General features: G+C 40.9%; 9 protein-coding genes and 1 long non-coding RNA gene across 19 annotated transcripts; 3 read left to right on the top strand and 7 right to left on the bottom strand.

Moving 5' to 3' along the window:
- Window positions 1-6550: 6550 nt before the first annotated feature.
- LOC122845776 (synaptosomal-associated protein 23-like) lies at window positions 6551-24223 on the top strand. Of its 3 annotated transcripts, none has more exons than XM_044142188.1 (8): window positions 6551-6693; window positions 14158-14272; window positions 17978-18019; window positions 18379-18427; window positions 19881-19998; window positions 20564-20725; window positions 20801-20945; window positions 21921-24223. In XM_044142188.1, exons 2-8 carry the CDS (start codon window positions 14216-14218, stop codon window positions 21981-21983), a joined length of 636 nt encoding a protein of 211 aa, XP_043998123.1. In that variant the 5' UTR covers window positions 6551-6693; window positions 14158-14215; the 3' UTR covers window positions 21984-24223. The 3 variants fall into 3 exon arrangements, with proteins under 3 accessions (XP_043998123.1, XP_043998122.1, XP_043998121.1); XM_044142187.1 differs by having other exon boundaries at window positions 6680-6885; XM_044142186.1 differs by lacking the exon at window positions 6551-6693 and adding an exon at window positions 7480-7586.
- Window positions 15109-17969, bottom strand: LOC122845779. Its single transcript, XR_006373132.1, has 2 exons — window positions 15883-17969; window positions 15109-15786 (listed from the first exon to the last, which is right to left on the bottom strand). It is a non-coding gene; the product is annotated as an uncharacterized LOC122845779 (long non-coding RNA).
- Window positions 24224-24583: 360 nt separating the features above from the next.
- sptb (spectrin, beta, erythrocytic) lies at window positions 24584-73064 on the bottom strand. Of its 3 annotated transcripts, none has more exons than XM_044142184.1 (37): window positions 72731-73064; window positions 65289-65568; window positions 55081-55232; window positions 54780-54953; window positions 52042-52139; window positions 51197-51277; window positions 50934-51049; window positions 50680-50792; window positions 50418-50605; window positions 50184-50301; window positions 48862-49020; window positions 48347-48649; window positions 48120-48270; window positions 46888-47758; window positions 46631-46768; window positions 45224-45983; window positions 44788-44990; window positions 43242-43332; window positions 42489-42635; window positions 42132-42398; window positions 41467-41691; window positions 40912-41001; window positions 37868-38158; window positions 37393-37523; window positions 37013-37217; window positions 36671-36894; window positions 35985-36135; window positions 34719-34963; window positions 34122-34260; window positions 33699-33783; window positions 33399-33595; window positions 33030-33112; window positions 32764-32827; window positions 32369-32619; window positions 30657-30830; window positions 27395-27437; window positions 24584-27129 (listed from the first exon to the last, which is right to left on the bottom strand). In XM_044142184.1, exons 2-37 carry the CDS (start codon window positions 65446-65448, stop codon window positions 26935-26937), a joined length of 7083 nt encoding a protein of 2360 aa, XP_043998119.1. In that variant the 5' UTR covers window positions 65449-65568; window positions 72731-73064; the 3' UTR covers window positions 24584-26934. The 3 variants fall into 3 exon arrangements, with proteins under 3 accessions (XP_043998119.1, XP_043998120.1, XP_043998118.1); XM_044142185.1 differs by having other exon boundaries at window positions 65289-65505; XM_044142183.1 differs by lacking the exons at window positions 65289-65568; window positions 72731-73064 and adding an exon at window positions 61475-62047.
- A 686-nt stretch (window positions 73065-73750) lies between these two features.
- Window positions 73751-115692, bottom strand: stard9 (StAR-related lipid transfer (START) domain containing 9). 2 transcript variants are annotated; one of them, XM_044142181.1, is made up of 32 exons: window positions 115398-115692; window positions 113112-113181; window positions 109744-109860; window positions 96770-96886; window positions 96522-96554; window positions 96348-96409; window positions 95877-95986; window positions 94758-94900; window positions 94564-94631; window positions 94320-94417; window positions 93628-93837; window positions 93347-93444; window positions 92778-92855; window positions 92580-92657; window positions 92295-92474; window positions 90286-90337; window positions 89965-90090; window positions 89632-89714; window positions 89452-89513; window positions 88858-89027; window positions 87947-88427; window positions 81944-87865; window positions 81294-81455; window positions 80736-80919; window positions 80272-80418; window positions 80032-80131; window positions 79627-79793; window positions 78467-78531; window positions 78130-78332; window positions 77162-77241; window positions 76658-76816; window positions 73751-75392 (listed from the first exon to the last, which is right to left on the bottom strand). In XM_044142181.1, the coding sequence occupies exons 1-32, from the start codon at window positions 115442-115444 to the stop codon at window positions 75291-75293; spliced, it is 9774 nt and encodes a 3257-aa protein (XP_043998116.1). In that variant the 5' UTR covers window positions 115445-115692; the 3' UTR covers window positions 73751-75290. The 2 variants fall into 2 exon arrangements, with proteins under 2 accessions (XP_043998116.1, XP_043998117.1); XM_044142182.1 differs by lacking the exon at window positions 115398-115692 and adding an exon at window positions 115141-115206.
- Window positions 115693-116113: 421 nt separating this feature from the next.
- Window positions 116114-129909, bottom strand: cdan1 (codanin 1). Its single transcript, XM_044142177.1, has 28 exons — window positions 129692-129909; window positions 128640-129328; window positions 128357-128557; window positions 127156-127346; window positions 126807-126923; window positions 126635-126713; window positions 126382-126502; window positions 126017-126126; window positions 125822-125911; window positions 125189-125264; window positions 124871-125076; window positions 124355-124487; window positions 124129-124272; window positions 123810-123976; window positions 122975-123056; window positions 122259-122348; window positions 122110-122164; window positions 121635-121771; window positions 121410-121513; window positions 120909-121058; window positions 120313-120376; window positions 120073-120151; window positions 119630-119850; window positions 118582-118689; window positions 118436-118499; window positions 118134-118336; window positions 117160-117267; window positions 116114-117029 (listed from the first exon to the last, which is right to left on the bottom strand). Exons 1-28 carry the CDS (start codon window positions 129896-129898, stop codon window positions 116907-116909), a joined length of 4119 nt encoding a protein of 1372 aa, XP_043998112.1. The 5' UTR covers window positions 129899-129909; the 3' UTR covers window positions 116114-116906.
- A 987-nt stretch (window positions 129910-130896) lies between these two features.
- On the bottom strand, window positions 130897-156724 carry ttbk2a (tau tubulin kinase 2a). 2 transcript variants are annotated; one of them, XM_044142179.1, is made up of 16 exons: window positions 156395-156724; window positions 150865-151025; window positions 149081-149228; window positions 147739-147812; window positions 146113-146253; window positions 145163-145267; window positions 144593-144658; window positions 144060-144152; window positions 143849-143974; window positions 143604-143761; window positions 143289-143496; window positions 142232-142455; window positions 141230-141773; window positions 138770-139102; window positions 137056-137960; window positions 130897-136838 (listed from the first exon to the last, which is right to left on the bottom strand). In XM_044142179.1, exons 2-16 carry the CDS (start codon window positions 150931-150933, stop codon window positions 136367-136369), a joined length of 3666 nt encoding a protein of 1221 aa, XP_043998114.1. In that variant the 5' UTR covers window positions 150934-151025; window positions 156395-156724; the 3' UTR covers window positions 130897-136366. The 2 variants fall into 2 exon arrangements, with proteins under 2 accessions (XP_043998114.1, XP_043998115.1); XM_044142180.1 differs by lacking the exon at window positions 138770-139102 and having other exon boundaries at window positions 156395-156709.
- A 2066-nt stretch (window positions 156725-158790) lies between these two features.
- Window positions 158791-170120, top strand: tmem62 (transmembrane protein 62). The gene is made up of 14 exons (XM_044142175.1): window positions 158791-159034; window positions 159192-159396; window positions 159912-160023; window positions 160121-160258; window positions 161547-161592; window positions 162006-162147; window positions 162917-163041; window positions 163179-163301; window positions 163411-163566; window positions 164121-164280; window positions 164387-164585; window positions 164718-164813; window positions 166123-166241; window positions 166874-170120. Exons 1-14 carry the CDS (start codon window positions 158997-158999, stop codon window positions 167192-167194), a joined length of 1980 nt encoding a protein of 659 aa, XP_043998110.1. The 5' UTR covers window positions 158791-158996; the 3' UTR covers window positions 167195-170120.
- Window positions 169917-174118, bottom strand: ptgr2 (prostaglandin reductase 2). The gene is made up of 9 exons (XM_044142176.1): window positions 173993-174118; window positions 173795-173858; window positions 173568-173686; window positions 173292-173483; window positions 172507-172677; window positions 171699-171908; window positions 171409-171618; window positions 171288-171327; window positions 169917-171204 (listed from the first exon to the last, which is right to left on the bottom strand). The coding sequence occupies exons 2-9, from the start codon at window positions 173829-173831 to the stop codon at window positions 171140-171142; spliced, it is 1044 nt and encodes a 347-aa protein (XP_043998111.1). The 5' UTR covers window positions 173832-173858; window positions 173993-174118; the 3' UTR covers window positions 169917-171139.
- A 1336-nt stretch (window positions 174119-175454) lies between these two features.
- mideasb (mitotic deacetylase associated SANT domain protein b) lies at window positions 175455-204607 on the top strand. 3 transcript variants are annotated; one of them, XM_044142173.1, is made up of 14 exons: window positions 175455-175774; window positions 181646-181761; window positions 183292-184892; window positions 189040-189312; window positions 189818-190157; window positions 191135-191201; window positions 193707-193849; window positions 194103-194206; window positions 196880-196955; window positions 197353-197441; window positions 198782-198925; window positions 199069-199191; window positions 200280-200464; window positions 201355-204607. In XM_044142173.1, the coding sequence occupies exons 3-14, from the start codon at window positions 183498-183500 to the stop codon at window positions 201596-201598; spliced, it is 3183 nt and encodes a 1060-aa protein (XP_043998108.1). In that variant the 5' UTR covers window positions 175455-175774; window positions 181646-181761; window positions 183292-183497; the 3' UTR covers window positions 201599-204607. The 3 variants fall into 3 exon arrangements, with proteins under 3 accessions (XP_043998108.1, XP_043998107.1, XP_043998109.1); XM_044142172.1 differs by lacking the exon at window positions 181646-181761; XM_044142174.1 differs by lacking the exons at window positions 175455-175774; window positions 181646-181761 and adding an exon at window positions 177563-180020.
- Window positions 204608-214184: 9577 nt separating this feature from the next.
- Window positions 214185-220126, bottom strand: crip1 (cysteine-rich protein 1). 2 transcript variants are annotated; one of them, XM_044142170.1, is made up of 5 exons: window positions 219978-220126; window positions 215333-215427; window positions 214789-214846; window positions 214582-214626; window positions 214185-214433 (listed from the first exon to the last, which is right to left on the bottom strand). In XM_044142170.1, the coding sequence occupies exons 1-4, from the start codon at window positions 220015-220017 to the stop codon at window positions 214586-214588; spliced, it is 234 nt and encodes a 77-aa protein (XP_043998105.1). In that variant the 5' UTR covers window positions 220018-220126; the 3' UTR covers window positions 214185-214433; window positions 214582-214585. The 2 variants fall into 2 exon arrangements, with proteins under 2 accessions (XP_043998105.1, XP_043998106.1); XM_044142171.1 differs by having other exon boundaries at window positions 214586-214626.
- Between the last annotated feature and the right edge of the window lie 19475 nt (window positions 220127-239601).

Raw genomic sequence — 239601 nt, 5'->3', positions numbered from 1 at the left:
CACAAGAAAAAGGTGTCAAGTTTTCATTTCTCTGTGACTGCGTTTCCGTTACTTCTTCATTTCTACAGGAGCCGGCCATTTCTACACCACGGCTTCTACAGGAGCCGCAGTTGTAAGCAAACCCTGCAACAACTGCGGCGCTCCTGGTGGCCTTTGGGCTCCAGGTTCATCTGAGTTTAGACCGGACAGGTTTACAAAAACACCACTTGCATACATTTCAGACTGGTTAGCAGTGATACGTTCCAATTAATCCTCCACAAGTTTAGCCTTAGAGTCATATTATAATTTTATTAAAATGTTTCTTCTGACTGACAGAAAAATTAACTTTCTGAAGGGAACTAAAGATTAGGGTGATGACAAGGAGCACTTCTAAAGACTTGGAGGTTATCACTGGAGATAAATCATCAAAATATCCAGGGAAACGTGGAAAAGCTGGTAATAATGACAAGAGTTTAAATGCTGAAATGCTAGTAAGGATTTCCCCACTGATTACTGAGAAGAGTTTGAATGATTTTTTTTAATTGTTTTTAGCTAAAATGTAAATAAAAAATATTATTCCTATCAGAAACAAAAGTCTTTGTTGAATGAAAAATCATTTTAAATCTAAATCTGCCAGTTCTGAGCAGATTTAACTACATGCCAGAGTTAAGAGAGGAAATCAAAAAAATCAAAGGTTTTTACATCTTAAAGTCTTTTTCACATTTTAAAGACAATGATATGCCAGAGAACATGCTGGCGTGAGTGTAATTTTCTCTGTTGTGTCATTGTTGGCATGAATTACAACAGCACTTACAAGGAACATTTTCTCTTATTCTATTACATAAACCTGAAAGTTATCAAGCATCTGTTTAATTTGCAATAGTGGTATATATGCTGACTGTCTAATTCAGACTTGTAATATCTCATGGTAAGTGTAAGGCAAAGGAATTGTGATAGAGGTAAAATACAGAGCACAGATTTTTATTGAACTACCTAGGCATCCAGTGAACTGGGCCAGAACTTTCAGGATGGAACAGGTAAATATAGCGCCTATTTTGGGTCGAACAGGCTGTACTTTCTTGAAATCCCTTTCATTCCTGCTCTGATTGATGCCAAAGATGTGGGGAGGCATGCAGAGAAAACCTAGCACAGTATATAGTGCAAAACATACTTCCTGCTTCTTACATTCACATCTCCAAAGAGTCCTGGTGACTCTGTTGGGCCCGCTTTCGTGACAGGTTGTAAGATTTGTTCTAAGGTTCGGTCTAATTCTCAGAAACATCTCTTATCTTATAAAGCAAACTTACATGAGCCAATCAGCAGCATTTTCTTTAATGAGAGCTGTATAATAATCACTACTGAAAGTTAAGGTGACACCTGAACTAAAAAGGAAATAAAATGGTTAATTTTAATGTTGACCTGTTTTATATCAACTAAAAAAAGAAAACAGAAAAAGACAAACGCAGCACCGAACGGCTTTCAAATAAGCAGTAGGGTTGCACAACAATCTCAAGGTCATTGAAACACCGAAGTTTGAGAAACCAGCTTAGCCTATCTGTTTGGAAAAAGAGGAAGATGCTTTATTTTGGTTGAATTATGAGTCCACATTTGTCTAAATTAGTGGTTCTCAACCTCTTTAGCTGAGAAACCCATTTGAAAAAGCAAAATATTAAAAAAATGCCTTCCCCCGATTACTATTATGATGTTTTCAAATACACAATTTACCCCAAAATTATTTAAACCCCTGGTAGATTTGGAATAGAAGTATTTGACTGAGATGGGGTTTTTTTTTCTGACTTGAAGTAATGTTGACATTTTGTAATAGCCAAGTTTTAGTCCCAGTTGTAATTAGGATTAGGAAGATGGCAAGGAGGTCTTTCCATCACAAATGGATAGACTAAGTATTGCTATTAAAAAAAGAATGATAGATCATTTTAAATTCTAGTTTTAATGTGTCGACACTATAAAACTGTAGCACATTTACTCAAGACTATCAGATTGTGACAATGCTATATTTCCTCATGAATACCAAGGAAAGCTTTTATATTTATAAATGTATATTTTTAAGTCTTACTTCAATGATGATGTAATTAATTCTGCTCTACTGTGGTCATATTTCTGTGACTACTTCTGTCTCATGAAACTTCCTCTCATTATCCTTGACTCTCTAAAAGTTGGTGTAATGGCGAGGATCGTACCTTAACCTGGGCCCCAAAGTGCAATTCTGCTATGGCTACATACATCCTTGGACCAGGCCTGAAAAAAAAGCTAACCATTGGATTTGCTAATAATCCATGGACATGTTCAAATGCGGACGTGTTTCACAGCTCACTTAGCTCTAAAGAAGAAAGTGTGCACTGGGAGTTTTCTTTGAGCTTTTCAGCCTGTTTTTTTTTTTTTTCCTCAGACTGTTTCTTGGACCCGCTTTTGTTCTTCAGCATTTCTTTCCACTATCTTTGAGCACCGTCGTTGCGCTTGTTTGATCTTCTGAGCACTCTGTATTTTTTTTTTTTTCAGCACGGCTGGAGAACCACATCTGCAGGGAGCCTCTGTAGTTCACTTAGACTGTGTGCCCCACGTGGAGCGGCTGATTCCTCCCACAGCAGGTTAGGGGTTTGATACCAGCTTCAGCCATTTACTGCAAGTCACCCCCTCCCTTTTCACTAGATTTATCAAACAAGAACTGCGGAAAACAATAAATATATAACAGGGATCTACTTGGATGACTTTGTTAAACTGAACTAAACTTATAGGCAACGACGACCTGAAGTGTTTGATGTGTGTATCTATACTGGGCTCTCAAAGAAAAGCCCAAGCATTATATTTACAGATAAGAAGGAAAACAGGGTCTTGTATGATTTCATTATAGTTGCAGCAAAACTCCTAAAAATTAAACAACTTGAGGCCCAAGAGCCTCTGTGTGTTCACCTCACAGTGACTGGCACATAAACAGACTATTTTGATTTTTGTGAACAAGATTTCTTCAGATGACCCCATAGAAAATGCTCTCCAAAAGTGTTTACCTCCCTTGATTTTATTTATTTTTATTTTTTATGTTTTGTCATGTTACAACCATAAACCATTTAGCTTGTTTTATTGGGGTTTTCTTTGATTGAGCAATACAAAGAAGAGGAATTAGTGTAAGGAAAAGGTGCAGATTTTTCTCTTTTTGCTAGCAAAACCAAATATGAAGTGTTTTCTATTTGGTCATCACAAAAGGCAAAAATGTGAAAAAACTTAACGCATTTAGTTACTTTGCAAGGGACATTTATATGATTACATAATAGTTCCATTGAAATTTACAAATATAAAAACAACTTCAACCTTTTGGTTCTCTGTGTGTTCAGCTCAAAATGATTGGTGCCCAAACACAGAGATATTTTGAATTATGTGTTTATGACTTGGGTGCAGCGGGTAAAATTGCACAATTTGCAGTGTGCAACATTCTCAGCAGAAAAGCCTCTTTGATGGTATCATTGCATTGAATCCCCTAGTAAAACTGGTTTGGTTTGTATAATTTCATAACATCCTGGATCCTTCACAAGGAGGATTTACCAATACAACCCTAAACTTCTCAGAGTTTAGAGTTGTATTGATGTGGAGCTCTGATAATTTTAGAAAGGCTTTCGTGCAACAGTTTACACAAAAGACCTTAAAGTTGAACAAACTTTTTTTTTTGCGCTCCTTTGACAGCTACCAAACCTATGTTAAAATAAAAATGTGTTTGATAAAACCGATTCCAATGTGATCTACCAATTAGAGGACAAATGAGAGATGGTTTGAAACAAGAAGCATGTTGCCACAGACTATTTTGCCAAGTCTGTGGAAATACGCTGTAGACAGCCCGTCTCACCACAGATCAAAAATCTAGCTCTGATGTCAGAACACAAAACAACAACCTCACTCAACTCGGATTTTGTTCTGCTAGCAGGCGTTGTACGGTGGAGTGAAAGTCTACCCGTCTTCTTGTATGTGCTACCGTAAATATTGAAAAACCTTATGTTAAAAATAATTTTCTTTGACAGCTTAATATTTCACATTCAGACTGCAGCTAGAAGAACTCGGCTTCCCTTTGGTCTTCCAGCAACTAGTCCAGCTAAATGTGGGTGCAATCTGGAGATGTGAGCGCAATTCCCCAATGGGGAGTCAAAGACCATGCACAGACTATCTGATATTGAATAGCATGGTCTTTACCCTTCATAAAGGGGAAAGACCAAAAATAATGAGGATCATTCTTCAGCAGTAGCACTTTGAACCTCACTTCCCTCATTCTTTTGCCTGACATAGGACAATGACCTACTGGTGTAGATTTCAAACATACTGAAATTTTTAAATTTCACTTGAAGATCTCCTTGCCTTCTTAGCTCAACAGGCTTTCATCAACCCAGACGTTACCAGAGCGACACGATCATCTCTGTTCCACCAGCGGACCTACTGCTAGCGTAAAACATTCAGCAGCTTTTGCTTTGCTTCAAAAGCGTTATTTGAAACCACTGACTTGTCAGTTTTGGCAGCATGATGAACAAAAAATATAAGATGCATTGTTTGGAGGGAAAAGCGAGGTGCATGAATAATAGATCAGCCTTAGCTTGCCATGTTTGGGCCTCGAAAAGCAGGCTAATGGCTATTGATGTCTCCAGTTTCAAACAAATTGCCTCATATGAGAGCTCAATTCAAATAGAAAAAAAAAGAGGGTACTCTGGTGAGGAGGAGAGTAGGGAATGAAATTATCTCCTCATATTGAGATGCACGCTTGGTCAGCCAATTCTTTGTCCTCACAAGTATCAGGTACAGGCGGAATTAGCCCAATGTAAAATTAAGCTCGATCAAGCAAGGCCTTCAAACATTCCCCACATTCCCATATCTCAGCCCTTGTGAGAGGAAAGATGGATGAGTGATACAACTGGAGCGGAGCCAGAAATTACCAGATGTGCTGCTTGAAATCACGAGAACGAGCGAAGCACCGAGTCACTGTGTAAAACCGTAACCCCGTTACTCTCCTCCAGATCTAATTAACCATTTAATTATTTTGGCACGTTTTTAGGCCGGAATACACATGGGGAAAAGAATCAGCAGAAAAAAAAATAATAAAAAATTGGCCTGTGTGATGTTGGTTTTGGCAACGGCCAGAAAACAAGGACAAGGAATCCAGATGGAAACCTCTCAAGATTCTTTTCCAGTCTCTTTTTCTCCATCCGTCCCTTCATCTCTTGTACTTCCATTCTCCATCTCTCCCTGACACATCATTAGGATGCAGACTAATCTATTCTCCGCTCTCCCCTGTACCTTTGTCTCCTCATATTCGACTAACAGGCATGATTTAGAAATTATGGAATTAGGGCAGCACTCCCATTTCTATTAATGGGGAACGACATGATGAAAGAGCTTGAGCCTGAGCATGCAATTTTGCTAAACTCTAATACATGTCCTCTGATCTACATTTCTTCCTCTTTCACATACACATCTGCTGTGGAAGAGCACATGCATTACACCTTAGCTGTAATTATAGATGAAATACTAATTCTTAGCTCTTCAAGCACTGCCGGATGTGGCGTGAAATGATGGCAGCAGGAAAGTTAACAACGAAGCACTAACCCGTCCATAGGCACACAGGCAAAAACACACACAGAAGTCCAGATGGTCTCGGTGTTATTGCTGAATAATGCATGCTATGTAGACTCTATAAAAGTTACATGGATGAAGAGAGCGAGTCATCATTCAGGCACTGTGGGCAGTCTGGTAAGGGCAGCTTTGAAGGATAATTAGTCCAAACTTGAGACTGTAAATGGATTTTTTTTTTTTTTTTTAAAAAGCCTCGTTAGTATTTAGCTGCATAGGTGGGAAAACATTTAGGTACAGTTACAGAGATAAAAACTCTTGGCTTTTAGTCATTGTCAGCTGATACACTAGCTGGCTGTCTGCCTATGTTTGCAGTCACCTTGAAAACGGTTTTTGTGGCTAAAAGCACAAAAAAAGTTGGGAATTATACAGCAGATTCAGAACTAGAGGCTTGGATTTCAGAGCACCGCTCAGAAGCACTACGGAATATATCTGGTGCTGTGTTTTCTTGTAAAATACCCAAAGGAGGAGAAGAGGAGAGGAGTGGAGGGGGGCAGGGGCACGTCCGGGTGAAGGGTAAATGCTGCACTCATGTGGGGAAACTGAGGAGTGCCTCTTTTTTATATTTTCTACCCTCTGGAGTTTTATGACAGGGCATCCCTGCTCTCATGTGCTGCATTCATGTGCCTATTGTACATGAATGCAGTAACTCTAATTATTCCTTCTAAAAGCACAAACTTAACATAGTTTTCGGCATATTTAAGTAAACTTGTAACTTTTGTAACTTTTTTACAATTAATAATGAGCAACTAACTAAGCAATAGCTGAAAAAAAATAGCTAAGACAAACACGTTGCATATGACTAACATGGCAAGAAGTGGGAAATGTAAAGTAAAATAAAACTAATAAAGCAAATATATGTCTACTTTTAATGCTTTTTTTCCAAAGTATTTTTTAATTGAGAACAAATGTCACAAAAATGTGTGCAACTGCACTTACGTGTTGAATGAGTGGTGATATTTCCGACGACACGCCAACGCCTCAACGTACTACCACTTTCATTTCGACGGCTGAGCCAGTGGAGGAATCCAGGAGTGACCAGCGCCAGGTTTACATACCTTGACGAAGGAGGAGTTTCCCCTCACCTGGTTAACAGTAAGTCCAAACTGTCTCATCAAATACCTGGTCGTTTTTTCCACCAAGCGTAGTTTGAGCGGTGTCGTTAAGTTAACAAGAAAGCGGAACTAGCCTGCTAGCTGGAGTTAGCTGGGGTGACTATTTGTCCTGGTCCGTCTCCTTTTCCCTACCAGGATACATGAGAACAACCACAACATTTTTTTAAAAAATGTAAGAAAATCTTGACACTTTTTTCCTCTCTCTTCCCAGAAGTATTTTTGTGTATTTTAAAAGTTTATTTTATGGACTTACGTATACAACTTTTCTTTGAGTTGGGTGTGTTTTTGACTTTCCTGTTTCAGACTTGGTTGGTTAATATTTGTCGCACAGCCAAACGGCACCTGTTTCTCTTGTGATCGATACGTGACTGAATTGTTATCAGGTGCGTTGGTAGTGCACTGCCTCAATTTAAATGTGGTAGTGGACCTAAATAACCAGCTTTATTTTAACCATAAAGCCTGTTTACCTGTGTGTGTGTGTGTGGGGGGGGGGGGACATAGCCAGGGCCCTAAATGTGTCATCTGTAAACTGGAAAGTAAAAGACTTTTCAGCATGATGTCATAAGTCAAATTGTTGTGGCTCTCTGATGTACATAATCGTGACTGACCCTGATGAAACCTGACAAAAACCTTACTTTTACGAAGTTGTTTATTCTTTGAACAAATGGACACAGGGAGAGTAAAAAAAAAAAATTACTTTGTACAGAGTTGTTACCTCAACGTGACTGGGATAAGAAAAGACGTCACTTTGTTCATCAGTAAGATCTGGAGGAACAGGTTTGGGCTGAAGAACAAGAAAAGCCTTTACCTGTTCAGGCTATTGTTTTTAATCCACTTTCTGTTGGTCCCCGTGAAGACCTACAACATGAGTGGGTATGTCCTTAAGGCTTGTTAAATATTTCCTCGTGTGTCTGCTAGTTTATTAAATTAGGCTGATAATCAAAAATAATTAAAATCGGGCTTTTAACCTCTTATTTGAGACTTGTGCTTTTGGATTATGGGGAGAAAAAAAAATAACATACCAACGCTTAATGCGGTTATTATCAAAGTAATCATCATCTAAATACAATTGGCAATTGTTTTTCGAAACATATTGTGCTTAAAGAATAAACTAGAGCATAGTTGCAAAAATGCATGTATTATTTTTGTCCGTTACTCTGTTTCTTGTGTTTGGAACTGAAGTTATTGTAATGAAGATTTGTTGGTCCGGTTTCACCTCAAAAATTAGAAATGCTTCGAATCACGTAGTTGTTTTTATTTAAAACTGACAACGACTACTCCCACTGCTGCTGAATTACATTAATTGCTGCAGTTGTGTTTATTATTTATATTGTTCATTTATTGTTATTTTAATTTGCTACATTTACTTAAGCAGAAATATAGAATAAACTGCTAGATTTAGTTTTAAAGTAAGAGGCGTCATTGGGCAGAATCTTATAATTTTTTGTTATTGATCTTTATAGGGTGTATAACTGGATATTATTCAAGCTTTGTTTTCTGGATGCCAGCCTGCAGTTGGCTGCTTGACAGAACTCTGGGCTCCTAGCTTGCCAACTAAATTGATGTTATTTTACTAAGAGCGATGGGAGATGGCCCTGTAATCTCCACAGCATTACCGTCCATATTTTTTTTCTCCTCCGTAAACTTTTCCAAACAGCCATATTTGTTTCGTGGTTAAAAAAAATGTAGTAGCCTTTGCTCGTCCAGCTGACCGGCAGCGCTCAGCAGCACGTTTGGGAGGCAAAGCTCTCTGCTACTCCCATCTAAAGCTCAGCCGCCTCAGCATTTACGGTTTACACAACAATGTAAAAGACAGTGTATCACATTATTATCAAATGGCGTCACCTCATCAGGAAACGCTGAATGTTCGTGAATTATTTCCAAACAGCCAAAGTCGAGCAAAAAAAAATTTTGCCTCTTGCAGCCAGATGAGCGGTTTCCCTAGTTGGTGCAATGTATGCTCTGAAAACATTTGTCTTTACAAACTTTATATTTTGATGCTGGTAACTGGCGAATTTTTATATCTGTAACTTCTTCATTAGGCCATCTCAGATATGGATAATATCTGGTCCTGCTGCAGTTGTGAAAGAATATTTATTTAGACATTTTCTCCACCCACTGCAGTTTTTTATAACTCGAATAGTAATCATTTTAAATGTGAAGGCAATGGGAAGAACCTCTTATGCAAGATCTACAGTACAGACCAAAAGTTTGGACACACCTTCTCATCGAATTCAATTAGAAAGTGTGTCCAAACTTTTGGTCCGTACTGTAAAATCTACAAAGATTTTTTGTTTCGTCCTCAAGTTGCAAACTATGCAGTTTTTTTAAGTAGATGTTTTTCTTTTTTCACAACTAAAGAAGTTGGTTGCATTCATTCTACGCAGTCAAGTTTATTTTTCCTTGTGTGGTAAAAGTTGTTTAGCTTTGTTTTAAAACCTAAAAATATTAGGATATTTCCTCAAAATTCAAATATTTTTTAAATCTTGTATCCATTTCTGAATGTGTAATTTATTTATTTTTTTTCAATGTTTCAAGAAGATTTTTATTTATTTATTTATTTTTTTTGACTATAGACAAATTTTGTTTTGCAAGTCTGAAGGCAAAAACGAGCCTTCAGATTGAAAACGTTGTTGACTTCTGGTGATTGGAAACCAAACTGATCAACTTTACATTTCTGTGATTGTGTATTGTGAGTTTGTTTTGTCATTATAAAGCTCCATAGAAAGACAGATTATCTCCCCAATGATTGCTAAAATCCTTTCTCCTGACTTGTATAAAATCCGGTGAACAAAACCATCTAATTGTCTCATTTTTATTAAATTAATGACCAAAGAGTGAAGACAAGTGACGCTAACATGATCTGAAACTGACGGATGAATAAATTGTTGGTCAGACTTAGTTTTACGTCATTAAATCACCAGCAGAAATGATCTCGACAGTCCTATCGACATGTTCAATTTCTCGTGTTGCTCCTGATAAATCCGCCTTCAGTGTTATAGATGTAAACTTCTGTCCGTGTCGTACAGAGTGTAATGATCTGTCAGGAAAAAAGCTGTTGAGTTTCTGTGAAACATGTGTTCTCTGGTCCAAGAAAAAGGAAAATAAGAGATAAATGTAGAGTCAACAACATTAAATCATCGAGCCGGCTGCCAAGCAGACCATCCATTTTTCCACCTTAGTTGTTTTTTTTCTTTTTTTTGTTCTGCTGTAGGTTTGACAGGAGATCTGAAGTCCGGGGGCTATTTGCAAAACAGGAAAATGTCATTTGAAACTGTTAAGGAAAAAGTGCTGACAAAAGCGGAAGAAACGCAGAAATGATTAAAGCAGTACTTCCTTTATGTTATCTAAAAAAACCTTAGAAAAAAAACCAGCTGAATTTGCGAATTATGATTGACTGATTCTCGTCCCGGAACAAAACAATCTGTGATGAATCTTAGCCTGTAAATGAGCTGATTCTCATGTCACCTTTGTGCTGAGGCTGGTATTGTGCCAGTTATTTTAATGTCTTCCGTCCCACTTAAATAGTCTCTTCCTAGTGGTTGCATCATAACGCGGAACAAACAGAACCATTAAGCATCGCCTCAAAATCCCAATGACGCCACACCCTTCACACCCGTCACACCCGTCACTTTCTGAATTAGCAAAACCACCCAGACAGCTAAGCCGTGTTTGCCGCAGCATGCCTTGCAGGTAGTGAAATAATCATTCATACTCATTACCATTCACTTCCTGACTAAAATCACCACCTTTTTCTTTTTTTTTTTTTGTAGCAGTACTGTAATTACAAAAAAGTTCATTTGCAGTGAAACAAATTGGTCAACTCAGCAGTTGCATCTCCCAGCTTCCTGATGACACATGCTGAAGTGTCTGTAGAGTCAGGATCGTGACGTCTGATTGGTGATCTGAACACAGAGCCCGCGTTGAGCCGCCTAACATGAAGTTATCGTGTTCTCGTACGACCAGCAGGCTGAAGTTACTAAACTGTTGCTGTGGGTGTTGGGCTTTAAATAGTTTGAGACATTATATAATTCTCAAGCAGTTGTAGAGGAACCAGAGTTGCACCTTATTTGCATTTTAATGTCATATATATATATATATACATATATATATATATAACCTTGTTGTTTTAAAGTGATCTGGTATGCAAATGCTTTGTCACAATAAAAATAAATGAACACGGTGTTAAAGTACCACATCTGTTACTGAGAGCATGTCGTCTCTCATCTCAAAGACACAGTTTCAGCTCTGGTTTATAATGACGAACAGCTTTTCATTTGTACGCCGTCGTAATGTTTCATTTTTAATTAATTTTTACTGCGCTTTTGCAGGGGGGATTCTAAATCTTGGAGTGGGTCTTAAATTCGAGTGTTGCTAATTTATGCTGCAGAAAATGCAACGCGGGATTCATAAAACAGACTATATTTGGGCGAATGGGTGTTTCGTAGAAGCAGCATGCTTCTTAGTTCCGGTTACACAAAGCTGCACCTGCTGGATGTAAAAGGAAATGAATATAATAATCTAAAATAGGTAAATAAAATGGTGCTCGAACAAGACAAATAAGGGCTGAGGAAAATTAGAATAGAGCTAAAAGGAGCTGAAATCATGAATAATTAAGTTAGTACAAGTCACATTGGGAGACACCACAACAATGGCTGTGTTTACATACACAATAATATTCTGACTATTGATCTTCTTCAAAGGAAATATTCCGATTATGCTCTTTTTATGAGTTTCAGATAGTTTGTTTTGTTCATGTTCCTAATTACGTCTTAGAATATGATCACATTGCATTTATGTCCCCTTTCAAATCCTGTTGTTTTGGAGTCATGCAAAGCCTTCATCAAATCTTCCGTCAACATTCAGAGCTTTGATTGTGCTTCTCACCCACCACAAAGGTTGGCCTCCTTCACAGCTGCTGTTTCAGTCTGATGCAGGTGTAAACAAGTCTGCATACCAGAAGTTTAAGTGACATGAAGCCAGAAAGAGGAGAGGGAGCTAAATTAAAGTTTAGCTCAGAGAAACTCGCAAAGATAATAATAATTTAAAAAAAAAGACAGAATTATTTTGTTTGCCGTTTTATTTATAGAGATTCGCCAGTCAATCTGAACTATTCAGTTTTTCTTTAATCAGTGATTACCAGTCAAATACAGCATTTAACTTGGTGCATTTAATCTGGAATTAGATTGTTTTTAAAGAAATCCCAATGGTTAAGGAAGTATATTCTGATGCATACATTTGAATAATCTCATAGTTCCTCGATGCATAAATTTGGATGATCTAGTTCCTCTTTTTTTTTTCATCCTCCTCTATCGAAAATTCAGGATTTTTTTTGGTCTAATTTATTTTAGACGCGTAAGAAAACAAGATTATCCAACTGCAAAGCGTCAGCCTTATCTGCATTTAATCTTGTGCGTGCCAGCCAATCAAATATTATAAGATCAATATATCGAATCCTAAGTAAGAGAATGAATTTAGCAAAGGACTGCTTGTAATATTTGGTAGGGCTGCATGTTGATAGTATAGTTATATATCTATATAGACTGTAATTACCCATAATACCCAAAGCTGATGTGTGTTTTTACGAGCAGAGATAGCAAATCTTAAGGGAAGTGATGGGGATGTTATGTAATAGTAAAGAAGGAAGACAGTCAGAAAAATGTGAGTTAACGGTAATCAGTATTCTCATAAGTTTGTCGAAGGTTGTTGTAACTTCCACTAGCAGATTTAAATTGCGTAAAAATCTTTCCAGTTCCCAGCGCTCAAACTACCCTGCATCTAAAAAATGTACTCTGTGTGTTTCTAATCCAGAATGTGTTGAGCCTCCTACTGCTTCTTAAGAAGCAAACCTTGCTCTGTTTCAAGTTTTGCATTTTTCTTTCCCTCTCAAATATGAGCCGAGTCAGCACTAAGCATGCTACGATTCATTGCCTTTGTCTAAAATATAAGTAATCTGATTTGTCTTCCATATTTCAGGGAAGTTGTTTAGCAGCACAGAGGGGTGACTCATGCGTTTACATCACAGGCGAGCTTCAGCTCGCATATTTCTACCCTATCGGTGTAAATCGGATGAGTTTTCAATCAGAAAAAAAAAGCAATCTCTCCCTGTTCAAGCTGCTTCATTTATTCAGCTGTCAAGTAATCAATTTAACATGAGGCGAGATGGATAAGTGAACCTTGCATTTCCAGATTTCTCCCCTGTAAGTGTTTGAAGCTCTTATCTCCTTAATAATTAATAGATGCATTAAAAAGTGAGACCTCAGTCGATAAACCATCCCGGCTATCCACTGGCAGATATTGGTGTGCAGCATATATAAATATATATATTTGTATAAGCATGTATGTTAGCTGATATGTTGCAGGATGTTGTTAAGTCATGGAGGTCATGTGGATTTTAGGTCATTTAAACTCCTTTAATTGCGTTTTTATCTTCCCACAAAACACGATCACAAGAGTATCATGCTTGTTTTTACTTGTAGGTCTTTATTATTTAAAAAAAAGTTTTGTACATGTGCTGCTCACTCCTCCTAAAATATAAAAGCAGAGACTAGTAAGAGTATGAGACTCTGTGGTTTCAGGGTAAAGGCTTAGAAATGTAAAATATTAACTTCATTAAAAAAAAAAAAGAAAGAAACAAAGCGATAATTATTCCTGCTAAGGTAGAATAATTTACAACATATTCAATTAAAAAAAGTTTTATTGTAATTCTGTTTTGGGTCCTGAGAAAACAGACTCCAAGTTAGAGATAAAACAAAAGGTTTTGCCTTTAAAACATTTCGAGGTAAAACTGTGGGCCAAATATACTACAGGCAAGAAGAACCTGAATGCATCATTCTTGCATAATAAGCAAACATTCACTGCAGTCCAGGCAGCTCTTTTCAATAGGATCATGTGAACAACAGTAATGATCAATAAGTTATTATCCTTGTTAAAATAGTAAAGGATAATAACTGTTAAAGGTTAAACAATTTGAACTGAAATGTGGATTTTGGTTATGCTACATTCTTTGAACAAAAACATCGAAATATGCTTTAAGTAGCTTTGAAATGCTCATTGTGCATCTTCTTTTTTTTACAATATTGCTCCTTATAGAATAAAACAACGGGGAAATGAGTTGCTCCTCTAACTCCGCTGTTTATAAATATCTCAAATAAAGCACTTAAATATTTTTTTCCATTAAAGCTTAATCAAACATTTTAGTGATGCTGTAACCTCTAGACTATTGGCTGACGCTAGAATGCTTGTGAGAGTCGCACCTATACGTCACTCCTTCTCACTCCAATAGTTTTCTTTTAAACGTAATATTGTTCCGTTTATTTAACATGTGGTGAATTGAGTCGACAATATGCATGTTTGCTCTCTGGACGCTCGTCGTTCTCAAGTTCAGGGTCATGTGAATCTTGTTAAAGTCCAAGTTAACGGTCAACTCTCTCCCTCCCTTCAGGCCGCAGAACATTGAGCTCGGAGCCACAGGCGGAGCTGCTAAGCAGGACAGCACCAACATGGACGAGATGAGTGTGGAACAAATGGCTGTCAGAGCCAACCAGCTGACTGATGAGGTACTGAATCCTGTTCTTTCCCCGTTTCTCTCTCTCGGTAAATGTTCCATGTGTTTCGGTGAATGAAATGAAACCTGGAATGTTTCTGGATGCTCACGCTGAAGGCTTTAGTTGCTTAGTCTAGTCACTTCAACAAATTGAACAAATTTATTTGAACACACGGATGCCACTTGCGGTTCAATCGTGTGAACTTTTAGTAAACAATTGGCACGCTAGCCTTGCAAGAAAGTGAAAATGTCAGTCAGATTTTGAGCAGATGCTTCATTGTAGGAGCCAAACAAATTTTCTTCCACATGGAAATGAATGAAAACTGGCTCTGGTGGAAAATCTGAATATGGAAAGCAGAAGGAGTTCTTCTTGTGAAGTACTTGTGTAAACATAGGAAGCAGAGGTTCCAAGTAAAGGCTAAACAGTCCACCACGTACATCACTACAGCTAAGCATTGATGAAAATTCATTTGTTAAAAACCACATGTCCTCATTTAGCTACCTGTAGAAAAAACAAAGAAAGATTTGATCTAAATGTGCAAATTATTACAATTTAAATGTGGTTTTTATTGGGGGGGGAAATGGAACAATATTTTTAGCCCTTTGTTTCATAACATGACAGACGTGGAAGTTGTGAGGCTTTGGTTCCTGGTTTAGTCTGTCGGTGCTTTTCACAGGTTGACTTTCATTTCAAGCTGATAGTTTAACTATCACTGGACACCATATGACCAAACTGATGAAATAAATACTCGGCTCTAATGTGTATTGGTTCTAAACTTCTCTTGTTTGTCTCTGCTGTGTTTTTCTGCTTTCTGTGTTTGAACTAAACCTGCAGTTTTCTTTCTTCCCTTCTTCTTCTTGTTTTTTCTTCTTCTTCTTCTTCTTCCTTGTGCTGCTGCCTGGTTGATGAAGGAGGCGCGTGGGCATGGAAATGTCCTGCTGCTAATTCTGCTAACCACCCTGGCTTTGGGTAACTGGCCAAACCTTAAACACTCGATGCATGACTGACTGTGTGTCAGGACATTACAATTTATTGTTTAAAATGCAGTATTTAGGAATAAAAAATACAGTGCCCTGCATAAATGTTATATACCTTGAGCTGTTGTTAATTTATTCTACTAAGATCACGACAAATGGCAAATAGTTGCGGAACATAAGGGAAAGCCTGGCTTTTTGTTTTTGTTTTTATCTGAAAAGCGTAGCATGTATGTGAATTTAGCTCCTTCACTTTAATACACAATAAATCAAACCCTTGGGGTTTTTTTTTTTCAGAAATGTGTTAGTTGGTAAATAAAGTACGTTTGTGTTGTTTGTTCTCAGCAGAAATTCTGCGCCGGTATCAAAGGCTTGTCAGAGAACACTGGCAAATAAAAAAAAAAACGAATCATGACAACCAAAAAATGCTGCAGATAATTGAGGGGGAAAAGTTGCGGAGATGTTGACAGCAAGGTTGACCTTGTGAAGCAACATCCTAACCATTTTGTTGCAGACAGCTCAAGTCCGGTGTCCAGAATCGGGATGGCGGACCTTGTGAGAAATGGTCAGGGAAGATTACAAAGGATGGGCAAGAAGAGCTTGAGTCAGAAGAACAGAAAGTAACATTTCATGTAACCCTTAACTCACAATCTCTACAATAAAACCTGGTTGTTGCAGCATCATGCTGCGGGGGATGCTTCTCTTCTTCATGGACAGAGAGTCTACTCTGAAAGGCAGCAGCTGTCAATAGATCAGAGTGTATTTGTTAGAATGGGCTCATCTAAGTCCAGATCCCAAATCCTTTTGAACATTTCTGGGAAAGCAGAATCTTCATGTTTGCTTACGGCACCCATCTAATCTTAGGGAGTTTGAGCTATTTTGCTAAAACAAACGGGCAAAATTTAAAGAAAAAAAATAATATATATCTAAGCATACAAAACTGACAGAGACATAAAAGTAGATTTGCATCGAAATACAAATACATATCACCATTTAGAAACAGTTTTTGTTTTTCTTTTGCACAAACATCAAGAAAAACTGACTTTTTTTTTTTTTTTTTTTTTTCTAATTTGCTGCCTGTGGTTGGTAAACCACGTTTTGTGTTGGTTTGTTGAGAATTTAAAAAGAAAACAACAAACAAACAACATGCATAAAAGAATAAGCTGAAATCTGTGAAAGTTAAAGGTGTATAAATACATTTTAAGGCACATTTGGAAGGTTATTTAACCTTAAAAGCTTTTAAGATTATTTTTTTTGTCAAATGTAATTTGATTCTTTGTAATCCAGCCGTGCTGTATGCTTTTCTTTTTTTTTTTTTTTCTTTTTTTTGTGTAGACGTGTTACTGGTAGATGGGCTTGTGAAAGGTTTTCATTGTAGCTTTTTGCCATCTCATCTAAGGTAAACATATTTCCCCATTAAAGCTTTCCCACACAAGTGCTAAAAGCTAAGCCGTTCTATATCTAAGATTTGGGACAGCACAACAATCTGGCAACTTTTGGCAGCGATGTTAGGCTCAACTGGCCAAGTGGAAGGATTGCAGAAGCAATAACGTAATCTTCATCCCAGCGAGGGATGTTCTGGCTAAGTCAACAGAAATCTGGCTGAGCTCGACACGTCCAGTTAGCCAATTTGTGTTTGTCTGTTTCTCAACTCGCCGATGAACGTATTCAGAGCAAACGGAGAAAATGAGGAATCTGTTCTCGACTCTCTGTTGTTGACTAAGAATTAGCGATGGCGACTGTGCAGTCCTGTGCTAAGCCGCTGCAGTTCCGGGGATTCTGTGCAGCATTTCCTGTTAATGGATGCATGAAGGGCGTCGCTTTACCTGAACCGACTGCATTCCTTTCCACTGTCACTTCTTGCCTCTTGTGTTTTCGTCCATTTACTTTTGTGTGAGTTTTACTTGATCGGTGACTCCAACCTATTATATGGCTGGAGAGAAAAAAAAAACAACAACAAAAAAACTTGTTTTAGATTCAATAAGAAATCTGTACGATTCATTCTTCAAAAACAGAACAATTGTAAATGTTGTATTGATCAACCAGTTGGTGTTGTTTCTCTGCCCTCCTCCATCGTCCTCCTATGAAAATCCTCACAAAAAGTTTCTATCTCTGGAGTTTGTTGGCAATGAAATTCAGAAATCACTGCCAATGTTTATTAGTTCAGACCACAGGGGGGAAATTTTAGTCTTCGGGGGGCTGGTATTCTGAGTGTAATCCAAAAATAATTTGCAAAAATCCTCCTGAGTCTGCCAACTGGAATAACTGGAAAAGGAAAATCATGTCAAAATTAGAGAATTTCAGCTTCCAACGTTGTGTGTGTGTGCGTGTGTGTGTGTGTGAGTGTGTGTGTGTGTGTGTGTGTGTGAGTGTGGCTCCAAATATAAGAGAAATTGCACAATTCTGGTAAGGAAAAAAAAAATATCAAATCGAGTATTTCAAAGTAGAATTGAGTATTTTCTGAATGTGAAGATATTTTTTGAGGATATTTCGGTAACACTTTATTTAACATGAAGGAGTCTTTATGAGTGTCTGACTTGTCATGAAGTGTCATTCGCTGAAAAATGACACATTTAATGCAGAGCTGCATTAAAAGTCCCAACTTTGCATGAGTTTGTAAATAATGACACTTTATTCTTATTTACGTCGATGTCAGTCACTGAAGGAAACGCTTCCAGTGACTGACAGTTAAGTTTGATAATATTGTCCTAAAGATGATCTTGACTATATTTTCCCCTTCCAGTCCCTGGAAAGCACACGGAGGATGCTGCAGATGGCAGAGGAGGTGAGACTTTTGATGTTTCTATTCTTATTCTTTTGAAGTTTTTAGTCAGGTCTTTGTTTTATCTACCTGAAAGAAAGTGCTAAAAATGTCACATTTTGCTTAAAGGTGTTATTACACAGGTAATGTGGGAAAACTATGTGGAGAGGCCAAATCTAACTTGTTGTTGAAACTTTTTTTATTTTTTCTTAAAATGCTGTGTCCTACTGCTTATTTTAAAACTTATAAATTGATTTTTTTTTTTTTTTCTAGCAAGGTCAAAATTGTAAAATTTTTAACACGACTGTCCCTTTTAATTATTTCTGTCTACACTTGCGTGAGAGAATGCATTCTTTCATTTTTCTTTTTATTTCTTTTTCCAGAGCCAACAGACAGGAAACAAAACCATGGAGATGCTTGACCACCAAGGAGGTGAGCTCACACAGCATCAACTTTTCATCACTGTTAAAGAGAACGAGGTATTCTTTGATTCATAAGTGAGATATTTTCCCTCCTGAGGCAATGGGAGTAATAAATGTTGGAATAGAATCTACAAGCAAGTGGTTACTTTTTTAAAAAATAAAAAAAAGTGAGTGATGTTCAAATGTTTTATTTTTTTTAATGCGAGCACATAAAGGCCGAGTAAAATGTTCCATATTTTCTAATTTAGAGTTGATTTGTGCCAGACGCTTCTCAAACGGGAGGAACGATGATGCAAAAACAAGAAGTGGATGTAAAAGTTCTTCTAATCCACAGGGGGCCGAAATTAAACATCACATTCTCTAATCTGTACACAACCCCTGTTGATGTTTAGCTGGATGCCCCTCAGCAAGTTTCAGACATATTCGACTCCAGAGCAGTTGGAGATCCAGGCAGGATTCCTGCTGAGTGTTTGACTCCTTGCCTGGCCAGAGATGAGTTGTGGAAATAGTTTTCAACAGGTTTGAGGTGCGGGGCCTTCCAACTAAATGTGATCTTGTTCTCCTTTTTTCACTCAAAAACCAGGCTTGAAGTGTTTCCGGGTTTGTTGTTCTGTTGGAACAACCATTAAGTTGTTAAATTAGATTTTAGAAGCGGCAAAGCGCTCCTCTTTTTTTTCCTTTTTTTTTTTCTCCATTATTCCAGTACAACTGGGACCTAAAACAGTTTCTCAGCATGACGCTGCCTCCATGACGCTTCACAGTTGTCATGCTGTTCTTGGATTTAAAAGCTTCACTTTGACTTCTCCAGACGTTTTTCTCTGCCTAACAGATCCATCTTTGCATCATAAAAAGTTTCCCCGTTTGTTCACTCGGGCAGCAGCAAGAAGGGAATTGTGACAATCTTAAATAAACTCTTAAATTTCTGTGAAAACGGTCGAATATTCACATCAGAAAATGTGTATTGGCATGGAAAACTCAAGCTCATAACCCTTGTAATATATTAGACAACAATAGTTGCACTTAAAAACAACCCCTCCTATAACTATTGCACAAGCTGACATTTTCACCATGCAGCCTTAAAAGTGTAGCAGAAGACTACAGGAGTGTGTGTGTGTGTCTCCTCTGCTACTTGCTCAAGGACACGTAAAACACACCGTACAGGGAGTGTATGTCTGTTCCTTTTTAACCACAATACACCAGAAAAATAGTACGGCGAAGTCTTGTTTTGGAAATTCACCCCGCCCCCTTTTTACGTGATGAATATCTAAAGACCCAAACTGCTGATTCATATTCATAGCCAACTTCTAACTGGCTCTTTAAGTTAAGTGTAGCTGTACATTCATGCTACCTGCAGTTTTTTTCCTCTTCCGTCGTAAATAGATGTTTGTAGTTTTGTTTTCTAACATGACGACGACAAAAAGCCTTTATTTAAATGATTAAAATAACACGTTCTTTTTATTTAGAGCAAATTAAGAATGTGGAGCGGGGCATGGACCAGATCAACCAGGACATGAGGACGGCGGAGAAAAACCTGACGGACCTGTCCAAGTGCTGCGGCCTCTGCGTCTGCCCCTGCGACAGGTAGGCCGTCCGTCCCACCGCCGCTTCCTGCTCTCGCCTCGTCCTGCATGCCGCCGCCGATCTTCCTGCCGTTGCATTTATAATGCGTCAGAAAGAAAGCGTGCAGTTGCACTGCGAAGCCGCAGAAGGCTTCAAACGCAAATTGCTTCGGTATTCATGCAGCTTTGAAACGCTTCTGTGATGCTGGTTTGTTGATTTTTATTGCCGTTTTCTTTTTTTTTTTTTTTTTTACCCATAAATTGCAAATGTTGCTGATAGCAGTGTGCTACTCAACATTCTCCATAAATCTGCTTGGCAAATGTGCGTTTATAACGACGTTGAAAGGCTGTATTTGATTCTAAACACGGACAAAATCTCTCTGAAATGCTTTCGTTTTGGAAAAGAAGATACTTTGATTATCAAGACATCAGGTAGGGAATCTTTCACCGTCGCGCTTCATTGATTAGCATCTGCAGTAGCTAACAATTGAACCTGCTAAGAAAGAGCTGCTTAAGTTCTGCGTGCGTGTTTTACTGTGACGCAGTGTACGTTTCCAACTGGATTTTTAATCTCCTTTTGTCTCCAGGGTGTCATCCATGGAGAACGACTCTCGTTACAAACGCACGTGGGGCGTGGGCGAAGGCGACGGCAAAGGCTCCAACGTCGTCTCCAGGCAGCCTTCAGGCGTTCGCAACGGCCAGACCGCCCAGACGAGCGCCGCGGCGCCGTCCGGCCCCTACATCAACAGGTAACGGCTCCGTGTCTCTCCCGTCTTCGGGAATCCCTTCCATCCAAATACAAACCGCGGCGCGTCGTTTTTCAGAGTGACCAACGACGCGCGGGAGGATGAAATGGAGGAGAACCTCCAGGCCGTCGGCGGCATCATTGGCAACCTGAAGGACATGGCTCTGAATATGGGCAACGAGATCGAGAGGCAGAACACTGATATCGATCGCATCAACGATAAGGTGAGACTGATGGCGATTTTTGGTGTCTTGTTGATGCAAAATTCTGCCGTTTTTGTAGTGGCTTGCAAAAGATTGTGAAGCAGGTGGTCTTTGGAGTTTCATCTACTGCCAGTTTGTGGTTTTAACTAACCTTTTTATTCTTTTCTTATCCCAAAAAAAAAAAAAAGAAATGACAGATATTTTCAGAAAATGGTTTTTATTTCAACCCTCCCTTCTGGAAGTTTTATGATTGAGGCCACAGGAAATTTTTGCTTAATTTCAATGGATTGAATTTTACTAAAAGAAAGTTTTAAAATGATAAGAAAAAAGTCACTTTAATAAAAAACAAAACAAAAAAAAAAACAATTGTACAGTTAGAACATGGCCAACTCGTCTGTGGTGTTTTATTTTTCGTTTTTTGCCGTTTCCACTACTGAAAATAATTTGATGATCATGTGTTAGGAGACGAAGTATTTCTGAGACCAAAGTATAACTTCACAAGATGCTCAGCTTTCCTCATTTTACGTTTTTTCTAATAGGCTACTACAATTTCATTCTGGAAATATTACAGCTGTATTCTTGTAATGTTATAACTTTATATTCTAAAAATAACAATTTTTTTTTTTAGCTTGGACCTAATATTTTGTTATAGAGTTGACCTGAATTCACTATAAAACAAGATGGTGGCTCTGGCTGAGCGTCAGTGGGGGGAAAATATCCAGACTTTCCAAGAATTAAACCTTCAAAACCCCAAAACTTTAATCAATTGATAAAATCAATTATTTATCACCCAGCAATAGTAGAAAAATAGGATTTAGAAGATTATCTTGACTCGGATCATATTTTAGAAATCTTTATCTGACTGATATTTATCTGTCAATTTAATTAGCCAATTAGCAGATCTTTGTTGCTTTCTCTCTAGTTTTTGCATTAATAACTAGAGACTTATTCTCTCTCTCTCTCTTTCTTTTTTTTTCCTATACTCATTTCCTTCAGGCGGACTCGAATAAAGCCCGCATCGACGAAGCAAACGCAAGAGCCAACAAGCTCATCAAATAGACGAGGAAGCCTTCCGCTCGCCTCAGACGTCCACTTTGAGCCCGTTCCGCAACACGCAATAGAACACGTCTGCACAAACACACACTTTCGTACCGAGATGAAAACGTAAAAACAATTTAGATCACAGAGACTTTTCGCCAGGGAGCCTTTGACAGCGTCTGCCTTGCTGTAAGTAGTCATGCTGGACTGTCTGGGGCGGTGAGGGAATCAGAAACTGGGCCAAAGAGGAAGCGACTGACCGAGCGCCGCTGCTGTCTGATACCAAATATCCCAACATGGCAGCCGAACGCTCGCCGTGAGTAAAACGAGCTCCGGTCAGCTGGTTTCTCTCTTCCTCAGATTTCCAGTGTGCGTCACTTATTCACACCTAGAGGCCGCAGATAAATCCAAAATGGAAAATTCTCAAATCCTAGCTTCATTATTATCATTATTATTAATCCAGTTATTATTGTGTAACGAAGCTCATTGTTACGGGTTGCTGTGATCTGATTATGCCTAATTTAATTATCCGCCAAGCAGAAATGAAGTGAGGATAGAGGTGTTTCTTCCACTGTTTGTTCCCATGTTTTTGCCATTTCAGATCTACAGGCGTATCCCAAGAAATTAGACGTGGGAATATCGTTCAGGAATTTCATTCGAGAAGTGAAACTCTTGCGTTGTGTAGACTCAAAACAAAATATATATCAAAATAAAAATCTGTGCGCCTGAAAAAAAGGACTTTTTTAATACAGATAAAGTATGTCCAAGGACTGGGCAGTATATGAACATAGTCATCAAAATTGAAATGCATAACTCTTATGCCTAATAATGAGCTTCACTACTTGATTTGAATTGAAAAAACTACTTTTTAATGATATTATATTTCTTGGAGATTGGCCTGTAAGTCCTGTTTCAAAAACCTTCCAAATCCAGAATCAGGACAAATCTCTTCGTGCTGGAATTAACAAAAAGCTTCCCCATTAATTTCTCACATTTTGATCCTTCAGACTGAGGCTCTTGTATAAATATAATAATTTCCTATCGTAAGAATTCATATCTACCAATCCTTCATTAATTTATTAGCTCCTAAAGCAAATATCAACACTGAATTTGGGAATAGATGGCGAGGCTTAACCATTAAAACATCAGCTGTGTTACATTTATCTTTAGGTTTTTTTTGTTTTTGTTTTTTTTTTTTTTAGGTTTTTCTCTCTGATAGCAGTGTTGATGTAAATATGAAATATCCTCTAACTGTGTAGTCATTCTCTCAACCTGACTGCATTTTTTTTTTCTTCATGATGGTTTAATAGATTTATTGCTCCCAATTGGAGACTGAGCTCCTTCACAAATGTGCAGAAAATTCACTTCCTCATATTCTGTAATTGCACAATCTGTAAACGTATAAAAACAAATGTTCAGTCTTCAAACACATTTGTAATATGTTATTTTTTTTTTCTGCATTTTGTTTAATATGTCACTCGGGCATTGTTTTATTTTTGTTTTTTTTGTGGGTTCCTGGGCGTATGCTGCAGCTTTGAGAATTTCCCATTCAAAAGGCTTTGTCGTTTTGTTTTTATATAGTGATATGTGATCTTCCCCATATAAATTACAATTACTGTGTTGTAACAGTCATTGTATCACCTGCTGCAACCACTCGGTCTGTTTAAACAACGCAGCCTCTGTGAGCGTTATTACAGCCGACAATAAAACATTATATTTTGCCAGCGCGGCCAGGCTGAGGGATTGCAGCTGGCAGCAGGATGCAGAAACATACGCAGCGATGCAAATGAGCTGCTTAAGGTTGACGCTGCATGTATCCGGTGGGGGCTCCGCCACGGTCTCACAGGGTACAGAGCGCCTAACGATAAGTAATAGTGCACTCTGAACCCGTCTCCTGTCAGCATCTCCTGGCTTATTTGTTCTGAAAAAACAAAACAATTGTCTGCCTGCCTTGGCTGCAGGCGTATAGAGTTTGTAAAGATTGGCATAAGCTGTTGTTCAGTGCTCCGTGGTGCTCTGAGTGATCATCATCATCATCAGCTTGTTACCAGTGACTTGAGATCTAATTAGTCTGACGCTGCCCGCCAGCAGTCTGCTCTTCGTGTCACCAACAGCTACCGGAATGTAAATGGTCTGTTTTCAGTTTGTTCATATTCAGCTCGACCTAACAGAAACCGGCTTAGTTTTGAACACAGTGCAGTTGTTTCACATCTGTCTCTATCACTTTGTTTATACTCAATAAACTACACTCTGAAGTTTGATTTCATGCTTTTTTTCTTTTTTTATTATTATTTTTAGTTTTTTGGATTATTTGTGTCTTTTTATGTAACAGGACATCACGAGGAAGTGCATAATCATGAATTGGAAGGAGGTTTTTTTTCCTTTTTTTTTTTTGTATGTTTAACTTGTAATTAGTGTCCTCACTCCAATACACTAAAATGAAATCTAATCTAAAGCTGGAAGGAGCTAAATATGGGACAATTCCTGGCTCTGCTTTAATGCGCTGCACCATTTTGTGTTGGAATAAAACTCAAAATTTGAATTTTTGGTTGGACAGTTTTACTAAGCGCTGGGGAGAGAAATGCATCTGAAACTGTAGAAAGAGTCAAAGCAGCCGACTGTTCCTGGGTATTAGTTTTAAACTTTATTCTCAAAATGTATCCGGACGTTTTCTCTCAACATCGTTGTATATTTTATATAGCTGGAGAGAGAGTACAAAATGCAGATTAAAAACCACTGAACACAAATGGCACGGAGATGAGGAGTGGGTGGAGGTGAGAGTAGACATGTCACATTCGTATTATAGATATGGTGACCAATAAAAAAAAAAACCCAACTCATACAATGCTAGTCATTCAAACCATTTTCGGGTGTTTTTTTTTTTTTTTTTTAGTACAAATTTAACATTATGCTCACTGTTTGAGAAGACTTCACTTGATCAGTTCGTCCTAAATGTAGGTCATTAAAACTCGAGGTAAACGGTCTCGCTTAACTTTCTAAACGTGGCTTTTATTGAGGTCACTTGAGTTAAACTGTGGCTCGGGGTGAAGAGCCTGTAGTACGAGGCAGGATAGCAGTGTGAGAAATGCATCAGTGCCAACACACTGACTCCCATGGCCTGTATACTGTAGCTTTCTTGTTTGCTTGTGTTGATGGTTTTGCCTCATTATGCAGTGTTTTACCGTGTAGTTACATTCACATCATAAATACTCCCAGCTTCATACCGCTGCTGTATGACCCACACCCAGTCCTCTTTAAGTCTTTTATTCTAATCATATCTAAGGAAGCGACAGCCACTGGTTTAGATTCTGGCTTGTTCTAGTTTGACTCTTTATTTGCTGATTGTCTGTTTGCATCGAGTAAATGAAATCTAGCCAGTGAGATGACGGGTGTTTCATAAAGAGTGGCTTTTATTGATTTGAGTTAAATTTTTTTTTTTTTTTTTTTTTTTTACAATTTGTATCATAAAATGTTAATAAGCATAAAGGCTTTTTTTATTCCAACTCTGAAGTTTCCTTTTAAATTAGATCAGTTTTTAAAATGATTATTACGAAATCCTGGGTAAACTAAAAAAAAAACGACGCAACCCATATGACATGATGCTGCCACTTTTGTATTTTGAATACTCTTGATAAAAAAAAAAAAAAGAAGAGAAGCGCAATGAGTTCTTCTCTCCTTTAGGCTGTGGACGGCTGGCAGCTCCCACCGACTTATTCATTTGTTTTCCTTTAGCTTCTTTTAGTCGGCGTGCTTTGCCTTCATAAAACCAGGCCTCACAGAAAGCTACCAGGACGTAGCCAGACATGCAGGTTCTTTAGTGTTTTTAGTCCAAGCTTCATCCAGATGTTCATAGAAGCCCGAGCCTTTCACAAGTCAGTTTGAAGGCTTTTTTATTTTATTTTATTTTTTCACTAGAAATCCTGCAGATGTGAGCCACCTTTATGAAACACCCCACAGATGGAAGAGTGCTAACAGAACTCATTTCATTAGTGCGACTGTGAGTTGGTGACAAATAAGGCATGTCAAGTTGGTCTTGCTTCAGGAATATCTTGATAGCACCATGTCAAACTAATGTACAACATACTCCATGCATCTGCAGATATATCGTGTATACATGTCAATGAATACATATGAAAGTCAGAGTTTGTTACACAAGTGTTGAATATATTTGAAATTCGGGAGAAAAAAACCCCAAAACTATCAGAGATGAGTTGAGAGTAAAGCCTGTACGTTAGACGGTACTCTCAACCCACATGACCGCTACTATCACTTAAAAAAAAACAACCTAAAACGAAATAAAAATCTCTTCACTCCGATTCTTCCCGCTGCATAGAGCGTTTAGTTTGCATAACTGCAATTACACCTGCAGTGTGTGCGCGCCGTTCTGCACTGCGCCACGCGTTCCTCATCTCCAAACCTTTTCCCACTGCGTTTTACAAAGCTCCTCTCAAACATCGTGTATTTCACTCTGCGTCGGTACGAAGCGTTTAGTGCTCTGAACTCAAACAGCACAGTATTACAGTTCACAACCATTTTATAAGGCAAATTGATGAAAATACCTTAATGTCCTATATGGCTTTGTCAAAGCATGCCTAAACAAAGTACAAAAAAATACTGAAGCTGAACTAAGAAAAAAAAAATTAAAAATGAAAGTTTTACAAGCAATCTTTGGTTGAGTGTGAAGCATTCCTGTGCTTTTAATTTACTCTTTCACCTTAGCATTTCTAAATACAAATAAAAAGGGATTTTATAATCATAGGCTTGCTTAAATACAGGCAATAGTGATGGCTTTCAACCTAAACTACACTATTTGTCACAAAAAATCATATAAAAAAAACAGAGAAGAAGAAAGAAATAGGGTGATAAAAAGCTTGCTCCTACTGGTCGTACACAAATACTACTTCCTCTTTCCAGGTTGCCTAGGCTACTGCCTCTCCAGGCGGCTCTCCTTTTTCTTTTTTCTCTTGTTCATTCACTTCTTCTTGGCAAAGCGGCTGAACTTCTTCTCCTTGTCTTTCTTGGCAGAGCCGGGCTCAGGCAGGGCAGCTGAGGAGGAGGGAGCGGTGGGTAGGCTGTGGGTTTTGGACCCCGAGGGGCCCGGGGCCTCCTCCGCTGCCAGGGTCTGAACGGCCTTCTCCATGGCCTGGCTCCAGAGCTGGAGCTCCTCCTGGAATACCATAAAAAATAAATTAAAATAAACACACATGGAGTTGGCTTAGGAAGGGAATTCCCCCTCCCAGAGAGGCAGCGTGTGGTTTTTGTGTCTTGTAGTTTTGACTGGTTTAGCTTAGCAGGCGGAGACGCTCGTGTTTGTGTGCCAAGCTTAGCGTCAGAGATTGTTAATGCTTAATCCCTGAAGGCTGACTGTCATGTGGTTCAGAGAATACATGTGAAAGTTAGACATTATTTTTATCAGCAGTTTGGAAACATACCTCGTCTTTGCACTGGAACAGATACTCGCTGCCATCTCCAAGACTGCGAAAGGGGGCAAAAAAAAAAAAAAAGCCATTTAATGAAACGCTTTCTATTTACCTACGAACGTTGTTCCGTGCAAACACATCTGTGGAACTTCCGTCGTATCGCTGCATCCTGTTTCGTAAGTCTCGGTCACTTTATGATTATGATTACGACAAGCGGTCACGTGTCCGTAGTCATACGGTAAACTTTATGGCTGCAAAAGTTTGTGCACACATTGAACCTTTTCACGTTTTGTCACATTTTAACCACAAACTTCACCGTATTTTGTTGGGATTTCATGTCACAGGATTGTTCTCTAGCAGACTTTTTTTTTTTATTGTTATTATTTATTTTATTTATTTATTCATTTGTTTGATTTACAGTTTAAAATGAGCGTGTCGCCTACTGACATAAATAAAAGCTTTGAATGAAAAGGAGTAGTTAGAGGAAAATAAATGTTCTACAGTCTCTCCATTCTCTCAAAGGTCAGTGTACTACACCATAAGGATCTAAGCTTCAATCAACCATCCATGTCAGTTCTGCAGCCAGAAGAATAGAAAACAGCCAGATTTATTCTCAGATTAAATTACACGTTAATCTGTGTTGGTCTTTCTCGAGGTTTTTGGTTCTAGCATGACAAAGTCCCCTCAGAAAGTTCAAAAGGTGGGAATACTTTTGCATGCGTGTTTAATTATTTCTGAAGGTAAAGTCCACAGCAACAGCTCAGTAATTAAACCTTTTCTTTACATTTATGAGTCCAGTAATCCTGGCCTCAGGCAGGTGGGACGGCTCGCAGTCCCTCCCTGGAGCCAGCTGCATCGTCAAGCTTTATTTGACATTTGATAAGAATCCCCTCCAGCTCCAAAATGTCACCAGAATAACGCTCATGAATTACGGCCCTTCAGCCGGTATTCAATGCAGAGGTTCTTAAGTTTAACGACGTTTTTGTACACGCTATTATATTTTTAGACTGACAAGCTTTAGCTCGTGTTTTCCGAAGTGGTTCATTCTGGGGATTTCGTGTGTTAGTCTGATGAATTCCTCGTCCTGGGTTTTCCCTTTATTCGACGGCGCCACGATATTTGCATCCAGAATTTCGGGATGTTTTGTTGGAGCCGTGCCGTCTTCTTCCCCGTCACTGGCTGTCACACAGACCCCCCCCGCCGCAGAGTGTCTTCAGCCCCCGCTTTGAAAAGTAGAGAAAGCGTTTCTGTCTAACTGTGTTCCTCTTTCCCTTCAAGCGTGTTCTTTACAGCGCACGTCTCACTTTCTGACTTCATCTGTCTCGGTCTCGTTTATTCGCCACCGCTCCTCGTTCGGATTCTCCTCTCTGTCTAACAGAAAAGGCATTTTAATTGATGTTTATTTTATTAAGCGAGAGTGTTTTGCAATTATAGCTTTCTCTGCTGAGAGGAGCCCAATGTTGTTGAGCGATACCACAGAAAATTAAGGAGAAACCAAGCATCTTAAAAATTCATTTGTTTCTCAAGGTAGAATTTTTTTGGAACCATTTACAAATTTTTCTGCTCAGTGAAGAGTAACCCGTTTTAAGTTTGACCAGAATCTCTCATAATGTCTGGTGACGGTTGCTTGTCATCAAAGACAACCTAAGGAAATGCAAAATGTCCTTTTCAAATGATTTCATTTATTAGTGAAAGAGCTAATGGCACGTGCAAAGTGATCATGCTAAAAGGCTCCAAGCCTAGCATCTGAACTGAGTTTAAGTCCTGACTTTGACTAGGCCAATACAAAACATCCATTTTTTTGTTTTGTTTTTTTAGCCATTCAGAGGTAGACTTACAGGTCTGAGTCCAGCAGAATAACCAAATTGAGTTTAAGGTCATGAATGTTTGACTCTCGGCATGACGCTCTCTTCCTCTAGCTGTCTGTAGCTTTTGTGTTCGGTGTAACAAGTTGCACATGTTGTAAAGTGTTCCTCTCAATCCACAGGATACCGATTTTGCCCGGTGTGACAAAGTGGTTCAGTTTCTGTTCACCACTTGTCCCTCACTCTTATTTCTAATTCACATACTTTCTACAGTTGGTCATAATGTTTAAATTTAAACATTACTTTGCAACATTGCTTCACTTATTACCACGGGTTTGTTTGTGTTAGCATTATGTTGCAGTTTCCATCTATTTATGTGTAGGTTAAAGCTACTACTTCAGGAGTATGGGAGCAGTGTTTCCTGCTTTAACGGTTGGATGATGTCATTGATTACCTTGCTGGGTTCTACCAATTAGAGGGTTTTCTTTGGAGTATTGCTTTGTTTGTTTTTCTTTAAAGTAACTTTTTGAGTTATTCTGTATTACATGGTTTATTTTGCAGACCATTTTATCATGTAGATGAGTTTGTAAATTAGATTAATAATTTTATTCTTGCTTCTCTGTTTAGATTTTGTTTGTTTTTTTTAACCTGTTTAATTGTGGCTTGGTCTGCTCAAGTGCAGGTGTGTTGCCAATTGGCTATAAAAACAGTGGGGTTGTCAGAATCAAAAGTAACAAATAAAAGTCATCAGAAGAATCTGGAACTAGTGGCTGATGATGTTTTGTTTTTTTTTTGTTCACCTTACTGATCCTTGACCACACCACTTTACATCTGGTATCGTTTTTTGTTTTGTTTTTTATTATTGTTCAATGACGAACTCTGACCTCAACTGAGACAAGAGAGGCTTGCGGTGCTTTAGATGAAATTTGGTTCCTTTTTCCCAAAAAATGTAGTGTTTTAGTTAAATCGCGATTTATCAGGGCAGCGATGACTTTTCTACACAGAACCAGGCTGGCTTTCTCCAACAAAAACATAAGGAACCTATAAGGAGATAAAAAAGAAATACCTGTTCACAGCACTGTGTATACTAGGGCTGATCTGTTTGATGGGGACAGTAATTGAAAACAACAGGTAGTGCTGTCACACAGAGTTAAAGTTTAGGATTGTTTCTCAGCTGGAAGGTGAAGGGTAAAGGCAGTGACTTTCACCAGAGACTGAATGTCTGCTGGTTGCTTCAGAAACGTCTGAAGGATGTGAAATCCTCCAGAAGCTGCCACGACTGTCTTATTTCAATAAAAAAAAAAAAAATACTATGTCAGAGAACTTTAGATAGGATAGAAATGATATGTGACAGCTTTAACCCAACATTATTATTATTTTTTTTTATCAAATCCCATCTGAATACTGTAATAAGTATTTACTTGAATATAAGCCATTTCGAGGAAACGGGAGATTGACACATTTCTTACCGCAGCTTTGCTACATTCTTCTTTTTCTTGTAGTTGGTGAGGATCTCCCAGGTGGCGTTGCCGAGGGGCAGGGGGTCCTCACCGTGAAACGTCACTCCATGACCAAAGCTTTTGGCGTCCTTGTATGCTGAGAGCTGACCCAGCTTCAGTACGCAGTACAAGTTGTTCCAGGACCTGAAAGTAAAAGAGACGAAGGCAGGAGCAATGAAGAACCTGACGGGATTATTTCAGGCTGTAACACAGAGTTATAGTTTTGCGGATGTTCGACCAGGGAAACTGGCTCGTTAAAAGTTTCTCTGTAGTTGAAAGGTTGAGAACATAGACATGCGGATCTTCAGATCTCCTTCGGCTCCTTTATTAGTGAACTGAAAATGGATTTTATGTTTTATTTATTTTTTATGACGCCAGATTGCAGGACGTTTTGACCTGTTCATTCTTTCTTGAGAAACCTAAACCATCAGAGCCCAGACATTTTCTCTGACGTGCAGCCGTTGATTTTGTCTCTTCTCTATCATTTAAAGGGACAATGCAGACTTTCACTGAACTATTTCCAACATAATTGGATGTAATTCTTGCGTTTTTGACAAGCTATTTATTATTCATGTATTCATATTTATGAACAAATGTGGCTCTCGCTGTGCCAGCCCGTAATCGGATGCTGGATCCACACCTAATGAGGGATGAAACCTTTTGACAAAACACTAACATCCCGACATGTTACGTGTTGCATATCCCTTTAAATTACTTTGTTCTTTCTACACACAGTAGGCATGTTTCAGTACCATCTATTGAAATGTACAGTTCCAATTAGAGGCATGAACTCATTATTGCCATCACTAGTATATTTTGCCCCTTTAATGATGCATTTGAAATGTTATTTCTGCACTGTGGGATGCTTATGCAACATTCAGCTACGTTAATGGGTAAACAAGATTTGAATTATTGCCAGTTTTCTCTAATCCACACTTGAAACCCCACATGCAGGATCACCACCACAAATATTTGGAGAAATGTCTTTCTTGTGATGTTGCAGAGAAATCTCAGACTATTTGCTGCTCTCAGCAATTCTCTGGAATGCTTCTGGCTGGGTTTTTGAAAAAAAAAAACAACAACGTCATATCAGAAATGGTAAATTTAATCTAAATCAGTTGGAGTACCTGCAGGAATCCAGCTTTTATGCATAACCCTGTTTTATTTTTTTAACAGAGCTGAAATCGGGGCTATTTTAGAAGGCTAACATTAGCCTCCTTTAGCTATTCTGAAACCAGTTTTGACCATCTAACTTTTAATTTGAGATGGAAAATTTGAAAGACGTTTTAATGATTTATTCACTTTATGACATGATGCACCACCAGCACTGGCAGGAGAACAGGCCCTCAGCATGATGCTGACATTACATTTCAAAACTGCCAACTTCAGCCATACTGAAAGTTTCTCAACTGTTGTCTACATTGAAGCTGAGTTGATGTCGGGAAACCCAATCACGCTGTCAAGACGCTCCCGAGGAGCACTGAACCAATTATTAGTGGAGGTGTCGTATCTATTTAAGCTTTGAGAAAATCTCCCAAAAAATGCAAACAAGTCCAATGTTGTGTGATCATTTTACATAGAAAAATTATACTTTTTAAAAAAAAATTTATTTTAAGTCAAGACGTGTTATTGATGCTCATGATGAGGGTGTGGTGATGTAGGATTTCTTGGCGGTGCCCGACCTGTTAGAAGCCTTCTTTCCGGAGCCTTCCACGTCATGTTTGCGGCAGAGCATGCCCTCCTGCAGCACTGCCTGCGACCTCTGGGTCTCTAAGGGCATGGTGGCCGCCCTCTCTGGTTCTCTGGGAGTCACAACCGACACAGAGGGCTCCAGCTCCAGAGAGGCGCTCTCTCTCATTTCTGACACCATCGGCATCGTGGAGTCACCAGCAGTTCCATCCAGCTGACCTGAGCTGGGCTCCATCGCACCAGACTGTAGCAGGAAACAATACTTTAAATTTTAATGCATAACTAGATTATTTTTTTTATCCAACAAAAAAAAGGTATAAGTAAAGAGGAGTCTATTTAAAAATAGTTATTAAAATAGGTAATGGAAATAAGGGGCTGTATTACTAACCAGGGTTTGTTCCTCAATAGTGTAGAGTTGTGAAGATTCTTCTACGAAGCCTGTGTCGTCTCTCCTGAGCAGAAAAAAAGAAAACGGAGAAAGAGAAACACTGTGTTCTTATTATTAGTTTTAAGGTGTATTCAGCAGATCCACCAGAAAGAACAAAACCAACATTGCTTTAGAAGTTACACGCTTTCACGTAGAGGTAAAAAAAAAAAAATGTTAGTAGTTTTGAGTGCTTCTATACACACTTGATGGTTTCAATATGCTTTTACCTGCTTTCTTTATCTGAGCGCTGCTCGTCTTTAATGAATTGCTCAATCTCCTGTTGCTGTTTCCTCACTTCCAGCAACTCCAACTGCAACACAGCAACTTGTTGGTATCTTCACTGACAACACCTTAAATAACAGAACTATTTCTGAAGCTGTTTTATTTTTTTCTTTATTTACACCAAGACCACTGTGGAAATATCTGCTTTAGGCTTTAGATTGTGCAGTAAGTGGCAAACAAAAACATAAAATTTCAACACGAAAAATAAGAAAAGAAACACTGGCTGAATTCATCCTTAGCTTTTCAGCCGCAGAATAAGTGTGTAATGTTTCTAAAAACAAACTGCGTAAGTGTTGTCCAGGAACTTTGCGTACCGTAGTGAGGCGCTCCAGTGCTGAGAAGCGTTCCTCCCATGTGGCAGTGGATTTCTCAAAGGCTTCATGCCTCTTGAGGAGTTTCTCGACCTCGTCCACGCTCTGGCCCAGGTCCCTGCTGGTCACGTAGGGCTCCTGAGCGATGAGCCAGGCCTCTGCCACCGAAGCGTCTCGTGCAAATTGACACACCTCCAGCACTGAGAGCATTAGAGGGAATAGTTTTATGGCTCGCTTTTTGATAAAGCGGATACTCATGCTGCTCCATCATTAAGTCAGGGATCGGGGGAATGCATTACTCACAGAGTCGGAGCCAGTCCCATCTGTCATCCCATTTGAACATCATTTCCTGCCTTTTCTCCATCAGCTGAACCAGCTTCTCTTTGATCTGACACAAAATGTTATACAGTCTCAGTTACATATCAGCCTTATAAAAAAAAAAACTCACCACAAGATTTCCTATTATACTCTAAGAATTAGCATTGTGAAGTAATTAACTGAAAACTCAATTCAGGCAGGGGTCAATTGCTTATTTAAATTTCTTTTGCCTTTATCCATTTCTAATTAGTGTTTGCTTTTCAAGCCTCCCTGATGAACGTAGGAAGACTTAAATTATTTTTTTTCTTTTTCAGGCAACCCAGTTTGTTTGGGGATAATTGTTCCGAGAAAAGTAATTAAATCTAACGCAAACAGCAGAAAAGGAGCCGCATTTAAGCACATTCTTACTTCAGCAGAGTCTCGGTGCTTGCGTGTCAGCATGGACTTGCCGAGGTCAATGCAGTCCGTGAACTTGGCGCTCCTGGTTTCAATTTCTGAACGGATCCCCTGGTGGTACTTCTGCAGCAGCTCCACTGAGGAGACATCCCTAATGAAAGAGAAGGAGAGGGTTGAAAGTAGAAACAGGAGCGAATAATGCATGAAACCTTTCTACCTCTGTTGGTAGGAAAAGGAACTGCACACACAATACTTCTGATCTGTGCAAATGTGCTTTATCTAATTAATTGCTTTCTGAAACTGCTGCACCTTTGATAAACTATGCATAAATGCCTGGGGTTAGTTAAACCTTTGTTGCACTTTATTCCACATTTGACTCACAAAAACTAGAGTGAATAACCAAATACAGAACTAAAGAGTGCAAATATGATAACAAAAGCTGAATTTTTAAAATGAAGAAAAGAGAGCCAAACTTTTTAAGTGTTTTTCTACATTTCACTAATGGTGTTCTGCTTACATACAAAAAAAAAAAAACACATCCAAAAGAAAAACAAACTTTCTTTAACAAGTCATGGCTGCTACGTTATGCGTGGTTTGAAAGGTGCACACCTGGGTTTCTCCTGAGTCTCTATCTGCTGGATGATGCTCTCCATCCAGGCCATCAGGTCTCGCACCATGCTGAAGAAGCGGAACTTCTCGGCCGTGTCCACCAGCTCCGCCCGCCGGCCGTCAGAGGCGTCCAGCAGGCCCTTCCAGGCCTCTACGACCTCCCTCTCCATGGCCTGGATGGCGTCCTGTTTGTCCCCTGCATACTGAGCTCGCAGTCTCAAGGCCGTCTCCTGGAACTGTTGCACCTAGAGAAAGGACACAGCAGTTAATAATGGCCTCATTCATGTAATTGTAATGAGTCATGATAGTCAAAGATACAGTAGTGATGAAAGGTTTACATAAGCTCATCATGGGCATGATTATCATGTTAATTTATGATGAGGCAACCTTCATGGCATTTTAAAAGCAAGTTTTGATTTATTGCGGGTTTTTTTTGCTGTTTTTTTTTTGTCTAAAGTATACATAGATGCTTAAATATTTGCGTACACTCCCACAAATATCTAGATGAATAGTACGGACTAAACGTTTAAAGATACTCCACATGTTTTCTAATAGTGCTGAAGTGTGGATCATTTCAGAATCCTAGTATTTCCCTGTTTCCTTTGTTTAGACCAGTTGTAACCCATGTTGTCCTGCTGTATAACACAGTATTGTGCCTGAGTTTTAACCGTCACACTTCACTTTCTGTAAAACTTAAACTCAAGAACATTGTTGTTAGACACGATGGTGGCAGCAACATGCTGTGGGGCTTCTTGATGGTTGATGAAATAACGTAGGAGAAGGGCAGCCTTCAAAATGATTAGTGCACATAAAATTCTCATCGGTCCTGTATTTCCAATGCTTGTTGCTTTGTGGCTATTGATAATGTACCCTTCAGAGGTTTTACTGTGCTAATAAGCCAGTTATTAAAAGTTTAACAAATAAAATATTGCTGCCAGACTTTGCCTATCTATCTGCTCTGTCATCATTTCAACCAAAATAAGAGCTGAAAGACACTCGGAAACATTTTACTTTCTTATCATTGATAAAAATAGATTGGACCTCCATAATTACATTTAAAAAATTTGTGTAAGTTGCATCGTTTTCTTGCTTAAGAAAAACAAATAAAAGAAACCCTGCCTCTTAAACAATAACCTCTAACCTTCCAGAGATGCAGACATATTACAGCACTCTCTGGCCGTATCAGATACAAATCATCAAAGTGCGCCTCTCGGCCGCCGCCTGCTGTGTTCCTTCAGAGCAAAGAGCCGCTCTCTTGTGTTCTACCTGTTTGCCCAGGGCGGTGATGTCTCTCTCAAAAGCGGCGTGCATCCTGTGGAAGGACTCGGCTTTGCTGAAATCGTCTCCCACGTCCTCTGGCAGCTCTTTCTGCTTCTCGTGAATCTGCGTCACCAGCTCCTTTCCATCATCAAAGTACCTTCAAGAAGAACGGGCTCTTAGTATCACTGCATTCATCATGACATCTGTGAGATGTAGGGACCGTGTTAATGTTTTTCAACTACGCTATTGCATGCAGACTGAGCCTGAAAATAATTGTAGTTATCGCTTAATCTATGGATTATGCTGACAATTAATTCATTAATCAGATATAAAAAGATCACTGTAAGAGTGAAATAGAGCATATTTACAAAGTTTTATATTTTATCTTTACTGCAAAATGTATATATTTGATATAAGTTTGACTTAGTTACTGCTCTGAGTGTGTTATTCATTTAGTAAACAACATTTTATTTGTACTCAGTATACCACTGTTAACCATTAATCAATTACTTAATTAGGTGATGATTATTTTAGTAATCGATTCATCACGATCAATCTGATTAATTGTTTCAATCCCACAACAAACGTTTTCTGCTTTGACGGCATTCCTCTTATGTATTCATTTCATGTTACAATACAACCACAAACGTCTGAGTATCTTGTTGGAAGGTAGTAAGATGTCTTCTACGTACTTGAGGAGATCGTAAGATGCCGTGAGGAGCTGAGATCGCGTGTCGATGAGCTCCAGCAGATCGGCCCAGCTCTCGTTTATGCCGTCCTTCCACTCTGCCAGGGTGGCTGCCTCGCTGTGGCCCGTTTCAATCAGCTCATCTATAGTCTGGTTGACCATGTCCACCCGATCCTGACCTATCATCCCCGTGTCCCGCGCAAACTCTCTGAATTTATCCCTCAGAAGCTGAGGAGCAAACAAAACAATTATCACTAGAAACCTTCCTTAAAGACAGAGACAATCACACTTAACAGAAATGTTTCACATTTTGGGTTATTTTTCCCTCAATTTCTGCTTATGATACCGTGACGTGGTCCAGGTCCTGTCCCATCTCCTGCGAGGACGCCACAACGTCTTTCTCTGCAATCCAGTGTTCCAGGTCCTCCACCTCTCTGCTCAGCAGGAAGTGATGGTAGGTGTGGTTCAGTTTCTTCCTGCGGTCCTCTGCCAGCTCCTTCAGGCCTGCGTACTGCTTATCTACCTGACCCTGCCGCCTTATGATCTCCTCCCTGAAAGATAATAAAGGCAGAAGGTGGAAGGAAATTAGGTTGAGAGACTTAAAAACCAGGTCAAAAGATCACAATTTGGTTAACTCATTAAGACACACATTTACATGCTTGTCACTCCTGTCATCTGACTGGGATAGAGTAAATTAGGACCAATATACAGAATTAAGGCACGCACCCGCCGGGATGGTCCTCTGCAAGCATCTTCTGCGCACGATCGGAAAGCTTCTGAATGGAGGCGGCGTAGTCGTCTACTGCCTGTTTCAGGATCAGGTGGCGCTTCAGCATCAGCATGGCACTCTGCTCATCCTGGAGGGCGAGAGGAAACAGGAGGATGGTGAAGAAAAAGACGGGAGACGAGCGCACCCATCAAAGCAAAACAAATTACTTCAAAATTAGCTCTCCGTAGAGGGAGCCACTTTAAAAAAAAAAAAAAAGTGGATCCTCTTAATTGAAGAGAACCCAAACCATGTAATCATGTTGATAAATTAATTACTTGGCATTTGAACAGACTGATATGCCTTTACTTTGATTAGGATAATAAGATCAAAATTTTAAACATGTTTGGAAACTTCCCTGAGCTAATCAGGCCCCTTCTCTTGTCTCTCTTACACACACACACGCACGCACAGAGCGTGCCTTCCACTACTAACCTTCGCCTTTTCATCCGCAATCATGTAGAGCTCCTGCTCTCCTATCCAGGCCTCGGCCTCATCAGCATCGTTGTAATACTGCTGGGCCAAGTTGGAGCCGCTCAGCCTCTCTCGCCGTTTGGCCATCTCGTCCTGCAGCCGGGCCCACGCTTCCTCCAGCTCCTGCATCTGGTCTCCGATTCGCTCCGCCTCCGGCCTGTCCTCCGCGCTGGCCGCAGCCGCCATCCGCCTGCCTCGCTCCAGCACTTCGTCGACACGAGGTTGGTGGCCCTCGATCTCCCTCTGCAGCGTCTGGTGGAAAGAAAGAAAGACAGACCGCAAATGTACGTCGTTTCACTGGAAACCAATACTGTGAGTTCACTCAGACAGAAACAGGAAAGCCAGTGGAGCCAAAAGAACTGAAAATCCCAGCAGCTTTCGGTGGCTGGAAAAAGAATATACATTGTTTTCTTTGCACAGTCAAACTTTTTGAACTCAGTATCTGAAGGGCACCAGCTTGCACAACTTGTAAATTAAAAAAAAAACATTAATATTTACAAATTGTGTTACTTAGTGGACCACAAACTTCTATGTAATATTTTAGGACATGTGACAAACCAACACAAAGCAGTGCATGAATGCAAAGCAGAAGGAAAATTGTGGTGAATATAAGCTGTAAGGTTTGCCTCTGACCTGGAAAAGTAACACTGAAAACGTAGTGGTGACAGTATCATGCTGGGAATGGTTTTTTCATCACAGAGAGAGAAATTGGTCAGAGCAGATGAGAGAACAGCTAAACGTAACTACAAGACAAGGATGAACTCTGGAAATTTTAGAGCATAAACTCCTTAGGAAAGCAGTTTGTCAAAAAAGTCAACAAGTCTGACTTTTTTACCCCATAACTTATTGTTTCTGACTCATTTTGGTGCTAGAAGTTTACAGGGTAGCATAAGTAAAGATATTTGTTGTAAATTTGAGTTAAACTTTGCTAAAACTTTATGCAAATTGAAATTAACAATTTATGTCTTCAAAATATTTCTAAAAATGGAAAATACTTTACAACAGGGGTTTTCAAAGTATGAAAGGGTGAGCCCCCCTTCAAGGAGCTTAATGCCTGCTGCGCCTCCCCCCCCCACCCCCCCGAGGGGGGTGGAGTTCTAAAAACTCCACCTTCAGCCCTGCTCTGGCCAAAACCAGTGATGTCATAGTTACTTTGAAAAAGTAACTTTAATCGGACTACTGATCACTCCTTGAAAAAGTAACTTAGTTATATTACTGACTACTTGACTTGGAAAGTAACTAAGTTACTTTCCAAGTCAAGTAGTAACTAACTGCAGGAAAGTAACTTTTTAGTTACTTTCAGCAGCTGCTAACAACAACGCTCTGCCTCCTGTGAAAATCACATTGAGCTTTGCCAATACTTAATTGTAAGTTATTTTATAATGGTAACATCAACAATGTGTCTCCACTGATAAGGTTGAACTGAAAAGGAGATTGTACAAAAAATAAAAAACATGAGTAATTTGTGTGGTCCACTGTTGTCTGGAAAACTCAAAGAAGGATTTAAAGCCCCCCTCCCCCCAGCCTCCAGATTCTGCGTTACGCCCTTGAGTTTGATGTCGCAGCGCACAGAGCTCCTCCTGCAGCTCCACAGCTCAGATGGCTGCGACACTTACCGTAATATTAATAATTATAACGATGCTAACTTGCCATTATAACTATTGCCAACTACGGACACGTTTATTCGTGGCTGTTTTCACGTTTATTGCGCTGTTTATATTGGTCTCGATGTTTGCAGTTTTCTGGAGCGCAACGCGAAGCTCGATGTCATTGAGGTAATAAATTAAGTTGACATTTACAAAGACACAGCGGGACGGATCATCCGGGAAATGATGAACAGGGAGAGACGGAGTAAAACTACCTTAATGACGGACAAATTCTGGAATTTATTGTGAGTCTCTGCTTATTTCCAAGCCCAAATGAGCAACTTCACGTTCAAAAACGAGCCCAAAAAGGCGCAACCCGCCGCTCATTAAATCTGCAAGCAACTTTAAAAAAATGAAGCCCAAAGCCGCTTTTAATAATCGGACTTGTCGACAGAAACTCAAAATAGTTCCAGTTTTTCCACCAACAAAACGCGCATCTCCCTCCATTGTTTACATTTCTGTCGCATAGAGACGTCGGTCACTCGACAAGACACGTAGAGGAAATACGATTAAATAACAAAAGAAGATAGTAACGCAGTAACGCAAAAATGATTTTAATAAGTAACTGTAGTCTGACTACTGGATTTGAAATAGCAACGCGTTAGATTACTCATTACTGAAAAAAGTGGTCCGACGTCAGTAACGTTACTGACATCACTGGCCAAAACATCCTCTAAGGGGGGAAACATTTCCACTGATCCCCGCTCCACACGCGCACCCCACAGTACCAACTTTTTCCTAAATCCACAGAGTCGATCGTGTGCGTAAAAGACGTTTCTCTCACATCAGTAGACAGCAAGCAGATAGCTTTTCCGGTTTATTTTTTTTCCCTCGCACCGCGCCTCCCCTAAAGTGCTCTGGCGCCCCCCCGGGGAGGCGCGCCTCACACTTTGAAAACCGCCGCTTTACAACATTGACAAACAGAAAACTGACAGTAAGAAATTTACTTTTTTAGGTTGAGTGGATAAATGAAATTTCTAGTATTTATTTAGGAAACCTGATAATTAATCTTTTGTTAAGGTTGAAATTGTCTTTGCAGCAAAAGTGGTTCTTCAGATGATAAAAATTGCTGAGCTTTGTTGACATGAAATTGTGATACAATGTATTTCAATTCAATTCAAAAATTCTTACATTTAACTTATACTTCATTTTTTAAATAATCATAAAACTTAAAATAATATAAAATTAAGTTTGTTGTTGTAAGACAATAAAATGTAGAAAGGTTTTGCCTTTTGCAAGGCGCTGAATGGAAATAAAAAATTTGAAGGGCGCTGTTTTCCAGAATTGACTGATAAACGAGTAAATAAACTAGGACAAAGCAGTTTACACCAAAACGAATGCCGACAGACAGATTCGTACCTGGTTCTTTTTTAACAGCATCTGCACAGTTTGAAGATTGTTGCCGTGCTCCTGTGACATTGCCAGGGGCATCCTCTCCTCAATCCAGAGCTGAAAGACACAAAAGGAAAAAGGGGAAAAAAGATTGTGATGATAAGAGCACAAAGCAGAAACAGAGTCTGAAAAGTTGCTTCATAGATCTCTGATGTGCACCAAATATTAAAAACATTATCTCCACAGCTGTCTTCTTTACATGAATTTATTGCTCCTTCACAAAGTAAATCAGACATGATGCCTTGATTTTGCTATAAGCTGAAGCACTAAACAACAAAAGGAGAGCAGATTTTAAAAAATATATCTTAAAGACCAAACATTTCTTTAAAATTTTTTTTAAGTGATCAGGTTCCTTAGATGCGTTAAGCTACCTCAGTGCATCTGGATACCTTCAGAGGGGACTTAAAAGTCCTGACAAGTTAGGATCGTATCCTCATTATTCAAATTCTCCGTTATCAATCATTTTGTGAGAGCAAGGCGCTTTGACTCGTCCATTCCCTGTGAAATGAGATCCGCACTTACAAGCTCATCAGCCAGGTCTCTGTAGAACTGATGGACAGCTTTGGCAGCCTCCAGCTTGCCTCGGCGCTGGGACAGCGGCGTGAGGAGCTGCTGGAAGTCGCTCTGCAGGGCTTGCTGCTCGGCCTCCAGCTCCGGCTGGTCCTCCCTGGCTCCTCCGTGCTTCCTGACAGCCTCCTGGAGCTCGTCCAGCTCTCGCGCCCGGTCACGAACTTGGTTCTCCGTCGTCTGGCATGGGAAAAACGGTGATGGGAGGAAAAAAAAAAAAAGATGAATAGCCTTTCAAGAGCCTAATCAAGATGCAGTGGAGGGTGAATTCACCAAAAGTAAGTGCTGCCTTTTAAGCGTGAAACTAAGCTTACCCACAGCTCTTATAAATGTTCTTGTATAAATTCATGAAACAGTTTTACTAAAGGCAATTTATTTAGTACAATTTGTGTTTTAGCTTGACCCTTGGGACAAATATATTTTGTCTAAAAGGAATAGGCATTGTTGTTTGTTTGTTTTGTTTTTAAAAGCAAACAATAAGAAACAGATTAAAAGTAAGGCTTAAACTGAACAGTATTCTCCAGATTGTGCGATTTTAAATGGGACATGCTACAAAACTCCAAAAAGAAAAAACTAATAACACAAAAAGAGCAAAAAAAAATTCTGAGGAATATACACACCTGGTGCTTTTTCAGCAGAATATTGGCATTTGTGAGATCTTTTACATCCTCATCTCCGCTCTGCAACTGCTGCTGAAGCTCGGCCAGCCACTTCTTCATATCAGCCAGGCTCTGGTCGAAAAGTTCTGAGCGATTGGCATCAAACAACAGCCGGTCCTTCTCCTGAGTTGTGGACTCCAGTTTGTCCCAGAGCTCATGAAGCTGGGCCAGGCGCTCCCTCACAACGGGCTCAAACTCAGGCTTGGATTCCATGAGCTCCTGACCTTCCTGCAAAAACAAAACAAGTTTATTTGTCTCTGTAGATAAATAAAACCGTTTAATTAAAAACCAATTAAAAAACACGAGGCCTTTACTGACCTGATCTACTTTATTGAGCCAGTCCTTATTGGAGGCCAACTCCGCCATGAAAGCCTGATGTTTGAGCCACTTGCTGTGCAGGTTTCTGGCCTCGTCATATGAGGTATCCTGAGCTGTCAGCATCTTTTCATTGATCCACACAGTCAGCTGAGGCATGGCGACAAATAAAGAACATTATGCATTAATAATGCATCTTCTGAAAGAAATAATCCTGGTCCTAAGTAATGAAGATGAGTTATATTTATTATACAGCCCTCTGCACTGAACCCCATTGAAAATCTCCTGTTTATTCCACCACATGTTGATTTCTGAACTCTTCTTGAGTTAAAACATTAGTATTGTTGTTTCTAAATGAATATGAACTTGTTCTCTTTGGATTATTTGAGGTCTGAAAGCACTGCATCTTTTTAGTTTTTTTGACCATTTCTCATTTTCTACAAATAAATACTAAATCTTTGCTTGAAATCTTGTAGTTAGGTTGTCAGTAGTTCATAGAATAAAAGAACAATGTTCATTTTCCTCAAACATATACCTATAGGAAGTAAAATCAGAGAAATTGATCATTTTAAGTGATCTCTTGTTTTTCTCCAGAGCTGTAAATTATTATGACCAAATGTAACTGGAAGGGTAACGTCAACAGTATAGTAATAACAACCAAATAATAGCCTAGTAACAGTAAGGACAAAGAAAGCAAACTCACAGCTAATGAATAAGATATTATACGATCTTTTTCAAAGACTATATTGAACTCACATCTTGAGTGTTTTGCAGAAAGTGCTGAAGGTCACGGTTATCTCTCAGCTTTTCAGACACCTCCGCAGCTCGTCTCTTATTCTTGCTTTGCCTGAAGAGCGAACACAAAAGCAAAGTTATACCATACATTAATAACAGCTTCAGACAGAGTTGGCCTTTTCTCCTCTGCCTAACAAATCTCTCTGTGACATAATTCGGACTGCACACTATAGACAAATCCACCAGATCTCCCTCTCCACTGACAAAAAGTCATGTCTTTCTTCACTTCGCCGAAAAGAAAAGCTCTCTCTGTTAAAGATCAATGTCCATTATTGCAGGTGCCTGTCTATCAAGCTGAGTATTGGGAGAGAAGGTGATAGCTTCAATGCCCTTTCTAAAGCTAATAATGCAGAGGCTAGAAAAAAAACATTTTCACAAAGCAAATCTCTAAAGGAAATGAGAGGGTATTTCTGAGAAAGCTTACATTTTCAGCCTAAAATTAAAACTTTGGAAAAATGTGTTAATCTCTTACATTTCAGTCTCACTAATTCATAGAACAATTCATCAGTATATAACATTTATGAAGCAGAAATACCAATTGTAATTGCACTGTAAATTTTGTTTTTCGCGCACCCTAGCAACATGTTCACAAAATGAGGCTAAAGAACATGTTGCACTTGTAACTATTTGTGCATTTTCCACCACATTTTAAGAGAAAGACTGCTGCTGGACTTTGAGTTTGCGGTTGGTGACAAACCCAGACTGAAATTTCTTCTTCAGGCAATATGTGTAAATCTTTCCAATCACAAATTTGAAAGTTATAACTTCTGGGAACCAGTATGTGTGAATATCCTTTGTTATTGTTTTTAAAGTATAGCAACCTGAAAAGGTCAAGATCTTGCCACAGCTGTTTTAAAAGTCAAGACAGATACTTGGAAAAATAGATATATTCTGACCTGGTACATGTAATGAAAGGTTGTGACTGACCTTCACACCACAAAACAAATTAAACTACATATAACATAAATTCTTGTTGGGTTTCACGACATCTTAAAGGATTTATTGAATGTGTTTGCACTCAAATCCAAATACTAAATAACATTTTTATTGAAGACGAAAAAGTAAACAAAAACCTCTGTTTGTTCCTCTCGTTGGCTACATTAGCACTCTGATTGGTACTCTGGGCAAGCCCCTCTTTCTGTAGCATGTCAACTAATCAAATGCAAGGTGTAATCTGAAATTCTGGACAAGGATAAAGTGAAGACAGGAAGGGTGTGTAGTCATCACACAGCTTCTCACTGACTGGACAGCAGAACTGACTTATTTCCCTGTTTTTGGAGAACAAATTGTTGATTTTAGACATCACAGCTTGAATTCACATTATCATATGAAATATTAATTTCTATATCTGTAAAGTTAGTAACAGTGAGTCCAACCTATGATCTCAGCCTCAACTACATTACTCGTGTTGGACCATTTGAAAAATTTATTTGCCCAGCCCAGCTGTAGAGATTAAATCATACATTGTCATCTCACAAACTCAAGTCAAACAAAAACAAAACACAACCTGTCCTGCACTGAGTCCATTTTCTCCTGGACTTTGGGAGAGTACAAGTTGTTACTGTCCACCAATCGCTGTCCGCCCTGCAGGGCCCCATCAATCTTATCTTCGTTGGCTTCCATCGTGCTGACGAAGTCTTCGTGCTTCTTCAAAGCCTTTTCTGCCCCTGCCAACGTGTCAGGCTTGTCTATGTGGGCCAGCGTGTACTCCTGCAATAAAATAGACATCATGGAATTAAGAAAAAAACGCTGAGAACATGAAAACGGACTGTCCAGAAACCGATAATCTGCTGACTGAGTTACATGATAAATGTGCAGCGTTGGAACTGATAGTGCTGCATTCTTCCACTCAACATTCTTGCAGAATTCCTGCAGCATTGCTGACACCAGGTTTTCAGGCTGTTTTTGACTTAGTCCAAAAGATATCATCAGGAGAAGTTTACCTGATTATTTAGGATGGCCTCTACAGCTTTGCCGTCCCTCAAGAACTGCTGGAAGCCTAAACCCTGGTCCAGGAAATTTCTGCGACTGTCCCACATCTTCTGGAGCTCATACCAGCCACGGTCCAGCCCATTTAGCCTCTGCTCCAGCTGCTGGTACTGAGGATCATCTTCCTGACCTTGAGTGACCTGAGCTCCTGTGTCCCTCACACGGTGATAGTCCTCTTCGTGGTTGTTTATGTCTTCTCGCACAGCGTTGTGACGGCTGAGCAATTCTTCGGCCTCCTGCAGTGAGGTGGGCATCTCCTCAGATGCCACAGCTTTCTGGGTTTTGAATAGCCAGGACTGGAAGTCATCCATGTCTTGCAGGAAAGTCTGTAACTTACTGACCTCACCTAGAGAGTCCTCCCTGTCCTTTAGGGTCTTTCTAAGTCTATCCCAGGCCGTGTCGAGCTCTGCCCTGCGGGCTAAGATATCTGCTGCGTTCTCCGGGTGGTCCTGGGCCAGCTGGTTTGCCTCTTCGTTAAGGAAGGTGAGCTTGGCCTCAATAGCTGCTAAATCTCTCTCCATGCCAAACAGTTTCCTCTGGATTGTCATGACGGCTGCCAGGTCATTGCCCAGATCCTGTGTGGACTCAATCACCCGTGTCTTTTCTTTGATCCAGGTTTCTGTCTCGTCACACTCCAACCCATAGTTGTGTAGACTAACAGCAGAATCAACTCTCCTTTTCTTGTCCTCCACCATAGCCTTGAATGCTTCCCATCTAGAAAGAAATAATTCATTAAAAGCTTAATTCACTAAGATTAATTTCATCATTTATATGCTAAGAAAAATGAAATACGCTATTCTAAGGATATTTAATTTTCTTATCTGAGAGCAATGACCTAAAACACAGGAATTTAGTAAAGGAACAATTTTATTTAGAAAAACAAGATGAAATTTATTCATTTAAAAATCTAAGGATAATCTTTACTCTCCACTGGGTTGAGAGTAAAGATTATATTATTGTTTACTTATTACTTATAAAACGTATGCTGACAAAATGATGAATTTAATGTCTCAACATCACTGTAGTTGTAGTTGAAAGTACTATTAATGAGATGTCAAGTAAAATCCCCACCTGTTGCTGCATACTGCCAGTAAGGCAATATTATAAAAAACAGTAATTTTTTTTTAATTATTTTTTGTGGTGCTGGTGACCATACGTGACTATATTTGACTAAAACCGGGTAGAGGGATAAAGGGGGACAAAATGCAAAGATGCCAAGTTTGAAATTGGATTCTCAGACGACTCAGTTATGAACTGCGACACTAAGGATCGTCCCTCACAGAAAATCTTTCTTAAAAATGGTATTTTTAAGTGGGTCTCTGTGTTCCCTGTGATGGACTGGCAACCCCTCCAGGATGTACCTCTTATTCAGTCTTGTCTGGCATTCCTTGATCTCTTTGGTGCGAGGGTGTCTGCTCTCCTCAAGCTGTTTTGCAGCTTTGTTGACGTCATCTACTCTTGACTGAACGTTCACCATTTCTTGAGCTAGAGCGCTTAATCTGCAAATAAGAAAATTGTTAGTTAGAATAACAGTAGTAGTCAATGTGGTGCAGAAAATTCCAGCCAATTAGTTCAGTTTAGATGAATGATCTCTAATGGCATCTTCTTGCTGGTCTACCTGTTCTGTACCACTTCCAAGTCCTCCAGGTTCTCAGGAACCTCTAAATCCACCAGCCATGTCTCCTTCATGCTCATCCAGAGCTCACAAGCATCTGTCTCACTGAAGATGGTGTACAGAGCCATGGTGTCATCCAGTTTCTTCTGCCTCAGGTCAGCCAGGGTCAGGAGCTCCATGTAAAGGTCCTTGATGTCTTTTAGACGTCTATGAATGTCAGGGGTGTTTTGTAGCTCCTCTGGCAGAGCGCTGGCCTGCTTGGACAGCGCATCAATGGTGGCTCCATTCTTGATGGCTTCATTTCTCAAGTTGTTCTGGTTTTTCAGTAGTCGCTGAGTCGTGTACTCATCGTGACCGACGTCGTCGCTGCTCATCTGCCTCTTGGCATCCAGCAGCCAGCCTTTAAGTTCGTCAGCATCACCCTGGAACTGGAAGAATGTCTGGGTGTCCCGAAGGTTCTGCTTTCGAAATGCAGCCAGGTCCTCCAGCTGCTGCCACTGCCTCCTGATGTCATCCATGCACTCCTGGATCTTTGGAGAGCCAAAGTGGTTGGCCTGGATCATCTTATCCCCTTCAGCCAAGACCTGCTGCAGGTTGCTGCGGCGAGCTCTGAGCTCGTCTTCGAAGGCGCTGTGCTTGCTCTGGAGAACCAGCACGCTCGTCAGGTCCTTGCCGTAATCCAGAGAGAAGAAAAGCTGCTCTTTCTCTCTAATCCAGCTCTCCAGCTCCGCCACCTCCCACAGGAAGTTCCAGAAGCGGCGGGACTGCTCCAGCCGAGCTCTCCTCTGTGCGGCCAGGGTGCAAAGCTCCTGGTAGCAAAGGTTGAGGTGCTGCACCCTGTCTCGAATCACTTGAGGATCACATGGCTTATAGCCTGGAAAGAGAAAGAATGTCAACAATATAAGTTGTTAATAGCTATTAGGACATGTTGTTAGTTCGTATTTTTTATCTTCTTGGAGGTTTGTCTCTTTACCTAAGGATTACATCCCACTGCAAACTAAATAGATTGTTAAAATATATTTGATATAAAATATTTAAACTATGGTTATATATTTATTAATAGTAGAATAATTAGAAGACCTGAGAACAAGATTAACCCTAACTCTACCCTAACACAACATTCACATCTGCAATATATTCTGCTTCATTTGAAATTTCTAATCAATGCATCACGTTTAATGTTTATTTTGGTTTTTTTAAGTTTCCCAGAGGAGCAATGAGTGTGTTCCACTTACTATCTCCGTTTGCAAACTTCAGAGCAGCAGCACTGGCACTCTGCACCCTCTCTGCCTGCAGGGCGATGTCGTTCTCTAGCAGAGCGTGTTTTTGAAGCAAGTCCTCCACCTCTAACAAGTGTTTCCCAAAGTCAGGAGAGAGCAGTCGTGCCTGAGGAGAGGCTTTTGAATTAGGTTTCATCATGAAATGTTAATGTTTCTTTCAAGTCAGTACACATGATTTTTACCTTCATTTCATCCATCCAGCTGATGATGTAGAGCATCTCCTGGAAGATCCTCTGCAGGGTGAGGTTCATATCCAGACGCCCTCTGCGGGACCTCAGCAGCTCTTGCAAGTAGTCCCACAGTCGCAGGATGTTGTCTTTTCGCACGTCGATCCGCTTGGCGTCGTGGTATCGCTCAGACTCCAGCTCCTTGGAGATGTTCACCAGCGCCTGAACGCGCTCCTCGTATGCGGTGATGTCTGTCTCGATGGCGTCGTGCTTCTTCTTAGCTGCTTCCACGGCTGGCAGGTCGTAACCAAAGTTATCCTGAGGAGCGTGTGCAGAGTCAATGTTGAGTTGTGTTTACGTTTTATGTGTGGCTCAGTTCAACAGGCTTTGACATAACCTAATAATGAATTTTCACAGGGATCAGCTATTTTTTCATATCTCTATATGTTTTAACCTCAACCTGTTTTTGAAGCTTAAATAAAACAGAAACACACTTAAAACCAGCTCTCGGTTTACAGGAGTCGACTGACCTGAGCCACTAGCCTTTGGTTCTCCAGGAGCCACGTTTCCCTCATGGCCGCCTTCCTGTCGAATCTTCGCGCCATCTGTTCCAGCTTCTCCTGCCGGATCAGCTCGTCCCTCAGGACCAGTTCCCGCTCGTGCTCCGCCCTTTCCAGACGCTCCCAGGCCTGCGATGGGGATGATGAGAAGCATCCTGAGTCTTTGTAGTGTTTGCGAGCCTCGTCGTTTTAGCATCGACAGCACTGGGATGTGTGAGGTGTTTAAAAAATTTAGATGCTCCCTTCTGCTTGATCTCATCCTGGATGAGAAACTCTGATGTTTAAAGAATATCCTGACAATGTAGAATGGATGTGTGCTAATTACACTTATACCCTACTCAACAGAATGGATGTGTGCTGAGACAGATCTGTGTATTTTGATGTACACCATGGAAACGTATCCATACCCCATAAACATTATTATGACTAGAAACCTGAATGTGTTTTACAGGAATGTTATGTGCTCATCATCCTTATTATCAAGCATGGTGGTGGCAGCCTGAGTACAAATGTGTACCACACTCTTGTTGTTTTATAAGTGGTGCTGCATAGGATGACTCAAAATCAAGTTATGGTTGCCCTGATGAACTTGACAGGCCCAACCTCTTTAGTCAGATATAGGAAATAACATTTAGCAGAAAATACTTCTGAGAAAGGGGAAAACTTGTCAATAATTATCTACATTTTTAGGGTTTTACTTAATTTTGTCAATTTTTTGTATTTATACCAATGTCACTTTTTCTTTGTCAGATTCAAATGCTTTAATGCTTTTAAGACTTAAAACAGCATAATTAAAGTTTTGAAATAAAGTTGGATTTTGACTCTGGGATCCCACATTTAGATTTAAAGAGGCTCCCCATTTTGACCACTTCACTAAACCCTTTCTGGAGTCCCTGGTTTTAATTTGTAAAAAAAAAAAAAAATTGAGACCATGTGTCATTTTTACATCTACTTCACAATTATGTAAGAACTTGTCTCTGTGTTATGTAAAATCCTTTTTACGAAAGAGTAAATTGTTGAGGTTGAAATATGACAACCTGTGAAAATGTTCAAAAGCTACAAAATATGTTTGCAAAGCACTCTAAAGGTCACATGTCATAGTCAGTATTTTATGCCTGGTGAACAATAGAATATTGGTAGAGCATCAATGCATTATTCAAAATATTTTATCACAGTGAAAACAGTTCTTTTATTAGCCCCTGTATTTTTTTTTTACTTCCAAACACAGTGAAACTTTCATTGAGAGATCTGTGTGGAGCAGACCTCTGGTTTTTCCCAGGAGAACCTCTCACCCTGTTGATGTCTGACACCAAGGCTCCCTCTTTCGGCGTGTAGACCCTCTGGTTGTTGGCCCTCATGCGACTCTGAATGGTGAAGAGCAGCACCTCCAGATTCCCTTTCTCCTGGAACCTGAGAAAAATTAAACACATTTCAACCACAAGGTGGTTCACAGAGACCAGCACATATCAAAACAAAAAGAGATGCAAAAGTAGAGCGACTGATTTCAAGAAGGGTTTTTGACTCACTTGGGCGGTTTCTCGACAGTCCGGTACGTGTTGAAGGCCTGAAGCTGCTGCTGGACTCCCGTCAGAGAATTGGCAAGCTTCCTGTTGTTTAGCACGACGATGGTCTGCTCGATCCACGTCAGCAAGTCTGAAGCCAGCGTCTCGTACTTATCGATCATCCTCTCTGTCTCTATAGCTTGATCCAGAACCTTAATATGGAAGGCAAATATATAAACAAGACTGCCGGCTTGACAGACTAATGAGTGCCGTGTTTCTATCTCACCTTTCCAACTCTCTTTCCCTCGACGGCGAGCTGCTTCATCTTAGAGAAGTAGTGGTAAAACGCCACAACGTACGTGATGATGGATTTTTCATCTGGGTTCTCTGTGAAAACGTCTGCCAAGCAAAATGCCAAGCGAGTTAATCACCACAGCGAGCACATCACCTCTCCTGAGGTGTTTGTTTAGCCACCAAGATTTATCCTGATAGACATTCAGTTCTACATGGAGGTCTTCACAATTATCATCAGTCACTCGCCTTCTGGGTCTAACAGTTTGGTCACGCCAAGCTTCTGTTCTGCCACATTAAAGGCGTTCTGGAGGTTGTGGGTGGGATTGGACCTCTTCAGTTTGGTATAGTCCACCAGATCAGGCCTAACAGAGAGATGAAAGAGCAAAAAAGACAACACAGGGGGAGAGATGAAAGAGAAAAACTAGGGGAGACACAGAGCAGGCAGGTTTGGGCTGTGTTTTCAGATGTGTAAGCTGGTGAGAGCAGTTTCATTATTCATCTTTCCTCACCGGTGTTTGTGTATGAGGGCGTTGAAGGCCATTCCGTCTTTCCAGCTATTGGTGAAGTTTGTGATGTTGACGTTCGGGTATCTGTGAAATAACAGTGATGGGATGTCACTGACTGAACATGAAAGGATATTTCTGCGAAGCTCAAGCTTTAAATCAATGTCTGGGCTCCGTATAAAGCGGAGTCTTTCATATCCATAGCTTTAAGCCTTGAAGAAAAATATGTTTTCATACAGATCTATTTGTATTTCTCTGTGTGAGGCGATAGCTTTTAATATTGCTTCAGCAGTTCAAAACCTGTTCTGTCGATCCCCTTTCTTAGACATAGCAATTACAGTAGTTCATGAAAACTGTGATCCTACAATCCCTTGCTAAAGTGTTCACACCCTTTAATCTTTTTCACATTACCAGATGTTAATAACTCAAACTTCAATGTATTATAATTGAAAAGTATGTGACAGATGATGACAAAATAATCTACAATTGTGAACAAATAAAAAGCTAAAAATTCGGGCGTATCAGTTGAATATGGGGCTGAACTTTAACTAGGCCATTCCAATTTTTTTATTTGTACAGATGTTTTAAAAGCACACTTTATTTTCCTTTCACTATTTTCACCACTTTATAACAGGATTTGATCAAATACACCAATGTCTGTGTTTGCAATGGGATAAAAGAGACTGAAAGTTCAAGAGGCGTGAATACTTTTGCAAATGTAGCATGTATCCTCTTAGCACAATTTAAGAAATGAAAACTAAGAGTTGTGAAACGGTAACAGACGTGCATCTGGTTGCAAATTCCCAATGGATGTTTACAGCAGCTTGGTGATGCTAAAGTAAAGTACTTACCCCGCAGTTTTCATCTGACACCACAGAAGAAGAGCGTCTTTAGCTGAGTGTGTCTCCTTCTGGTCTGCCTGGCCTGTTTCCACAATAATGTCCTGGATCTGATGAAGAACAGGAAGCACAGATGGATGGTAAATGATAAAACTTAATATTTGATTTTTTTACAAAGAAAGAAGTAGGAACACAGACAACAGAGAGGACACTGCATCAGGGAATAATTTCTCACTTTATTCCTTTGGTTTCCTTCTTTGTGTAAAACTAAAGTAAATCTCCAGTGATGTATCATTAACATTATTAGTCTTAAAGGATTGTTACAAAACTCAACAGTGGCTAAGATGGGTGGAAAATAGGTGGTAATGACTGAAGTTCATTTCCCACACAGTGGGCCAGTAATTAGAGCAGTGATGGGATACAAGAGACAGGTCCTGAGAGATTGCTAAATTTAGACAGCTTTGCTTCTCCCTGGCTAATGCAGACTGAAAAATACAGCCTGGTTTTTTTATGGGCTTTTTTTACTTATCTTTTGAAAAAGTTGAATAATGTAGAAGGACTTATTGTTTGAACTATCATTTCTAAAAATAACCACGCTGCTGTCAAATTAAAAATAAATATCTGACTCCCCTCTTCCCCTCCTCACTGGATGATAAGAGTGAAAGAGACATGTGTGGTGCGCTTCTAAAGAACGAAAAATACTGGAGCCTGAAGGCATCGTTTCCGAAAGAAATAATCCCGAAACTGCAGGTTTAAACGTTCCTCACTGATACCTGCCTGTGGACATGTCTAAACTAAAACAACAGGAAATTAGACGTTTATTGTTGCTGATTGACTATCAATAATTACTCTAATACATGTGGCTGTTGGCTATAAATAAAGGGTAAAAGTGATTTGTGGAATTTTCCAAAAGTTAAATTAAAACACAGATTTTTAATGGCCCTTTTAGTGAATGCAGTGGATACATGGTTGGCTAACAACACTCTTTGCTGTTCCTCCTTAAACATGTAGCCGTCTTCATCATGAGGGAGGTATTTAACAAATGAAGTCAGACGATGCACAAACGTTGCAAAAAGCTTTATAAAGACAATTGTAATTTCTTTGTAGGAAAAAGTCTGCTATTTATTCAACGGGAGCGATTTTTTTTTTTTTTTTTTACTTTTTGCAGCACATTTTCTCTTTCTATTCTTTGTTATTTAGTTTTTTGGTGACTTTACTCTGCTGGGAATGCAATTAGAAATATCAAAAAAAACAACTTTCTTATGCTTCCATTTAATTACAGTAGGCTCTCAAACCTTGAATTATATGCTTACCTAATTAACAACCTATTCCAATTTTGTTTCATAAACCAGACATATGGTGAAATCCAAAGATTATTTGCACAAACAAAAAGAGATGAGGGCGTGTTGTGGTGGCGTAGGGGATAGCGCGACCCACATTTGGAGGCCCTCAGTCCTCGACGCGGCCGTCGGGTGTTCGATTCCCGGACCCGGCGACATTTGCCGCATGTCTTCCCTCCTGTCCCTCCCCCTTTCCTGTCAGCCTACTGTCATATAAGGGACACTAGAGCCCACAAAAAGACCCCCTGGTGGGGAAAAAAAAAAGAAAACAACTACTTACATTTTGTGCACAAAATCAGACATCCATTAATAATATCCACAACTTACATGGATCCCTAGCTCTGTTATTGTAAGTAAAAAAAGAAGTCTGCAGAGGAAAGGGTGAAGCTACGGCAATTCAAACTTTACACGTGACTTTATTCACTTAACTACTGTGTACACAGAGGCACTCAGGAGTTATGTAGAATCACTGAGATTCTAGTTTATCCAGGAAAAGACTCAGTAAAACCATGTTAACGATTTACAAGAAATGATGCCCCTGATGAATTGCATCTGTTTGCTCCTTATTAGTTCCTAGACAGACAGATGCTACGAGCACATATCTGACAGGACCGATGAATTGTTTTGTTGTTGTTGATCTGTGCAGTACAGTTATATTTAATAAATTACAATATGATTTCAGTTGTGGCTCGTTTATCAGATCAAGCTCATATTTCTGTATTCAAAACCTTTCTTTTATTGGTTCGATGTAATGCTCTAATCTTAAATGTAATGTTTTCACTAGCTGCAAGCGGAAAAGTTTCTGCTAACACAGTTATCAGAAAAGCTTAAAATCATCAGTGTGGGGCGTGCTGTGGTGGCGTAGGGGATAGCGCAACCCACATATGGAGGCCTTCAGTCCTCGACGCGGCTGTCGCGGGTTTGATTCCCGGACCTGGCGACATTTGCCGCATTTCTTCCCCATTCTCCTTCCCCCTTTCCTGTCAGCCTACTGTCATATAAGGGACACTAGAGCCCACAAAAAGACCCCCTGGAGGGGAAAATAAAAAATCATCAGTGTGTAGATACAACATATAATGTATGTCATGTGTTTCACTTTGTGAAATGACTAACTGAAATAAATAAACTTTTAATTATTTAAATTTATTGAAAGTGATTGTACTTTTTTTCAAATAATAAGTTTCACAGCACAGTATATCCTCTAGGTGTCGCTGACGAGGGCAATATGTTGAGAAATGTGGGAGCCGCCATGTAGTTTCACCATGGGCCATCAGTTAATTACTGATACATCTGAATGCTTGCATGGAAAACAGAGTAGGCCATGTTTTTTAAGTGTATGTGCTCTTTATACATGAGGCAGACAGAATGACTACATTCTGGATCTTTTTAGATGTTACATCCTCGGCTTACCTGGAAACGCAAGATGATGGTCCAAATGAGCCCAAGTATGAGGCGGTGGTTGCCGTCGACAATGTCATGGGACCCCATGTTCTCTAGGTGTACCCTCTGCTCTTTGAGAAACTGCAAGGCCTTGTCTACATTTTCCAAACAGTGGATACGCATCCGACCTTTAGTAGGCTTCGGCTGTGAAGGAAACAAAGAAGAAAAAAAATAAATAGGAATTTTTGAAAGAAAAGGACATCACAAATGAGCTGGAAATAACATTAAACTTTTACAACGATAACGTTGAAGCTGAGACAGCATAACTCACCAGACGTTCTCCAGACAGGACCTCCAGCAGTTTAATTAGCATGCGTCCGTCACGAAGGTCCAGGTAGAGGTCAGAGATGCGACAGCCAACTCGGGAAAGGATCGAGTTGACCCATTTAGTAAAGGTCTTCTTTTGAACTGCCTCGCGCTCATCTGGAGAGGGAACATAGTTTAAGAAAGAACATGAGCCCCATGAATAATGCACTGCTCTCAAGGCTGCAGAGCAGCATCACTGAAGCTGGTAGGGATTTACTGTCTCCAACAAGGGCTCTTCAAACTGAAGACCTGGCTGTGCATGCTAGTGTTTGTCTGCGACGAGCTCTTATTGAGTAAATTAATGTGCTGTAACAAAAATGAACCTTATTCTTATTCTACAATGCTTTCTAAAAGTTTTCATACCCCTTTGACTTAGTCACATAGTGCAACATTACAACCCCAAGCTTCTGTATTTCGCATAGTCAACACGTTTGTCGCAGTTACGGTTGTTAGCCATTTGGAATATGTCGTTATCAACTTTTCGCATCTAAGACTGAAAGTTTGTCCATTCTTCTTTGCAAAATAGCAGAAGCACAGTGAATGAAGAACATCAGTGACCATCCATTTTCAAGCTTTGCCACAGAATCTAAGCTGCATTTTGTCAATTTCACTGGACCTTTGTAACACTTGTATCTGCTTTGATCTAAAGTATTCCACTGCAGCTCTGGCTGCTTGTTTAGGGTCAGTGTCCTCCTGGAAAGTGAGCCTTCACCTCAGCCCAAAGTTTATTATTCTTCCTGGATTTATTTACATAAATTCATCCAAATATTTGCTGCTTACTTTCTATAGCCTGTGGCAATCTTCAAAAAGGATTTTCTTCAAAAATAGTTCTTCTTGCCACTAAAAAGCAGTTTTGTGGATTGCATAAGTAACAGTTGTCTTGTCCACAGATTCTCCCACCTGAACTCTTGACCTCTGCAGCTCCCCCAGAGTTACCAAAGCTCTCTTGGTTGGTTCTCTGATCTTGGTGGGATTGTAGTTGTGCTAAAGTCTTGATTGAATAGTGGTGGGTAAGATGTTCAAATCTGAGGATGTTGTTTTATAACCTCACACAACTTTAAATGCTTCCACAGTTGTATCCTTGACTTGTCTGCTGTGTTCGTTACAGTTAACGGGCACGATGATACTTATTAACCATTGTTAATTTGTCTGTAGAAAAGTTTAAAAATCCTATATAATTTGCAAAAGTATGCACTATTTTGTAATGCTTTGAGTGAAATACATTAACATTTGCAGCTGCAACTTGGAGAAAAAAGGCAAATATTTCAAGGGTTATAAACAAACCTGCAAGGCATATTGCAACAAAAACAAACTGAAACCGACCAAGTAAACATTACATCAAGTGAGCCAGTTCTGCATCTGTTCAACATATTTCTGTGGCAACCTAAGTATTCTAGAGCAAGGTGAACAGAAGGGCAGTGCTTTCTCATTACACTAACCTTGATTTTGCTAACAGCTACTTTACCTGCAGATACACACAGATTGAGTCACAGATACTTAAAACTTATTATGTCAGCAATGGGACATTCCCAGCCCCAGTTGTCCCAGTGTGCAACACATCAGTTCCCTTTAGTCTCCACACTGACGGTTGCCCTGTTTATCTCTGACTTCATAATGATTTGTGAACTAAAATAAGAAAGGGCACAAAGCTGTGGAGAACAGGCTAGAGCAAAGATGCCAGGTATTGTATTCTAGGTTAAGAAGGTGTCAATAAGCAAGGTGAGATTGAGGAGGAGACATAAACTCTAGATGGAAGTAAACTTGGTAAGAGGAAGAGCTCCCTGGGAGGCAGTCTTTCAGGTTTACTGTGCAGAGGCATGGCGAGGTAAACAGAACAAAACACCCACAGTATCTCCCCTGCTGTTGCCAAAAACACCCAGTAAGCTCCTTTACAGCTCCAGCTGAATTCCCAGCACCATCCAGGAGAACGAATCAGGAGTTACAGTATGTAAAACACATGGTGCAGCAGAGTACAGTAAATAAATCATGACCCGCTCTGCTCCCCTCAGCAGAACAACAGCACACACTGCTCCGCTGCATCCACATGGGTTCCCCATGTAATGAAAAAGTAATGAAAATTAAAACATGCAAATAACTCAAAGCTCCATTAGCAGCACAAACGTTGAGAGAGTAGGAACAGAAAACAGAGACAAAAGAAGAGCCTGACTAAAAACTGTGACAAATCCTCTCTGAACTATCTGGGGTGCAGAGGATTTCACAGCACAGTCAGTGAGAGGCCAATTAAAGTGCATCCCCACACTGTTTTGCCATATCATATCACAATAAGAGACCTTGAGAAGGGACAGCATGGATGCACAGGGAAGCTCTCAGCCAAGTGGGCAGCAATGGGACAACAGAGAGTAATAGGGGGGAAGTTTCTGTTTTCATGTCGTCTGCTAAGCTTTCTGCAGATGAGGAATAGCTTAATATGACAACAGCTCTGACTAAACTGAATAAAGCCTTAAGCGCTCTTTTGAGTAGAAAGCTCTGCTTAGTCCTTAAATTCCATCTGTTCTTTTACAGAGCGGAAGAAGATTAAATAATATCAATGTTAATAGCGATACGACATACAATACTATCTAGGGTTTGAGTATATCAGAATTCATGAAAAAACCTTTAATAAACCAAGTATTTGAAGCCCTACAGTCATTAGGTTAGAAAAGAAAAGCATATTTACAACAATCACCATTTATCTATCTTTCTATAAGTGCAAACACATGCTGCAGCAGTTATTAAAATATGACAAATACAACAAATTATGAAGGCTTTGATTAAAATATATACAGTGGCGACTTTCGACATGGACCATATGGGCAGTTGCCCAGGGCAGCATTAAAAAGGAGCGACACACAAGCACTTGACAAATCCGAGATAGTACTTGTTTTTGTGTCTTGACCAAGTTTACTATTGGTTTTTTGCATGTGCAGTCAGTGGAGGGTTGGTCGATTTAGAGACAATGTTTTTACACACCAGCACCATCTCCAATCACTCTCTGAAGAATATTGAATTAATAAATACAGCAGGATTTAATTTCCCTTTGGGATCAATGAACTGTTTTTGACTGGCCTGCATTTTGTCCAGCTCCAGGAAATAAATTATTGCAATGCACTTTGACTGATTTCAAGGCAGCAGAATAAGGGGCTCACCCAGGACACACTACCTACTTTTTAAGAAACTTGCATGAAAGAAAAAAAAAGGGGGGGGGGAAATAGAACGACAATAAAGTACAGCTTGGTCGATTCTGACTAGTGAGTTATTGATTGGAAACTCAAGACTTGTATCTTTTTCCAAACAATTAAACTAACCACAGACAGATCACTGACAACAACACTCTTAGGTGCAGAAGCTGGTACTGATTGGAATAAAGCTCAAAGTCAGCAATTATTACTGATCTTAAAGAAAACAACTAAGTCAGCTCAAAGGTGTATAAACAGATTGAACCAAAGATCCAAAATAAGTCACAACTTTAAGATAAACAGTTTACCTTTAATATTTCAGGTTTTGTAGCATGTTGCCTTCTATATATCAAAATAAAGCCCAACATTTTTATACCACCTTTGGCTTCTTGTTTATCCATCAATAGTATTTTAATTAGCAATCATAAAAATGCGCATCTTTGACATGGTGAACTACAACATTTCCGTGCTGGACCTCCTAAACCTATTGCAAAAGATAGTAGTTATGTAAATACAATGGACGTTTCTCGGTTTTCTAAGACATTCATTTCTACTCTTGCGTTTTACCAAGTATAACTCCACATAACTTCAAACATCATTTAATTTAACTCGTGCTACGGACACAACTCGGTGTGTAGGAAGCGGTTGACATGACTTTACACAGTACTTTTTCTGTTTTTCATTCAGAGAGGAGAACCATTTAGCGTTATCTGTTTTTCAACATTAATTAATGATGATGTGAGAGGAACCCCACATGTTTAGAGTGCTTGCAGTCTTTCGTCCAGACAAAATGAATTGGGCCTTTTGATCTTTTTACGTGTGTCCACCAACTTCTTTAGGTTTTCCTATTCTTTATATTAGACCAAGTCTTACTAAACATTCTTCTGTTTCACATGCTTTTACTTGCCGGTCTCTCAACCACTTTTTGACTCCAGTAAAAGCCCTATGACTTATTCATGTTGATGGATTTTTCCTGTACACGGCGTGATCTGTTTTTTTCCCCCCCCCAACAGTCATCTCATACTGGATGCGGCCCAGTAGTCCCAGAGCACCCTATTATATGCCCCTGTCATGGCACAGCCAAAGCAACCTGTCCTGCAGCCATGACACCATGACACTAGGACAGGTAGACTCACCAAAGCATGACGATGAAACTCAGCCTCTCCATGCTTGCTATACCCCCTTGCATGCTCTTGTTAGACATGCTCTCAAGGCAAATGAACTGTCTCCTCTCTTAAAAGAACTATCTGAAGCCCCTGAACATCAGATTAATGTGCATTTGATGTTTGCACAGTTTATTTATGTCTGACCGAGCATTAGGGGAATTAGAGGTAGGATGCAAAAGACGCATGCGAAAAACAAAACCGGGCAACTTCCGGAGCAAGTTAAAGTGCCTTGCAAAAGTATTCACAACCTCACAATTTTTTTGTATTTCCTGGGGACTTTATGAGAAGGATTAACACTAAGTTGCAATAATTGAAAAGCGGGGAAAAAACTGACATGATTTTCGACATTCTTTACAAGTTAAAATCTGGAGAGTGTGCTGTGCATGTGTAATAATAAGCCCCTTTAAGTATGATAATCCTAAATCAAACCTGAGCATAAATCTACATGCTCTGTTAAGGCCTCAGAGGTTTGCTGGTGGACATTCAAGAACTAACAGCATTATAGAGAGCAAGGAATGCAGCAGAAATATGTGGAGGATCTCCAAAGCTCAGGAGGTTGAATCAGTAAACTTGAAAACCATGTGTCATGCACGCCACAAATCTAGATATTACGTCAAAATGACAAGAAGAAAGGAATTCTGAAAAGAAAGGCATTGGAAGACATGTTTACAGTTTGTTCCACGTCATAAATCGGACACAGCAAACGTGGGAGAAGATGCTCCAGTCAGACCATTTGAAAGGCTTGTAACTGAGCTACACTGAAATGTTTTGGATCAAGTACAAAGAATGGCCTAGTCAAAGACCAGAGCTAAACCCAATGAAAAATCTGTAACAAGACTTGAAAATTGATCTTTACAAATGCTCTCCATCCAGCCTGACCAATCTGAACACCTTTTATACTGTTCTAACAAATTAGATACCGATTGATTCAACTGAAGAAAGTTAAATGAGTGTAAATATTTTTGCAAAGCTCAAAAAAGAACTGGGGGAACTGCTTGTTCGCAGGCAGAACAACAGAAATAACCATCAACGGGGCACGTCAAACTACTAAAGAGTCGGAAAACGAAGGGATGCTTTATAAATCAATAAATGCAAAAAAGCCGTTTTCTGCTTCTTCATCACAGTCGTCCTTTCCAAGTTCAATCTGTTGTAATCTTGTCAAAATCTTGAAAACAATCTTGAAAAAAAATCATGTAAGAAAGACTTCAAGACACGCAGCTGGTAAATTGATGTGTTTGGCCCGTCTCATGGCATCTCTGATTTAGAGAAAAGCTTCAGAAGTTTGCAGCCCCGCTATCAGTTGACTCTGCAGCCTTCAGGATCAGTCGATACTTGAAATGTAGCAGAGGCAGTGGGGGGTGGGGGGGCCTTTCCCTCTGTTCCTGCATCGTCTCCTCCATTTTCCTCCCCTCACTAATGCATTCCTGTCATCAGGGAGTTGGATAGCATAGTGCAAGCTCAGAAAAAGAAAAAAAAACATCCACTGTGACGCCATGGTTTTCTCTTAAAACTGTAACAATAAAGGCAGCGATGAGTTACTCCAGTAGAGAAAGTGATTGTTTTTTTCTTCTTCTTCAGAAACTCATCCCAGAGACGCATCACCTTGTTGTTTTGAAGCAGTTTGTGAAAGTTGAACGCCATACATGGCACTGTATCTTGTAAGAGACGACAAATGGTTGCTATCTTGAGGTGTTATTTAAATTATTTAAAGCCAAGATTGTTAGTAATCAGGGCAGAGTCCCCGCTTCCAGAAATTAAATAAATAACCACTAGATATATTTCGTTTACACAAGTTCTAATGACAAACTAACCTCTGGCCTCCATCATTGCCCGGACATGAACATAAACACATGATGGAGAAGGGAGGGGCATGATCTAAGAAGTGTCATCCTTGTGAGGCAGGACATGATGGACCAACTCTCTCAGCAAGCACACACACACACACACACGCACACGCACACACATGCACACCATCACAACACGCTCACACACAGTCCCACGGTCAGGATCCAGTTACCTTGCAGCTGCCTGAAGCGTCCGTCCAGGATGGAGTTGAAGCAGATGTTGGAGGTGCTGTAACTAAGCCAGCGCGCCCGCTTCATGCTCCTGGCTGATGAGGAAGAGGAGGAGGAGGAGAGGATGGGGGCCAGGTCCGGGTGAGTTTGAGAGGGCCGTGGACGCCGGGGGGTGCAGGAGGAGGATGAGGACGAAGATGAGGAGAAGGGGGAGAGCCCCGTGGGCACCGAGGTAGGCGGGATGTGAAGGAAAGTGCCATTCCTCTCTGGGTGCTGCTCCGGTACCTGCTGCTTGCTTGTTGCCTTCCTGCTTTCGGGTCTGAGGGCGCGATGGACCGGCGGGGTGCTCCTGCTCCGGCTGCTGCTGCTCACTCCGACCCGGATCTGGGCCTCTTTCTCAGCTGGAGTAAAGGGTCGGCTTGCGGTCTCCTTGCTGCTCCGGACGGCTGCAGCATCCCTGCTGCTGGCCTTTAGGCTGATCTTGACCTCTCTTAGCCGGGGTTGGCTTATGGGGGCAGTGCGCAGCAGGCACGGGCTGCTCATCTCGACCCCCAAGCCCCCAAAACAATTACAACAAGAAGAAAACCTCCACTGGAGCCAGCCGAGGAGCTTGGCACACCTCTTCTCTCTCTTTCTTCTGGCTCTCTGTCCTCTTTTCCAGATCCCTTTTGCATTAACTCCCGCTCCCTCCCTCCCTCCCTCCTCTTCGTCTTTCTTTCTCACTCGCTCCTCACTGTTACCGTGATAAAGCTCTGCCTCCACTTTCAGGCGGCACAAGGGCTCTGGCAGCCTTCGGTTTAGTTCAGAGGGATTTATTTTGCAGCCCCATCCATGCATACAGTATGTTTCAATGCATACACGTGTTCCTACGACTCCCACACAGCGGCTCCAAGACTGAACATGAAGTACACAACTGGCACACTTATGAGTTCCTGTGCCAACAATCCAAACATTACAAAACTACATGCATGTTAGACTAAAAGCAAAAAAAGATTTTATTTTAGGCTTCTGTGGTACAACGGATCCTAATATGCTTTGAAATCATACTGAGTGCATATTTTTGAGTTCACAAGCTGTACACCAGACGCAGGTAATATTCAGGAACTCTAATGTCTCTTCACCCCAACCCCCCTTTCACTCCCTGACAGGAAACACTGATTGCATTACAGAAGCATCAGTGCAGCAGCAGCACTCTAACAGAATATCACCGACTGACACTCAAACCTGAAGCCTTCATTACTTAAAGAGACAGGAAGAGACAGCGAGAAATATAGCGAGAACAGTGCCAGATGAAAGTCCTGGATGGGAAGAGAGGCATTCTGGACTCCCAGACGGAGGAGATAACACAAAGTGCTGGAAAAATGGACCCAATCGGATCTCATGGTAGGTGAACTCTGAACCCTTTAAAATCTAAGCTGGTGTATTAACAAAGACGATTTCCAGCTCTCTTCGAGGTCAGACCTCCAGTTTTGACCTAGAAAGACTTTTTTTTTACTCTAAAAACGATATGAAACCAAAAAGAAACAGAACAGAAGTGAAGGAATTACAAGGTTATTCAGGATCAATTTTTTTTATTTTTTATTAAATTATAATTTTTAGTATTTGACCAGCTGATTACCAATTAGAGCCAATCAAGGAAAACATTGAACAATTCCTATCTTTGATCCTTCTATCCATAGCACATGTTTAGAAGTTCATTTTCATCAAATTGTTTGAAAATTAATTGGAGTGAAAGGGCAGCAATGAAGTCCTTATTCCGACATGGACAGCATGCCACCATGAGGTATCATAGGCCTGGTCAGAGGAACGGTGAATCAACTCATTACTGTCAGAAAAGAGTTATTAGCTCGCAAATTAAGACTCACAAGAGGCATAAAGGAAGTGATATTAATCCTACACTAGAGAGAGTGAGAAAACTCTGTGCAGCATTCCTCTTTGGGATTTAAGAGGGAGTGTATCACCCAGATAAAGCACATCATTAACTGGAAATGAAACCACCTCGATAAAAGCAGAAGTTTTGGGAGCTTGGTCAATACTGTACATGAAGTACACAACCGGCACAATACCAAAGCAGAAAGAGATCAGTAATAATTAGAGAGAGAGAAGAAAATATTGCTCCTCAGTAGTTTGGGAAAAATTATAAGGTAATTTCCTAAGATGTGCAGTGAATCATTCTGTAGTAAGAAAGATGAAAGTAACACGTTGAAGGGAAACCTGGTTGTTAATCTATCCAGTGGTGGATTTTTTTCCCCTGGAAATTCACTCCAAGATCAGACTACAGGGTTAAAAAAAGAAGCCAAAAACTTTCACAAGACAGGCCTCACTTAGCATGTTAAACATTAAAGTTGATCAAGGTGCTGTCTGGAGAAAGAAGCAGAACAAGTATATCTCGAAAAACTATAACTTTTGAACAAATGACAAAAAAGTGTTTATGGGTGTTTGGAAGAACACACCTCATACCAACGGTCAAGCATGGTGGTGGAGGGGTGATGATTTGGGCTCATTTTTGTAGCCAAAGCACATGAACACCTCGCATTCACTGAGTCTACATAATTGTAGACAAACAATTGATGAGCAAACTAAAGTCTTTTAGAGTCAACTGTAGCTGAATTGGTCAAAAATAGGTCATCGACAGGGCATTGATCCAAAACACAGCAGCCAATTCACAACATAATGACTGAAAAGGATCAGTCAAAGCCTACACTTCAACCTTATTGAAACACTGATGGGGAAAAACTGTGCAGAAAAAAATAATCCTCAAAGAACTAATAAAAACTAAACAAAAAGTGCCAAAATTCTTCCTTAATGATGAAAAAAAGGATAAAAAAAATAATATAAAAACTATTTTATTTATACGTTACTGTTGCCAAAGGTATTTGCATGCAGCCAAAAATAGTATTAGACGGTGGTATGAGCCGCTGAACACATTGTGTGCCCTATGAATTTAATGTTTTAGCTTTACATAATATCAACCCCCACAGTCCTACTCTCGGCCCATGTGGGCGTCTGCTTTCAAGAACACAAGCCGCATGAACTCAATGTACACAAGCCACTGAGCATCAAAAGGGAATGTTACACCAGCTAGATCGGCTTTACAAAACTCTCAGAGGTACTAATGGTTTAATTTCTGGGGTTCATTTCAAAGGGAAGCAACAAATACTTCATCCACATTGTAACGCTGTTGGAGAGAGTGGCTCCCAAACACAAGGATCTTCTCTTCAAAGCTGCATTTATATGTATTCATCTTTAACCTCTCTTGTATTTTTAACTTCAAAGACGTGAAAATAGGATGACCTGCAACCTCAACTTTTTAACCACGAGTCCATCCACGTCTATTTTAAAATCCCAAGCAGCCGACCCACAGGTGGGCCATGGCCTACCGGCTTAGCTAGAAATGCAAGAGATTCATGCGATGGGAGGCAGACGGGCAGGGCAGCTGTCCAGATCGGTCAGACTGTGGACATTCAGAGAATGTGCAAGTGATCCCAGTTACTCGTAGAGGGCGTGGATCGATGTCAGGGCTCAGCTGCTGGGAGAGTGTGTGTGATACCATAACAGAAATCCACACGGAAACACACTTTTCAAACAAACAGTGTGGAGCTGAAGATTTAAATATCAACTATGGAGAGGTTTTAAAGTTCTTGTTTTTTTTCAAGTGGTAGTGCTTTTTATTTAACCTTATTCAACCCAGCCAAAGTTACACAGTTGCGCTCTCATTATGGGTTACCCTCTGCGCCCTTCCCACACTGCTAAAAAGACTTTCATCTCAAGAATCTGTCATGGACGACAGAGTCTGTTTACTATGCAGGCACTCACCTGCGAGGGCCTTGATGCGTGAGCGCTCGAACAGCCGGGCCGAGCTGTTGTCATTGTCAAGCTCCTCATCAGAGAGGTTGAAGCGGGTGTTGATGTGGCTGTACTGCTGCGTGATCTCCACGTTGTCAAAATCCGTGGTGGAAGTCGTGGTGGAAGTCATGGCGGTGGCCAGCGTGGCGGGCGGGCGGCAGGACGGCGGGCGGGGTCCTCTCTTTCTCTGGGTGAAGAAGCAGGCGGATAGATGTTAAACGGCAGGATAGGTGGTGAATAAGGAGAAAGTCTGAAACAGATAAACAAGAAGAAGATCCATAGTCACAACAGTTTAATCTCTGGTGCGGAATGTGGACTGACTGGTTTCTACAAAAAGATGGGTTCATGGATTTGTATGAATGTTTCCAGATGGGAATGCTGCTCCAATTACTTGTACATTGAATGTCAAACATAGATGCAACCGTTATCAGCGTGCGTGTCATATTCTTATTGGGCATTTTAATGATGGATTTGATGGCTTATTTAGTTCAGGGTGGAATGACATTATAGCAAGCAACTTATTTCATTTTTGATTATAAAAAGAATTAGATCACAAGCTTGAAATTACTGTCATTTTTCAGAATTCTGGCAAATACATTTGATCTTGGCAGTATTTGGTAAAGCTCATTTAAGTATAATGGTTCGGTAGCGGCAAAGGCCCGGCTTTACAAGAAATAAATTTTCATAGGGTAAGGAGTCTGCATTCCCAAAATCTCTGTTCTTCTCAACGAAAACAAATTCTTTTGATCCATGCACTGAGTTTGGAACATTTTGGCTACAAAAATGTGTCTAGCGCTGATATTTTATTCAACTATATCATCTATAAAATATTGCTTCTTTACCTGTCACAAGAATTTTATATTTTCTGCAAACATTTTTTGACTTTAAGAAACATTTTTTTGCCCAACATGCAAATAAGCCCTTGAAGCAGGGCCCTCCGTCTCTCCCTCCACCCGCTGCTCCATTTTGTGAGTGTCACTCTGCTCGACGGTGACAGCCCAGATGGTGTCTGTGTATTCTTTGCATGGAATGGCGGGTTGAAGGGTAGCCACTCAGATAGCTCTATCTGTGTGCAGCATAACTCTCTTATCAAGCTGCCTGGGGGGAGGTAGGACAACCCCTCTGAGGAGCAGGGCTTGATGAAGCCGCCTTCTTTTGAATGATGCTGCTCACGTAGTTTACAAAGCAAAAGTGTGCGAGTCCGTTGGTGGGGATTTGTAAGGAAAGTGAAGTAAAGCGTGAGAGTCCAATTTATGTGCATTACAGTTTTATACAAAGCATACTTTTTTTTTTCTTTTTTTTTTCTTTCCAGACTTTAAAAAAGCCCTTACTGAGGATTAATTTGGAGTTTCTCTAATTAAAGTGTCCTGGTGAAAAATTCATACGCCTTAAACTTCAGCCCCATTTTAATTCATTACCCATAAATAAAAATCTATTGCAACCAATTGCCTTCAGAAGTCACCTCATTAGTAGATAGAGTCACCGATGTGTAACTTGATCTCAGTATAAATACAGCTGTTCTACGAAGGCCTCAGAGGTTTGTCAGGGAACAAACAGAAACAGTAAGACGAAAGAACAAAACAATGTTACAGAAAAGTTGAGTTAGAAATCTCTATCTCAAGCTTTGATCGACCAGAGAACTAGCCAAGAAGCCCATGGAAATTCTGGAGGAGCTGCAGAGATCCGTAGCTCAGGTAAGATCTGACAGGTGACATGATATCTATTATCTGTGCACTCCACAAATCTGACCTTTAAGGGAAGGCTATTATTGAGACCCTATCTCGAAATATTGCCTTTGTTTCACTGTGTCGTCCCCACAGTGAAACAAGGTGATAGCATTATCATGTTCTAAGGATGCTTCTCAGCAGAAACAGGCAAAGTTGCCAGAGTTTATTGGATGAACCTATTTGGGGCTGCAAGTGATTTTCCCTCTCCCAGCAGGACAAGCACGCAGCTTAGACTGGAGTTGCACTAGAATGAGTCAGCGTGTATTTGTGTGTTAAAATTAGGAATGATAATCCGTGGTAAGACATGACAGTGAATGCTACAGATCCTATCCATCCAGTCTGACTGAGATTGAGCAATTTTGCAAAGAAGAATGAGACCAAATTTTCTTCTCTAGATGCGCAAAACCAGTAAAGATCTTCCTAAGAAGACATGCAGCTGAAACTGCAGCAAAGACAGAAGAATATATATGGAGATTTATAAATATAGACAGAGCTGCACCCTACACTTTTCAACTTTTCATTTGTGTGAAACTTTCTGAATCATGTATTATTTTCCTTCTGTTACCCTATGATTTTCTTTCTATTGTCAAACAAAAGGTTATTAAATATGCTGACGTTTGTGGTTGTAATGTGAACATGCTTGAGGACCATGAATACCTTTTCAAGGTAAAACAAACTGAATTTAAGAAATCTAAAATAAACAATCCTCCTGCCCTCTAAATCGCCTGCTTTGTGGTATTTTGACATAATCCTACATCCATTATGAATGGATTAAATTAGTCAGAAATGTCATAGAATCTGGTGTGTGTGTGTGTGTGTGTAAATATTCATTCAAAATAATCACTAGTTACCTTTTGCAGAAGTCCCAATCTGACCAACACATTTGTCTGTTCAGTGTATTCAGAGAAGAGGCCCTCGGTCCTCTACAATGATGCTGTTCTACAGGTCTCCCTCCTTTTGCTCGGTATCAGTCCTCTGCAGAGGTCTCTTATCAGCATGGGGACGCTCCACCCACCACCAGGGGATCCCCTTATCACCATGGCACACATTACCTAGCCAGAACTATGGCGTAAAAACCCCTTTACACTCCGCTCAAACTCCCATCCCCAACCTGTCAGCTGAGCACAAACATGTACGTCTCTAATCGTGTATGAAGACTGACTCCACTTAGCAGCAAATTAAGTGCGTTTGTCGAGGCGTGCTGTCTCCACGGAGACACCTCGTGTGGCTTCGTTTGGGTGTGTGTAGAGAAATTAAAAGGCAGAGAGTTAACAGAGACCAGCGCGAGCTCCCCACTTGGTGTCCTTGAGGACGAAGAGCCCAAACACACCTGCTCGCTAACAATAGGTTATCCCGTCAGCAGGAAAAAGAGGAAGGCTTCCATCAAAGATGCTGAGTAGGATAACAGCGTTCCACCGGCATCTGGACGGTATGATGCGCACAGTCCTGGAAGAGCCACGAAATGCCAGCTGAGGCATCACATCATGGCTACAGTTCATTGAGCTTGTTTATTTTCGTTACAATTTGTTCAGAAGTGATTCATTTTTCATTTCTTTTGCAACAATTTTTTTAATCATCACCACACACTCAGCAGTGCTGGGTTTAAGTCTGTCGCAATAAGCAATAAATCAATTTGTAGCATGATAAATTAAAATGAGATCGATAATTTCTGCTCGGATGATTGATATTTTTTGAAGGGCGATTTTGTTTACAGAGACATCATAATCAAATTGTATTCATGGCTTGTAAGTGGGTTTTATTTCCATTTTGTTGCTTATGGTTATCATGTTTAAAGGAAAATGTAAAGAATACTTCTTGTTCTAGTATTAAGTCTTCATTGAAAAATTAAAGTTTATCAGACATTAGGACTGATAAATGCATTATCACGCCATTATCAATACACTACTTGAAAATGGCCTCAAAACAACAACAATTATTGTTGATCACAATAATTTCTGGGACGAGTTATCGTCCAGCAAAATTTGTTATTGCGACAGGTCGACAGGTGAGTAGTTTTGGGGTTTTTTATACTTTATTTTTGATGAGATTTTTAAACCTGGCAAACCACAACAAGTAAAAAGAGAAAAATAAGAAAACAAAAACAATCACAACAAGGACAATAAACAGCACTCAGAACAGAGAGGTCACCATGGGGGTAGATTGACAGCAAAACGTCCCAAAAGATAATATTGAAACAGACAGGTTTTTGACAAACAGGTTACAATGTATGTAAAGTTCCATGAAGAGTCAAACAGGTGGGAGTTTCTTTCCGGATTTACCAAGTCCTGCCAAACCGCTCAGCACCAAACCCCATTTACCACCCCGAATAATGAATTAACGATACTCAACTTACTTTCGAGTTCCTATGCATTAACCATTTCAACCAATATTTTTGGATTTTGTTTTCCTGGAGTCTTATGGAGAAGCTAAGCATTTCCATTTCATGTATTTCTTCTTCAGTGGCTGACCAGTCACTCAATGTCGGTGGGCTCCCACTGAGCCACCTTCTTGTTGTTGATTTCTTTCCTGCTACCAGTAGTATTTTCAGAAGGTACTTCCAAATGAGTGTTGAGTTCATTTGGTAAATTGCTTAGATATAAAATTTTAAAATTGTGCTCAATTTCAAAACCAAGAATTACTCTTGTCTCGTTGGCTACCTTTAGCCAATAGGAATAAATCAATGAGGAACCCCAGAAAAATATGAAAGTGGTCAGCCGTCACATTGTTACATCGTCTCCAACAATGCCAGATTCAGCTCTGCCAGTCTGAGAAAATGTTCTTTTGGGGGTTATAAAAAATCTGACAATATTCTTCCATAAAAATTCCCTCCAATATCCTGAGGTAGTGGTGGTGGAGTTCGTTTGCCATGTATTTAGGCACTCATTCTCCATCAGCGTTATTTTTGCCTCCCCTTCCCAAGTATTTTTAATATATAATGTTGATGGGTTTTTTATTAGCTTCTAAGCACACATATAGTCTGGACAGCCTCTTCTTATACAATTTGCCTTTATAAGCATCAATAAAGATATTTAGGTGAGTCGTTTTAACCAAACATTACGGTCCTGATATTAAAAATTTCTAATAAAGAGCACTAAATAGGATGCATGAAAAACAAAAAACAGTTGCACTTGCAGTTAGTGAGCTATAGATCTACATAGAGGTGCAAAAGTGGTTTGGACCTTCCTATTTAAATGAGAATGTTTTGTGTTTCTTCTCTTCTTTGTGGAGAGTAGAGAGAACATAAAATAATGAAGCTGAAAGTCATGCAGTTATAACTAATAAAAATAACAATAATATCAATGTATTTCATTTTTAATAGTATCTGAAAGTGTGACAACACAACAGTAAAAACATAAAAATCTGTGCTTGCAAAGTCAGGTCTGGATTAGAACAAGATATGGTTTAAATAAATAGGGCTCCCCATTTGCAATGTATATTTGCACATTTAAAGCAAAGACAAATGCAGTAGTTCAGGAAAACTGCTTTTGCAATGAAAGAATGATTATGTTATGAGTTTTATATCACAAAAGCAAATCTCACTTGCATCTTAGTGAATAAACTAATTTCATGGTTATTTTTGCATTAATATGACGCAGCTGGCACAGAAAACTTTTTTTTCTCAAGCTATTATTAGCCTTTGCCAGTAAAAGTAATGAAACAGAAATGTGCAGATGCCTGGTTTTAAAGCTGCACAGTGTTCGAGTCAGAGGTTCTGGATAATTTCTCATAAGTTAGAAAGTGACAAGAGAGGCAATGAAAAAAGGCCAAGTGGAATTCCTGCAGATACCCAAAAGCTGCCCGACCTTGGAGTGCTCTTTGTACGTTTTATGGAAGCCAACATAAAATAATCATTAAGCACAAAAACAACAAGCCGTGAAAGTTTGGTTTCCAGACTTTGGTCTCACTGGAATTTACTGTAACTTCTATTTCTGTCCTTCTTAAAAATAGCATTGATGCAAACAGCAGAGCACCTGATCTGAACCTAAGCTTTCAAAAAAAAAAAAAGAAAAGAAAGAAAAGAAAGAAAGGAAAGAGCCCACTCTTGCAGCTGTATACAGATGCCCAAACCGCACACTGAGCAGAAAACACATTAGATTGCTGTGGGGAGTCGGGGGGGCGAAGCACATTGTGGTGAGCAGCACAAAGTGGAACCAAGATTAAGTAACAGAGTGATGTTACGAGTGTGGCCAAAGATGAGTGACCCACAGTGTGGGCATGTGTCTGAGAAACTGAAGCGTGGGCTCACGCGCTGATGAGAATGAGGCCCGTGGTCAGGCTGAGAATGAATCTAAAACTCAAAGCTGAGCTGTGTTCCTTCACGAAGGCAGACCTAAACTCGTCAACTGGAATATTTAGAGGCTATTAGGACAAAGCTGTACACGGATTATGTACATCAGGTGTTAAAGAGATCTTTTGCTGTGGTTAGTATTGCTTTGACTGTGGTGAGAAAGAGAGAGAGAGAGAGAGTGCTCAGTCTCGGGAGAAGGGTAAAAGGAATCAATGGTAAATAATTTCTGGAGAGTGTTTACACTAAAGGCTCTGCTGGTCCAGACAGAGCAACACACTCGCACCTGTCCTTTTAGGGAAATAAGAAGAAACTCTTCACTTAAAGCAGGAGACATGTAGATTTAGTTTTTCTTTGTCATATAATAAGGTGCTTTCTATAAAGAGTGACAAATACATAATGTGAGATTTTTTTTAAAGGAAGAATTGAAAAGTGAAGTGAAAACGTACAGTTCTACAGCTCATGTAAGCAATAGTAGCACAGTCGTTCTTCACTTGGGTTTTTCAGGCAAATATACGAGTTATTCATCAAAATGGATAAAAGGGAAGAATAATATTGTGTGAAGTTATTATAGACTTTGAACTTACATAAAACGCAAGAATAAGAAAGGAAGAGATGGAATGAGAATGAAGAATAAGGAAAACTAAGACCAAGGAATAAACTTTGACACTGACTTAAAGTGATCATTTGTGATCTCTTTCCTCTTTGCAGCCATATACACTCACTTGAATTTCCCATGATTTGTTTTTGTTGATCTGTCTGCTAGTACAGACAACCTGACGTAGGGTTTGCCCTATTACTATATCTACTTCTCAAATGTATTAATATAGTAGAAAGATATTTAAACTATATATTTTAGATAACTGAACACAAGTGCCTCTAAAATGCATTCAATACCATTAAGCCCTAGGTGACTTATTTTTGCTTTTGAATATCTGGTATCTGGAGTATACGGGTTTTGTTTTTTGTTTTTAAGTTACTTTATAAAACTAGATTTGTAAACTTGCCATTACGGTAATTCTTCAAAAGTTAACGACTTCTTGAAAGACCGCACCAAGTTTTGCGCAGCTGTATCACCGCACTCTACTGCGGCCTTTCTGCAGCACCAGATAACAACTGAATAGTTGACAGGGTTGTTTACTGACGAAAAGAAAACGAGTTTCAAGGCAAAACTAAAATTAATTTAAAAAAATACACGTCTTGTATTTATTTATTTAAAAAGGAAAAACGGACACCACTATATATAGCTACACGGCCAACCAACAGGTGGTTCAAGAAAACTTACCTGACAACTACAGCAGTGTTAACTATTCAGTAAGCGGTAGTTTTATTATGTTTATGTCAAAAGTCACTCATTTAAATAAACAAGCGTGAATTGGCTCGGCTTTATATTTACTTACTTAATTGTAGTAGTTTTAGTCCTCTCTGGGCGAGTTTCTTGAGTTTTCTTTCTGCCAATAGACCAATTATAATCCAATTGATGCGGCGGGCTACAGGTCAGCGCGTGCAGAGATGTCCGATGCGAGAGGAAGAGGAAGAAGAGGAGAAGAAGGAGGAAGAGGACACGGTCCTGCACGGGGGACAAGGGAGAGGGGCTGAAGGCACGGCGCGCTCCGCGGTCATTCCGAAAGCCTACGACTGACCCACCCTGCCGGGTTAAAAATAAAGTTGGCGCATCCAGTACATGATCTGTGCGCGCGCGGGACGGACATTCCTGACAAGAGCTGGTGACTCTAAATGGCAGAGGTACTTCTGATCTCCTCAGCAACCCACCCCTCCCACCACCACCACCACCCAGCCCAGCTCGGGCTCTAATCGCGCGCGCACAACAAACACCCACCCACCCTGAAAGACCCCCACAGAAATGTCACCTCCACTGCTACCCCTGCATTCCACGTGGAGCAGCCAGGACAACAGGAGGTTGCTTCATTATTGTGTCCCAGAATGGAGGCTTATGCTGGCAGCAACGCTGCTGCAGGTGCATTAATCCATAAATAAACTTAAAATTAGTGAGTAATAAAGTGTTGGTCAGATGTTGACACTTTGTACTTCATCTGAATGTAAGGATGAGAGTGCATTAAGTGAATTTTAAAAACAAGAACTGGGTGCACATGTTTCAATTGCCTGTTTTTTTACCATCTACAAAATTAAACATAGAAAATTGGGTTCATTCCAATAAACAGATTTAAATAATTTTTAGAGTGGAAACAAAAAGGCTACCATTAGCCTTTAGGAAAACTCTGACTCCACTTAAACTGAATTTGTGGAATACACTAAATAACCAAGACATTTGGAGGAAATCCAGCCATTTATGAGCTCCATCTAATTGTGCAAAGAAAAGTAGTCAAGTATTCAAGCCAGAAGCTTGATGTCTACAAAAAATGGCAAGATTGACTTGCAATGATCTAAAAGATTCTTCCCTTGGACACAAAACTTACCTCAGTTACAAATATTTATTGTTTGAATACAAAAACTGTCAAAATAAAAGGGAACACTAGATAATTAGTGACCAAAAGCATCACATAGATTGCAAAAAAACAAAACAAAAAAAACACAACTGTACAATAGATTACCTAAATATAAATAAGTTTTCACAAAAAGAATGACACTGGGAAATATTTACACATAAAAACATTTTTCAGAACAAAATTTTTCACTGAGTTCCATCACTTTGGTTGCTATGAGACTGTGAGCCAAGAAAGCTTCCTGAACCCTTCAATTAAATATTATGGCTTCACACATGTGGATACAGTTGACCCGGACAGAACCCGTCTCTGATCAGCCTGAAGACTGCACAAAAAAAGTCACCTTTTCACCTAGAACGTCAATAAATGTGTAACGAGTACTCTGCATGCAGCTGTAAAACACAGCATTGTGCTATGCTCATTAAAAGAAGGAATACAACTATAAAACACAAACTTTAGAAACAAGGAGTCATAAAATTAACTCCCTTCTTGCTGAGGCGATAGAGGAAAATGAGAGAGCACCATTTCTAGAGCCTGTCGACGTTTTACAAACCTCCATAGCTGCTTTCAAGCGCAAGAGTTTTTCAGTTTAATTGTTCATCTGCCTGCAGTGGACCTCTCATTTATTACATCCAAATCAGTTTCCAACATTTTCTTTGCAGCTTCCTACAGAGAGCTGGTTAACGTCCTCAGTGCTCTTACAGAGAAACACATTACATTTGAAAGCTCCTGAGTGGCAATAATTTCCTTTCATTCCTCCAGGAGGTGTTTGCCTGTTAACTGCATAGCGCCGCTATCTAACACCAAGCATGTATGTGCCTTCCAATTGTTGCAGCAAAGCATTTCAAATCAATTCTTAGCTAAAATGAAGGACGCTTATGTAAAACGCATGCGTTGCTTGAAGAAATAAGAAATTTCAGAGGGAATGTTTGAGGAGAAGGTTTTCTTTGGTTACTTTTGTCCCAGCAGGCACATGTGGAAGTACTAGCACGTGTGTACAGAGGTACCGAAACAAAATCTGCATTGTCTATCAACCGATTATCAAAAATTATTAAATAAAAACACAAAGATTGCATGTGACACCCAGTGCATATCAAATTAATGTAAATACAAGTAACTAAAACCCTTTATAATTTCATTTTGGTCTACAATATTGTTAAAGCTGTTTCTAAAAACAATTGTAATTTTAATCCCCGGAAGAAATGTAGACATAAATGAAACATTAAAACAGCATAAGCTTAAGCACTTGATGCATCTTTGGTGGAACAGACTGTTAAAAGCATTCATGTACAAATATAAAAAATATCAATATTTTATATATATGTATATATATAAAGAAACATTTTCATAAAAAACAAAGCTGCTACAACTTTTTTGTCAGGAACATGACAGTGCCCTTTGAAACGAAGTCAAGTAAGTAAGATCCAGGTGCAAATTCACATGTAGAACTCCCTGCTGGTGACGGTCTAGTCAAAGTGCTCACGGCTGGCGGGTTTTATGACGCGAGGAAAACATCGAGATCGGCGATGACGGCTGCCTGTCTCTTGGCAACCGTGTTCAAGAGTCGCTGAGGAAAAGACGGCGTTCCGAGGTCGACCTAAGTAAAAGACACAATGTTAACGTCTACATTCATATATAATACCATTTATAAATTCAAAAGAAAGTTTCTGAAAAGTTGTTTTTTTTTTAGACATACCATTGACGCATCAACTTCCTTGTTGTGCCTGAATCAGCTGCTACAGCTTTAAATATTTGGCAACAATTACACAGAGCTAAACCATGAGCCTCAGCTCAATGAAACTAATTTCATTAATAGTGAGCGCCGTGCCAGTAGTGAGCTGTAAACTCATCGTGCTGTAGATCAGCAAGGTAAGTCAATATCAAGTGTTGAGCTTCCCCCTGCAAAACCCAAGCTGGGAATTCTCATTTTCTGGATTTTACTGCATTCATAGGATATTAAGTACTTTATAGATAATCTGTGATAGATCATGGACTACAATGCAGATGATCTATTGTCTGAGCTGTGGATGTCTGCTGCTCCTCCAGAGTCACCATGGGCCTCGCTGTTTTTTCACTAACGTTCTCCAACTATCCTCACTAAATAACTGAGAAGATTACACAAATCTGGACTCAATGTTGCAATTATGTGATTGACCTGCAATTAGCTGCACTGCAATTTACACAAGGTAAAATTTGGAAACCATGTGTCCTTTTCCTTCCAGGTTATCTACACGTTTCAGCAAGTCGTATTGAAGACTTTCTAAGACCTTATCAATGCCAGCTTGAATGAAATTTACGACCGAAAGAACTATAAATATAGGGAAAGGTAGGGGGAGCCTCCTGTGCTACAATAAATCATCGCAAAAACCCAAGTAGTGCCAAGATACAAAAGAAGAAACAGTTTGCACTTACCAATGAAAGACAAGTAGCTAGCTAGCTAGTAAGAGTTAGAGTATGTTAGCTAGTTAGCACTAGCCTCAACCACCTTGAGTCACAGAACAAAATTACGATTTTTGAGTCTGACTCCAGCTTTTGCCAGACAAGGGGGAAAAAAAAACTAGATTCATAAATAGTTCTGCCACAACAAAATTTACAACCAGTTATTAACGTATTTAAGGTCACATCACTTTTTTCCCAAAAAAGTAAGACATTTTAAGGCCTTAATTTCAAATAAAATGAAGTGAAGACTTTTTAAGGCTGCACAGACACCCTGTCACATCGCATTTATGCACTACCTTGTGCTGGTCTCTTACATTAAATCCTAACAAAACACAATAAATTTTGCAATTATTATATGAAAAGACATCAAGAGTTCATGGGGTATGAATACTTCTGCGGGGAACTGTATCTATCATATCTGACCTGCAGCAAGTAAACGACTCTGGTCAGCTCCTGTCCCCCACGTACGACTGGTTGCAGGATCCAGCAGCTGGGCAGCATCTCCGCCCGGACGGCATCAACACTCGGCCGGGGGAGGGACTCCTCGAACACAGACTGCACAGCCAGCACACGCAGGCCACCCTGAGAGAGAAAACCATCAATAAAACAGCCGGTAAAGGGTTTTGATCATCTGAGAGGCAACTCGACTCTGACAGCGATAACAAATAGCTGACAAACACTGCCTGTGGGTCAGTGTCGTTCACGCTTTCTGTTCAGTGAGCGCGAGGCGTCGGCAAAGTGCGTGTTGTACATTTAGTGCAAGGGGAAAATTCCACCGGCTGCCGCTGAGCAGCTGCTCGCACGGTATCTAACCTGAGCAAATGGAATGTTCTCCTTACATTAAGGTGTGCAGCCGCCGCCGATGCTGCTCGCCTGACCTCAAAGCAATCATCTGGGCTGCCTGGTTGGTTCTGAGGCCAGGCTTACCTGCTTAGACTGAGTGCTGATGCAGCAGAAGTCCCGCGGCTGGGTGAGGTGGCAGGCGGACGGGTCTGTTAAGATGTAAGCTGCGCAAAAAAACAAAAATATATAAAAATCATAATAAATACAAATGAAGTGAGTAAAACAATAAGTATGGCATTTTAAAGCTAATTTCTGTAACAAAAAAGATGATTGTAAATACATTTAGAGTGCCTTCAAATAGCATTCAACTACAAACATTTCCTTGTCAAGGTAACACTTTATTTGGCATGGTGTGCATAAGACTGACACGACACTGTCATAAACATAACACCTGTTATGAACACAAAGGAGCCTTCATGAATGTTTTTGACTGTTGTCATGAAGCGCCATTCAGTAAAAAAATTACACTATTAATGAAAAATTGAATTAAAAGTGCATTAAAAGCGTCAACCTTGCATTATTTGGTAGACAATGACACTATTAATGCAAAGTTGCATTAAAACATGCATTAAAAGCCTGTTAAAATGGTCAACTTTGCATTAAAATGTCATTATTTACCAAATGACACTTCATGACAAAAGTTGTAAACATTCATGAAAACTCCTTCATTATCATGACAGATGTTTTGTCACAAGGGGAAGGACTAAACAACAGCTTTTCAACATTTTACACCAAGTGACATCCATTTATAGTCAGCCGCAATGAGACAATAACTTGGAAGAGGTGTAAGAGCAAATGTGGTTGTACAATACAACAATCTTGTTATTCAAGAATGAGACTGTGCTATTCAACACATGGAGAAAGGAAGTAGTCATAGGAGAGGTGAGTTTGCATAGTCTGCTAAAACCAGTAAGAACAAAATATGCTTTTTTACTATAAATCCAAAAGGATAGAAATATTATTCATATAAAAATACACACCTTAAACTTCATGTTTAAATGGACACACCTCTAAGAGGTTGTAGGGAAGAGTGGAGAATGTTATTGGCTCACCCAGCTGAGTGCTGTCATCTAGTGGTCGTGTCCACACAGAACGAACCGACTGGTTATACAAGTGGCTCTTGGACATCTGGCTGATTACGTTCCACAAACTGTCCAGGGGTCTTTTCACCTCCCCAACCCCAAGAAAACCATGAACAGAGGGACTGGAGGAAGATTTGTAGTATGCCTGAATTCCTCGTTCTTCCCCTTGGTGACTGAATAAACAAATTAGGACGTATCAGTAAGCTGCACACATACATTAGTTAGTTTCTTTGAGGTTGTGAGGAACGCATTTTAATTGCTTTACAAGCTGAGAGTATTTCAAAATGTTAAATCAGAGGAAGCTCACCTCCACCCGGCAGAGGCTTTGCCCCTCAAAAAGTTGCCCGAATCCCCAAAAGAAGCCAGTCGGACCTGGTGAGAAAGAATTTCTCGCTAAAACTCTGAACAAATACCTGAAATACCATGTCACAAAGTCTAATTTCTTTATGTATTAGTAGAAAAACAGCAAACAAATGCAGTGATTTCTTAGGAAAAAAATAAGAAGTGCTGGTACAACTCTTATTTTATATAACCACCTTCATTTTATAACAGCTGGAATTCTCTCGGCTATTTCATACATAGTTAATAAAGAGGCTGAGGAAGTTCATCAGGACGTTTGAGATCATTGTCGTCATTATCAGAAACTTTCAATATTGTATGTCCGTGTGACCCAAAATTCAAATAATACATATTTTATATTCTATTAGGTTTTAAATCAAAAACTTACTGACTAAAGCACATGACACATTCTGTGCAATGATATAAAAATATAACTTAAATATTTGTTATTTTCTGTTCCCATGCAGACTGGTCGATTTAACCCACAGAATCCAGTATTTCGATTCAATACTGAAAACACATTTTTCACTGATTTCCCAAGGTTCCCATACAGTTCTCCTTATAAAATGATAACATTTTCGGATTTTATTTTTCATGTTTTTATTTTTTAAAGACTTTGATAATTTCAGTTGAAAGTGTTCATTTTGAACCTGCTTGAATAATAGTCTATTCTGTAGGTTTTACAAATAAGACAACAACACAGATCTGAAATATGTTTAAAATTTTCAAAATGTGGCATTTGGTTATTTCACTAATTTTAAAAGTATCTGGACTATTTTAAATCAACTCTATTTTAAAAAATCTCTAATTCTGAATGGAAAATTATTGATTAAATGCAGAATCTTTAAACAGTTTTTAAACTTTGCTAGTTGTATTTTGTTTCTAAAAAAATTCAAAATGATGAAATTTTTAATGATTTGTTTGGTAGATTGCCCATTGGCACTATTGGTAGCATTGTTGCCCTACAGCAAGAAGGTTCTGGGTTTGAATCCCAGTGTGTTGTCTTTCTTTTGAGAGATTTCTCAAAGCTATACTGTTCAGTATTATAGAAAACCTGTCAAATACATACTGTAATTACAAAGCAAACCTTTATTAGAAGCCCTGGGGAAAAAAAAAAAAAAACTTTACCTCAGTCAGAGCCTGACAGACGAGGGTGGAAGTGATGTCTTGATGTGCTGTAGATATGGAGGTGACTGAGCCAAAGGAAGCAGTGCGCTGACGTCCAACAACAGGGGGCGACGGAGAGGAAGTCATCAATGGCTCGAAGCTGCTAACAGGAAGCTCAAGCCGAACGTCTGATAAAACACATTTGTAATGAAGAAAGGAAATGCAGCAGGTATGAAAATGAAGACACGTCACCAGTTTCAGAGTTTGCTATAAAATGCATTCTACTGTAAATATTGCTGTGTAAAGTAAGTCTTTCTACCAAAAGGTATCTCTTTAAAGGTAAACAGAAAACATTAAAATATTTGTAATTTTTGAAAAACTACAAAAGGTCTACTTGAGGATTAGAAATGAGTCTTGTGCAGTTACCTTGAGCTGACAGCCACGTTTGCTTTTCTTTCACACTATGAAAACCACAGACGGGAGGCCGTGTCCTTAGCTTCAACCCCTCGCCCTGGACCCCAACAATCTAGCAACAGACAGCACCAATAATGCAATAAGTCCCAGAGTTACATCTTACAGTGGAAAAATACTCCAACCACTCAGACGGAGAATTTTAAGAGTAAAGTAGCGATTTTAATCCCAAATAATCTGTAAAAGTGTGCAAACCTGTTGATTTAATACTGCTCTGTTGCACAGCTGTGGCTGAGTAGTGTTGCCACTGTTGTATCCAGATGTTGGTCCAGAGGAAAGACTCAGGCTGGATCCTGTGCACAAAGTGCTGTTGCTGATTATGGTCCGATGCTTCAGGTCGTCCTGAGGAAATCGTGTCAACAGAAGTCAGATTTACTAGCAAAACACTAATATAAATTCATCTTTTCAAACTTTTACAAACTGCTTCAATCTCGGTCTCTTAAAAATAAAAATTTAATCGCTAGTACCTACAAAGATTTCATTTCCTTTGAAAGTAAAATTAACAGCGTCCACCATTTAGAAGGTACGTTATTATCTACGGTGGAGTATCTCACAGATTGTGAACCTCACAAGAGGGGATCTTTAGCTACTCAACAATGTCATGTTGCACTCAGAGGAAGTTCGTTATGATTCTGCCAATTAAAGACGGGACAACTGACCTTTATTCCCTGAGAGAGAGTCTGCTGCTGTATCCTCTGTTTCTCCAGCTCAGTCCGCTCTCTCAGCCGTTCTCGAGCCTTAGCGATCTCCGTCTTGGCTTCTTCCCGGGCTCGGCTGTAGTCTCGTAGCAGCTGCTCGATGTCTGGTGGGCACTGTCCCGCTTCTCTTGTAGGTTCTGGTAAACTGCGGTACAGATGATTTGGTATTAAAAAAAATTAAGAAATAAAAGAAGAGCTTCCACATCGGTGAAATTAGCAAATACATATGTGCTCACATCGACAGACATGTACAGCGGAGTAGATGTTTTGTTTTAAAGAAAGAACCACAAACTACTCAAGCTGGGTACATCAGGTCTTGATAACTTCATCAAAGCTTTTTTCTCATTAGAACAACTTTCTTCTGGTAATACTGCATCTTTATCCTGCTAATAACTTGTCATCGTTCTTGCATTTAAAAAAAAATAAAAAATCAGTCTGGCCCTAAATCTCCACTGTACAGATGAATATTATTCCATTAGGCTATAAGTTTCTAATATCCAGTGATATTCAGTGTCTCACATAGTGACTTCTTGTCGTCGATGGTATTCTTTGCGGCGGTTGGGTGTGGGATCAGCTTCCTGTGGCGGTGGATGTTTGCTGGGGCTCAGACTGCGAGCTCTTCTGTAAGTCTGGAGGCGCTCCTCCCTGTCCCGCCTTAAAGCCTCGATGCTCCGGCGGTGCCTGAGAGGATCAAGAAATTAAACAGCTGTAACACCTTTGAGGATAAAGAATATGTCTGAGCTGAATTTGCAGCACTGAATTTACATTGTGACCTAAATGTGTGGGAGAATTTATAAAAATGACATTCATGGTCTAGTCTTGTTCCTACTAAGACATTTTTTTCCCCTGGTAAACTAGGAATCTGAAAGCAGGGGAAAAAAAATCATATATTCTGTACATCTTTTGCACAGCATCTAAGCTTTATTGCCAGAAGAGCTAAGAAGTGGTAGTCTATGCTGATTTGCAAATGTATTACATATTATTGCGTTTCACTGAGCAATCTCATTCAGAGCTCATTTGACAGACCAATACAAAGTAGAGCCTAAATGTCAAATCTAACGGGGAATACATGCGGCTTTCAAATCGGTTTAAAAACGAAACAATTAAAATGTTAGTAAAATATGCATTAAAATAGTTCTTGAAGAATGAATACTTTTCTTGGTCCTCACCTGTCATACAGCTCCTGTTTGGACGCAGCGGAGGTCAGTGGCTGCAATTCCTCTTTGGACCTTGGGGACAGCATCTTTAACAACGCGTCCGTCTCTCCCAGGCCGTAATGAAGCTTAGCCTCCGTCAGCTCCACAGTCAAAGGCGTCAGGCTCGTACTGAGGTTGACGGTCGCCATCACCCGCTCTCTCTCCCGTCGCAGTTTCAGTATCTCTCGGGATTTTCTGTCATTTTGTGCCACAACATCCAGGTTTGAACCCGTGCTGCCCATATAGTCCCATTCAGCGCGGTTTCTGTCGTCTTTGTCTGAGCATCGTGGCTGTTGATTCTGGCCAACTCCTGACCAGTTGGTGAACTTGTTGTGTACGGGCAGGTCGTCTGGGACTATCTGATGGTCATTCCAAGGAGAAACACTCGTTGCAACTTCAGTGTTCACAAGAACTTCTGTACCGCACTCACTGTGCTCCAGTGATGCCGTGTCATCCTCCTTCAGTTGATTTCTACAGTCACTGAAGGGCGATAAATGGCCGATATCAATGCAAACATCTCCGGGAGCACTTGTAAAGTTGGATTCTTGCCCTTGCCGCTCATGCGCAACTGCCCGTCTCACGGTAGGAAAAATGTGCTTGTGCCTCTCTGAGAGGGCCCTGTGGTCGTCTTCTTCTTTGCAGGTCACATTTCTCTTCACAACGTCTGCGTCTATATCCGATGGTGACCTAAGACTTGAAGAACTCGTACAGAAGTCTTGAGGACTTGAACAACTCATTTCACTCACTCTCTCAAGAGATATAGTTTCTGATTTAGTGGAAAAAGCATCTAAACACTGTTTAGCATTTTCAGCAGAAGGAACTGCAGGTGTGCCCTCCTTAGAGGAATGGCTTGTTTGCTGATTCCTATATTTTGGTTGACAGTGTACTGATTGTTTTCCGCTCTGCCTCGAACCTAATCTTGTTCCCACAGTAACAATGGGAGATGAGGCACGGTCTGTAAATGTTGCTTGTTTTTTGATAAAGCCAGTAGGACTGCTTGCTAACGACACGCTGCGGTTTTCTTGAAAGCACTTTCTTGATGATCTGGAGGTGACTGCAACATTTCTGCAGCTTGATTCCTCAAGAGTGCTTTGCTTCGAGGCCTGAGAGGAAGCAGATTTTGCACGCCTGTGATAACTTGCTGCTGTCTTTGTGAACGCCAATGTCTGAGGGTCATTATCTGACTGAGGTGCAACAGAGACATTGAAGGTTTGCATTGTCTCAGCATCTTTTTTAACTACTCTGTGCATACTCTTGTCTTCAGGACCAATCACTTTCACAATCACCTTAACTTCATAAGATTTAGCCTTCTCTCTGAGTGTTTCATTACCAGCAGCCTTGCCGCTCATTGCATTCACCGGCTCCTCCGTCTGGATTCCAACATCTAAGGCTGTTTGAACTGAGCGGTCTTTCTTGCTACATCCATGTAAATCACTGCATAACAAGCTACGATGTAATGAGTTGCTACTCCGAGGACTGGATTTGCTCACTTCACCCGTCCTCATCCCCTGGACATCTCCCAGCAGGTCTGAAGTGCTGTCGATAAGCTTGGAGAGATGAGCAGACATGGTTTCCATACTTGCCCACGTTGAGGATTTTTTTATATCCACTTTGCTCTTCTGGGACAAAGGAACATCAGTGTTGCTTCTTTTGTGGCGATCTTTCCTCTTTAGACTGCTGTTACTGACTGTGCCAAGCCTAGATTCAGTTTGAGTACCGTGTTCATGCATCTTTCTCCTTTGCAGCTGCATTTTGCTCGTCTTTGACTCTTGCTCGGATGAGTAAACGAGCATGATTTCATCAACCTGACTTGAATTGACACCAGAATTGGCAATGTCATTACCGGAAGCATTTACTGCCTGACTGCAGGTCTCTGCCTGTGCTTTCTTGTGCTGTGTAGCAACTTTCTCTCTATAATCCTCAATGCTACTGAAGGTACTGGAGAGCCCCTTGTTGGTAGCGTATGTACTCAGGTGAGAGTTAAAAGGAGAATTCAGCCCATTCAAGCCGTTGTCAGCACTGGAGCATCTTACTAGGCATTTCTCAGAGCTGTTCAAGAGAGGAGATTTAATAGATAGGTCAGCAGCACTTCCAAACACAGGGGTCTTGTAGCAGTGTTGGTTTGAGTCGCTGTGTTGCCACTGGTGGACAAAGGGGTTGATGTCGCTGGATGCAAAATGGATGGGTGAGCCCTGGCAATGTGTGTGCCGTGCTTCACTTTGCCTTTTGTTCAGGTGGCTTTTTTCTGCATCCGCCCTCTGGAATGCAGTGTGGAGAGGTAAGGAGTGCCTTGGGAGAATGTAATCCATCTTAAGTTCTTTATTTTCACCAGAATTCCCTTTAAGGACTTCTGTCTTACATTTACTTGTAGAAAGAGAGACACGACTTTCTTCATTACTAGGTCTTCCTAGCAGCCAGCAATAATGCCTCCTATTCCCTTGCTTCTCCTCGTCATCTTCATCCGATGACTTGAGAGAAGAATCAGAGGAAGAAGCAGGACGAGTTTTGACATCAGACTTTCTGAACCGCTTTGTTTTTTTCCTCCTAAGAGCAAGATTACCTGGTGTAACAGTTGTGTTTATGCTGGCCTCTTTGGACATTACGGAAGAACCTGCCTGTGGTGTTTTTAGATCTTTATCAGAGGGAATCATTTTAGAGTTCAACTCCTGTACACATATTTCATCCTTTGGATTGAAAGAAAAAGTCTCAACCCCTTTATCATTGTTTGCCACACAAAACTCTTTGATATTTATTTGATGATTTTTGTTGAAGTTGCTCTGTGAATTTGGACATTTAGCATTTGAATTGATACCAGCAACAGAAGCCCAAGCTATGTTCTGTGTACATATCTGTTGACAGTTTAGCTGATCCTGTGTTGTGAGGGGCTTGCTTCCAGCCTTGTGGTAGAGTTCAACATTTTCTCCATGGGTAGGAGAAAGTTTGATTTGAGTGCAGAGGTGTTTGACTGCTTTTACCTGATGAGTTAAGAATTCTGCTGCAGACTGATCAACATTGGTTCCAAATACCTTAATCATGTGTGGTGAGCTTTGAGCAGGTGAATCACTGCTTGTTTTTACACCATCGGTTATGAAGTTCTGACTGACATCGTCTGAAAGAGATGAGAGATACTTCAGATTTCCGTGGCTCAAGGGGGAAGCTGTGTCATGGATACATTTGTGAAGCTGCAGTCTTGAGTGCTGAGTTTGGAGTTGGGGAAGGAGATCAGAATTAAAATGATCAGACTCTTTACATGAGTAATTGTTACTGGTGATCATATCAGGGGCATAGGTTACTTTAGGCGAAGCTTCGTCTGTTACTTTTTGAGGTAGAGCATTTTCCCCCTTTGGGTTTCCTAGGCCTTCATGACTAGTACTCTGTTTCATATGTGATCCCAAATGCTCAGCTGTGATTAATGCATGCACATCAGCACATATTTTTCCTTCTTTCACATCTTCACTCCTCTCACCTTTCAGCTGGTCATGCATCCATCTACATTCATTACAATCAGAGCTAAAATGACATGCAGATGATGACAAAATACACAGACTTTGACTTTTGTTCATTCCTCCCGACGAATCTACATGCTCTTTTATCACTTCAGAGATTCTCAGATCAATAGCACTGCATATGGCTTCCGACCTGCATACGTGCTTTGCTTTTTCTTGAGGTTTCCTGTCATTATCAGTGTCGTACTTAACCCTTTCTGTTACTTCAAAATCTTTATTTGCTATTACATCTCCCCTTCTCACACACTCATTATCTCCAACAGCGGCTTCATACTGAGAACTCTTGTCCTCGAAGATTTGGCTGCTTGGTTCAAGTTCGATGTTCTGAAGATCAGAAACTGGCCTTGAATCTGAAGCAACCGAATGTTGTTTATCACTGCCATCAACAGAAGAAGAGTGAAATCCTTGGCTGTTCGACTCCCCTTTGGAGTCACTGCTGCTGTTATCGTCATCAGACAACACACCTTCCAAGCCGTCACCTGGTGCTGAGGAGAAAGTTTCCAACTCCCCGCTGTCGCTCCTTTTTGGAATTTTCAGGCAGCCTATAAAAGCATTCCGGTGCTCTTTGTTCCTTTTCCTGGAACTTTTACAGGCCAATTTAACAACTTCCTGCTGGTGAGCAACGGACAGCTCATGGCTTTTGGTTTCCTCCCATTTAACTGATCTATCCTCTGGGTTCCTAAAATAATTTAGCTGTAAATCTCGGACATTTTCAACACCTACATCTGTTGCTTCTTTGTTAATTGAGGGTTGAAACGGATATAAAGGATCGGGTCTGTCATCGGATGGAAAACTTGAGCCACAAGGTGCAGACATAGCATCTGTAGGCTCATGAAATGTGTCTGATGTTGCTTGGAGAATGTCTTTTTGTGACATGCAAATACTTTGATGCACAGATTCTAGAGGAGTGTTAAAGGTCGTTGTATTGATTTGTCCGAACCGATCCGTTGGGAACTCTACACGGTTACCTAATGTCAAGACATTTTTTAAAGCTCCAAATGCTCCAGAGTCTCTCAACCTGACAGGGTGCTGATTGAGCTCTGAACTATTTAAAGCCTCAGAGTTAAAACATCTAGATTCACTGTGTGAGTCGGATAGATTCCCGCTAACTGGACTCAGACCGCTGCTGTTACCGTCTGCATTCAAGAGCAAAACTTTTCTTGGTAAAGGCAGAGAAACCCCATCAGTCCTCTGGCTTTCAGTCATATCTGCAGAGGACCAAACATCAGCAAGAGCCAGCAAGCTTTCTGGCGGTTTCACACTGCAGCTGCCGGTCTGCAGGTCCCTGAAATCCTCAATCAATTTGTGGATACTGGCTGCTTCTAATAAGCTCTGATTTTGGGATTTCCTTGTAGCATCACGACTCAAATGCGCCTCCGCTGCGGTTATGGAATCTGTTACTCGCGAGTAAGTTTCAAATGCTGCTTGTTTGCGCTTTTTAAACGTTGAGAATTTCCAGCCGTTCTCCACGGTTAAAGAATCTTTAGACATTTCGCTGTCGTTGCTTTCTGCTTCACTCGGAGCCGAATCTTCATGTGTCAAATGCTCAGCCAGCACGGCTGCGTAAGCAGAGGACAGAGAGTCGAGAGAGAAAAGGCTCTCGCAGTCTGATGTTGCTTCATCCCCTTCCTCTTGCTCTTCAAACCATCCACATAGTTTTGGATGGTCTTCTACACATCCGTTGCTCTTATTCGTCAGTGCCTCGGTGCTATGCCAGCGTCTCTGTTTGTGGCTATCAAACAGATTCCTCTGATCAAGCTCCTCACATGACACAGTTGCTTTGATGGTACCATTCTGATTAGCTGAAGAACCTCTCAGGCTCTTGTCTACTCTTCGTCTCCAAGGGAATTTACCTGCAATCCTCCCCAGAGGTTTAAGAACTCTCCGTCCCTTTACACCTGAGGGTGTTTTTCTGAAAACTTTGCATAGTGCCGTTTTTATCCTGGGCCCCACAAAATGAGACAATGATCTGCTGATGGCTTTACTTCCACTGTTGTCTCTTTTTCCATCAGTAGGCACTTTATCTGTTTTGGATATTTGTAGATTTTCTTTACAGATGGGAAGCGACGCAGCTCTGAGAGGTGTTTTTGATACAGCTGTAGGCTTTTTGCCCAATTTGTTCTTAAATAACATGTCTTGATTTGGCAGCAGAGGTTTTCTTCCCAGCTGGCCCAAACATGGTTGAGGCTGTGGTTCCATGGTTTGTCTGGTGTTTCCGAAAGAATTTACTTTATTATGATTGTGTCCAGAGGTGATGGAGCCTGAGCAACTTTGGGTTCTTCCTCGAGGGATATATTCCTCAGAAACCCACTTTCTGCCACTAATGGGATTGGACGTAGTTGCTGAATTTAAAGATTGTTCCACAGACTTGTTTCTCTTGAGGAAGTGCCTAGTAATGGGAGGAAAAGAAAAGAAAGATTTAAGATTAAGCTAATTTAAATCAAGGTGGACAAAAAGTCAATACACTTACCTAAAGATAGGTGTACGCTGTGGGTAGAGCCGAGACAACAGATCTACTGAAAACGAGTGTCTTCGTGATACAAAGGATTGCTCTTCTAGCTTCGAAGGTGATCCCGTCTCTAGAGACTGTTGGCCATTTGGTCCAGGAGGAAGTTTACTTTCCAGCTGCTGTAACTCTCTCTTAGCGTCCAGCAGATGCCGTTTGTTGGCAATTTTCTGCAGCTGGCAGTGCAGCTTTTTCCGACGGATGCGACCCTCAGCGCGGCGGAGAGCGTGATGCTTCAACAGCTCATCCTGCACAGTTTTCTTCCTGGCCCTCACTGCCTTGCAAGGATATTCAACAATAATATTCTTCTGACCAATGAACACCTGACTTGTAAGTTTCTCCAGGAGAGGAGCGTGGAGGGGGTCAGTTTGGACACCAGAGTCTTGCTTCACTCTCTCCTCTGCTGTTTTCAGGAGGTGTTTCTCATGCAAAATCCACTGATGCACTGTTGTGAAAAAAGAAAAAACAACATTGATAAGCACTACAAACCAGAAAGTACATTTTCAAAATGTACTTTTAATCTGATAAACAACCTTCATTGGGATGTATATTCTAATTTATCTAAAATGTCTGTAGACATAGCATAGTCATTAAAACTTTCAGCTGTGACTCCTTTGAAAATATTATCATCTCTCATTTTTCTTCTACTTTACAACTAGGCAATAATTGTAATGTAAATATCACATTAAATCCCACTGAAATAAAGGCAGGTTAGTGGTTTTAATGACCAAATGTGGAAAAGTTCAAGGGTATGGATGCTTCTTCAAAGCATTGCATAAAAAGCTGCGAAACTTTTGATTGCAACATACTTCCAATTTGATTTTGACTTTTGAAACTGAAACTTCTGGGAACATTTAATAAGAGAGAAAACCTACTGTCAGAGTACTGCTGCTGGAGCTGGGCCTGCTCTCTATCCAGCTCTCCTTTGGCCCTCCTCTGCTCTGCCTGAATCTCCTGCCGCAAACTCTCCACGTAGCGCTTCTGCTCCTCCACGCGCCGTCTGACTGCAAGCTCCTCAGTGGAATCCAGCTTCAGTTCTTTCACACTAGAAAACGGAAACAGGACTCACGGAATGAGGACATGTGAAATAATAAGGCACTGAAAAAATGTAAAAGCATTTCAACTTCATCCATGGATCACTCGATCAAAAGAGTAAATTATGATTTGTTGGTTGTGCAGATCCGACAAATCCAACAAGCAGTCGTCAGGTGTAACTAAGCAACGCCTGAGGCTGAACTGTAAACAGCAACTGGGGACAGTGTGATATGTTTGAAACCACACCAACAGCAGCATGAAGCATTGCTTGGATGTCGTTATAACTCTTAACTCCTGATAAATGTTTATAATCAGAGAGCTGAAAAGAGGTCTGACTGTACTCCACACACATACACTTACACATTCATGTAAGTGATGAATAATGTGAGATGCAATTGCTTTTGTTCCGAGTTTTTCTTTGGGATGGTACTTACTCATCGTCAGGAGTCAGGGAGCAAAAGTCAACATAGTTGGACGTTAAACCACCTTCGCTGACCTGAAAACAGCAAAATAAAAAGGTAGGTTTACTTTAAAACACATTTTAATCACCCAAAATGTAATATTTATGCAAATTATGGTGGATTAAATGTTCATTTAGGTGAGCAGATACCTACCCGCCTTCGCTCCCGAAGGACGGCTGCCTCTGCCGGGTGGTTGAAGCGGAATTTATGCGCTCCTCCCAAAGTAATCACGGTCCCTGGAGGTGCAGAGAGGTATTCTTTATGACATGCTGCGCTCAGCTCATCGCAAGCTCAGGACACAGATGTGTGCATTTGCTGCTGTTTTAGAGTGTTTGCGTGCTCCCTCCTCAACAGGTGTGATTTTAAATTATATGACATCTTGAGATTAACCGCAGTCAGAGTTGAAGATTTCCAACTTTGTTGATTTTTCCCCATTACGGACACAGACGTTATTATCAAACGGCTTTATTGATGACCACAACTGACCTTGAGCCAGTCTGCAGGGCTCGGTGACCTCTCTGTCGTTGAGCAGGCAGACGCAACCCGGCAGCGGTCGCAGCGTTACCACACCCCCGTGGTTTTCAATCTCGCAGCGGGAACTGCCCTGAGCGACTACAAACAGGATTCAGAGATGGCTTCATACATGCTGATATAGAAAGCTCTGTCAATGCCACGTTCAAGGACAACAAAAGTGACTAAAAGATTATTTAACTTTACATGAACCACTATTATTTAGCACTTACCTTTCACAAGAAGGAATTTACAACTTGAGAAAAAAATATAAAATACATGTATTTGTATTTTTACCTATATGTGGTTCTTCACGCTGCTTTTGAGGTCCAATGCGGGTGATTCCTTCCTATAATAAAGTAAACAAAAGTGCAAAAGGAGCAGTTGTAATAACAAAAACTACACAAATGAAGACAGTACTGAATAAAATAAAAGCATTTTTTTCCTGAATGAAACCATTTTTCCTCCAACAGTTTGTGTGTTTTGTTAAACAGGAGTAGCAGTTCAGATCATTTTTAAAATTACGCATATAACACTGCATCATTTTTAAACATTTTCAGCCATCTTCCCATCAACTATGATCAGCTTTCCTGTCCCCGCAGCATGATGCTCCCACCACTATGTAGGCATTAATCATTAAAAAAAATTTCACAAGATTTTTCACGGCAAAGGTAAATCTTAACAAAATATGGCATAAAACCCACAGAACTGGTATTTTAACTATTTTCTCTGCTGCTTGTTTTATGAGAAAAATAAATATAAATCCATACAAAAATGTAATTAAAGTTATTGTATGCAGAGAGTGATAAGAATCATCCTTTTTTTTATCACTAGGGTACTGAAGAAGTCTAAAAATGGATATGTGTTTTTTAAGAATATTGTTTTGTTTGTCGGGTTATGCTTGTTCTGACATGAGGTCACAGCTATACAGTTGCTTAAAAAGACTGAAAAGAAGTTGGAAATAGTATATTTTTAGTGTTTCTATAATAAATACCACAAAATGTTGTGATTAAATTTTTGTTTTATATTATTTTATGACACGTTTTTCTGAAAGCACAGCATTTTACATGTAAGCTATACTTGCCAGATCTCAATCGGTTTGATAACCTAACTTAACTTTGAAGTTAATTAAATTCCACATAATCAATTTTATAACTAGGTAACTTCTACAGTTGTGCTGGATTTTATTTTGAGATATTAGGCGTATTAGAAAGGTATCGGGTGTATATACGAACAAATTTTCTGACTTTCATTTGCGAAACAAATCAAAAATCATGCATAATTTTCCTTCCATTTCACTCTTATGCACAACTTTGTCCCAATGAAATACATTCAAGGTTCACTGTGCTGGACTGGATTTTAAGTGCAGTTTGACTCAAAATGTGAATGTTTTGGCATAAAGTTGTACCAACACTTTCAAAAGAAAAGGAAAAAGACAAAGCCCTGAAGGAAAAGGGGAAAGGTGTAGGGAGGGGGCGTTACAATAACTCACTCCAACAGTGAACAGTGACATACAAAAATAACTGCATTCTATTCTAATCTTTAAAACTAACCTGACAAGTAAAAAACAAAAAAAAAAACATTGTTTACTCTTTTGTGTTATTGAAAGAGTATCATGATTTTCTTATATCTTATCAGGACCACGTAAGTCCCAAGTGGACTCATCATATCACATGCGTGAAACTGTAATTGTCAAGCCTGAGGATGTGCCTGTCAATGTCAGAATTGGGACAGTTTAGGCTCCTCCGAGTTCCCGTCATAGAGCTAACAGCGTATGATCCGATCACGCTTTGTGAACAGCAGCAGAGAGACACTGACACACATTGAAGAGGGGGGAGGACTGACAGGATAGAGGGAAGGTAACAAAACGCACCTTTAGTCAAGAGGTTTTTTTTAGCAGAGACAAATATCAGTGTGAAGAGGAGAAGAGGAATCTAGATAGAAAGAAGGAAAAGGTTGGAGTCAGGGATGCTGACAAAGATGCTGAAAAAAGTAGAGCAAGTCTGAAGGAAGTGCTTGATTTAAGCATCCTGCCATTTCTTCTTAACTGTATTTTTCTAACAATGTGTGATAGATATACATCTCTAGGGTTTAAAAAATGTGAGACAGAAAGATAAAAGATTGTCAGAAACATAAACAAGACCATAAACACTTTTTTACCACAGTATAAACTACTGCCAAAACTAATCTAAAAACAAATCTGATTTCACAAAATAAAAAACTGACTGTTCTCAAATGATTTACACAAGAATGCTGCAGATTTAATCTCTTTTTTTTTTTTCTTTTTTTTTTAAGGATTCTCATACCTTGAGGTGATAAAACACAATCCCAGTACTGAGGACATCTCTATCCAAAGAAACCAGGTGTGGCTGAAGGGAGTTGATGAGGAAACCGGCCCGGTCTCTGTTGATGTCCACACTGTACCGCTCCAGCAGCTCCTTCTTGTCTCTCCAGCTCTCCGACCAGTCCTTTGTTAGCTGCTCCACCTGCATGGAGGAATAAATTAACTGTTAGAGGGACTCAAGGAGCAGCATAAAAATGCGATTTGAGAAAGAAGTGGATGCTTGGGATCTTGTTTCTTTCTCCGGTACCTTTAGCTCATTTTGTAGCACCATTTCCGAAAGGTTTCCATCTCTCTCGTCACTCAGCGACGGGCTGGGATTACGTTGCTGACCATTTGTAGAGCAGAAAATAATCAGTCAACATATTGCACAATGAAAAAAAAATGAAGCACGCATCATGATGCACTGCAGTGTCTGAAATGCTTGAACAGTAAAACGTTACCATACCAACTCAAAGCTGAGCAGCATGCTCTTCAACCTGTCGATCTCCTCTCTCAGCTCCCGGATGAGCCGCACATTTGCGTCCTGCACAAGGAATTATAGCATAACCAAAACCTGATCAAAGATTCCAATCTAACATTAAATGCATTCAACATTATCAGTACAATTTTGGCTTAATTTTTGCTCTAGATATGCTGGTCTTTTTTATTTATTTATTTATTTTTAGCAAATACATTTTTCTGAGTCTGTGTGCTCCAACAAATGATTGATAGATTACTAAATCAGTTCTTGATTACTTCAATAATCAATCACTCACAATTAATTGTTTGAGCCCTAATACATGTCTAAAATGAATGAAACATTTCTGAAAATAAAAACTAAAGAAATGTAAAATAGGGCGTTATTGAGCAAAAATGGTTAAAAAATTTTTTTGAAAATAAAATAATTCAAAGTTATTCTTAAACTCAATAAAACCTAAGACGTTAAACAGAAATAAAACATGTGGATCAAAATCCAAGACAAATGCCTCATTATATTATTTCAACTTACTTTTAAGAACCTGAAGAGCCACTCACCTCATTAACACGAGGCTTATTGACAATGTTCCTGGCATGCGCAGCATAGCGCAGGGTGCTCAGGGTCTCGTTGTAGCTGTTAGCAGAGGGCGACACCGCTGCAACACAATGACACGCACAAAAACACCAGCATAAAAACGTCTGATATGAATTAAGAACAATATTTCTATCAACGCAACACAAACGGCAGTGCTTCCGATTAACAGATTACATATGCCAATTGCTTCGACACATGCATGTAGCAACAATTGTTTGGCTCCAATCTGAAAAGCAACACTTACTTGCGATCATAATTGTCTTCGAGTTGCCACCCAGACTGTCTTTTAGTAGCCAAGTCAGGACTGAGTCTCTGTAGGGAATGAAGCAGAGCCTTCTTCCACCTCCAGCTCCTCCAGACAGCGAGCTGCTGTGACTGCCCAACGTGCTGCTGTCACCCTCAGAGGCCACGCTGTTGATGCTCTGACAGCTGCTCGACATCTGGGAGTTCTGGGCTGCGGCAGTCGAGGTAAAGAGGTGGAAGGGCGTGAAAAGAGTGTAAAAAAAACCTCCAAAAAACACAGGAACGGTGTAAAACATGAGGTCTGCTTGATCCAAATAAAAACACATACTGTAGTATGTGTTTTCCAAAAGTACTCAGAAACAAAAAACTTCAATGGCTCTATTGAGGTTTTTTTGTTTGTACCAACATGAGGTATAACCATGAGGTAGAAGGAAATGGTAAAAGATTTAACATCCTCTGATACGGATTCATAAAAACAATTACAACAAATGGGGAAGGAAAGAGTACAAAGTGACTCAGCTTTTCATGTTTAATACATGTTAAAAACAACATGCAATGATTCCTTTTGCGTTTTTTATGCTGATCTATTACATAAAATCCCAATAAAATACGTTGAAGTTTGAGGTTAAAATGTTACAAGAAAGTAAAGTGCGCTATGTATTCTGATCTATAAGAACGTCTGACTTTATTTACCCAGAGCAGAAATGACAATGCCCAAAGTGACCAGTGACTTGTTGATGTTGGAGCCCTCTGTCAGTCTGTCCCGGCAGTACTGGGGGTCTGCTCTCTCACTGTGAGACACAATAGAAGCATTAATAGAGATTAATGCCATCCTTCATTGAATAAATATCTGAGGGTAGCAGTTAATATCCACCAGGGGGCACTTTTAGGAACAATTTCACAAGAGGAGAAAAAAAAAACATCCAAACACTTTCACCTTCCAGCCAGGTCCACCAGGTTAATCTTGCTGACCGTTTCAGAAGGCAGGTTATTTTCTAGTGTTGCCTGTGGAGGGAGAGACGGTCAAATCTATCTGTGAGCACTAAGTTGGCAAAACTCTACAATGATCACTGCATGTATGTTGCATTTATTAACTAAGAAAACTTTATAGAAGTTGTGAAATGTAACCACCTGTGTGTACTGAATAGTAAAGATGGCATGGGATCTGCTGCTGGTGTCGTGGTTGTGGGTTGCTGCCGTCATGCGGTTAGCGATGCCTTCCTCCAGAAGGTCTATGGCCTGTTTGCAGTCAGTGACCATGTGCTGTGAAAGATCTGATTTTAACGTGACAGAAAAAAAACATTGCAGATTTACTAGTTAGTAATGTTTTCTACAGTGGAAAGTAATCCAACTGAACGTTTCACTGAGAAACTGCCTGAGAAAGCCCCACTAACAACAAGGTAATTCTTTCTTAATCATTTTTTCTTTTACATGAGTTTAAATTTCTCTACTCATAAAAATGCTTGTCTGTTAGGATTCAAATTAATAATCTATGATACAGAATCAAAACTACAAAATCAACATAAAAACAAAAAGACTGATGGTAAAATTTAGACCATCAATTTGAGATTTAGGCAAATCTCAAATTTGGGTAAAAAAAATTGCTAAATTGAAGTGTGTGTCTTCATGGGTAATGAAGGGGTTTGCTTAGAAGCAGAAGGAAATGACATCACTTCCTGTGGACAACTGGGATTTCTCCTGATGCAAACAATGAGTGGATGCGGGGACTTAAACACAAGCAGTTGCACGGTTTGGAAAATAAACAGATGCAGAACCAGAGGAAGTACAAACTATGTAGAACTGATGTAACATTTTAGGAATTATGCCTCTGAAATTTGTCTTTAATATTTCACAGAAACCAAATTCTTCCCTATGATTACAGTTTTATAGTTCAAATTTACAGGCAAAAGCCTTTCTCAAAATACTCATCCATTTTTCTCTCAAAATCACTTTAGTTCTATCAAGATATTTAGCAGCTGAAATACAGGCCTCTACATAAATTATAAACGACTATATGGTACCTTGAGTTTTTACCATAGGGGTATGCACCGAGTAAGAATATTTGAGTCCAAGAATAAATAAAACATCCCTCGGTTTTGGAGCAGTGAGGGGTGAAGAAGTCAAGCATCTCTACATAAATCCATCTCTGGCTAAAATAGCAAAGGCTCTTAAAACCAAGCTTAGCCTTAGGAACCACACAGTATGCCCTTGCTGTGAAACATTTAATATATAAAAGAGAAAAAAAAAAACCTTCAACATATGGCCCCTTCTCAGGATGTTCCCTGACTCTAAGGGACGTCCTCTTCTTCTGCTCTCCTCTCAGTAGATCTCTTACACGCTCATTGTAGATCTCCAAAAAGCTTCAGAATAGAAGGTAAACATCAGATTCCAAACATCGTCAGAGATGGATAATTTGATCATGTGCATTTGATCTATGCTACAGCGGAGCTACTTCAGCTTCAGTTTTTCTAACACAGCACACTGACGTGATGTTTTTCAAGTCCATTGCTTAGGAATTGCATGACAGCCCCATCTGATTTAATCCAAAAACAAGATTTGAACCATTTCATACTTTATCAAGTGTTCTCTGATGTATTTACAAGACATTATGTGTGGGTCTTTTATTCATGATTTCCAGTCTGCATGTAAGATTCCTCTCCTGTTGCTTGAGTTTTTGTCAGCAAGTTTCATTTCAAAGAACAAAGTATCCCGCTGACCCACCTGATTTCCACTCTGCTTGAGTTTTGTCCATCAGAGAACGAGTCTTCAGGACAAAACAAACCCTGTAAAGGAGATAAGAGCTGAAAACGACCTAACACCAATAACCACCGCAAATTCAAAAGGAAAATTAACCACTTTCTTTATATTGCTACCTGCAAAAACGATATCTCCTACCTGACAAATGCGAGGTGTCAATCCAATGGACTCCTGTAAGACAAAGAGAAGGAACTTTAGCGCTTTTGCAAACTGATTGATGGATGCGTGGAATGATGAATGAACACAGTCAGATGGATGGATGGATAGACAAACAAATTAGTCATTTTCTCCATAGAAGAAAATGTTTTATGGAGTTTCTCTCCTCGTAATATTAAAGCACAACAACTATTCTGATCAGAATGCAAAGTTTATAGCATAGTCCTCACCGGTGTGCCCATCATGGTGTACGTCTTTCCTGATCCCGTTTGACCGTAAGCAAACAAGCACACATTGTAGCCCTCAGATGCTCCGGCCAGCACCGACACACCCAGATCCTGGAAGACCTGAGGAGATTGGGAAGCACTACTTTAATCACAAACACATAAACAACTAGAGCACTGTACAGACAGGGGGTTAGATGATTCAGCAGAGTGTTGAATGGTAACGAAAACAGTGTAGGAAAAAATACGATTGCTGGAAGCATTCATGAAAGTTTCTCTTAGTAAAAAAAAAAATAAAAAAATAAAAATGCTTGAGGTCTTGTGTTGAAGAGTTTACAGTGTTACTGCGAATGCCCTTGGTTTGAAACGCATTGTGTTTTTACAAGAGCGTTGCTCCTTCACCAAGGTTTTTTGATCACAATGCAGTGGCATCAGGCCAGTCATGGGGAGGTACTGTTGCTTCCTGATGAAGTGTTTGTGCAAGGAGCAAGGAGGTCAGCTAATGCCCTGAGTAAACAACTTTGCAGAATGTGTATTTGAAGAAAACGTGATGGCCAAATAGCTGAAAAATGCTTGGGTCAGGAAAATAAACAAGCTCACAAAGCATAGGTCTGAGACTGGGGATCCCAGAAAAAGGCCCAGTAAAAACAATCAGCTGAGGCCTTTTGTTTTCCTTTCTTCTTCTCTGAGCTTCAGAGGCAAAACCGAACCATCGCCACTTCAGACTGACACATATATCAACCATATTTCTTGAAAACCATGGTTAAATCTGCAAAAAGCGATCACCCAGAGGTCCATCCTAACAGAAATTCTCACATACGAATCAAAAAAAAAAACACAATCGAAAATCATTTCCCATGTCCAGTAGATGAACGCTGCGGACCATCTGGGTCTCCCTTTCTTGTGGTTGTTTGTGCAGATACATGTGAAGTATTTGGCAGTTACAATTAAAAACAAAAACAATGTTTGAAAAATTAGAAATATAACCATTTTCCAAAGGAAAGTGATCCCAATTGGAAACACAAACCAAAGGCAATGCATGCCTAAGGGAGTGGCAACCTGATCTACACACAGAGTGTTCTACCTCTGAACCGTAACACACCCTGGGATCAGTGAGAGGTCCCCTTTCCTGGCCCCAGGCTAAAGACTGGAACCTGGACAAGGAGAAATGGGTGCACACGTGGGGGAAAGTAGGAAAGCTCTCAAAGCTCCAACAAGCTCATAAATTTAAACACAGGTATATTTGGAATAAGAAGTGCTTTGTAATGTGAATATCATCCAATCTCAGGAGAAGTGAGAAGCTTAAGTAGGATCTGCCTGAGGGATGTTGTAAAACCACCAAGAAAGTCAAAATGCCCTTTTCTTGAAAACATTAGTTTAATTGTTTTAAATTAGTTTTAAACTACTCATTAGCCTGTTATTAAATGAAATGAGTTAAAAGCAACATTCAGGCTTTTCGTGGCCGATACCGATTTTGTTGCTAGCTCTGATTTTGATTAATTCCATTTTTTTTCACCAAGGGACTAGAACACAAAAACAAGGAAAATGTGCTTTGGGTTGTTTGATGCAGGTAGTAGTTTTAAAGCCAACAGATAATAAAGGAGCTACAACATCACCCAGCATTTAGCTGATTGTTCCCAAACCAAAATAAAGAAAAAGCATCAAAGCACATGCTGTTTGTTGATGCATTTTATCTATCTTTTATCCTTGATCTTGATTCATTCCCTGAAACCTGTTGACGATTTAGATTCTGGCTTTTTTATGGGAACAAATTATCTTTCGCAGAACAAACACAAGCAAAAATAATTTATCTGCCTGGACACCTTGACTACAGCACAGACTATAACAAAGGTAAAAACTCAGTATCAATCTGCTGTTTTCTACACTTTTAAATTTCTATGTATATATGCCCATTTTTTAAGTGGTAATTGTCTGTCATGGTACAGGAATGCGATCAGGAACTGAAAGAGCTCAATTCCATCCAGTAATAAATTACTGCCAAAAGTAAAACGACATAACTATGTTATTAATTTCTTGCAAAACCTAAAATCATATTTGATTTAGAGTAAGCAAATCTGCTGATTTTTTTGAGATGACGGTGATTTGTCAGAACCCAAACACAAATGGGTAGAGGATTTTCATCCATCTCTAACTTGTAAAAAGAGCAGCACACTTGCAGGGCTTCTGATGGACACTTTGAGAACAGATTATTAAGCCATATTTGTGTTGTTTTGGTTACTGTTGGATAGCCGATGGAAAATAATCCACGGACCGCAGGAGATATCCATCTTTAACGCCAGCTCAACCCGAAGGTCAATCTTCGACAAAATGAAATAAATAAGCTTATCGTCCACGCTTCGAAACAAAATGACAGACAAAAACATTTAGCTAAACTGCTAACCAGTTATTTTTAAGAACAATGCTCACCATAGACCAAATCAAATCGCTTTGAAGTCGCTATCAAAATGCAACTTACTCAACGTAATCAGTCCTGAAGCAGTATGAATGAGGTGGGCAGGCTGAAAATGTTGGAATTTATTAGTTTTGACACATTTACTAAACAGGGGAATTTTATGTGTATGACGTGCCAATCAGTGATTAGTCCCAACTGAAGGAAAAGCTGTGGGCGATTGATCAATGCATCTTTATTAAAACCCGTTTCCCACAGTATAACAGGAACTTCAATTTTTCTATACGCATGAGTAAAAATTTTGATTTTATAATGTAAAAACAACATACCTTATGGAAAACATCTAAATCTAGTCACATAAAAGTGTGATGTCAAAGCATATCAAATAACTGTGAATCAATAATGGAAATCGTGACAAGAAACGTCAATGCTTTTTACCTCCCTCTTGACTGAATAGAAATTTTAAGCACTTTCCTGTGTAGTCTTCATTCTGCATTTTAAAACAGACTCAGACTCTCTCCTCACTCAAACACAGAATAAATACAGCTCTTGTTAAAGTTGACCCTTTACACTCACTCTATAGGCGCCACAACAATACTGAGGGTCCCCTTTGGCCCTTCACAAAGAGACGGACGTTTCCTTTAACTGTTCGCTCCTTTAGATCTGAAACAATCCTAACACAATTCCAATAGTTTTTCCCCATAATTAGCATTTCTGTTTTTGCTCTAAGTAAGAAAGCCACTGAATGACCCCAGAAAAAAACACGTTAACATAATCTCTGAATCCTGAAGGGAAATAATTCGGAGTCCACGAGTGTGTCTAGACAAGTAAAGTCAGGCAACATTAAAAACAATACTATTGTTTATCATTGCTGTCACAACAAATTACAATCAAATTGTAATTTGTGCTGGAGTACTTTGTCTAACTTGGACACAATGGCCTTCTGTCACAACCTACTTTCAAAGTTTGAAATACCCCTGCAACACTGGGGGATATTTTTGGACTAACAAAGCAGGTGAGGTAAGAAGCAAGTTGCATTCTGGGTACTGAAATGTGCTCCAGACTCAAAACGAAGCCGGGGAAAGAGCCTGGAGATAAAGTTATTAGGCCGGAGCCACGGAAAGAGAGCTGGCCAGTCGGGAGTTCCGAAAACAACACACAGGACAGACTAAACACATTCATGCTCAGCAAGGCTGTTCTCATCATCGGACCACTGCACACCAGCGCCTTTCTTTGCATGTGTGAATGTTCACCCAGTTAAGAGCTTAAGCGGAAAAAACCTGCAAGACAAAAACAAAAGCCTCAAACTTTTGCTTCCTTTTCTGAGTAAAAAAAATTATAGTCTTGGAATGAATGAAAAAAACAGGAGACCACAGATTTCCTTATAATGTAGGAAATGCATGTATGAGTGGTTAGAACAGAATGTAGGGACGAAACATGGCTCTATGGTAAAAGCCCAAAAGAGAAAGCCTTCAGCTAACCTAACTGCTAGGATAGCATTAGTCAAAGAAACAGCAAGAAGTTGACAACTCCAAACAAGACGAACAAGAGACACTGTGCAAAAGCGAGAATTTGCTTTTGCACAGTGTGCACAAATCTTCCCTTTATGGAATTGGAGACCAGTCCTGAAGAAAAAGAGATCTATAGCGCAGGGCTTTTTGGGTAAATACAGCCAAAACAAACGCTAGTGTAGTCTAGCGCTAGAAATGCCTTGTGGTCTTCAGCCAAAGACAGAAAAGAAATACCGCTAAAATTTAATGGCACTCCATCTTTGTTCATATTATGTGAAGACAGAAGTCGCTCGGTGTCTTCTTCAGAGGACACCATTGGTTCTTGGTGCAGCGTCACCACAGGCAAGAAGGGGGAACAGGTTTTTCAAATGGTTTGGATTGTTTGACACAGTGTAGTGTGAAAGCGAACCGCACCAGCTGAGATGTAACAAATGTTGCAATTCTAGTCCCCAACAAACCAAGTCTACCGGACTATCAGTTGTGAAAGCACCTTTCATGTGGCTCCACTGGTCGGTCTGACAAGTTCAGTCCATTTACCATGAAGGGCATACAGCAAATGTAAAAGATGATCAGATGAGACCAAAAAGACCAGTGATCTCAAGAACAAACGGACGAAGCCTCCGTTTCACAACACAGCAGTAAATAAATAAATAAATAAATCCCTGCCAGCCTTAAATTGTAAAGAGAATGCCAGCTTGATTATAATCAAAATTAGGCATTAGATTCCAAAAGTTTGCAAATGTCCAACTGAGCTGGATCGGCGTTTTCTGAGAAAAGCAACGGTTCTAAAAGCCAGACTGGCATTTATCCCAGAGATGAAGGCTATAACGAGCACAGTGTTCAGCTTTAGTTTTAAACCATGGGAACAACAAAATTGAGCTCAGCTGCTGACCAATCAGCATTAAGAAAGAGTGCTTAAGAGCAATTAAGTGTTTGATAAATGTTGGAAAGGAGTGGAAATCTCAGCATACACACACAAGAAGATGGTTATTAGAGGTAAAGTAATAGTGCAATGCTTTTTTAAAGAGGCAGCTCCTGTAATCACTGGCTATACTAAATGCCAACTTCTGGTCTCTTTTTACGAGGCCTGTTTTACACTAAACTCTGGATGGAAAAGTATTTAGCTGGTGTGTGTGTTTAAGATGTTGTCGGGGGTGATGGCGAAAGGCCAGTGAGTCGAAATGTTCTATCATAATTAAAACCTGAAATATTCAGAGGTTAAGTCAGGGTTGGAGGAGAAGTGACAAAAACCTGGCTCCATAACTACCAGGATTAATCTTCTCTCGATACATTTTAGTAGGAGAGCACAAATGCAAAAACAAGAGACTGGATGTAAAATCCGGCATAACACACTGTATAAGTCAAATTAAATACTATTAAAAATTTTGCTGTCTGAGTCCAAGAGTGGACAGCTGCAGCAGAGGCGAGGGTCTCTCGGTTCTTATCCCACGCTATCCAACTGGGTTACACAAACACAACAGCTGGGCCCAGAGCAAAACTAAATGCCTTTGTACAGAAAAAAAAAAATGTCACAGGAGATCCGTATCCTTCCTGTGAGGAATCTGAGTTCTAGAATTAGAGAGGAGTGGGGGGGAGGAAAAATCCAGGCTAAAAACCTGAAGACAATGAGGACAGGAGAGACGAAAATCGCATACAGCCGGAGGAGACAGGCAGGAAGCTGTTTGGCCAGAGTTCAACAATGCTATCGTTTGTCACACTTGGACAGAATTTGTAGGTCAAATTAGCATGGAAGAGCAGCGGGGCTGTGGGAGAGGGAGCAGGGAGAGACATGTGCTGGCCAAATGGAGAGGCATCTCATCATGGGAAGGTCTGTTTCCAAATCAACACACGAACAAACAGGAATAGTCAAGAAGTGAAAGGAAATAAAGAATCAAGGTATTCCTCTTTACAGAAAAGACTTCAAAAATATAGTGAGATTAAAGACAAACAGAAGTATATCTGGAGACAGTTAAGGAGATCTGTTACTCCCTCCCCTACTTCCTGTTGAAAGGGCCAAAGTGAAGCACTGTAAAGTTGAGTTACGAATCACTCTTTATGCAAGCTGGCAATGACTTCTCCAGGTTTTAGACTGATGAGAGCCTGGGGGGATCTCCATAGGGTACAGCTCTATGACAGGTTTCCCCAGTGTGGAATAAATTGGGGAAATACTGGCATTCCTTATAGAATCTGGGCTGGATTATTAAACTCCGAGGATTGCTCTAAATCATATAAGGGAAGAAAACTATGGAAAGAATTCCAGAGCTTAAGTCAGGGTTGATTATTATTATTATTATAATGAATAATAATTCATATTTGGAAATGTATATTCACGCTTTTTGGATGTAGTCCCACTTTGTGGCATTACAACAAAGTAATGCCACAAAGTTTCAAAGTGGTTTAGAGAGTTAATGTAAATTAACAGCTTAAAGTTGTACATGATTAAGATGTGAATGGATAAGAATAGTTTTACATTTTTTAACAAATACAAATCTGATGATGTGTGTGTGTGTGTGTGCGTGTGTGGCCTTCTGGTTTTAGTTTACTCTGCATCAACAGAATCAGAACCAATCACGGGGAAGCAGCATTCAGGTTTTATGCTCCTCTAACAAAGTTCCAGAAAACGGCAAAACAGCTAAGTTCCTTTAAATAAGGGCTAAAACCCACCTATTTAGAAGCTCGTAGTAAAAAGTGAAATATTGATCAACATATCTGATGTATATCTGCTTGATGATTTTGATGATGGCATTCGACAAAATGTAACGCTTATTGCTTGTTTCATAATTTGTGACTGATGTTTCTATGATGCTATGCAAATAAACTTGACTTGAATTGGAAGAAACTGCCAACAAACAGCATGCGGCATCGTCTGTGCGCAGTGACATACAAACTAGAGAACATTGCAAAGGTTTGTGGCCGAAGATAAACAACATTGCCGAAAGATTTTTTTTTTATACCTACCTTTACACACATATGAACTTCAGTGGCATCCTGTTCTTTTGCTCCTCTTCTGAGAAGGCTTTCCAGAAAGTTTAGGAGTATGTTTATGGAAATCTTGGCGCCTTCTTCCAGAAGCACATTTTTGACACTGTGCAGACCTGTCAAGTTCTAACATATTACACCTTTCCATGCTCATCATGCCTTAATGACCTAGCAGCGGTGCAAAGTCATATTAGTAAAGGAAGAATCCATCGGCAGACTGTTTCTACATGAGATAAATGGGGGCATTAAATTATGCAATGCTGAAGTAGTATGAGTTCTTTTCAGTGGGAAAAATGGTTGAGTCCAACCAGCCACGTTATTGGTTGAGGCCAGCCAATAACGTGTTAAGATTGGTACAGAAAAATCTGGTAGCAGGTGCTCATTTTCTAAATTCAAATGAAAAGATTTTGTTTAGCAAAAAAATTTTGCCTCTATGGATGTAGAAAATAACACTTAAAATACATATTTTATTATTACCTAGACTTATGTTAGTAGTATCAGTTAAATTTTTTTCAGTTTCAAGAACCAACTGTTTTTGTTGATGTTTCCTTTTTTTTTTAAAGTGCAACAAACTAAGGTGTTGCCAATTCACAAAAAGATGATCCCTAACTACATCTTGCACAAGGCTACCGAAAGCTACAATCAGCCCTCTCAGTAGCTATTGACTGTGCAGAAAGCTGGTGACTTCTGAGGACTATACAGCGTTCACTGGCCCTTTTCTTTGACGTAGGTGGTCTGCCACTATATGTCTGAGTTTCTGAACGTTAAAATTGCTCCCACTTTGTTACACAAACAGTCGGTGGAATATTTAGCATCTAGAAAATTTGACAACTGAACTTACTACGCAGGTGGGATCCGATCACAGTACCATGTTAAAATTCACTGAGCTCCTGAGAGCGCTGCATTCTTTCAAAGGTGTTTGTAGAAGAAGCTTGCATGCATAGGTGCTAGATTTTATGAACGAAAGGGTTGAAACTTTGGTTATTTGGTGTGTCTTCTGGCGGGAAATGTCCTTGAACTGTCACCAGGATGTGAGTTCCTCTCAAGAACTCCTTATTCCTCATTTTAAACCTCAGTCATTGCTAATACAAAATGTTGTGGGGCGTGGCTTGTGCGTTGTTGATAGCTTGCGGTTTATTTACGGCCATTCTTAAACATTCTTACAAAAAACAATATATATATACAAAATATATATAATATTTTGTATATATACAAATAATAATATATAAATATAATGTATACAAAAAAAAACCATTCTTTTGGCTTTCGCTCCAGCTGTGAGTTGAGGCGGACTGGATTCTCACACGCCCATGAAGGATTAATTCAGGACACAGGAAAACTATTCTTCTCCACTCGGCTGCACCACTGACACACAGACCTAGAAACAGCGTGAGCAATTCAAATCTTGCTCTGTATCGACAGAGAGAAAAAGGAGAAGGAGGGGAAAAAAAATCCCAGCAAACTGACTTCATTCGGCAGTGACGAAAAAGCGCTCCAAGCCAAGTCCTCAGCAATGATGTCTATACAGTGGGATTTAACTGTGAAAAATTACTTTGCGAGGCAGCTGTGACTTTGGCAAATGAGAGCGGGAGGGTGGGCTGCGCAGGCAACGGGGACCCCCGCCGGTCCATTTCCTCTTCTTTCTTTCCTCGTCCGTTACTTATCGAATTCAAAATGTCTCTCACTTTCTGTCCTTTTTCCTCTTCTCTTGCAATTCCCTTCTCTCGTCTTGTTGTCGGGCACAATAAACACGCTCGGGGTCTCCATTGTGAAGTTGTGAAAAACTAAACAAAGCTAGCATTTAGTCAACAACCATAACTTGTGCTGCTTTTAAATTTACAGCTGGTTTCCATTATGGATTTTGACTCCCATCCAAGAGCAAACTTCCTTACCATCAACATTTCCCAAAAGGAAATCAATCAGAGACAAAATTGAAACATATTCACACCTGACATAGACAGCGTGATGTCAAGCATGCATGATCCTGCCCTCCATCTCAATGCTGAAGGGAAAAAAGCTGCTCCCTGATGATGGCAACCATTGGTTTTAGCTGTTAAAATTGTCAATATAAAAGAGCAGATTCTTGGGTCGTGCTGTGGTGACATAAGGGATAGCGCGACCCACATTTGGAGGCCTTGAGTCCTCGACGCGGCCGTCGCTGGTTCGATTCCTGGACCCGACCGACATTTGCCGCATGTCTTCCCCCGTCTCCTTCCCCCTTTCCTGTCAGCCTACTGTCATATAAGGGACACTAGAGCCCACAAACCGACCCCCTGGAGGGGAAAAAGAATAATACAAACAAAGAGCAGATTCTTAAATGTATGAGTGATATATTTAAAAAAGAGACGCAGTGCTTTGCTACCAACTGTCAATACTACGACAACTACATAACAAGGTCAGGAAAACAATAACAATAGCGAGGGGAAGGGAAGTAGGTCAGTCATTTGACTTTGACAACCGTAACATGCAGATGGAATGTGAAATTTGGTATGTTACAAAATTTTAAAAATAAAAGCAATTGACAGATAAATCAGCAGAGCGAGTGTTTAAATTAGCTAATCAACCACCGCTGTGGTAGATTAGCTAATAGCAGGGGTAGCTACTCTACCACAGCGATCACTTATTAATATTTGTAAAATAAAGATCAAGACTAAAAACTGTAACAGACTAAATGTTCTGTTCTTTGAGTGTCTGGGTGTTTTTTGGTGTTTAATCCTGATGCGTTAGTGGCGTTGCTGTCAGTTTCTAGGGCAACGAGTCTGTGGCTTTGCTTTGCTCTTCATTGCTTTTTCTGCATTATATTTTCCTTGGCTGTGGAGCACTGCAGTGAATTAATAATACCTACATCTCCAGGTTTCATTTAGTTAATGGAATTGTTCTACGGCGGCAGCACAGCTACTGATGGCTTGTAAAAGAATAGTCTTTTTGTCCTCCAGCATTGAGCACCTGTGCAATATTTCCGGACACAAACAATAACAGTTTTAATATTGTGCCAAGAAGTATTTTCACCTCTGAACTTGTTCATTTAGTCCCCCTGAGTCAATACTTTGGCAAACCACTTTTTGTTTACAGGCATTATCCTGCTGGAAGGCAGAGCTTCTTCCACAGATTCTAATCTTTTACAGCATCTGACAAGTTTTCCTTCAGGATTTGATTGTATATTTAGCTCAATTCAGTTTCCCATCAGCTCTGACCAGCTTCACAGTCTCTGCTAAACAAACACAACCTGCAAAATTATGCTCAAGGTGTTTTGCAATGCTAGCTTTTCCACCACACGAAGCATTTTGTACGTAGACTCAGTTGTGATCTTTCAAGAATTGCTTTGTTTTAGACAACTTAACCACAAGGACTAGACAACCTGGTGTCCAGAGTTGCGAGCTGATGATGTATGCAGCTCCTCCAGAGTTACCATGGCTGCTTCTCGGATTAATGTTCAGGTGGTTGCCATGTCAGCTGTGTCATACACTTTCCATTTTCAGATGGTTTTTATGATGTTCTCTAATAGAGAACTTCACACCACCAGCTGTGTTTTAATTCTGCATTTTTATTGCATTAAGTGTTTTTCTTTGTATCTTTGTCATTTCAAAGTCCAAGTCTGCCATGAGTCGGGTTCCTTCCTGTCAAATAGGAGTCTTTCCTTTCCACTATCACTACATAGTATGGAGAATTGTTGCCAAGTTAGTGACTTGATGCAATCATCTGTGTTTCCTTAGTTAACTTTTTACAACTTGGCATTTGTAGCAATGGTTGAATTGGAATGTAAGCAATTGAATCCGGATCTGTCCAAATGACTAGAATGAATTGCCTACTTAAATGCAAATTGGATCTGTTTGTCTTGTAAAGTGCATTAACGCTGCATTTATTGTGAACCGGTGCTATATAAAAAGACATTACCTCAGATTATTGTGAGATTATTGTGTGTGTGTGTGTCGGTCTATCACATAAAGTCCCAATGAAATTATATTGAAGTTTATAACTGTAACACAAAGAAAATGCAAAGTAGTCAAGGGGGCACTGTTTGTCACTTTTCCACCATTCCTTTCTGATGGCACTGCAGATGAAAATCCCACATTGTAACAGGCGTAACCCATCGCCTGACAGTATTTACTGGATGGCGGACGAATGAGCTGGAGGGGCTATCTGGCCTGTTTTGAGATAGTCCAGGACTGGAAAAGCCAGATCTTAGAACCCGTTCCTCCTGTATCTCATTGCATCCCCTTGGTTCATATAAAGTTCCAGCCTCCAAAGGGAATATAATGTAAAACAGAAATGATTGCCATTCCTTCTCTGGAGTAGAAAATGTGTGGGAAACAACAGCAGTTGGCAAAAATACTATCGACTCATAAAGCTAAAAGAAGAAAATAAAATCTAAAAAAAAAAAAGTACAAAATTAAAAGAGGGGAATGAGATCAAAGGGTTCACAGAGCACTGTTGGAAATGTAGCTACAAAGATGAAATCTGCCAACTGAAGTGTTTTCTAAAAGCTATTTATCTGCTGAAATAATTAAGAGTGACTCAGAATGTTTCAGCATCCCCCCGATAAATCTTGCTTCTTGTTCTGCACAGTATTTCTCCTTTTTCCTGTTTTTAATCAAACGTCATGCGACGGAAAAATATGCAATTTTAAATATCAGCGGATTCTTAGCGGCGAATGTTGCCACGCTAGCACAGAAGGCCTTTTGTTAAACAGACAATTCTTAGTGCAGGAAAAGAGGTCAGATTTAAAATCCACCAGCTCTGTCCTCCACGAGTGCTCGGTCGCCCACCCAGGGTCATCAGAGGAATGCCTTCAGGCAAGCAGGCCACTGTGAGTGGACATTTTCTGCACAAGACAGAGGAAGATAAAGCCAGAACCAGAGAATGGAGGGGGGGGGAAGGAAAAAAAAAAAAAAGAAAAAAAAGGAAAACAAGAGCTGAGATGACTGTATCTGTCTGCTCAGTGGAGGCCATGTCTTTCTAAAGCCGTACAAAGGCAGCTGGGACATGAGGGGAGAGGGTGTGGCAGAAGAGTAAACTTAAAGAACAAAGAGGAGAAGAACGGAAGTAAACTCACTACACTGGTTTAAGATTTACTAACTAAAAGCTTGGATGAAAGAATATATAAAAAACTCTATTTAAATTCAGGAAAAGACATTTCCTGGAATACAATGAGCTTTATCTTTAACTCCGCCCCGTCTCAGGTTCCAGAAACACCCTCCAATCAAAGCCGCCCGAAGATATCTAATCGCCCCAATCACAACCAGGACATGAAAAGCCTGCTGACTCTAGACACGCAACTTCTGAGGCAAACAGACTTCTGGGCAACAGATGGAGCTGATATCATATCCCCGAGTGACCATCTGTGTGAAACTAGCACAGTGAAACTCGTATTTTTCTCCCCACAAGGATGGCGATTTTCTATGTGCCTCTTTTTACAAAGATGACACGTGAGACTGTGGACAAAGCTTAAATCAGCAGCAACATGACCTTCGACCACAACAGGACACAGAAAAAGACGCCAAAATATGAGAGCGCACGATGTGCGGCTGCAGTTAGCGATTATATTAGCAATAAATTAATTTATCATTCTGCCAATTAATTGATTAATCGGTAAAAAAAATAAAAAAATTGGCACATTCTGCAAAATTTTTTATTGAAGCCTTTTTTTGTACAATATTAGAAATTTATTTTACATAACTTAAACAAGATGAAGCTGAAACCATGACTCTTGAGGGTTTTGGGCTGACCGTATTCACAGACAAATGTGTTTCCTATCTTAAATGCAGAACGTAAATCTTTTTTTGTACATTTTTGGATTAATTACTGTTCCGAGCATGTTGTTCTTTCAGCAACCGACCGTTTTCTGAGTGGTAATTGTTCCAGTTAATGATTACTTAGTTACTCAATTAGTTGACGATTGATTATGTCGATGAGCGATTCGTCGCGATTAGTCATTTCGGACCTAATGCAATGTTTTGCCGATCACCATGTCTCACTTTAAAAGCGACAGTGAAGCTGGCCAGATGTGGAAGGAGGTCAAATATAAGGCAATCCTGGAGGAAAATCAGTAAGGTCAGTCAGTTTTTCAGTAAGGTCGTTACCTCCTCCTGCGAAGCGTAGTGAGGGTCTGCAGACTCCACCGACCAGTAGCAGTAGTCGAAACAAAACTCCAGAAGCTTCTCCCTGGAATCTACCGCTCCCTCTGAACGACCATCCAACTGCGGAGAAGAGACGGAAGGCAAGCAAGTTATGGATGCAGCTAACAGTTATTTTAGTAATCGATTATCCTGATAATTAATCGATCAACCGACGCATGCTACAGTCTTTTCATTTGCCTTTTTTTTATATATATTATAAATGCATTAAAAGATGCAATTTAACAAATAATTTAATTCCATTTTTAAGTAAAAAAAAAAAACAACCCAAAACTGTTTATTGCCTAAAATGCAATAACATAGCATTCCTTCAGTAAATTTCAACCGGATGAAGCTAAAACTATGTCATTTCAGGAGTTTTAGCTTAAATATATTTATAGACAACGGTGTTTTCATCTTAAACGTAAAACTTATATTGTCTTACTTATTTTGTACAATTTATGGATTATTACTGCTCTCAATATATTATGATTTTAGCAAATGATTTTTTTTTTTTTTTTTGTTTTAGTCTGTACACTCCAGCCGATGATTATTAGTTGACGATTAAATCAATTATCGCTTCAACACAATTGATCCAATCTCTACGCTCATCAAAATAGAGTTGAGAGGTCAATTAAGTAATAATTAATTCACAAAGCGAAAGAAAGAGCAACAGCCAGCATAGCACTCTACTTCACTGCATATTGACAGGCTTTACACGAGGACTAAGGGGGAAAAATAGACAAAATAAATCACTGTGATAAAAGCCAACACAACATGTTGTGTCAGTGGGCCAACTACAGAGTGGAATCGCAAGCAAGCTGTTTCCACTCATTAGCAATGCACTTACTCCTGCAGTCCCCGATACGCCTCAGCGCGCTGACACTCGCCCACCTTTCTGCTTACTGTGAGTGAATAACGAGTCGAGGACAAGCAGCGCAGCAGGATTTTTAGCGAGCAATCGGATCTCGGCCCAGCACATCAGCGACGCTTCTAAAAAAAAATACAAAATCAACCCCTCAACTTAGAAACGGATCTCAGCTTAAATGGTGTTCAGTTTGTTCAGATGGCTCAGGATGAATCTTCGCCAAACCGCCCAGTTAAACAGACGTATATAAATGAGATTGTTAAAACTGTAATTGAAGAGTGGTTTTGATCTTTGATGTTTACTATTGGAGAACACATGGAAAGGGAAGCTTTACTTTTATGACTGCAGAACAAAATGGCCGCACGTCTTTTTGAAATGTTGGCGCTTTGTGGTCTGCTCCCGTTAAGACTTAGGTAGTGATTTGAATCAACGTAATTTGTCAATCATACTTCAGAGCAACCTGTTGCATTAAAAGTGTGAATTATTTTGATTAGGCTGCTTTTAAAACAATGCATTTTTTAACAAATATCAAACATGACTTAGTTTAATTGCATATCCTAGCCCTGGATACGGCTAGGATAGGCTGTTTGATTTTGCTGTTGTGCCCTATTTTTTTGTATTTGCAAGTTGCAACTTAGTTGTATGTCCATTTGTGGGGTATTTTAACATTTTTATAGATAGCGCTTTCCAAATTTTTTTTTAAAACCTTTATTTAAAAAAAACAAAAACATTTACACGTACATACTAAAACAGCTTTGTAACGGTTCTCACGTTTCCACCTTCTTTGAACTTCTCTCATCTTTCAAGAATTGGTCATTTCTCTTAAAGTAGAGAAAACATGCAGCATAGAAAATGGAACAATTTGTTAAGAAAGACTCAATTTAGGTTAAATTCTTATTTTATGAACTAAGTACTTCAATTCAAAGAGCTTTCATTAATAATTTAGGCACACAACAGGGTTGCCTCCTTAGTTTATTTGATGAAGCCAAAGTTAACATCACTTCAACACAGACAATAAAGTTTCCCGTTATGCTGTTGGTACAAACCTTTCGTACCGTTACCGTATTTGTTGTCATCACTCAAGTAATTTGGTTACTGTACAAGTTTTAAATGGAATTCAACAAAGCTAACTTTTGTTTTTTTTAAATTAAGACTTTCCATAAATTGGATCTGTCTAACCTACCATTTGAAAGTAACAGCAATTTACCTATTAAAGAATCGACATAACAAGAAACCACAAACATCCCCTTGAAGAAAACCTTGTAAAACTAATGAACTAAATGGAAGTGGGAGTATTATTTTTCAAGAAAATGACTTTGAGGAAGAGTAAATAAGGCTGTGGAAGACCCTGGTCAGAGCTGGATGACTTTATCATCGAAGCAGATTCTCTTCTAATGACTTCGACTTAAGGCAGAGCCAAACTCACAGTGCTGGTTTTATCTGTCTTGCCTAAAAGATTGACCACTAAGCCTTTCTGTGCTTTTAGGAAATCAGACCAGGGATACATGTAGCAAGAGGGAAGAGTCGAGAGGAACAGCAGCCAACGTCAACTATCCCTATCCTCAGCAAGCCTCAAAGCACTGAAGTTACAACTGAAAAGTTGTCCAACCCTCCCTTTTTTTTTAAGTCCTTCTTGTTTTATTCAAGTCAAAGTCAATTACTTTTTATAGCCTGTATCTCTTGCTCTCTATAGGAGTCCCAGTAAAAAGTCATGTGTGCTTTATTCCACCTCAGATCCTTCAAAACTGTCCCCCTTTCCATAAATAATTACTCCCAGGAGACCCTCTAAAGGCGTGGAGTTTGGATTTTTTTTTTTTTTTTTCCATAGCAGAGGGAGGCCATATGTGGTTCGTCTCTTGTCATATCATTTACAGCAGACTTCTACTCCCCCACACACCCAAACCCTCCACAGAAATCTGTGCCTAGAAATGAAAATGTAAACAAAAAAAAGGAAAGAGGTAGAGTGACGCCTGCTTACCAAACATGAAGGTAGTTTTAGCTGTGAAAATGTGTAGCAGAGTTTTGTCGTCTTGACACTTGAACAGATATTGCGACAAGGCGGAGAAGCTTGTGTAATTATTGACAGACGGAAGTTTAATAAAACATATGCCACATTTAAATTACTAAAAAATCAACAACAAACATGTTCTTTTTGTTTGTTTGTTTGTTTTTGCTGCAAGCGGATTAATAAGTTAGATTCTACATTCTAATTAACAATAACGCATGTGGCTGTTCCAAACCGCAAGCGCTTGACAGGAAGCTACTCTAAATGTGTCGGCACAAGTTCAAAATGAACTAGAAACACCAGCGACGTCGAGCAGGAAGACGCTGATCCGAGGCTGTAACCATCCTGTTGTTGTGATCGACTCCCTCTGCGTCGTGGCTCAGAAACAAATCTGATCCAATCGGCAATGAAATTCCGAACTGAAGCTGGATCTGAAAAGGCGTCTCGTGCCGAAACACTCACCTTCACATTTCGGATCCGGACTAATTTATCGTCCACCTGCACGGCTAGCTTTCCTCCATCGGCGCGCTCCCTGTGGATGAGATGAAAGCGTAAATGATTGGAGGTAATTTAGCTGCGAGCGTATGTGACGAACGCCGACGAAAGTGGAGAGATTGATAAGAATTCAGAGAAAATTAAGCCAGACAAGAGCTTTGTGAAAGAGTTCATGCTGTGTAACCATTACACATTTTTGTCAACTTAGAACTACAAGTTGAATATGTTGAAATGGTACTGCTGGGATCAGCACCTCCAATTCTAGCTACAAAACGGGCAAAGGGACAAGAACATTTCCCCGTAGGCTCACACTTTATCATTACCAGATTTACTATTTTTAAATTGGTTTAAATTTCTCCTTTTTTACTGAGATTCCCATAACGGAGAGGGTGTCCAAATACATTTAGGCGAATTCCCCCTCACTTAGGCCATCACACGACAGCAAACACAATGAATCTTTGTGTGTGTGATGCATGAAATCGCCAAACAAGAGTCCGACTGACCACTTTCAAATTCGAATGAAAACAGACCCCCGTGCACTTCAGAGACTTTCACTGGTGAGGCAGCTTTGAGCTGTTTCCACAAACTTGAAGAAAAAAAATGTGTGCACACTCCGAATCAGTGCGCGCGTGTGTTTGTGTATCATCCCAGCTGTGTGTGCGTCAGCAGCTGGACTGATGCAACACAAAGGAAACCAAATGCAATACGAAGCTGAGAGAACTCTGTTCTCTAGGAGCGATGACGGCTGCGGTGCAAACACTCCGTTGTCGGTCGGGGTTGGGGAGGCCCGGTCAAACCAGGAGGTAGTTTTCTCCTTGTGCTTCAGCACGTGGAACTCATTTTGCTAACTCCAGCAGAGGCCCAACCCAAAACCGCCAACCTTGAATGTCAGGCTCTAAACAGCGTGGAGGGGAAGAACTCTTTGAGTGGAAAACATTAAACTGTAAAAAAAAAAAAAAACGTCTGCTTTGATACGAACGAGAAATCCAGTTGCCATGTTTTTTGTGGTTGTGAGAAGCTACCCATATTCCCAGGGGGCATCTACTGCTTCCTACTGGTCAGCTAAAACAATGACTAACACACTTGTGAATGGGAAATGCAGCTAAAGGTTGGTGGTAGTGGTAAAAATATAAGGAAGGACACACATCCTTTACTTCATAAATAGAGCAGAGAACAGTGAGAACGTCACAATCATACAGTAACTCAGGAAGGACAGATTTGCATTATAGAGCACTGCACATTTGGTATAGATCATCCTTTTGTTATGCAAAGTAGGAGGGCGACCAACTCAAACAATTATTCACCCTGTCTTTCTTTGCAGGATTAATGCTTTGTTATGGAATGGTAGTTTCCGACAGCCAGAGCAATCCTGCAAGAGTTCAAAGAAACTCCATGCATTGCTAAGAAACCTTTTTATTCAACATCCTGCACCAATATTCCTGATAAGGTCAAAGAAGGTCCAAAAGGAGAGCAAAGCAACTTCACAGCCTCAGACAGTTTTTGCTGTATAATTCAAACCTAATATAAAAAAAAATCTATTGAGTGATACAGCAAAAAACTTTAGGCCTTAGTTTAACTCAGACCTTAAGTGGACGAATTTTAAGTTCAACGGCACACCAAAAACTCTATTTTTTAAGTGGTTTTTTTCATAGTTCAAAGGGATATTAACATTTTTATACAAAAGAATCAATTTACTAAGTATATATAACTACTAAGTATTTTCTTAAAAGTAAATATGACATTTTTATTCTACTAAAAAAGGAGGAAAATGAGCATAAATCGCTTACACTAAAGAAGGTACGCGTGAACCCTCCACCTGGTGGCCATTTTGCCAACATATTAAAAACAGCTAAAGTCAATATAAAAATCAATTAGCTTTGGAGCTACTAGTTAATTCACTGATATCGTTTAAAGTATATAATTTAATAACCTTAAAGTCCTAATATTTCTACACAGAAACATACTTATTTAACACAATGAGTGAATTCAGACTCACTGACAGCCACAGTAATTACTCGGCATCTGTACCACTTGTTACCACCAACTGACCAGCTAGCTTAACAGTTATTCATGAAAGTGACGTATGAAAAAAAAAAAGTATGGCAGGACTGATACATAATATGAGGAATGTTCCACATCTGACAAAATTCCCACCTCTGACAGCACCCACTACACCAAGTCACGAAGAGGAAGAAGAAAAGGCTAATTTATCTGGCGTAGGTAATTTAAACATTAATAAATGAGCTAACTTACCTGGCATTGAGAGGACGGACCCGTACAGCGACTTTAACGTTTGCCATGATGCAGCCGCCTTGGTTCAACGCAGCTCAGCAGCTGACTGGGACGGAGTGGGTAAAAACTAGCGGACCTCCCGTCACCATAATGAGTTTTGAGAAATATTAATTTGAGAAAAGCGGCAGAGCGAAAAAGTCAGGAAATCCACAGCTCAAGCCGTCCTGTTGAATTGCCGTCCCGCTTTAGGTCGAACCGCCCGCCGCGTTTCTCCAAAACTCTCCACGGAGAACTGAAACTTCCTCCTGGACTGACATGGAAGGGGAGGGACGAGATGCTGCTAAACACCCCTCCCTCCAAGCCATATTATTTAAATCTGCATGAGATGTCTGTTAGGATTTGAATCCTAACTGTTTTTGTGTTTTTGGACAGTATCTCTGGCGGAAATATCTTAGTTATTTGCGAAGAACTAAACTACTGTATGTGCGTCTCTCTCCTTCTCTAATATTTAACATGCCAAAAGCGTTTACTTACCCTGCTTTCCAATTGCAGCGTTCTGTCCTTTTTTATAAAAAAAAATAACTTAAAAGTATAAATACAAGAATTCACAATGAATTTATTCAAAAGAAGAAAAACTGATGAGTGGATGGAGAAATGCATGGGTGATGAATGATGGATGGATGGATAGATGACAGAAATTGATGGATGGTTTCATAGATGGATAGATTAAAGCCAGAAAACGTCAATATTTCCTCATAACCCATTTTCCTTTTCCCCTTATCTCTAAAATGCTTAAATCAAATCCCATACTACTCCAGTCTGTGTATAAGCTCAGCAGTTATGAACCTTTATTTATTTTTTTATTCCCGACCCGACTGAAAACAAAAGAAAAGCATAGACGCCTAATTACGGCTGCTGCACACTGGAATACATCTTTATTAATATTTTCATTCTGTGCCAACATTAAACCTTTCAGTTTAAAAGATTCTCGGAAGACGTCGCTGTTCAACATGAACAATAGTAATCACAAACGCGGGAAAGTGCATTCATGAAATTAACTCATAACCACTATTTATGTGGTCAAAGGCAATACGTGAAAGTGCTAAGCTACTTACTGTCTCAAATTGCATTTGCATTTAAAAACCTGTAATGTTTGTACTTTTAAGCTTGACCTGACATCATTCAGATTTCATGTTTTTAAAACAATCATCTAAATTGCAAAAGTCTTTTGTATGATAAAATAATTGTCTTTGTTTACCATTACTACTCTTGGTTTAGTATTAGTCCCAAAGACATAAAAGTCTGATTAAGCTTAATCTCATGGTGTCCCTCAATACTGCCGTTAACTCACAGGGATTTCTGTTTGCTACTTGAATCTTTGCATATAATTTCATGACTTGATAAGGCGACATGTTAAAAGGCTAAAGTGGAAACAAAATAAAAAAAATCACGGCGATGCACAGACTTGACATAAGACACTGTGGTGAAAGCATACAAGTTGTTTGTGGAATATACTGCGTATTATTCTTGTCAGGTTGCTCCCTCTATTGTCTGGTGCGAGACCTGCAGCATGTCTAAGCACGATTGCATCTCGGCCAGAGGCAGTGAGAGCTTTATGCACTGCGACTGCAGCTGGAAGTTCTCAATCAGCTTCTGGAAAGAAGCAGACGAGAGAGAAGTGATGAAGAAATGCGTAAACTGGTCAAAAAGGTCAAAATCGACAGGAAAGAAAGACTTCCAAAGGAATCTTTGATAAAAAAAAAAAAGAACAATGGACTCTCACCGCTGGCAAGGTCAGGTCTGTTAGCTTCCTCCAATACGATTCGACTTCTTCCTCGTTCAATATTCCTTTGTCGACCAGCTTCCTAACGAGGAACAGGTAGTTCTTCTTCTAAAAAGACAAGCGAAATGCATCACGATGCGTTTGCCGCTTCCAATCGACAGCCTCCGAAAAAATGCAACTAAAAATCTAAGGCAGATATGATAAATCACACAAATTACTGGAACATGCTGGAGACTCTCTGATAAGAGTTCGGGACACAGGGATTGGATGCACATTACATGGATTTATAATGGAAATTTGACAACGATCCAATGTTTAATTAAAGTACCTTTATTCATTAGAGGGGAAAAAAATCCCATGTTATAAAATAAGCTTCTGGGTTTAAATGTACATTTATAAGGCAGACATATGCAAAGGGAATAGAGTAGATCACTATTTATCCTCATGGGGAAACTGGGAAAATAGGATGGCATTATATACATCCATTGAGTTTTCAATAGGATTCAGAACTAGAGACCAAGACATCCACAACCGCCGTCATCTGGCCTTTCACAAATTGTCTGAAGGCACAATAATCGGCTTCTGTAAACTTGTAATACTTTTCATATACGAGTATTCTCATTATTCTGTCATTTGTCAAATAGAAATAATTTTGGCCAACCTACCTGACTAAAAAACAAAAACAAAAAAAAAAACGGAAAGCTTAATCTGATTTAAAACCAACAAGTAAGAAGCTTGTGTCCCTATTTTATCTGACCACACTGAGAATACGTTGTGGATATTCAGTTGATGGATGGGAGTCAACTGGACCTTTCTGAGTTACATCTCTATTTAAAAGAATATGTTTGAATATAGAAAAGGTTTCATTGATTAAACCTGAGCAAGACACTCTTAAGTTATAAGAACTCTCTAAAGGTAGTACAAATATTTTTAACAGAACCAAACGTTACACTCTGAATCAGTGTTTAACGTACCTCTGTGTCGCTGGCCTTCAGCACGGCGGCCACTGTGAGCGGGGTGAAGAGCTGATGGAGCGGGGCAGAGGAGCAGCAGCTTCTCTCCCACAGCTCAGCAAGCTGCTCCAGAACATCTGACACCGAGGGCTCTGACCCGGCGCCGGGATCCACAGCAACCCCGCCGCGCCGCGACGAAGAACGCACCGGCAGCTCTCCAGACACTAAGCGCACACAGACAGCAGTAAACGCAGAGGTTTGTTAAGCGGTGCAGGTTATTGCCTCCGTGATACGGACCCTGGTCACTGCTTCAAATCTCTCACCCAGTTTGCAGGCGAGCAGCACGGTACCGTTCTGAAGCATCTGCTCCGACAAAGCCGTTAGGAACTGAATAGAGTACAAAAAAAAAAAAAGAGTCAGGTCTTCGTTCAGCACGGTTGTTTTGGCGACACGTCTGTTTCTCCTCTACCTTTCTGCACTCTAATGTGTTCCCAACTCTTTGAAGCAGTGTTTTAAGCTGCGGGCCGGTCGGCAGCTCCTCGTCCGTTCTGGGTCCCACCGCGACGCTCACGAACTCCTGGATCAGGAACAAACTCCAGTTGACCGCCAGATCTCCATTTTTACATCGGAGTCAAACAAACCGCTCACACAACGGTCTTTATAAGAGACAGAGGTCAAATCTTCAAGATTTCAAGCAAGTAAATCAATCGGTGTTTTTCGGGCTGCAGCTTGCAATTATTTGCGTTATCAATTAATTGATTAATCTACTGATTATTCTGGTGATTAATCAGATTAAAAAAGCGTCACTTTCTGCAAATATTCTATCTATTTTTAATGCAATATTAAAAATACATTGAAGAATGCAAATAATTAAGGTCCTATTTTAAATGAGAAAATAAAAAAAATTTTATTGCCTAAAATGAAACAACGTAGCATACTTCTAGTGTACTCCTCATTATTTGTAGCAAAGCATGCGTCTGCAGCAACATAAAAATACTTTTAACAATACTTTTATGCTCGGCACTTTCTGCTCGACTTGGCATCAATACAGTGTAGGGCTGATATGTATGTTTTGGATTACCAATTACTAATTGAACAACAAAAGATCTACAATAGGAAACTTTATTTTAATTTTTTGTTTTTTTACACAATTTGATCTGCTCGAGGTTAAAACTACTGCACTTAAGCAGTTTTGGGTAAAACGTATTTACAGTTTTTGTACAACTTTGGCTTAGATACTGCTCTGAACATGTTCTTTCGGCAAGTTTCTTTTTTTTTTTTTTTTTTGAATTTGTATACCCCAGCTAGTGATTAATTGATTACTAAATAAGTTGACGATTTTCATTACGATTAATTGCTGCAGCTCCAAGTTTTCAAATTTAAAGTGACTTGATCCGCCCCGTGAAATCCCAACAAAACACCAAGTCTGTTGTCGAGAGGAACAATTTTAAATCGTGGGCTGTAGATACTTTTGAAAAGCAGCTGAGGAGCGTCATGCAGAAAGACAAAACACATGCCTTAATCTCAATGAGGACGTCTGAGGGGAGGGAAGCGTTGTGCTCACAAAGCGGAGGGCAGGACATCGCTCTCTCTTGTTTCTTCCTGGGAGGATTCATCTGGCCCTGCCTGACCAGTTCAACCACGGCGCTGTCCGCGTCCACACAGTCCGGAGCCACCGGACTGCCCAGAGCCTTTTTCACACGGTCATACCTGCTCTTCCACTCACGCCTGATCAGTGCTTTAAAAATAAAAGAAAAAAAAAAAAACGAGGTCAGGGTTGGGTTTTAATTAGGAATCCAACCAGTTTTAAGTCAAGAATTTGAGTTGCCCAGAGATTTCACTCGCTTTTTAAAAAAATAAATAAATTAAAAAAAACATGTTATAAACGTGGATGTGGACAAAGACATGAGGAACGCTACAATCTGCAGCAATCCGCAGTGAATTTCAACAGAGCCGTTACCTGTAATGTTGGCAGAAAGCCAGCTGCAGGCTTTCTCGGCAGCCAGGCGTTGGGTGATGTTTTCAGACGTAGTCAGGACCTGTCAGTGTTGGGATGTTCGCAAACTTTGAAAATTACCCCAACAAGTGTTCATTCATCCACGTAAATAAAACATGCTGTATGCTATTTCACATTTTTTCCCCATTTTCAAAATTTGGAGAAAGAAAAAAAATAAATAAATAAAATCATTTCAGCAATTACCGGTGGCGTGGTTTCGACAGGGAGGAGTATACGTATGGCATCAGGGCTCTTCTCATTGCAAAATCTGTATTTAGAAAAAAAACAAAACAAAATGGAAACACATAACCACAAATACAAGATGTCAGCGATGTGACATAGAATAATGCAGTTGAGCTCCAGAGTCCTGTTTTTGCAACAGTTGGTGGCGTGGAAATGAAACGAAGCTCAGCTGAAAGTTGCATCCTTCAACTGAAGCGAATTGCTTCCAGAGTAGATGCAAAGGATAAAAATATTCTCTCTATGTCAGACAGAAGAAAAGGAAACAGAAACTGTATATTTCCTTAACACCCTTAATATTTCCTAAAGATAAGATGGTAAGATGACAACACTGAAGGAGCTACAGGAGTTTCTAGCCGGTACTGGTTGAGATCTACCATTAACAGTAACAAAATATTAACAATAACTCAATAAAACAAAACAGTTTAAAGCTGTGCAGACTTAGTTTTATAGTTTACGTCGCAAAAACCTGCCACTTTAACAAGAGTTTTGACACTAATTACACAAAACCGATCGAGCATCAGCGTCCAACCCCACACAGTTAAAACACGCCGTTGTACCTGGTGGCTTTTGCGAGCGCTTCCAAGCCAACATCACACAGCTGAGCACATATGGAGTCGTTGAGCTTCGAAGAATTTGCGTTCGACGACTGCAGTCCGTCTCGCAGCATCTTCTCTCCTCTCTCAACCAACTCTTGCACTAATGTAGCCCTGTGGAACATTAGCAAAATACAGGAAAAAGAAGAATTTTCTTTTATTTTTTTTTTAAATCTACAGTTAAAACAGGGAACACATTTAGTAGAAACAAGGGCAGCCTGTAAGTGCCGGTGATGTCAGACCGGTGAGCGTTCTTTAGCCTCTTAGGTAGGCAACGAATCGCATTCGTGGGTCGGTTAATCACTAAAGGCATTCGTTCCCGTTTCGAAATGACTACGTGCCGGAGGACGTGTCCGAGCAAAATAAAGGATTGTCAAAGCTAAATGGAATCTGGCGTCGAATGACTTCGGCGATATTGAATATCTATCGGACCAAATCTCCCCTTTCCCTTGGAGCAGTACTAACTTTATATGCTTGACAGCGTTGGATCCGACCCTCTCGGCCACGAACTCCACTGTGCGGCGCAGCGACGGAGGCTGATTGTGGAAGAAGGCCTGCTCCAGGTCCACCTGTCACATTCAGGCATTTCGTTCAAACACTCGGAAGCAATTCCATGCTCTTCTTTAAAAATTTTTTTTTGTTTTTATTTTAATATGTGCATGCACAGAATCTCCTTTGCAGCTGATTCACCTGCAGTTTCTGCTGCAGTCGGTTGGCGGTCGGCGTGCCCTTGAGCTCAGCAGAAGTGGGGGTAATCTTGCGGATAATTCCTCCGCTCCTGGCCGTGCTGCCCGACACGAAAGCTGCTAGGAGCTTACGAAACTCACCTGAACAGTCGGAAACAAGGCAGAACATTAATCCACTCCTGTAACGTTGCGATGTTACGCTCCCTTGGCTCACATCAGCACCAAAATCAACTCCAAATTCCTCTTTATTCTATGAAAAGTTGCTGCTGTGAAATATAAAGTAGCTTGTGAAAAAGGTGGCTGTTCCATATTATGTCATAATTTAGAACTGAAGGAAAAAGAAAACCTGCAGCTTCTGGTTGATTTCACTGAATTTTACTTTGGGGTATCACAGTAAAAGGGTTTGAATACAAATAGCTTATTTGCATGAATGCTCTATTAAGAGTCTTTTAAGAGTGACTTGGACAAAATGCACTTACCAAGAAATGGACAACATGTATAAAGAAGTTGCTGATCGACCAGCGGAATGCAGTCCTGTGAAATCAAATTAAAAGTAACCATTTAAATACCACTGTGAACTTTTTTTTGTTGTTATTTTGGATAAAAACTGAATTAAATTTCCCCTCACAAGTCCAGCAGAACCCGTAGCGCTGCCCTCGTCTTTGACTAGTGCAGTAAACTCACTGGTGAAGAAAATGTCCTCAGGAATCACTGGGATCTAAACAAGTCAGAGGCGAAAGTTTCACTTAATTGCCAAAAAAGAAACTTTCCAATAAACTTGTGTAGAGAAAGGACATATTCTTTTCAACCATTAACAACTCCAGAGCCACATGTGCTAAGACTAGTGTAAGGAATATATAAGTATATTATTAATAAAGTAACATTTCAGTCTTTTAAATGCAAAGTATGCGTGTTTTTGATGTAGGGCTCCATTGAAAAAAAAAATTCACTCATTCCTGATTTGATTTTTCTGATTTTTAAACCTAAAAACAAGAATAAAATTGTTTTTCTTTCATTTATAAATTTATATATTTATATATATATATATATATATACACACACACACAAGTATATATATTTAGTCAATTTTGTTAAAGTAAGCTAATTTGTTTCTTGTAGCTTTTTTTGGCTCTCATGGTTGTAAAGGCTGCCAACCCGTTTCAGGCAAACCGATAGAGAATAAGTCTGAGCATACCGACATGTTTCCCTGCACCGTTTTCTCTTTGCACAGTTATCTAAATCTGGAAAAGCACCTAAAGCAAATTTCATGCTGATCCAGGTTACGCGGCAACCTTTCGGAATCACAAACGTGCTCTTTTTGTGGTGAAGCATGCTGCAGCTCACCTGGAAGAGCCATCCCAACACCGACACCAGCAGCAGCTTGTTTAGGTAACACATTTCTTCGTGTCGGTTCAGCTGCAGCCGCCTGCAAGTGGGGGAAAAAAAAAAAAGAAAAAAAAAAAAATTCAAATTTTCATTTTGAAATTTTTTTTTTTTTTTTAAGATTTTCATAACATTAGGCATTATCATATGTCATGAAGCAACACATATCTGTGCTGATGTTCCAGTACTAGTTCAGAAGTGAGATGAAGGACTATTTCACAGCTTATTTTTGGCCTCTGGAACCACTGGGAATAATCTGTATGTCAAAATCTGACACGTTTACAGCAGGAAAATCCAGAGTGGATTGTCCTTAATTAGATTCGGTGTGTTTAAATTAAAGCTTGTGATTTGTGACGTTTTTATTAGGAGTGAAGCAGAACGTCAAGTAACGGCTGCTATCTAAATCAGGCCCAGTCTGCGAGTCACAAGTCCCTTTTAACAAGCCTGATCTAAGGTTAGGTGTCAAATATTCGGCCCCCCCTTTTATTTATTTATTTTTTTTAAATTAATGATTTAAAAAAAATATGTGGGTTCTGTTACAGACTGGGAAAACCAAAACAACCACTTATGATGCCGTTTTGACATAAAGAAACTCTCTATTTTCAGAAATTCTGATTATTTTTCTGCAAATAATGAAAAAAGGAGTAAAGACTCGAAACTTAAATTTATATTTGAAAACAAATGAATCACTGTAGATCCGTACATTAACAGTCAAAAAACGTTAGCAGCCAATTTTTTATTGAGGGTGTCCTTTTAATTGGTCTACAAAAGCACTTAAAAATGAGGAGAATCAGACCTGTACAGCAGAAGCAATGTCCCCAGTGCCACCCGGTAGCACAGAAGCAAAGGTCCGACGAAGTCCAACATGGAGAGGAACTCCACCAGCCAGGGCACGGTCAAAATGGTGCGCCGCCTCCTCACGCTGCTACTCAAGACGGCACAAACGTCCAGCACCTGAACACTCTGTGGAGGGAAAACCTGTTCATTTTTCATGAAATCCATAGCAACGGAAAACAAAATGCAAACAATTGAGTTAAAACTTACAACAACAAAAAAAAAAAAAGTCTCATTAATGTCGGCTTTTAACTGAAAATTAGAGGCATGATTTTGATGACCTTGCAGCGTAGGGCTACAGATGCTTCCTGTATTTCTCTGGAGGGTCTCTCTGATGTTTGGTACGGGAGGAAGGAGATGAATCCCAGGAACTTTGCCAGAAGACGAGCGAGGAGCAGCACAGAGGAAAACCGCTGCTTCTCATCCTGAAAAGAGAGCCGAGCACAGGCTGGAAACATTCTGCAAAAAGCTCTACATGTTTATAAAGAAAACTCATAAATGGAATACCTGTTGCTCCATGTCGCCATCCTCTTCCTCCTCACCCTCCCCAACGGACGATGAAGGACACAGGATGGACACCTCATCCAGATGGAGGACCTGCTGGCACAGGCTATCCTGGAGGTGCTGGTTCATCTGGCAGCTGAGAGCCAAGACAGACCATTAGTGGAAAAAAAACTTGCAAATTTAGAGAAAAAAAAAAAAAAAGACATTATTTTGTTATCTTAGTTGAATTTGGCCATTATTACAATGCAAATGTAACAAAAACGGGAGTAAAGACTTAAAATAGGTCGTGGATGAAACTCGGTTGGTCCAGCACCTTTAAAATCCTATAATTTTTTTTACGTTTATTTAATATCTGATCTGTAAAATTTTGTAATTTGTCATGTGTTTTTTTTATTTTTTTATTCATTCACCCATTATTCCACACAGGCCTAATCCTCTCGGAGTTGCCTTTTAATGTGAAATCTGCTGGGGTTTTTTTGTTTGTTTGTTTTAAAGAGACGGTGCTGTTTGCTTCCTCACCAGCTGGCTGTCTGTATGAAGTCTCTGAAGAACTCCTGGTGACCAGGAAAGGACGGAGGAGGACAGGGGCCGACAACTCTGTGAGGCTGAATGAGACGCTCCTCCAGACGTTTGAGACGACCCAGGCTATCTGCTCCCAGCATGCCCAGCAGGTCAGCGTCGGTTGTATCCACCGACACCGTGCTCGTACGGGGGCCTTTACACATCTGTGATAGGGTCAGATTTAAACGCTTGGTGCTGTCGTAGAAAGCAAGCTAGGAAGAAGACGAGGTGGAAGGCAACTAAAAATCTTGACGTTTTTGTGAGGCACTGGTCTACCTGAACAAGCTGTTTCAAAAACAGGCGAGCAAAGTGAGAGTGATTTCCGGCAGAAGTCAGCTGGCTCATCATTCCTCTGAAGAAGAAGAGACACGGTTACCATGGAATGCGATTTTTAAAACCTGATTAGTAGTGGCGGTCCATTTACGGCACCATTGTGGATTAAACTCAACTCCTGGTATAGGGAGCCGCCACAAGGTCTGATTTTCTGCGAGTTGTGCAGATAAATTTAAAATATATTGTATTGAGGGCTAGCCACGATTTGGCGAAGTATGTTCTGAGCCGAATCATCAACAAGTCTAATCAAGACTGAGAGTAAACATGCTACAGTTATTAGCTTAGCACTTAGAAAGAGAGATACAAATGTATTCAGAATATCACTGGTGTGCCAGTTTAGTTAGCTGTAATAACAATGAAATGCAGAGTGTTATTTTATTGGATTTTAAATTTACTGAGTTTTGACTTATGTACAAGCTATTTGTCTGCGTTTGCGAATGCCTTACTGGTAACAGGGACCAGAAAAAAAAAGAAACGAAAAAAAACAAAAAACAGATGAAGACATTCCTAATAATTAGATTTGATTCACTGGAAGATCATAAACAACCCAATAATCCAATAATTGACTGCACTTGCCTGATTTTGGTTCCAAGTGCGGCATCAAAGTTCCAGCCCGGCTCATTGTGAAGGTCCTCCCATTCTCGAAGCACTTCATAAAAAATGTCTCTGAGAGGAAGGAAAAATGCTGTTGGATCTACAGAGTCTGGACATTTTAAACTGGGCTTACAAAATAATTTTATTTTTATTTTTTTTTGAAAAGCTGGGATGTACCTCTGTTTCTTAAAGGTGTGGAAGGCCTTGTCGCTTCCGAAATTGGAACGATTGTCAGTGGCAGGCTGGAACGGGACTGAGTGGATAAAAGTTGACGCTGAAGGAGAGAGCTGGAATAGACACATACAGTATGACATAATTAAAATCTTCAGCTTTGAGATATGCTCTTTAGACACGTTTCACTCTAAGACCGTTGCTCAAAACAATTTTATTTTCTTTCAATATTTTCTCTCCTTTTCTCACCTTGTATTAGGCTTGGAAATCTGCTTGTCTTAAGCACGGGATCAGAATCCCCAACACTTTATAAATACGCCGAATCTTAAGGATACAATTTAATATGACCAACTGTTCAGTACATGTCCTACCTTGGCTGTGCTTCTGTTCTGAGCCTGAGAGAGGCGGTCTTTAAGTTCTGGAGAGAAAGAGGCGACCCGTTCGTTCTCTGCCAGTAGGCGTAAGGTGCATTTGTCCAAATGAGCGACCAACCTGTAGAAATTAAATGGGAAAAAAAGCCCCAAACATTTAAAAGCTCCGTATTTAGACGTGACTCAGGCTTGATAGATATACTTGATGTAAAGGCTTAAGTAGATACTAACACGTTGAAAAACAAACACTCACTGAAATTGATTTTCCAAAACTTTCACCGCAAAGTACACACAATTGTGTACCTGTCTCAGGTAGCATCTTTCTAAGACATCTTTAAAAAAAAAAAAAATTTTAGTAATTGTTTTATAATTTTTCAAAGATTGAACATTTGGTTCATCTCTGTGTCAATAGGTCTAGTTCTCACCTGAATTTACCGAACACAAACTCAACTGATCTTCATCGCTATGTGTGTGAAGAGACCGGGATGTTAACAACTGCGTCACAAAGAAAAGCTCCAGGAAAACGTTTGGCACGAGGTTTTCTGTGAGGACATAAAAAAAAAAAAAAACATTTAAAAACTTCTATTTGTTTTATCTTCCACCATAACAGCATTCTTAACATTTGTCAACTTACTTCAATTCCTTTTAATCAGTTAAGCTACATTTCCTTTGAAAACACCAGTATAATGCTTAATAATAAATAATGCAGAGAAACGTTTCCAGCAGGACCAATTCGAAAGCTTAGCTCGTTAGCACCATCCGGTGGCCATTTACCTGAAATGCAGGTGCAGTACAGCTCAGCCAAAACATCTAGGTCTGAGGAGAAGGTGACCTTGGATGGTTCAGGACACGTCGTCTGGGGGTCGGGGGTCACTTTGGATTCTGCCCCAGTTCCCGTCTTGGTAGGAGTACAGGGATCCAGAGAGGAAGAAGAGAGGGAGGCGGCCTGCTGGGCAAGCTTTGTCCTACAAACAGAAACATTTTAACAAAATGGCATTTAACGAGTCATAACTAATAAATACACTGCCCACAACTTGAACTTCTTCATGTGTCGTCATGTTGCAACCACAAATTTTGTGGGTTTTTTTTTTAAGATTCTATGTTATAGACTAATGAAATGGATGTGGATGGAAAAAGATGAATGTTTCTCTTAACATCTACTCAAAGAAAATGGAAGAAAATGTGCAGCGCATTTGTTTTCTATAAGTCTGAAAAAGTCTGAAAAAGGTCAGACTTCACCAAATATTCTGCAAAGGCTTCACAAGTTTGTGTTGACATCATAAAAAATGTCACATGAAACATCTGATCATCTTTTCCAAGCTTTCTGGTTTCCCTTTATTTTTATGGCAAATTAAAAGCACGTTGGCTACACATTGACTTATGCTCTAAGCTACGCCTTGGTGAAAACAAATCTGCTTTTAATTACTGTAATAAAAGTTGACTAAATGCACAAAGTGTTGTCAAATAAAAATGAGAACAGAAAAATGTTTTTTTCCAAATAATAAGCCATTTGGATGCTTTTCATTTAACCAGCAAAAAAAACGTGCAAAACCCATTTGAAGTTTTGGACCTATGATTTTGTTCTCACACAAAGAAAATTGGAATTTTTAAAAAATTAAAATAGTTCATGTACTGTTTAGTTCATTTTTGGTCATTTTAGTTTAAAAAAAAAAAAAAAAAGATTTTTGTATTTGGCCCACAAGTATTTTTTGAATTGAAACAAATGTTTAGACAAACCTTTCAACTTCAGAGTTGGATGGATGATGCAAAAGCAGCAAAAAGCTGGTTGAATAAATATGCACATAAAATACCAATAAAAACAGAAGTCTGCAGTTATAATAAGGCAAGCTAGGAAAAAGTTCACATGGTGTGCCAATTTTTGAATACTACAATAGGATGGTCAGATGTCAAAGTAACAAAACACACCTACTTTATCTTTTGCATTTGAAAACCACAACTCCACTCGTGAGCTTACTTTTCCTTTTTGAGTAATTCTCTCTCCTCCTTGAGGCTCATAGGACTCCCTACTGCTGTCAATCCCTCAAGCGGCTCCACTCCCAGTGGAGGGCTGGAAGCCTTCTGGAGAGGTGTGGATGTGAAACACGTCTTTGGTTTAGAGTGAGGCCGGTCTGCGCTGACCGGCGTCGGGTTTATTCTTCTGGATGGCTTGGACGTCCTGGAAAGGTAAACAGAAGCTATGAGACATATTCACACCTAAAGGACGGTTTTTAAGTTTTCGGGAGAAGCGTTTAACTCACCCGGAGGAAACGGGAGAGGACCCGACTGGAGGGAAGTCTTCCAAGTTGTTGAAATTGAGATGAGCTGGAGTTGAAAGTGAAACCTGCTCGCTCAACCTGCCATGTCCTCCGCCTCTTGCTGATCGCCTCCCACCAGCCTCGTCGCTCTGAGGGCCTCCACGCCCGCCTCCATGTCTTGTTTGCCCTCCGACCGGTGTGCTGCCAGCACTCTTCTTGCGTCCTTTGTGTGGCTGGGAGCTGGTGCTGCTCTGCAGCTCTGGGGGAGAACCCATGTAGTCACCGAGGCAAAGTTTCTGGGCATGCTTGCGCTCGGAGCCCGATGGCCTTGAGGCAGGACTCCACCCTGTAGACCAGGGGGGGCTGCCAAAGGCACTCACTCCACTTAGTCCTGACTGACAAACAGCATCTGGCTCATTTCCAGGTGACGCAGAGGTAGCGGGAGAGAACAGCTGCACGCGACTGGCACTGCGAGATCCAAATCCACTCCCTGTAGACCTGCATGATGTCTTGTCAGAGAAGCCTTGAGTCTGTGCGGGGGGTCTGGGGCGGCTGGGGGTTTTGGCTGGTGTTGCAGGGCCATTAGTCAGAGCGTCGCTGCTCTGCTCTCGCAGGAAGTTTAAGAGGAAAGGGACAAACTCTTGTTTCTGAATGGCCAGCTGAGGTTCGCTGAACGACAGCTTTTCACCCTCCTGTTAACGAGAGACAAAGACAAAACTAACTGTAAAAATCTTTACCTGACCTAGCTCGCGATACCCCAGCTAACATTTGTTTACCTGCGTATTTGCCCCAATTCACAAGTAAACACAGTAATACCGAGAGGAGCGGGTAGGGTTCGCTTCGTTTTACTGTGAAGAGTTTCTCTGAAGCAAATGGAAGAAGAGAACATCTTGGCTGGCTTATCCGCACCACAGCTATAGAGAATAGCTAGCTACGCAGCTAAAAGTTTTGTTTACAATAACTTGCGGGCTGTGACATCTCATACGGCGGCCCATGTTAGGACATAAGCGAAGCCAGCGTTGCTACGAAACAGGTATTAACTGTTGCAGACCTACCTGAACGCTTTTCAGCCAGTCAACAACCTTATCCACGTCCACTTTCCGCAACAAAACAGATTCCAAAAGAGCCGCCATTCTGGGATGAGCGGCTGAGGGAAGAAGGAGGCGGAGTCGTCGTGCGCGCAGGCGCACTGTCAATGTGCAGGCTCGACAGCCGTCGACGCTGCAACTGGGTTTGTTGTGATACGTGAGTAGGGTCGCCATGTTGTGAGAGGCAAGTTTATATTTGAGAGGAATAACTGAATTAAAACAAGATTTTGCGAATAAAAGAAATACAGAAGTTTCGTTATATTATCCCAGATTAATTTTCATTCTCTATTTTAGATAGTGAGTTAATAATTTATTAGATTTTTTTTTTCTTAATTTGACATTTGGTATTATTAATGATACCATCGAGGCTTTCATTATTTACATAAGTAAATTCGTTTGCCTATTTGTTTGTTTACAAAAATGTCACTAAAAATATGGCGACAACGCTGACGTATGATTCGTGTCTTCGTGTACAGTCTAGAGTCTAGACTTCTATGTCTATGCTTTAGGCCCTAATATGCTAAACAAAGCTCGTTTGGACTGAAACTGGCTTCCGTAGTTTCGCGGTAGCAAAAACTACGGAACGTAAGGTGGTTTTGCAGCCTTACGGCCTTTGCAGCACGTAAGTCTGTAAAACCCAAAAATAACAAAAATGGAAGTCAAACATTATTATTTTACGAAAGAATAGAAACGAAAAATATGTTTTAAAGTTTACTTTATTTTTTATACATTTTGTTTTTCAGAAGGAAATACCAAACGTTTACATTCGTTAAAAAAAAAACAAAAAAACATTTTATTTTAAACTTTTTAAAAATGTATTATGGGCCCATCCCGGCCCTGGTTCTAATCAGGGTCGCGTAGTTCTCGCTTGATGTACTTCTGCAAAGCAAAGTTACTATTCAATCTGTTTCCTTATACTGCTCAGTCGAATTTCACAGTCTATTGATTCAAATTGTGGTGTACTATATATTTGCATGGAACTGTTTAAAATGTGTGAATGTGAATCTGACTATAGTAGGTTGAACTATAATAGGATGAGCTGGACTGGACAGTTTAATGTGATTGCATATGTTAAGATTGTTGTGTAAAGTGTTTTGAGATTTCCTTAATTTATAAGGGATTAAAAAACAAAACCCAAAACTACCACTGTAATTTAACATGGGGTCCAATGGTTTACTGTAAGGTTTTTATTTACATTTTACACAGCATGAGCAGGGTCGTATAAATTATTTCTTCATGTAGCGCCAAGAATCCTAAACAAGAATATGTCAAACAGTTCTGTCTGCATGCGGAATGAGTATTTTATTCATAACCAGTTTATAAAAATAAAATACAAAATAATTCTAAAATAAAAACAAAATTAAAGAAACCCTGTACAAGGCATTTATATGATACAAATAAAATATCAAACATAAATAATTACAGGTATATACAATTCAAAACTCCCACTTGTTACATTCCTTCCTTGAAGCTGTACAGTGACATTTCAAAACAATGACATATGCTACCGGAAAAAAAAAACATTAAAAAAAATCTGAATTTTTTAATTTAAAATAAAGTTGAGGCTAATGTCACAATAAATAAATTCAAGATAGGCATTTCTAAGTCATTGACAAGTATTCTGATGTTGTGACATGAACAGTGTTTTTATTTTATCTCACTTTTCGAAGAAGAAAACGAAAACCAGAACATATCAGTTTGTTCTTTTGGTCTGTGTGTAGAAGGAACCACTAACACCAAAACAAATGACACCTTTCAACCTGCGAGTCACTTTCAAAAGTGACAAAGGAAATCTAAGTTGGACAGAAACACTTAACACTACGACTACACACACCACTTCTGTGCATTAATAATAAAAACCATGAAGAAATCTGATTATCATAGAAAACCAGCAGCATTGTTTAGCATTTGTTCCTTCCTCTCATTGAAGCATATGTTATTGTTTTTTTTACAACACTGTTTTATTTTTTCAATTTAAATATGACTTTGAATATCTTACAGGTACTTATTAAAAGTCTGCGTAATGAATTTTAAAAGCTGAGGGTACTTCGATGTCTGCGAGTCGACGCGGGACAGTTCACATATTGGATGTAAAAAATAATAAAAAAGTAAATAAATAAAAATCCCTACAAACACACGCCACGGAGATTGACCAGCTCCCCCCAAGTTTTTCTTATTTAATTTGTGGAACACAGGTACATTTCAGGTTAGCTTCGCACAGAAAAGTTTGCCTTTTTTTTTTTTCTTTCTCATGGATCTCCAGGGAACGGTAGCACGTACGGACAGGAGAGAAGAAAGGAATACTCGGTTTTTGCTCTGGTAGTGAAACGATCTCCAGCACAGACAAGGCTCAGTCATCCCTCGCTATACATACAGAGGGGCAGGGAAGAGGCATTAAGGCTGTTCTGACTGAACGCTGTCTGCCTTCGGGATGAGTCATCAGAGCTGCTTGGTGAGACTAATCTGCGTGAGTCGAAAGAAGCAGGACCATTTCACATCTGCAAACGAGCCGCATCTCAGCTCGAGCCATTAGAATATTTGGCAATATCACTATTGTCTTTGTCCTTATGTATAGCAGCATCCCATCACACAGGATCTCATACAACTACAATCTCCTCCATTTTGTGCATCGGATTAGTGGAATGCACTACTAAAAACAGCATCATGTACAGTGCCTTGCAAAAATATGCATACTTTCCACTGTTTGTCAAACGTTTAGAGCGACAGGATCTTATTTAGCGGAATCGGGATAAATATCAAAACATGATATTTGAATACAAATGCAGGCCAAATAAAAGCACATAAAATCCAAATGTAATGCACTACATGACTACATCTGCCATTGTAGCACAGTTCCCATGGTGAATCATGACGGTTCGGACACTTTCTTTTAGCAAGGCATTGATCGTGGGTCAATAAAACTAAATCCAGAGCAGCCCAGGAGGGCTAAACAAGGAATAGGTTGCAAAAGACTGGACACTACAATGGAATATTTAAATCTAATCATATTCATGGTAGAATGGCCTAGTCAATGTCCAGGCCTAAGCTCAATTGATAATCTGAAAGTGTATGTTCAGTCACTCTCCATCCAATCTGAACTTTTGTAGAAATTGTGTAAACCTTATACCAGTCCCTTTCCCCTCACAATTATGAACTATTTTGTTGTATCACATAAATCCCCAATAAAATAAATTTCAGTTTGTGATTGTAACATGAGCAGATTTGGGTAATAACAAGTTACATGTACATTTACTACTTTTACTTGAGTAGTTTCATTATGAAGTATGTTCTTCTCTTATTAATGTAACTTTTCTAGATACACTACCTACTGTGAGTAACTTCACTGAATGAAGAAGAAGCTTCTTTGAACCAAAAATTCACCGGACTTAGACCTTATGCAACTAAAGTGTTTTTGTTGAAGTTTCATAGGTTTTATACAGAAAGAAATTGATTTGGAAAAATGTTTATTTTGCCTGCTTTTGTTATGTTGAAATTATGTTATTTATACGAGTTATTTTCATTTAGATTTTTTAAAAATACCAAAACTTCCACATAACTTCGTATTTCAGTCCATTTGATGATGTGGTTTTAAAATATTTTTCACTCTTGATTGAGTGAATTCTCGGACGGCTACTTTTTACTTCTACTTGAGGAAAAATATTTCTGAAGAAGCGCTGCTCGTACTCGAGTACAACTTTTGGAGATGTGTCAGTACTTTTCCAAGACACCGTAAGCAGCAACATAATTGACCCAAATCAGGACAAGAAGCACAAAGACACAGGGTCTCACGAATTAAGACTGTTGACTTATTCAGGTAATGATGCTCTCATTGGGTTAAAAGAAGAATACCACTTGATGGAACATGCTGTGCGACTCTTTTGCTCAGCAGCTGGTATATGTGTCTGCGTTTTCTCGGCATGCAAAGAGTGGCAGTTGAAGGAGGCTGAAGTTAGCAGTATCGTACAAGCAGAGGGTCCGGAGGAGGAGCAGCGAGGAGATAAGATAAGAAAACAGCAGCCAGGAATGGTCTTCAGTGCAGGATACATGGAGGTTTAAAGCATTGTTTTGTTTTATGAAATGCATGTTCATATGGCCTCGATTTTCAGAGGGGCTTTGTTTTTTGTTTGTTTTTGGGCTTTTTTGAGGTTGCTTTTGTTCAAAGACAAAAACAGCGACACATAGATATACATCAACCCTGAAATTTAAAAACTGTCCCTCCCCCCAAATAGTAAGAGCTACTTTGTCCAAAAACTACAAAATGCCCGTCTTGCTACCTTGGTCATAGAATTGAAGATTAATGTAAAGGTTGGACTTTTTAAGTGCTGGCACAAGTCTTTTTGGCCTTTTATTCCCAAATTACAAACACATGAGAGTAAATCTTTAAGCTGCCAAAAGTGCCAAGGCACATGCTGAGAGAAACGTCTGCGTCCATGTATTACTCACCAGTAATACACCTTATGCTGTTCAGCATACGCCAACCATGACCACTTGGAGAAAAAAAAAACTAACAAAAAAAACAAAAACATGATCCACTAATTCCTGTCCTAAAGATCCTAAGTTAACCTCACAGCATCACAGTAGGCACAAAACGGTGCGCGATGTCACGCACTTTACACGGCTGATTGTATAGAGGGTCACTGAGCGATCTTAAAACTAATGTGATGGTCACACATCTGGGGAAGGAGGTTTGAAGAAGCTTTACAATAAATACTTCAATAAAAACAACTTTAGACAAAGTATAGCTTAATTTAGCAAAATAATGCACTATAATACCCTGTGTGCAGCCTCCAAAAGAAGAAACAAGGCAAATTCTTCATTGAGTTGGAATCAGCTACACTGTAATTCCCAAGTGCATTAAAAAAAACACACACACACACACACAAAAAAAAACAAGGATTAAACCGCTACTAACACCTAATCAGGCATAATGTTATAACCACCTGCCTGGTAGTGGGTTGGTATCAGCTGCCAAACAGCTCTGACCCATCGAGGTTTGGACTCCAGAGAGTGTGGTAGGGTAAGCAGGATCCTCCTAGATCCCATAAGTTGCAATATCCAAAAATGGCTTGATTCCAGTGAGATCTGGAGGAATTAGAGGCCAAGTCAAAACCTAACAGCATTCCTGAAACAATTTTGTTCCGACACAGGGCACATTGTTCTGCTAAAAGAGGCCCAAGCCGCTATGGATCATTACTTCCACGAAAAGATGTTCAGCATGGTCTACAGTAACACAACAGCCACCTGGTGAAAGGGACGAAACCCAACGAAACATCATCAAAAGCATCACCCTTCTTCTCCTGGGCTACCTTCTACTAACATGGTTTCCTAGTCGCAAGTGTTTCTAAGCAGCAGCAGTTCTTGCCTGAATGGTACCCTGTGCTAAACTCCAACCAATGAAAATGGAGGAGGTTTGAGATTCCGGGACACAATAAAATCCTGTGAAGTTCTCCACAAACCACCTTCCTCAGTCTCCCTCCGCAGCAAGCACAGGTTGCCAACTCCCCACTGCAGAGTAACTTATTCAGTACAGAAGTTTTTGTTGTTGTTTTTTTAATCTGGTGCCATCCAGTTTTTTAATGCCATCTTGAGCAACTGCTCATATCACACATATTCCCCAGATTACACACGTTCTCCATTTGATCTAAAATCCAAAAAAAAAAAGGTGATTAATCAGAACGGCCAAAATTCTTTTCATTGCTTTGGGTGAGTTCAGATGCTCAACTGGCCAGAGAAGGGGTTGTTAATGATCAGTGGAGGGCAGGGAAGGTCAGCGTCATGCTGAGGAGGGTGGTGCATGCAGGTGCATGCACAACAAATTGTGATGCACTGCGTGTTGTGACACTTTTCTATTAGAAATGGCACTATTTTCTTAAGCTATCGAGCAGTAGTATTTCATTTGTTTGGTCGGACCACAGAACCACCCAGATGTGTTAGCTTATACCGATCAACTTCTCTCCCCCACTATTGCTCCCTCTTTGGACCACTTTTAATTGATACCAACCACTGCAGACAAGGATCGACCTAAAAGACGAGCAGCTTTAGAGAAACTGATCCAGAACAACTTGGCTCTTGCCAAACTCTCACAAATCCTCACAGTTTTTCAGCTTTGAGGAGAAAATATTCACTTGCTCCCTACTACTATCCTACTCAGTCAAAGTTGCCCCATCACCTGTGGGTGGTTATGTTATGCCTGATTGGTGTATGTCAATGTATAGGATAGGTCAAAGTTACAGGCTCAACTTAGCTATTGTTCTATATTATACTACTGCCTGCAGCATGATAAAGACACAGCTTTAGTAAAACAAGTTTCCGGATGCAGCCGTTTTTGTTGTTTTTTTGTTGTTGTTGTTGTTGCTAGTTATACCCGCGAGGCTCAGTTTGAAAGATGAAATTGAAATGAAAGCTGATATTTTAGTTACCAAGTAGTCAAAACATCTGAAAGGTCAGACAAACCCTGTGTGCAAACACGGAAGGAGGGGAACGCTTGGAAGAGAAGGAGGTCTGGAACTAATAATACGGAAGGGAAACTGGGTATTTTACTGACTGAACAGGAAGACTCAGGCTTATTTTCCGATTGATATCTATCCTATCATCACTGGAATCCTCACCTCCTTTGCTATGGTGTTACTATCTGGCGCAAAATTATCTGCTCAGCTTGCTAGAGCACTTCCCCTCTCGGCTGCAGCCCTTTCCCCGGGACAGGTGGAGTGGGCTCGTGCGCGCCTGCCGACTGCAACACGTCTCCTGGTGGTGGAGGTAGAAGCGACGCGGAGGCGGCGACCCCGAGAAGCTGGGCGGCGAGTGGCTCCGGCCCAGGCAGCCACCGCTTCCCCCGCCGCGGTGCTCGTGGCGGGACGGCGAGGAGCTGACGGAGCGCTGCAGTGAGGAGGAGCTGCGCGGCGAGGCGCTGGAGCTGCGGTGGTGGGGATGGTGGTGGTGGTGGTGGTGATGCGGGGAGCTGGTCAGGCTGCAGACGCCCATCCTGGAGGCCCCTTGCTGCACCGGAGAGCGGTGGTGGAGAGGGGAGCCGCGGGAGCCGTGCATCAGCTGAGCGATGCATGACAGGAGGTCCGAGTCGCCGGTGCTGCCGGCCCGGATGCGGTAGCGCCTGAGTCTACAAGGGAAGATAGGGACGAGGAATGACAAAAAGATGATATTATTTATCAATTATTCTGACAATTAATCAATTAATTGGATAAAAAAAATGATGCATTCTACAGATTTTTCATTGAACTACTTAAGCCTCTTTTATTCAATAATAGAAATAAACTGAGGAATGCAAATAAGCAAATATTCCAGTTCATTGCAGAAAATCTGAAAGCGGGCGTTACCTGCCCTCCACTGGGGCGCGACAAGGTGGCTTCCCCGGGGGCGGGCGTGGAAGGAACTGGGCGGTCAGCTGCTCTGCGGAGGCGGCCGAGTGAACGGGACGAGGGATCCTGCTCTTCCGAGAGAGGGGGCTGGAGGAGGAGGACAAGGACAAACCCTCGTCCCCCTGGCGGTCAGAGCGAGAGCCGACGAGGGAGTCCTCATCCTGAGAGCGGTCGGAGGCGGACGACAGCGGGTCCCTGACGAGGGAGGCTACAGCGGCGCCACGGCGGTCAGAGAGGGACGGGGAGGCGGTGGGAGAAGGGACGGGGCCGTGGTGGCTGGCTTTTTTCTGCAGAAGTTTCTCCTTGGCAGACCCCGGAGGGGGGAGCTCGAGCAGGCTGGAGGGCTCAAGCACGGGGATGCGACTTTGCCTGCGGCTGGGGTCCTTGCGGGGGGCAGCGGACGAGGAGCAGGAGGGGGTAAGAGCCACGTTGCCCCTGTCTTCCTCCCTAGTCTTTGCCTCCATCACACATGGGGTCGGGGTGGCGTCATTGTCGGGGTCTTTGTGTTTCCAGAGCTCTCCGGCGACTTGGGCATTACAAGGCGGAGAGATGCAGCCATTTGGAAAAAGGGGGCTGCGAGGAGAGAACTGAGGAGGCGAGTGGGAGGAGCGGGGGGAGCGAGGCGAAGACGCGCGGCTTGGCACGGGGCTCTGAGCTTTGGCGTGAGCGTGAGCATCCCCATTTGCCAGCGTCCCAGCCAGCGGGTCCGTCGGAGTTCCCGGATGGGTGGGCGCATGTTCCTGCTGGGAGTTGATCTGCTGAATCTCACCTTCAGCATCACCATGCCTCTCCAGCAGGAGGCACTGTGGAGCGCTGTCTGATCCCGACTGCCAGGACAGACCTGAAGGACGCTGAGCTGTCAGCTGGATGGGGAAGGGAGGTGGACGAGAGAAGAGGGGGGAAGGGAAAAAGCAAAAACAGGTGTTATTCAACCAAACGTAACGCTAAAAGGGGAAATAAATTGCTTATAATTTAAAAAGGTCTGTTGCTGGTAGACCACAACATGTGGAGTTGTGCTGTAGATCCGCAGCAAGAGCCAGATGCAGATGTGTTGAACGGAGAGGAATTTTGATATTAATAAAAGAAAATGGTAAACAAATGGTGATTAGTTGAGCAACGGCATGCAAAACCATAGCTACCCATTAATCAGACCGAAACACACGAGCGCTATGGCAGTGTCAGTCAAGCTGTGAGTACTAAACCGGCAAGGACAGGAAACGTTCACGCAACTTCGCAGGGGGCTTCAGCGAAGAGAGGGTGAGGAACAAATACAGGGAGAGAGAGAGGAAGAGGAAGATAGAGAGGACAAAGACGATCTGAAACAAAAGAGATCATGCAACCTGTAGTCATGACTCCACATTCCCCAACAGGCATGCCACAGTCAGACAAAGACACAATCTGCTAAACACATGACAAGGACACATCTGAACCCATGCTCTATCTGTCCTGCACAATGCCCCCTCTACATAAATCTGAGCGTGAGAGAGCTGCACAAACAAGCCAAGCCCAAAGGAACACACAAAAAAAACAGCAATAACCAGCAACAGAGGAGAAGACGGAAACCAAGAAAGAAAAATATATAGAACAAATGTGCTGCTACGGGTGTGGAGAGAGAGGAAGCGGAAGGGAGGCTTGTTTGTTTCAACGGGAACAGTGATGGGAGATTCATCACCTGCTGAAGCTGGGCGCGGGTGATACGTATGACTGAGGGAAACTTGGCGTTGGCGGCACCGGCGGGGATGGCCGGCAGTTTCCTGCGACTGGGCGAGCGAGCGCCCGGGGAAGGGTTTGTTGGCAGAGGGAGGGAGGAGGTGGAGGAGGACGGGCGGTCCTGCTGCGGCTGCTGGTCGGCGGACTGGCTGCGCCTCAGGCCCGCTGACTGGCGCAGGTGCAGCGGGTCCGACAGCGTGGTGAGGAGGGTGTGAGGGCTGGGAGAGCGTAGCGGGATGGGGCTGGATGTCCGTGCCAAGACCTCCTCGGGTAGAGACGGAGGAGAGGTGGGGAACTAAGAGAGGGGAGGGGATCGGGGGAAGTGGAGGGGTTGGAGAGAGGAGGGACTGTGAGATTGATGAGGGTGTGTGAAGATGGAGGTGGAGGTGGTGTGAGGTGGAAGAGACAAGCTGCTCTGGCAGGGAGCGTTGCTTTAATCAAAACTGGTAGAGGATGTAGGAGGTGAGGTAGGAACTTTAGGCAAACGGGATCTGCATTTATTTGAATGAAAGACGGTAGTTCTGTTTGTAGGATGTAGGGAGAATTGGCAATAAGTTCTTACAGTGTCTTGCAAAAGTACTTCTATACAATCAGGCCCATTAAAAACACAAACTTCTTTTTTTTCTTTTTGTTTTTTTCTAGAGTGGGAAGACATGGCAAAGGTCAACGGCCAAGGACTGAGGCCTCCATACATGGAACCCCAAGCCATCGCCTCGCCTTAAAAATTACTAACTTGAATGGATTTTATTGGGATTTTACATGACTGTCCAAAACTACAAGGTTTTCTTCCCCTTGTTTTACAAATAAAAATCTAAATGTTATGGCATGCACTTGTATTCAGCCCCTCTCAGTCTGGCACTACCAAATAAAATCCATGGCAAACAACTGTCTTCATAAGTCCCCAAAGCAGCAATTTAAGTGGTGTCAATATATACGCTCTGATTCAGCCACATTTCACTCATTTTAAATAACATTTCTGCTGCTATATACATATAGGCCTGTCACAATAACTAATTTTACTGCGATAAATGATAATACTGTTGTTTTGAGATCAATTTCAAGTAATGTAATGGCAATGGAGTAATAAAGCAAGTACATCCTCTCTAAAATGCTAATCAACCATAGTTTTTAAAAATCATTTAACACTGGAAATGGAAGATACCTTAACTATCCAAAATGAATAAACGAAACAGCCAAAACAAGAAATAAAATGAACACTGAAGTCTCTGTAAGCAAAACTGTTCATCAAAAGAACGGGCCAATTGAGACCAACGTACCAGACTGAAGCTATTTGTCATTCAGTCTTTGGTAAGAAAGACACAAGGAAAGTGATCAATCGTGCAAGAAGTTTGTTTTAATTTATCATGCAGTTAATTGGTTTATTGCTGGTTGCCGCAGGCCTATTTGAACATTTCTGTTTTATTTACATATATTGTAAATGGTGTTTGAATGCATATTTTTTTTATATAATCCCATTCAGTTGCACATTCCTTTAGATTGCAGCATGCTACTTTTGATAACGGCACAGTACATATATTTTCATACTTTTATCTTTGTGTGAACCTATATGCCTCATGTTTTTGCTGTTACACCTTAATTTTCCCACTCTAATAAAAATGATATCTTGACTCCATTCCATCCCCACAGCATGATGCTGCCACTACCAGGCTACAGCCTTTATGATGGGCTTGGGTGTCCGCTGTTTGGCCTCATCTGCATTTCGACTGAGATTAAATTATAAAAAGGCAAACTATTTAATGATGAGATAGCATCACCGGTATAAAGCGGGCTGCAATGCATAAAATCTGAATCAAACCCTTTGAAGTTTGTGTTTGCAAAGTGACAAAATATGAAACACGTTGAAGTGGTATGGGTATTTTGCAAGGCACTGTAAGTTTTCAAAGTTGAATTATAGATTGAGAAGAAATGTAACACTGAACTAAGTTGTCTACTCCGAGAATATGAACAGCAAAACAGCAGAAAAAAAATTTTACCTAGAAAACCACAAAAGCCTTTGGAAATTAATTTGTGAAGCAAAATAGGAAAAAAAATAAATAAATAAAATACTGCGAACAAAGTAAAGCTGTGCACAACTACTCCAGACAAAACTGAACTTTAAAATCATAGGCTCTCTTTTTCTTTTCCCCCCATGCTGTGATCTGATTGAAGCACTCAGGTTGAGTTGTATCTGTTTCTAAAATGTACACAGGTGAAAGAGCAAGCAAACACAAAGCGGTAACATTTACCTTCAGACTACGGCAAGATGCAGCTGGTGGGACACTGATTGTTGTATGATAAAAGCATCGAAGTTCTAGACCTAGAACTCTGACTCTGTGCAGCTTTTTATCCTTGTAAAAATGCTGACTACAGTCATCATCATGTTTGGCATGTTGTGAAGCGGCCTTCCAGTGAAGGGTCTTACCTGAGTCAGGATTCCCTCAGCCAGAGCTTCAGCTGGGCTGGTTGGGGTAATAGGAGGCAGAGCCCCCATGGGGCCCACACTGAGCTCCAACTTGTCCACTCTTACGCTTCCTTTGGAGGAAGCCGCACTTTCTTGCTTAGCTTTGCCAGAGTTAGGGGTTGGGCTTCTCTTTTCCCATCCGGGAGACGCTTCCTGTGGTTGGAGCACCTCTGGCTCCTCATCCTCCTCCGATGGGCTTGTCGTGGCTTTGGCTCCAGGGGAGCCACTGGGCCGCTCCACCATTACCCACTCCCTTGAGTCAATGTCCTGCCTCCCAGAGCTCAGATTAAGCGCCACAAAGCCACCACTGCTGGCCGCCCCCTCTCCTTGCTCAAAAGACCCCGGTGAAGCCGGTTTAGGAGAACCAGCTCCGGACAGGAACTCCTCGTCGTAATGCCAGACGCGATCAGGGCGCTCCCCGGCGGACCCAGCTTGACCCTGAGCTGCTGGAACGACAGCAGCCTCCTTGCCCTGGTGCGGGGCACCAAACTGCTGTTTCCCTGAACTAAAGGACAGACGCAAAAGAAAAAGAAACTGAAAACAACTCGTGGTTTAACCCAAAGAAACTTTTTGTACACACAGCAAAAACACAAATTCTTACCAAGCAGTATTAGTATACTTTCTAGTGCAAGTATCTTACTACACTTGAAATGAGGCAAACTTAACTTTAAACTTTTCAGCAAGACATAGGAGCACGTTTTAAGTAAATAGTTTCTCATTGTTGATTTTAAAGAAGTAGTAGTTTCACTGCCAAATAATGTCACTTATAACATTTTTCCCAGAAGTGAAAAGATCTGCCCGTGGAACCAGTACTTGCTCAAAGGTTACTCGCAAGTTTGTTTTGTCTCACTCCAAGCATACTCAGACATTTGAAACAAAATCTGGACTAAATCTACTTGGTAAGATTGTGTGTTTTTGCAGCGTTACAGCTCATAAACGGGCTGAATGGAGGGCACACTTTACCAGTTATCCAGGAGACGCTCTGGGCTGGACTTTGACTCCAGGCCCAGCCTCCTCTCCAGCTCCAAGCTGTGGATGTTGCGCAGCTTTCTCAGCAGAGGGCCCTCCCGATCGGAAGCCACTGCCTCCGAGTGTGGTTTGACAGGAGAGCCCAGACTCGGTCCTGCGTAGGGGCTCTGGTGTCCTTGTCTGGCCTGGATGTTGCCTTGTTCCTCCTCTGCTGCAGCCTGTGGAGCCAAGAAACGCTTTCATGACTTTGAACGAATTTCAAATTCAACATTTGTGTAGGCCTGAGACTTTGCTGGATGATAAGCTGCCCCTGAAATTATTGCAATACACGACAATATTGTTAATGTAGGACAACTTAGAAGTATCTTATAGATAATGGTATAATAATGCAAGTTTGTCCTCTAAACTTCAATTTTGTAAAAGGGCTCTTCACACTGGAACTGGTAGACATTTCAAATAGCCAAAACAGACCGCAACAACCGAAAACAATAAATAAAACTGAAAAAGAACATACAACCGAAATAAAAAATAAAGTGAATTATGACGTCCCTGTAAACACAATTGCTCTTCAAAAAAATATTAATCATCAGAATGGAAGTTAGGGAGCTCGTTTTAATTTATCATGTTATTAATTGATTAGCTGCTTATTGCGACAGGGTTGCATTTGCATGTGAATAAGCTGCTGCAAATCCTTGCAAACATATTTATACAACTTTAATTTTTCCACATTTTGCCACGTTACAATCTCAAAACTTGGCTTTATTTATTGGACCTTTCATAAGACAATAATGATGATAAAGAGTATACTGTTTCAACATTTTTACAGAGAAAAGTCTGAAAAGCATGGGGTGCATTTGTATTTAGCCTCCTTTACTATGACAGATTTTCATCTGTAAAAATAAAAATAAAAATAACACTTAAAAAAAACACACACACATTCTTCTCCTTGCACTTCACAATAATGTGGTATAGTTTGCGTTGCTCTATAAAACAAAATACACTGAAAACAAGCTGTACGAGCCCCCTTGCAAGGCGCAGCGTGTAGCCGAACCTTCAGGTGTCCCGTCCTGATCCGGTTCCGGTTTCGGTCCAGCTCTTCCCAGACGTCGGCCTCCTGGTTGCGATGCTGGTGGTGGGGGGATCCCGGCACGCGGTCGGGACTGGGGTTGTTTTCCACGTCACTGAGCTGCTCGTCCTGCAGAACCTCGTCTGTGTTCTCCCTCTGCAAGTCGCCGGGGATCAGAGAGGCGTTCACCATGCTGCAGCAACGAAATGTGCACACGCCGTTAAAATATTGTAAAACTTTCAATAAAGGCCGGCTGTCGCACACTCCACAGAGATCGCCGAAGGATTTTTGGCTTCGTACCCCATCTGCGCGGGAGTGAGTCGGGTGTGATGCTGCGGTGTTGTGGCGCTGGCGCTTATCGTCATTGTGCCATCAGTGCTGGTTCGCTCCCAGTCGTAAGGGTCATTTTCCACAACGTTGTAGGTTTTCATGCTGTTGTCAAACACCGACATCAACAGCTGCAACGACACACAGAGAGGCGTGATCTACCGTTTTGTCTGCGTTTTCCATTCAGGAAAATCCATCGGAGCTTTTCGAATATGGACCTGGTAGTCAGGCTTGGTGTAGTAGTCAAGGCTGCAAATGTGTTCCAAGAATACACCAAACTCTGCCGGCAGGTGTTTGAGCATCAGGCGATGGTCGTACGTCTCCTTCAGCTTCCCCACGTGTTCCTGAGATTAAACAGAGTTTTACTATTTGGTATATTTCAGCAGTCAAGGTGATCTGAACGAGCTTTTGATTTGAGAGTAGCCTCGCCTTGTCTTTAATCTTCCTCCACGGCAACTGACCGACCAAAAACTCCACCAACATGTAGAAGAGAGACCACAGGTCGTCATGACGACCCATCTCCTGCAGAATTAAAATAAACGTTGTGTTTATATTTCATCATGATGACGGAAAAACTGAAAAGATGTTTTTGCGTGCGTTTGAGCAACAGCAGCGTCAATAAAACGTACACTTTACTTGAGGCTAGAGAAACATTTTTACGCTTCATGTGCCTGATGTTGCCAATTAGCCTCAAGCCTAAAATTTCACTCGTATCGTAGGTGAAATCTTCATACAGATGCAACCGGATTTTCCTTTATGGAACCATGTAAGCTTCACTTTCTGCTTCACATTTGGGCATTTCTTTGTGTTGCTAGATTCAAGCCTGACAAATTTCATTGAAGTTTTCTGGTTGAAACTTGACAGAAGGAGTGCAAACCCTTTTGTAAAGCACAGTAGTATAGATCCACATTGGGTAGCATATCAGAGTGACAAATATTAAACCTCTTTGGACAGACACTGACCTTGTTCTTGTGCGCATTGACAGAGGCATAGCGAACTGTTCCCCTGAAGCCTGCGACTGGACGAGGCTAACAAATAACAAATATGGCAATTAAACTCATAGAACATAAACTCTAGAGTGTGTTAGAGACTAGATCAAACCTAGAACTGTAACATTCTGCAAAAAAAGAACAACTTAATGCATAAATCAATGAAAAGAGTGATTTAATAAAATGTATTGTTTTTAACATTAAATACTGTAGTTGAACTACTGTCTGCTAAATACAGCACATTTTTCATTTTCAGCCTTGCTTATTAAACATCTACTGTAGAAAAAAAACAAAGACGTACAGAGTTCAGCTAATAATCCCCATGTTCTATCTTTTTAAAATACTTTAAATATTTATAGCCAGCATGAAATCAGAAAACTTTAAAATAAAACAATAAAACGGTTAAGATACAAGTTTCAAAACTAAATGCAGTGAAAATGTGGAAGATGTTTTTTTTTGTTGCTGTTGATTTTCACTGACCAATGAAATTTGAACTACAGCCTTCTGATCAATAAATAGACAGCAAGAGAGGAGTCCACTTACAGGGCGGACCTCCTGACAGGAATTGGTGAATTGACGAGCCAAGCCAAAGTCCAGCATGTAGCAAGTCCGGCAGGTACTGGGGAAGCGGCCCATGGCGAAGTTGGACTGGATTAGAAAGAGGTCGGACATGAGGAGGTAAGAAGTGCAGAATTTATGAGACAATAACTTTCTGAGTAGTTTACTTCTATCCATACAGCTCCGAGACAATGAGAAGATCTGTGACAGCAATTCATAGGGTAAAGAATATTTACATTCTGGTACCTCAAGGGATTTAACCCACCCTGCTGCTGAGCCAGCTGACTGAAAGTCATCGACAACAAAAATCAGCAATCAGTAATGGACAGAAAAATGGATCACCCAAAGGCTTTCAGGCCATTCAGGGAGGGAAATTTCTACATCCGCTCTATATGTCATGTAGTTTAAATACTGTAGATCAAAGTTGTCCAAAGTGGTTGACAGCAACACCAATTATTTGCCTCTAAACAGCCATACGTTTTGAATTCTTTTGCTAGGACCACATCTATCCGGTGACTTTATCTCAAAAACCTGCTGCACCCAAAAATACTTTTAATTGCCTTATTAAACTTGGTTAAATATAGCAGGGATTTTCAAAGAAATAGTAACCAAAATCCTGATTTTATTGCTCAAAAACTAAATTTTGCTCCATGTTTTTCCAGTTAAAATTTGTAAAATAAATAAACAAAACATTCCATAAGGCAAACCTGCAAAAACAACTTTCAAGTTTTGGATCTAGTATAATTTACACATTCTTTTCTAACAAGTCCAATATATATATATATATATATAATTTTTTTTTTTTTGGCCATCAAGTTGTTTCCGACTTGAATTTTTCCCATGTGGCAAAATATTTGAACCCCCCCTGCCAGAGACTATAAGGAAACAACAATAGGTTACAGGAGACAAACTGCTCCCGGGATTTTGCAACGCACCGGTTTGATGTCCCGATGCAAAAATCCAACAGAGTGGATGCTCTCTATGGCCTCCAGGATCTGGCGCCCCAGACGCAGGGTGGTGCTGATGCTGAACGTTCCCCGAGGCATGCTTCTCCTCAAATCTGCCAGGTTTCGACCCTGAAAGACAGCACGGGTCATATGTTGGTCCAACGGCAGGTCTGAAAGATGACTCTGACCCCAACAACCTTCACATATCAAGTGATGCTACAGAAAGGAAACTTCACAGCAGCCGCTCCAGTACCAGAACAATCCCTATGGATATTTGGATTCAAATCACAATCAATCAATCAATCAATCAATCAATCAATCAATCAATAAATAAATAAATAAATAAATAAATAAATAAATAAATAAATAAATAAATAAAAAAAAAAAAATCCGACCACTAGAAGCAAAAACTGCCTATTATATTTAGGACTATGAGTCTGGTTATCTGGTCAGGTGCTCAGCTGCGGTTTTTCCAAAATGACTGTTTCTGCTTAACACCCTCCAGTGTGTAGTTTGCAGGTTAGTGCATACATTATTCATGAGGAGCCGTATTTTTAGACTTTTCTGAAATATTTATTTGGCTCACTTTTCTGTAAACAACTCCCAGACATGAGTAACATGCAGCCGGTGGGGGGGGGGGATGTGCATGACGCGTCTCGGGTGTCAGCGCAAAGTCAAACCAAGATCAGAGCAAGGAGACTCCTTATGGGCAAACCTCTAGTTATGTTAGATGACATTAGTGGACATATAACTGAGCACAGTGAGCTGTTGCTATCTCTCAGTATGGTTTGCTGTTGTTTCTTAAAAATCAATAAAAGCTAGAGGTGAAGTGAGTAATTAGTTAGAGACTGAATTGGGCCAATTTTTATCGTGACCTGTCCTGACCTGTGGTAGACCGTTTGGTACTTTATGACTTGGGAGTTTTTTCTTTTTCTGACTTGAGTGTCAAGTAAATCCTGCTTACAACACTCTTGAGTGTGGAAGTTATTACGAAGGGAAAATATTACCCACCGAGAACTTTTCACCCCATTTTTACTAATCACTGAACGAGGTTCACCTTTGTGTCCAGATTGGACAAACTCTTTGATAGGATTAAATTAATAAACTATAATGATCTCTATTTATATAGTTTATTAATTTAATCCTATCATTTGATATAGTTTATTAATTTAATCCTATCACTCTTCTAAAAGATACAAAACGTGTCTTTCTTGTGGTGGTGTATTTCCCAGCATGGTTTTAATTGTACTGGAAACTTTTGATCAGATTTCTTTTAGTGCGTTACATTTCAAGGATTTATGCGTGTATGAACATTTTGGCAGGAAATTGACTCCACGTGTGTGTGGTTTGCTACAGTATCTCCACATCCCTGCCAGTATGCGCGTCAGGAACCAGATGGTTCGGGTTTTACTGTGAAGCAAAGTCCCTCGTACTTTCTATTTACGACACAGGCAGCTCATATTAGACCTGTCGTTTTCAAGCCGGCAGACGTCACATTTTTCCACGTTGTAAAAACAAATAAAAGTAAGAAACTGTTGTTTTCATATTTGGAGTGAAGGCGTGTGACATTGCTCCATGGCTGACTCCGTGGCGTATCCCTCCACCAACACTGACCTGAAGCTCCATCACCACGTAGTTGAAGCGGTCGTTCCGGCCACATCCCACGAAGCGACACACGTGATCTTTACCTAGGAGAACCAGGATAAAATTGCTTCAAGCTCACAGCCAGCATTACAACCTCACCAGACACAAATACTGGTATTTTGCCACAATAGGTGCGTCAATAAGGTTTTTCATACGTTTTTTTTTTTTTTTTGGCTCCCTACCCTGGGGGCAAGATTATATCAGAGGGTGGCATAAGCACATTGGAATGAAAAAAATCCGTCAGACCAAACTGGTTTTGAATTTTTCACGGTATAAAGCAAGAGACTTTCTACTGATTAATTGCTATCAGGCAGCATTAGCATGTGGCCGCTTGGACCTAATACGTATAGAATGAGCTGGAATTACACCAAGCAATAGTACGAAAGAGCCACGTGATGATAACTGCAGCATGCACACCCAGCTAGCTAACGGGACTTTACATCAGTACGACAGAACCACAGACTCTAGAAAGAGTAAAGGTGGACGGTGATTGGCGTACGCATGCCAGGGAGTAAAACTATACGCCGTCTGACCTCAGCGAACACTGCTGCGTCGCCAAAACCACAAAGTACATTCTGAATAAAAACATTCATACGCATTTTACTGTCATCAAAATCGTATATGGGGCAACAATAAGGTTAACTAATGCCATTCGTGGCTCTTGTGATGAGCGCGGGATGAGCAAGGAGCCTTCGAATGATACTGTTGGTCAATGTTTACTCTCGACAGTTGCGTGGATCAGCAGAGTTGGGGCGTGGGGATTAGAGTTCAGTTCATCTCAAGTTACATGCAGGCTCCCTTAGGAAGCAAGAGACTCACAGGGCTGCAGGTCAAGGCCATTAGACAGCAAACATGATCCCAGCTCATCGATTTTCATCTCAGATGGGCAAAAGCAATACGACATGCTGGTTAAAAAGCAAGAAAGTAGAGTTTGGAGTAAAAAAAAAAAAAGAAAAAAGAAAAAAGAAAGGGGTAGGAACGGATTAAACCTATACAAAAGTTTCTGATGAATTGTAAGAAGAAATTGAGGATCAGGACACTGCAGCAAAAATAAAGTGTCACCCAAACTGAGTTTCAGATGTATCAGATGACTTGTATTACACCAATTTGTCCCCAGGACTGAATCACACATCACTCAAAATGCCATTTCCTGTGTTTTCAACAAGATTCATGTAAAAATGGTTTTCTTCTTCCCTACAACATTCGGCCAATGAGAAAAATACACGCATGTTGAATCAAATCAATAGGTCACTGTGTCGGCGTGGATCGATCGGTTCTTGTAAATGAATCCGCCGAACCCATTGCCACTCACCCTGGAGCTTCTTCAGGACGGCGACCTCCATCTTTAGCACTTGTTTGGGCTGCTGGGCCGATTCCACCTTCAGCGCCACGCTGCCCCGCGTCAGCAGGTCCTGCGCCTCGTAGATCTCCCCGAAACCGCCACCCCCTATCTTCTTTACCTGGGAGACGGACACAAGAAGGTAAAAACAAACAGAACAACGCTGAGGCAGAAATGGGATTATGTTCAGAAAAGGTTATCTGATGATTTTATAGCAAGAAGGAGAAGATTTACATTCAAACAGTGTGTAAAAAAAGACAAAAAAAATAAAGACAGTATTATGATTTCAGTGGTGGCAAAGTGTTATTTTTACAAGTGGGAACAGCTGGATAGCATCTCAAAAGCTCAATAATACTTGATAGAAGTTGAAAAGAAGGCTTCATGGACGCAGAGCAGGACCAAAGAGTAGAAAGAGAGGAAGTTCCGATCATCTCTTCCAGCTATCATAACGAATAATGTGAAAAATCACATCATGCGACCCATAAATCGTCCAGGTTGCAGTTTGCCAGAAGCCATGTTGAAGACACTGTCAACATTTTTAATACAGTGCTCCAGTTAGATGAGACCAAATTGTAACTTTCTGGTCTACAATGCAAAACCGTAGCTAGCTGTAAGCTAACACAGCTCGCCGCATTTTGAACGCACCGGCTCCGTTGTAGAAACGTGACAACTGCAGCATCACGCAATGTCCAAACTGCCGTCCACAAAAGGTTTTTGAAGAACAATGGGCAAGGACTTCAGTTTCTAGATGTGTACACATTTCCTGTTGCAATGGAGGTAAAAAGCGATTCGACAAGATATTAGGACAGGGAGATGAATACAAATGCCTGCCACACTTTTAAGATTTCTGTTTGTAAACTCCTCGGACAGAATTATGCGCACCATTGTGTCAGTGCATTCGAAATATTTTAAGACCCCCCCCCCAAAAAAATGCACTTTGAAGTTTATGGTTTTAAGATAACAAAAAATTTAAAAAATTCTAGACATTTGAATACTTTTGCGTTTCTGATTAGGATTTTAGAAAAAATAGATTACTAGAAACGAAAAAAGAATTTACAGTTTTTATTATTTTCATTAAATGAAAATTGTTAGAATGTGAAAAGATTACCTGATTATAAAGAGAAAATGTTATGGGATAGCACAATGAACTCAACTCTGTCTTCTATGAAGCTGAATTATGATTACCCTCATTAAGTACTGAGCTCTGTAGATTATCTCAGCCTCCAACTCATCTCTACCTTTCACCCCCGCCGCATTCTTAAGACTTCATTTCCCCCTGAGCTCCCCATGTCCTTCACTGTCCTCCAAGCTGTCTGAGTTTTGGAGTCACTCTGAGAGCTGGAGGGGTGGATTTAGCTGCAGAGTCCTTACGTAACCCGGCTGCTGAGAAGACAGGAAGCAATGCCAGGCTGCCAGTTGGGGACAGCTGAATCACATGGCACCGAAACAGGCCCCCGGCACCAGGAGACACCAGCCTATGGGGGATCTTCTGCCCATAGCACACTGCGCTGCCACAAATAGCAACACTGGCTATTTTTGGATTTCCCACGCTGCAGCAGTAAAACTTGGACGAGGAGGCAAAAATGTCAAACTGCAGAAGTTGTAGGTGAGGGAATTTTTATTTTTTTTATTTTTTATTTTTTTGCTGCTAGGACAAAGACTCATTGTTAGTAAGACAAGGGGGCTAACTTGGGACAGGCGGTGATGGGGCCTGGAGAAACACGGCGCCTATTGTAGCTGGAAGACAACCCGCTTACCACTTTCCATCGCTCCTTGACCAGGGAGAGGCCGCTCAGGATGTCGGCTTGCTCCGCTCCCCCGCTCATCCCGTCTGCGGATCCGGGGACGCTGCCCTCGCTGCTGCTCTTTGACCAGGAGCCTCACACTGGGCCGGGCATTTGGAAGCTGATGCAGAGACCTAGAAAAGTCCAGGAGACGCATAAAACCGTCAGGGACCGTTTAAAGGATCTGGGCAAAACGTGGTTCAGATGGTGAAGTAATACACAGCTGCAAAATTTAAAAAAATAATAATTATTCAAATTTTTTTTAAAATATGAAAGATGACACAGGACTAAGGCCTCACTGAGTGGAGCTGTATGATACTCAGCCATCACAGCAGCTGCAACAACTGTTCCTCCAGCAGCTGTCTTTCTGGACAAACGCACCAGCAAAAGCCTGACACCTTAAATTACAAATAGCATTTCAAACTGCTAGGATCCTTTTTCACATGATGGTGAAACAGAAAACATACCAGAAAATTTGATTAAGCCTTTTATTTTTGCAACGTTTTTCATTAGATGTCCGTTTCCAGTGGTTGCCATGGAGCAAAACAGGCAATCCATCACAAAAAGTTTGATTTTCTACTTTTGAAATGTATTAACGTTTACAAATTTCTATATTAGACGTTAAGATACAATTTATAGGACCTTTGTTTGACAGGCTAACACGAAAACGAACATAATTGTAACATTTTTATGACATTAAAATATAAAAATAAAATAAATATCTCCAAAGTGGGGTATACATTTGTTTTCGACCTCTGGAGTCGATACTTAGCGCTTTAGCGCTCGTCTTTCTGCCATTTCTGCTTCAAATGTTTTGCTTTTTTTTTCTTCTTCCTCCTTTCGATAAATTACTTGAACCACTGAGACGCTACAGAGGGCCTAATGCTGGAGGATCAGACTCTGTGCAAAATGGGAGAAAAAGTATATACTTGTATCAAAAACAACACAGAGTCCTACTACTTTTACAGTAAACACTTTCGTAACAAATTTATAAAACGTGATAAATTAGAGGTAGTGTTACGTTAGTGCCTCAGTGCATGCACATTTTCCATAAAAAAAAACAACAACACCAAAAAACGGTGTTCACAAAAGCAGCCTGAACTGTTGCTTCCCCAGGAAAAGCTGCGTCTTTATTCCCACGTTATACAACATCTCTGTCAGAGATAAACCTTCCTCTGGAGAGCACACGCTGGCAACTTCCTCTGCTCTGCCTTCAAACACGCGGAGCAAGACCGACTTCGACTCACCATTCTGCACACGCTGCGAGCGAGGGTTATGCAACAGCCTTCAAAAAGCCACTTGGTTGCAGGGCGTGAGTTGGTGAGGAGGGACCTTACCAGGGCTGTTAGATGGATGTAGGACTGGGAAGCTGCGGGGATGACGAGCAGGAAAGGTTTGGGCTCAGGAGTTAAATGGCTCTGGAGAAACTAATGACATCGAGACACTACAAGTATCTTTTTTTTTTTTCTAAAAATCGACTGTAAGAATTATTAAACTGTGCTTTATTGTATAAAATAGGCAGATAATTATTCTTTTTTTTTTTTAATCCATTGAGCTGTACACCATGTGCCTTTTCTTTTAAAATAAATCTCAATATTTTCAGCCAGTGTTTTTCTTTTAACAGTTACACATTTTTTCCAAACGTAAAATGTGGTCAAAAAAAAAAAAAGACATTAAAAGAAATTTTTATGAGCTGAAATAAGCTATATTGACATGCAAAATTTCAATACTTTTTGTGGATGATCCATAATTTCCTCTTGCAGGATAAGCAGGAGAATGCTTTTCAAGGTATAATCACATAGAGTGAAACACGGCTGTTTCATGACATTGACACTTTTGTTAAAAACATCAGTCATTTAAGATACAACAACAATAATACAAAATGTATAGAAATTAGGAATAGTGTTTATCGAATAATCAGATTTTGATAAATACCTCAACCAGGTATGCTGAATCAAATCAAAGCTGCTTTTTTTTCCTCAGAGTGTTTATGATTCGAAAGGCATGGAGGAAAGCCAAAGACAAGTGACTTTTGAGACGAGGGTATGGTGATTCTGTAGCCTGCACTTGGTCAAATTAAAGCCATCTTCCTGCAAATTCAACCTCAGTACCTTGAATCATTGGAAATGTCTGCATGCTTTTGAACTCCATCTTACTCGTTGTCAAAGTTCACACACACACACAGTGACTGGCCTAACATGTGACGACGAGGCGGGGCCGTGTTCTTCCTCCTCATCAACGCCGCTCATCGTCAATGAATAGGAAAAGGAAAACAAACTTTAGACCCTGACTGCGTGCTCCTCTCTCTCCTACTGTGAATCACGCTTCCTGACCCAGCATTTCCATGGCGACGCTGGTGCAGAGCCCGTTTTCGTTCGCTGATGTGGCTCGACTTCACCACCTCTGCCCTTTTCGCTCAGCTGGAAAGCCGCACGTTTTTAGCTTAGCCATCATAAAAACATGCACTCCACGCGTGTGCATCAGCACAGGCATGCAGGGAGGAGCACTTGGCAGAACGTGTTCAACGTTTCCTGTGTTGCAGCGGGTCTAATCTTGGAGTGGCCTAGTTCAGCATAACTGGACAGAGGTACGCGTCCAGAGCTTGCAGCTGGATGAAGAGTCTGGTTTGAAGCTGGACAGAGGCCAGCTCTGGCATGCCCTGGCTGCACACTATGACCGAGATCAAGGCAGGCATTAGGTTGGCTAGTGCGGCAAGACTGAGTAACCCAATGTGATTATTTACAACAGCAACAAAAAATGAAGGGTTTGAGAGAAAGTATCGTAGAAGGCGAACCGGGATTTTTTCTCTGACTGACTCAGGAGGAGTCAGGATTAAATGCTTACAAGAATACGCAAGACATAATAAAGTACTCACTGAGCTTTGTTTACATGTTTACAATTACGTTGTGCGTTATTTGTGACCCCAGCTAGAACACGACATCTGGGATTATTATAATACAATAGTAGCATGGAATAGCGACTCGACAACCCAGAGAGTCTAGTTAGGACTGAGAGGAATGGATTAAAAATTCAATCTCAGCTTTTTTTTCCCTCACTTTATTTTCTTAAAAAGACATTACAAGTAACAACAAAAAGAAAAAAACAAAAAACAAAAAAAAAGAGCTTTTCTTTCAATTATCAATTCTGTGAGCTGAAAGAAGCTGTAAAACATACTTCTCAAACACAACGATAGGCTTTGGGTGGCCTGACAACCCAAGGTGTACATTGGTGGAAAAAAAACCTATCCATATTTTCCAAGAATTAAAATCTTCAAAAACAGGAAATTCGATGAAACCATTAACAAAAAAATAAAATCTATTTGTCGCCCACCTGTAACTCACATCAGACTTACGTTGCAAAACATAAGACTCCAGATTTGACTTGACCTCAAAAATCTTTGGGACTCAACACACCCTCAAGGTTTGGAACTCAAGACTTAACTGCTGGTGAAAAATAAACAAGTAAGCATAGATCAAATGATTAGTCCCCTTTGAGTTACTGTAACCACAACCACAGCTTGACTCCAACGACCTCTAAGCTCTGATGGGATCGGCAAGGTTGAAGCGAATTGGGGGAAAAAAAGGCGACCGCCTTTCAAACTATAACTGGTGTGTACCAAGTTTGGTAAGTTTGCTGTGTCGCTCGTGGTGTATCCAGTAGTCACTGGATGAGAAGTGAGGACACCCTGTCCAGTGCATCAGTCCGTCACAGGACAAAGTTCAAATATCCTGGTTTTGTGTCGACCTCTATTTGAAAGGCAACATCTTTCGTTGACAAATCTCATTTTGCGTTGTAGAAAGAGGGATTTTTCCTGGTTAAATAAAGGCACAATTTAAAAATAAGAATAAAACAGAACTTTTCAGTAGTAAGGTAATTTAAGTGTTGAAATGTCAGTCTGGTGATGCAAAGTTTGTTGTTCAGTTAAAATAGTGACTGTTCCAAAAAAATTATTTCACAGTAATAAGACATGTTTGGAGAAATATCTACTTAGCTATCAGTTTGGTGTTTGACAACAGTCACAGTTTTGTGGCCCCAGAGGAAAGTAACCCTCCATTGGAATACATGTCTAAAGGAAAATTTTTGATTGAGTAAACGACAGGAAAAATACAAATGAATGCATGTTAGATGCATCTTATTTCCCGTGATGAATTCTCATGATGCCTAATGCAGTTTTTTGAAGTAACATTTTGAGAAAACCACAATATTAAATGCTCCAAGTGTTAGATGTGCATTTATCTTGGACTTTAAAACTGTTCCAAGAAGACCCTTAAGAGTCCACTGCCTGCAGAAGAAAACATCATGAGTAGTTTCCTGCCGGCTGCATAGCAAGCAATGGATGTTTGCAGATGTCCAGTATGGTTCAGTTTTTCCACTTAAGAGGTCAGTTTATGCTGATGAGAGTGTTTTTTTTTTTGTTTTGTTTTGTTTTTTGTACATGATGATTGCTATTTTTTTTTTCTAGTAGAAAATAATTTCTTTTTTAATAATAATAATAAAAAAAAGAAAAGCAAACCCAATCGACTGAATCAGAATGTCCCGCATACCTTTGCGATGATTATTATGTGGAAGATCTGAACTGCCATTTCAAACAGCTTACAGTGTCTTCTTTGTTCATAAACACAACAATCTGAATGCAGGGTGTTGTGTGCATCTGGTCTGTGCAAAGACGGTGTTTCACAACAGACAGCTGTGAAATTAGACTAAAAATAAAAATAAGAATCGCAAAATGTATGATGAAATCTATATTTATTATATCTATAATATATCCTTGAGTGTGCTTTTACTGAATGTCCTCCAGCCTGTGGAAACACTTTTGGCATCATTTTTTTACACATTTCTAAACTAACATTATCATAGTGATAACCCTGATAAATGTGTACACAAAAGCATTATAGAACATGTTAATTTATCAAAATATGTAAAAAAGTTGTTTTATACAGGAAAGTGTGTCTGGTGCCTTTAAATTGGGAGGTGGGGGGGACGCTACCTAAGGCCTTACAATACCTTCGGGCCGGCTCTGGAGGGTAAGACCTGGATCTGCACGTTTAGAAGCAACTATAAAGAGCTGCATTTGGTTCACGAAAACTATTGAAATAATAGAAGTAGCCTACGTAAAACAATTACAATAAACAGAACCACCCCACCAAAAAAAAAGAAGAAAAAAAAAAGAAATCGTTCCGATTTGTCTTTAATGTCCAGCTGCGCCATTTCATTTCCCCTCATGCTGCGTCGAAAAATCCAAGCTACCTCTCCTCCTTCTCCTGCGATGAACCGACCGGCTTTATTATGGAGAGCTGTTGCACGGCGAGGCTGGGCTGCCACAGCAGATTTACTCAGGCGCGTCCACAGGCCAAGCAAACTCATCCTGCCTACCGTGCCGATGTGGTTAGCCCGACGCCGTGCAGGGTAAACCCTGCGCGTGTTGCAGCGGCCGCTCGCAGTGGTGCAAACAACAGGCATAACCGAGATAGGCGCGGGGAAACAAAAAGACGGGGAACCTTACCTCGGCAATCCTTGATCCAAAGAAGAGCCGGGTGTGGTTACAAAATATCCTCAAGGTTTCGAAGCGGCGCGTACGACATCGAGAGGAATGCCATGACGCGCGGACCGTCCATAGGGATAGGCAGAGAGGAGGCGGTGTTGGCGTGATCGGAGGGGAAACCCCCCCCAATAAAACTAGAACTGGTGTGAGGGGAAATATTGTGTGGAGGGACGGGGAGAAAGGTCGTGCCGTTCCCTCTTCTGCTTGTCACCTCAGCATCTCGCTGCGGATCCGTGACGTGACAGCTCCTTGGTGGTCATCCGCTTTCCTGCGCGCGGCCCCGATCCGATCGCCCCTCGCAACAGCTCGGTCGCGCGCACGGAGAGACATTTAAAGCGCGCTGACAGTTTACAGCTCCACGCACGCGCAGTAGGGGGGTCTATGAAATCAGTTTAGTATTACTATTTTTGGCGATTACTAATATTATTGTTGTTATTATAACATCTGGCTGTGAACCTTTGATTAAAAATGCATTGTCTGAACAGAAAATCCAGTGCATCTACTGAGATGATGCAATCAATTTTATTTGGAAAAAGTGCAATTTTCTAAAAGAGCACTAGAGGGAACCCGTGAGCTGAAGACTACACCTGCAACTTCAGTATGGGCTCTTTGCACCTCGGCTTCCGCGTTCGGGGAAAAGCGGCTCAATTGTTTCCGATCTATTAAAAATGGCACTTTACACTGGGTGTTTGCAGGGCTTGTCCAAGGTAACAATTAATGATGTACATCGATCCAAAGCCCCAACAAGTAAGCTGGAGAAAGGTTTTAAGATGTTCGCCTCGTTATACGTTCACAGATATGAAGGTGAGTTTTACTTTCTTTAAACTTTGTGGCTAACATTATCTTTAGCTTACACCTATGCTGTGACCCATGCCTAACAACAAAACTTGTTAATAAGTATTTTAGTCTTGCTGCTTATCATGTTAACACGATTAAAATTAATGTTATGATAAACATGATCTGTAGAAGTGAACATAATAAGGGAGATTGTATTTTTAGTTAAATGTGTGAATTTAGATGCTTAAAGAGGATGGGTTCTGTGTTCCACAGATGTCTGTGTTTTGGTCCTAAATGTGCAAATAAACCCCAGAACAAAATTGTGAAGATGCTGCCTGAAGCTGGTAAGACAGTGTCAATTCATAGTGTGTCCTGCGCTGAAAGGCCATTCAGCGAGGAGGAAGCCATTATTCCAAAAGATATATATATGAGGCAGATTGCAGTTTTCAAAAGCACACAGGGACAGAGATCTTCATTTCTGGAGATATCCTGGGAACAATATTACAAGTGTGAAATATAGGGTTGGTAACAGGGACGGCTGGTATAAGTGGGCTAGTAGGGCTAACATTTCCAATAAAGTTATTAAAATAAACAACTTAAAAATAACTACCTAAAAATAAATACATTTTAGAAATAATGTGTCACATTTTGTAAAATTTTCAACAAACCTGGTGTCAAGCCGACTGGGGAAAATCCCCGGGTCTTTCCGAAGAATTAGCTTCTGACAGCCACACTCAGATCTGAATGATTAACAGGCCTCTAGCCACGCCCCCTTGGTTTATCGCGGCCACAGGATTCATCCAATCAGGATGGACGTGCCTCGAGCTCGAGTGTATGTGGGCGTGGTTTGGGTAGACTGAGAAGGCGCGATAGCGAGCAATATTAGCATAAACGAGTTGAATTATTTAACCTTTTTGCGTCCCAGAAAAATCGTCAGTGTGAGCTTCTCTTTAAATAAGGTAGGCCTCATTTAAAAGCATATTGTATCTTGAAATATAGAGAACTGGAAAAGATTTTGCTTTTGATTGTTCTGCTAAATATTAATGTAGCTAACTTATTGGGTAACGAATAGGAGATTGTAGGTAGTAAGTATGGTGTGGAGTGCATAATGATAAATTCATTGTACAGATATAATTTGGAAAGAGTAGAAATTGTGAGTTTTAACAAACTCTAACGAAACTGCATCAAAAAACATCCTACTTGATGCATTTACAGACAGAAAAAAGAGTTTAAATGATCGGTTAAATAAATAAATAAATTGATCTGGATTACTGGCCGACTGATTATTAACATAATAACAACTTTTATTACTTATGGTTGTACTTTTGCCATGTTCTTATGTGAAATATTTAAAATCATTGGCAAAATCGTTCACAATATATATTTTTTATTTTAATCTTCAACAAAACTAAACTAAAGCAAATGTTTTTCCCTCCAATATTCCCCTTGCTTTACTCACAATTCTCATAAAATTGAAATACATCAACGTCTCAAAAAAAAATTCATCAAGCCGTAGTAAATTGGTTACATCTTACTTAATTATTTTTTGCCGAAGGCAACAAATTAATAGGAAGAGGGTCGCAGGTTGAGGCGATACTGAAAACAATGTCAGAGTGGGAGCTCCTGTTGTCACATAATTTCTCTCGCTTGGTGGTGTCGTTTCCCCGCTAACCGGTTCAAGCTGTATGAAGCTGGTAGGTAGCTAACAGCTGGATAAACCTCCGATATACTTCCCGTCTGTCCCTGAAGGCAGCCGAACGGAGCCGTGAATGAACCAAGCACCTCAATGCATCTCCTGTGGCCGCGATGGCAGCAACAAAAACGGTCTGAGCCTTAGCTTTAGCAATGTAGCTAGCTAGTGTGTAATATCAATGTTAGTGTGATTCGTGCCCTCAGCTGTTTCCGCCGCCAGTAGCTAGCTTTTTTTTCCCCTGTCCGGGACAGACGGCGGCAGCTAGCCCCCCTTTTCTCGCCACTACAGGAGGATGCTGAAGCTGTTCGGTGCGCTGGTTGTCCTCGGACTGGCTCTGTCGTTCATCACCTCTTGGGTGCTGGATAGCTATGACACGGCTTGGCACCCTAAACGCAGCATTCGGCACCCGAGTGCCAGTGATGGAGATGGACCTAAAGGAAGCTCTCCACCATTTCCCGGCGACGAGTTGAACAACATTTTCTGGTTTGTACAGGTGGGCTATCATTTTATTTTTCTATTTTGTGAGAGCCCCCAGGATGAAGTCTAACCAAACCCCATAATGCTTTAGTGTGAAGATGATGCATGGATTTGGCTTTACGGAGCTAAAACCCGGCTTTGCTGGCTTTTTGAATGATTGACAGAAAGGGGTCACTGACCACCGAAGTGTTATGCCAGATAATAAAAAGGTGATTCAACACCACTGCAGGTTGTGTTTAAACCTTGATCTCTTGTGCTTTACAGCTGACAGCAATGCTTTGCATAAGTATCCGCGTCTCTTAAACCTTGTCACATTTTCTCACTGTGATAATACAAATTTCAATCGGATTTAGGCCTGGATTTTCACTGGGCCGCTTTACACATACATATTCTGATGATTACGATTGTAATGTGACGAAATATGGAGGGAAAAACAAAAATACCAAGGGGCGTGAATACTTTTTTTAAGGCACTGTGCACTAACGCTATTTTATATTTTTGTTTTCATCCTATTTTTGTGTCCGATCCAAGGTGTCGGACATTCACATCAGTCGCTTTCACGACCCAAAGCGTATTCCGGATTTCGAGAAGTTCTGCACCCACACCATCGATGTGATCAAACCGGCTCTAGTGCTCGCAACAGGTAAAGTCCCAGGAAGCATGTAGTTAGGAGACAATGGGGATGGGTCCTGTTCATGCAGTCTAAAAAAGATGACCGTTTGTGTGTTGTTTTTACTCAGGGGACCTGACAGATGCCAAAACAGAGAGCAAAGTGGGTTCCCTCCAGCATGAGGTAGAATGGCAGGCCTATCATAACGTCCTGAAGAAGTCGCGAGTGATGGAGCGCACCAAGTGGATCGATATTCGAGGAAATCATGGTAGGTAACCACAGCCAATGCTGTTAAATGTTACCAAAAACTTGCCGACTTATTGGGACAGCTCCTTATTTTGAGAGTTCTCAGGAATCAGAAGGGAGTCTTTTGGGTTTTTTTATGACTCAGGACGTCTTCACCGCCTTGTCAGGAAGCAGAAAATCCCAATCGATCTACTCATACAATGCCACGCAGTCACTTTCATTTTCAATTAAGTTGCATCCTGTTGCATCAGGGGTGTCAAACACATTTCCACTTTGGGCCACATCGAGATCATTGACGTCCTAAAGAGAATTGACTGATAAAACTACCCATTAACAAACAGTTAAAATCCAAATAGGTAGCTTTCACTTCATTCACAGAGACCGTCATAAATTTAAATGTTACTGAAAATTCTTTCGCACCGAACAAAATTTATAACAATTAGTATAAAACAATAATTTGATTAGACATGAAATAAATCTGAAATAATACTTAGGCACACAACATATCTTGACGGTTCCAAAGTCGAGAAGGCCACTTAAAATAGTTGTGGTGGGCCAGATTTGGCCTGCTGACCTTGAGTTTGACACCTGTGTGTTAAAGTGATTCTGCACAAAGTCTTAAATGAATGCATCTGAAATTAAGGCTTTGAAATATCTTAAAGTCATTAAAGAAAATGTAAGTTGCCTTTAAATGCATAAATCACAGGACTTAGGTTATTCTTAGATTATTTAATCTTATATATTCTATGTAGTTTTTTTTCTTGTGGGACTTTTCTTTTAGGCAAATGTTTGAGTTGTGCGCAGACATCTTCACTCCCCGCGTACTGTGAGGGAACAAGCTGCTAATACTACCTAGCTAATAGCTAGGCTATACCTAGATATAGCTAGCTATACCTAGCTATGCTACGTTTTGCTAATTCTAGCAAAACGTAGCATTAGCAGCAAGCTATATATTTTTTGTGTTTATCTTGGGTGTGTGTAACTTTATCAACAGTTAGCTGGACGACGTTTGTCTTTGCCACTAGCTCACTTATGTTGCCGACACATACAATGCTGCAAACGCTTGTGTCAAAGCGGCTGCCAAGAGCCACCAAAACACCCCAGGAATTTCACACCTTTGGTCCCCTGAAAAAAAAGAAAAAGTAATTCAGTTCTTTTCTGCATTTCTGTCCCAATATAGGTCTTGAATTTTATTCATAGTGGTCTTAAAATGTCTTACATTTGAGTTGGTGAAACTGGCGAAAAACCTTGTGTTAGCTAATGTGTGTTTGAGATGCTTCTCATTCTCTCCCGTTTCATTTTGCTTACAGATGCCTTCAACATTATGTCTTTGGATAGCGTCAACAATTATTACAGGTTAGTAAATAGTCAACACGCCACCGAATTTCCTGCTCAATGTTGAGCTCACGCATTCGCAGTATAAATGGGATCGGTGTGCGTTGTGTCTCCGGTGCTCCTGAAACACGAGACTCGCCGCATTGCAAGCAGATTAGAGTTCATATGGACCAAAATAGAACCAGAATCTACATGATCAGACTGCCTTTTGACAGTTATTATGCTTTATAGTTCCCTGGCATCCTCTCTGAATGTTGATTTGTCTCCTGCCTCCCTAATAATCCTTAATGTCCTGATTTTGTATCTGTGAGACAAGGCTAATTTATTTATTCAGAATGCATTAAATTATCTCTGAGGCTCAGGCTCCGAACAGGACCGCTGCGCTGCCCTCCTGCTGCTCACGTCGCCTCTGCTTGTTTTGTCCTCTTTCCTAGAAAATACTCAGCCAATCAGAAAGTAGGATCTTTCCATTATGTTCACACGACCCCGTTTGGTAGCTACTCCTTCGTCTGTGTGGACGCCACCCTGACTCCTGGACCCAAACGGCCGTACAATTTCTTCGGGATCCTCAATCAGGTAAGCCCTGTTTAAAAAACAAAAAATATACATGTCCCAATTTCTGGTTGATTTTTTTTTTTTTTTCATGCAAATGACTGCTCTGAGCTTTTTTGTCAATTCATATAATTTAATTCTTGTGAATTTAGGTCACCCATTAAAACGGGTAATAGAGGTGTAATTGCATGTGTTGGTAACCAGACCCTTGTCAACATTACATCACCAAGCGGTGCACTGTATTGTTTGAAATGGACTCGGCTTTGTAGAACAGGAGCTGCTTTAACAATGCTCCTGTCATTGAGAAATTACCTATTTTGAAAGATCCACCTTTTTATGTGGGAGGTTGCTTAAAAATGTTCTTCCTTTCTGTCGCAACTGATCTACATTTTGGAATAAAACCCCTCAAAACGTGTTTCGTTTTATATTCATGCAACTTTCCTCAGCATACTGGTAATTTAGCTAATTCATGAATAGCTTCTCAAGCTTGGTCAAACATTACAAAAAAAAACAAAACAATTTTAATTTGGACAGTCAGTGCAATTTGGAGTATAACAGACAATGTAAGGTAAACAATAAAGAAACAAAAAATGTCAAAAACAATAGGTCAAACATGCAAAAAATAATCTGCAACAGACCTTCTTTCTAATGGTTGAGTTAGGCTATTTTTAAGGAAAAAAACTTGTAAAAGAAGCAAAACTGCTCTCGCAAGGCCATGTTTTCTTTTTTTTTTGTTCTCTTCCTATTTCTTGTCTTTGAAGACATTTTCTGTTTTTCTGGATTCATCTGTTAGACTCACATGGACTTGCTGAACCAGTTCAGAGCGGAGAGTTTGATGAGCAATCAGTCCATCTGGTTTGGACACTACACCACCTCCACCATCGTCTCACCGTCCCCCGGGGTCAGAGACACGATGAGGTAGGAACGTCAAGCCAGTTGAGAAGAACAAAAGACTGGCGATGTCAGCCTGAACTTAAATCACACTGCTGTACTATTGTGGCCCAGGCTGGCTCATGTAGATTCCCAGTTCTCAGGTCTGGACTTTCTGTGTTCAGATCTGCCGTGGCGTATCTGTGTGGCCACCTGCACACACTGGGCGGCCTGATGCCAGTCCTCCACAGCCGCCATCCGCACGGCACTCTGGAGCTGGAGCTGGGAGACTGGATGGACAACCGCAGGTGTGTGACGCAACTGAACGTTTCGAGATGACAACTTTTTAGTTGTTTTGTTTGGGGGGTTTTTTCCCCCCTTTTTTTCTGAGAGAAATTCTCTGATGTTTTCCCACAGGTTCAGGGTCCTGGCCTTTGACCATGACCTGCTGAGCTTTTCTGACCTCCAGTTTGAGCAGTGGCCTGCAGTGCTCATCACAAACCCTAAGGACGCGCAGTACCTCCACCCAGGGCTGGAGCCGCTGGGCCGGATACGGAAATCAACGCACATTAGGTGCCTGTAAAAAAAAATTTTTTAATGCGTCTGGAAAAATTTGGAATGTAATTTGACTGTTTTAAAAATGTTTGTTCCTTCAGTTTATTGTCACATCCCATCTCCTAAAGGATCCATCCATCCCTCCCTCCCTTTGATTGTTTATTCCTTTATCTATTTATCTGTCTAATTTCCTTCTTTCTTTTTGTACTTCTAAATGTTTTTTTAAGAAATGTGAAGTTCGTTGCTCTTTTATATGTGGTGCAGGCTGTACAAAATAAATGATCAGAACTATTTAATAGGATAAGAAAAAATGTTCCATTTATATTAATAGAAGGAATGAGATAAACAAAATTGCAGAGGGAAAAGGGACACAATGTGCACTTTGATGGTTAAATATAGACTAAACTCTGAGTTTCTGGTTTTGTTTGTTTAGAATTTTTTCAATGATGAATAACTTTTTTTTTTTTTTTTATGTGGAAATTTCTTACGGTTTAAAACTCGGACGTTATGATGCATATTCCTTGAAAAATAAATGCCATTTCGTTCCGACTGTGATTTTGGGACTCCTGCAGGATCCTGGCCTTCTCCGAGGCTCCGATCGCCACGGTCCACGTCAGCGTAGACGGGGAGCCGCTGGGCACCGGCCGCGCCGCCGGAGGGCCTCTGCATGTCCTGCCGTGGGATCCGTCTCGCTACCTCGCTGGCCTGCACACAATTACAGTTAAAGTGGAGGTCGGTGCCAATGTGCATTTCTAAAATGTTTTATTCAGTTTGTGAGTCCCAAGACTGCTTAGGGACTGTGTTTTAACGCTTTCCTGCTTGCGCGTGTTTGCATCAGGACTCGGCGGGCCGGTCGGTGGTGCGGGAGCAGCACTTCACGCTGGAGGACACCCTTAGTCCCAGCTTCGGTTTTGCCCAGTCCTTCATCCTGCTCACGGATCACTACATCCTGGGCCGAGCGCTCTTCATATTCACGGTGTTTCTGAACGTCGCCGTGCTCATCGTCTTCAGGTTCCTCCGTGTTTCTTCCAGCAGAGGTGAGCTGTTGCAGACAATCGTGTTCTGGAGCTTTGGATGAAAACGGCATTCTGATTCAACCTGAGAAATTAGTTCGACAAGTACTGGGAGCTACAAATTAATTATATGTTTTCTTTCTTTTTTTTTCGCAGCATTTTTTTCCCAAATCTGTGTATCCCTCCACCTGATCAGTAAAATGGACTTGTTCTTCTACTCGCTGCTGATGTTGAACCTGTGCACAGCTTTAGGTTGGTAACCTGCTGTTCTTCGCTCTTACATTGTCTGTTTAGGATTCATTTAAAAAACAAAAATCCAAAATAATATCATTATTTTTAATAATACTTACAGAATGTTCAGTCCAGCACCTCATGAAATAATCACCTTTTCTGATGTACCGAATCTTCTCTAACTGCGAGCCATTATCATCAAAACGAACAAAAATCCAGGTTTGAAACATATCTTTTATTTCTGACCAGATTCTAATTTGTCAAGATGCACTTGTGCTTTCACAGAAATTATATATATTTAAAACAAAAAACACATTAGGAATAATAGGTTGGATTTATAGACGAATACTTGTCTAATGATACATCTGGACAAACAAAAACGTAACATTTTTTTATTTTTAGAACATTTTCCTATCAGTTTTGTCGTCTCATTCCATGGGTGAAGTATTCTCAAATAATTAATTTTGTTCACTCGCCCAGAGTTTCACCCAGAAAACTGCAGACCTGATGTTTAACCTAAATGTTTTAGTTTTTCCCAGCCCATGAAAGAAGTGCCAAATATTTAACAACGGCTCAATTTTCCGCAGCGTATGCTTAATCTACCAGGATGCACTTGCAAAAGACATTTCTGATCTCAAGGTAAAAAAAAAAGAAGTAAAATATGGGATTCCAAACACAGCCTGCAACGAATCGTAACATTTTTTTGGAGTCTGGAGTTGTTTTAGGCTAGGCTTTAGTTTTAACCTCCAGAAACATCTAATCTGTGTTTAAACAGAGGAAGATATAAATGAATAATAATAATAATAATAACACTCAGCTGTAGGATAAGATATGAGGCTCTCAAAATCGCTTGACAAAACCCAACTGAAAATAATTTTATATATTCTCACTGTATCACGAGATTATCTTTATGTACTTGCAAATAAAGATGAAGACAATAATATTGTTTTTCTTAGACAAGTTCTGGGATTTCTTTTGTTTTTGTTTTTTCTACTTAAAGCTGGAAACTATAATTACTTCATTATAACAGGGGTTTAGCGAAAGGACCTTCCTCTCGCTTTATCGCATTAAAGCCAACCAACCAAATTCACTGTATTTTCGGAGGATTTTATTTGACAAAGCAACACGAAGTCGCGCAGAGCGGCAAAAGGCTCATGGTGATTTTTGGAAGCTCATTAAATCTATATAAAGAAACGGGAAAAACGGTGACCTGTCCGGGGTTTTCGACACTGGACAGACGCATGGAGGTGTAATGCTACGCACTTCTTCTCTCCCGAGTACGTCTCTGTCACTCTGCGAAAGAATGAACTGTTGGCGTGCCTCCTGTCAGGTCCGTGGTTCATCGGAGAGCTGATAGACGGACACAGTGGCGCCTGCTTCGCCTTCGGCGTGTTCGTCGACGGCCATTTCCTGGAAGGAAGTCTCACTTATGTTGTTGGAGTCATTCAAGTAAGACTATTGATTTTATTGATCGCTTCTGCATCTCTCTATGTATACAAGACTCCTTGGGGGATGTGTGTTTTTTTTGTTGTTGTTTTTTCTTTTCCATGTGTGCACCGTGTCTTTAAAAAGTCCATGTAGATATCAGCAATATTTGTAGCCTGCTGGGGTTTTTTTGTTGTTTTTTTTTTACAGCATCTTTGTCCAGACTGGAGATGTAAACAATTAACTGACTTCCCATTGATTGTTGATTAATGGTTTATTCAGCAAGAGCTTTCTGTTTTGTTATATTTTCGAAATATGTCTAAGGTTAACAATGTGAAAAACCGCCAATTTCTGTTTATTCAGTGAGTCTTTAATACAGCTGACAGAAAAATTTTTTTAATGTTTTTTGGGGTTTTTTTCTAATTCAGCATATTTTGAAAAAAAGTAGCCCTTCATGTTATGGAAAGTCCCTCTTGATAAAAGAGAAAACTCATGTCAGCTCATCAATTAATCATTAGTTGATTGATTAGATCAATCAACTTTAGATTAACTTATTAATCAATAGCTTGTATCACTATTGTTCAGACTTATCTCAGTTAATAAAAAAAAAAGAAAAGAAAAGAGCATAACAAGTGATCTCATTTTCTTTCTGGCAGCTGCTGTTCTTCAACATTCCCCTCTCCTCTTACCTCTGTTGGAGCCTTCACCACCGCTGCCACGGCAACACCCTGAGGTCCCACCTGGCGCGGCCGGGCCGCCGCGGCCGGACCGTGGCGGTGCACGTCTTCATGCTGCTGCTGCTCACCTGGCAGGCCCACTCCTGCTACTTCCTCCTGCAGACCTACGGCGTCACGGCCTTCTTCCTGTCCCCCGTCCGCATGTGGGCCCTGGCGCTCGCCGTGGTCCTGGTCTACTGGGCCTGGATGGGCCCCGCCCCTCTGTTTCGCGGCAGCGGCAAGAGCAACTCTTCCTCTTGACAGTAAATTGCACTGTTGCACCCTGAGCCGGACTCACAGATACATTTTGCTGTCTGTCCTCACCCTGAAAGTCCGACTTTCCTCTTTCCTCCTTCCTCCTCCTCCTCTCCGGCAGCGGCTGTCTTTTTTTCCCCTCTCTCTCTACAGACCAACACCGAACTCTCCTGTTTCTAAATAGTATTGTTTACTGAATGTGCATGTTCTTGTAAAGCACCGACGAGCACATTTGTGGCCATATTCATAGCAATCTGTACAGCGTTTTAAGGGTAAATGGATCTCTGATGCATATAGGGCACGTGACACACTGCCTTGCAAAAGCATTTATTCATATTTTGTGACTTTAAAACCATGATGTTTAATATACTTAATTGGGATTTTATCGGATTTGTGTTGAATCTTGCAGAAGTTGATACTTTGTCTTTTTAGGGATGGGTCCACAAGCGGGCAGCAGTCACATCTAGAGACTGAAATGTTTCCACTGCGCTATTCCCCCCTCAAGATGGTCAGACTGGACGAAAGGCAATTTTTAAGTCGGACTCCAGATTTTCAGGTCCGACTTTAGTGCTAGACTTTGACTAGGTCATTTAAGCAAAACCATTTAATTGCAGCTCTGCATGTCTTAAGGTTGCTGACCTTCTGGAAGGTGAATCTTTGCTCTAGTTTCAAGTCTTTTCCAGCCAATGTGAGGTTTTTCCACAATTATTATGCTTCTTTTGAGGAACATTTCTGGATTTTATTCGAGATTCCATTTTCTAAATGTTATCTTCTTTCTTCCATTTGTCCGTTCTCTCCTTCTTACTTCTTCCTCCCTTTGATTTCTTTTTCCTTCCTTGGCTGCTTCCTCTGGCTCTTGTCTTCGCTGTGTTCCTCCTTCTCAACTGTCTTCCTTACAGCTTGTCTACCCTAGAAACCCTAGAGTTTCTAGGGCTGCACAATATAAGGGAAACATTTAACTGCGATACTAATTCTGAATTACACTTTTTCTGAATATTGCGATGACTATGTCGACCCACAATGTCCAGACTGGTTTTCTTCCCCCCTCCCCCTTCATTGAAATGTCCCCACTTTTCTGTATAAGCTCTAGAATCTCAGGCAGTAAAAATGTGGGGATCGAAAATCTTATTCAGTCAAAAAATAATTACTGTTATGCAGGGCACTTTAAATATGACACCTTACGAAATATTATCAGTCAAGTGTTCTTAGGGTTTGCTAAATTGCACACAGTAACGTTGTGATTTCATTTATGGTGCAGCTTTAACAAATGTCTAATCTCAAAATTTGGACATGCATATTTAGATAGGAGCCCTAGATTTTCATTCAAAATCACCCCCTTCAGCTTTCCTACCTTTACCGGAGAGACGCCTCCCCCACAGCATGACACTGCTATCACCATGCTTCACAGTTCCTTAGTCTTCATTCTATTTGCTCACTGACAAATTTCTACCTAGATTAAATGACATTCTGCCAGATCACGTAGAATCCCAATTAAATGCATCGAGGGTTGTGGTTTTAACCTGATGAAATGTGAAGAAGCTTGAAGGGTGTGTATACTTTTTTTTGCAAGACAGTGTGTCTAGTTTTATCTGTAGGAGGAATATTCCAACTTCCACTGTGTTTGACAGTGTACTGTATTCCGCTGTGGTTAAAGATGGCTCATTTACTTGAGATTTAGCACTTTTTGGATATGTTGCCTTGGCCAAAACGCCACTTCACCACTGCCAAAGGATGAGTAAGAAAGATTTTTGGTTTTTTTACTTTTCTCCTCCAAACCCCGGTTTTGTTGGTGGATGAAGCCTGGAGTTGCCAAACTGCTCCCAATGTTTACCTTGGAACACAAATCAGACAGGAAGTAGAAGTACAGCACTTTAAAAAAAAACAAAACAAAACAAACCCCTCCACTTCATATTTTTTGCTCAGTCCACACAGAAATCCAGAAAGTCAAAATCGGCATTTGGACTGTGTGAAGTTTACAATTTTAGCTGTAAACCAAGTCAGTTTCACCGCAGACAACTCCCAGTGATGTTTACAATTACGCCAGTTCTCTCCGAAACCCTGCACCCGACTTGGATTTTTTGTTTTTACTCACGGATAGCTGCCGTTTGTTTCTCAGGAATGTGAACGCTTCGACAACACGCTGGTTTCAGAAGTTTTTGTTTTTTTTGTTTTTTTATTATTTTTAATTTTTTTTTTATAGTCCAAAACGGTTCAACGAACAAAAACCGAACACGAAGCAATCCAGATGCGTTTTGGATTAGCAAAGAAACTTAGATGAATGTGTTAAATACGTGATGAGATGAGATCAACCACTATTTTATGCTGTTTTTATTTATTCATTTTGATTGTATTGTGTGATTTTTTTTGTGTGTGTGTGTTTTTTTTTTACTTTGAAGAAATGTGTTTCCTCGTGTAATTCAGTTACTCTGAAAACGGAGTGTGGGGTATTTCAGCTCCCTCCGGCCCCTGAATCTTGGGTTTGGCTCGGAAAGCTTTCCTCGCGTGTGAAAACCTCTTTCCTCCATGTTGTCGAGAATGCCTGCGAAGGCACAGAAAACCTATTTGTTGCACTGACGTTCACACCTCTCTACTTGTAATTGCTGACGTGAAAATGGCACATAGGAACGCCTGTTGGTTCAAATCTCCATGTAGGGGAAAACACTCACAGTTTGCATCCTTGATCGGATAAGAAACATTAAAAGACGTCATTGCTGAAGCAGCTGCCAGACACTCAGAAAATAATTTAATGGTGCACCTCTTTCCTCTACAGGGACATAAATATACATTTTATCTTATCTTATTCAATTACGGGAGCCGTTTTCTCCCACGATCCACAGTACCGTTCCATCATCTGTCCACACGGTGGCAGTGTTGGACAAATGTGGATCACTTCAAACACCTAATGCATGATATTTTTTTTCCCTCCCTCCCCTGGCCCCCCAACAAAAACAAAAACAAAAAGTGTTTCAACACCAACGATAAACATGAATGTGCCAGGTTTGGAATGCACGCCGACCGGACTCGAAGGGTGGAATCCATGATGCATGGACTCCGCCTCTGCATCAACGCAAAGGGGGACATATTGTAACCAACGTGCTGGTGTTTGTGTGAACTCCTACCGCAGTCCCTCCCCTGTGTTGGAGCACTGATGCTTTGTGAATGAATGGATGGGAATTTTACACTTGCCACATATTTTTTCTTGTGACGACTCGATTTAGAACCACGATGACTATATTTTATTATTGGTTTATAGTGTTGTGGAATAAAGAAATGTGCATTACGGTATAGTTTTTGTGTCCCAACGTGTCTATGTAGTCCGATCGGATAATTGATGGGTCAATATGTGGGACCAGTGCCTTTAGAGAATTTAAATGGCAGTTGCCTTTAAACGGAGCACAAAGATCGCTATTTTGGTTTCAAAATAGTGCTCTAACTGTTTCTATTTGCACAATTTCTAAAGGCCAAGGGATCCAAACGGAGCCAGAAGTGGCTCTTTGAGTCTTCCACAAAATGTCTAATACGGTTGTAACATGTAAAAACATATGAATGCTGATTTTAGCAGTTTTAGGTGCAATAATTGTATCCAATTTCCAATATTTTTTAGCTCTACTTTTCTTGCGATTGGGGTGGAAAGTTGGTGCAATTTCTGTTTTTATTACCGGTACTGAAATCATGCGACGCATTCTAAACATTTTTCTACTCTGAACACTAGGAAGAGTTCACAATAGTTAGCGGGTTTGTTTATTGGCTCCAGGTTACTCCAAGGCTCAGAAATTACACTGTGTTTTACGTTTTAAGGATACAGTTAGAAAATAAAAGTGGATCTATTATCGCACCGAATTTCTTGTTGCAAACGTACGAGAGCTCAGTAGGTTAGTGTTGCAGTAATGCAGGTGATTAAAAGGCAACAGTGGACGTGGATTACAAGTTCGATCTAGCTGGAATCTTTTCTCAGTCGGATATTTTTACTATTTGCTTGCCGATGTTTCCGCCTTTCATCATGGAGCAAAAAGCAACTGCAAGAAAAAGAGAGAGGGAAAAAAAAATGTTGAAAGCCCGACTAAAAAAATTAGGACTGAATATATTTTTACTTGCGTACCTCCCATGTTTTCTATACCGTTCACCACCGTTTCCAACACCTGCAAAGAGGAAACAAAATAACGCCACGCGTCAACCAAGGAGGAGGGAGCACATTCCGACGGATACGTCGTCTTTCGTACCTTGATTCGAGCTGATTTTACTAACTGGCTGAGCTCAAAGAGGGAAGCTTCCGCTTTACTCATGTAGCTGAGCACCATGAACCTCTCCCTGGTGATGTTCCGACTTTGCAGGATTTCTTGCGTCCTGTCGCTCAGAGGGGGAGGATACGGCACATCCTTGTTGTACTGCGAGATCTGCCCGCAGAGGATCACGTGTCCTCCTTCGTTCATCTGCGGGCGAAGAGGCGGAAAGGCGACGCGCTCGGTGAAGGCCACGAGGCACGCCTGGCGTTAAAAGGCGCACGCCTTACCTGCTCTATGATGGCGTCGCTGATGGCGCCTCCTACGTTGTCGAAGTAGACGTCGATGCCGGCGGGACAGGCCTCCTTGAGCCGTGCCGAGACGTCGCCGCTGCGGTAGCTGATGGCTGCGGAGAAGCCCAGGTCGTCCACCAAAGCTTTGCACTTCTCATCCGAACCACAAATCCCAACCACCTCCGCACATCCATCCAGCCGGCCGATCTGGGAGATTTTACATTCGTACAAAGAACATGAAAGGCAAATATCTCACTTAGGGCTGCAACTGACGATTTTTTTTAGCAATAAAATATTCTGACGATTAATCGATTAATCAGATTTTTTTTTTTTTTTTTAAATTGACACATTCTGCAGATTTTTCATTTAACCACTAATACAACAGCAAGAACAGCATTGCTTAAGTGAGCACCTGCTCATTTGTACCAAAGGATGAATCTGCAGGTTAAAAAAAAAACCTGTCAACATGTGAAAGGCTCAGCCCTTCCGGCTTTGTTTGACTTGTTGACTATGTTTTGGATTAACAGACTAAGAACCGAATAGCAAAAGGTACTTCATTGTAATTTTCTTCTTTAAGGAGTTAGCACTTAGCTAAAAATATATATATATATATATATATATATATTCTTGTTGCATTTTTGACGGCACAGACAAAGGCTTTTTAAAGTATACATTTTTTTGCGTACTTCATAGTGAAGTTTTATCTTGAAAGCCTGTTACTTCCTACTCTGCTATGTGAACATCTCAAGTAACCAGATGAGTCGAAGCCTTAGTGGACCCAAAATCTAAAGGTTTGTGTGTGTACCTGTCCGGCTAGGGAGCCACAGGCGCCGGCTGCACCGCTGACCACCATCGTCTGATTGGCCCCTTTGGTCACGTGGCCCTTCTCCCTGACTCCTAACAGTGCGGTGAGTCCCGTCATACCAACTGCTCCCAAAAAGTAGGAAAGATGGCCATCAACCATCTGTGAATCAACCTGTAAACGGTATGGGACCCTCGTGAACAGTGTCATGTACAAATTAATTTTATGGGTAAAAATTAGATAGGTAATCTAATTTTGAAGAGGAAGGAAACTGATTGATGATTTCTTTTTTTTCTTCAAATAAAAGTAAAAAAAAACAAACATCAGCTTGTATTTTTAGACAGGTTTGACAAGAGCAAAAATCTAATCCTTTTTACCGTTACAGCAACAAACTGAAACGCGATATCCCCCTCCCCTGGTTAAACACGGTGGAAGCAGCATCATGGTTTGAGTGTGCTTTACTTCAGTGGTGACAGAGTCTATGCATGAAGCCGGTGGACATCCCCACAATTCTACAAAGGTCGACTCAAGTTGACTTGTTGCAAATGAGCAATTTTCAGATTCTTTTGCTTGTTTTGTCATTTCTTTTTTGGTGTTATTTACCTCCCTCTTCACAATTAGATTTTGCATTGTGTAGGCCTATCACAGATTATCCTTAGAACCGTAAAGAGATCCTTAGTTAATCGCTTCTGAAGGGCACTGTAACATACAGCTTTTTGCACACGCAACCCAAGATGGAATCAAATCTTAAAAACAAACAACGCCAACCTGTGAATAATATGCCATACCTTCTGAAGGCCACCTCCCATTATAACAGCATGGGTCTGCCAAGGCCAGTTGAATGAAGTGACAATGTCTCCCTCGGTGAGAGCGCTGCAGCGGCTGCTTTCAACCACGCCAACACCGCCGCCGTCCAGGCATTCAGACAGCTTCCATGAAGTCAGGTAACCAGCACCGGTGTCTTCATTCATTCTGCAGCGCTGAAAGAAACACACATATAGACCAACCTATGGAGCAGTGGTTAAAGGTTATTAATAATGCTTATTTATGCCTTGTGTCGTTACCATGTAAGGGTCGACTGAGAGGTAAAGCGTCCGAACAAGGACTTGTCCATCTTCCAGGTCGGATGTTAAATTTATCTGTTCCAGGCGGAAATTTTCGGGACTTGGCTCCCCGTTGGTGCCTGCACGTGGAAATGCAAAGCTCCAGTAAAAATAAAAATATATTTTTTTTAAAGTTTGCAACATGCATGCAAAACTCTTAATAAATCCGCTGGCTCTGTATAACATACCTGGTCGAGAGTTAAGAACAACTCGCTGCACTTCCATGTTTGTAGCAGCGTTTGCTCAGGTGACCTGACAACCAATGAGAAGAGCCAAAGACAGGTCACGGTGTAAGAAAGAGTGTTTATAGCTGCACATTTTAAAAGAACATCTAAAAAAAATAGCTGCTTGGGCAGAAAATTCTCACAAGTCTTTGTTGTACTTACAGGGGAGAGTCGATGTTTGTTCGAAGGTTAGCAAAACAGTGAGGAAAGAAGGCGCATTCCGTCACAGGCAGCCGGAGGATGACCCGGGTAGAAATGACCACGGAGCAGAGTGCGGAGGGGGACTTTTCCTTTTAGGTTGGCAGTATTGTCACATCCGGATCGTACGTCAGCGTGGCAGCCATATTGTGATTGGCATGCTTAGTTTGAGACTGGGAGAAAAACTGGTGCAAGTCACTATGGCTGGCTACATTAAGACTATACCTGCCTATAGCAGTATCGCTATTATAGCATAGTATATAGAATTGTATATATATGATATAGCAGTGTTCAGGTGTTATAATAGTTTGAATATCCTTAAAAATGTTTTAGTATGAGCTGCACTGAAATACTAAACATACTATTGGCATCTGCTTACTACTAACATTCCACAAGGCGTGATATACCAGTTATCCGTTATTCCTAAACAGGGTTGACTTGACATTAGTATTGTTAAATTCATCAACATTTGGAAAAACAAGATTTATGGTTTTCACATCCACTTTTTTAGTAATAAGTGTTGACAAAAGAGAAGAGATAAACTATTTTTAATGTCTTAGCCAAAGCTACCTTCCCAAAATTGTTTAGTGGTTTATTGTAATTTCTAGAGCCAAATAGCACCAGTTTATTAAACTATGTTGGAAGCAGATTTCGCATAGTTGTTCTGTTTTATTCAGATATTGAGGATATTTGTCTTGGCAAACACAATTATTGATATAAAATTGGTGTGTTTATAATTACTCCTAAGTATTTGACTATAAACTTTAGTGTTTCCGTAATTATGAAAATTAAGGTTTTAAGCGTGCTTGTATTATTTTCTAAGGCGAAGGTGCCACTCATAAAATGGCGCACGCACCGTGATACGTTTCCATGGAAAGACGGAGCCAACACAGCCTGTATGAACGAAATCCACCCTTCACAGCAATTTTCAGTACGTGATCAACTGATTATAAATGATGACATATAGAGGTCTTGAGATTATATCCTGGTAAACCTGGTGTTTAACACAATTCTGAAGATTTATTTTCTCTGTTCATTGTTCAAGACGATACTTTTATCTGTGTATATCCACAAAACTCAGTTATAGTCACACGGGGTAAGCTCCGCCTGCTGCAAAAGACTGGCGGGTTGACAAATGATGCGCACCAACTGCTGGGAAAGTGTAGTTGAGAACAAAACAAAGATGATTCCCTGCTGCCAGCTTCCGTTTTCGTTAAACTTCTCATTTGTAGACCTTCTGTCCGAGATTTAATATGAATGATTATTTTTAAAAGAGTGACAACTGATACCACTAAAAATCTATCTTGAAAAATATATAGATCTATATGAGATGGCAAAATTTTATTCATTTTTATGTTAAAGAGCGACATTATTTGACAGAAGCGGTTTACTATCTTGTTACTAGTACGCCTTGACGTGCCGTTGAGCCGTTAAGGAAACCGTGAAGCAAATAGAAACGGTATGCGCCCTCGTAATGAGGTTATCTGGTTTGGTTTCATCAGCTCTGCAGCTTCTGAATAGATGAAGATGTAGATTTAATTACACGTTTTGTTGCTATCGGATACTTAAAAAAAAAAAAAAAAAAAAGTTCTAAACGCGCATGCCGTTCCGCGTTGACGGCTAGCAAAAAGCTAAATTGGGTCAGTGTGGGGCTGGGATGTGACGCCTTGTGGAAGAATCTGCAGGAAGGCAACCTCAAAAACTGCGAGATGAAGGCTTGAATGCCATGGAGGACCAGAGGATAAAGTAAGTAAGCCTTACTGAAAGGCAGTCTGGGTGCATGGCAGCAAGTGGTAGATGTTGTTTTATATGAATCATATGCTGGTTTTGTTGGGTGTTATCCGACCAACTGATCTGAAATCCCCTCTGACACAACTCAAAATGCCCCCCAGAGTCCCAGGCGTGGCATTTATGCTTTCACAGCTGGAGTTTGGATAAATAACTTTTAAGCAAATTAAAATCTGCATGGCTTAAAAAAAAAAGCCATCTGCTGAGTACAAGTGCAAGAAATGTAACACCCATTTAAAGGCAATTTGATTTCTCATTGCTTGATTAAAGGTTTCTAAATGTCAGTCAGGAAAGAAAAGAGAATATTCTCTTTAGCTGTTTTCGCAGTTTTAGTTTTTCACAGAAAGCCACAGACGTCAAATATGTGTGTTTATCCAAAGACATTTATCTAAACAAGTGTAGTAAATAGCTATATTTTAAATTATTGAATTGCTGCACCCCTACCACAGTTTCCAATGCAACAGTGTCGTTAGATGCAAATGCACTCATTTTCAGTTGCATCTGCAATTATTAAATCTTGGCTTGTTTTTCTTTCTTTTGTCTTTTGAGAGTCAGAAATTACACCAGCACATTGCTAACTTGCAGATTTCTGTTTCGTGCTTTTGTCGTTTCCACCGTTACCATGAATTCTGTATCAGGAGTGTTTATTAATTTTTTTTTTTTTATGGGTGTCATGGCTCCCCACCCAGGGCAACCTTCCGCCATGTGGTGGCACTGACGTTCTAAAAAATGAAAGTAAAAAATATACATGTATCGCAATTGACTTATCAATTGCTTAATTTTCATGCCCAGATAATATGTTGTGTAGATAAATATGTCTGTGCATTTGGGTACTTTACCATTTTTCCAAGTAATCTGGAATTTTGATCATCTCTATTTAGCAGTCTGTGTCGACCAAACGCAGACTGTATTATTATACACCAAGCAGACTTATAATTAATTTTAAAAAATTCAAAAATAACATTTTTTTTATGATGATGTTTTGTTTTTTTTTTGGGGGGGGGGGGGGGTTGTTGGCGGTTTTTGTTTTATTGACACCACTATAACTTTGGATTTAAAAATCATGTAAAGCACTTTAAATTTCAAAGTAGCCAATCCAGAAGCGCCATTTCCGAAGGCGCTGATTGGTGGCGAGAAGGAACATTGTACATATTAGCTTCTGGAGTAGTGCTCAGACAATTACCACTGCCAGTATTAATGCATATTCATATATATATTTGGCATTTGAACTATTAAAATTGGCCGTTTTGAGTGTTTCTTTTTTAATACGGGGTCTCAATTGTTCATGGATTTCAGATATTCCTGGGCAGTTGAGTGGTACTAATTGAATATAGAAGATATTTGTGATGTAAGGTCTCTTTGACAAGAGCCTGTGGAGATGATCTGTCACTTGTCCCCTTCCAGATAATCTAGTTCCAGTGGACCATATTTGATTAGTTTGCTTTGTGAGAGTCAGGGTTATATTGTGTGATTGTTTGAGATTACAGACCAGTAGATTACAGAAGAAACTGCGTTCTCAGTGATGGACTGCAGCACGAAACAAGACATTCTCACGACAGCAGCAAAATAAAATTCACTGCCAGCATTCATATCCTAAAACATGCCTAAATGAAAGGCTTCAAAAGTTTTTATTTATAATATTTGTACATTGTACAGAGATGGGGTTTTTTTTTTCATTTAGTCATTTCCGAGGGTAATTTTGCAAGGAATTCATTTGATGAGCGTATTCTGTGCACAGTGTTGCTCGCATTGTGAGGGTCCGGAAGGTTTTTAGAGAGTGATGCACAGACTAATTATATGCATTTGAAGAAGCTTAAAAAGCCCAGACCTATATCGCCTTGCACTCGATGAATACTACCACGCTGCCTTTTTCTGTAAATGAGCAACAACCAAGCTGTGGAGCGTCTCTGCAGTCAACGGGGATTCCCCTTGTATTCTGACAGTTTGTAAGAGCCTGAGCTGAGCCGTAGTGTAATAATTTGTAATGCTCCAGAAAAATGACTATGAATGTAGAAGTTGTTATCGTATTAAATCTGATTCTCCTATTCCTTTATAATCTTTTATTTTTTTACCCAAAGGCCCAGTAGTACCGTACTTCCTCTGGGGTTCCTGAACACAAACTTTCTAATTATAGAGGTGGCTAACAGACTAGTAGAGTGGCACTTACTACAGATTGCAGGTCTTCTATTTTAAACCCTATGCTATTAATCAGATGCATGTACGGTGCATTAAAGCCGACAGAACGTGTACAAGCTGCAAGCTCTTCAGAAAACAGTGTTATGGTTATTCTGGCTCATGTGTGTGCAGAGCACACAATGAGGGCTGTTTGCAGTGGTTTTCTGTTGGAGAAATGGCTGCTGTTTGTACTGCCTGTCACCTCAGCATCTTTAGATAAGGGATCCTCCTTCACCTCCGCACAAAGCCTGCTGTAACCCCGAGCGTCGCTGTCCTCAAACCTGCTGAAAAGATATAGAGGCAGCGTAAACTGCAAATGACTCGGTCTCTACAATTAATATTTTGTTGCGTTACGTCAAAGTAATTTTAGTTACGTGACAGACAACTGCCTGAATGACCCTTTTATATATATATATATATATAAAGACAAAAATTGGGTTTCTGGAAATATTCCCAGTTTTCTGGTCATATTGTGGAGACTTATTGAACAATTTTATGGATAAAACCATTCTTAAAACTGCAGACGACTTCAGGAGGGCCACTCGATCAGACAGCCTGAATCATTAACCAACTAATAATGGTGATGACTAATAATTAGCTTCTTATGCTAGCATTTGTTGGTTTTTGTTTTAGTTTTGTGTATCATAACCAAAACGCCAGTTGTAGAGCTGTAATACTTAAAGGTTCACCAATTTCCAGGTCTTTTTTTTGTTGTTGTTGCTGTTGTTTTATCTTTCCTGCTAATTCCAGCTTGACCAGAACTGGTCAAATCAGAATTTGAATAAATCGGAAGGAATATTCAGATTGGTGGTTACCGATCAGAGCCTGTCAGCGAGAAACTGACCGACTGATCAGGTCATCTGTAGTAAAGATCAATGTGTTTATGGTATTTTTACCACATGCTGAAATAATCAGTGCTGATCTTTCTTAGAAAAAACCCCAAAACAAAATTAATTTAGGTCATGCTGTACATCCTCGTATGGCTTCTCCCTCTTTATGTCAGCTGTGTTTTTTTTTGTTTTTTAGGTTAAAGCAGAAAAGAATGTTTGCTTAGTCTAATTTGCCATAACTTCTGAGTAATGACCACTTTAATTTATTTGCGTATACCACCGACGTTTCCAATGCCTTCAGAATGTTTTCTTATCTGAAAGTTGACTAATTTTCCTCTTGTGTGAACATTCTGAGGAAAAGAAGAAGGTGAAATCATGCTGAAAGTATTAGGAGTAGCCTTAATATAAAATAAACAATACTGTTTTCATCCTCCCACATCCACCAGGCGGATGTAATAGGGATAACCTGCACCGCGCAGGCATTCCAAGAGTTTTTCAACGAGTAAAATAGAAAGAGTTAGTGAAAGGAAAGATGAATTCCGGTGTAACCGGGTGCGTCTTCCCCCTTACTCCCCCTCCTTCATCCCCGCGGTCCTCCCTCGTGTGTTGGAATTTCCCGCATGGACCGAGAGGGATCTTGCTCCGTAAATTACAGCGCCTTCGCGTGTCAGAGGAAGAGCCTTTTATGGGCAGGGAAGTGGGCGGGGCCACGGGGTAGGCAGAGAGAGGAGGTGGCAATGTCGAGACAGCCAGAGAAGCGCAGTCGATGCACGGCAGCAGCAGGCCGCATCTTTCTTCTTCTTCTTCTTCTTTTTTTTTTCCTTTTTAAGCCTTTTTGTGCAATCACAGTGCAATAATGTGCAACAGACAGCGGCTGCATTGCGCTTCTGTTCATGCGCATTAGCACGTTTGTGTTTACGCTCCAACGTCAAATCCCCCTCCGCCCCCTCACCTCTCTCTCCCATCCCTCCTCACTTGTTTTCTTCTTCTTAGCTGGGGGCACCGAAGGGAAAAAGGAAGGGAAGGGAAAGGGGGGAGAGAGAGAAGTCCAAATGCGTGAGGTCAGCAGCGTAGCATGAGTCAACCTCGGGGATGTGTGCAGTCATCATCGTGGGCCTGCTGCCGCTGCCGCCGCCGCCGCTGCCGCTGCTGCTGGCCGCACGAGAGAGCCATCCAGTGCGGCTGAGCAGCTCCTCGCAGTAAGTACCGGGGAGATCTTCCGTAGAGGCCGTAAAAGTCGATGACTGTGGTGCTATTGCTGCTGCTGCTGCTGCTGTTGTTGTTGTTGTTGTGGCAGACGTAGATGTTGTGGTTGACGCTGCATGTTGCTGCAACCGCAGCTTGCTGACAAAGTTTTGTTTACCTCGGACTGGGGCGCGCGCTTCGGACCCCGCTGGCTCGTCACCGCCGTCGGGGTTGATTCCTGTGGCAGCTTCGTAAATACAGAAAAAGGCGAACCGCCAGGATAATGCGCAGGAAGAAACGTGACGCGTTAACCTTTTGACAACTTGAATCGATCAGTGGTTAGCACTCTTTTTGCTCTTCTGCTGCCACGCTTGTTTCTCTCTCTCTTCTGTTTTTTTTCTCCTCTCTTTTTGTCGAACTGGCGAGTGTTGTCGGGTCAGTTTGTTGCAGCGGGACACGGCTTTGGTGACTGGATAATCCGTTTTCTGCAACAAAGGGCTTCTCGTAAATAGCGCTGAGCTGGCTGGCTGGCCTCAGAAAGTGATGTGGAGGGAACGGAAAGCGGCGGCGATGGTGGCGCGGAGGGATAGTCCTGAGCTCCTTCCTTCGCAGGCCGCGCTGGTAGTTTTAAATGAGCAAATGGCGATGGATTAGGGCACTTGACATTTCTTTTAAGCCAATTTGCCGCGTTATGTGCTAAAGCCTCGGCTTGTGTAAGGGCTGCACTTGTGATGCGTCATGGTGATCCTTCACCTCAGATGGAGTGTGCTGCTTGCTTAATAACCCGCGCCGCTACCCTGTAATCAGCAGGTTTTGCAAGAATAAATGGAGCTATTGACGACGAGCACCTTCTGCAAGGGAGGATGCATCCTAGGGTTTGACAGCATGTCAGTGCCATCACATGGTTGCTGCACACATGCTGTTTGTTGGCCACACAGCGTGGTCTTTGGCTTTGCTCTGTCAGTACCCTCTCCCCCCCTCCCACCCCCTCAGCCAGTGCAGGATCTGAACAGCTGCAGATGTCTATTTTAAGGCTTTCTCCAGGGCACTGGAGTTAAGGGTGACTATTGTCAGTCACTTCCTAAGTGCTATGAAATGCTTTTTTTTTTTTTTTTTTTTTTTGAGATTTCAGGATTCATTTGTAAAACCATGCTATCAATTCTGACAGATTAACATAATTCAGAAAGTAGTCTGTATGCTTTCTCTCTCTCTCTCTTTCTTGTCACAGATGGAACAATTATAATTTGACACACTGTACCGTGCCAGAATCTACTCCGAAACCGGCTATTATGTAATATGCTATCGGGCCGGGTTGCCACGGTAATTGTCAAGATGTGCTGTAAGTTACACAGACGCCTGTAAGGACGTCTTGACTTTTTCGTCCTGCCCGCCCCTCTCCCCCACTGTCTTTGCATAGATCAGTGCACTGTGACTCATGTGCGCTCACTTTCTGCTGCCCTTCCTATTTGAGGCTGCAGCCGTAGTTCAAAGGGCACAGTCTCCCTTTTTATTTTCACCTCTGAGTCACACGGTTGTAAAAAAAAAAGAAAGAAAGACAGAAAACACTTTTTTTTCTATCACATTTAGCTTTGCTTTGGCGGGAAAATAAGCGCTTTCTTTTCTGCTGCGTGTCTCACAGAGCTGTTAGGAGTTTGATAAGGCGTCGGAGCTCCAAGTGTGCCAGTCGATGATGAACTTCGCCTCTTGAGTGTTTGTGCGAAACAGCCCGACATAAACACAGTGCGTTGATAACTGGTAATGACACTTTTGGTAACTATTGATTAAGCTGTATCTGCCATCTGCTTTCCTTTTGTTTCTGCTAGTCAAAACATATTAGTGTGGGACTGTAAAGATGCACAATTTTCACAATTCTTCCCCAAGTTAATCTGAAAAGCGTGGTATGCATTTCTCGTCTGCCTTTCTGGGTCAGTAGAACCACCTATAACTGCAGTTACAGCTGCAGGTATATGTGCAGCTTTGCACATTTTGCTCTTTCTCTAGCTCTCGTTCACATTAGAGGGAGAACTTGTATGATTTATTTTTATTTTTTTCCAAGTCTTACCAATAGATTTGGGCCTGATCTCTGACTGAGCCAGTGTAACACGTGGACATCTTTTAATCTAAAGTCGAGCTGCTCGCCGTTGTAGTTTCGGCTATTTTGGGTCATTGACCTCCTGGAAGGTTAACCTCCACTTAAATATTATTTTTGCCTGAGTTGTTATGTGTTTAGCTTTATTGATCTTCCCATGAACTCTGAGCAGCAAAACATCGCCAGAGCATGATGCTGCCACCGTGTCTCACTGTTGGCCTGCCGCTTTCTTTCTGCCACCCTGTTACAGATGTCATATTAGAAGAGCGTCAAATTATTGTTGTTATGCTGACTTTGACTTTAGCTCACCTGTATGATGTGGTCTACCCGTTGCACTAATATACTGAGGATTTGTCAGTTTAAGTAACACCTATGTGGGCTTCATTTATTAATTACTTGCTTACATTTGCAAATGTTTTTTTTAAAGTTTTAGTTCTGGATCGTAGGTGAATGAATACAAATGCACACCCTCCTTTTAAAAATTTCATTAAACCATTGCTTCTTCTACTTCACATCTTGGCACTAGGGGTGGACATTTATCACATCCAAAAGCCCCGCAAGTGTCTGTATTTTCACACACTTGAATTGTTAGTTTTACTATTTATTTTTTCTCCTGTTTGTTTAGTGATAGCATCTTCATTCAGATGAAAATAAGATTAAATGCAGTTAATGTGAGCAGTTTAGCGATACAAATCACAATTCCTTATGTGATTGGTGTCCTACAGAAGCGCCTTACAAACGGGTAGGTTTTTCTAGATCGCTGTGCCATGCCATCACAGCCATACAGTTACCTAAAAATGAAGTAATAAATAGCTCTTATCGTCACTTTTATTGTGTGTCACAATAACGCCACAAAATATTGTGATGAAACTTTAATACCATGTGGTGCACCCATATACATTTGCTGAGTTGAGTGTTAAATCTATCGCAACAGATCCCCCTTCCTCTTGCAAAATACATTGAACTTGTTGTTTGTAGTGAGACAATGTGGGCCAGCATGTAAACCCGCCCCTCCCCTCTGCTATTCTCCCAGTCAGTACCTTTTCAAAGGAGATCTTTTGCTGAAAAAGCAAACAGCAGGTTTTTACGTGGCTGATGCTAATGAGACCCCATCCCCCTGCCCTCTCCCTGTGAGGGTCCCTTTTTTTGGTCTGATTGTTTAACCCCATGACCTCTGTCTCATTTTCTCTATGCAGGGTGTCGCCCATGAATGAGAAAAACACAGAGACTTCTTCAGATCGTTTCACCCCCGATTGGAGATTGTGAAGAACTTCAGAGGGATTTTTTTATTTTTTATTTTTTTTAACTGTGAATAAAAAAAGAATACTTTTTTTTTTTTTTTAAGTCAAAAGACCATTCTGCATAGGCCTGGGTTGGAGTGGTCCCCTGCTTCAGCCCATTCATGCTCGTCATGAGCGTACCAGCCCAGCAGAAACCCAGCGCCAAGAGAACGGGCAAACGCATCACATTCTTCGGCGACCAACCAGGAGACCCGATGAAGGAGACGTCGCAGCATCCCGACGGGGCGTACTTCGTCCCCGGCGGCACCGCCGCCGCCGCCTCGGAGTCCGGACAAAGCGAGGCGGCGAGTACAGTGACCTCCAACCCAGAGGCTCCTCACATGTACTTCAACTCTGTGATCTTCAGCCCAGATAAGGGTGACCAGAACAGGGGCCACTATCAGCAGACGGTGCCGATGAAGTGGGCTCACCCGGAGCCCGGTCAGCAGCAGCAGCAGAGAGCTGCCTCTTGGACTGCCATGCCTAACTGGGCGCCGGCTTTTCCGAATCTCACGAGGACCCAGAATGCGTTTGCGAAGGCGTTGCACGAGACTCCTCCCGGCTTGCAGCTGCATCAGCAGCCAACCAACGCTGTGAAGTCTCGAGCTCTGGAGTGGGAGCAGCAGCAGCAGCAGACGTCCCAAATCTTTCAGGAGACGTTGAAACCAGGAGCGCTGAACGCCCAACAGCAGAGCGTTCCCCACCCCGGAGGAAGCTCCGTCTTGCAGTCCTTCCAGCTGGCCTTCGGTCAGCCCAAACAGCACCTGCCCGCTTATTACCAGACCTTCCAAGGGAGCAGGAACACGCTGCCGAACCCGCCGAACTACTCGAATTCGAAACAGTCTTCGCTGCATCTTCAACAGCTGCAGAATCAAGAGCAGATGCAACGGCAGCAGCAGCAGCATGTAATCCAGCAGCAAATTCAACAGCATCAGCAAATCATCCGGCATCCGCATGTCCAGTTACAGCAGCAACAGCAGCAGTTACACCATGAGCAGCAACAACAGCAACAAAAGATGCAACAACAGCGGCAACAGCTCCAGATTCAGCAGCAAATGCAACATCAGCAGTCGCAACAACAAAACCCCCATGTGCTAGACTGTTTCTCTGCGGCACAAAACGCACACCCGCAGCCCGTGGTCGTGCACTCGCAGGAGTCCACCGCTCCCGCGCCGCCGAAGATCCAGGAGCCGCTGATCCAGGACATCACTCCAGAACCTCAGCAGCAGCCGTCCGATCCCCTGCAGGCCCCCCCACCGCCCGAGCCGTCGTCGCAATCGCAGGCGCAGCTCCGCAGGTCGCGCAGGCTGTCCAAGGAAGGCGGGGCGCCGTCTGACAACCCTTTCCTTTGTGGGCCCTCGGATCAGTCGGGCCCAGAGAACGGGGCCCGTGACGTCCAGGCGGCGCCCACAGGGGTCATCCAGAGCACGCGCAGGAAGCGCCGGGTTTCCCAGGAGGTCAACCTAGAGATGCTCGCTCAAGAGGCTTCAGAAAGGAAGTCTCCTTCACTAAACAAGGTAAGGAAACCGTTTTATTGTTGACTTCAGAAATATGCTTGTTCCTGTTTGCTTATTCATCTATTTAATTTAATTTAGTTTCTTTGTATTGCGCCAATACTCAACAATACAATCTCGAGGCACTGTACCAAAGAAAAATCCTTTTAATTCAATTATACATACATACGTCCTAGTTAACGGACACTACGGTAAGCTCAGCGAGTTATTCAAAGTAGTTTAAAAAGTTTCTATGTAAGGATATTTCTCAGCGTTGTTCTGTTCACCTACAGAGACGGGGCCGGATTTACAAGGCTGTAAACCGCTGGGCTGGAGTCTGTTCTGGTGCCCTATCCACTATAAAAAAATTATTTTATCAATTGTTGAGAATAAACAATTCGGTGTTTTCCTTCCATCTCTTTTAGCTAGTTGCAAAGCTAAAGCTAAAGGAATTGACATCTTAGGAAATACATATGGAAGCTAGGGTTACAGGATAAGACGCACTAGGGAACGCCCTCTTTAGGACGTAGCTTAGACAGAGGCTAACAAAGGAAGTTACCAAGTGTTGCTTGTTGTCATTTTGTCCTGATAACTCCTAAAGGAAGCATGACCTGCAATGGACCAGCTGTGTTTTGGTATTCATCATGGAGAACGGATAATTCTCCACACAATACAACGCTTTAACAACGTAGAAATGTTGTTAAAGGGTTAGTAGAGGACCGATGCCTCTCTCTGAGGCCGGGTTTCAAAAAGAGCAGGTGTTTATAAAGCAACAGAGACACAATTTCAAGGCATTAAATTTCAAAGTTTAATTTCTTTTTAGTCACATTTGATGTATGCAGCATTTTTTAAATTGAAGGTAACATAGTTACTTCATAGTGCAATTGAATAGCATGATGTGCTAGAAAAACACATTATTATTATATATCGTCATTAATACAATCCTTCTGATTGTGGTTTGTGAGTTTTATATAAAGTATCAAAACATGCAAACTGTGGTGGTGTAGGGGATAGCGCGACCCACGTTTGGAGGCCTTGAGTCCTCGCCGCGGGTTCGATTCCCAGACCCGGCAACATTTGCCGAAAGTTTTCCCCCATGTCCTTTTCCCTTTCCTGTCAGCCTACTTTCATATAAGGGACACTAGAGCCCACAAAAGATCCCCTGGAGGAGTTTTAAAAAAAAAATCAGCAAAATCTTTGGGCATCCCCCAGAAAAATGAAGCCCTGGGCTTCTGCCTGTGTAAGCCTGTTCTAAGAGATTACAGAGCACAGAGATTATTTTTTTACCGAAGAATATCAAGTACTCTGAACTGCTCCCACCCTCCGCGACTGCACTGCAGTTTGGAGCTCAAACCCTTTACAGCTAAAAAATCTATTCTTCCAGCACCATCCACAGATATAATTGCGTTGGGACTTAAATTCCCTCAACAGGAGTGTAAAATGGAGCAAACGGCCTGACACGGCTGCCAGCAAAAAGTGTGCCAAAGCTCGTCGTTTGTGATTACCGTGTTGCTGGCGGAGCCTTTTGGTGTAAATCAGCACCGAGCGACATGTGCGCCACAAAGTGAGCGCTGCTCAGCTCGGCCTTATGGGTAAAAAACAAAAAACCTGAGCTTGATCGTTTATTCGTTCGCTATGGGCAGCTTTGGGGTGTCACGTTTCAGGCATTTTTAACTATAAATGAGGTTGAATAACGAGAAACTCCCAGCACACGAGCTCATAAACTCCTCTTTGTTTATGCGCTGAGAGTCTCGGTTGTGCAACAAGTCGTGTTGCCAAACAGCAGAGTGTGTTTTGTAGTGCCCCGAATTCAACTCATGAGTAGCTGATCATGCAGCCTGTGTGTTTGGTTACATGCCTGCACACCTCCCACCCCCCTCTAAAAAAGAAAAAAAAAAAAAAGCAAACCTTCAGCTTGGTCCGCCCCCCTCACAGCCTCTGTGCAGGGCGGGGGGTTCAGGGTCGCCTCGCCTGCAGTGCTCAGCAGAATATCTCTCGACTTCTGTGTTGGAGGGAGCTGGAGGTTTCCACCAGTAATAATGCGCGGCGGCGCGGCGTAGCCACGGCGGCCTTGTTCCTCTCCAGCCAACATCTGGGACCCAACGCTCTTCTGATGTTTTGAGATCGGGGTTTCGAAGGCGCTGCAGACCAGAGCCGACCGCGGCTTTCATGTACGGCCGCTGATGCTCAGTCATCGTGGTTTCTCAGAGACAAAAAAAATAATTAAAAATGCAAAGGGGGCAGTTCCTTTTGAGAACTGTGGTAGAGTTTGAACTCTAAAGTGTGTCGCTTCTGTTTGAAAGTCTGGGTGCAGGCTTTCAAAACAATACAGGAAGTGTCTGCCACAAAATTGGATTTATTTTCAAAATCTTTGACCTAATGGTATGTTAATTATATAATAAGAAAAGTATGATGATAACAGAGCACTAAAAGTACAAATAATATTAATGAAAATAAAGCAGTGATTGTACTTTCTTATGTTTGCTGTCAGTTCACTTCTTCAGTTCTTAAGCTCATTCCTCTCTCATATTGTGCCATCCTACTTCCATTTTCTATTCTACCAATATGCAAATCATTTAGACCTATTTATTCACCATTGCATACCACTGTATTTTTAAACATAAATGCTCATGTCAATTCAAATTCAGTTCAAAATCCTAAAGCAAAATTCAATGTTTTTCTATGTCTCATTAATTCAAGGTTCTTCAAAGAGTTGTTGTAGATGCTGATGGCTGTGGGCAGGAATGATCTCCTGCAGCAGTTCGTATTACAGCGAATTTGAAGAAGCCCCTGCCTGAAGACACTTTATTTTTCTGACGGTTTCATAAAGAGGGTGATCTGTGTTATCCATAAGTTGTTTTTTTGGTTTTTTTTGTAAAATCCATTTTATATTCAAGTTAGTTTTTTAGGCATTATTTATTTTCATTTTGATCCTACTTTAGATGTGCCAGGTTTGTGAGCTCAAGCCAATCCAATTCTAGGTGACTTTTCACTGGTAGGTAATTATTAAAGTAATAAAACATTTCCTCGGAGTTGGGAGTAGGTAGCATACATCATCAAAGTTGCATAAAACATCAACCTGTACCTGAAAGAGGTTGTCCCTGAAAGGGGTTAAATGTACAAATCTGTTCATATTTAAGGGGATCTTTTATGTTCAACGCTGATTTACTGCCTAGGAAAGAGCTTAGTAACTTTTTTTATTGACCAAACTACATTTTGCAGTTCCATGCTGATCTTTGTTTATTTACAGACATTAACATTAAGTCACATGAGAGTTTTACTGTGATAAACATCTGCAAGCTGCTGTTTCAAGTTTGGAGCTCAACCTGAAAGTTGATTTTTCTGCTTTTCCATCAGTCCATCTGTCCTACTTGCCTTGCTTAGAAGTTTGTTTTCCTTCATGTTTCATATAGCGCTTGTTCAAAAGCTCATATAGTCGTGGAGAAATTTGTGGGCACTTATTACGACAAAGATGCTTTAAAAGCTGGATCTTCTCTTGTTTTCTTTTAGCAGTATTGTAATCCAGCGTTAAAGAAACAAACAAACAAACTTTAGTTTGAGTGTCTTTATTTAATGAAGGGACGTAACGTAGTGATTTGCATATATGCAAAAGGCTAAGTTGTTATCGTGTTCTGCTAACGGACTAGTAGACTCCTACTACTATTAGCAAGAGTCTTTTTATATCAGTCTCTTGCTATTATACTTCAGATGTCAGCTAATTAATTTAATGGACGCTTAATGCCCATAATGTTTGTATCTGACGTATATTTTTAATGGGTGAGATGATAAAGATCACAAGGACCGGTGGGCAAACATTATGAAACTGTGCAAAAAAAGAAGTGTCAAGAAAATGTAGGTTAATCAAAACAGGCCCAGCGCATCACGGATCCTCCGCCATACTTAATTTTGGACACAAGATGCTTTTGTTTTACGTCAAAAATCTCTGGTAGGACAATTATTGAAACTTCTAGCAATCCCCAAATGCCTAAAATTGATTGGTTTTTGGAAATGTAATTTTAAAAATTATGCGAAGGATCAGTGCATTTTAAGACTCGTTGCTCATCTTTTACTAATGCTGGCCAGCATACGGACACCCAGCTTCTGTCTCATGTCATGAAGTGGACAGTATTCCTAACAAGCATCGATACTTTTGCTCTGCCGTGTTGATCAGGAGCCTCACAGGCCGTGGAGTCCCGCCGAACCGGAGAGCATGAACGCCAAGCGGCCCCGAGACGACAGCCTCCTTCCGCTCGTCATCCCCGTGTCCGTCCCCGTGCGGAGACGGGACCCCTCGTCTCCAGATAGGGATGGAGCAGCCGTGGCAACCAGCTGGCCTCACCGGCCTCCCAACCACCAGGACCTCGGGCGAGCCGATCACAAACCCTCGGTCATCGTCACCCGCAGACGCTCGCTCCGAAACTCCTTATCAGAAAGTTCAGAGCAGGTGAGTGCTCACCTTTTTTTTTTTTTTTTTTTGTTTGTTCGTTTGTTTGTTGGTTTTGTTTTCTGTCGTATCTTTCAATGTCATTTTAACGCCGTCATAAAAACAAGCTGTAGACCTTCCTTAGAGCTGTGGGTAATAATCCAGTGTCCTGGATTTTGTCTGTTTTAATTCCAGCTTTAAATCCTTGAATTCATGGCACGCCGCCCTACAGAAGCGCTGCCCCTTCCCCATGCAGTATTCCATGTTGTCCCTCCCCCATTTTCTCCCTTTGCCCTCATTCAGCTGTGGGGGTGTTGGTGAACTGGATTCCCTGTCCCAGATCAGGCAGATTAGCAGCACTTTGATTCTCTACATTGTGTACCTTACATTTAAGGCCCTGCGCTCTTTTCCGTCTACCTTTCAAGTAAACCTGCTTCACTGGCTCACACTCTTCTGCGTTTTGCCTCAATCAGACATCACGCGGATGTCGCCGTAATCAATTTTCCCACCTTCTCTCTCTCTCCAGAATGACGGCACGGAGGGAGAGAGGGACGACGACGGCAAGAAGTCCAAACGGCGTCCCCGACCGGAGCCTCTCTTCATCCCGCCGCCCAAACCGAGTTTATTCATCGCGCCGCCCGTCTACTCCAGCATCACGCCCTACCAGAGCCACCTTCGCTCCCCCGTTCGCCTCGCCGACAACCCGATCACCATGCCCCCGTACACGCCTCCGCCGATCCTCAGCCCCGTTCGGGAGGGCTCGGGCCTGTACTTCTCCACCTTCCTCTCGTCGGCTGCAGCCAGTGGTCCGGGCCTGCCCCCTCCCGCGACTCCCAAGTCGGCCACTCGCAGCTTGTTGCGTTCCAGTGAGTGGAGTGACATCTTGTCATCTATATAGCCAGAGACAATGTAGACTGCAACAAGCTCTGTGGAAGCATGAGCACATTAAGTAACAAATCTTGTTACCGTTAACTAGCTTATGGTTACGTTTTAGATCCAAGTAGTTTCTGAAACAATTCATTGAATTAATCGTGAAGATTTGGTTATTTAAATAATCCTCAACTCGTTTAGTGATCGATCAATCATTCACTGGGGTAAACAGGCTCAGAAAAAGGCCATTTGAGCAATGATTACGGCAAAACTGTACAAAAAAAATTTACATTTAGCCTTTAAGACAAATAACCTTTGTCTGTATATGTTCTAACCAAGTGGTATTTTTATCTTTAACTGGTTCAAATTCTATAAAGAAAAAAAAACAAACTCTTATTGATCGTCTTTTATTATCCGATTATTAATCAGTTTGTCAAGTTAATTGATAAATCTAGCAGAATGAGCTGAGCAGATCCAATTTTTTACCTGCAGCTGGATCATTTGCGTTAAATTACAAAGCGCTTACAAAAAGGAATTCTGTGTTGCTGGATTTTAGGCAAGAGAATCTTTATTTTAATTTTTAAAGGAATTGAATTATTTGTTGATTTGCATCTTTTAATGCATTTCTCACATTGCATTATAAACGATTCAATAAAAACTCTGAAGAAGGTGCCAGTATTTACATTCCATTAATCGATTGTCAGAATAATCCATAAATCAACTGATGACTAAAATAACTGTTAGCTGCTCCGAAGCAGATGTGTCCTTTCCTGGCAGGTAAAGCTAAGACTCGGGTGGGTCAGGTTGCCTTACAGTGTTAGCTCAGATTTGCTGGACTGTTATAAAATGCATTCATATTGACATTTGCTTTCATGCGATTCAGTTTGAAAAGAAGAATAAACCAATTGTTAAAGCAAAGCTATGAGATGCTTGCATATTGTCACCGACTGTATTTTGTTTCGCCGCCCTTCAGACAGCTGCGACATCACGCCACCGGTGCTGTCCGCCATGAGTGAGACCACGCCGGTCAGCATCGAGCCGTGAGTATCCCGTTTCACTCTGGAAGCGATCGGTTTGAGGGCCGACTGACATTTTCAAGGAGACGACACGGCTCCTCTGTAGCTCGCATTATAGAGGAATAGCCCTGCGATCAATTATTCAAAACAACACTGGATTGAGTCATAAATCGTCTCGGAGGAGATCGCTTGTTCTTGAAACTCTAAACCTGTCATTAAATGCGTCTGCGCTCTCCACCGCTGTTACCACTCGACCGTCTAAAACCGGGATTTGCCCTTCTTTGTTCTCAGGCTGCAGAAAGAGACCGTATAGTGAAAGGTTTCTAAAAGCTGTGAGCAATAATAAAGTTAAGTTCCTGAAAATATTCAATTTGATTAGGTAAAGGTAATTGTTTTTTTATATAGCACATTCTCAGCAACAAGGTAGTACAAAGTGCTTTACAGGATTTAAAAGGAAATGGAAACACAATAAACCGGAAGAAAGAGCAAAAGAAGAAAAAGCTAATAATGTTGATCCAAAGTAAATAAACTAGACTACCATGTTTCAGGCATTGAGTCATTTAGGCTTGCGTCAATATCCCAGTCCCACTGATACTTCATAAAAATCAACACCATTTAAATGCTTGAACACTCAGTAACTTAAATTGCAGTAAAATACCTGGTATAAGTTACCTTTGTGGTTATGTCAGTTCGGTTTATTTACACAACACCAATTCTAGACAAAGTGTCCAATTTATGTACAGCAACAACAAAACAAACAAATCAATCCACCAGCAACGCTTTGTTTTTTCATGGCCACTCCTGTCATAACAGAAGTTTTGTACAGGTCAGCCTTTTGTTACTGAAAACATACCCGACTCGACACATACGGCTACATTCTTCACTTCTTGCTACTTTTTGTAATGTTTTGATTCAGAGCAGCTAGCTAAATTCCTCGTCAAATGCTAGCAAGTTTGTCGTCCGTCCATAGTTCAATGCGTTTTCGGTGAATCGTCTGGTGACACCGTTGTTCCTGTGCCTTAGAGAGGCACTGCTTTGCTTTGACCTTTGTAAAATTGAACTACCGTGGTTTTGGCTGCTCTCTTCCCAACAGCTAAGGCCAATTGAGCACAGCAGGTAGATGAGGTCACATGACAAATAATTAGAGCTTCAGCATCCAATACAGTCTCTGTCACTGTGGTCGTCATTGTAAACTGTGAAATGTTGGAGAAAACCCAAACTTGCGTGGTCAACAAAACAAAGTGGATGGCTTAAAATAGAGTTCAGCAAGCTGGACGTTAAAAATGGCTGGCAAACCATTCTGGGCTGAGGAGCAAGAGGTAAAAGTTCGTTGACTTTGGTTAAGGATTATCATATAAAGATGCACTGACTTTACTCTGATCCATTACCTGGGATTGAACCCATACGCTCTGTTTTATCTTCTTTATGTTGGTTTTCATAGACACAAAGGGCATAACAATGAAAGTTTCTTTAAAATAAACAAATGATCAAATGCTACCTCAGTTGAAAAGAAAGCAAACTTCCACTTTCAACAGAAAATAAGCAAAACAACTGGCACTCTTGTTATGATTTAATATCAATAATCTCCGACTTAATTGTTTATTCTTCTAAACTGCGTGAGGTTCGTTTTATCAGACTTGCGGGAAATAAGCATTTCACAGAGAGAGAGATTATGTCTCGAACTGATTCATTTCAGGGCCCTAATTCTTTTTGATTTTGTCATTCTTCTGCAGTTTTGTATCTGTGCTTGGAATCATAAATCCATTTCATGACCCTAACTGGGCCAGACGACAGAGTGGCGTTTTTCTTAAACTGATCTGCAGATGCTTTGTTTGTCAATTTCTGATTGCAGCAAGGATGTGCTTATCCTCTATTTACACAGATTTATTAAAGTTACTAGCGTTTGTTTGAACAAAGCAGCTTAAAAGAAAGACTTTGGCACTCGCTGAATTTATTTCGAAGCTCATTAAAGGCAATCGCCAATCCAGCTCGTGGGAAACGCAGAAGAGGAGGGGACCATCTGAATTGTTTTCGGTGGCAACAAATTGAAGTGAAACATGAATATCTATTTAGAGGTGTGCATAGAAAAAAAAGTGAGATTATTTAATAATAAACCTTTAATGATTTAGCAAAAATATGTTATTTTGTGACGTAGGTTTCTGATGTGGTGTTGCTTTTTGTCGGGAAAGTTTAAGCAGGAGTGGACGTCCGCAGCGTTCTCCATGACTTTTCACCGAACGACTGAAGAGTTTTACTTTAAAACTCCACATCTTTTTAAAAAAACAATTTTGTATTTATTGTGGACCTCATTGTAAAGAGTAATTTATTGGGGAAATACTCAGGCTTGTAGAGCAAAAGCTCAATGTCGAAGCGATATAATAGGAAAATAGGGCAGCTGACATTAAAAATAATAATAAGAAAAAAACGGAGAAAAAAATGACACAACCCTACAAGCTTCGCTCAAAAATACTAACAACCTTTGGAAAGCCTAATGTATTTGATTCTAATGTTCTAATGTCACTTCTGCAGACGAATTAATATCGGGTCGCGGTACCAAGCGGAGGTGCCAGAGCTGAGGCAGAGGTCAGCTGTCGAACTGGATCGCCATCGAGCCGAACTGGTTTGGGCTCCACCTTCCGAACTGGAGGGGAAACCAGACTTCCAGGACAAGGGTGAGACAAACAAGCCGAGAAAGGAAATTAGAACAATTTTAGCTCCTGTAAATGTAAATAGACTAAAGCTACTTGTGTAGAATAGTCATTCTGTATCTCTTTTTTTGTTTTGTTTTGTTTAACTCTTACATAACAAGCCTCACTTAGACTTTATCATCTTTCATCATGGAAATCTGGTGAAAATAAATCCTGAAAGCGCAGTTGCTGTGGTTACGCTGACATTTTTAACGTTCGCCGTCGACGTCTCTTTCAGTGGAAGACCTGATGCACCTGGCCTGTTCCAGTGTTTTATACGGAGGAGGCACCAACCAAGAGTTAGCACTCCATTGTTTATACGAGTCCAAAGGGGACATAATGGTGAGTGCAGCCTAGCGATCCATACTGACTGACTCCACAGCAATCTGTATGAATAATAGGAAAACGGGCTATCGTTCCCCCAGCGGACAGAAGAGCCACGACTTTTCTACCATTTCAGATACAAGGTTTTGTGTCTATGCTGAATAAGTGTAGGCATGTTTTTTAGGAACCCCCCCCCCCCCTCCCCCCCCCAAAAAAATAAATAAAAATAAAAAAATTTCTGTAGATTTCTAAATTGAACGAGAAAAATGTAGAAGGCAGTTCCAAAGTTTACATTCACTACATGCAAATCCTTTGATCCCGTTTTTGTCGAAACGCTTTTTGCTCGCCCTGACAAAACACATGGAGAACTATTTAGTGTTGGTCTGGTCCATCAAAACATGATAAGAACCGTCGGAATTTAAAATGACTATCGGAGAAAAATTAAACCGCATCATACAGAAGCCACTGAATACCCACAGTGCTGACATACAGTGGACACTCTGGCACAAATTTTCTTTTGCGCCTCCACTCTATGCACTTTACATCTATAAGGACAACTTTTTAAAAATTGCACAAAATCAGATTCCTTTTTTTTTTTTTTTTTTTAGCATTTCCATTGTTTTTGTAGTTAAGTTTTTCAATACTTTCTGACACAATCTAACGTCTTCGGAGTAAGTTATTGTGTAAGGAAAGCCAAAGCAAAAAAGATTTTTAGTTTGTTACAAAAACGACACACGTTGTACAGTCACAAGAATTAAAACTTGTGCTTTAGCTAAGCAGTCTAAATTATTAGCTGAAAACTTCCTTACCTCAGTTTAAAACTACAACCCGAACCGGCCACATGCAAATGTGAGGTTTTATTACTTATGTAAATTTATGTATTTTACAACCCTCCCCTAATCTGATATTTCCTCTTAGCCGTTTTTTAATTTTTCTTTTCATTTCTCGGGTCTGTGTAAGCGCGGGCATTGGCCGTCCTTCGACGAGCCCGCGCTGGTTGCTGAACGGAAGTGACTGATCTCTAGATTTTCACTTTGCTTTGTGCTGAAGCTCTGTGGTGATCTGAGATGACTGTGATAGTAAAACCCGCCTGGTTGTTTACAGCCAGAGGCCCGCCGCCTCTCTGCAGAGCGGTGTGGGCTGCAAGAGCCGAAACAAACATTTTAGCACTTTGTCGATCAGTGAAAGCGGATCGCAAACTGCTGACGAATAAGAGGTTTTTCACCGTGTGTCACACTCATACCGACTCCGTTGCAGACATGCGCCGGTTAGCTAAAGGAGTGGCCAGTTCCAACGGGGCTTTTTCACATATTTGCCGGCAAGATGAAGACGCTGATTTGTTATTATTGAGGCTAAAATGTCAGAACCTCTCATTGTGATTCAAAACTCCTGAAACTGAGCAGACAAAATAAGTGCCACACCCATGCTGCAGAAATAAAACGTCCTGTGCCGCGTTCTGATTGCATCACAAGAAGGCCACTAATGACATCAGAGGCTAACCTCAAACGAGCATCTAAAATGTTTTAGTGGCCGGATAAAACGGGCGAAATAAAGCTCGGCTTCTTTTTGCACTCCGTTGACCCGAACTTCAGCTGAGAACATTGTTTTGTAATGAGGTAGGAAACAATCATTGGTAAACAGCGTGAGTTACTTCCCCAGCTCAACAAGAGAGGATAAACGGAACTCGATATGCTTTGCAAAGACATTCTTGCCACTTGACTTTGTCGGGTTTTATGAAAGTTTGTCGTGTTTTATTTTGGGTTTTATGTGATTGGAAAGTGGCTCTGATTGTTTTTTTGGGTTTTTTTTATAAATAAATTTATTTATTGATTTTTGTATTATTTTTATTTATCTATAAATAAAAAACATGATTTATTGGCATTTTTATTCATCTCCTTTACTCTGACACCCCTAAATACGATACAGTTGGACATAGAGCGTTGGTCAACAGCAATATCCAAGTCCTGCCGCTGATTCTAAATCTAGATCGTAGGTGTCCAAAGTGAGGCTCCGGGGCCATTTGTGGCCCTTGAAATGATTCTGTTTGGCTCCTGACCAGCTAAATAGAATTTTTGACCCCCAAAATTATTTATTTTTCTTTCAATGAGGCCTTCTTTTGTTTTGGATATTTATTGATATACATGTTTCATTAAAGAAAAGTCTATAGAAGAAAGAAAAAGAAAGAAAAATTACAAACGTTTGCATTTTTAATCGAGTGCTATTCGTAGCCTTACTGTCTAATAATAATGGAGTTTTTTTTGCGTACTGTGAGAAAGACTTCAAAAAGATCTGAGATAAAGAGATCTAAAGTGAATTCTTGCATCTTTAGAGAAGTCTGCTCCAAACGTCCTTGCAGCCCGATCCCGAGCTCTCGTGGTGCTTTATGGTGCTGTGGGTCGAGATTTCCGGCCCTAGCGACCAGCACTGGTCCAATGTTGTCTAGGAAACTACGAGGAGGGGGCAGCCAAAGCGCCCACTCTCTGCAGCAGTCCGGCTCAAACTGCCGTCTTCCTACGTTGCCGTCAGATGGTTTTCTCTAAAAAGAGTCGATTCGACGACTTCTCTCGACCCTGATGGAGTCCAGTTTGCAGGAAAGACGAGCCGTTAACCCAACTCATTGCAGCCTCTAACCCCTTTCTCTAAATCTGCAGCCTCTAATCATGATTAAAAGCTACTTTTTTTTTTTCTCAGGCTGCTCTGTCTCTGCTGATGCTGAGGGATCCAATCTTCCCAAAGACACATCATCTATCCAGCTACCACTACTCGGGTAATTCATGCCTCACGCAGACGACTCCGGAGCCCCTCTGTCTTTTTTTTCTTTTTTTTTTTTTCTCCTTCTTTCTCTCTGTGCTGCCTGAAAGCAGCTGCAGCTCTGATAGTGTGTTGGTGCCCTGGACGCCTGCGAAGGTTGATGTAAAGAGGGTGAAGGGCAATACAGCATGTGGTTAATCCCAAACAGAAGACAGGCAAGGCATTGTTTAACCAGTGATTTTATTTATTGATTTTTCCGATTACTTATGTGTGGTTTTAGGAATTGGGGGCGGGAGGGAAGGGACTCCGCTTGTTACTGTCTCCTTGCACTCATTCTTATTCAGGAGCAACTTTAGAGGAGTGATCGTGTTTTATATATATAAATATATCTTTATCTTCTTCCCTTCCTGCAGGATCAGACAGCTGGACGGCAGCTGAGAGGCGTCTGTTCAACAAAGGCATGTCCACGTGTAAGAAGGACTTTTTCATGGTGCAAAAGCAGGTATGTGTGCTTTCGATCTGCAGAAAAGGAAACTTTTGATTCTCCCCGTGGGAACAATAAGGCCACCTATATCATGTGTTCCTGTTCCGAGCGGAACAGGAACACATGATATACTGTGTCCTCTGCCCACTGTGTGGGCGGAGGAAAGGGAAATACAGTCGCTGTGGAACAGCGTTTCCGTTTCTGTTTCGATTGTTGCTCTGTCATTGTCAAGCAAGGTTTTTTCTTTTTTTTTTTGCTTTGCTTTTCCACCACGATGCAGCAGAATTTGAGGTCGAAGTTGGGCCTATTTAGAGTGTCACATTGTGGTTTGCAGACTCAGTCTTTGCTCCACTTTCTTCTTTTTTTTTAAATCACAATTTCATGTCAAATGTTACAAGAAACTGTTAAAAGTCATGTGCAAACTTAAATGATTTGGTTACATTCTGCTGACTCCACATTGAGTGGTGTTTTGTGTGTGTGTGCGTGTGTGTGTGTGTGTGTTTTAGAAGCATAGGTGGCGATTAATTAAGTGTCTTTTAAAGCGTTTCTGTTGTTTTGACCTTTTGTTTTTGACTCGTTATCCTTCTCAATAACACAATTACGACCCAGCTTCTGTTTTCAGGCAGCGGCTGCCAATTTTAATTTAAAATGTCATCGTATTTCAGAGGGTTTTTTTTTTTTTTCAGTTCCTGGGAGATAAACTGTCCTACCGCATCACGGATCGCCCTTTACTTGGCAATGTTCATCATTTTATACCCAGACAGCGTTTTTGCTAAGCCTAATTTTGTTTTCCTCTGACTAATAAACACAGTTCTAGTTAAAGTCCCAACAGAGGTGATCAAACTCCACATGCTTGTATTTGCATCAGTGAAACAGAAAAAGTTTGGTTTTTTTGGGGGGGGTGGGAGGGACAGTTTGGTGAGTTTTTACCTCCTTTACCATCCTCTTTCCTGTTCGCACTGGCAAGATAAGCGTTTCCTTATCAAGCCATGAAAGTAGAAATAAAGAAAAATGCTTAAGTTGCACTTATTTTTATAGGAATCGTGGTCATTTGATTGCTTAATATGATTTTCCCCACTGAATAAATGTATTCAAATTAAAGACTAGATTTTTCTGTTTGAGGTTGTCATCCTCGTACAAAGTATTTTACGTCTGAACTTTGAATCATCATTTTCCATCAGAATGCAAATCTTCCTACACCAAAGATTTGCCACAAATCTAGAAGCTGAAATCTTTCACTGAAACCCAACTAAAACCACGATTTACCAATCATAACCAAAAGGGATGAGTGTTTGCGAAAGGATTTTGTCTTTTGCTATGATCGAAATATGCCAAAAATTGTGACGCGGTCCGTACAGGTGACGACCAAGACCGTGGCGCAGTGCGTGGAGTTCTACTACACGTACAAGAAACACGTGAAGATGGGCCGCAACGGAGCGCTGATTTACGGCGAGAACGAGCCTCCGGAGAGCAGGACGGCAGAGGAGGAGCAGGACCACAAGGTCGGTCACGTGAGCATCTCCAGTGTTCACCCAACCTTTGTCCTCCCTGGACGTCCACCTCTCTTAAACAACGTCACGGACATCTTAGGAAGACGACTCTCTCCCGCCAGAGCGCTGCGTCTTACTCGCTGTTTTTCTCGCAGGCCTCTCAAAGACTGGAGCCGCAGCAGCAGGAGGAGGACAGCAGGAAGTGGGATGGTTCAGCTGACAGGAAACAGGATGTCTGTCCCACCAGGGTGACACACGCGCTGCCGTCCACTGAGAATGTAAGTGTCAAGTGACCGACTCGGTATGAAGGCTTTTGATCGCTGTGATCTTATTGCACATGTTATATTTTGTACAGTTTATGCAGGACCTTTCAAGTTCTGGTATACATTTCTTCCTTAAATCCATTGAAGTTGGGTTTTAAAAATTCCTTAAAGGAAATCTGAACACAGACGCATTTAGACCACACTGTGAATAAACATAAAACACGTTTGGAACTAAAACTGTAAGCAGGCCGAAGCCCGAAGCTTCTCATGGTTTACTGAATTTCAACACTCTGTTCCACGTGTTCCTGGGTGGGGAAGAAAAGAAAAAACAAAAACAAAAACAAAAAACGTGATTTCATCATACACAGTTTTCATGTTGCACTCAGAGCTGGCGAGGTGTTGGATCTGCTGCCCCCCACTGGGCTTTTCTAGAAATTAACTCGTCTCCTATCTCTGCTGGGAAGGGAGACAATGACTCAGCAGGAAACTTGTGCACTTCTCCGGTTGATGTTGTTTGGAGAGGAGTTCTGCCTCCATGGTTATGCGATGGGACACATGTCCACACACAGCTTGGAAAAGCATGAAATGGTTTTTCACAGGTCTGGTTAAGTTGAGGAGTTGAAAGTAGTCTTCAGACTTTATTCCTCTTCTTAGCTTGTAAATGTTGCATTCATTCAACTATCTGTACGACCGTCCGTCTATCCTAGTTTCCTTCTCTTTTTTTGTTCTTTCCTTTTCTTCCTTCCTCCTTTCCTTCCTTCCCTTCCTCATGTTTTTCCTTTCCTTTCCCTTCTTCAATCTTTCCTTTTCTTCTTTCTTTCTTTCTTTTTCTCCTTTCTGTCACTTTATTTTCTCCTTTCCTTCCTTCTTTCCTTTATTCCTTACTCACTTTTTCATTCCTTCTTTCTTTTTCTTTATTCCTTCTTTCCTTCCTTCCTTGTTTTCCTGTATTTTTTTCCTTCGTCTCTAACGTCGCTTTTATCCTTTTCCTTCCTTCCCTACTTCTCTTTCCTCAATTTTTTCTTTATTCTTTTCTTCCTTTTTTTCCCCCTTCCTTCCCTTTATGGACTAAAACTTCTGCCTTTCTTTACGTTTCTTTTTAGCTTGCGACAGTCCTCATCATGAAGAGGCAGGCGGAGGTGGGAAGGGAGCAGCCGGTGTCCAGGGTCATCCAGCCGCCCCAGACCAAACCCCGCTTTGACGGCAGTGCGCGCCGGCCGAGCCCCCCGTCGGGCAACAAGGCCTCCGCGGGGCAGGAGGGCGAGTTCCCCTGCAAGAAGTGTGGCAGGTGAGCAATCGGAGCCGCCGCTCCTGTAGCAGTCTGTTTACCGATTCAGAGCTGACGGGAGAGCCAGCAGGAAACGTTGCCCTCCTGGAATCTGAATCAGTAAACAGAGGCGAGCGTTTCATGGTCTGTGTTTGAAAGAATTACCCTTCCTGTCATGCTTCGGTTGAATAACAGCTTGTCCTCTGGCAGCACCGGCTCTGTTATTGCCAGCCGTGTCCTAGCAACCGAAGCGCAGAGCAGATAAGGCACATCTCGCCTCTCAGCGATGCAGCTCTGCCTCTGCGAGAGCAGCATTCGCTCTTTAAAGCGCTCCAAGAGCGCCCGCGTTTGAGGCGATCGTTTTCTTCAAAGGGTGTGACTACTTGTCGCTTTACACCTGGCATTCGTTCTGATGGAACCGACCCGCGCAGTTCCTTCTGCGAGGCAGTACGTGTTCGCACTTAAACAGCAGCACCGAGGGTTTTTCTGTAGCATTAAATGTTTTTAGCAGTTTCAGTGCATGTTTGTGATTTTAACTTTTTATCGACGGAACATTCATACATCTCTGAGAAATTTTTTTTAAAAAATTGCATTTCAAATCCCACTTTTTTGACATTTCTAGCTCTACCTACATTCATCAGATTTAAATAATTCTTTTCTCTTTTTTTACTCTATTTAATCTCTAAGAGTATTTTGAGTCTGTTCAAAAATATTTCATGTATTTTATTTAAATTAGATTTTACAGACCCGCACAAATTAGTTCATAATTTTGCAATTATGAGAAAAGGCAAATTCTTTTTCCCCGCTTGAAACATGACAGCATGGTTGTTCTTTTTGTGACCGTGATGTCACCCGTCTCCTTAGAATCCAACTGCGCCACATGGTAACTCACCCGATCGCTCTGTCCCCAGGATTTTCTACAAGGTGAAGAGCCGCAGCGCCCATATGAAGAGCCACGCGGAGCAGGAGAAGAAGGCGGCGGCGCTGCGACAGAAAGAGGCGGAGGAGCGCGCCGCGGCGAGGGCGGCAGCCGAGGCCGCCGCCGCCATGGCCACGCGGCATCAGAACGGAACACGGCAGGCGGTCGGCGACAGTGCCAACGACGACTCCTCCGGCGGCGAGGACAGCGACGACGACGACGACTGGCAGAATTAGGGCGGAGGCAGAGACCCTCTGCACCCCTCCTTTTTTTTTTTTTTACATACCGCCGTTGCTCGGCGACGCCGGTGACGATCTCTGCTCAAACTTCAGCGAGCGTCCGGATTTGTTGGGTTCTTCCCAAAAGCTCCCCTTTACTCAGCTTTTCCAAGAGTTGTACCTCTCTTGCTCACAGGGCTCGGTGAAATCAAAGCCATGCGTCATCCTGTTGGATTCCCAGCCGCTGCCGCCTTCCTTCACACTTTGAATCCCGCCTCCCGCTTTGCTCCGACAGGCGCGTTGGACCTCCCTTCCCGTCTTCTGTTTTCCTTTCACCTTCAGCTCCTCTTCGGACCGCAGTCGACCAATATCCGATAGTCGAGGATGAAGTGGGAAAGAAAGGCTGCTTCCTCGGACGGACGGACGGACGGACGGATGGATGGATGGACGGACTGTTGTTGTCGCCGCTCCTCTGCACTAACAGCTGCCAAAAGTGTTTTTTGAAGCATGAAATGGGTTTTGTCTGTTTATCCGGGTTTTTGGTTCTGTGAATCCCCTGTCGTCAACCCCCCCTTTTTTTTTTTTTTTTTATAAAACTTGCTCTGTTCCTCACTGTTTTATGCCTTGGATGTTATGACAGTTTTATTTGAAAATGACAATCAATTTTACATTGTTGGTGGTTTTTATGGACGTGTATATAAGCAGGTCAACTTTCTTCCCCCACCCCTTTTTTCTCTGTAGTTCTATGTGGTTCTTGTTGTTTTTGTGAATATTGTTAATTATTATTAATATTATTATTAACATTATTATTATTATTGTTCTAGTTTTGGCTGCAGTTTTGTTGAGCGCTTTTTTGAAAAGCTTTTCTTTTTTTTTATTTAAACAAAAACAATTGCTCCTTGCTACCCGTTTGTAACTATATATATTTTTTTTATATAACTTTTTTTTTTTTTTCTTTCATTGGGAGCCAAGAAATGAAGACAAGTGAGAAGCGTATGTGCAATAGAACAAGTTATCCCCCTCTCACTCCCCAACACCGTCAGCTCAGAAGCAGCTGCTCTGGATGCCTCGCCGTCGGCTCCGTTACCGACGGCGGGTTCTGACTGGTACCGTTCAGAACCGCAGGTCTCCACGGACACGAGCGCGACGACAACCGGCCCAGTCCAAACCGAAAACCGCGTTCCAGTATTTACGGCATGACATTGGCTTTCACAATGTGTGCTTCTTTTGTTTGTTTTTTTTATTGTTCGAATTGTAGGCGAGATGTGGGCACGAGCTGGTCTGTCGGTACAGATACCTCAGTATGGCAGTATTTACACAAGAAAAACTTTAGACTGTAATGTATAATATGTTTCAAACAAATTTCTAATATCACGTTTAACATTAGCTTATCTTTGTTTGGATTCGGATACACAGACATAGGCAAAAAAGAAATAAAGGTCTGCTAGTTTTCAAGTAAACGCCACATGGATGGGAACATATGGGAGCCGTCTGTCGGTAAACCATTTACTTTCGTCAACAGCCGAGCTTTTTGGAAAAGTAGTGATTTTTAGTAATTAGATTTGTATTCTGAACTAACGGTTCTGCCTCCTGCTTTCTACCTCAGCTTTGTAGCCGTTCCACAGACTGTTAACAGTAAGATCCTTTCATCCCAAAAAAAAAAGAAGTTGTAATCTTTTTTTTTTCCTTTAGTCCCATCTAATCTGAGCTCAGATTTGAAACATGAATAAAAAGTTATATTGATTTGACTTTTTTTTTTTTTTTTAATGGAGCATTTCCATTGTTCTTGCCACGGATTTAGATATTGATATTAACCTGCTTATTTTTTCCTCTCTCCTTAAGTCTGATAAAATCTCAAGCGTTCCTTACAACGGCTTGTTTTCCACGCTCTCTAAAAGCCTGTTGATGGCAGGAAATCATTTACTGACAAACAGTAGATTCTGATCTAGACGGCTGAACTAAAATCTCTTGTTTGTTCTTAATATTTTAACATTAGAACTTATCGATTGCCAAGACTAGATCTCTACTAACACGGAGGTAATTCTGGGTCTGCCTTTGGATTTCTGCTCTGAGATTCCAGATTTGGCTGAAAAAGCTGTTCAGATGACAATTTGTCAATTTTTTTTTCCCCCAGTTCTTATTATTATTATTACATTGTCTTTTAGATGCCGATATGAAGACAAAGTTTTCATCTTTCAAAGCAGACTGTTTGCATCTGTGATTTCTCTTTTCCCGTTTACCTGACACGAGGCACTGAGTTGGACCGTTGTAACCGTGACTCATCTGTTGCTACATATCCAAGTGCCCAGAGCCACCGAAGCAACAAATAGGTGAAAGGGTTGTTGTCCTTTTAAAGGACAAACTGGAGGAAGAGAGGAATGTTGAATGGGGAAAGAGACAAAAACAAGCAGAATCAGCTCTGCTTACTCTACAAGTTCAAATCCGGGTCTATGCACAGGCTGTGTGCGAGCGAGTGTGTGTTTAAAGCATCCTGTTAGCAGTGTGTGTGTATGAGTTCTGTGAGGTCAAATGTTCGACTGCCGTACCAGTCACAAACAAACAAATAAAAAAAATAGGGTTTTTGCAGACTGTTCATGTTTGGTATGTTAATTTATATCTCCTTTTTATTTGGGCTCCAAGGTTCTTGTTTAGGTTTTGGGGGGGGGGGGTGTTGCAAAAAAAAAAAAAAAAAAAAGCAAGAAAAGGTTTCGAAGAAGAATTTTTACGGACGGAAGTGGAGGCCACAGACACTTCTCGTTTCGTTCTGCTGGTCGAGGGGGAAAAAAAATTTCCGAAGAAAGTGTTTATTTAGCTAAAGATTGGAAATATATAATATGAACGGAATTCTATGTTTGCATACTTTTTATGCTATTTTCGTATAGGGTTCACACTAATGATAAAATCAGAAAGGAATCTCAAGTGCTTTTTACTACGGTGTAACTTATTTGTGTTGATTTGATTTTTACCACCTGTGTTTTTAGTAATGATTTATGGAAGCACTGTATATTAAAGGTTCAAAACATTCTCCGAGCGGCTGCGTTTGTTTCTGGTTTCTTCTTGCACAGAACCATGATGGCTGCGAGTTAATAACACCGACTGAAATGAAATGGCGATCAGGGGCATGTTCACTATGTTTAATTAAATCCAGTTTTTTTTTTTTTTTTTTTGTTTTTTTTTGGTTTGTTAATTTCAGAGCTGGAACATGTGATCATTTGGATAAAATTGGAAATGCATAGCAGATAACTATTTTTAATATATTTTAAAGGCCCTAATTTATTCTATATATTAGCTAAAGTAGTGAAGCAACGTCATCTTTTAAAATTAGTTTGTGCTTTTTGTACTACTGTATTACAAGTTGTATAATAAAAAAACTTCAACTGCTGCTGTGTCTCAATGAAGAAAAACCCAAGCATCTGATTGGCTAACCTGCACAAAAACGCAGCTGCAGACCAATCAGCTCTCCTGTATTATGTTTTGACCTGGCTGCTGAGTCATGGCCATTAAAAACAGAATGCTATGATTCTTCCGTTTACAGTTGATGCGTGGGTAACTTGGGTCAGGATGTTTTAATTAGTCGTTTCTGAACAAATCCTACTGAAAAAGGTCACTCTTCTACTTCATAAACTCAATAATTTACATTTAATATTGTAAAAGTGAGAAAATTGACGCTAAAGCATTCAATGCAGTTTCTTTTCATCATTGCAAAATATAAAAAATAATAAGAATTTCAGGCACAATTAGAACATGGTGGTGAGATGAAGAAATTATTTCACTGTGTTTTTATTTATTTATTTTTTCTAACTATTTCACTTTAGTAGCACTGAAGAGCTGCGAAAGAGTGACTGATCGCAACAAAGAAAGGAAGATGTGACTTTAATCAATGTCTTGTTATGGTAGCGACCATTACCTCGTTGGGGGGAAAAAACACTCGACAATCAGGGCTTTCATTAAAACAGCCGCCTATAAAATTATTGCCAAGAAAATCATGGAGGAAACAATAGTTCTCCAGATCATCGCGAAATTCAGCGTGAGATTGTTGGTGTCAACCAATAAGGCCGGTTTTCTAAATAAAAGAAAGAAAGAAAAAAAGAGAGGTGAAAAATCAGTCCTCGAGCAATATTTCACACTGATTTATTTTTTAATTCAGTTTTTTTATGCTCTGTTTGGATTTTTTCATTCAAAAACCAGATTAGAAAATGCAAGAAATAACCTCCTTCGCCTGGAGTGTCTCCTCATGAAGACTGTGCTGCAGATTCACCTTCCCACCTTTAAACTTAATACGTACATAGAACCATCCTTTAAGTTGTTAGGAATATCTGCAAGTGTAAATGAGTGTTACTGGTCCTGTGCTATGTCGGCACTATGACATCCTGGACACAACAGCGAATTGCTTCTCGTCCAAAGTGTGTTTCTTTACACAAATCAGCCCAAGAAACACAGATGATTGAAGAGTCGTATCGAAGCATCCAGAAATCCAGACTCGGTTTATTGTTTTTGGCCATCTGTGTGTTTTCCTGGATGATAAAGCTCCCTTGTTGCAAAGCATCACAGTAGTAAAAATGTATTTAATATTGCTGCAGATGAGCCAAAAGCTGCTGTCAACCACAGAGCTGATAGGAAAATGGGTCAGCAATGTGGGAACTGTTACTACTCAAACATTGGCCTTGTAAAACCTTCAGAATAGTTTTACTTGTTTTAAAGTACAGCATAGAAACATGACATAATGCATGTAATAAAATAATCAAAAAATCATAGATCACTTGTGTCCTTGTCCTGTGACTCGTGTCCAGCAAAAACCCTCCACGGACGAACGGGCGCAAACCATAGACGGCACTGAAACACCAGGGGGCGGTGTTGTCCCAGGATTGATTTGCAGAAGAAGCGGCGGGTGCTTTAGCTTTAGCTGCCAGGGCCAGACTTTAGAAAGCGCTTACAAGGGCAGAAGCCCAGGAGTCCATGTTTTGAAAGGCCAAAAGACTTTTCTTCTCTTTTGCTTTTTTATCTTTTATTGTCGGAATTAATGCATAGTTTGTAAACATTGCACCCTACTTAAAGCTCATATGCACATATCAGGTGAGTTGTGTTAATATTTTGGGATTTTATGAATGTAAACAATGCTAAAGTATTTGAAAATTATGAAGTTGAGAGTGCATTGTCTGGGAAACAACATTGCGCTACTGGCCAGGAGACATATTGAACCTACTTTGCATTAATTCACACCCATTAATGGATAGGACTACCTGTTAATGTTGTGTATAAATAATATTTCTTTAGTGGAAAGATAGGGAAATCCCACATCCTACTAAACCCGGCCCTGACCATGACCCACATGCTGTTTGGCAAAGTATCTGAAAACTCAAAGAGATCACAAATAGGTTATAAAATGTCAACAAATGCTTGAATAATCCACTTGAGAGATCATAAATGGAGCTACTTTTGTCCTGGGGGGAAAAAAAGTCGATTTGTTTGGCAAAGTCAAAATTTTCTCTCAACTGGGACAAAAAGCTTTTGCTGGTTTAACTCTGTCTTTTGCATTGTAATGCATTGTAAACTTTCAAAACACTTCTGGAAGATTGAGCATTTTTGGCTTTGTAAATGAATTTAGTGGAAATCCTGATCCTTTACATAGTAGCTATGGTTGTTTGTTTGGTTTTGTTGTTTTTTTTGTTTGTTTTTTGCATACCGTGAAAAATTTTGTTAAACGTTCAGACCACAGATTGTATCAAGCTCGGTTTTCCAGAGGAGCTAAGAAATATTCAGACTCGTTCTTCTCAGTATGAACCTACTCTTCTCGTTAGAATCGTCCTCCCGCTCTCATAAACGTCGCTTTATTGTTTCTGCTCTGTTTTTATTTATTCTTTCTACCTTTTTTCCCCCTGGTGTGCTTTTTTTTATGAGCAAAAACCTTCAGTGGAAAAAAAATAATAATAATAGAAAACCCAAATTTTTCACCGCTTTTCATGTTTACGATTATGACATCGGAGGATGGTTAGGCAATAACCGCGGAGCAGCGGGATCTGGCAGTTTCGGATCAAATGATGACAAGAACTGCTTACTTCTCCCTCTGGCACCACGACAAACAGCAGAAAAATCTGGGAAAGGCAAACAGGAACAGCATGCGGCTCAGATGTGTCCTCGCGTTCTGTTTTCGCCAGATCCCACCCGTGGGACCAAGAGGAGGAGGACGAGGAGGAGGACAGCATGGAGGAGGAGGAACACATAAAATGTGGGAAGGGAGGCGAGGCAGAACTTAATCTGGTGGTTTCTGGGAAAAATTAGAGATCAGAGTGATGTCTGGGAAGGTTTAATGAAAGAGAATGTGCAAAAGTTCTTACATCTCTGTATGAAAATTGCCATTTAAACATTAGATTTTAAAATGCACCTGTTAGAGAGATTATTCTGATCTTAGTGAACTCTGTCATCGGCGCTGATATCGAGGAGTTTCCCCTCGTGCAACGCGAGGGAAGTGGCACGTTGTTTCTAAGTCATCTTGCAGTTTAACTTGCCCCTCTGAGACTCAGACAACAGGAGTCTTAAGAAACCTGAAGGGGGGTGGAGGGGAGTAAGGCCAGGTGCTTTTGTGCGAACACAAAAGCGCGCGTGGGAGTTCAGAGAGAAGACATGACTGCAAATGAGTCCCGAGCAGCTTCAGTCGTTAAGCTGAGACCTGATGTGAGTCTGACTGCGCTCTGAGGTTAACGACGATCCTGCCAAATCCGACAGATTTTTTTTTGACAAAATGTGAAGCGTAAATCCGACGCTTTCACTTGACTGATCCGCTGCGTTTTCCCCTCAAACCAAACCCGAATGCAGGTGGGACAGGATTTGGTTCGTCGTCATCAAACATTTAGACAAAAGCATCGGACTTGAATCCTGCACCACAAGTGCCAAACAAGTAGCGTCATCTTCAAGCTTCATTGAACGCCTCCTGTGGTGTGAAACAGGAAAGTGTAAGAGGGTAAATTTACCCTGCATGTTGACGTTAGTCACTGTGTTGTGTGTTTATTAGTTTAATTCTCACTAGAGAATGAGTTTAAGAAGAAACTGTTTACCTGCTTTTTCTTCACTCACCGTGATTTGTACTTTCAAATACAAATTTGTGTTGTTTTTTTGTGTGTTTAAAACCCCCCCACAAAAAACCCATTTATCGCTCAAGTCCAGGAATGAGTGAGCGGAGTAACAGAAACGAGTGAAGCCACTTTCGATGCCAATTGTTTAACTGTGGTCTTAGTGTGACGCCTCTTTCATCCTGGAGCTGCTTAATAGAGGAAGAACACGCCTGCCAGACTTGTGCGTGGCCTTCAGGGTAAACACGGGAGAAAGCCCAACCGCTGCACGACAATGTTTATTTTTATGTACTTCATTTTTAAAGTGCAGGGCCATATCCTCCTCATCAGGAGCCCCGCTGCAGATGCTTCCTCCTGGCTTTTGGGTGGCTCTTTACTCTCCCCTCTGTTTGCAGGAAGCCGCCCGCCATACAAGCAGCTTTCATGGCACAAGCTCAACTTCTCTGCTCACACGTTCTGGATCTTTATTAACAGTTGCAACACCAGAGGGCGTATTTATCGTCATGTGGCATTTATAAATCTGGTGAATCCTGCAGCATCAATCAACCCCAGACCCTGTTCTGGTGAACGAGAAGGGAGAGTGAATGTGGAGAAAGTTAAAGTTGAGATGTCAGGCAGCGACTGACAATCAAGGGGTAAAAATGTGAAGTCGGAGTCGAAGGCTTTAGAAATGAAGACCACAGATGTTCATCCCACCAGGACAGCTGGGCTTTTATTTCCTCACAAATATGTTTCGTATTCCTGCTGTTATTGCGACACGTGAAGTCCAAACACGCCGAACGCTGAAACATTGTTAGTGTTAATTAATTTATCTTTCTAACGGATTTGCTTGGCTTTCCGCTAAATTGTTCAGTGTCGCACTGGAAAAGGTTTTTCCAAATGATTTTGCACCATCCTCAGTCTTCCACATTTCAAAAATGGCGTGGACACTTTTGAGAGCCACTGCTGGTAAATAAATGGCCTTAACATTCTAAAGGAAGGGCTGCAGTGGCGCAGTTGGTAGAGCTGTTGCCTTGGAGCAAGAAGGTCCTGGGTTCAATTCCCGGCCCGGGGTCTTTCTGCATGGAGTTTGCATGTTCTCCCTGCTGAATATTGCAAAGGGTTCTCCGGCTTCCTCCCACAGTCCAAAAACATGATTATCAGGTTAATTGGTCTCTCTAAATTCTCCCTAGGTGTGAGTGTGTGTGTAAATGGTTGTTTGTCCTGTCTGTCTCTGTGTTGCCCTGCGACAGACTGGCGACCTGTCCAGGGTGAACCCCGCCTCTTGCCTGGATTGGCACCAGCAACCCTCCCGACCCCATTAGGGACAAAGGGTGATTAGAAAATGGATGGATGGATGGATTCTAAAGGAAGATATAAAATTTGTCTGAATTACTGCTAATCAACAACAACAAAAACACCCACCAATGGACTTCTTCCCATTCGCTGGCATTTTGTTCAAAAGATTTTCAACTTTTCATTTAACAATTAAACACCTGGTTGTACATTTGCAATTTCTACCAGGTTTTCCTCTGCGTTTGCCCTCTCCTATCAACTCCAAAGGACGATGCTGCCACCCTGTTTCACCATGTGAGTGTTCATATACAGTGTTATTTCACCTTCTCGCCTATCAATTTTTATTTAGGAAAAAAACCAAAACAAAAACACACCCATTTTGATGCAAACAGAACATCTTTATCCTTGTGTGCTGTGTCTGTATTGTTCTATAACCTAGCGTTCCATTCCCCCATTACATCACCGGTTTTCGTGTTGTAGTTTTCCCACCAATGTTCTGTAGAAATCCTCGCAGACCAGCTGGATCTAATGCACAGTACGGCACACGGTCGGGTGCTATTTACCAGTCATTTTAAAGGAAGTTGGATGCGCTGGCAATTCGCGTTTCCTTCCGTCATCCAGAAATAAAAATCCCAATGACGTCGCAAACGAAATTTGTGGTTTTAACAAAACGTTTGCAACAGGAACGCTGCGAAGGAGCAGGAGTGGAAAATCTCTTCTGACATCTACATAATTACTAGTTACTTTCTATATTGCCTCGAGATTGCGTGCATAATTTCCTCTTCGGATCCATCCTTCACTCTCACTAACAGGTTGAGCGGCATACCAGCAATATTGCTTGTGCTCATTCGCTTCATAAGATGGAAGTGCTCTCTGCGGGGAAGAAAAAAAACCCCAACAGATGTTCATTGGAATATTATTGGGTAGGAGAGACGCTCGTGTGTGTGTGTGTGTGTGTGTGTGGGTGTGTGTGTGTGCGTGTGTGTTTTCACTGGTTCATATCAAAAACTGACAGGGTGGAGTTCATGACCTCAGACATCTGAAATTGTTTAAAGGATACAAAATACCTTTGGCTCATTTTTCTTTTCTTTTTTTTTAAGATATACTTGGAGAACATCGTGAAACATGGAGGACCAGAGCTACTCACTATTATGATCCTACTGAAACATCACTGTTCTGTTTATAATAATAATAATAATTTGCTATTACCATTATAGTTGCCGTGCTGCTACCTTCACTTTCATTGGGGGGATTTCAACATGTCAGTCAATTGCAATACGCTTCACTACTTCTCCTTTTCAGTCACACAGGAAGCAGCGGCCTCTGATTCGTTGTCGCTCTGTCTCAGCAACAAAGTTCTGGTTGAAATAATTTATTTTGTTTGGAGAAAGAAATGCACAATGGTGACGTGGAATCACAATGATACTCGTTTTCAGTTTTACATACAATGTGCAAAGAAAATTAAAAGCATCTTCAACCAACTGTCTTCAGAAAGCACTTAATTCTAATCTTTGTGACTGATTGTAATTATTCATTTCACCACCAGGAGGCACCAAAGCCAGAAATCTAGCACAAGTCCATGCATGTAGAATCATGTTACTTATGCGTTACATGTTTTTGTTTTAGTTCTTTTCTACTGTTTGTTTCTGCATGTACAAGAAATATAAAACTTATTCTTGTTATTTTTTTTATTATTGTTGTTTTGGGCACAAACGTGCACATAATTTATTAGAACTTTATGAGTTGAACCAACATAAAGTACAAGTAAACATCTCTAAAGAGCGCATATTAGTCCATCTTTCTTTGCAAAAATATTTAAAGCCCAATAGGAGTCGGAGGAGAATCTCTTTGAACACAATTTGTTTTAAAAAAAGTTTCAGGTCTGGACTTTGACTGGACCACTTAGCTGTGGCTGCATGTTTACTGTCGTTCTCCTGCAGTAGTGTGAACTTCTGCCTCAATCTACTGCTTACACGGTTTTTTGGGGGGACCTCCATGATTGTCCACCTATCTTTCCATGCTGCTTGAGAAAATCATCCCCACGGCATGATTGTGCCACCACCATGTTTTGTTTTGGACATGACTCATTCAGGGCATAGTGCAACATAACCTTCCTGTCACACACACTGGCAATAAATGACACAAATCTTACAAGTAGATGCACTTATTTAGGCGTGTCAGGGTAAAGTGGGTTGAAAACACGCTTCACTTTTCCAGTTTTGCTCTCAACAGTCAGTGCGCAGTTTTGTGCTTCACATAACACCCAGCGCAACATGATAAAAGTCTGTAGCTGAAATCTGGGTGTGGAAAGGGTTCGAGGGATGGGAACACGTTTGTGAAGCAAGCGCAGCAATATGTTGTTCATTTGTAACTTTAAGGACTTGAGCCAGACTCCGATCCATCTGGAGCCTTTGCATCCTCACCTTTTTTGCGCTCCTCTGGACTATTCGGCCGCCCATGTATAATTAATGGCAACCTGTGAAACCCTTATTTCCCAGCCATTAATGGATTCGTGAGTCTGAATTTACAGCCTCGTTACTATGAGGGTCCCTGATTCACGCTGACACAACAACGTCAGCTTCTTCCTCATCCTCTTCCTCGACTGAATAGAAAACAGTAAATTTTAAGTGCAGCAATAGGACTTTATGGTGGTGCTTTCTGCTCGCATGATGCTTTCATTATGATCGTGCCTGGAAATTAATACCCCCCTAACCCCCCACCCATCCCTGCTAGTTTAATACTTTAGGCTTCCAGATTCATGAATCAAAGCAGCGGGCCAGACACAGAGCTGGCGCCTCGCTGTACGCTTGTTATGTGTTTAATTTTCGAGCTTCCAGAATCGCATATTGGGTTCGGGATCGAGGTGGGAGGTGCAGTTTCCCCATACAAGTAGTAGACAAACAAGATGCATCATGCGTCACTGCTCCATGTCCAAGGAAGATGAATTGTCTTGGGGTGTTTTTAAAAAAAAATACTTTATGGAGAAACAATCGCAATTTCACACTAAATTTCGCCATTTGAATCAATGGCACGCGCTATTCAGATGATAATTAATAGTGGAAACAGCATTACGAGCTTCTTCTTTTGCTACAAAAAAGTGGAATCTAGATGATGTGTTGGTGCCAAACGTCCTCTGAAGATTTCAGTGTCCTTTGTGGAGTGTCCTTCTGGCACAGGGAGCGTCTTTGTTGCTCAGGAGAGGGTGACAGGCGGCCAGTCTGACAGGCAGACAAATGGGCTGTCTGTTGGGGCTTGTTTGCGCTGGTTGCCATAGTAGCGGGCGGGCAGGCGGGAGCATAGCGCTACATGACTGAGTGCAGCCGTGCAGAGAGCAAACGGCTTTTCGGAAAGACAAACAAATGAAGATAATGACGGAACTGCGCAGATACTCAAAAGAATGTGATTTTTATTCACAACTTGAACGGCCTTGAACTTCCACGCCATTGCTCCTGAGACGGAACCATCAGCCCAGACTTTGGAAATGATAGTTCCACAAAAGTCTCGGTTGCATTGCACGGTGATTTTCTTGGTCATTTTTGTCTTTTACCTTTTGGAAAATCACGCCCGTTAGAGCTGCTTAGTGTTATTCTAGGCCTTTGTTTCACGTCGTATGCCCCTCATTCTTGAATACAGTAATAGCTATATACTTTGTAAAGAATGACAATCATTTGAAACGGGAAACCTTCTGCGGAGACAACATCATGCTAAGTTCGGGCAGAGCTGTAATTGTAAAATAAAGCTTCTCCTATTATTTTAAAACATCACAGACTTACTTTTTTATATTAGCGTTTAGTACACTGTAAAAAGAAATTCTCTAATTTACGGTAAAATTAGTAATTACAGTCAAATTTGTACCGTAGGCCTATTTATACGATAAAGTCCAAGTTTATATGGTAACATTTTGGCAACTACAGCTGCCGGTATTCTATCATAAATTAGAGACGTTTTTTTTCAAACAGTGTACTAGAAATCCCCAGACTCTTGCCTCAAAAAATACAGAAAAATAAATAAATTCTCAATGTTTTTTTTGTATTTTTGAGCCAACTGAAACAAACATGAAAGGCAGGATATAAGCCTGGACTAATTAACTATTCCTACACAAATCCTGAAGGGACTGGCACTGGTCTTCAAAAAAAGTTAGTTAATTTCTGTGACAGCTCTCAACTACATTTGTTATTTGATGAAGTAAAACTCTGCTATAGTGGTAAAACACTCACGAGTTTCTCACAAAACCGCCACAAAATAAAGGAATATCAAAGACACAAATTTCATAAAATGTTTAATTAGACAAGCTGAAGCCAAACAGCGATGTCCCTATGACTAAACAAGAAATGATAGAATAAAGAAAATGATGGTCCAAAACAGGTAGAAAAAAAAACAAAACAAAAAACAAATGCATTCAAATTATTTCCTGCATTGGAAGCGGATAATTTGTTTAGAGGTTTGCTATCGTCAGAGGTTTGGTTTCTTCAATCTTGTTCCCGCAGAGCTTTTCTCTGCGACGCCTTGTCCTTTAGATGAAGCAAAGAGAAAAAAAAGAAAAGAAAAGAACGTTCTGGTCAAACAGTCCAAAGTGCAAAGACGGATTTGCTTGCAGTCTAGTCTAATGTAAATAGCATGAAAATGTATTTAAAAAAACCCAAAACATTGAGACGGTACCTGCCTATTTGAAGGTGTGGCTTTCAGCTCCACCACGTCCAAATCCTGAAACACCGAAAGAATTAGGTTTAAAAGCATAATTAAAATGGAACCTTGGTGTTAAAATCAAGTCACTCTGCAGGCTTCTGGCAGAGACTACAAACCATTTATGTATTTTATTGACATGTTTGAGTCAAGAGTTCAGGGAGTGACAAGATCGCGGTTTACCTTTAGGTCCAAACATTGCAGCGTAGCAGGGGTTGTTACAGTACGGCTTGCCTTCATGCTGTGGGAGGAGAAAAGAGGTTAAAAACATTGGGGGGGGTTTCCATGGAAAGATGAGGCTAACGCAAAGTAGACGGAAACAAGTGAGTCAGAAACATGTTTCATTTGCTATTTTATTATTGAAATACATCAAACAGCCTGAAGCCGAGTTCTGGTATTTTTTCTTTTAGGTTTAACTTGCTGATATCAGCTTTGACCAAATCCATTTTTCTCCTAAGTGTGCTGCAGTTTTCCCCATATACAAGTAGTAGTTTTGCTAAAAACATAAGCAATGCATCCTGGTACACATTATTATCCCATGCTGGGTGAGGGGAAAATGATATTTTTCAGCATCTGACCACCCAGTCAGACGTCATAGAGCAAAAGAAACTGGCAGACTCCAATCTCTGACCTGTTTATTGGTGCATTTACTTTTTAACAGCAGTTCAATTCTTTGCAATATTCAGCACTTTTCCCCATATCAGGTCGTGCAATTCGGCTGTTCTACCTCTGCATGTGAGCCAGCCGACAGCGTCTTGTTGCACTTCTCGCACTTCAGACATGGCCTGTGCCAGTCCTTCCCCAGCGACGTCACCCTCTCAGCTGCAAAACATACAAACGGACAAATAATTAATATCAGCGGCAGTCTAAGCTCTACCATAATTTCGGTTTCTGTTGTCTGGGAAGGAGATGGAAGTCAGAGAGTCACGCTGCAGGGCACATGAGCTCATGGAGCTGGGAGTCGTTTTAGTCCCATGTCTGCTTAAAACCACAGATACACTCGTTGCAGATTAGTTTGGAAACACTGTTGGGTGTGGTTGAGGGAATAGAAGAAAAAAACAAAAGGACTGAATGTCCCAGAGGGAATCTGTCCTCCTTGTGCCTCATAAACACAGATAAAGACTTTATCAGTTATGGACGATCTGCGCCAACCTCCACCCACCCAGGAGGACTGGGAGAGAGGCTTAGGGATGTGACAGAACAGCCTCGTGATTTTAGAAGAAACAGAGCTGAAACGCATTTTGGAACTCACGATGACGTGAGGGGAGGTGAGCCCAAGGATTTGCATATGCTAACAAACAAAGCGCGTGTTAGAGAGGGAGCCATTATAGGGCAGGAAATGAGGAAACCGGAGAGGCAGGTTACTGAAAGTGAGGCGCTAATGGCTTGATTCGGATGTAGGATCAAACCATTCAGATGGTCACGAAATCTTAATTTTGTGACTTTGAAATTAGGATTTCAGAGGCACGAAAGGCTTGTCCAGAGTCCTTCCCAAAAATGTTAGATATTTTCATAGTGGAATTTCTTTGTAGCAAACATCTACTGTTAATCAAAATTGCGGCACCATAATATATACAAGGAATTTAAGTATAAATTATATGGGAACACTGTGCTATGAGTCTGGTTGCCTTGTCATGTCATAGCAGAATTTCTTGCTTCAAAAGTTTTTCTCCGGCTGTTTGGAGCATAAAGCAAGAGTCTTCCCCTTCCCCCACCTATTGCTGCGCACTGCTGCTCAGTTGGGATCACAGAAGGCTGCTCAACTTTTCATCTACTCATGGAAACAAATTAGCCTGCTCGGAAATATTTGCAGTTAGGTACGAAAAAGGATGGCGAGAATCTCATGCCGGCCAATGCTTCCTCTGGTCTGCCGCGAGAGAAAGCAAATCCTCTGAATCCTGGTGGCAAATGCATGAAAGAATGGGAAATAATTACAATAACAGGCAAAAGCCACTGGCTTCCAAACATGTCAGGAAGTGGATTATTTGTGCCCTAAGAATAGCCCACTGTGGCAAAGGATTATACAAAATGAAGACAGAAAAAGAATAATGCAGCACATGGTCCAATTACTACACGCTTTTACAGAAATTGTGAATTATCCCTTTTACTCTGGTAAGGCTAACCTCATTGTGTATACCCGATCATAATGAGGGTTAAATGAGGCGTGACAAATTGGAGGCTAACTATCCCCTCCGCTCCCGGCCGCCCGGAGCTTTGTGGCAGCGGTCCAGGACACACAAACGCACAAGTCTCCCTGTAAAAACATTGTGAGTGAGAGCTGGGGAAGATTAATGGGGCGACATTGTGACATTTTGTAGCGTGGATACACTGTGAACGGATTTAAAGGGACACTTATAAGAAGTTGGGATCATCCTTCCACTGGACAAGTCCCTTAATGTTAATCCAGATTAGTTAGCCGGCCACATGTCAGGTGCACAGAGGACTTCTACTGGCTTGAAGTCCTCGATACGCTTCATCGAATTATTAAACACACTATTCTCATGTTTCCAGTGCGCGCTTATTTTCATAGAAGCAAATGATTGTTTATACAGGAAGCAGGAGAAGGTCACGGTGCGTTCCCAATGACCTTCCTGTTTGGAGCACGAGAACAGAGCGTTAAATGGGTTCCAGTCAGAGTAACTCTCCAACAGACAACAAAGACGCTGTCAAAACCACTAACACAGCATTGACTGAAATCTCTACAGTATTTTTTATTTAGTTTTTACTTTACTTTTTTTTCTACCTGTCAGTTAGGTCTAAACGAAAGCGCTCGTTTCGTTCTCAGCACGTTTCACACGGACAGATTGTTGGAGGTGCACAGCCTCAGATCTCCCTTCTTCCTGTAAAGAATCATCAGTTTCTTATCAAAACACCATCCAACACCAATATGATGGGTGCTTGGAAGTTGCTAAACTGGTGTTTGCATGAACTGAATTTCTTCACTTTTAATAAATATCATAAATGATCCGGTTTAGAACATTTACCAGTACCATCTGCCAAAGGGGCTTGGTGAACAAGACTTTCCTTTCCATGACTTTTACCAAGATAAATTGTTTTTGTACAAACTCAAGGCAGAGCCAGATAGCTTCTTTTTTTTAAACCCTCCTTCTACCAAACCCAAAACATTCCCATTTGCGCTCTGGGCTGAGGTCTCGCCGTCAACAGGCAGTCTGTAGCGTTTCCAACAAAAGAAAAGCATTCCGCTGTTGTTGGACCGCCATCACTCAGGCAGGCAGACGGCGGTAGCCTGATTGCTTCCATCTGAGCCACAGCAACATTAAGTTGGACAAACGGCAACACAGACAGAAAGATGGAAGGTGTGACCGAGCGAGCCGGACGCAAAGGGAAACACACGGCGGTTTATTTGAGAGAAAGGAAACCGATTCAGACGCTTAAGGATAATGATGAATATGCTCGTTTTCAAAAAGGAAATGAGAGGTTTTGTTTCACGCTCCTCTTCCCCCACGCTTCTGAGGCGAACATCCATCTTGGTAGGAGACCTAAATGGCTCGTTCTGTTCTGCCAGAGGCCGACTGGTTTGATTACATTGGCTGGGAGGGAAAAGATTATCCATGAAGCAGCGAGGCTGGCTCAACCGTCACACACTCTGCTCATCTGCACGAGCGTCCAAAGACTTTGGGCTTTGCGTTCTGCTTTGGGCTCAGCTGTTGCACCGTCACAGAACTGCTGGTGCACAGAGATACGGGTAAAACAACAACAACAAAATACGGAGTATGTGGGTGATTAATGTTTGCTTTGACTGGGCCTTCTCATGGGAAACGCAGGACGAGGGCGTAGTTTACAAAATCAGAAACCTGCTTCCTCTGCTCCGGCCATTACTCGCGGGGCTCAAAGAACAGAAACGATTCGGGCCCCTGATGGAGCAAAGATCTTTGATTTCAAAGGAACCTCGTAATGAGAAAGTTCAGAGTGCAGACACCCTTAGAGACTGCAGGGCATTCCTCTGCACACATGAAAAGATGCAAATTGTCATTCTTATCACCTCTCCTTCTGTTTTATTTTTTTCTTTCTTTTTTTTCCCACTGTTATTCCGTATCTCAAACACGTTTTACATCTAAGAAAACTCCAACATATCTGAACAGTGCTCCAATGCAAAAGTATCCTGGAGGAAATCATTCTGAATCCTGGAAGTGAGGTTTTGTTAAAAGGTGTTAATAATGTCGATCAGCCTGCTGGTAGATTGATTTAGGAGTAAAAAACAAATCACTAGCTGATTCAGAAAGCTGAGGCTAATGGCTAGTCAGTGAATAACCAAGAGCAAACCAGACTTTTATGCTTTAAAACAGCTTATTACATTTGCATTTGGAGGTTATTTACACAGAAGATGATAATTATTCCCATTGGACAGGGAGGTGGAAGGCGACAAACCACCAACTATCATCCTGAGCAAAGCCTTTATAGGCATTAAGACACTTATTTTCACTCTGCTTATAGCAGATGGCTACACTTTGACTTTTCCATTCTATGTTCACACAGGAAGATTAATGGTGTTGCACAGCCTTTTCTGAGTTTATATATATATACGTTTCTTTGTTAAGAAATAACCACCAAATGCAAGTGAGACAACAGCTTTAGGACACTTTTGAGGAAGGAAGTCCAATTTGGTTTTAGCCATCTTGGTCTAATCTAAAATTATACAAAATGAAGACAGTAAAAGAATAATGCAGCACATGTCCAAACCCGCTTTTACAGAAATTGTGAATTATCCCTTTTACAGTCATCCGCACTTGTGGATGTCGGTTTATGTCTGACTTCTGGTGATTATAGAAGCAATTAACTTTATCCGGGATCTAATCTAGCCTGCAGCTGCGGAGCACTTAAAGCTATTAAACTTTTACGATGAAGTTGCAGAAGCTAAAAGAACCAAAACGCGTTTTTTGAGTTTCCTTTTGGCACGCAAACCAGTAACTCAAAACATAAATAACATGTTTTGACTAAATGAACTGCCAGCTAGCCAGTAGTGATGATTCAATGTTTCCTTTTTTTTCTAACTATAACTATGCTTCAACGTCTAGTGAATGCGGTTTAAACAACTCGTGCTCTAAATTTAATATGCTGACCGCGAATGCAGCGCTACCGCGAACAGATCACTACAAGGCCAAATTTGGTACATAAAAAAAAAAAAAAAAACACATTACTTTTCTTTAATCTCTGTAACTTCTTTTCAAACATACTTTTGGCATTAAAACGTCTGCCTGTCAGTGTTACGTTCAGTTTCCTGTTTCCTCACTTGAGCAGAAAAAGCCGCTTTTTCATTTCACCAACCAGGAAATGTTGACAAACGTGAGCAAAACTAATACAATTGGAGGTAAATGTACAAAAAAAACACCACAAAACAAAACAAATCTCACCGAAGTAAACCTCCTTCTGGCACTTTGGGCACTTTACCATCTTGCTGCAGTTGTGTGTGTATGTACGCGCTGATGTGCAGGAGAAAAAAAGCAGTTCCAGAGCCACCTGTCAGATCCGAGCGGCCACGCCTCACTGTGCAGATGTGCGCTCCCTTTCTGTATTTATACTGAAACTTTTCTCACACCCCCCACACTCCCTCCTCTTCCTTTCCTCGTAAGTGGGAGAGGCATTTGCTCAATGCAGAGAATAAAACACCGAGCACTCCATGTACAGTAGGAAAAAAAAAAAATCTGAGCTATTAGACACTGACGTTCTGTTCTGCAATACTTTTCATGAGATGGTTGTGTTTGTAAAATGCCCGTGTATTTCATTTGTGTAATTTAGGCAGAAAATAGGCTATATGAGATTCAGACGTTTTTTAAAAAAACAAATGACTATTATTATTATTATTATTATTATTATTATTATTATTATTATTATTATTATTATTATTATTATTATTATTAATATTATTTTGTCTAAATGCAAGTGTAAATAAGAAGATAGTAGTTTTATTTTTACGTTCCAGCCTTAACAAACAGGGTGAAGTGACTAATGTCTCACATAAAGACTAAACAAAAGGACAACCCATAGCCTACATTGCTATTGTTATGACCTGGCTCAGAGGCAACCACAAAAAGAGAAAAAGTCAGTAAAATCTGTGGCGCATGATGGGCATGAATATTGGAACGTGCAATCAAATCAATGCATAAAGCACCAGGTTGCTATGTTCTTACCTTCGAGCCGGTAAGAGGCTAATGTTGCCCTAAGTGAACAAACTTGATAGTATGAACTAAAATAACGACAACCCCACTGACATTAACGTTGTCAGCGAAACCGAAATGAATCTTTATCCAGCGGGTGATAAAATCTTCCTAACTTGTGTTTCAGCAGAAAAGTTAGCATTTGGTTCAAGATTCAAGATCTGCTTGGCATGTTGTCTGACGCTCTGCGTCAAACCCAATATTTTGTAACCTCTCAACCCGGAGATGTTTTACTGATTCTGAAGCCGAGGAGAAAAGTTAACAGAGCATCAACTTGCTTCTTGAAAACCGACTTACGACGACCACTTTCACTCATCCTCTCCTTATTCAAATCTTTTTATTGTTTTATACATGTAAGAACAACAATAAAACAAACAAAAACAAAATGACAACAGGTGCTAACATCACATATTTAGTGGGGGGGGGGAAGGGAAAGGAGGAGGGGAGGGCTACATGCTCAGAAGTCTGTCTCAAAATGCAAAAGAAATGGCTGCCAGGTGATATTGTATTGTTGGATTGAGTCATGTATTGTATGTTTCAGATGTTCAAGCTTCAGATGGAGCATAACATCTTCCATCCACTGCTTATGAGATGGAGGAGCAGCTCTCTTCCAATTGAATAATATTAGGCGTCTTGCAAGCAGTGTAACAAATGCTATAGCATTGGCCTGCTGCGTTGTTATTGGTGTAGTCGGAGGGACAACCCCAAATAAGGCAGTTAGAGCACTGTGATCAATATTCCTCTTGCATATAAATGTAATCGTCCTAAAAACTGACTCCCAAAAGGGGAGGAGCCTAGGGCAAAACCAGAACATATGACTGAGATCAGCAGGGTTGTGTCCACACCTAACACAAGATGAATCTACACCAGGATACATTCTAGCTAATTTATTAGGGGACAAGTGCAATCTGTGCAGAACCTTAAATTGTAGCAGGCTATGTCTAATGCAAATTGAAGAAGAATGGATTCTTGAGATCGCGGCCTGCCCCACTCATCCTCTCCTTGACAGACGTTTGCACTATGCAAGACAGAGGAACGCTCGCTCGTAATTTTAATCTCCGGTTCAGGTTTAATACCTCGTGGTAAATAAATTTCACTTTTAAACTACTTCACATATATTTAGAATAGTTCACATTGTCATTGACTTATCCAAGGACCCAACCTACGACACACCCTGATGTGTCATAGCGTGGTTTGGCTCAGCCACGCCTTCCTCTGTTTAAAGATAAGGTAACTGGCGTAATACATACATACACCACTTCAGAATAATAAAAAAAACTGTCAGTGATAAAACATGGCTATTTCTTTTTATATATATATGTATTGGTTTGTAGAGTGACTGACATGGTAAGCCCTGCTTTAACCTGTCACTGAGTGGGATGGATCTACATCTTTGTCAGACAAACAGAACTGGTTTATGGTATTAACACACAAATCTATCGTGTCTGTATAGAACAGGCCTGTTCGCACATCAGCACTCTGGTGCGGAAAGAAAGTGCACAAAACACACCCCGACTTGGAACATCTGTTTTAGATATCTGACATCAATAGTTATAAATTGTTGGTACTTCTCTTGCTAATGACCAGAAAAGTCCACAGTGGTCACTGAAATAACTTGAAACTGACAGAAGTAATAATTGATAAAACTTTTTTTTTTCCCCTGAAAATTAACCAATGAAAAATTGGACATTGGTTTTGAGATTTGGTGCAACAAAATCATTTTAAAACTCAAACTAATGAAACAGGACTGTAAAAAAAAAAAAAAAAAGATGGTAGTTGAAACTTAATATTTTGTTGTGCAACTTTATGAGGCAATCAAATGATTTTTGGAGCTATTGAGACTTCTGCACCTGTCCATGGGTACTTTGGCCCCCTACCTGTTGTTTCAGGTGTGAAGGGTGCCATGTCTCCAAACAACAGTCACCCTTTGAACAGAAACCTAAAAACATCTGTAATGCCAAGCTAAGTAGAGAACACACCTTGATTGAACTGTAGTCAAATTATTTTCAATCTTTTCCAGCGGTACCATTATTTTTATCCAGGCCTGTTTCATGAGTTTAGCCACATTTCAAAAGCAATGTCTGATTTTCAAATTTTTATTCATTATTACTTTTGTAAGTTATTTCAGTGACCATTTTCAGTCATTAACAGAGGGTCACCAACGACTTTGTCCGTAATAAAATTGAACGTTTAGGCATTAGTGTCAAACTTCTGCCAACGTTCAACTAATGGACACGCTCTCTGACATTGTCCAAAACATAAAGGCCACGCTGTTCCTCTTTGACGACTACTGCCTCTTCAGACCCATTAAACATCCTCGTCCTCATGCTGCTGCTGCCTCTGTACCGCAGAGAAGAACTTTGAGAGTGAAAAACGGAAAGCCTGAAGCATGAAAGGCTTTTCTGATGCTACCAAATTCTGGTACCGGTTGAACAAATGATCCACATTAAATACAACAACGTAGCCTTTGGCACTTTAGTGACACAGGAGCGTACTGAAGGCAGCGTGGGGCGAATGTGTTTTACCCAGAGCTAATTTGATACATTAAGGGTCTAGATATAAAACCCTGAGCCTTCTGACTGCAGTGTGAACATGATTTTCAAAACTTTAGGTGTCTTTAAGATTGTTTTCTTATTCAACTTATCGGATTTCAGCTTTCCATCAACCTTGGCCACCTTGAAGGCCCCACCATGTCTCCACAGAACAGTTATAATTATTTAGAGACTCAGATTTATTCTCGTTACTAGTTACTAGAGACATCTCAAGATAATTGCTCATGCTGAATTTTACTTCTGGGTATCAGAAGACAAGAGGAATGAACCCAAGTGCACGGCAGTTTTCTGATTTTCACAAATTACCACACATTTGGAAGAGCATTTATAACACATGAAATTCCAACTTACATGGAGGTTTGCTTTTGAATTCTGACAAAATGTGGAAAAGTTTTGAGGGGGTATGAATACTTTTGCACGCCGCTGTAAAAGCCGATCAAGGAAGGCGAAACTAAACTGAATGGATAATTGCCGACTGTCGTGTGATGGCAGAAACTTTGACAGCTGATTGAAGGCGGGGTTATATGTTTGTCACTGCAACAACACTAGTGATTTTAACATTTAGGAATACAATAGAGAGAGAGAGAGAGAGAGAGAAAAAGAAGCAAAAAACAAATGAAATTCAGATGCACACAAGAGAGGAGGACTAAAGTCACCAGACCCAGGCACAGCTGGCGCCCTGTTGCTTTGCTTCAAAGCAGTGCGGAAAGTTGACACGTGATTGCATAATCACGATGATGTCAGCGGCCTGTGGGTTTTACGCAGTTCAGAATCTGATGTTTGGCTCTTCACACCCAACTCCAGGTTGACCTGTGGCTTTCTCTGTGTGGACAAGAAAACTGCTGTTACTCAACAGCTCGCAGGATTTATGTGCGTATGCGTGGGTGGGTGTGTGTGTGTGTGTGTATGTGTGTGTGTGTGTGTTGGATGGGTTTGTTATGGTTACTTTTATGACTAGCCTTTACTACACACACACACGCACGCACACACCTTCAAATTGCAGCAGATCTCTGCTTTGATGGACTTTTAAAAGATACCAAAGCGATGAAATCCCCTGGGAACCAAAGAGAAATATGTTTGGTTGTTCGACTTGTTCTGCAAATAGAAAAGTCACGCATTGTGCTCTGCTTTCTTGCTCCTCTCTGAAGGATCAGTGAAGGATCATTCTTTTAAATATGTCAATAGGACACAGCAAATTAGGCAGAACACGTTGAACAAATAGCCCCATATTTTAAGGGACAAACCAAAAATGACCTTTTGACGGGAGGAAAGTACTCATAAATGGACACAGCAGAAATCCAACAGACCGAAGCAAAAAACAAAGATAAAAAATCACATAATAGAAAATTTATTTTCATGCCGATATCATTGACATAAACCGGGTTGTTTGTAAAAAGGCCCGACGAGAACAAATCTCCGGATACACGGCCATCCACCTCGGTTAGAGTTCACGCTGACTGATTTACATGATTTAGATTTATTAGGATGATTATCCAAAATCCTTGGATTAAGAGGATAACCTCGTAATTCTTTTTATGGGATGATGAGGCAGAACCTCTGGACTCTCGGGATTAATCATTATGGAGGTCTGCCTCAGCCACCCAGGTAGCCGGGGTGGAGTGGGGTTTGTTGTCTGGTTTAGGATTAGGAGGAAAGTTCTGGCTCTTAATCCAGCCAGGCTTCATAAAACTGCTGTTTTATAATAGCATCTTACAGAAAACTTTGCTGCTCTCCCCTCAAATTAAGCAAGCTTAACGTGGACTTTTCATGTTCTACATCACCAGTCAAGTACAGCATCTTCCTAAACCTCAACCACATGAAAGCATCAGACTTTTTAGACTGTTCCTGCAAGGGGAAGCCGCATAACACAGTTTAACTGTTTTATGCTCTTAAAGCATGCCTTAAAGGTGCAGTAAGAAAATTAATAATAAAAAACCCGTGTTTTTTTTTTACATATTTGTTAAACATGTCACCATCTCACGACTGTATGGTATGAGACAGATAACGTGTAAAGATCGATGTCCTCCGCCTCCTTCCTGAGCTACTATTGCTGTCTGAAGAAATGCACCGCTCCCGATCAGAAACAACAGACCAGACACAGGTGAAGGGTCTGAACGCTGTCAATCAACCTCATGTACTTGCTGTTGGACGTGCTAATGGGTGAGAAACAGACTTCTGTTACAGAAAAGGCAGCTATGTGGCTTTAAGAATGCTAGGATACTAACTTTTTGTGGTGTTTTCAAACTGTTATATTTTTTGCATGGACTGAGAATGCCAGATTGGGTTTATACAAATAAATGTTTCATTTAAGGCCCGTTGTGTCCTGCTGAGTGTATTTACCTGGACAATGAGTATTTTGAGTGTTGAAATATAGCCTCAGTAAAAACAAAATGTTCCTTCATTTCTTGCATGCTTTTTGAAAGGTGAGAGGAATACTTTATCAGCTTTTGAGCTCCAGCTCAAGCCAGTTGGGTTATGCAGAAGGACAACGATCCAAAGCACATCCGTGTGTCCAACATGTTAAACCTTCCTAAGGAATGTCAAAAGAGGGAGTACTTTCTCACAGCCCTGTAGACATTCGCCACAGCATCAGGATATTCGCTTCCATCTTGTCTGGATGGAAAGATGTTGACGACACCACAGGGCATATGCGGAGATGTTGCTACGGAGATGGCTAAAAGAGTCTTTAACTTGCTGGTGTACATGCTTCCAGCTGTGAATAATCCATCCCGTTACCCAACAAATGGACAATAGCTGGTGAAAGCAGGGATTTAGCCGTTTCCCATAGGCCATCTTTAAGCCGGGGTCGGCTGCTGGCCTGGCTCGGTCTAATGGCACAGCGCATACCGTGAATCCTCATCAGTCAGCATGCTCAGCTGGGGAATGCATCATGCAACCGCTCCGTCAGAATAATCTCTCTGCTGCCATCTATTCTGAGTCAAATCTTATTCTTATCGCTGTCAGAATAACAAAACAAAAATCTTCTGTTGTAGCAGAAGATCTCTGTGAAGTATATCTAATGCATACCACTGGAAATACAACATGGGAAATTAAAATATACAGCTGTGATGCTACTGGACATGCTATTGGCTGGCATTTGAAAAGTAGCCTGTACTGGAGGGCCATTTATTTTCCTTCGTTCTGATTGGCTGTACCCCCAAGAACATTGAAAAAGAAGACTGTAATGAAGCTTCGAATGCATGTGTTAACATGTATTTGGTACTTGAACTATTAACAAATGGCCCTATTTTCAGAAAGACGAAGACTGAAGCAATATCTGCAAAAACCAAAAATATGGGGCTGCAGGATACTTCATATGGCTGGTGCAGATAGTGGTCCGTACAACTTTGAAACCTACGCAGGCCGAGTCGTGCCACCGCCAAATCTACCAGACATGGGAGCTGGTGGAAATGCTTTCCTGTGCTCTGCTCAAACTCTACCAAGGAATCAGATCTACAAACTCTTATAAAAAGAACTTGCAGTCCTAATGATAGTCACTGGAATCTGGTTGCTACAACCCATAGCTATTCAGATAAACAGAGGGTGATATTTATAGGTATGTCAATAATCAAGTACCAGAAATGTGATATACACTCTATTTTCACATCAGCAAGCAATTCCTTCCTGATGTTTTACATGAAGTAGGGAAAAAGACTGATGGCAACGTCCATAGTGATTCTAACTCCACCTAACATACACACATACACACACACACATGCTCGTTTTAGTACTTTTCTTAAATGTACCATTCATTAATGAAAGTTAGTTCTTTATTTTATATTTGGTGAGTTGGTTCCATGTCTGATTTTTTTTTTTTTTTTTTGTCAACAAAAAGTTTTTTTTCATGAATATAGTTTTTGTTTGATTTGTATTTCACTTCTCATAATCACTGTAGAAAACCTTGGTGTTCTAGACTCCAGTGTTGCCCTGAGGCAACAAACCCAAATCTGCTTCCTGAAAGTGTCAGAGTCCGATTTTATGATTTATATGTAATTAGGAACCACCAAGCTCCCAAAGAATGCAGGAAAATATTTTTTCTCCCAAAAAAAATCAGAAGTCATGCCATAGAGGGTTAAAATGGGTAGTTTTAGAGTTTTAAGAAGGACTCAGAAGTTTTTGCAGATATTAGCTGTCCTTGGTCCCTAACCCAGATAGGAGTCCACTGTATTTGGATTTTCCGAAAATGATCTCCATGTTTTGGTTAGCTACGAGACTCTAAAGCATCCTAACAGGGTGTGTAAAATCTTTAGTGTGCCGCCCAAAAAGTTACTTTTACCAATAAAACCATCTAAAGCTACACCTTAAACTTTGACATCCTTCTATCACAGCTTCAGTGTATCAAGACGTGACCTGAAATGCCTCCCTTTTGACTTGCCGTGAGACAATCGGATCAAGGTTTTATTACTGACCACACCAAAAGGAGGCAGGAAAAATGATCAGCAGATTTTTGGGCGAAGGCTGATGGCCAGATAAATCACTCGTACATTTATCCGTCGAGGAGTTTAGTTTCTCCTCGCTGTGTTTTCACGTTCCAGTCACATCTTTCAAACACATGCGAACTGTGTAGTAAAAGCTGTGAATTTACGCAACCTGTTGGGACCTTTGAGCTGCTACAGAGGAAACCAAACATGTTTCACTGATTATTATTGTTTAATGCAGCATCGGACTTATAATTACATAACAGAAAATGTGTCAGTTCTTTGAATTTGCTCTAATATTAGTGGTCTGTGGAAATTATGTTTGGTTTTTGTCTGTGTGTGTTTTTTTTTGTTTTTTTTATTAAGTTGATAATATACACGGATATAGTTCACAGTCTGTGATGGGAACAAACAGTGGCAGTTCATGTGTGAATGGGCTCCCTGGGTGAGTCCACACTGCCTCCCCCTAAACCGCTCAAGTTTAGGGACGACATCATTTCTTGAAATGTACATGAAAGCTGGTTGAGCGTTTTCTTAAAGTAGCGCCCAGCCAATCTAAGCAAAGAACGAGAAGGAGGCGCAAAGTAGCACGGGGACCAGGCGACGGAGAACAACCACACCCCGATGTCCACATTTTCCAAAACAAGCAGAGGAGTTTCCTGAATGCATGAGGGTGCAGAAAAGCAATAGGAAACCTGCTTAAAGCAAAACTGACTGATGAGTACTCAATAATCAATCTGATGCAGGTTTGCAGACGACAAAACATTGAGAAGAAATTGACATGCAGTCGTTGTCGGCATGAATTTCAGAATAACTTTGCACTTTTAATTGTTTATTCAAACTGTTCTTTGACATTCACTGACTGCATAATATAGCACTTCAAAGGTATTAAGTCGCAGCATCGTGTTCAAGAGTTCAAATTTGATCACAGATTTTCTCTAATCCAGACGGATCAAAATTCTGCAAACAGGGGGAAAAAAAAAATCCTAATTTTCATACTCTGCTCAATCGACGTGGGGCACTCTACAGCTTTGATTCCTTCAGGACTATTCAAATTTCTTTTCAGACAGAAAGACAGATGTTCTTATAAAACCTGCTCTTGTTTTTAGCTCATATTTCATTAGCTGTTTTTTTTGTTGTTTTTTTTAAAATTGGGTCAAATCTCTTAGTTGCCCGTTTTGTTGCCGTGTTTGTAATTTGATCGTTTTATTAAAACAGGATGTCTCTCAACGAGACAACCTGTCTAAACAAAGATAAAAAAATAAATAAATAAAAATCAACAAAAGGCTCAAATGTATACATACACCCACACTAGTACTCTGCGTCACGTAGCGGAGTGTTGTTGTGGAGTCAGGTGCGCTTCTCAGACCTCAGGAAACAGGAGCAGACTGGAGAGAGCCACAGAGGGAGCTGACAACGGGGTGCGTGAGCAACATACAATTCGCGCCATTTGGATTACTGAATGCTACACAGGTGAGTATACAGCTGAGGATCCGCCGTGGGAAAGCGGGTTAAGCTGTGAGTATGCTTCCCTCGCTCAAAACCGAATAAAGCGGCAAGAGAAAAAACGGTGGATAAGATTTCTATTACTCTCCAGGAAGATGAACGAAATCCTCATTTCCATTGCAACAACACAACCATCGCACAATCAACGCCTCTTCCATCCCCAACAAGGGAGACCCTGTGCGTACTGCCACATTTGGACAAGGTTAATGTTTTTGGAGTGTCTACATCAAAAGTCTCAGTCAAAGAAAAAAATATGGAGTTAGCTAAAAAGAAATGCTCAAAATTGATTATTATTATAGAAAATAGGAATTATTTTGAAAATCCTTACTGATAATGCACATTTAAACACTAACAGTGAAGAAAAAATAAGTGTCATTTTATACATGGCGTGTAAATAAGTGATTTAGATTTCCTAATCAATGGAAGAGACCTCACTGAAGGACGTTGTAGTAGTAAGACACTGGAATATTCACAACTGGACATAATTCATTCACCTCTTATGAACGGTTTCACATCTTGGTTGCAAAATATGTATGTACTTTTTAAAAAATGTTTTCTTCCAACAAATAGTCAAAAGATGAACACTCATCAACCCGATCACATGTGTAGCCACTTGTCTGGCATCGCATCATTTCGCAGGACATCGATCACCTTTCATCTCGCCGAGTTATTCTGGTTTCGACATGAACACCCAACAACAATCCCTCCACCTCCACACTCCCACCGGAGGACTGTGGAGGACATTCTCACAGGACAAGCTGTGAGAATGTTGCTGCAGCATGGAGGGAATCCTGAGGCTGAAAGATGTTTTTTTTTTCTTCTACGTTCCTTGTAACTTGACATGTTTTTGTCATTACAAAGTTGGCGATATTGCTTCCCGTGGTCGCAAAGCCGATGGAATATTGTCCAGAATCTGAGCTGGCACACACGTTTGTCTTTTGGTCTCTTTAGTTAGTTAGTTGAGCTCTGGGAGCTCATTCGAAACACACCCGCTCTTTCACATCAGCACACTTGCACTTAAGAGATGCAAGTGTGTGTGCAAACGGCTGAGGTTGAGCGTTCGACTCGTGGGAACCGGCGAGGCGGGTCGGACGCAGCTGGGGATTGTCAAGACTCAAAACGCGGCGGCTGCACACAGAGTTGATAACCCAGGTCGAGCAAGGAGGAAAACAACAACAACAACAACAACAAAAAACAACAGGCGTTTTCTGCGAATTCAAAACATCCATTTAACCCACTGAGCTACGGTAAACCATTGTCATTAAGGTCCATTTAGTGCTGGGACCTGGCGGGGGTTCAACTATTTAGCCAGAGAGAGAGAAAAAAAAGTGTGGAATAAACACTGTGGTGAGCTGCAATTTCCTTAGCGACTGGTAATTGTTTATGAAAGTGGTTGTGTCCACTGCTATGGCAACCAAAAGTTCCCCAATAACAGGAAACGAAGAGGCTGAATGACTCTGAGATCATTTCCTCAGAGAGACAAAGCAGAAAATTCACCTTTAAGTCACACATATTTTCAGATCGTGTTTGCTGAAATGGTACCTTGTCATCTTAGAACTGTGAACTTCCATGTGTTTTGATGTGATATACCGGCAGAAAGCGGGACGCGCTCGTAATTGTGAAGTAACACAAAAATGACACGTAGCTTTCATTACTGTCTACACCAGCGGTGTCAAGCTCCAGTCCTCAAGGGCCGCTGTCCTGCAGTTTTTAGATGTGCCACAGGTACAAAACGCTGGAATGAAATGGCTTAATTACCTCCTCCTTGTGTATATCAGTTCTCCAGAGCCTTGCTAATGACCTAATTATTCTATTCAGCTGTGGTGCAGCAGAGGCACATCTAAAAGTTGCAGGACAGCGGCCCTTGAGGACTGGAGTTTGACACCCCTGGTCTACACATAAAAAATCTTGAAAGCACTGCACCCATTTGTCTTCAGCACCCTGGAAACAAACCAAAACCCCCATACACTGCAATTAAGGCTGAAATTGTTGCCCATTCCCCTTAGTTTTAGTTTTCCGCTAAATGGACCATTCTGCCCATGGTCCATTTAAGAAATTAAACCAAAAAGTTTAATTTCCTCACCTGACCAAGTCAAGTAGGGCACACAAACCGCAAACGGGACTTCTTATTCCTTTCTTCCACTTCTTGCTTCTCTTTCACTCAGGCTAAAAATGTTCACAGAACAGCTGGTTTTACAATGAGATTAAGTTACACACAGATGGACTGTAATTAATACCACCATGATAAAACCCTTAATGAAATGCATTCAAATATGATGTTGAAAACATTTCAAAGCTGCAAAATCACAGATAACGATGTGAGAAAAGTGATGTGGAGGAGAGACAGCTGTGTTGTCTGGGCTCGCTCAGCTGGAAGAAAGGGCAGAAAAAGGAAAGTGAATTAAAAAAAGGGAAGGCCTCAGCTGAATCAGTTCTTTCATTGCCAGGCAGAATTTAAGTGAGAGAGGAAGGACAGTGTAGAAAAGGACTGGGAAACAGGAGGAATGTGCCGGAGCCTCATCCAGTCGAGAATGACTGAACGACTCATCTTCACAGAGCTAGTTGTTAGAAAACTGACTGATAACACACAGCATGACCTGTGAAGCTTTCAGTTCCTTATAGCAAAAAAGTCACAGGAAGGAAGGAGGATGTGAAACCTTTGGTGACCAAGTCTGGTGTGAGAGTTCATGAGGGTTGGCACTCCGTAGAGAATCTGGAACTTGGTTAAGGATGTCTAAGAACTCTGGGATGCAAGAACTGATTGTTCATTAGTTTTACGGTTGAAGGTTGAGTAGGTTGAGTCTATAATGTCTGTGGGATGAGAAAACATTCCTCATTATCTCTGGTGCCTCGTAGTTGTGCTATGACGAGACGAAAGACGAGTACAAAATGGTCTACTTTGTTTCAAACGTTCGTAGTCAGGGGTAAACCTCACAATTGTCTTGCGGCGTTTTAATTTATTCAAGCACGTTCAAGCTAAAGTAGGCTAGCTTTAAGCAACAAACAAAACTGCGTTCTTGGTCAGAAATAAAGCCCGGAAACACCTGCTAAAATGTAGCATCAATATAAAAACAAGCTAATTATAGAGAGACAATCTTCTAAAATTATCATCAGTGGTAGCAGGAAGATAGAAAAGGCAGGCTGCCATGGGATATAAAACACAGAACATCGTCACGAACATCTGGTTTTGCAGGCTGCCGACTCGGTTTTATCTCAGGGCTTTAAGGTTTCCTGCATTTGCGTCTTCATTGTTCCTTCTGAACAGGTGCAGCTGAGGACCGCATTTCAGTCGCAATCGTGCAGTTCGTGTGTTGACAGAGATTCTGGTGACAAACTGCATTCTTCCTCCCCATCGACATCCTCCGTCCGCCGGTTCCTGCGATGCCTCCTGAACTCACCGCAGCTTCCTACAGCACAGCTCTGAGCCCGTTTCTTTTCTCACATGAAAGCTGCAGCTGCTCTTACCTCTGATTCATGGCATGAGGTGGCTTTTGCGGCATTTCGTTAGCTAAATAGTGCCTGCACGTTGGGTCAAATTAGAGAGTATTTTAATCAAAGAAAAAAAAAAGGCCTGAATTAAATTTTTCTTGAAACAGCTGAGGCAGGACTTTGCCTTGAACCGCAGCGCAGATCCCTTCAGCAGATCAGGAATGTGGAACAAGGCTGCGTTTTAAGAGGGTTTAATGAAGTAGTTTTATTTGCAGCTCACGGTGCATTGTTCATTGTTTTAAAGCACCCCATGTATCTAAGGAAAAATGTTGCAATAATAACAGCAATCACCGAAACCCTTAGCTGAACATTTAACTACTAGATGGTGAAACGAGACTAGAAGCAGAACTATTACAACTAATCCCGTAGAGGACCCAATATAACCTCGCCATAGATTCTCAGTCGGATTTAGGCCTGGACTTTGGCTAGGACTGTCTATGAAAACACCCTTTGATCTGCAGCAGGGCTGAAGGGGAACGACATCTAATGGTGGAGGACGTTGGCGTCGGATCAATGATGTTACGTTTGACAAATAACCAAATAGTTCACTATCAATCCTGGATAATGGTCATTCTATCCAGATGCTGAGGAAGGCCTGAAATTCCTTACTTCCATCTTTGGTTGGAAACACGTGGCAACTAGCTGCTTTTAGCGTACGTGCAAAATGACTGGAGGGGCACAACCTGCACCCCCGTCACCAAGAGCGACAAGAAAACAGGAATTTCAAATGAAAATGTAGTCAGAACACGAGCAGCAGCGCAAGTTAAACATTTACCCATTGTTTTATTTGGACTGGATTTATTGATGCGAATCAGAAATTAAACTATTCCTGCCGTGTTCACTTGGCTCCAGGTTATGTTGAACATCGTTTTTATCTGTTTTTGTCGCCAGAATCTTCCAGCCACAATCCGCTGTGGGTTTTAAAACCTTTAGCCTAAAAGTGTTAACTCGCAATCACAGCCCTGTGATTCAGAACACGCTGACAGATTCTTTGTTGTTTATTTGCTTTCCTTTTTTTGTTCTCCTCTAAAAGTCTGAGCAGCCTCCCCAAACAAGTTGGGCAATGTTTGATTTCGGTGCTCTTATCGTTTTTCTGCTCCCGAACATTTTGGAGGGTCGATAAAATTAAGTCTGCGGGGGCATTTTTACATATTTTGAAGCAAAACCCATTTGCGCAAACGATGGCAGCACAGATGTTAGATAGGGAGTTCTTAACATTACACATCTGAAGCCTTTTTTTAATATATACGTATATATATATATATATACGTATATATTAAACCGTAGATCGTGTTTGGTTCTATGTCTAAAAAGCTTTTCACTTATCTAAGGGTTGTTTTTGGTTTCCTCCACCTTCATCTCGGAGGGATTCGAGGTTATAGTTCAAGTACGATTTCAGTTTTCACCGTGCTAATTAGCTACTCCCAGTTGTGAAAACAATAGGTCCACCTTGTTGCTACGGTAATGCATCAAAACAAACACAAAAAACATACATAAAAAGGAAAAATCCTTCCATCTGCACAGTGCTATAAAGCCAGCCCAAAAAGATGACGAACAAAAGTCTAGAAAACAAAACCTAATCAGAGCCGCTCCAACATGCTGCCACGATAATCAGCGCAATTCTTCAGAGAATTAGACCTGCTTGTCTTGCGAAGTGCTTTGAGATGACATTTGTTGTAAATCAATGCTCAGTAAACAGACCGAATTATGGGTGATGTTCATTTTCCCGTGCAAGTGTGTTTACTTTGCCGAGAGTTTTATCCAAGCCGTGTCTCTTAAGGAAAAACATAATCTGGGTTGCGAGAAGAATCACGACAGTTCTGCGCTGTGCTTTTACCAGGTTGCTCCTGCTGGTCTTTAGGTTTGTCCCAACTTTAAGTATAGCCAAGAACCCAACTATAAAAATCCCACTAAATGTCTGCAAACCAGCTGAGATATTTCAGGGGAAGCAGCTACTAGAGGGAGTAAGGATCCTAGTATTAAGTCTCCCTCAAATAACGATTCAACCGGATTAGGGCTCCAGGTTCAGACGTCGACGCGCCTCTTTCACGGACTCTTAACAGAACCGCGCAGTGGTTTCCCTTTGAGTCCTTTAAAGGTTTCGCGGTCGGCTGCACTTAAAGCCCGAGCGCTGGCAAAGATCACGGCCCCAAACTTGCTTCCAAAGGTAGCATTTCCTTTTTGTTTTATCCTGTAAATGTCACATGAATCCCACTTCAGATCAATCAACGGTCTAATGATTCGCAAAGTGCACAAGATCACGTGTCGGCCCTCTGCCTCTCCTCGTGTGGCCTTTCAGGGCGCAGCAGCAGAGGACAGGCTGTAAAATTTTACTGTTCAGCACAAGTGAAAAGGACAACAAACTGAAACGTCGAAGTTTCGTCGTGGCTGTTTCGTATCAGAAAAGTGTTTTTACCCACCAGCCATTAAAATCTCACCAGAACCTAATTTATTGGTGCTTTGCAGAAGTATTCGCACCCCCATTGGATTATGTTTTGCTTTTTGTTTTAACAGGATTTTATATAAGAAGCACCGGTTTGGAATGAAAAAATAGGCGTTGATACTTTTCAACATTTTCCAAAAATCTAATTCTGAACATTTATTTCTTTTTTTTTAATAGAATCGCCTTCCATTGCAACCCCTAACTCTGTTAGATGTTTATTTGTTTGTTTTTTTTTTGGTGGGGTTTCTACCAGCCAATTCTATCCAACTCAGTCAACATCTACAAACTTTGAATTTAAAATCCAGCTAATTGGATTTAGAGTTGGACTTTGACTGCAGAGCTTTAAACGATATGTACACAACACAATCCTGCCAATACTAAGTTTACTTTCATGCCGTTTTACACGTGGGTCAGAAAGTTTGATTTTGGGGTCGCTATCATGGAGCGACTGACGTTTATGGACAACTGACCAATGGTCTCCTGGTGAGAAAACGTTTCCTTCAAGGGGGCCAGAGTGTTGAAAAACAGTTTAAAGGGTTTGAATATTTTTTGCATGTACTTTTTCATAAGTACATGAACAAGAAGGTTTGGAAACATCTGCACACCTGACGTGCTTATACACATTAACACCTGTCTGTGACGATTTGGAAAAAACAAGCCTTTCATTCATTCATCTTTCCTTTCTTCTTCTTCTCGTATAGTTCCTCGTTTTCCTGCTCTTTTCTCTCACACACACACAATTCCTGGTGCATTTTATGAACCGGTCGAAATGATTTATCCCAGAATTTCTCGGCTACCAGAACTTTGAAAGTTTCTCAGCTGCGTCGATGCATGATATTTATGCCTCGGCCCTGCTGGAAAACCAATCAGCATCTCCTTTGTGCAGAGCCCAATGCCAGGGAACGTCACGTTCCAGTCAAGGTACCCGTTAATCAGGCCGTCTTCCTGTCTGTTTGACTGTATTTCCATAAGGTCTTGTGAGTTTCTTCCAACAACTGCAGAAAATATACTGTGGAGCAGCCCGTCAAATGACAACCGAAGTGAGGATTTCTGTTTTTTTATAGTAAAAACAAAAAGTGATGAAAATTTAATAATGCTTTTACATTGCGAGAGGAGATTTCTCTACTTCCAGGGCTCTGCCGCCGTTCATTTCTATTACAGTGATCCTATTGGAGGGAAATCCCACAAGGATATATGGAAACTTAAAAACGAACCTTTCTTGTTTGATTTTTCTTTTTTTTCACTTTGTCAAGTGGTTCTGTGGTTTTCTGTTTAGATCTACGGTTTCTCTCGTTGATCCATTTCAAGACAGTAAATGAGGACAGTGTGTGAGCTTTATGCAGAAGCCCTCACATCATGTACATATGGACAATAAAAAAAAAAAACACACAAAAAAACCAAGAAAAATGTCCTCCTGTGTGTTTATTCTTGCCATCTGAGCCCAGATCCGGAGCTTTTAGTCTGACGTTGACCAGACCTGGAATGCTCTACCGCCCTGAAGCCGTTCAGACGAAAACAGCCCTGATTTCAAAACCTGTGCTTCTGATTTTAAAAACCGTCCTGTGGCTTTGTGTGGTTTTGGTTTAAGCTGCTCAGAAACACCCCTGTGTGGGCTGTATCTCATGGAGGGATCTGGATGTTGCATTGCAAAGACGACCATATGGGAGGATGTGTTCAACCTCGTAGTTTTCCAGGAAAGTTTTAATATAAATGTGTGCTCATTCTCATACCTAACGCACGCAGAGCTGGGAATGGAAACTACGTAGGCGGATCCATACTGTTGCTGGGAGGGAAAAAAAAAACAAGAAACAGGAGGTACAGAATTTAGTCTTCCAAGCGTTTAAAAAGGCTGCTTTTATTTTTTTATTATTTTTTTAGGTAAACACAACGTTGTCATGGTGAATTGGACTTTTACACTTGCTACAATATACCAAAGTCCATTCTGCTTGAGAAGCGTGACGATCGAGTGCTACTTTGAACTTGCTGGGTCGTTTTGGAAAAGCGACACTCAGTTGCAGATGGCGCGTACAGGAGCGTGTCGGGTTGGATGGTAGCTGAATCCAAGAATGTTTTGCTACTGAGGACTGAATGTCAGCTCTGGGGTTGGTCGGTTCATCTTAAAACAAGTCCAATCACAAAACGAGGGACTCCACCTTAACGAATTCTTGTCTTCACTGGGTGGTTACTGAAACAAAAGTTATCTTATCCTGATAATCCCATCACTCTGTTGCAGTGTAAATCTGGACTCGTCCCATAAAATCTAACTCTTGTGCTCCTTAGTAAATTGCAGCCTTTTTAGATCTACCTACACAGGTCATTAATCACAATACCTTCAAGTTGCCAGCGCACTCTTATTTTCACTACTCATGTTTAATTATGAATTATAATGTTCAGGTGACTCTAGAATTTTTCCAAACCACATTTCTTCCAATATATGTGATGGTTCCTGAAACCGCGTTGGAGAGATTTTAACCCAATTTTGGTCATTTCAACAATCTCCTCAGATGTTTTCCTAGCTGCTCCAAACTGATAATTTGGCCCTTCTGACACAGATTAACGTCTTTTCCTGGATGACTGGACGCATCTTCCCACGCGATTGTTTGAGAAATGAGAAAATACTCACTGCTCGCCAAATAGATTCAGTCAAGATTGGAGAGAGACAGATTAGAAACGTTTGCGTAGTCTCAGTTTGTGTTCCCGAGAGGAAGATTATTGGTGGCGCACCACTTCGTACACTTCCTGTGTAGGTGATCATTGGCATCTATTTTTTTTTATAGCTATATATTCTCTGTTTGACGGCAGGCTTCACTGTAAAATCAGTTCAAAAAGATGTATTAACAAAGTCTGCTGTAATAGTGGCATCTGGGGGGCGTGAGGGGATCCTTTAATTACTTTGACTTATAATGAATAACATCTGAACCTGTTGCTGTTGGTTTCCAAATATCCATAAATATCCTCTCATGTAAGTGGAAAAACACCCAAATTACACCGAAGAAGTTTTAGTTTTAGACAGAAACATGGCAAAAACAGAGCATTAAGCACCCATCTGACCATTAAATCTGATGAGTCTTACTCATCACATCCTGTGGAAGCAAGGACTACTTTGATGGATTTTTACAGAAGGCAACTTTCTTTCCAGTTGGCGGGAAAAATCTTGTGGCTTCCTCTGATCATTTTCTACTCAGTCCAAATAAAATATAGGTTCCAGTGGTCGGGGGATTTTCTGTTTTTTTTTTTTTTTTTTTTTTTTTTTTTGCACCGCTTTTTGGCAGCCTCAGCAAACATGGTGAGCCACAGACCAGCACTATTAAATGTTTTAATTATTTCTGCTTTATTTCCGTGAATACCTTTGACTCCAGAGCGTCGGAGAGCCCATGCTGTCCTCCAGCATCTTTCAGGAAGCAGAGTCGTTTCTTAATTCCAATTTGTTTCACTGTAACAGGAAGGAGCAAAAAAAAAAAAAAAAAAAAAAAAATCAAAGACATTCAAAATAACTCGGAATGCGTTTCGTCTGAGAAGCCCGCGTTTCCATGGGAACCGCCTCCAGATAACACAAACAGACCCCGATTAGTCGTCCAGGCAAGAGCGGAGAAAATGTTTTTTTTTTTTTCCCTGCTGATGGATTCTGGAGCGTCCCTGGGGTGGGTTTCCATTATGTGGGAAAGCTTTGTGACCACTGAATAATATCAGAGCAACAGCTGGGGGATTTGCAAGCTGGGTGTTGCTGGATAACAATCTGATCTATGCCTTGTTATTATTATTATTATTATTATTATTATTATTATTATTATTATTATTATTATTATTATTATTATTATTATTATTATTATTTCATCTGTTATGCTGTAGATTTACACAAAAAAAGGGACAGGGAATTGTTCAAGAAACAGAGATGTTTGCTAATTCCAGATTTTTTTTCTGTAATAATAATAATAATTATTATTAATAATAATAATAAATAATTAATTCTGTACACAAATGATTCACTTCTTATTCTATTTTTCAACTTCTTTATCTCCAAGATTATTTGTTTTACAAAAAGGTACTACAAATACTAACATGGAAGGTTATTAAATATTTCAATGGAATCAGGAAATACCTTAAACTGAACTTCAGGGGCCCCAGAGGAAGGAGATTCAAGTACAGTTGACAAAACAGATTCACTGACAATAATTAATGCTTTTTAATATATTAATTACTTATTCACATTTACTTAGAATATTTACATTTGTTTATTTACTTTTTGCTGAAGAGCCTCACTTAAACATTTTGACTTGATTTTAACTGCACAATTCTTGAATGTGATTCCCAGAATAAGAGCCACTGCAAAAACACAAAATCTCACCAAGGATTTTTGGTCGAGTTTTTAGCGCAAATATCTTATTGCACTTGAAAAAAGTCACACTAACTTA

This window comes from Gambusia affinis, linkage group LG16 (genome assembly GCF_019740435.1).
Source record: "Gambusia affinis linkage group LG16, SWU_Gaff_1.0, whole genome shotgun sequence".
Classification (NCBI taxonomy): domain Eukaryota; kingdom Metazoa; phylum Chordata; class Actinopteri; order Cyprinodontiformes; family Poeciliidae; genus Gambusia; species Gambusia affinis.
Note: the sequence above shows the minus strand (reverse complement) of the source record. Positions and strands in the feature narration are given on the sequence as shown.

Coding starts and splice junctions, on each gene's coding strand:
- sptb (XM_044142183.1), bottom strand. CDS start 62,015: ATGAGCAGCCCGTGCCTGCTGCGCACTGCCCCCATAAGCCAACCCCGG. Junction 48,271..48,346: donor GCTGGATGGATGAAATGAAG/GTAAAAATCATG, acceptor GCCTCTCCTCAG/GCACGACTGCTCTCTCCTGA. Junction 47,759..48,119: donor GAAGTTTGCAAACGGAGATA/GTAAGTGGAACA, acceptor TTCTCTTTCCAG/GCTATAAGCCATGTGATCCT.
- cdan1 (XM_044142177.1), bottom strand. CDS start 129,898: ATGGCGACCCTACTCACGTATCACAACAAACCCAGTTGCAGCGTCGAC. Junction 127,347..128,356: donor GAATTACTCAAAAAGGAAAA/GTAAGCTCACGA, acceptor TTCTGTTTGTAG/GACAAAGCTTGCCCAGCAGG. Junction 121,772..122,109: donor TACATGTTGTCCATTTCTTG/GTAAGTGCATTT, acceptor CCGACTGTTCAG/GTGAGTTTCGTAAGCTCCTA.
- ptgr2 (XM_044142176.1), bottom strand. CDS start 173,831: ATGGAAGTGCAGCGAGTTGTTCTTAACTCTCGACCAG. Junction 171,909..172,506: donor GTGGCTCCCTAGCCGGACAG/GTACACACACAA, acceptor AAAATCTCCCAG/ATCGGCCGGCTGGATGGATG. Junction 171,619..171,698: donor GCGACGCCATCATAGAGCAG/GTAAGGCGTGCG, acceptor CTTCGCCCGCAG/ATGAACGAAGGAGGACACGT.
- tmem62 (XM_044142175.1), top strand. CDS start 158,997: ATGCATCTCCTGTGGCCGCGATGGCAGCAACAAAAACG. Junction 159,035..159,191: donor CGATGGCAGCAACAAAAACG/GTCTGAGCCTTA, acceptor TCGCCACTACAG/GAGGATGCTGAAGCTGTTCG. Junction 164,814..166,122: donor GAACCTGTGCACAGCTTTAG/GTTGGTAACCTG, acceptor GCCTCCTGTCAG/GTCCGTGGTTCATCGGAGAG.
- ttbk2a (XM_044142179.1), bottom strand. CDS start 150,933: ATGAGCGGGGGAGCGGAGCAAGCCGACATCCTGAGCGGCCTCTCCCTG. Junction 147,813..149,080: donor CGTCCTGAAGAAGCTCCAGG/GTGAGTGGCAAT, acceptor TGGTTCTCCTAG/GTAAAGATCACGTGTGTCGC. Junction 143,975..144,059: donor GGAGGAAGATTAAAGACAAG/GCGAGGCTACTC, acceptor GTTTAATCTCAG/GAACACGTGGGGAAGCTGAA.
- crip1 (XM_044142170.1), bottom strand. CDS start 220,017: ATGGTAAAGTGCCCAAAGTGCCAGAAGGAGGTTTACTTCG. Junction 214,847..215,332: donor CGGCTGGCTCACATGCAGAG/GTAGAACAGCCG, acceptor CTCCTCCCACAG/CATGAAGGCAAGCCGTACTG. Junction 214,627..214,788: donor TGCAATGTTTGGACCTAAAG/GTAAACCGCGAT, acceptor TCGGTGTTTCAG/GATTTGGACGTGGTGGAGCT.
- stard9 (XM_044142181.1), bottom strand. CDS start 115,444: ATGGCAAACGTTAAAGTCGCTGTACGGGTCCGTCCTCTCAATGCCAG. Junction 94,632..94,757: donor TTACTATTCAGTACACACAG/GTGGTTACATTT, acceptor CTCCCTCCACAG/GCAACACTAGAAAATAACCT. Junction 94,418..94,563: donor CTGGTGGACCTGGCTGGAAG/GTGAAAGTGTTT, acceptor TGTGTCTCACAG/TGAGAGAGCAGACCCCCAGT.
- LOC122845776 (XM_044142186.1), top strand. Junction 14,273..17,977: donor CCAACCAGCTGACTGATGAG/GTACTGAATCCT, acceptor TTCCCCTTCCAG/TCCCTGGAAAGCACACGGAG. Junction 18,428..19,880: donor GATGCTTGACCACCAAGGAG/GTGAGCTCACAC, acceptor CTTTTTATTTAG/AGCAAATTAAGAATGTGGAG.
- mideasb (XM_044142172.1), top strand. CDS start 183,498: ATGCTCGTCATGAGCGTACCAGCCCAGCAGAAACCCAGCGCCAAGAGA. Junction 189,313..189,817: donor TATCAGAAAGTTCAGAGCAG/GTGAGTGCTCAC, acceptor CTCTCTCTCCAG/AATGACGGCACGGAGGGAGA. Junction 193,850..194,102: donor ACCAGACTTCCAGGACAAGG/GTGAGACAAACA, acceptor CGTCTCTTTCAG/TGGAAGACCTGATGCACCTG.